We start from the raw sequence: 202866 nt of genomic DNA, 5'->3' as shown, positions 1-202866 counted from the left end.
ATCTACATCCTGGGAAATCAGCATGTGCTAGAAGCTTAATTGGGCCTCATTTGTTTTATAATTCATTTCTAGAGAGAGGTGCTGGTAGGACATAGAATCTTATAGTACAGTATAGGCCCTTGAGCACACAATGATGTGCTGGCCTTTTACCATACTCTAAGATTAATCTAACACTTCCCTCCCACACAGACCTCAATATTTCTGTCATTCGTGTGCCTATCTAAGTTTCTAAAATGTCCCTAATGTATCTACCCCCACCATCACCCTGGTGGGATGTTCCATGCACTCACCTCTCTGTGTGTAAAAACAAACATATCTGACTTTCTCCCTATACGTTCAAGCTCAAGTTCAAGTTTAATTATCATTCAAACATGTGAGGGGTGATTGATAAGTTCATGACCTAAGGTAGAAAGAGTCAATTTTAGAAAACCTAGCACATTTATTTTTCAACATAGTCCCCTCCTACTCAGTCCAGCAGTTGTGGAGCATACAGATCTTGGACCTCCAGTAAGTGTCCACAGATGGGTGATTGATAAGTTTGTGGCCTAAGGCAGACGGAGATGAGTTATACAACTCTCGTTACATGCACATGCAGGTCAACTCTTTGAGTGATTATGCAGGAAGTTAATAACTCATCTCCTTCTACCTTAGGCCACGAACCTATCAAACACCCCTGATGAGTTATTAACTTCAAACATTCTGCATAATCACTCAGAGTTAAACTGCATGTGCATGTAACGGGAGCTGTGAGGGGTGATTGATAAGTTTGTGGCCTAAGGTAGAAAAGCCAATCTTAGAAAACCTAGTACGTTTATTTTTCCTACATTTACACACTTAGTCCAGCGGTTGTGGAGCATACAGATCCCTACTAGAAGTCGGTGTCTTGGACCTCCAGAAATGGTCCACAGCATGGGTTGATTGATAAGTTCGTGGCCTAAGGTAGACGGAAATGTTATTAACTTCAAACTTTCTGCATTTTCACCCAAACAGTTTAACTGCACGTGCATGTAATGAGAGCTGTATAACTCATCTCCTTCTACCTTAGGCCACTGACTTATCAATCACCCTCCTGTGGACACTTTCTGGAGGTCCAAGGTCTGTATGCTCCATGACCGCTGGACTCAGTGTGTAAATGTAGGAGGGGACTACGTTGAAAAATAAATGTGCTAGGTTTTCTAAAACTGACTCCTTCTACCTTAGGCCAAAAATTTATCAATCACCCATCGTATATGTATACAGCCAAACAAGACAGTATTCCTTCAGAGCCAAAGTGCAAAACACATTACCAGCAGCACATAGCTTATATGGTTATGGTAACATAAAAGCATACAGTCACAAATAATGATGTAACCCAAGCGGCAAAGCCTGTAGGTTGAAGGTACATGGGATGTTGTCCTGGTCCAGCTTGTTCTTCCAGGGGGCTGCACTAAAGGAGGAGACAATCCCCGACCCATTACGGATTCCAGCGCACCCACAGAGGCCTCTGCTCTTCCAACAGAATGGTGTGTAACTTGATGGAGACACTAAAAGTGGCAATATTTCTCAATGTCTACTACCTTTTTTGCTCTTATTGAGAAAGATTTCAGGTTTGGGAGATGCTGTCATGATAGTCCTGCTGGTTAACTACTGTGTACTTTATAAATGACACACAGTGGGCTCAAGGTTCTCCCAACACACACAAAATGCTGGTGGAACACGGCAAGCCAGGCAGCATCTATAGAGAGAAGCACTGTCGACGTCTCGGGCTGAGACCCTTCGTCAGGACTAACCAGGACTAACTTTGGTTACTCTTGACAAAGAGTCTCAGCCTGAAGTGTTGACTGCTTACTCTTTTCCATAGATGCTGCTTGGCCTGCTGAGATCCTCCAGCACTTTGTGTGAGTTGCTGGAATATCAGACTTGTTGGGTGCTGGTGGAGGTGCTCGTAAGTAACTAGAGAATATTCCATCTGACATTGATGGTGCAAAGGCTGTAGAAATTCTGAAGATGATCTACCTGCTGCAGAAAATCCAGGCTTTGACCTGGTCTTTTAGTATCTTATGGGAGTACATTCACCCAAAGAACATCTGCAGTTCATGAGGTGACTCGCTTGGATGGGCAATAAATACTAGCCATGCCTGTAATAGAAAAAAATGAGGAAGAAAATAGATAGCTGTTGACTAATCATTCTTGTATGTTCCCTTAGTGTTCCCTCTGTTACTTCCATTTGCTGCCTTTATACTTCAATACACTTCCACCTGTGTGGTTGTAGTCTAGTTGCTCCATGCCTGTTCATTTTTGAAGGTATTGTGAAGGATATCCTGAGTAGTCCTGAGCCTAGATGGTTTGCTTTTAGACAGTATTGCATCAAAATGAGGTGTGGACTGGTGGGAGAGAGCAAGCATGTTTTCCTTAAGAAAATAACTGTTGAGAAAAGAACAAGCCTTGGCGAAACTGGTGAAATGTATCATGAGACAATATGGAGCTTTGCATTTTATTGGGAACAAGACATCAAAGGGAAATGCTGAAATTTAAAATGAATTCATTTATACCCTGAAGAAATTGCTTCACCAAAAAATTAATTAGACATTCTGTTAACAGTTTGGAGAAGTATTGTAGGTTATAGAATCCAGTGCGGGCATGAATTCAATTTTTTTCCTCTCTCTCCCTCCCTTTACAAACGGTTCAGTAGTGCACACTAAGAGTATCATATGGATATGTTCAAATTGTAATGGAATTATGGTAATCAGTCAATCTGAAATCATATTTCAAGTAGAAGTGAAATTAATAACACTAATGTCTCCAAAACAAAATCCCAGGTCATGATGAAAACAAAAAAATAAATAAATTCCCTAAATCCGGATTAATATCAATCTTTTGATACTTGATTTATGTCTAGAATATCACAGATTGAGCGGTGTTGGTTTGAACTAAAGTCAAACAACTTATCTGTTCAGCATGTGTGATATGGGCTATAGTGGACTTGGAAATTATCCCAAGACAAGCACAAACTCGAGAAAATCGCATTTTTTGCAAAGGGATGCATCAAAGGGCTAGTTAACTGCACCTTACAAATCACAATAAATGTTAATCATTAAGGAATGTATCATATTTGAATGCTTGGACTCTGAGGATTAATGATAAAGATTTAGGGCCTGAAAAACAAAGTGCTGGAGGAATTTAGAATCATAGCCTCTGGTCAAGATGGCACCTGTGTACATTGCTCCCTCAGTCAACATCTTCTGGATAGACCATAGAATTATTTATTTCACTTCTTTTGCATCTTTTACATCTGTTTTTCATCGTGAATGTGTTTCTGGACTGTTGGAGCCTACGGTTCGCAGTTTGGAGATCATTTGGGTGATCTAGCACTTTGCTGTCTTCCGGAGGTTTCTGGGAGGCAGCAAGCTCGAGCCTTGAGGTGGGACGGGATGTGAGCAGATGTTCATCTCCATTTCGCTGATTAAAGCAACAAGGGAGATTGAAACATCAAGATGAATGCAAAACACGAGTGCCTTCCGATTGCTGGTGGGATCGTTCTGCTGCTAGAGAGGGGAGCCTGTATGGCCTACCACTGTGTCTGCAGGATGGTACCAAGGTTTTCAGCATTGATGGATATGGATTTCGGTCATGGACTTTGGGGTTTTTTTCAGTCTTACAGTTTTTTTTTATATTCTGTGTTTTTGTCCGTTCTTTCTCATTTTTGTGTGTGGTGGTTGATGTTTTCTGGTGTTTGTTAATTTTTTGTGTGAGGATAGAGGTATTTCAGGGTCAATGTTCTTGTAGAATTTCATGCAGGGAGAGGAGGTTTTGGGGTTTGATGATCGTGTTGCTGTTCTTTTTTTGCGCAGGGGTTGGGTTTGCTGTTTCTCTTTGAACTGACTTCAATTGGTTTTCTTGGTTTCGTGGCAATCTGGAGAAGAAGAATCTCCGAGTTGTATACTGCATACTTTGATAGTAAATGAACCTTTGAACCTTTGAATTCAATGGTTCAGGTAGCATTGTGGAGGAAAATGTACAATTGACATTTCAGTTCAAGACTCTTCATCTGAATTGAATGTTAGAGGAGAGGTGGCTGGCCCAAAGAGGGAGGAGAAAAGAGCTGGCAAGCAATAGGTGGATCAAGGTAAAGAAGAGCTGTTGGGCAGATGGAGGAGGGAAGAGTGGAAATAGAGGCAGGCCAGGAGGTGATAGGTGGATACAAAAAAAGGGTTGCAGATGATGGGATCTGATATGAGAGTAAGTCGGAGCATAGAACCAAATAAAGGAGGTTGGGCTGGGCAGATGAGAACAGTGGGAGAGGGGACCCAGTGGGAGGTGTGTGTAGTGATAGGCAGATGAAGTGCATGGAGGATGGTTGTGGAGGAACTGGGTAGATCAGGAGGAGAGAGAAAAGGGTCAGGGGAGCAGGTTACTAGGAATTGAGGAATTTAATTTCATACCATTATTGGGTTGTAGGCCATCCCTACAGAATATGAGGATTATGATTAGAGATTTTTAAGTCTTTGCTGGGGTTGGACAAAGAGACAACTCAGATAATGACGAGTTGGATAAATGTACAGGGTTGGGCAAAGAGACAACTCAATGATGTGTTGGATAAACGTACAAGGACAAATTTGACTAGGAAATGAATCGATTTCCTCCAGGTACACTGAAGTAGATATCCTTTGCATAGGGATTGGAGACCTGAAGGAATGAAAATTAGCTAAACCCTACCATCTCCAAAACAGACCACCGTGTTCACCCCCTCTGACTCTGTCTTTGTCTCTAAATGGTTGGACTGCTTGTGTGACGTTCATTACTGAACAAATAGAATAATCATCTTCAGGATGAAAACTTAATTCCCCAGCCACTGACTACATCATTATCCCAAGCAACCTTTGTAATGAAGCCAGGCTGTCTGTAACCATGGTGATATACTGCATCTTATCTTCAGCTTTGCATCATGTATACCGTACACGCCAGGCCCAAAGCCTCTGATTTTCCCCCTCCAATGGATCACCTGACTCCACCCCTCCTCACTAATCTGCTATTCAAACCATCACCCATTTCTTTGGTATTTCTGGATTTTTAATCACTTCTAGCTGATGTTTCTCACTTACTTTTTCATAACCATGAGGCCATCCATGTTTATGGAAGCACCAAAAGTCTGGAGCTTATATTGTAATTTGTCGATTACACCTGTGCTTGCTAACCCAAACTGAATGCTAACTAAACAAAGCCTTGATTTTTCAATCTTCTTGCTTATTTTCAGATCCCTCCATAGCCCCATGCTGCACTTTCTTTGTGATTTCATTTAACCCTACCATTCCAAACTCTTTCATTCCTCTAGTTATCTTGGTTGTTACGCTCAGGACTCACACAAGAAGTTCTGGAGCCAAAGGGGATAACTGTACTTCACTCAACTTCACTTGCCCCATCATTGAAATGTTCCTTCAACCTATGGACTCACTTTCAAGGACTCTTCATCTCATTCTTGATATTTAGTGTTTATATATATTTATTATTATTATTACTTTTTGTATTTTTTTCTTGATGTCTTTTCCTCACTGGTTGACCACCCACGTTCGTGTGGTCCTTCATTGATTCTGTTATGGTAATTATTCTATTATGGATTCATTGAGTATGCTTGTGTGACAAGGTTGAAATCTGTTCCATTTAGTTATAAATAATTGTTAAAATAATTTTTTAAATAGTTAAATCATTTATTTAATGTGAAGTACATTTCATGTTGAGGGAAAAAAGGGATATTACTTTAATAGCATGCAAACGTGTTTAGCTGAAAATTCTGAGAATCTGTGTGCCAGGTATTCTCTTAGTATTGAGCACTGAATCTGCCATTGACTTGTAAGGGCTTGCATTCAATTGATTGCTCATGCCTGGGGAGGGGCCGTACACGTTGTACTCATTTCATAAAGTGACTGATGCATGGGGTGGACAGGGTGTAGGTTTCATTTGTCTCCCCTTTTCAGGCAGGGAAAGAAAAATAATTGGAATTTTATGCCAATTGGTACATTTATGCTCTCAGAATAACATTGTTAAGCATTTTTTCCTAAATTTTGTTAAATCCTTTGAGCTATATATTTCTTTGAAACCGAGAAAAAGAACCTGTTTGCACCCACGTGGCTTGTATGATTGTTAAGATTGCATGGAGACGATGCCATAAGCACGCAGTGTAACTGTCCGGATGCATAGTATTGCTGATAACAGAAGATGATAGTTCATTGGAGTATTTTTATACTTTGTGTTATGTTTATGATAATTTTGAATTAATTTGAGATGTGCCCATGGAATAACAGAAATGATAGTTAAATCAAAATAAGGGCCTGAATGTTAAACCAGTAACAGTATAAACGGGAAATGATTGAACTCGTTTTAATGCACCGCTCATTGCCTATTCTTATATAGTTAACTATATTTGATTCACCATAGATACACAAACATTATAGTGTTTGTTTCACTTGTCTCTCCTTTTCAGGGGTACGACACTCGCACAAAAGTTCATCTCAGTGGTGTATATGGAGACATGTATAATTTACTTCATATAATAGTAAATTTACTTTGAACTTCTTTATACCAGTGCACCTTCTGTACATTGGCCACAGTCAGTATATGTGCAGAGTTGATTCTATATTTTAAGATAATGTAGCAGTATTTGGTGAAAGGTACGAATGATTCAGAAAAAAGTAGTACAGTCATATAAAAAAAACTGATGATGACCCCATTGTTAGTTAATAATTGGATAATTAGCTAATTGAAAGCAACCAATAAAATGAAGTTAGGATTAAGTGGAATGGTCATTTTGGAGCAGCTAGTTTTCAAATGGAGAGTAGAGGTCATAGCTCAAGAGGCTTTGTGTGAAGTGGCAAAGCAGGAGCAGCTGTTTAAGCAAATGCTTCAGTGAGAAGGCACAGGTAAAAACGGGTAAAGTTTTCTGTAAATCCTTGAATCACGTAGGCAGGCTGGTATGTCAGCGGAGTGCTCCTCTTGTACGAAGTCAGGGAAGCTCACGGTTTCTCTGTGGGAAGTGCACTCAGATGTAGTTTCTAACAGACCAGGTCAAGGAACTGGGGTTCTGTGTATCTGGATACTGCTGGAGGGAATATACCTTTCAGGGTGCAATAGCACAGCCATGTCACTGGGTAGAAAGGGGGAAGAGGTCCTGTGCAGTGAGAATAGGGAGTTATGAAAGAGGCTAAAAGAAAGAGTTTTGAAAAGGGAGTAATCTCTGTGTTACTCTCCGTGCCATGGGTGCTAGTCAGGACAGGAATAGAATGATAGAACTGATGAATGTGTGACTAATTAACTGGTGCAGAGGACGGGGTTTTGGATTTTGCTCTGATCCTGCTCTTCTGGGGCATGTGTGATGTGTTTAAGAGGGACATGTTGCACCTTAACCGGAGGAGAACCAATATCCTGGTTGGGAGGTTCACTACGCAGGGGGATGGGAGCCAGAGCACCAGGCCAGTGAGTGGAGGGGTAGCTATCAGGTCCAGTAGAATAGGCAGGAGTAAACTATTAGACATTATGGGAAAGTTGGGTTGAAGCATTTCCATATTAATGCTAGGAGTATTATGGATAAGGGTGATGAACTTGGAGCATGGATCAAGACATGGAACTAAGATGTTGATGCAACAGATCTTTTTTAAACTTAGTGATTCAATGCAGAGTTGGCCAACCCAGCAATCCCCCACAACCCCAATTTAATCCTAACCTCATGACAATTTACAATAACCAATTAACCTAGCTAGTATGTCAATGGACTGTGGGAGGAAATCGGAGAGCACCCGGGTGGTGTGGATGCACATGCATCCCACAGGGGAGAACTTGCAGAGGACACCGGCATCGAACTTCGAACTCTGCCCCAAGCTGTAATAACGTGGTGCACAACTCGGTTAAAAGAGAGACAGGAGTGGATGCTTCATGTTTAAAAAAAAATAGAGAAGATAAAAGTGGCAGGTGAGCTGTGCTAAAGAATCAGGGACAATATCACAGCTGCACCCAGAGGGGACATAATTGAGTCTCCATGGGTAAAACTCAAAAATAGGAAGGGTGCACTCACTCTGATGGAATTGTATTACAGACCCCCAATAGCCACTGGGACAATGAGAATCAGACATGAGGGTAGATTTGCAAAAATAATAATGTTATGGGGGTGATTTTAACTTCCCTAATGTAGACTGGGACCTCCTTAACCAAGCCAAATGTGAAGTGTTGCACTTTGAGAGTTCAAATGTGAAGAGCCAGTACACATTTAATGGCAAAAGAGTTAGCAGTGTTAATGGGTGGTGATGTCCCAGAGGAATGGCATGTGGCTGATGGTAGAGCTCTGTTTAAGAAGGGAACAAGGGAAAATCCTGGAAGTTACAGACTGGTGAGTCTCATGTCAGTTGTAGGGAAATTGCTGGAGAAAGTTCTTAAGGATTGGATACATGAATATTTGGAAACCCATGGCCAAATTAGGGAAAGCCAGTATGGCTTTGTTCACGGCTGGTTGTAACTTAACAACCTGAGTGAGTTTTTGGACAAGGTGATGAGAGAGATTGATGGAGGTAGGGCAGTGGATGTTGTGCACATGGATTTTAACAAGGTGTTTTGACAATGTTTCCTCATGTGTGGGTAATCCAGAAGGTTAGGATACATGGAGTCTGCAGCGAATTGCTGTTTGGATTCAGAAGTGGCTTGTACACACAAAATAGAGGGTAGTGTTTGAAGGGACTTGTTGAAGCTGGAAATCTAGAAATAACTGGAGTTCTGCAGGGATCCCTGCTGTTTGTGATGTATGTAAATGACCTGGATGGAAGTGTAGCTGCTTGGGTTAGTAAATTTGTAGATGATACCAAGATCGGTGGAAGATTGGCAAAGAATACAGCACGACATAGGTCAGTTGCAGTTATGGGTAGAGAGAAATGGCAGATGGAATTTAACCCAGATAAATGTTACACTTTGGTGGAGTAAATGTGAGGATGCAGAACATTGTTAAGGGCAAGAACCTTAACAGTGTTGCTGAGCAGAGAGATCTTGGGGTCCAAATTTGTACCTCCTTGAAAGTGGCTACACAGATGGATACAAACAAGAGAAAATCTGCAGATGCTGGAAATCCAAGCAACCCACACAAAATGCTGGGGGAGCTCAGCAGACCAGGCAGCAATCTAGGTACAAAGCACAGTCAACATTTTAGACCAAAACCCTTTTGCAAAACTGAAGATAAAAAGCTGAGGAGTAGATTTAAAAGGTGGTATTCTCCATCTTTGCAGCATATGGAGTAGGTCGCGTTTCTAGCGGCTTTCTCTCTTTCAATATATTTTATATCCCACTAACAGATCCCTTTTAGTTCTGATGACTTACTGCTTCTACTGAAGGATTTAACGACTTAATTACAATGGCCGAAAAAAGTTGTTCTGCTATTGAACTGAGAAGCGGCAAGACTTTCCCCGAAACGGAGCAAACGGGACAAACCAAGAAAACGGAGAAACCTGTTACACTAGCGGCAATATTTTCTTCCATACAAGACATGAAGTCGGAATTCGGATCGCTTAATAGTAACATTGATAAGCTGACCGGTTCAAACGGGAAGCTCGAAAAAGCTATTTCTACGATTCAAGACTCGCTGAAAAACTTGGACACTCAACTTCAAACACTTCAGCAGACTACAACCCGAATCGAGAGCGAGCATGATTTATTCAAGCAAACTACTAAAGATCAAGGAACGAAGGTATCTTCGATGGAAAAGAAAATCAATGAAATTACCTCGGAACTATCTAAAACGAAGAAAAGAATGGTTGATTTAGAGAGAAGAGGGCGTCGGGGACTGCCTGAAAATACTGAAGCTGGCGATCTGTTAAAATTCTTTTCAGATATGCTGTACTCACTTTTCAATGAGACCCTCGAAACTAGCCCCTTAATCTACAGAGCTCACAGAATTCCATTCTCTCGCCGTTCAGCCGAATTACGTCCTCGAGCAGTTGTACTTTCTTTGCATTATTACACGACTAAAGGAGCTATTCTTCGGGAAGCCAGAAAGAAACGGAAATTACTCTTTAATTCAACACAGTTGAAGATTATCCCCGCGAAATCTTTGCCGAAAGAAATATCGAGAAGTTATGAGTGAAATGTATACATTAGATTTAAATCCCTCCCTTCGCTTTCCAGCAAATCTGATAATTTTTCCTGAAAATTCTCAACCCTTGAGAATCTACTCTCCTCACGAGGGATGGGAGTATTGATGCACCATCAATAACTCACACTGAGACGTAGGCGAGATATCGGCTTTTATTGACTGGAAGAAGGAACCAGGAGTGAGTGTCTATCATACAAGGTCCTGGAGACTGAGGCCGAGCGTCAGGCCGCAGGTCTCCTTTATACAGGGGCCTGTGGGAGGAGCCACAGGAGCAGTCAGCAGGGGCGTGTCCCGACAGGCACATAGTTCACCACATTCACCCCCCCTTCGTTTGAAAAAGTCCTCATGTAGCGAAGGTTCTTACAAGTCAAGCCGATCAGGCGGTCGAATCTGTCGCTGCGATCTACGTAGCACCGGCTGTGACCCCATAGGTGCCGGCAACATTGGCGATTGCACAGGGGACGGGGGTTGCGCGTGTTCTTGCCCACTAGGCGCCGGTGATCCCTCATGCATGTGCGAGGCGCCTGGTATAAACGCGTACGAAACGCCCGGTATACAAGTGTCGTGAGGAGTCTGTGTAGGGCCTGGTGCGTACGGTGTCACCTCTGGTGCAGGGTTCACAGTTACCGGAGAGCCTTCAGGGTAGTGGTCTGCTGCACCTGCGGGTGCCAGGTCGCGGATGGAGACCGTGTCCTCCCGCCCATCAGGTAAGACCACGTAAGCATACTGGGGGTTCGCATGGAGAAGGTGAACCCTCTCCACCAGCGGGGAGTATTTATTGCTCCTCACATGTTTCCGGAGCAGCACTGGCCCCGGGGACGTCAGCCAAACTGGTAGGGTGGTCCCAGTGACAGACTTCCTGGGAAAAGAGAATAGGCGTTCGTGAGGGGTGGCATTGGTGGACGTACATAACAGAGAGCGGATAGAGTGCAGTGCCTCAGGGAGGACCTCCTGCCATCGAGAGACCGGCAACCCTTTGGACTTAAGGGCTAAAAGTGTGGCCTTCCACACTGTGGCATTCTCCCGCTCTACCTGGCCATTACCCCGGGGATTATAACTCGTGGTCCGACTGGTAGCAATGCCCCTAGCTAGCAAGTACTGGCGCAGCTCCTCACTCATAAAGGAGGACCCTCTATCACTGTGGATATAGCAGGGATACCCGAACAGAGTGAAGAGCTGGCGCAGGGCTTTTATGACGGACGTGGCAGTGGTGTCGGGGCAGGGGATGGCAAAGGGGAACCGTGAGAACTCGTCAATAACACTGAGAAAATAGACATTGCGGTCAGTGGAGGGAAGGGGGCCCTTAAAGTCAACACTCAGGCGTTCAAAAGGGCGGGTGGCCTTGACAAGTTGTGCCGTGTCAGGACAGTAGAAGTGCGGTTTGCACTCGGCACAAATTTGGCAGTCCCTGGTCATCGTCCTGATGTCCTCCAGGGAGTACGGCAGGTTCCGAGCTTTCACAAAATGGTAAAATCGGGTGACCCCCGGATGGCAAAGTTGTGCATGAAGGGCGTACAGCTGGTCGAGCTGTGTGCTAGCACATGTTCCCCGGGATAGGGCATCAGGGGGCTCATTGAGTCTGCCAGGCCGGTACAGGATATCATAGGTGTAGGTGGAGAGTTCTATCCTCCACCGCAAAATCTTATCATTTTTGATCTTGCCCCGCTGTTGGTTGCTGAACAGGAACGCAACCGAGCGCTGGTCGGTCAGCACAGTGAATCTTTTGCCAGCAAGATAGTGCCTCCAGTGCCTAACAGCCTCCACTATGGCCTGGGCTTCTTTCTCCACCGCGGAGTGCCGAATTTCAGAGCCTTGGAGGGTGCGAGAAAAGAATGCTACTGGTCTGCCTTCCTGATTAAGGGTAGCAGCCAGAGCGAAATCGGAGGCATCACACTCCACTTGGAAGGGAGCGGTCTCGTCCACTGCATGCATCGTAGCTTTGGCAATGTCCGCTTTAATGCAGTTGAAGGCCGCGCAGGCCTCAGCAGAGAGGGGAAACGAGGTAGACTTGACCAGGGGGCGAGCCTTGTCTGCGTAATGGGGGACCCATTGGGCGTAATAGGAAAAAAACCCCAGGCACCGTCTGAGGGCCTTGAGAGTGGTGGGAAGAGGGAGCTCTAACAGGGGGCGCATACGTGCGGGATCAGGCCCAATAACCCCGTTTTCCACGACATACCCAAGTATAGCAAGGCGGGTGGTACCAAAAACACACTTGTCCCTGTTATAAGTAAGGTTCAGAGCTGCGGCCACTTGGAGAAACCGTTGGAGGTTGGCGTCGTGATCTGGCCTGTCATGACCACAGATGGTGATGTTATCCAGATAGGGAAATGTGGCCTGCAGTTGGTACTGGTTCTGGATGGGATGTGTGTGTCCGTGTGTGTGTGTGGTCAGTAGCGGGGTATGTGAAGAAGTCCCACAAAACTGAGGATTCTTGACAGTGAGTGGTGGGAGGGGCCCGTCGTATACCATAGTCACACTTTCGAGATGGCTCTGGAAGTCCAGCCCCAATAGCACAGGTGCACACAGATTAGGCATGACCAGCAGTTCAAAGTCCCGATATACTGTGCCTTGCACCACCAAAGTCGCTACACAACCCGCCCGGATGTCTGCGGACTGCGACCCAGAGGCCAAATGGAACCTCCGACTGACCGGCCGCGTTGCAAGTCCGCAGCGTTGCACTGTGTCCGGGTGAATAAAACTCCCAGTGCTGCCCGTGTCAAACAGGCATCCAGTCCAATGCCCCTCCACCTGGATGTCCATCATGGACCTTGCAAGCTGGTGTGGGGCGCTTTGGTCGAGAGTCACAGTGGCCAGAGTTGGATCGCCGTCGGGGTACCCGGTCAGCATCGGAGGGTCGGGGGCGGGGCATGCTGACGCCGACAAAGATGGCCGCTCACATCCGGGGTACCCGGTCAGCATCCGAGGATCGGGGGCGGGGCGTGCTGACGTCGACAAAGATGGCCGCCCACATCCCGGCATGCAAGATGGCGGCCCCCACGTTTCACCCGCAGCGCTGCACTCCGCTCGAGGTTGAGACTTACAGACCTTGGCGAAGTGGCCCCGCTTTCCGCAGCTGGAGCAGGTCGCTTCTCGCGCTGGACAGCGTCGTCGAGGCTGTTTCTTTTGGCCACAGAAATAACAAAGCACGAGTTTCTTACGGGCCACAGCCGTGGTCTGGGTCGGGGAGCTCGTGGAATGGCGACTGGCGGCGGCGTTGGCGAATTCGCTCCCGGGAGCCGGCGGTGGCGGGGTCTGAGGCGTCCACGAAACCGGCGGGGAATCGCGCGACTGGACAGCGTCGGCGTTATGCCGCGCAGCTTCTAGAGCGTTGGCCTTCTCTATCGCCGAGCTTAAGGTAAGATCCGAGTTCTCCAGCAGCCGCTGGCGCATGTACACTGACCTCAGTCCCGTCACAAAGGCGTCTCGCACCAGCAGCTCCGCATGCTGTTCTGCCGTGAGCGTCTTGCAGTCACAAGCTCGGACGAGTGTCTGTAGTGCTCGGAGAAACTCAGCGCACGATTCGCCAGGCCGCTGTTGCCGGGTAGCTAAGCGATGTCTTGCGTAGACGGTGTTCACCGGCCGCAGGTACTGTCGTTTGAGGGCGTCCAGTGCCCCTTCGTAGGTCGGCAGGTCCCGGATAAAGGAGTAAACTTTGGGGGTGACCCTCGAGAGTAGGATTCTGTGCATAACGGCGGGTTCAGTCGCACGAAGCTCCGCCAAGTACGATTGGAAGCATGCAAGCCAGTGTTCAAAAGCGAGAGCTGCGTCAGGGTCTTGAGGGTCCAAATCCAACCGGTCCGGACGCAAAACGGGTTCCATGTTTTAAAACTTCCAGTCAATAAAATTGATGCACCATCAATAACTCACACTGAGACGTAGGCGAGATATCGGCTTTTATTGACTGGAAGAAGGAACCAGGAGTGAGTGTCTATCATACAAGGTCCTGGAGACTGAGGCCGAGCGTCAGGCCGCAGGTCTCCTTTATACAGGGGCCTGTGGGAGGAGCCACAGGAGCAGTCAGCAGGGGCGTGTCCCGACAGGCACATAGTTCACCACAAGTATATTAAAAACTTTATAGTTAAGCCTACTGAATAAAATAACAAAGTTACATCGATTATTCAATAGCCAATTTTGAAGTATCTGCTGTATGAGTTGTTCATGGAGCTTTTGAGTTAAGTACATGTTATACCTTTTCACTCTCTGGTATGGAACCTGGTCGATTTAATTTTTTTACCTTATTAATGATTAATACATATATAACTGTTTTGTAGGGAACCTTTATAGTATTGTACTTTAGTGGTCCGTGTAGGACCTGTTGTGTATTAATCTTTTTTTTATCTGTTTCAATACTTATAGTTTTAGGTCTGTTTATATACATATATTCATTTATTTTTATTTTTCGAGAGAGAGAATATTCTTTGTAACATTATTTGCTCGGATTTATTCTTACTTTTGAATGTTTAAGCTACTTTAGCTGATTCTAAGATGGCCGAGGTTGATTATGTTTTTATTAATGTTAGACACAACATTATAGTAGTTGAATTCTGTTTGATCCTTTTATTATGGCTATTTTTCGTGGGATTTTTGCTTTTTTTAATATATGGAGCTGCAAGTTGGAGAACAGGGTTAAATGGTGATTAGTTAGCATGGTACCAGCCTATTGGTTCCTTCCTTTCTATCTATTGGGCGTGGGGGGGAGGGGGAGGGGTCTATTAGAGTAGGTTTTTTTCTTGATTGGGCAGTTCTTTTGATGGCATTCTCTTTCGTAAATGCGTCTCTCCTGGTTGTACTCACGCCTTTTGGTTTACGATCTGTTTAATCGTAACACTTATATAACATTAAACTCAATTTTAAACATGGATGTTAATACAATTAATTTTTTCAAATGTCTTGGAATTGGAACGGTGTCAATCATCCCATTAAGCGTTAGAAGATTTTTAAGAAATTAAAAACACAATGCTGGTATTATTTTTGCGCAAGAAAATCATATTTGAAAACAGTATGGGGATATATTTTTTCGCTTTTGGAAAGGGCTTCTTTTTCACTCACTGTCGGATAGTAAAACAGGAGGCGTTTCTATATTTCTTCGTCCCAAAACCCCTTTTGTGCACCTTAATACTACTACTGATTTGATTGGAAGATATTTAATTGTTACTGGTTTATTATGCGAGCAAAAGGTAGTTCTGGTGTGTGTATACGCACCTAATGTAGATAATTCTGATGTTTTTAAGAAACTTTTTTCAGAGTTACCGAATCTCAATGAATATAAGCTGATCATGGGTGGTGACTTTAAGTGATGCTTAAATCCGGCGATTAACAGGTCATCAACCAATCCGTCGCTTCCTAATAAAGCGGCAGCTTGTATTAACTTTTTTATTAGAATATGGCCTTGTCGATATTTGGAGATATAAACACCCTAAAGATAAAGATTTCTCCTTTTTTTCACACGTCCATCACAAATATTCCCGAATTGATTACTTTGTTTTAGATACACGTCTATTAAACTCCGTTGTTGAATGTGCGCATGACATCATTGCGCTTTCAGATCACGCGCCTTTAAAGTTAACCCTTAAACTCCCGGATAGATTTTTGAAAATCTCACAGTGGAGATTGAACCCCGTTTTGTTACAGGATCCAGCTTTTGTTAATTTTATTAAGGAGAAAATTTCTATATATTTTGAATTTAATACAACTGAAGGAATGTCAAATCTGGTTATATGGGACACATTGAAATCTTTTCTTAGGGGACGGATAATCTCATTCAGCAGCCTTGAGAAAGAAAACTAAAGCGGAATTGTCAGTACTTATTAATAAAATTAAACAGATAGGTAAAGCGTATTCAGTTAAACCTACTGAAGACCTATATAAAGAAAGGGTCGAACTTCAATCACAGTATGATTTACTTCTGACCTTTCCCATTGAACAGCAAATTTTTAAATCTAAAAGTTTATTTTATATACATGGGGAAAAATCTGCTAAACTTTAAGCGGGTCAGTTAAAGGCTGGGATGGTCAGAAGACAGATTTTAAAAATTTGCCGACCAGATAGAACAGAAACTTTAGTTCCTTATGAAATTAATAAGATATTTATGGGCTTTTATTCTAATCTTTATAAATCTGAATTCTCTGATAGTAATATCACTATGAATAGATTTTTGCAAAGGTTAAACATACCTCAAATTTCGATTCAAGATGCTGATATGTTAGATGCACCTATTAAGCAAGAGGAGATAGCCAAGGCTATATCCTCTATGCAATTAGGTAAAGCTCCGGGACCTGATGGTTATACGGTAGAATTCTATAAGACCTTTCATGAAACGCTTATACCACATCTTCATCAAACGTTCACTGATTCTACATCTTCTGGGAACCTTCCTAAAACTTTTTATGAAGCATTAATTTCATTGATTCCAAAAAAAAGGGAAAAACCCTCTGGAATGTGTATCCTATAGACCTATTTCTTTACTGAATGTAGATTTTAAAATCCTCTCTAAGATTCTAGCAAATAGGTTTGAGACTATCTTGCCTAATGTTATCTCAAACAATCAAACAGGATTTATTAAAAATAGGTACTCACATTTTAATATTCAAAGATTATTAAATATCATTTATTTCCCCTCAACCAAAGAATCTGAATGTATTGTATCTTTGGATGCAGAGAAAGCCTTTGATAGGGTGGAGTGGGTTTATCTATTTCAGGTTTTGAAGAGGTTCAGTTTTGGTCCAGGATTTATCTCCTGGATTAAATTGATTTATCATGCTGCGGTTCTCACTAATAACCAAAAGTCTCCTTACTTTAGATTATATAGAGGTACCCATCAGGGCTGTCCCCTTAGCCCTTTATTATTTAATTTGGCTTTAGAACCACTTGCTATTGCTCTTAGGGATTCTAATTCTGTGCAGGGTATGAGGAGAGGGGATAAATTACATAAAGTTTCGTTATATGCTGATGATTTATTAGTTTACATTTCAAATCCTAAGAAATCTATTCCTTCTATGTTATCTATATTTATTGAATTTGGTACTTTTTCTGGATATAAAATTATTTTACCTAAAAGTGAATTATTTCCTATTAATAATTATTTTGATTATTATGATCAAATACCTTTTAATATTGCCAAAAACCATTTTACTTACCTTGATACCAAAATTACAAAAAATTTTAAAGCCCTATATAGGTATAATTTCTTCCCTTTAGTTGAATAGACTCAACAGGCGCTTTCCAAATGGTCACCTATGTCGATGTCATTGATAGGTCGAATAAATGCTATAAAAATGGTTATTCTACTGAAATTTTTATATATATTTCAAGCAGATCCCTCTTTTGTTCCAAAAACATTTTTTGATAAAATAGACTCTCTGATTTTGTCTTATGTTTGGAATAATAAAAGCTTATTGCAAAAATCAAAAAAAGTTGGAGGACTGGCTTTACCAAACTTTAGATTTTATTATTAGGCAATTAATATTCGCTATATTACTTTTTGGATTTATGATATAGATGATCAAGATTGTCCTTCATGGTTACAGCTGGAGGAAAATTCAGTAGTGGGGTTTTTGTTAGCTTCTTTATTAGGAGCTCCTCTTCCCTTTTCGCTCTCCAGAATAAGTAAACAAGCCCTTAACCCTATTGTTAAACATACTTTAAAAATTTGATTTCAATTTTGTAGATTTTTTGAATTAAATGATTTTTTACTTTCTAGTAATATTTATTCTAATTTCTTTTTTAAACCATCAACTTTGGATAAGGCTTTTCTAACATGGAAAATTAAGGGAATAAAAGAATTTTTAGATTTGTTTTTACAAGACTGTTTAATGTCTTTTTCACAGTTAATGGATAAATATGATATCTCTAATACTCATTTTTTCAGGTATTTACAGGTTAGGAATTTCTTACGTGATTTTTTTTTACCAAATTACCCCTTGATCTGCTCTTCAAATTTGACTTATGTTATTTTTCAGTTTAAACCTTTTCAAAAATGATTAATAGCTATCATTTGTAAACAGTTAATGAATGCTCGCATATCACCTAATGATAGGGTTCAACGCTCCTGGGAAGTAGAACTTCAACATTCAGTCTCAGATAATCAATGGAGTAAAATTTATTATTTGTTAAATAATTCATCTATCTGCACACGCCATACCTTAATTCAGTTTAAGATGGTACACAGGGCCCATATGTCCAAAGATAAATTGGCGCATATTTTTCCTAATATAAGCCCTATTTGTGACAGATGTAATGCAGAAGTGGCTACTCTAACCCATATGTTTTGGTCATGTGTAAGTTTAAATAATTTTTGGAGGGATGTGTTTGGAATATTATCTAAAGTTATAGATATGGATGTTCAACCTAATCCACTTACAACAATTTTTGCGATTATTCTAGAGGAAGCAGGCAAAGTGTCTGCTTCGGCCCAACATGTGATAGCTTTTTCAACTTTACTGGCTAGGAGAGCTATTTTGCCACACTGGAAAGAATCTACTGTTTTCTATTGGCTCTCCTCCATCATGTCACGTTTAAGCTTGGAGAAAATTAGAAGCCGGATATTTGATACATCTTTTGATTTTGAACAAGTCTGGTGACCCTTTGTTCAATATTTTCACATGATTTAATGTTTCTTTATTTATTTATTTTTCTTTATTCTCTTTGAAGAATATCCTTGTCCATGAAGGTTCGGAGATGACTGGAAGGATGGGTTATTTTTTCTCTTTCTTACTTTTTTATGTTTATCCTCATTTGGATTGCCCAATCTTTCTTTTTCTTTCCTTTTTTTTCTTTCTCTCTGTTTTAGTTTAGCTAGTGGGGTTTTTCTTTCTCTATCAATAAAATTTCCAAATTTTTTACGATTGCTATGAGAAGTTGTAATTTTTCTCTGACCATTGTATATATAACAGCATAATATATTACCTATTTGAGTTTGATATTATATGCTTTTTGTTTTTAATATTGCTGTTTATATGTCTTTTATATTATCTACTTGTTAAACTCCTCTTTCGATTTGTATATTCTTTATTTGAAAATCAATAAAAAAGATTGAAAAATGAAAAATAAATAAAAGGTTGCGGGAAGTGAGGAGAAACACCAGGTGAAACCTGAAGGGGGAGGGATGAAGTAAAGAGCTGGGAAGTTGATTGGTGAAAGAGACAGAAGGCCATGGAAGGAAGAATGGGGGGGGAGGGAGCACCAAAGGGTGACGATAAGTGGGCAAAGAGAAGGTGAGAGAAGGAAAAGTGGTGAAGGAGGGGTGGATCAGTCACCTTACCGGAAGCTTGAGAAATCGATATTCATGCCATCAGGTTGGGGGCTATCCAAATGGACTATAAGGTGTTGTTCCTCTAACCCAAGTGTACCTCCCTGCTGGCACTTATCCTTGCAAGCGGAATAAGTGCTACACCTGCCCCTACACCTCCTCCCTCACTCCCGTTCAGGTCCCTATACAGTCCTTTCAGGTGAGGCAGCACTTCACCTATGAGTTTGTTCAGGTCACATCCAGTGCTCCTGGTACAGCCTCCTGTGTATCAGTGAGACATGATGTGGATTGGAAGTCCGATTCGTGAGCACCTACACTCCATCTGCCAGAAAAAGTGGGATCTCCCAGTGGCCACCCATTTTAATTCCACTTCCTATTCCCATTCCAATAGGTCCATCTATGGCCTCCACCTTGTGATGAGGCCACATTTGGGTTGGAGGAGCAACACCTTGTATTCCGTTTGGTTAGCCTCCAACCTGATGGCATGAACATGGATTTCTCAAACCTCTGGTAATGGTACCCCCCCCCCCCCATCTCCTTCACTATTTCCCATCCCTTTTTCCATCTCTCTCACTTTTTCTCTTTGCCCTCCCATCACCTCTTTCTAGTGCTCCTCCCCCACTGTTCTCCCTTGCATGGCCTACTGTTTCTTTCACCAATCAACTTCCCAGTGGTTCACTTCATCCATCTCCCTCCAGGTTTCTCTCTCCCCTCCCATCACCTTTTAAATCTACTCCTCAGCTTTTTTTTGCTCCAGTCCTGCCAAAGGGTTTGGGCCTGAAGCCTCGACTGTACTCTTTTCCGTAGATACTGCCTGGCCTCTGAACTCCTCCAGCATTTTGTGTGTGTTACACAGATCGATAAGATGTTTAAGAATGCTTATGGAATGCTTCCTTTTATTTGTCGAGGCATTGACTTCAAAACTTTATAAAACATCTGGAGTATTGCATACAGTTCTGGACACCCCACTATAGGAAGGATGTCAAGGCTTTGGAGAGAGTGCGGAAGAAGTTTACCAGGATGCTGCCTGGTTTAGAGGGCATGAGAGGCTGGACAAATTTGTGTTATTTTCTCTAGAGTGATGGAAGCTGAGGGGAGATCTGACAAGGTAGATTGAGTAGGCAAGGAATACCTTTTTCCCAGGGTAGAGATATCTAACACCAGAGGGCATACATTTCAAAGTAGATGTGCAGTCCAGGTCTTTCTCACAGAGAGGGATGGGTGCCTGGCATGTGCTGCCTGGAGTGGTGATGGGGCCAGATAAAATAGGGCATTGAGAAGGCACTTAATGTTCATGGAATGGAAGATGTAAAAAATTTTGTGGACAGGATGGATTAATTCAGTCACTATTTGATTATAAAGATAATTAGTTGGCACAATATTGTGAAGTGAACGGCCTGTTTCTGTGTTGTACTGTTCTATGTTCAATGTTCCACGTTCTACCTAACTGTTGGCAACCCACGCCTTCAAACTATCAAAGCTCTGTACTCAAATTTCCCAACCTCTTTTAGCTCTTTTTCCAAAGATAAGATGATCCCCAAAGCTTTAAGTTATTGGTCACCTAGCTTAACATCTCCTTTTCTGGCTTGGTTGCAGTTTTTGTTTGATAACAGGCTTTGGAGAAGTGCAGAAAACATTAACTGGAATTAGAGTCAGATTCACTTATATAACATGAAATTTAATGCTTTACGACAACAATGCAGTGCAAAGATATAAAATAATTACAACAATAGAATAAAGCAGTAGTGTTTGTGGGTTTCAAAGATTGTTCAGAAATCTGATGGCAGAGGGAATGAAGCTATTCATGAATCGCTGAGTGTGAGGCATCGGTCTCCTGTCCCGCCTTCCCAATGGTGGCAATGAGCAGTGGGTGTCTCAGTGATGGTGAGGGTATTTGTGGGAGGAGGTTGGACCAGTCTATGTTGTTTTCTCTAGAGTGGTAAAACCTGGGGGGAGTCCGGATAGAAATTTATAATGTTACAAGAAGCGCAGAAAGAGTAGTCAGCCACTTTTACTTCCCCGGAGGGCTGAATTGTCTAATACCAGAGGCCATGCATTTAAGGTGAGGGGGGTAAGTTTAAAGCAAATGTGCTGGACACATTTTTTACAGAGTGGTGAGGTGCCTGTAATGTTTTGGGAGGATAGACTGCATGGAGGAAGGGTAATATAGAAATGTGCCAAACCTATCACCTTAATGTAGAAAAGCAAATTGCCATGACTGATTGAGACGAAGCTCAAATGCAACTAAGATTGTGCATGGCATCCCAAGCTAATGAGGAGTTTTGTTCATAAGCTACTGAGGCTTCTGGCCTGCTATTGATTTTTGGCACCATGGTACAGTAAACATTCCAAGTGGGGGCGGTGTGGCAGAGAAGGAAGTTAAAATATTGTAGCAGGAGAAAGAGACCCTTAAAACCCTGTTGAGCTAATATCAGGGTGAGGGCATTTTGTCCAGGCTGGAGAGAAACTTGAAAGAGGGGTGTGGTAGCGAAGGGTCTCAGCCCAAAATGTTGATCTTTATTCCTCTCCATAGAAGAGTTCCTCCAGCATTTTGTCTATTTTTAATTCTTTTTAATTATTTATTTATTAATTTTTAGAAAATTACAAGAATAAATGTGATGATAAAATAGTAAGAAAAATAATATTAACCCTCCCCCCTTCCCTTAACCCTTATCTAAAGAAAGGAAAAAAAAAGAAAGAAGAGAAAGATTGCCTGGATATCGGAGGATCTCCACATGTTCCATGGAGTTCAAAATAATTTTAATATTTAATTTTTCTTTCCCCAGTTACTTTATAATTTTATCTTCAAATGACCTATGTATTTAATCCTATCTTTTTTAAGTATGGGAACCAAATTTTCAAAAATATATAATATTCATTTCTTAGATTGTATGTAATTTTTTCAAATGGAATACAACTATGTATTTCATTATTTCAACGATCCATAGTTAAATATAAATCAGATTTCCAAGTAACTGCGATAACTTTTTTGGCTACTGCCAATGCAATTTTTATAAATTTTTTCTGATACTTATTCAATTTAAGTTTCGGTATTGTCCCTTCAATGTCTCCTAATAAAAATAATACTGGACTATGTGGGAGTTGTACTCCAGTAATTTGTTCCAATAAAAGTCTTAGATTTATCCAAAATGGTTGAATTTTAAAACAAGACCAAGTAGAATGTAAAAAAGTACCAATTTCTTGATTATATCGAAAACATTGGTCAGACATATTTGAATTTAATCTATTTATTTTCTGTGGTGTTATATATAATTGATGTAAAAAATTATATTGTATTAATCTAAGTCAAACACATTGTATTTCTCATACTATCAGAACATAATCGACCAATTTTTTCCATCAATTTTAACATTCAAATCAGATTCCCATTTTTGTCTTGATTTATGAATTCCTGATTTAATTGTCTGTTTTTGAATCAAATTATACATACAAGATGTAATTTTTTAAATTTTTCCTTTCTGAATTAATATTTCTATTTCACTAGGTTTTGGCTTCAACATTGTTTGACCCAGCTTTTCTCATAAATAAGCTTTTAATTGAAAATAACAAAAAAGAGTGTTATTTGATATTTTATATTTATTTTTTAATTGATCAAACGACATCAATATACCTCCGTCAAAACAATCACCTATATATTTAATCCCCTTTTGGAACCAATTATGTAAAAGTTTATTATCCATTGTAAAAGGGATAAGCCTATTTTGAATTAAAGTTCTTTTTGCTAATAAAGATTTCTTTATCTCATCGTCCATATTTACCTTATTCCATAAATCAATTAAGTGTCTTAATATAGGAGATTCTTTTTTTCCCGTATCAATTTGGATTCCCATTCATATATAAAATCTTCTGGTATGTTTTCTCCTATCTTATCTAATTCTATTCTAATCCATGCTGGTTTTTCTTCATCAAAAAAAGACGCAATAAATCTAAGTTGATTTGCTTTATAATAATTCTTAAAATTTGGAAGTTGTAACCCTCCTAAATCAAATTTACATGTCAATTTAGCAGCATTTTGTCTACTAATGGGAGGGGGATTAATTGTCAGGGTTTACATAGGTGCTAATGACATCGATGGGTAAGTTTTTACTGAGAGAGTTTGAGAAATTAGGGTCTAAATTAATAGGCAGAACCACAAAGGTAATAGCCTCTGGATTACCATCTGAACCACAAGCAATAGGATCAGAGGGATAAAGAAGGTGTTTCAAAGCTTGGTACGAGAGGAGAGGGTTTTGAGTTATGAGATCAGTGCTGAAGAAGAGGAGACCAATTCTATTGGTACAGAAAGTACCTGAAATAAATTGAGTGCAAAGTTTGAGCTTTAAACTAATTGTAATGTTGGAGTGGGAGTTTGGAGAGGGTGCCTGCTCCCGGTGAAGGAAAATATCAAGTACTAAAGAGGAACCCAAAGGAAGCAGAGCAGGAAAATGTTGAATCACAAACGAGCAAGAATTTGCAGATGCTGGTGATCCAAGCAACACACACATACAGTGCTGGAAGGACTCAGCATCTATAGAAAAGAGTACTGACATTTTGGGCTGCGACCCTTCTTCAGATTGGGATGGAAGGGGGAGATGAGTCAGAGTAAGGAAAGTGGGGGTAGGGGAGGAAGAACCACCAGGTGATAGGTGAAACTGGGAGGGGGGAGGGAGGGAGGGATAGCCAGATTGTGTCAGGAAAGGACAGAGGCATGAAATAAACAAATGCACAAGCAAATGGGGTCCAGGCAAGAAAAAAGATGGAAATAAGACAAATATAGTATAATAACAATGTAAACTTCTTTAAAAAATGGTAAATGGTCAGGTGACATCCTGATGGTGCTGATGGGAGAGGGAAGAGCGCCGTTGAGCAGAAGACTTGAATTTGAAGGAGGAAGGCCAATATTTAAACGGAGGAGGTCCGTGGATGTGAGATCAGTGGAGTACAGGAAGAAACCGAGGAAGAAGAATTTGAGAGGACAGCCAAGAAGAGGTCAAAAATTCAACAGAGATTGGCAAAGATGTGGAGAGGCAGAACACAGATGAGGGAGTGGATCTCACATTTTGTAAAGTGCTGCCTGAAGATACAACAATAGGATGTGCTGGAGCTTTTGGAAAGCATCGAGTTGGATAAGTCTCTGGGACCGGAGCAGATGTACCCCAGGCTACTGTGGGAGGCGAGGGAGGAGATTGCCGAGCCTCTGGTGATGATCTTTGCATCATCAATGGGGACAGGAGAGGTTCCAGAGGATTGGAGGGTTACGGATGTTGTTTCCTTATTCAAGAAAGGGAATAGAGATAGCCCAGGAAATCATAGACCAGTGAGTCTTACATCAGTGGTTGGTAAGTTGATGGAGAAGATCCTAAGAGGGAGGATTTATGAACATTTAGAGAGGTATAATATGATTAGGATAGTCAGCTTGGCTTTGTCAGGGGCAGGTCGTGCCTTATGAGCCTGATTGAATTTTTTTGAGGATGTGACTAAACACATTGATGAAGGTATTGCAGTAGATGTAGTGTATATGGATTTCAGCAAGGCATTTGGTAAGGTACCCCATGCAAGGCTTATTGAGAAAGTAAGGAGGTATGGGATCCAAGGGGACATTGCTTTGTGGATCCAGAACTGGCTTGCCCACAGAAGGCTAAGAGTGATTGTAGATGAGTCATATTCTGCATGGAGGTCAGTGACCAGTGGAGTACCAGATAAGCGTGAAGTGGTTCATATTGGTAGGTCAAATATGATGGCAGAATATAGTATTAATGGTAAGACGTGGTAGTGTGGAGGATCAGAGGGATCTTGGGATCGTGGTCCATAGGACGCTCAAAGCAGCTGCGCAGGTTGAGTCTGTGGTTTAGAAGGCATACAGTGTATTGGCCTTCATCAATTGTGGAATTGAATTTAGGAGTTGAGAGGTAATGTTGCAGCTATATAGAACCCTGGTCAGACCCCACTTTGAGTACTGTGCTCAGTTCTGGTTGCCTCACTACAGGAAGGATATGGAAAGGGTGTAGAGGAGATTTACAAGGATGTTGCCTGGACTGGGGAGCATGCCTTATGAGAATAGGTTGAGTGAACTCTGCCTTTTCTCCTTGGAGCGACGGAGGACAACAGGTGATCTGATAGAGGTGTATAAGATGATGAGAGGCATTGATTGTGTGGATAGTCAGAGGCTTTTTCCCAGGGCTGAAATGGTTGCCACAAGAGGACACAGGTTTAAGGTGCTGGGGAGTAGGTACAGAGGAGATGTCAGGGTAAGTTTTTTACTCCGAGTGGTGAGTGAGTGGGGTGGGCTGCCGGTGATTGTGGTGGAGGCGGATACGATAGGGTCTTTTAAGAGACTTTTGGATAGGTACATGGAGTTTAGAAAAATAGAGGGCTATAGGTAGGCTTAGTAATTTCTGAGGTAAGGACATGTTTGGCACAACTTCGTGGGCTGAAGGGGGTATATTGTGCTGTAGGTTTTCTATGTTTCTATAAGGGTGTTCTATCTAACAAAGTTTCTGAATTTATAACACAAATAGGTGTTAATGGACATAATTGGCATTATGGATTTTTGCTGCTAGTAGAACGGGCCTGGGGTTGAAGATCCACTGATATTTAGAAAAGACAGGCAAATAGGGAAAATAAGTGGTGTGAGATTCTTAGTAAATAATTGTCAGTGTAGTAGTGGGAAAGGATATTAGTTCAGAAAATGGAGATGTGGAACTAATAAGTACCGAAGTGATGGAAGTCTTTCGGCCTCCAGATCGTAGTGAATACAGAGAGGATGATATCAAACCAGAGATTAAAGATGCAATAGCTGGAGTACTTCAAGTAATCATGGAGGACTTTAATCAAAATTTAGATTGGGTCATATCAAATCAATTGAAGTATTGTGGAGGAGGAATTCTGTAAAGATTGTTTTGGACTAAGACGTTGAGTAGCCAATTAGGGAACAGTCCATCCTAGACTGGTTATTGTGCAATAAAAAAGGTTCAGGTAATAATCTTGTAGCACAAGATTCATTAGGGAAGAGTGGCCATAAGGTGAGAGAATTCAGCCATAACGTGATAGAATTCTTCACTAAGATGGAAATTAAGTAGTTTGATCCAAAACTAAGTTAGTAAACATCAATAAGGGGTGGGTTGGTTATAATTAAAGAGGAGAGCTTCATTAAAAGGCACAACAGTGGATAGGCAACAGCTAATATTTAAGGAAAAAATGCAGTTATCACAACAGTCATAGGTTCCTGCCTGGTGCAAAAGTAAATGTGTCATGACCAACAAAAGTAATTAAGTATTACATCCAAAGAAGTTGTATTTGATTGCCAAACGAAGTAGCAAGCATATGGTTGGGAGAAGGTTATATTTAAGCAAAGGAGGACAAATAAATTGAGAGCAAAAAACAGAATATGAGTTTAAGTTTGGAAAAAGTATGAAAGTGAACTGTAAAGGCTTACAGGTAGTTTTCAAAGAGAAAGATTAGTGAAGTCAAGTCTATGTCCTGTGTGGTCAGAAACAAGGAGAAGATTGAGAAGTAGGAGATTAATTAAACAAAGACTTTGGTTCTGTCTTCACCGAAGAGAACATAAATAAACTTAAAAAACCGTATTACCGTACAGCAATTACAGCACGGAAACAGGCCATCTCAACCCTTCTAGTCTGTGCCAAACGCTTACTCTCACCTAGTACCACCGACCTGCACTCAGCCCATAACCCTCCATTCCTTTCCTGCCCATATACTTATCCAATTTTACTTTAAATGACAATATAGAACCTGCCTCTACCACTTCTACTGGAAGTTCATTCCACACAGCTACCACTCTGAGTAAAGAAATTCCCCCTTGTGTTACCCCTAAACTTTTGCACCCTAACTCTTAACTCATGTCCTCTTGTTTGAATCTCCCCTACTCTCAATGGAAAAAGCCTATCCACATCAAACCTATCCATTCCCCTCATAATTTTAAATACCCCTATCAAGTCCCCCTTCAACCTTCTACGCTCCAAAGAATAAGGACATAACTTGTTCAACCTTTCTCTATAACTTAGGTGCTGAAACTCAGGTAATATTCTAGTAAATCTTCTCAGTACTCTCTCTATTTTGTTGACATCTTTCCTATAATTCGGTGACCAGAACTGTACACAATACTCCAAATTTGGCCTCACCAATGCCTTGTACAATTTTAACATTACATCCCAACTCCTATACTCAATGCTCTGATTTATAAAGGCCAGCATACCAAAAACTTTCTTCACCACCCTATCCACATGAGATTCCACTTACAGGGAATTATGCACCATTATTCCTAGATCACTCTGTTCTACTGCATTCTTCAATGCCCTACCATTTACCATGCATGTCCTATTTTGATTATTCCTACCAAAATGTAGCACCTCACACTTATCAGCATTAAATTCCATTTCAGCCCACTCTTCTAACTGGCCTAAATCTCTCTGCAAACTTTGAAAACCTATTTCATTATCCACAACACCACCTATCTTAGTATCATCTGCATAATTACTAATTCAATTTACCACCCCATCATCCAGATCGTTAATGTATATGACAGACAACATCGGACCCATTACAGATCCCTGAGGCACAGCACTAGTCACTGGCCTCCAACCTGACAAACAGTTATCCACCAATACTCTCTGGATCTCCCATCCAGCCACTGTTGAATCCATTTTACAACTTCAATATTAATACCTAACGATTGAACCTTCCTAAATAACTTTCCTTGTCAAAGGCCTTACTGAAGTCCATATAGACAACATCCACTGCTTTACCCTCGTCAACTTTCCTAGTAACCTCTTCAAAAAAGTTCAATAAGATTTGTCAAACATGACCTTCCACGCACAAATCCATGTTGACTGTTCTTAATCAGACCCTGTCTATCCAGATAATTATACATACCATCTCTAAGAATACTTTCCATTAATTTACCCACCATTGATGATGATAATTGCTAGGTTTACTCTTAGAACTCTTTTTAAACTATGGAAATTTTAAAAACCGAGAAAAACTAAATGATATTAGTACAGTATTAATAAAACAGTAATGAAGAAATTACTGGTGTAGAAAGTCAATAAATCCCCTGGAATGATTACCTGTATGCCAGCATATTAAAGAAGGCAACCTTGGAAATTACTGGTTATAATTTTGCACAATTCTGTAGATTATGGGATGGTTAAAGCGGGTTAGAGGCTGTTGAAGGTAACCCAACTATTTAAAAACAGAAAACAGTAAACCACAGGTTGTTTATCTTAACATAAGGGAAGATGCTAGTGGCTTTCAGAAAGGATGGGAGGGCATGATTGATTTATGTGGTATCGATAAATGTGAGATCCTCCACGTTGGTCTGAAAAACAAGCGATCCCTTTCTCTCAGTTCCTCCACCACATCTGCTCTCAGGATGAGGCCTTTCATTCTAGGACAAAGGAGATGTCTTCCTTTTTTAAAGAAAGGGGCTTCCCTTCATCCACTATCAACTCTGCCCTCCGTCACATCTCCCGTATTTCATGCACCTCTGCGCTCACCCCATCCCCCCGCCAGCCCACCAGGGATAGAGTCCCTCTGGTCCTCACCTATCACCCAACCAGCCTACAAATCCAACGCATAATCCTCTGTAACTTCCGCCACCTCCTACGTCATCCCACCACCAACCATATCTTCCCCTCCCCCACCACTCTCGGCTTTCCGCAGGGATCGCTCCTTCCACATCTCCCTTGTCCATTCATCCCCCCCATCCCTCCCCACCGATCTCCCTCCAGGCACTTATCACTGCAAATGGAAGAAGTGCTACACCTGCCCCCACACTTCTTCCCTCACCACCATCCCAGGCCCCAGACAGTCCTTTCAGGTGAGGCACCACTTCACCTGCGAGTCAACTGGGGTGATGTACTGTATCCGGTGCTCCCAATGTGGCCATTTATACATTGGAGAGACCCGCCGCAGACTGGGAGACCATTTCGCCGAACACCGGTGCTCAGTCCTCCAGCAGTGGCGGGATCTTCCTGTGGCCACACACTTCAATTCCACAGACCACTCCCACTCTGATATGTCTGTCCATGGCCTCCTCTACCGTCAAGATGAGGCCACACGCAGGTTGATGGAGCAATACCTTATCTCCCGCCTAGGTAGCCTCCTACCTGCCGGCATGAACATTCAACCCACAGACCTCCGTTGATACCCCTGCCCCCCTTACCCCATCCCTATCTATAATTTTAGTCTGGTTTTCTTTCTCTCTTTTTTCCCCCCTCACTATAATCTCCCCCCAGCCCTACCTTTCTTTCTCTTTTATTTCCCATAATTCTCCACCTTCCCCTAGCCCTTTTCCCTTCAGCCTATCACTTCCCAGCTCTCTACTTCATCCCTCCCCCCACTTCTTATCCCCCCTCCACCATCCCATGTTACTTCACACCTGATGAAGGGTTTCGGCCCAAAATGTCGTCACTACCTCCTCCCATAGATGCTGTCTGGCCTGCTGAGGTCTGCCAGCATCTTGTGTTTGTATGTCTTTCATATCAAAGTGAAAACCAATCTCTACAAAGTGATCTAAATTAATTACAAATATAAAACAGAAAATAATAGATTGCACAAGTATTCTTTGATGGATGCTGCTTTCCGGAGGCAGCGCTCCATGTAAATGTAGTCAACATTGGTGTGCGCTTTTCCTGTGATGGACTGTGCTTTATCCACCACTTCCTGTAGCCTTTTCTATTTGCCTGCATTGGTATTTCTATACCAGGCAGGGATGTCACCAGTTGAAATACTCTCTGCTGTGCATCGACAGAAATTTGTCAATGTTTTGGTGACCTGCCGAATCTACGCAAATCTATAAGAAAGTAGAAGTGCTGTCATGCCTTCTTTCTGATGACATTTTCATTTCTCTGACAGTATGTCTGCACTCACTTAGTCCATTCCCCCGACTCAATACATTTTTCAACTTAATGCTATCTGGTCTATAATGTACAAGCGTGCATGCTACCAGAATCCTTTAGAGGTTTTGGGCATGGGACCATTCAGGCACAAATTTCGAAATTCCTTTTGTTAACCCCATACTTGCCGTGCTCCCACTGGACCCAACCCAAACCCTTTGTTAATATGTTCCATGGGATCTGACTGGCCCAGGGTGCATCCTTTTTATTCTGCCACTGTGGGGTTGAACCCAGCCCAGGGAATGCTGCTTTTTTAACTTTCCTATGTCAGCGACTAAAGTGTTGGTGTGCTCTGACTGTTCGACACAGGAGGAAATTTGCATTCCAGCAGCAGACTCAATCCCTTGCTCAAATATGAACAGCCTAGGATTTAGGACTAATTGACTACCAGGGCTGAATTTCTTTCTCCCATATTACGAAGTCCAGAGTTAGCTGTCTTGGGTGAACCTCTGAGGAATGGTCATCGCCAATTAACAGGACTGAACACACTCATTCCTCAGCCATACTTTCTGTTACTTGTGCACAAGAAGAACAGCATGGCCCCTGTCACCCACATTGTTCAAAAGTCTGAAGAGAAATGCCATTTTTATACAAAATTTGGTAAACTGTATGTTTATAGTCCTTACTTGCAAGATCAATTGCTGTTCACAATAGAGGTGTTAAGTCAATAGAAACTGCAAGGTAACTACTGTTGATACTTTGAAGTTGGTAAATAAGTTGTCCTTCAGTTGGTGTGTGTGTGTGTGTGTTTTGCTACTTTCGTTATATTCTTATCTGATCTCCAGTAAGTGAAGTGGGTTGGGGTTAAGGGTCTGCAAAGAGAAGTGATGCTCTTCAAAGACCTTTCTAGTCTGGGCTGTCTACACTCTATCCTTGTCCAGACATTGTTAACCCTTACCTTACCACAAGCTCCACACAAGCATTCAGCATTGCCTGCCTGTATTTCTATTCACTAGAGCTGAGAAGAATGAGGAGTCTAACTAAAACACAAAATTCTGGTAAGGCAAAACACCTGGGATGTGAGGAGGATGTTTCCCTTGGCTGGTTCGCAAGAATGTGAGGTCACTGTCTCACAATGTGAGCTAACACGTTTAGAACTACGATGAGAGAATTTTTCTTCATTCAAGCCTATGGAATTCCCTCCCACAGGGACCAAGGTGCTGAATATTTTTGAGAAGGGGTGGATAAATTCCTGGATGCAGAAGGCACTGAGGAGTGTAGGGAACGAGTAGGTGGCAGAGTACTGACATGGACAGTCAGCCACAGTTGCATTGGATTGCATTGGCACAGCTTTGAAGGATCGAATGGCTTCCTCTTTCCCTACCCATTCACCATCAAGTGTGGAGGAGAATTGAGGATTAATTCCCTTTCACAACATGTTGGTGGTACACTAATGTATAAAGGTTTTATTAATCTGATTTGTAACAGTAATCAAATGTCCCATGTAAGGAAACAACTGGTCTTAGTCATAACAAGATTAACCTTTCTAAAATTTGCAATCAAAACAACAACAGTTGACTGGACAAGCAAACTCAATAGTCTGACAAGTTTCAAGATAAAAATAGTTCATTTAAATTTTTCCTCAAACAGATTTAACACATAAACCAATGGTTAAAGGAAGAGAAACTTGTGGTGAACTACATATACCTGCCTGGACATGCCCCCCCCCACCCCCGCTGGCTGCTCCTGTGGCTCCTCCCACTGACCCCGGTATAAAGGCGATTGGGGCCTGAGACCTGCCCTCAGTCTCCAGGATGTAGCATGGTGGTCAATCACTGCTTGTTCTTTCTTCCAGTCAATAAAAGCCAATATCTCGCCTCACGTCTCAGAGAGTTATTGATGGTGCATCAAAATTAAAAACAATCTTGTAGTTATAATGAGATGAATTTGTTTGCAAAGAAAGCTTTTGGTACATTTAAACTTCTAGGGGAACAGAGAACAGTAATGTACACAAATAGTGAAAGCAACACACGAAATCTAGCCAAGATCTTCTGGAGAAGTTGAACAGTAATGAAAGTTAAAGGAAGAGCTATTTTCTTTTATCTGAAATCGAAAGACCATCAAACAATACGTACAGTCACTAAAGAATATTGTAGGGCAGATTAAACGGGATTATCAGATTAAGGTAGAGGTGGAAAATATGTTACTGATTGGAGTGTGAGTTTGCTGTGAACTGATGCCCAGTAATGAATGGCTACAATAGTAATGTCATTTTGGAGAAATTAGTGAAGCTCAAAAATAATAAGGTTTCAGGTCCAGGTGATATGCATCCAATGATGATTGAGGGAATGATGTTAATCTCCTGTAAATTTAGAGCTGTAACTTGGAATTTATGGTTCCTACTTCTTAAAAGAATACTGACCTTTCTTTTTGCTGTTTGAGCAGTCCATTCCAAGCAATCATCAATGGTTAAAGACAAAGCAACTTCAGACATCCAGTTGTGTTTCAGATTCCTGCTTACAGAATTTATCGCAACCTTCTTAAAGTTCAATCTATTTCTTTTTCAAGCTATTTAAAGATGTTACTTTGTTCTTTACTGCTCTGCTTTCATTGCCTGAATATTCCTGCTGCAATAAGGCCATTAAATTGTACACAGTGCTGTGTGGCCATACATAAACATGTTATTTAATGTCGTTTGCTCTACATCTGGTTGCATATCCAGAGGGTTTTCCTTGTGATCTCGATAAACTATCCATCATTATCTGCAGGTACCTTTCTTATATCCTGTAGCTTAGATTTAGTTAAATTGTTTTGGCAATTTGCTTCCATTTCCTTGTCTCGTAATGATGTATCTGTCAATATTGAATGTTATTCCCCACTCATGAGATTATTTCCAAACCATCTAAATCTCTTAGGATTTGATTGGATCTGAGTTCTGAGCATTTTTATATTGTATTAATAAAATGACATAGCCTCCAAGCCACATGTATTTGATTATAATGACCTTATAAGAAAATTTATTTTAATCAAAGGAAGAAATTCCTCATGGACATCTTTTTACTGTTGCAGATAACCTATATCATATTGGCCATTATGTATAGTATCAGTATGTGATTCTGAGAAAACAAACATTAACACAGAAACCACACTCAGACGCTGTTGTGATCTTATTAAGATTAATTTATAATATTTTTTCTCATGTTAGGCCATTCTGCTATCTCCATTTGTTGCACTGGGAGGCTGCGTAGTCTGTGAGTTTTATACTATATAGTCCATCATGAAAGCATTTGCTGTTCCTTGGTGTGTTGGACTGTGAGAACATCGCCAAGTCAATTTCTGCCCTCAGGCTGCTGATCACAACACTACCGTGAACCATTGAAAAGAATTGCAAGTTTCCATGCCATGATTCAATCACTGAAGATGTTCCCTGTGTTCAGGAATTTGCAGTTAGTTTTGATGCTTTGAAAGAAGTTGGGAAACTGTGCTCGACAAAATATGATGTTGGAAAGGCAATAAAGAACATCTTGACCTTTTTCCACAGTGGGCATTTATGATTTTTTTCTGCAGCCAAAAGTCTTGATCTGATTTTTTTGGAACCTCGTCTTGAGCTGAAAGTCATTTTGTATCAAGATGATCAGTTGTTCTTCCTGTTGCACATTAGAAGTGTTCAAGTCTGGATTACCTGAAATCTCTCTGACATGTCTTTATGCAGCTCACCCAGGTGGGCATCACCATCTGGTATTTTTCCTCTACCAACTCGGAGTGGCTCGGGAAAGGGTGTGACGGCCAATGTTTCACTTGTAGGTTAAGTTGGACAGGTGTGGCGATGACTGATTTGACTTTGATAAGATTCACATCATTTCCTTGAAAAATGATTTCTCAAACTTTGCCAATAATTCTGACTTTAAACTTCTAGGGGAACAGAGAACAGTAATGTACACAAATAGTGAAAGCAACACATGAAATCTAGCCAAGATCTTCTGGAGAAGTTGAACAGTAATGAAAGTTAAAGGAAGAGCTATTTTCTTTTATCTGAAATCAAAAGACCATCAAACAATATGTACAGTCACTAAAGAATATTGTTATAAAGAATGTTATTCTCCAATTGTTCAGTAGTTCAATAGTTCCATTTTAATATCAGAAATGTATATAATATACAATTCCATGCCTAATATTCATGTGTTGCAGACCAGAATGTTTTATTCAGTAGTCAGAGTTTTATCACAGTTCCTAAAAACACATGGCAGTGTCTCAGGCAGCTTTGTTTTGAGAATCATCTGAGTTCTGTGTGCAACAGCAAGCATTCAAACTGTTCATTTTCAATACAAAGCTCTTGAAATAATCAGGACTTGATTTCCTTCCTGCCGTGACAGTATTTAATGACTTATGCAGCTGATAACTTTGGGTTTTTTTCTTTGCATCAAGATCTTGAATGTGAATTACACAGTGAACAGTAAATACGTTAGGTACAGCTTTTTTCAAGAAAGTAATAACACTATGGTGGTGTCCTGTCATTGATGGTCTGTTGCAGAAACTAGAGTGTTGGTGGGCAGAATGTCCTCTTTCGAAAATTGCTCAGCAACCCAAAATATTGAATTTCCCCCCCCCTATATCTTCTTCAAGTCCCCTTGCAAATAGCAGCTCTTGAACCATGTCTTCATCTTTTATGAAGCCAATATTACAAGCAAAGATTTGTTGCTTGGCAAGTTGACTTATCCAACTGCAAAGCAAATTCTGTTGTCTTAAGTATGTTTGGCAATGTGTCTACCCCACACTCAGACATTTCATTTGTTTGTCTTTGAACGGAGTTGTCACTGAGAGGAATTATTTGGTCTGGTGTCTTATGCAAAACTGTACTCAGAACCTCCTTTACTGCTGGCAGAATGAGTTTTTCTCCAATTGTTCAGTAGTTCAATAGTTCCATTTTAATATCAGAAATGTATATAATATACAACCTGAACTTCTCTTGTTCTTCGCAGACATCCACAAAAACAGAAGAGTGCCCCAAAGAATGTACGAGAATTAAAACGTTAGAACTCCAAAGCACCCCCAGCCCCCTCCCATGCACAAACAGCAGAGTGGCATTGACCCCCCCCACTTACTTCAGCAAAAGAGCATCAGCACCCTCCACCCACAAAGCAAGGAAGACCATGATCTGCAGTACAACAAAAACAAATCATTCATCTGACAATTTGACATGCCACAGGCTCTTGGTTCTCACCTCCTCACACCCCCCACCCCTCAAAACAGCTCAGTGATTTATGGTGTTGCAGTCTGCCCCAATACTTTTTTCTGAGTTCTCCAACTCTAGAATTGGCAACCAACTCTTTCCCCCCACCAATGAGAGAGTGAGCAGGACAGCCCCCGACAGCTGAACCGCTATTCCTGATACTTTGCTTTCTCTGCAATGCTCGAAAAATGGATGGTCGATGAGCCCTGAGATCGTGTCTCATCAACGCAAAGAACTGAAGTTTGAGTATAGTTCTAGGGCGGGGTCTTTGACAGAATCCCATCCACCTTGGAAAGGAAAAAGAGAGACATTAACGGTAAAAAAAATTAAACTGCTTCCACAGATGAGCTCAAAGAAGTCACTGTCTAGCCCCATTGTAACTCCACCCACAGGCTTTCTAATTGTATGGGGCTCTCCAGATTTAGCAATGAAATGTATGAAGCATGCAAACCATCACTGTTTTGTTGCGAAGTTGCAGTGTTCCGTTTCTGACTGAAATTCAGCCAGGTTTTTGTTTGCTTTATCAATGTGTATTCTCTTCAAATGTTCAAACAGCCTGAACAGTTTCATTGCCTCATTTGGGGGAAAAAAAAACATTTTCACACAAGAGACACATTGGCTGCTGATGGTTGCTCAGTGCTGGTATAAATCCCTATTTCACATACTTCACACTCTACCGTCTGCACTTTGTTTCTGTTTGGTCGGCTTCTGCCATTTTCATTATGGATCAATGACACAGTCAATCACCTGTTTTCAATGTCCAACCTCAAGTGCTGTGATCAATAAAGGGAAAAGTTATGATGTCATCACAGCTCAGACAAAGCCTGACACTGTCTGAAGGTACATAAAGTGGGGCAGTGATAGTTCATTGCCCAACTGAGATAGAGAAACGTGGTCAAGACCATACAGAAAGGCAGATTTCTGAACTTTACCCTAATTCACAGGAATTGTCACTGTTTGATGAGAGTATGGGAATCATACTAGCTAACTGTACTACAGTAGTGAAGGGCAATAATGGGCCAGCTGGGCTTGGAAGGAACAATTTCTTCAGTGCAGATTTCTCATGATATGCCAAATGCAGAAGTATCACATTGCTTTTCAACAACTATAATGCACTTCGAGTAAAGTCGAAGAGAACAGAGCGTTAGCAAGAGATGAGGTGATTACGTGATCATTGTAATCAATTATGAGGCACCGAGGATCAAATGCTTGCAATAAGTAATTTGTTTCTTAAACTAAGTCTGTAATCCCTCGGTTGTCCCCTCCACCCCCATTATCTTTATCTTAGAAGCTCTACTGCTCCCGGGGGCAGGGGAGCACGATAGCTGATATCACTCACTTTGGGAACCACTGTTTTAGGATGAAGAACCCTACGATATTGTGCCTAAACTATGAAATCTTTTCATTTTTCCTTTTCTAAATTAATTTAATAAAATGTATAATATATAGTACATTCATTTGCCATCATTCTTTGCCAAAGTAAAAGATTCACACATTTCAACATTGCATCACCTTTTTTTTACATAATTTCCACAACTAAACAGTCCAAGCTGCTTTACTGAGATTCCAGCCTCTCACTGTGGAATGATGGGAGGGTGTTAAACTGTGGCCTTTTCTGATTTTTATACAAATTTAACCCCCCCAGAAAAAAACAACCATTTGCACTGAAATCATATTGTAGCTAATAGCTTGCTACAATACTCCAGTAAGTTCTGGCAGGGAGCTTTGCTTACACAGTGATGTGACATTATCCTGGATATTTAGTATACTATCTTTGAACAAAAATTTTCTACCAAATGTTTCCTTTGCAAATTGACTGGGTGAGATAGAATGTGTGATAGAATGCTGTACATGATGAGATGATATCACAGGCCAAAGTGTCTTTCCATGTTTAATGAGTTACAGAATTAAAAAAAAGACAAGCATAATCTCCTCCTAATTCTCTGCAATTTTACATGGGAGAGCCCCACGATGGAACCAAGTTCAATTTATATTCCTGCAGAGCCTAGAATATTAAAATCCTTGTTCGATGTTCAGAACGAGTTATACTGAGAAAAGACACCATAAGACAATAAGATTTAGGAGCAGAAATAGGCCATTCGGCTCATCGAGTCTGCTCTGTCATTCAATAGAAAGTAGGTGCAGGAGTAGGCCATTTGGCCCTTCTAGCCAGCACCGCCATTCATTGTGATCATGGCTGATCATACACAATCAGTACCCCGTTCCTGCCTTCTCCCCATATCCCTTGACCCCCACTATCTATAAGAGCTCTATCTAACTCTCTCTTGAAAGCATCCAGAGACTTGGCCTCCACTGCCTTCTGGGGCAGAGCATTCCACATATCCACCACTCTCTGGGTGAAAAAGTTTTTCTGCATCTCTGTTCTAAATGGCCTACCCCTTATTCTTAAACTATGGCCTCTGGTTCTGGACTCATCCATCAGCAGGAACATGCTTCCTGCCTCCAGCATGTCCAATCCCTTAATAATCTTATATGTTTCAATCAGATCCCCTCTCACCCTTCTAAATTCCAGTGTATACAAGCCCAGTCACTCCAATCTTTCAACATATGACAGTCCCGCCATTCTGGGAATTAACCTTGTGAACCTACGCTGCACTCCCTCAATAGCAAGAATGTCCTTCCTCAAATTCGGAGTCCAAAACTGCACACAATACTCCAGGTGGGATCTCATCAGGGCCTTGTACAGCTGCAGAAGGACCTCTTTGCTCCTATACTCAGTTCCTCTTGTTATAAAGGCCAGCATGCCATTAGCTTTCTTCACTCCCTGCTGTACCTGCATGCTTTCTTTCATTGACTGATGTACAAGAACACCTAGATCTCATTGTACTTCCCCTTTTCCTAACTTGACTCCATTTAGATAGTAATCTGCCTTCCTGTTCTTGCCACCAAAGTGGATAACCTCACACTTATCCACATTAAACTGCATCTGCCATACATTTGCCCACTCACCTAGCCTGTCCAAGTCACCCTGCATTCTCATAACATCCTCCTGACATTTCACACTGCCACCCAACTTTGTGTCATTGGCAAATTTGCTAATGTTATTTTTAATCCCTTCATCTAAATCATTAATGTATATTGTAAACAGCTGCGGTCCCAGCACCAAACTTTGCGGTACCCCACTGGTAAAATGGCCTGCCATCCTGAAAGGGACCCGTTAATCACTACTCTTTGTTTCCTGTCAGCCAGCCAATTTTCGATCCATGTCAGTACTCTGCCCAGATAATTCAATCGTTGGCTGATCCACTTCATCCAGTCATCCCCACTCCCTTGCTTTCACCCCACACCCTTTGATGCCCTGGCTAATCAAGAACCTATCTATATCTGCCTTAAATGCACACAATGACTTGACCTCCACAGCTGCTCGTAACAACAAATTCCACAGATTTACCACCCACTGACTAAAGTAATTTCTCCACATCGCTGTTCTAAAAGGACACCCTTCAATCCTGAAGTCATGCCCTTTTGTCCTAGAAACCCCTACCATGGGAAATAACCTTGTCATATCTAACCTGTTCAGGCCTTTTAACATTTGGAATATTTCTATGAGATTCTCCCTCATTCTCCTGAACTCCAGGGAATACAGCCCAAGAGCTGCCAGACATTCCTCATATGGTAACCCTTTCATTCCTGGAATCATTCTTGTGAATCTTCTCTGAACCCTCTCCAATGTTAGCATATCCTTTCTAAAATGAGGAGCCCAAAACTGCACACAATATTCGAAGTATGGTCTCACAAGTGCCTCATAGAGCCTCAACATCACATCCCTGCTCTTAGATTCTATACCTCTAGAAATAAATGCCAACATTGCATTCGCATTCTTCACAATCTAATCAACCTGGAGGTTAACCTTTAGGGTATCTTGCACAAGGACTCCCAAGTCCCTTTGCATCTCTGCATTTTGAATTCTCTCCCCATCTAAATAACAGTCTGCCTGTTTATTTTTTCCACCAAAATGCATGACCATACATTTTCCAACATTATATTTCATTTGCCACTACTCTGCCCATTCCCCTAAACTATCTAAGACTCTCTGCAAGCTCTCTGTTTCCTCAGCACTACCTGCTCCTCTGCTTATCTTTGTATCATTGACAAATTTAGCCACAAATCCATTAATACCGTAGTCCAAATCATGGGCATACATTGTAAAAAGTAACAGTCCCAACACCAAACCCTGTGGAACTCCACTGGTAACCGGTAGCCAGCCAGAATAGGATCCCTTTATTCCCACTCTGTTTTCTGCTAACCAGCCAATGCTCCACCCACGCTAGTAACTTCCCTGTAATTCCATGGGCTCTTAATCTTGTTTAGCAGCTTCATGTGCAGCACCTTATCAAAGGCCTTCTAAAAGTCCAAGTATATATTTACTGCATCTCCTTTGTCTACCCTTTGTGGTGAACTACATACACCTGTCTGGACATGCCCCCCCCCCCCCACCACTGACTGCTCCTGTGGCTCCTCCCACAGACCCCGGTATAAAGGCGATTGGAGGCACAGATCCTTCCTCAGTCTCCAGGATGTTGTGTGGCGGTTGCTTGCTGCTGATGGTGCTTTCTTCCAGCCAATAAAAGCCTACCTTGACTTACGTCTCCAAGAGTTATTGATGGTGCATCACCCTTATAACTTCCTCAAAAGAATTGCAGTAGGTTTGTTGGGCAGGATCTTCCTTTCAGGAAACCATGCTGGCTTTGGCCTATCTTGTCATGTGAACCAAGAGAAACATTATGGAAACAGAATGCCAAGAAAACACAATTCATTAGAATGAGGAAACAAAAAAAATGAAGGGGGCAGGAAAAATATATTTTCCTTTTTACGCAAGTTGAAGGGAAGCAAGCATTTCACAAGAGAATATGTATGTTGCTCGAAGGAACTTTAATAGTCTTTTTCATATTGATGAAATACCTCATGGTGCCTTTAGATATTCTAAATGATTCCCATAGGTATTCTTCCTTACCTTATGCAGACTGTGTTAGTTTCTTTGTTTAACTGATCATGAGAGAGGCGGGTTCCCCGTGGCAGGAAACTTTGCAGCAAAGTGCAACTGGCTGTTATCAGCATGGGCAAGAGTGCAGTGTCAGCAGTGGTGTCTCTAAGGTATGGCAGGTATGGCGCATGCCCAGGATGCGGCTTGAAGGGGGTGCCACTGAGCAGTTTCTATTGAAGTCAGATGAGCCATCCTCGGATAGTGAAAAAAGAATTTTCTTCAGATGTATGATCTGTCTTTGATTATCATGGGTGAGAAGCACTAGGCTGGCCTTATTTCAGCGCATTGTGTAAGAAGACCATGAAACGTTTCTTCACGAAGAAGGAAAGTGGAGCTGAAGAACGGAAGAGATGAAAGTTGGGGGCAGAGGAAGCCAAGAAGTCAAGCAAGTTCTTCATACCCTTCTTTGAAAAGCCCGGAACAAGTAGTTCGACACGTTCCATGGAGTCGCCTGCACCTGCTACAAGTTTGTTAGAATCCAAAGGTGGATCAAGTACAAATGCGTCACAAGCCAAGGAGGAAGTCAAGTCAGATAAATCCATGTATGACAAAATTAAGAGTGAGGTTGCCGCAGAGAACATGGATATGACAGGAGGGGAAGACAATGGTGGTGGTGGTGATGTTGAGTTTATTGACAAAATTTTAGCTGACGAGATTGAACCTGATGATAGTGAACCGAGTGAACTGGATGGTATCAAAGAGCCTCGAACTGTCATACCAGAAGTGATTGAATAGCATGACATTGGACTTCTGAAGTTCGACAAGGATACTGGAAAAGCAATTCTGATTGACGCTTTGAGAACAGAAATAAAAAAGCTGGTTTCAAAGTATTTTCAGAACAGTGAGGGGCCTTTCTTACCAACAAATTACTGCTTAATGGACAAAACTTGGTTAAAGAGGAAATTGGGAAATGAACGTGGTGAGGAAGTGACTCGCTTAAGGCTGGCCCATTCCTCTTCTAAGAAGTCTGCATTTTGCATCTTGTCTTCTCTATTCTCTGTCAGACCATCAGTCCTTATTGGAGCAGGAAAGTGGATTCAACCGGTGGAAAGCACCTGAAAGATTAGTGTTCATGAAAATGCCAAGAATCATCACACAGTGGAAAGAAATAGAAAGAAATTTAGCTGGAAACAGAGGAGTTATTTCAGTCACAGATTGAGAAGGAAAAGCAGAAGTGGCATGATATCTTGATGAGAATCCTTCACTGCATAAAATTCCTTGTGACTCAGAGCCTGGCTTTGCGAGGACACAGGGAGTCACTTCAGCTACCAGGGGTCGGCAACGTTTACCACTGAAAGAGCCAATATGGACCCATTTCCCACAGAAAAGAAAACACTGGGAGCCACAAAATGAAATAACACTGCATACAACGGGTTTTTTTTTGCCTTTATGCTATGTATAAACAAACTATAATGTGTTGCATTTATGAAATTGATGAACTCCTGCAGAGAAAACGAAATTACATTTCTGCATGCAACAAAAACATTTTGAACTCCGAAAAAAAAGACGTTGGGTTGAAGGTTACTCCGTAGGTAGCCTACCTTGGATCGAAGAATTAAAAGAATGCGCGCACTGGCGGGTGTCAGGCATTGGCAGTGGTGATGTATATTAATAGCGATAAAAAACACGTTGTAGCGGTGTGCTACACGCAGCGCTAAAATAAAGACTGCAGTCAAAGGTAACTTTATTCGAACTAAACAGCCTTGCTTTAAAGCCTCCCTCAACCCACCCCCCGTGGGCGCGGATGCTCCAAAAGACACGTACTCACAAACCCCCGTAGGCTATCTCCCTTAGCCGGAACGGTGGCTAATTGTGAGCCGGTTCGGACGTGCCAGGAAACGGTGTCTCCGCAAAGTTTTCAGATTGTACAAGATCACCATAATCTTCAAATTTCGAATTACATTTCAAAAGCTAACAAACCACGGGGAGCCGCATCACAGAGATCAAAGAGCCGCATGTGGCTCTGGAGCCGCAGGTTGCCGACCTCTGAGCTAGACGGTGACTCGAGTGTGGGAAATTTACTTGGCTTACTGAAACTACTGCCGATCTTTAACCCTGTCATGAAAGAACACCTCACTCATTTGGAAAGTCATCCTGGATCCATGTCTTACCTTTCACCGGATGTCCAGAACGAATTCACTCACATGATAGCATCCACTGCTCACCAGAGTTTACGCCAGAGCGATCGTAAATCCAAGTACTATGGTCTCATGTTTGATTCGACTCCTAATCAGGCACACAGTGAGCAGATATCAGAAGTAGTGGGGTATGTGAAAGTTGATTTTGAGAGGAAAACAATCCATGTTAGAGAGTCCTTCCTTGGTTTTATCCAGATAAGCCAGAAGGATGCTGAGAGCTTGGTTGAAGACATCTTGAAACAGCGAGGGAAGGATGAAATGGAACTACAAGATTGTCGGTCACAGAGCTATGACAACACTGCTGTGATGGCTGGACACAGAAGTGGTGTTCATCAAAGAATAAGTGAGAAAAACAACCTGGCAGTGTTTGTGAATTGCAACAATCACTCACTCAATTTGGTGGGTGTACATGCAGCCAAGCAGGATACAATGATGCTCACATTTTTTGGAACCATTGAAGCTATCTACACGTTTTTCTCTCTTTCAATACAGCGCTGGGAAAAACTCTAAAATGCCGTGCCTGTGGTTGTTAAGTTGGAGTCTGAAACCAGGTGGAGTGCAAGGCCAGAAGCAGTGAAGCCCATCAACAAATACCTTGAGGAGATACTTCAAGTTCTCCAGGTCATGATAGATGAAAATGAGACCAGTGAAATAAGAAGTGACACAAGGCATGTTGAGTTACGATTTTCTGATTTTGCTGTGATTTTGGAACAAAGTACTTATTTGCATTGAAAAGAGGCTGCAGGATCCTAGTATGAACTTCCACAATGCTGCCCTGGATTTGAAAGCCCTCCGAGATCATTTTTATGATGAAAGAAAAGTGTTGGTCAGTGAGTCACTCGAAGAAGGAGTTGGTCTCTGTCAAGAATGGAATATTGAAGTTGAAAGATGTCAGAGATGAAAGAAACGAATGGCTGATGAGAACATGAGAGATGTTGGGTTAACAGCTAAGGAGGAAATGGAAGAAATCATGAAGGGAACACTTGACCATCTTCACAGAGAAATGGGTGAAAGGTTTGCTCGTTTGCATGACACTGACACCAAGTTGGGGTTCCTTCTCGGTGTCGAGGGACCGTATTACAGCACTGAAAAATTTGGGCGAATTGTACAGCTCTGATGTTGATGGACAGCAGCTATATGAAGAAATTTTGGATTGCAGAATGTTGCAATCAAGGCGGGTCAACATGAAAGTATCAAGACCTGAAGGATTTCTTGAATTTATTGTTCACTATGGAGATGAGAGCGTCTTCCCCAATCTTTGCATTGCTATTCAGATAATGCTAACCATCGCAGTTTCCATCGCCAGCTGTGAGAGATCATTCAGCAAGTTAAAACTAATACTTTCTTACTTGAGAGGCTCCATGGGTCAAGGTAGACTCTGTGATCCTGCTCTGCTGAGTGTAGAAAGAGAAGAAACTGAAAGCACTGACTTTGATCACATCATAGACCAATTTGCACCAGTGAAAGCAAGAAAGGTGCAGTTATAATTTTCATGTAGTACCATAATTTGTTAATTAAAAGATTAACAAGCTTGACTTGTATTTTTGAGTTGATATTATGGTAAAGTTATCTAAAAGATGGGTGTCAGATGTTTGGACAGGGGCGCGGTTTCAGTGCTTGCCATAGGTGCTACTTTCAGTAGATACATCCCTGAGTGTCAGAGCAGACTAAATGACAAAACCATTAAAAGAATGATATGATTTTGGCTTTTATTTAAAATTTTTGCCATTTTCTCTCTAATTTACTCCTTCAAATACTGAGTCCACCTGGTGAGATTTCTGTGGTACACCAGGTTCACCTTTCTAAAAAATATGTTCATTTTAGGGATATGGGCTTGGCAGGCTAAGGAAACATTTAAATGCCCTTTGCTTGTTGCCTTTGAGAAAGTGATGGTGACCTGTCCTCGTGAACTGAAGTGCTTGATGTGGGGTAAACACACAGTATCGTTAGAGAAAGGGTTTCAATGCTGTTTTGCAACAAGCCATCGCATAAACTCTTGTGTTTCCACCTTCTTTAAAAAGCCTCTTCAAAGCTCATCGCTTAATTTTATTCCATTCTATTCCATTGCACTGTTACTTGGATAAATTTTCAATGTTAATTAAGTAACATGATGAGGTCATATAATAGATGACAACATTTATTTAAATATTTAGCTTGATCTCAACAATAGTATCACAGTGGAGAATTTAATTGGAATTCCATCTGTTCTGTTCAGGAGACATCCCTCAGATAAGTTCAGTGGAACTGCTGGTCTCACCATTCAGCCTGGCTGAACTTGTGGTGAATCATTTGGTAATTCCATTTGAAAATTATGTTGTTGAGTCTGCTTTGGGATATATTGAAAGTTCTAAAAGGCATTGGCCTGAGGACTCTGATCAGTTGTGCTGGTTTTATTGATGTATTTTGGTGAAAAAAAATCATATTCTTGTAAAATATCGTAGAAAGGTAAGCCATTTTTGTCATTAATGATCAAGTTGCTTAAAGGTAATGGATTGATTAAAATGCTTATTGTTTGTGATTAAACCCATTTTTCAGTATATTCATCAAAATCACAAGATTGTGACTATTAACTATATTGGAATTCAAAGTCAATTTATTTAAATGTGTCACCATGAAGATATTCACAAGAAAATTAGTCAAGGGATTTTTAAACCAAAATCTTTTTTTAAAAAATCTGACTAATCTAAATTAATTCATGGAAAGATAGAAATTAGTTTAAGCAAAAATTCAGGAGAACACCCTCCTCAAATCTGTACTTATAGGAAGTAATTTGAGGCCCTGTTCTTCCATTGTGACCAAGGTGGAATCTCTGGTTCACTGTAGAAAGAGTTTTCATTTCTGTGAGTTGGTTTGCGGTCCTGATGCTTAAAGACCAACAGAAGTTCACACGTCAGTTTGCATGTGACAGTGCCTTTAGTAGAAAGGTTAGTAAATCACATTGAGAGACACGTCACTGTTACTCAGCTGCAGAGTGAAACATGGTATCTATTTTAGGGGGTCAGTCAGTCCACACGCACAGAGTGACCACTGTATGGGCAATTCAGGCACAAAGGGGGTCACTATATTTCCATAGAAGACATCACACGTAAAGTTGAAGTGATGCGGTCACTATTGGAGAGATCAATCAGTCACTGATAGTGATGCCTTGATCAATCACACAATGAGAGTCAGCACCGGAGGGAATCAGACAGAGTGACCCCAACAGCGGTCAGTCAGAGATGCAGCAATAGAGTGACCATTAAAATTGAGACGCACAATGACGGTCACTGCGGGTGGGGGTCAGACAGAGGCGCAATAGCACCGTGTCTCCACTGGAGGGGGCTCAGCCATAAATAGTGACAGAAGGTCACCACTGCTGGGATCGCTGGCATCAGTGACCCACCACTGCCGGGAGGGTTAAGCCAGACACATTGCCAGGATGACTCCAGGGTATTAATAACGCACAATTCGAATTCCACCGCCTTGACGCTCTCCTTCCCGTGTGATCTCCCCCAACGATAAGAAGTTTGACCAAAACTTCTTTTCCAGATGAGAATCTTCTCTTTCAGAGAGCGGAGGGAGAAGGAAGCAGCCGGCAGCTGGTGTATATTTTTTCCGCTTGACGATTTCAGCTTCGCCTCTCGGAGCCGTTTATGCAGCGTTATCTCTTTCGGCCTGAGCCAGATCTGACGTGTGCAGGAAATCAGCTGATCGCCAAGCCCAGAGGCTGCGCTTAGAGCGGTAGCACCTGCCGCCCAGTCCGGAGTCCGGAGTCCGGAGCCCGGAGTCCGGTTCCATCCCACCCGACGGCAGCCGGAGCGCCGCCCCTCCCTAATGCCGTGTGGACTCGGTGCTGCCTCAGGTGTCCCTAGCACCCTGCCCAAGTCATGCTGCATAACGGCAACGATCCAACCCCACCATCGCCCAATAAGTGGGGTAAAGCGACGGGGGCCGGCGCCCCGAGTCATCCACAGCCCCGGCTGGAGATCAAGAAGAATGCCATCACCGATGATTACCGGGTGTCCACGCACGTCCTGGGACTGGGAGTCAATGGCAAAGTGCTGGAGTGTGTGCACAAGAAAACGGGAGAGAAGTGCGCCCTAAAGGTACTGCTGGCGTGACGGGGATGTTGAGCAAGTACAGACTAGTTTTGGTGGAAAAAAAAGTTTTAAAGGAACTTTTAAATTAACACGTGAAGGTCTGAAAACAACAAAAAGGAACTCTAAATGATGTGATGCTTCTCGCGGGCTTTATACTTTAATTGTGAATAGATGGAGTTTTTCCTCGGGGAAAATATAGGAAGTCTTGTTATTTAGTAGTGAGTGTTCGTGTCTCGGAAATGGGCAGCCCAGGCATGTTTGTCTGAAACTGAGGCCCCATCTGCTCTGTCCCATTCACTGTTCGAAGAAAGGGGACTTTCTTGTCTTCCATCAACACAAAGAAAAGCGAGTTATCAAGCGGGCTGCCGCCGACCTTGTGTTACAAGAACGACCGTTCTTACAGATTGGATTCCAGAGGTTGCGAAGGGTGTCTGTGATAAATGGAATTATTTTGATATTCCATAATCTTGTGGTTTCCCCATTTCTCAAGCAGTGGCGATGACTGGTTTATGAAACAGTTTGAACAACCAAGCCTCGAAAATCTCCAACCTTAAGCTGCTTTTATCCAATTACAATGTCTCTGGGATCTGGCTCCTTGTGTATGGATCTCACCGGGTATCTGCTGATAGTGGTGGAAATAAGGCTTATGGTTACACAGAACCTTGGTTAGATCCCATTTAGAATTCCCCAGTCCGTTTCTGGGCATCAGACTTGGAAAAGATTAGCAGTGCCAATTCACTAAAACATTAACAGGGATGCATAAAGGCTAAATTGTGATCATTGGTTTGTTATTGCAACAAGTTTTGAGATACTGTAAAGTAAAAAAATGTGCGCAGGTCAGGTTAGAAATCAGTGGTACACAGAAGGTAGAAAAGCGGTTTGATTGAGGAAAAGGATTTAGTGCGTCCTAAGCATATATGATGAATAAACTGTCTTTGGGCTCCAGCCGGGGTACAGGTATCGATTACAACTAATATCTGATTGACAAACTGTCATCTTTATTAGGGATGATGCATGGGCATGTCTAGTCTGGTGGTATTTATTACTCCCCCCCCCCCCCCCCCCGATCATCCGCCCTCCTGATTGGTTAGTCCTCATCCAATCAGGTTATCAGGTTTCCATTGTCCCTCCTTGTTTACAGTGGAATTCCAGTTCATGCTGAGTAACACGTTAATCTTTGTTAAAACCCTTTTCCCCTATGGCTTCCTTCACCAGGCAGTCCCAAAAACTATTGGCTTGGCACAGTAGTTTTGTGCTGTCGAAGTCAATCCTATGGCCATTGTGATCTGCTCCGCTGATTTCTCCGGGTAACCCATACATCTCCTGTGCTCCTTGATTGACTTTATTGTTTACATCCTTCATATACATGAGGAGCAACAACCTTTCTGTTACGAACCCTGTAAACGCCAGTCATCCTGAGTCCCAGGTCATCTCTGACCCATGTAATTTGATTTGAACTTCCTTACGGGTTTGTGGATGGTATTAATCTTCAAGATCCTGGTGATCCTTCCAGAAACTGTGGGAATGCAGGGAAGACAGGCTCAGGCATCATCCCCGATAAACACTGCAGAGTTTGTTAGCTTCCATACCTGTACCTGGCTGGAAGCCAGAAAAAAGTTTATTGGTTCGATTGAGATTTGAGAATGTTGTAAAGAGTTGATGGAGTCAGTAGAGACTGTAGGTGAGAGGGAAGTCAAATCATTGGGAGAAAAGTTAGGAAATGCTTCTTCACACTCAAGGTGCAGCCTGGAATTCTTTTGCACAAAGCTGGCCCAGTTAAAGATTTAAAGCTGAAATTAATACTGTAGTAATATTATGGATCCAAGTGTGCATAGCATTAGGATACAAATCAATCAAAATCTCATTGAAAACTGGAACAGGTTTGAGGGCTTGAATGGTATAACAACTCCCTTGGTGGGAAGCACCCTTGACTGGATCAGAGGCTTATTTCATTTTAACCTTCTGCCTTCCTTCAAGAAAACAAATCCTCAATGCCACAACTTTGTGCTGCGCCCTCATATGACACTCTTCATATGAGGGCAGAGCATGTAGATATTCTTCTAGACTTTAATTTGAGATGGTTTGCTACATATTCATGAGTAGGTATAGGTTGTCTCAAATTGTCTTGAGTGGAACTTTGCCACCTGCAAGGCAAACCTGCTAGCAATCAGTGTGAAGATCCTTGGCTTTTTATTCACCCTATGTTCGAGTCAGTTCTAAATCCACTGATATGTTCCCCATTTGGCTAATTTGACACATATTGGGATTACATCAGGAATTTGCATATACATTTCACTACGTTATTACGTACACTTGTACACCTTAATGAGAGTATCTAATCAGCCATTCGTGTGGCTGCAACTCAGTGTATCATTGCACACAGGCAGGGTCCAAGAGATTAATTTTGTGTTGTTTAGATCAAGCATCAGAATGGGGAAGAAATATGATCTAAATGACTTTGACCGTGGAATGATTGTTGGAGCCAGATGGGTGGTTAGAGTATCTCAAAAACTGCTGATTTCCTGGGATGGTTTGAGTATTTCAGAAACTGCTGATCTCCTGGAATTTTCACACACAAGTTTGCAGCGAATGGTGTGATAAACAAAAAAAAATCCACGGAGCAGCAGTTCTGTGGGTGAAAAGTGCCTTGTTGATGATAGGTCGGAGGGGAATGGCCAGACAAGTTTAAGCTGACAGGAAGGTGACAGAAACTCAAATAACCATGTGTTACATTAGTGGTGCAGAGAATAACATCTCTGAATGCACAGCACATCAAACCTTGAAGTGGATGGGCTACAGCAGCAGAAAAGCACGAACCTAAACTCAGCAGCCACTTCGTTAGTTACAGGAGGTACCTAATACAGTGGCCAGTGAGTGTATATCAAGCAGTCAATGCTTTAGGGAAACCTGCACAGCATTTTAACAGCTTGAGCTTGTTTGTATCGTGCACTCCATTTAGAAGCGAGGGAGCGGTGGGAATTTGATTAGTGAATGCTGCTGTTATCCAGTACTGGTTTGATGAATGGGGCCTCAGATACTATACTTTGTTGATTAGATTGTTTTGAAATTCTCCCTCTGGCAAGTATCAGTTCCGTATTGATTACTGGGAGAAGAATGGCAGGCAATATCTGTCTGAAGGATGGTCATTTGCTTGTTTTATTGGTGTCAGTATTCATCTTCCCCCTCTTTCCCCCTCATTGCATTAATAATTAAGGTTAAAAGCAGTTTTGTCACTACATTTCACTGAAATCGTCATTAATGTGAAACTTTTAGACATTGGCTGCAGGGACTGGAGGAAAACGTATGTCAGTAAAATTGTGTGCTATCCTATTAGGCTGTGTTTGAAGTGGACATTTTAAACAATACATGATTAGGGTGAAAGGTTGTGTTGCTTGCTGGTCTGGAAGCTGTTTGAGGGAATGAATTCAAAGTATTAAATGTACTACATTGTTAAAGGTTATTGGCCTAAGTATTTCATTCTGTGACAAGAGGGTATGCAGCCTTACCAGATTGATTATTTTAAATGCTGAATGTCTGGAGCAGACAGTTTTTAAAGTTCTATAGCAGTCATTTAATTTGCATATCTAAAGAAGTGACAGGTGGAAGACAGTGTAGGGAAGTGTATGGTCGTGCACTTTGGCAGAAGGAATAAAGGCCGAGGGACTTGTCAGTCCTCGTGCAGGATTCACTGAGGGTTAACTTGCAGGTTGAGTCTGGTGAGGAAGGCAAATGCAATGTCTTAGCATTCATTTTGAGATGATTAGAATATCAAAGCAAGGATGGAATGCTGAGGCTTTATAAGCATTTGGAATATTTTTATTTTGCTTACTTAAGCCCTTCCAGCCCAACCCCGTGCTGTCCAATTACACCCATGCGGCCAATTAATCTACTAACCTGAATTTCTTTGGAATACGGGAGGGAACCATGTGGTCACGGGGGTAAACATGCAAACACCTTACAGACAGTGTCAGAATCGAATCCAGGTCCGAGCACTGTAATGGTTGTGATAACCGCCAATCAGCCATACTGCCCAGTTCTGGGCCCCATATCTAAGGAAGGATGTGCTGCCATTGGAGAGGGTGCAGAGAAAGTTTACAGGAATGATCTAGAAATGAAAGGGTTAATGCACAAGGAGCATTTGATAGCTTTGGGGTTGTACTCAATAGGATTTAGAAAGATGCAGGGGAATCTCATTGAAACCTATCAAATAAAGCCTAATTAGAGTGGATGTGGAGAGGATGTTTTTGATAGTGAGGGAGTCTAGAACCAGAAGTCACAGAGTCAGACAGACAGACAGACATACTTTATTCATCCTGAGGGAAATTGGGTTTCATTGCAGCCGCACCAAAATAGTGAAGAAATATAGCAAATAAAACTGTAAATAATTAAATAATAATAATTAATTATGCCAAGTCCAGGACCAGCCTATTGGCTCAGGGTGTCTGACACTCCGAGGGAGGAGTTGTAAAGTTTGATGGCTACAGGTAGGAATGACTTCCTATGACACTCAGTGCTACATCTCGGTGGAATGAGTCTCTGGCTGAACGTACTCCTGTGCCTAACCAGTACATTATGGAGTGGATGGGAGTCATTGAGAGTACAAGTGTGTTCCTTAGGAACAGAGATGAAGAGGAATTTCTTTTGCCAGAGGGTGGTGAATTTGTGGAATTCATTGCCACAGGCAGTTGTGGAGCTGAAGTCAGTGGGTATATTTAAAGCAGAAGTTGATAAGTTCTTTATTTCTAGGAGCGTCGGAGGGGAGAAGGCAGGAAAATAGGGTTGAAAGGGAAAATAAATCACAGCCGTGATGGAATGGTGGAGCAGACATGATGGGCCAAATGGCCTAAATCTGCTCCTATGTTTTATGGTCTTGTAGTTCTTGTAGTGGAGAAACTAATTCTGTAATGGTAGGTCAGTGCACTGGATAATCTGGCATGTGGAGGAATCGCTCACTGCATTTTACTGTGTTATCCAAGAAAAGAGCATTCACAACAGGGCTGACAGTTTATCGTAAGGAAATCTATTGAGTAGATTGACAAACTCACATATAATCTTCACAGCAGGAAGCATTTAACCTTTCCCATTCGCAACCTTTCATCAAGTCATTTACTTTGAAGTGTCAACCCAACGTTACTTCTTTCTTCATAGCTGCTTCTGAGTACTCCCAGCACTTTGTTTTATTTATGGTAGTTATTCCATTGGACTGGTGATCCAGAGATCAGGAATAATCTAGTGATACAAGTTCAAATCCCACTGAGATATTTACAATCATTTAAGTTAATAAATCCATTGGGAGCATTTAATAGGTAGCAGGAACTTGCCCCTATTACCACCCCATTCTCAGGAGCCCATGTTTTATGGAACTTCACGTCCTAACTAGGAGAGCTCTGACAGTTCAAAGATGTACATGGAAAAGACCTTGGGCTTCATTTGAGTTCTCAGCCAGGTGAAACTGCAGCTCAGATCTACACAGCAGTTGTCACTCAGTTAAGTGAACACATACAAAGGAGTTCCATTATTATCCTCACCATTTTGAATGCAAAAAGTGAAGGCTGAAAATTTCTCAACCATGCTCAGCCACAATTGCTGAGTGAATGATCCATTTAGGCTCCCACTATCACAGAAACCAGTCTTCAACCAACTTGATTCATTCCATGTGATGTTGAGAAACAGTCAAACATAATGGAAGCGACAAAGTCTGTAAGCCTTTGAAATGCTCCACCTGTTGTGCTGAAGACTTGTTCCCCAGCGTTAGCTGTACTTGCAGTTGTTCTGAAATGAGTCGTTTTTGGCAACTATTCAGCAGTGGAAGACGAAAAACACAGGGACAAATGCAAGGTAGCTGGTTCTTGTGACCACTTGACCGTTGGCAGGGTGACGGGCAGATTATTGACAGTATATTCAAGAAAGAACTACAAGTACATTTTTACCAATTACTTCTCATCAAAGTTGACTTTGGGTTATGTCATTATGGCTTGTCTAATCGTCAGTGCAGTATGATCTAAGCATGGACTAGTATGAGTGTATAAAATATTTGCGCACCATTTAGCTGACATAGCATCAAGAAATCAGAATAAAATTGAAACCAGAAGGCATTAAGGGAGGAAAAAAGACATTTCTGTTAACATTCAAATAAGAATCATCTTCCTTTTTGCTCATTGTGGGAAATTACCCAAACTTGAGGCATCACTGCACACATTCCTCAGACTAGTTTCCTCTGTCCAACTGTCTTTAGTTGCTTCATCTCTGATTCTTCCGTTACAAGACTGGAACAAGGATATTTGTCGATGTGAATGGAACTGAACACATCTCCAATACTGGGGCACTCTGCACATACGTTCATAAGCAGCAGGTCTGGCCAGCATTTGCACATGGAGATACATTTCAAATAATGGCCATGTCACATTCTGGGGCAGCGCATTTATCTTTGGTCCCCTTTTGGACATTCAGCTGTCTCCTGAGACTCCAAGTAGCTGTTTGCCACACCCCAGTACAATGCTTTGACAGGTGAGCTAGACCCGGTGAGGGTAGCCAACAGACCTCGTACCCCAGTGAGACAGGGACATGCCTGCCCCAGCATGAAAAGTTAGCTCCAACTGGCTGGACAGCTGAGATCCAACAGTAAAGCACACAAAATGCTGGAGGAATTCAGAGGGTCAGGCAGCATTTTGGAGGCGTCTTGGCCTGAAAAATTGCTTATTTATTCCTTTCCATAGATGCTGCCTGAGCCTGCTGAGTTCCTCCAGCATTTTGCTCTGAATTTCCAGCGTCAGCAGAATCTTTTGTGCAGTGGTAGGTCCAACAGCCAGGAAGGTGGTTCTGCAAAGCATGGAGAGTGGCAACGTTGACAAGGCACAGAAGTCATCATGGTCATCCTCTGCAACCAAGGAATACCCCAGTTCTGACGATTTGTGCTACCCCTGGATCCGGACTTCCAAGGTTGAGACAGTGGAACTATCACAGTGCAACGACTTCTACACTTTAAAAACTCTCGCACACAGTTTTGCTGTCATGGCAAGTACGATGAACAGCCAGTCACAATCATGTCACTAAATGTCTAATCTCCTCTTCGCACCATTCAATGACATCAGCATCATTGAGTTTCCAATATGAACAACACGGTGTTCACTATTGACCAGGAGTCTAATTGAACTGACTGTATAAATAAAGTGGCTACCAGAGCAGATTGAACACTAGGCTTTCAGTAGCACAGCTCAGTGGAAAAGAGAAACCTTCCCAGTCACCGGGTACAGTCTTCTCCCCTCTGTCTCGTGTGCATTCAATCTTCGCTGAATTCTGCATGAATTGGTGTTGTCACTGATTATCTGGACTTTGAAAATTCACAGTCATTGATCAATCTCACTCTATCTACCTGCGCGCAAGGAGAACAGTGTGGCTGCTGTCACCACACTGTTCAGAACTCTGAACAAATAAATGCCATTTTTATACAGAAATTTATGAGTTGGATACAGATATTGACCAATTGGTAACCTTGAGGTTCTTCAAAACCTTCTTTGCATGATCAATCACCAACCACACAATTTGTAATACAGAAAGTAATAGCCAATAGAATATATACATTAAAGTCTACTAATCTTTCAGGATTAGTAAGGTAGCAATTGTAACCCGAGAATCCTTCACTTGCATCTTTATCAGTATGCAAAATGGCTCTGGTCCTCTGGCATATTCATAGGTTTCAGCTTTAACAGATCTGTAAAGAAACCTTGGCCAAGTAACAAGAGTGCAGGGGTATGTGCTGAAAGATTCTCTCAAGTTCAGAGCAGCCAATGCAAAGGTTCTGTGGGGAAGGACATTGGTCCCCAATGGGGTCCTGCCACCTAGGGACGTAAAGGGGCTGGTCCCTGTGTAACAGATAATTCTCTGGTGCAGTGTGTGACATGAAACTTGTAGTGACTTTGAAATGTTGAACATATCCAACTGTGAATTACTAATTCACTAGACACACTAATTCAGAATGACGTGGGGTGTAGATGATAGGGAACATGACCTTTGTTGCTGCACAGCTGGAATTTTCTTATATAATGTTAATATATATTTTGCTAATATAATTTTGAAATCTGTTAATATAATCCACTAATTTTCTAAATGAGCAAAAGTAGCACAACCTTTACTTTGGTAGAATTCAGAGCTTCAATGTATTTACATTTTCGAGGTTTCAAGTTACAACATTTTTGCAAATTGTAACAGTGAACACAGAATGAAAGTCGGTAGCTCATTGTTCATAAACCGCCGGTCCGTTGAACTCTGACACCGTAATATGTACGTTACATTTAAATTACCGCACAGATTTCAGTCTTCCTGCTCAGAGCGAGGATTGGTCCACTCAGCTGTAAAATAAAAAGTGAGAGAGAATGTTGAAAGTTAACATAACCTTATAGGCCAAAGGGCCTGTACTGTGTTGTGGTGTTCTATGTTCTATACCTGATAAATTATCTTCACATCCTGCCCTTAAAGAATTTTAAAAGGCTAGGGGAATAAATGTGATGTGACTGAAAAATAATTGTGTTTCCCTGCACTCCAGCAGTCCTCATTTAAATGGATGTGTAATAATAGGACTTCTAAACAAAAGAATCTGGGAAGGGGACTTTTCTTCCCATTCCCAGGATTCCAGCACTTTGCTATCTTCAGGCAGCTGTCTGGAGGTCTTTCCTGTACTGCTTTTAGCTCACGAGTCAATGTGCACAAGAATAGAATTGAGTTAATTATCTCCCAGTCAATTGAATTCATTTTTAACATCCCCCATCTCTCCTGCTCCCTCCCGGAGCTCCTGTTGACAGACTGTTTCCAACCTTCAACACTGAGTAAATCAGGAATGAGGATCCATGTTCTGTCATATTTGAACACAAAAAATTGGTTCCTTTTTAAAAGTTGTTTTGCTTGCCTTAACATTACTGAGACAAAGCATAATTAGACTTCACTGTCAATGCGAATAAAGTACTCGATGTTTAACATCCAAACAATGATGGAGGAATCCAGCATGTCAACCAGCATCTATGGGAATGAATAAACCAGTTGAAGTTTTTGGGCCGAAACCCTACATCAGGTTTTGAAGGGAAGGGGGAAGAAGCCAGAATAGGAAGGTGGGAGAAGAGATCACAGAGGGGGAGCAGGGAGAGAGGGTCTCACTGAATTCTAGTTGTATTCTGCCTGATGAAGGGTCTCGGCCCAAAATGTTGACTCAATTCCTTTCCAGAGATGCTGTCTGACCTGTTAGTTCCCCCAGCGTTTTATGTGCGTTACTGTGGATTTTCAGCATCTGCGGAGTGTCTTGTGTTTACCTGATATTTAAATCTAGATTACGTGATAAACATCCAAGAAAGAGTTTATATGTAACATGGCACATTCTTCTCATAAGCAGTCATAAAAATGCAGAAATGTAATAAAAGGTAAAATATAAAGGAAAATACCTTCTTCTCTAATTTTGAAAACTAATCTGAAGGCTATTAACTGCTTGTGTACCAGTCGTTCATCTGCCTTAACATATGTAGTCAAGGTCCCACCCAACAATTGTACCTGTTGTATATAACTGAATTCATGGCACCTTTGTGAGAGGCAAATAAAAAGGTCTGTGGTTAACCTCAAATGTTTACTGAATATACACTCAGCGGCCTCTTTATTAGCTACAGGAGTGGAACCTGGTGTGGTCTTCTGCCGCCAAGGCTCATTCTCCAAGGTGAAAATTGTGTGTTCAGAGATGCTCTTCTGCACATCACTGTTGCATTACGTGGTTAGTTAAGTTACTGTTGCCTTCCTGTCTACTTGAACCAGTCTGGCCATTCCCCTCTGATTTCTCTCTTACAAGGCGTTTTCACCCACTGGATGTTTTCTTTTGGTTTTTTTGGCACCATTCTCTGTAACTTCTAGAGATTGCTGTGCGTGAAAATCCCAGGAGATCGGCAATTTCTGAGGTACCACCCCATCTGGCACCAACAATCATTCCATGTTTGAAGTCACTTAGATCACATTTGGTTCCCATTCTGATGATTGGTCTGAGCAACAACTGAACCTCTTGACCATGTCTACATGCTTTATGCATTGAGTTGCTGCCACATAATTAGATGTGGCTGATTAGATATTTGCATTAACGAGCAGGTGTACGGATGTACCTAATAAAATGGTCAGTGAGCGCAAGCCCAAAGAACTATTGATTGTTGGAACAGGTGACTGGATTTATAAATGGGTGAACTGAAGGCTACAATTACAGACAAGTGGTGCTGCCGAAATGCCTTTAAGATGAGAGCTAATTTGGGGATTATTCAGTTACAAAAGCTCTGTCAATTTTGTCTTAAATATTCTTTAAATGATGGTTCCTCAGGGCTGGGTTCAGTTCCAAAGGCAACTGTGTTTTTTTAGTTCCTCTCTTTGGTAGCCATCCTGCAGGAGTTGGACATGCACAGCAGAGCCTGTTTGTGTCCAATGCTCTGTTGCTGCATTAGACCAGTCATCTGTGGAATATTCAAATTTTTATTATCTCCTATGCAGGGTCATTAAATAGTCTCTCATTTGTCAAAATGAATTTTGGGATTGCTTTCTTCAACAAAAGACCTCAGCTGAGATGTGTTTTTATTCACTGAGTTGTGCTGCATAGTAGTTGTAAAAACGGGTCAGCCTATTTTCTCTCCATCCAATGACAAATTAAGACCGAGAATTAGGCCATTCAGCCCATCAAGACTGCTCTGTCATTTGATCATGGCTGATATATTTTTCCCTCTAAGCCGCCTCCTCCCCATAACCTTTGACACCTTGGACTTGTGGACCTGAATTACCGGGTAAGGTTAAATAGGTTAGTACTCTGTTCGTTGGAGCGTAGGAGAATGAGGGGAGATTCGATAGAGGTATGCAACATTGAGAGGAATAGTTTAGGATAAATGCAAGCCGGTTTCTACACTGAGGTTGAGTGAGTCCAGAATCAGAGGTCATGGGTTAAGGGAGAATGGTAAATTATTTAAGAGGAACCTGAGGGGGATCTCCTTCACAAAGGGTGGTAAGAGCGTGGTAATCAGTCTTATCATTCTGGATGCACGAAAGCAGAGATGCTAATGCAGATCACTAATGCTAATGCTAATGCAGATCACTTGCTGTGCCAGTGATTCTGTGGTTATTGTGGTGTAACTTCCTCAGAGCTGTCTTAAGTTTTGCTGTATGTGACTATCACTATGAAGTGGATTTATTGATAAAGATGCACAAAGTTTCTTTATGGAGCAGCAAAGCATGAACCCCCTGTATCTAATAAAGTGGCCACTAAGTCTTCTGTTGCTGTAGGCCTTCCACTTCAAGGTTCAATGTGTTCAGAGATGTAATACTGTATGCCACTGTGGTAACATGGTTATTTAAGTACCCATTGCCTTCCTGTCAGCTTAAACCGGTCTGACTGTTCTCCTCTGAACCCTCTCATTAACGAGGTATTTGTGCCCACTGAACTGCGTGTCACAAGATGTTTTTTTTTGTTTTTCCACAGCATTTTCTGTGAAGTCTAGAGACTGTTGTGAGAAAATCCCAGGAAATCAGCAATTTCTGAGATACCCTGTCTGACACCAACAACAGTCATGGTCAAAGTCACTTAGATCACATTTCTCCCCTACTCTGATCTTTGGTCTGAACAACAACTGAACCTCCAGACCATGTCTACATGCTTTTATGCATTGAGTTGCTGCCACATGATTGGCTAGTTAGATATTTACATTAATGAGGAGGGGTACCGATTAAAGGGGCCACTGAAGTGTAAGTTTTATTCTTTTAAACAGTCTAATTAATCCCTTCTCCCCACCCCCAACCCCTCTAGTACTGACTGGCTGATACTGTAGACAAATTTGGCAGTGCATCGAGTCAGAAAAAGAATGATAGATTCACTCTCCTGGCATTGTGAGCCTGTGACTGATTATCTTACAGAATGTCTTTGCTGTGACCCTGACTTGCTGCTAATACTTTGTGTTCTGAACTGCATTGGTAGGACTAGTGATCTTTCTATGATTTTAGCACATTTGGTAGCTGGCTCTTACATCCACCTTTGCATGTTTACTGGGGCCTGATATGGTATGGAATAGATATTGAATCGAGTTCTTGTTGCAGGACTGGGAACTCGGGATTTAAAGCTACATCAAGTATTTTAATTAATCAAATATTTTAATTGTGTACAGTTATAAACTAGGTGTTTAAGATATCAATGAGATCTTTTTGTAAATAAACAATTTGGTTTTTGTCATAATTGTTTTGTGCCTTGTGCTCTTGGTATTTGAAGATTTCTGTCTTTTTCTGATGTGAATAGTTAATGATATGAGTTGCCAACTACTTATGAGGTAGAACTTTTGCAAATGAAGGTGGGGCTGGAAGGAAAATGACTTGTAGAGGCAATTTGGTTGTCAATAAAAAGACTGAAAATTATCAGAAGCATCATCACTGTTTTAGTATCTTGATATAGATACTAAACCCTGAGGATCTAAACCAGGGTTTCCCAACATTTTTTATGCCATGGACTCTAGGTTGGAAACCCCTACTCTAAACCCTCTGGTCTAATGTCTTACTAGCATTACAGAATGGAAGAGTTCAAATTTCCTTGAACTAAATAAGGAAAAAAACAGAAATTTTGGTTTAAAAAACCCCAGTGTGAATCTGAGAAATAAACTTGATCATCAGGCCTTGCAAATCAAGCCAGATGTATATCACATATTAACCTTGTTATTAAGATTGCATTCTTTCATTTAAGGAACATTGCGAGAGTTTGATTTCTTTTAACATCTCAAGATGCAGAAGATTTGATACATGCTTTTGCTTTCAGCCGATTAGACTACTGTAATGCACTCTATTCAAGTCTGCCTAAGAAAGATATAAATCAGCTGCAGCTTGTTCAAAATACAGCAGTAAGAATCTTAACCAAAAAAAAGAAAATCTGAGCACATTTCACAGATTTTGGCATCAGTACACTGGCTGCCTGTGTCCTTTAAGATACTCTTAATTGTATATAAGGCTCTGAATAATCTAGATCCTATGTATATTTACATCCCTAATCGTAATCTTAGATCCATGAATACTGGTTTGCTTAGTATTCCTAGAGCCAAGCATACAAAAACTGGTGATGTGACTTTTTGCTCTTAGGTGCCTGAAATCTGAAAAAATCGACTGAATTATTCTAGGCTGGTACTATAGAAAAGTAGACTTCTAAAAGCCTACTTTTTAAAATGTGGCCTATTTATGCCCATTGATGTTGATTATATTTATATTAATTTGGTATATTTGATTACATTTTATTCTATATAATGTTTGTCTTGTATTTTTATGAATATATTGATTTATCTTTACAATCTGTGTAAAGTACTTTCAGCTTGCTACTTTATTTATATAGCAACTTTCATACATTAAGTTGCTGCTGCTGCTGTTGTTATTTACAGAATCTGATAGCACAGTAATACAGGAAATGCAAATATCTTGTCATAATTGTCCTGGCTGTGGTATGACGTGTGGATTCAACCAGTTAATAAGTTCAGGTGTGGGGATGAGAAATTGACAGATAAAATATGAAAACACTAATTACTATTTCAATGGAACACAATTACAAATGTTGAATTAGTAAGGGATCTGAGGATGCTTGTGCATGAAGCACATGTTGGTACAAGGCAAATGGAAAGTTGACCAGAGTCTTGGGGAGTATGGAACATATCTACAGCTGTACCATGGAGAGTGTCCTCACTGCATCACCGTCTGGTATGCATTGGAAAAACCTGCAGAGCCAGGTCCATCATGGACTCAAGCTTCCACGACATCAAAAGGTAATGCCTCAAAAAGGCAACACCCACCATTAAGGATCCCACTGTGCAGGACATGTTTTTTATTATAGAGGAGGTATCGGAGCCTGAAGACACACACTCAAATGTTTTAAGAACAATTTTTTCTCTTCCACCATCAAATTTCTGAATGGACAATCAGCTCATGAACAGTATTTCATTATATTTGCTCTTTTTGCACTACTTATTTTTAAAAATATACATGTAACGCCCTGGTTCACATTTTTACTGTTGCGCTGTAGGTATTTAATTTAGCAGCTCTGTTCTGCTTTCAGCCTGTTTGGCTTATTGTTGAAGATGTGGGGTGAGGAATGTGTGTCATCCAATTAGGATGGTGGAACTGAAGGGAGGGTTTTGGTGAGGGACGCTGAGGGCTTTTTTTTCAGCTGAAGATGAAGGGAGAAATTACTGTAGAGAACCGGTTGTAACATTGGACCTGGAGCGGGGCCGCGATTCAACGGTGCCAAGATCGGTGAAGCGTTGAGCTCCAACGTGTGCACATTTGACTGTTTAATTAATGTGGGCCCTTTTCGCTTTTTTTAACTAACCTTTTAGTTAAGATTCATAAATATAATTCCTTTAATCATATGCAGTTTACTGTCTGTAATTTCGTGGTACTAATTTGTAACAGGGTAGCAAATTACACAGCACCCACACAAATCGGGGTTTGGGGTGGGAGAGCCACCTCAATCTCACGGGTTTGGCGGGATCAGAGTGTGTCTTTCCTAGACTTACGCAGCCAAGGAAACCAGGGGTTCATATACTTATTATAATTTATAGTATATTTTATATATTGTATTGTACCGCTGTCACAGAACAAACACAATACATGACATATGTCGGTGATAATAAACCTGATTCTGATTCTAAAACAAGGAAGATTCCTCTCCATAGATGCTGCCTGATTTGCTGAGTTCCTCCAGCATTCTTGTGTGTTGCTGAGGAGGTCCTGATGCAACTTTACAGCATGGAGTATTAAGTTCAGCTTTCTTCTTTGTATTCTTTTTGCATTGTAGGCAGTTGTAAATATTTTCTACTAAGTTGCTTCCTGGGATGAAGGGGTGATATGCGCAATGTGATTAAGCAGTGTTTGGAGTTGAGAGAAGTGAAGCATTGAACATTCTGAGGGGGTACAGAAATGGTGAATGCTGAGAAAATGTTTCCGCGAGAACTGTTTCAGGATAAAGGGCCACTCATTTAAAGTGGAAATAGGGAATTTCTTCTCTCAGAGTCGTAAATGTTTGGAATTTTCTACCAGGAAAGCTGTGGAGGCAGTCATTGAAGATACTGACAGTGGGCAACAAGGAAGCAAAAGTGGTGGGGAACAGTGCTTTGAACCAAGTTCAGCTCAGTCATGATCGTACTGAGTGGTGGAGCAGGTCTGAAGGTCTAAACCCTGTGTCCTGGGCAAGTCAGGTCCATATCCTTCTCAAATTTTCCTTCTGTATATCTGTCTTTTCAAGGTGATACCACATTCTCTGAAGGCAGGGTCATTACAACCGCACTCTGTGGAAAAACCAGTCCCTCTGGGTCCATTTAATATTTTTCCCCTCTCACCAAAATTCTAAGTACCCTAGTTTCAGATTCCCCCACAATGAGAAAAGGATCTTTTCTGTTCCTCTCATAATTTTATAAACCTCAATAATGTCCCCTTTCAGCTTCCTTTACTCCAGGGAAAACAGGGAAAACTGTCCAGTTTCTCCTTACAATTCCTGCCTTCAAGTCTCAGCGCCAGTGTTTTGAGACTAGAGTGACCAACAATGTGCTTGCTGGAAAAACTCAGTCAGTCTGGCAGCGCCTGTGGGAGGAAAGGAATTGTCCATGCTTTGGGTTAGATCCCCGTGTCAGGACTGAGAGTGGAGAATGAGTGGAGCTGTATAAAACTCTGGTTAGGCCACACTTGTACTGTGTCCAGTTCTGGTTGCCTCACTATAGGAAGGATGTGGAAACATTGGAAAGGGTAAAGAGGAGATTTACCAGGATGCTGCCTGGTTTAGAGAGTATGCATTATCATCAGAGATTAAGGGAGCTATGGCTTTACTCCCTGGAGAGAAGGAGGATGAGAGGAGACATGATAGAGGTATACAAGATATTAAGAGGAATAGATAGAATGGACAGCTAGCGCCTCTTCCCCAGGGCACCACTACTCAGTACAAGAGGACATGGCTTCAAGGTAAGGGGAGGAAAGTTCAAGGGGGATATTAGAGGAAGGTTTTTCACTCAGAGTGGTTGGTGCGTGGAATGCACTGCCTGAGTCAATGGTGGAGACAGATACACTACTGAAGTTTAAGGGACTACTAGACAGGTATATGGAGGAACTTAAGGTGGGGGGTATATGGGAGGCAGGATTTAAGGGTCGGCACAACATTGTGGGCTGAAGGGCCTGTACTGTGCTCTACTATTTTATGTTCTATGTAGATGGCCAGCAGAAAGGGGAGTGGCAGGCAAGGATTCTGAGGCAATTGGTGGGCTGAGGAGGGGCATAGGATGTCAGAAGGGAAGTGAGTGGATGGGGGGGTGGTTGAAGTTGGAAGACGGGCAGGTGAGTGATAGATGGAGGTGGATAAAGAGAGGGAAAAATTCTTTGTTCTTTTCAGCAGCAGCAAAGTCAATTTCGTTTCTTCTCCTTACAGCATTTTAAGAATGAAGGAGGGGAGTTAGAGTAGCACCTTGGTTAAAAATAACACAGCAGACAGTTGAAGGGTTTAAGTAGATACATATAGAATGCTCACGCTAAAATGCTGAATACTCACAATAAGGGATCCACCATTCTATGTGCCATCAAAAGGGAGCTTGAAAGAATTATGTAAACAAATTCAAGTACAAGCAGCAGACTATTCCCAAGTAAATTGGAAGAAAGTAGTGAAAGGGTCTGAGGGTAGATAAGTCACCTGGACCACTGTACCCTAATGTTCTGAAAGAAGGAATTGTGGAGGCATTAGTAGTGATCCTTCAAGAATCATTAGATTCTGGAATGGTTACGGAGCACTGGAAAACCCCACTCTTTAAGAAGAGGAGTTATTAGTACGCAATGATGCTGAACTCTTCTTCCGCCGGCTCCGTCTCCGAGCTTACTTCTTTGGCAAGGACTCTCCTACCCCCACTGATGACCCCTTCTCCCGTCTTCAACCCTCCTCCTCTTCATGGACACCCCGCTCTGGTCTTCTGCCTACTCTGGATCTCTTTAATGCTAATTGCCGACGGGACATCAACCGTCTCAACTTCACCACACCCTGTTCCAATTCCAACCTCACTCCTTCCGAACGCTCTGCACCAATCCCAACCCCACTATAAAACCAGCTGATAAGGGGGGAGCTGTTGTTGTCTGGCATACTGACCTCTACCTGGCCGAGGTGCAGCGACAACTCTCTGATAACACCTCTTATTTACCCCTTGATCATGATCCCACTAAGGAGCACCAGGCCATTGTCTCCAATACCATCACCAACCTTATTAGCTCTGGGGATCTCCCATCCACTGCCACCAAACTCATAGTTCCCACACCCCGCACTTCCCGTTTCTGCCTCCTACCCAAGATCCACAAACCTGCCTGTCCAGGTAGACCCATTGTCTCAACTTGCTCCTGCCCCACTGAACTCATTTCTGCATACTTTGACACTGTCTTATCCCCCCTTGTTCAATCTCTTCCCACCTATGTTCGTGACACTTCCCAAGCTTTGAATTTTTTCAATTATTTTAAGTTCCCTGGCCCCCTCTGTCTTATTTTCACCCTGGACATCCAGCCCCTATATACCTCCATCCCCCACCGAGATGGTCTTGAAGCTCTTCGGTTTTCTTTGGATTCCAGACCAAACCGATTCCCCTCTACCACCACTCTCCTCCGTCTAGCGGAATTAGTTCTTACTCTCAATAATTTCTCCTTTGGCTCCTCCCACTTCCTCCAAACCAAGGGTGTAGCCATGGGCACCCGTATGGGTCCCAGTTATGCCTGCCTTTTTGTTGGCTTTGTGGAACAGTCCATGTTCCAAGGCTATACAAGTACCCATCCCCCTCTTTTCCTTCGCTACATCGACGACTCCATTGGCGCTGCCTCCTGCACACATGCTGAGCTCGTTGACTTCATCAACTTTGCCTCCAACTTTCACCCTGCCCTCAAATTTACCTGGTCTATTTCCGACACCTCCCTCCCCTTTCTTGATCTTTCTGTCTCCATCTCTGGAGACGGCCTATCTACTGATATCTACTATAAACCTACAGACTCTCACAGCTACCTGGACTATTCCTCTCCCCATCCTGTCTCTTGAAAAAATGCTGTCCCTTTCTCACAGTTCTTCCATCTCTGCCGCATCTGCTCTCAGGATGAGGCTTTTCATTCCAGGACGAAGGAGATGTCTTCCTTTTTTAAACAAAGGGGCTTCCCTTCGTCCACCATCAACTCTGCTCTCAAACGCATCTCTCCCATTTCCCGCACATCTGCCCTCACCCCATCCTCCCGCCACCCCACTTGGGATAGGGTCCCCCTTGCCCTCACCTACCACCCCACCAGCCTCCAGGTCCAACGTATAATTCTGCGTAACTTCTGCCACCTCCAACGGGATCCCACTACCAAGCACATCTTTCCCTCCCCCCCCCTTTCTGCTTTCTGCAGGGATCGCTCTCTACACAACTCCCTTGTCCACTCGTTCCCCCCCCCCATCCCTTCCCACCAATCTCCCTCCTGGCACTTATCCTTGTAAACAAAACAAATGCTACACCTGCCCTTACACTTCCTCCCTCACCACCATTCAGGGCCCCAGACAGTCCTTCCAGGTGAGGCGACACTTCACCTGTGAGTCGGCTGGTGTGGTATACTGCATCCGGTGCTCCCGCTGTGGCCTTTTATATATTGGTGAGACCCAACACAGACTGGGAGACCGTTTCGTGGAACACCTATGCTCGGTCCGCCAGAAAAAGCAGGATCTCCCAGTGGCCACACATTTTAATTCCACGTCCCATTCCCATTCTGATATGTCTATCCATGGCCTCCTCTACTGTCAAAATGAATCCAAACTCAGGTTGGAGGAACAACACCTATATACCAGCTGGGTAGCCTCCAAACTGATGGCATGAACATTGACTTCTCTAACTTCCGTTAATGCCCCTCCTCCCCTTCTTACCCCATCCCTGACATATTTAGTTGTTTGCCTGTTTTCCATCTCCCTCTGGTGCTTCCCCCCCTCCCCACTTACTTTCTCCTGAAACCTCCTGTCCCATGATTCTTTCCCTTCTCCAACTCTGTATCACTTTCGCCAATCACCTTTCCAGCTCTTAGCTTCATCCCACCCCCTCCGGTCTTCTCCTATCATTTCGCATTTCCCCCTCCCCCCCACTACTTTCAAATCTCTTACTATCTTTCCTTTCGGTTAGTCCTGACGAAGGGTCTCGGCCCGAAACGTCGACATTGCTTCTCCCTATAGATGCTGCCTGGCCTGCTGTGTTCCACCAGCATTTTGTGTGTGTTGTTTGAATTTCCAGCATCTGCAGATTTCCTCGTGTTTGTTATTATGACTTCAATGTTTGGGAAGATGTTAGAATCTATTATTACAGATGATGTTTCTGGGTATGTGATAAAATAGGTGGAAGTCTGAGTGGTTTCTGTAAGGGGAAATCATGCTAGTAACTCCGTTGGAATTCTTTGAGGAAGTAACAGGCAGGATAGACAAATGAGAGTCAGCAGGTGCTGTTCGTTTGGATTTCAGCTGCTCTTTGACAAGATGTCACACATGAGGCTGCTTAACAAGATCAGATTGACTTTCAAGGATCAGCTTTATTGGGCATATGCATTTGCTTGGATTAGGAACTTGCTGTGGTGTGTTGGTCAGAGTGCAACATGCAACAAAAATCAACATTCAACAATTATACAGAATTATCTAAAAATACAGTCAGAAATACACACATGGAATAAAATGTACATAAATGCCTGCATGTATTTACAGTGCAAACAGCATTTATTTATCATCATGATAAAATGTGATGTGTAGTACAGTGCATTGGTAGGAGTAATAGGTAGAGGGGGTGGAGGTGGCAGTCTAGAATGGTTGATCATGAGGGAAGAAATTTTTAAGATGTGTGCAGTTTTTGTTTTAATCGCCCTATAGGACTTTTGGAAAAGGCACTTTACTGGTTTACTGGGTTGTTCCTGCCCACTTCATTGTCCTGGACACTACAAGTCCTGCAGTAAAGTTGCCAATGACTTTTTTCCCTGCAGACCTGATAGTTTGCTGTAGTTGGTGTATATTGTGAGGAGGAGGGGAGGATGCTGCACCAAACCAGACACTAATGGCTGATGTCAGATGTTCTCTATGATGGCAGTGTAGAATTACACCAGTAGGTTCTGGGGAAGATGTAATTTTATCAGCTGCTGCAAGGAGTGCATCCTCTTCCATGCCTTTTTGTTAATGAAGGGGATGTAGTTCTCTCACATGAAGTCTGGTGAAACAATGATACCCAGAAACCTGAGTAATGAAATAGGGCTAACTGTTGATGATGAGTGGGTGGAGAGGAGACAAATTTCTCCCGTATGTTTTCATGGTATTGAGGGAATTCAGCTCCAAGTACCAGGACACTGGCTTGTGTATGTCCTGGTGATACTAATATCCCATTGTTTTATAGAGAAGAGACTAGTATGGACAGAAGATAGGCAGAAGAGAAAGAGTGGGCATAAAGGGGCCTTGTCTGTTAGTGATCTGGATGACGGAATTGATGGCTTTGTGCCCACGTTTACGGAGGATAAGAAGATAGGTGGGGAGATGGGTAGTGTTGAGGAAGCAGGGAGTTTATAGAAGAACTTGGACAGATAAGGAGAACGGGCAAAGAAATGGCAAGTGGAATACAGTGAAGGGAAGTGTATGGTCAGGCACTTTGGTAGAAGAAATGAGGTACAGACTACAGGGATCACTTTCAGAAATTGTAAGTGTAAAGGGACTTGCGAGTCCTAGGGCAGGATTCCCTAAAGGTTAACTTTCAAGTTGGGTCCGTAGTGAGGAAGGCAAATGTGATGCTAGCATTCCTTTCAAGAGGACTAAAATATAAAAGCAACGATACAATACTGAGGCACTGGTCAGACACCATTTTGAGTGTTGTGACCAGTTTTGGGCTGCACATCCAAAAACAAGATGTACTGGTGTTGAAGATAGCCCAGAGGAGACTTATGAGAATGATCCCAGGAATTAAAGGATTAATGTATGAGGAGCATTTGATGGTTCAGGTCCTGTACTCATCGGAGTTTAGAAAAATTGTGGGGGGGGGGTGGGGTGGACTCATTGAAATCTACCAACTATTGAAAGATCTAGATAGAGTGGATGTGGATATGATGTTTCCAATACTAGGTGAATCTAAGACCAAAGTGCACAGCTTCAGAATAGAAGGACGTCCCTTTAGGGCATTTTTTTTAGTCAGAGGGTGATGAATCTGGAATTCATTGCCACAGACGGCAATGGAGGCAAAGTCATTGGGTAGAATTAAAGTGGAGGTTGATAGGTTCTTGATTAGTCAGGGTGTCAAAGGTTAAGGGAAAAAGGAAGGCAAATGGGGTTGAGAAGGTAAAATAATGCAGCCAAAATCGAATGGTACAGCAGATGCGATGGGCTGAATGGCATAATCCTGTGCTTGTGTCTTATGATCTTCTTATAAATAGAACTACTTCCTCTGAAGTGTTGAAGAGGAATTGCTGCTAGATTTTGTGAAGGTAATGAGCCAGAACAGTTAAGATAAGGAAGAACAAAAGGTGGTGATTGCAAGGTGCTATAGCCATTCATAAACAACACCTTGATCTCAGTGATGGCAACACCAGCTGAAGGCGCTGAATAGTGTGCTGCTGTTCCTATGATGTGAGTAATGCTGATGTTACCTGTCATAAATTGCCACAGTGAAAAAAATGCCACGAAACGTAAGTAGGCATTAGAAAACGTTGACTGGCCAGAAGTAGAAAATGAATTTTTAATACATAGAAACATAGAAAATAAGTGCAGGAGTAAGCAATTCAGCCCTTCGAGCCTGCACCGCCATTCAGTAGGATCATGGCTGATCATCCAACTCAGAACCCTGTACCTGCTTTCTCTCCATACCCCTTGATCCCTTTAGCCACAAGGGCCATATCTAACTTCCTCTTAAATATAGCCAATGAACCAGCCTCAACTGTTTCCTGTGGCTGAGAATTCCACAGATTCACCACTCTCTGTGTGAAGTTTTTCCTCATCTCGGTCCTAAAAGGCTTCCCCTTTATCCTTAAACTGTGACCCCTCGTTCTGGACTTCCCCAACATCAGAAACCATGTTCCTGCATCTAGCCTGTCCAATCCCTTTAGAATTTTATACGTTTCAATAAGATCCCCCCTCAATCTTCTAAATTCCAGTGAGTATAAGCCTAGTCGATCCAGTCTTTCTTCATATGAAAGTCCTGCCATTCCAGGAATCAATCTGATGAACCTTCTTTGTACTCCCTCTATGGCAAGAATGTCTTTCCTCAGATTAGGGGACCAAAACTGCACACAATATTTTAGGTGCGGTCTCACCAAGGCTTTGTACAACTGCAGTAGAACTTCCCTGCTCCTGTACTCAAATCCTTTTGATATGAATGCCAACATACCATTTGCCTTTTTCACCGCCTGCTCTACCTGCATGCCCACCTTCAATGACTGGTGTACAATGACACCCAGGTCTTGTTGCATCTCCCCTTTTCCTAATCGGCCACCGTTCAGATAATAATCTGTTTTCCTGTTCTTGCAACCAAAGTGGATAACCTCACATTTATCCACATTAAATTGCACCTACCATGAATTTGCCCACTCTCCTAACCTCTCCAAGTCACCCTGCATCCTCTTAGCATCCTCCTCACAGCTAACACCGCCGCCCAGCTTCGTGTCATCCGCAAACTTGGAGATGCTGCATTTAATTCCCTCATCTAAATCATTAATATGTATTGTAAACAACTGGGGTCCCAGCACTGAGCCTTGCGGTACCCCACTAGTCACTGCCTGCCATTCTGAAAAGGTCCCGTTTACTCCCACTCTTTGCTTCCTGTCTGCCAACCAATTCTCTATCCACATCAATACCATACCCCCAATAAGTGTGCTTCAAGTTTGCACACTAATCTCCTGTGTGGGACCTTGTTAAAAGCCTTTTGAAAATCTAAATATATCATATCCACTGGCTCTCCCCTATCCACTCTTCTAGTTACTGTTATCACATCTTGGATAACCGACTCTAGCATTTTCCCCACCACTGATGTCAAACTAACCGGTCTATAATTTCCTGGTTTCTCTCTCCCTCCTTTTTTAAAAAGTGGGGTTACATTAGCCACCCTCCAATCCTCAGGAACTAATTCAGAATCTAAGGAGTTTTGAAAAATTATCACTAATGCAACCACTATTTCTTGGGCTACTTCCTTAAGCACTCTGGGATGCAGACCATCTGGCCCTGGGGATTTATCTGCCTTTAATCCCTTCAATTTACCTAACACCACTTCCCTACTAACATGTATTTCTCTCATCTCACTAGACCCTCAGTCCCTTACTATTTCTGGAAGATTATTTATGTCCTCTTTAGTGAAGACAGAACCAAAGTAGTTATTCAATTGGTCTGCCATGTCTTTCCTCCCTATGATCAATTCACCTGTTTCTGACTGTAAAGGACCTACATTTGTCTTGACCGATCTTTTTCTTTTCACGTATCTATAAAAGCTTTTACAGTCAGTTTTTATGTTCCCTGCCAGCTTTCTCTCATAATCTTTTTTCCCTTTCCTTATTAAGCCCTTTGTCCTCCTCTGCTGGTCTCTGAATTTCTCTCAGTCCTCAGGTGTGCCGCTTTTTCTGGCTAATTTATATGTTTCTTCTTTGGACTTGATACTATCTCTAATTTCCCTTGTCAGTCACGGGTGCACTATCTTCCCTGGTTTATTCTTTTGCCAAACTGGGCTGAACAATTGTTGTATTTCATTCATGCGATCTTTAAATGCTTGCCATTGCATAGCCACCGTCAATCCTTTAAGTATCATTTGCCAGTCTATCTTAGCTAATTCACGTCTCATACCTTTAAGTTACCTTTCTTTAAGTTCAGAACCTTTGTTTCTGAATTAACTATGTCACTCTCCATCTTAATGAAGAATTCCACCATATTATGGTTACTCTTACCCAAGGGGTCTCGCATGACAAGATTGCTAACTAATGCTTCCTCATTGCTCAATACCCAGTCTAGAATGGCCTGCTCTCTAGTTGGTTTCTCAACATGTTGGTTCAGAAAACCAACCCGCATACATTCCAAGAAATCCTCTTCCCCAGCACCCTTACCAATTTGGTTCACCCAATCTATATGTAGATTGAGGTCAACCATTATAACTACTGTTCCTTTATTGCACGCATTTCTAATATCCTGTTTAATGCCATCCCCAACCTCACTACTACTGTTAGGTGCCCTGTACACAACTCCCACCAGCGTTTTCTGCCCCTTAGTGTTATGCAGCTCTACCCATATCGATTCCACATCCTTCAGGCTAATGTCCTTCCTTTCTATTGCGTTAATCTCCTCTCTAACCAGCAACACTACCCCACCTCCTTTTCTTTCCTGTCTATCCCTCCTGAATATTGAATATCCCTGGATGTTGAGCTCCCATCCTTGGTCACCCTGGAGCCATGTCTCTGTGATCCCAACTATGTCATATTCATTAATAACTATCTGCACATTCAATTCATCCACCTTGTTACAAATGCTCCTCGGATTGACACACAAAGCCTTCAGGCTTGTTTTTACAACACTCTTAGCCCTTATACAATTATGTTGAAAAGTGGCTCTTTTTGCTTTTTGCCCTGGATTTGCCTGCCTGCCACTTTTACTTTTCACCTTACTACTTTTTGCATCTACCCTCATTTTACACCCCTCTGTCTCTCTGCACTTGTTCCCATCCCCCTGCCACATTAGTTTAAAGCCTCCTGAACAGCAGTAGCTGTTTCTAATACATTAGAATCGGATTATTGTCACTGATTATGACGTTGCACTCCGAGTAGTGTGTAAACCCATAAGGATCTATAAATTACAGAAATGTGTAGTACCAAAAAAAAGAGGAATACCGAGATGGTGTTCATGGATTTATGGGACAATTTGATATCTGATGATGGAGGGGACAGAGCTGTTCTTAAATCTTTGAGTGTGAGTCCTCAGGCTCCTGTACCACCTCGCCAATATTAATACTGAGAAGCGGGCGAAGGTCCTTAGTGATAGATGTCAGTTTCTTGAGGCACTGCCTCTTGAAGACGTCCTCGAGAGTGGGAAGGGTTGTGCTTGTGATGGAAGTGGCTAAGTCTCCAACCCTCTGTAGCCTCTTGTAATCCTGTGTATTGGAATCTCCATCGCAGCCTGTGATGTATTCAGTGAGATGCTTTCCGCCGTACACCTCTATTAATTTATAAGCTGACACATCAGGTCTCAAACTCCTAATCAAGTAAGGCCATTGGCATGCCTTCTTCATCTTTGCATGGATATGCTGGGCTCAGGATAGATCCTCTGAAAACGTGAAACTGCTTGCCCTTTCCACTGCTGATCCCTCAATGAGGACTGGTGCGTGTTCTCCCAATTACCCCTTCATGAAATCCACAATCGCTTCTTTTGTCTTTTTGATGTCAAGTGCAAGGTTATTGTTGTTGGATGTCCTTTGATAGAGAAAAAGATAAAGGCTCCTTCTTCACCTTAGGAAATATCCTTTTTTTTTAAAAGAGCACAGGGATCCAAAGATACAAAAAGCATCTCTGAGGCTGCTTTGAGAACATGAAAACACGGAAAGGGCCTGGTCCAGGCTGAGTACTGGTCTTGTCTGTATGTTATCAGTTTAACTCGTGCTTCTTGACCATTGTCCAGTGTTGTGCCCACAATCTGGCCTTCATACTCTTAAAAACTTGAGTAAGTCAAAAGAAAGATGCAAAGGTTGTGCAAAGGTTGTACCAAATTTGAGCGAATATGGGTGTAGGCTAAGATTGCATAGGTCAGGGAATTTTCTTCATAAAAAGGGCAATTAGTTAGAAGATTTGAAGTTATACATTAATGAATCCAGTTTGGAAGTTTATTTGCTCATGTCGAGACTAGAATGTATCGTCTGAGTAAAGGAAAGATCCAGTACCTTTAAAATGCTGAAATCATTCAGTCAGAGATTGTCAATGAGTCTATGATTACCTCAAGCCCTATCCTTTACTCAGAATTGTGTGAATGTATACTTGTTTAGGATCCTAAATCCTTCCTTAATATGGTGTCCATTTTACTGCTTGCAAAGATATCAGTTCCGTGTTAGCCCTAGCACTAGATTTTGTAATGGGCTCAGTTTACTTCTTATCCTTCTTTACAAAGACATTTAGTTACTTGTTCATTACGCGGATGTCACATGCAACACCTTGCTTATTGCCCCTCTCATTGTTTCCTAGACAATGTGTCATTTCAGAAGGACGAATATGTGAACCAGTTGGGTTTTTACAACATTCTGATCATCTAAAAAAAATCATTAGCTTTTTATTCCAGATTTACACTTTGTAAGCTGATTCAGATCCTGTCTACAGATCAAAAGGTTAATATTCTGGGTCCACCCAATCATAGAACGAAGAACATTACAGCACTGTACAGTCATTTCAGCCCATGGTGTTGTGCAGAACTTGTAACCTACTCTAAAGATCAATCTAACCCTTTCCTCTTACATAGCCCTCCAATTTTCTATCATCCATTTGTCAATCTGGTTGTTGGCATCTATCAGTCTTGAAGGACAATGGGTAATGATGATCATCTTCACAAGCCTGGGTGGAAGGTACGGAGATCCTGAGATGCCCAGTCGTCAAGATCCCTCTCTCGGCCTCACCAGTGTAGTCCAAAGGAAAGCTTATGAAGCAATATGTTTGGCAGCAGCTTGGCTGCAGGAGCTGCCGGCAGGATGTTTAAAGACATCCAGCTGACTCCGGATTTGCTGTCTGGGCTTTCTCCCGTGACTTTTGTCTCCCCACAAGGCAGTGGGGCTATAAACCCATAGCAGGATATCTGGTTCACGAGCACCAAGGTGTGTCCACATACCGGTGGGCCTGCGTGCTACATGTGCAGGGGCCAGACCTCCTCCCCGTCCTCTGTAGTTCAGCTGACTCTGAAAGGAGTTCCATTTCCTTGTGTCGCCAGTTAGGAGGTGCTACGTGAGGCTTGCTGTTGGAGAGGCTGTGTACTGACAGGGAGAGTACACACTCAGCTCTTTTTGCAAGGCTGCTAGCCAGTGGTGGAAGCTGGAAGTGAGAGCAGCAAGCAATATCCATTACACTACCACACTAGTCATGTCACAACAACCAATCTAAGAATTTCTTAAATGTCCCTAATATATCTGCAAGTACCACTACCCCTGACAGGGTGTTCTGTAGCGGTGTGCTACACACAGCGCTGGAATAACGACACGTAGACTGTCAGTTGCAGTTGCGTAAGAGATTTATTCAAACTTCGTGGCCTCGCTTTTAAGCCTTCCCGTTTCCGCCCTCCCCGGGCAGGAATGCTGTAAGGGGCGCATATTCACAGTCCCTTCCCGCACGCGGGCTTTCCCCCTTGCTGGTGAAGAAGGCCTGCTGCCCTTTTTGGGGCCGGCCTCTGTGCCAGCGCGCGCCATTTTGTGAGCTGGTTCAAGTGTGCTGGAAAGTGGGTCACCGCATAACCCCCCCCCCAGAACCGGCGATACACCCCCCACCCCCAATGACCACAGTCTGAGTCGGCCTCTGTTTGGGGGGTCTGCCTTTGCACCGCGGTGCCTGAGCTCTGACTGGCTGCGCCAAGCCCACGTGGGCCGGTTTGAGTCGGTCCACTCTGAAAACCTCCTCTTTCCCCCCCAATGTCCAGCATGAACGTGGACCCATGGTTCCTGATCACGATAAACGGCTCCTCGTAGGGCCGCTGTAGTGGTGTCCGAGGTCCGCCCCGTCGTACAGAAACAAACTTACAGTGCTGCAGGTCTTTGTGTACGCAGTTCGGGCTCTGTCCATACTGTGAAGTGGGTATGGGGGCCAGGTTACCAAGCCTCTCACGTAGTCTGCCCAGGACTGCTGCGGGTTCTTCCTCTTGCCCCCTTGGGGCTGGTATGGACTCTCCTGGGACAACCAGGCGTGTGCCGTACACCAACTCAGCCGACGAGGTGTGCAGATCCTCTTTGGGTGCTGTGTGGATTCTGAGCAAGACCCAGGGGAGCTCGTCCACCCAGTTAGGCCCTTTCAGGTGGGCCATGAGAGCCGACTTCAGGTGACAATGGAAATGCTCCACTAGTCCCAATTGTAGCGGTGTGCTACACACAGCACTGGAATAACGACACGCAGACAGTGAGTTGCAGTTGCGTAAAAGATTTATTCAAACTTCACGGCCTCGCTTTTAAGCTTTCCCGTTTCCGCCCTCCCTGGGCAGGAATGCTGTAGGGGCACATATTCACAGTCCCTTCCCGCACGCGGGCTTTTCCCCTTGCTGGTGAAGAAGGCCTGGCGCCCTTTTTGGGGCCGGCCTCTCTGCCGGCGTGTGCCATTTTGTGAACCGGTTCGAGTGCGCTGGAAAGTGGGTCACCACAGTTCTACGCATGTACCATTCTCTCTGTATAAATAAAGATGACATCTGATATCCCCCTATACCTTCCTCCAGCGACCTTAAAATTATGCCCCTTGTATTTGCCAATTCTGCCCTGGGAAAATGTCTCTGACTATCTACTCAATCTATATCCCTTATTGTCTTGTATTTCTATGTCCAGTCCCCTCTCATCCTCCTTCGCTCCAAAGAGAAAAGCCCGGGCTCACTCAACTCTGTAGCAAGCAAGGTAATGCAGCTCAGATTCCCATATAAATAGTTCATGTTTTATAGTCTCCGGTTTTCTTGTGAGTTACCGGAAAATCAAAGGGAGGCATGGATCACCTTCCCGAGCCTTTAGTGTTGTTCAGAGCCCTCACTCATCCACGCATTCTTTAACCAAATACAGCTTGATTTTAATATTCAGAGCTCCTTCCTGCTCAGCATGCTCTCTTTATTGTAAACCTTCTGTTGCTCCTTATGTATGCAAAGAAAAAAGCCATTTTTTTCTCTAACCTGGTGCAGCTTCAGACAGGAGGAGACTTAAAGGAAGCGTTCTTCCTGATTCTTGATAAGTGATTGGTCATATCACAATAGTTCTGACCATCATCTACTGGTTGCTTCATCCTGATTGGTTGCATTGCGGCCTGGTGTGGAAACATTGATGCCCACAATGGAAAATCCTCCAAAAAGTAGTGCATATGGCCTAGTCCATCAAAGGAAAAGCACTCCCCACCATTGTCCAGTCCTGCTGAAGGGTCTCAGCCAGAAATGTTGACTGTACTCTTTTCCATAGATGCTGAGTCCCTCCAGCATTTTGTGTGTGTTGTTTGGATCACCAGCATGTGCAGATTTTCTCTTGTCTGTGATTGCACGCTTACAAGGAACACTGCCTCAAGAAAGCAGCATCCATCATCAAAGACTCTCAGCATCCAGACTATGCTCTCTTCTCACTACCACCTCCTGAACCACAGAGGATAACTTCCCTCACCTCAACGCTGAACTGATCCCACAGCCCATGGACGCACTTCCAAGTGCTCTAAAACTCATGTTCTTAGTGTGTGTTTATTTATTAATTACTATCACATTATTGTTACTATTTTTTTTCTGCATTTGCAGTTTGCACGTTGGTTGTTTGTCTGTCTTTGTATCTTTCCATTGACTCTGTTGTGTTTCTTTGTTCTACTGTGAATGCCTGCAAGAATATGAATCTGAGTACTTCCATAATATATTTACTTTGAATTGGATTTAAAATTATAGCAAGAGCTCAAGTGATTAAATTTGCAGGTTAAAATATCCTTGAGTGTAGAGGCATTATTTTGATTAACACATTGGACCAGCTGAGCATCCCCAATTTCAGAGGCTATTTGTTGCTTCTATGAAAAAGTTTTCATTCATAGCTCCACCTCCCCAAACCTACCATGATTATGTTCATCTATTTGCCTACTTTAGACGTGGAGACAGCAGTGTTCAGCTTTAAAATAAACTTACTGTTAGATTATAAATGTTGTATGGATGTTACTGTGTGTGGACCAGAGGTACAGCAGTTAGTGCTACTGCCCCAGAGCTAAGGGCCTGAAATTGATCCTAGCCTAAGCTATCTCTGCAAATGTTCCCTCTCTCCAATAGCAAGAACAATTATAAACATTTAAAAAGCACATTTGAATAGGTACATAGACTGGAAACATTTAGTGTGATACTAACCAAACACAGGCAAATGGGACTGACTAGGATAGGCAGCTTGGTAGGCAAGGACAATTTAGGCCAAATGGTCAGGTTTCATGGTGTAGAACTCTGCGACCATCTGGGTTTTGGCTGGTGTGCTGGTTCTCATCCCAATAGGTTGATTAATCACTGTAAATGATATCTTAGTGATAAACTAATTGAGGGGGAGAGGATCAGTACGTTGTGAGCCAACAGGGGAACGAGAATAGGATTGGGATTGGGATTGAAGGGATTGCTCAGCTGGGAGCTGGTGTGGATCCATCATGGTAATCCCCTGTGTTTTGTTGTGAGTGAGTGTGCAGCAGTTTGTATTTGTGTGGCAATCCCAAATGGAGATTAACTGCATGAAGAAGCCATTCGCACAAAGAAGCAGCTGTTAAGGGTGAAGGTTATCATGGGAGGTACCTTCAGCCTTGTCTGTATTCAGTCTGCATGCCGACCACACTGCAAGCGAGTTGGTGCGATTGCCAGATGGTGCGGTGTGTGTAACAGGAAGCCCCTGGAAGTCCTACAGAGAGGATCCGGTTTCTCATTTTACTGCAGTAGAGAATGGATTCAAGCCGACAAGATCAGGCTTGGGATTTGTAGCCTTTTGTAATTGGATTGCCAGTTATTACCTGTTTTTCATTATGTCTGACAGCCTCTCCTCAATTGTCTCTGCTTTTTGTCTGGAGCTTCCTAAGTTGTAGATCTTTCACAGTTAAGGTTAAAGCTAATAATTTGTTCCAGGCTTCTGCCAATGCTACTGTAATGTCCTCAGGAGGTCTGTGTATTTCTCATCTCTAATCTTCCCCCTCTCTCACAGTCACAGAACACATTCCACCCAAACAAGTAAGCTCACCAACACCTTTATTTTCTAAATTGAATTGAAGTGACTTTATTTCTTACATCCTTCACATACATGAGGAGTAAAAATCTTTACATTACATCTCCATCTAAATGTGCAATGTGCAATCATAGTACAGTCGGCCCTCCTTATCCGTGAATTCCGCATGCGCGAATTCAATCTACCGTGAATCGCAAAAACTCGGAAGTGCTCTTCCAGCACTTGTGGTTCAAGCACGTACAGACTTTATTTTGTCATTATTCCCTAAACAATGCAGTATAACAACTATTTACATAGCATTTACATTGTATTAAGTATTATAAGTAATCCAGAGATGATTTAAAGTATACGAGAGGATGTCTGGGTTATCGTGGGGAAAAAAATCGGAAGTTCTCTTACTAAGTAAGTTGGAACAGGTACATCCTGTATGATTTAGCATCAGTCAGTCAGACGTTTGTCTTAGTATATAATATATATTTTACCTTTCTGTACATATAAAACACTTAAGAGCGTATGTTTCAGCGCCGGGCTCAGGAAGTTCCCGAGTTCGATCCAGTGACAGACCACTTCCTAGTGCACTCTCCACAAAACCCAATAATTAAACCACTGCATTGCTTAGTAATAATTGTACCTTTCATCAGGGCAGAGCCTTTCTCACTTTATCCTTTAAAATTGTTCCGATCGTTGACTGACGTAGCCTAACACTTTTCCAATGACCAATGGCATTTCACCTCTTTCCGATCGCTTTATTATTTCCACTTTATTTTCAATCGTGATGGTGATTATTTTCGTGGACAGAAACGCTGTGGATTCAGAGTTCTGCCATCGTCCCAATGTCCACCACACTGAGATGGGTTAAATAAGGTCCGGGGTTCCACTGGGTCCTAATGTCCACTGCAGTGAGACAAGTTGAATAAGGGACTTGAGCATCCGCAAATTTTGGTATCTGCGAGGGGGTCCTGGAACCAATCCCTTGTGGATAAGAAGGGCCAACTGTAATTTATAATAAATTATAATAAATAGAACTGCCAATGTAATATAGAATACACTCAAATCAGTGTGAGTTAATCAGTCTGATGACTTGGTGGAAGAAGCTGTCCTTGAGCCCCTTGGTCCTGGTTTTTATGCTGCGGTACTTGGATCCCAAATGATCTTACACACCTGTCCTTGTAAAGGTGCTGAATCATGGGAAGTTCACATTTACAGATGCGCTGGGTAGCCTCCAACCTGATGGCATGAACATTGACTTCTCTAACTTCTGTTAATGCCCTTCCTCCCCTTCTTACCCCATCCCTGATATATTTAGTTTTCTCCCTCCTCCTTTTTTTCCTCTCTTTCTGCCCATCACCCTGCCTGTTCTTCATCTCCCTCTGGTGCACCCCTACCCCTTTCTTTCTCCCCAGGCCTCCCATTCCATGATCCTTTCCCTTCTCTAGCTCTGTATCCCTTTTGCCAATCAACTTTCCGGCTCTCAGCTTCACCCCACCCCCTCCGGTCTCCTATCATTTTCCCCTCCCCCTCCTACCTTCAAATCTCTTACTATCTTTCCTTTCAGTTAGTCTTGTGAAATTTGTTGCTTTGCAGTAGCAGTAAAGTGCAATGTATAAATAAATTACTATAAGTTACAACTCAAAATATATACGTACAATTACACACACACACACACACACACACACACACACACACACACACACACGTAGTTTTCATGGTCCATTCAGAAATCTGATGATGGAGGGAAAGCAGCTGATCCTAAAACACCGAGTGAGTGTCTCCAGGCTCTTGTTCCCTTCTCTTTACTATCATCAGGGAGGAAGTACATGTCCTATGTGGTGAGAGTCCTTAATAATAGATATTGCCTTCTTGAGGCATCACCGATCGAAGATGTCCTCAATCATATATATCTCTTCATATTTCAGAGTCAAACACATTGCTGTCAAGGTCAGCACTAATTGCTCATTCCTTGAACACTGCATTTTGCTGGGCAATTTCAAAAGCTATTTAATGAGCCAAACACACAGTCAGGCCTGGAGTCACACGTCCTCCAAGATAGACGGGAAGCAGGTTTTCTCTCCTGAGAGACTGTTGTGGAGTTCTGAATGAAGGGCAGCCAGCAGAAATTTAACTGAAGCCTAAGAATTATGAGAGGCTCAATCAAAGTAAACAGAAGAACCTGCTTCCCTTGACAAAGCACTGTAGATTTAAATTTATATTTAAATTTCAAGGTTTAAAGGGAACTTGAGAGAAGATTTTTAAAAATTCAACAAGTAGTGGGTATCTGAAACTTTGAATGGCTAGCTTTAGCATAAATCCTATATATGTACCTGGACAAAGTTTAGAAGAGTCAAAAATACAAGACATTCTTCAGCTGCTGGAAATCCAGAGCAACACACACAAAATGTTGGAGGAACTCAGCAGGTCAGGCAGCATCTACGGAGAGGAATATAACAGTCGACATTTTGAGCTGGGACACTTCATCAGAAGCTGCTTGGCGAGAGACGAACTGCTGGGATAATGATACTAGCCTAACATCGACTTTTGTCCAGTGTGAAATGTAAAGGCTAAGTGGCTTTCTGTATTTTAAACGCTGGATTCTTCAACTCTGACTGACTCTTTCAATGCACCATTACGCTGGGGCAGGAGCAATGCTCATTGTTGTGGTTCAGGGTGTGAGGTAACGGAAGCTATTTTGAAAGTGCACTAGCACTGAAAATGGTTGAAAATAACTTTCAACTGCAAGTCAAGAGGTTAGCTGGGAGTTCATTCCAGTTTGCACTTACACTGACCACTGTACTAATTCACGTAGCAGTAGCAGCTGAGAGCTGCGGAGAAACAAAACAACCTTCGGGTTCCTGTTTTAAAGTGTGTCACCACTGTCTGAGTGCACACAGATTCTGATAGGACATAATGCTGGTTCACGATCAGCATCAACCATCGAAGCTGTTCCCACATCAAAGCGTCTGTTGCATTGAGCTTCACGAGTTTTGGGGCCATCACCTTTGAGGTGTATGTGTCCAGGATGAAGAATCATTGCAGACACCCAGCAAACTGCCATTAGTTATTTATGGAGACACAGAGCGGAGATATCCTTCCAGCCCAAATTGCACTGTCCGACAACCGCCAATTTAACCTAAACCTAATGATCCATTACCCTACCAAGTGGTACGTCTCTGGGCTGTTGGAAGAATTAGGAACTCCTGAAGGAAACCCTACGTGATCACAAGGAAAACAAACAAACTCCTTATAGGCGGTCAAATGCTTCCTTCTGGAAGGCACTACAGCGCTATTAAAACAAAACTTCACGCCACCTTAAAAGTTTTTTCCCACCAGGCTGTTAATCTGATCAACCATTCCAGTTAGCCCCATCCCACCCCTTCTATTACCCCCTGTCTCTGCATTGAGCCATAAACACTTCAAACCACATTTTATAATGCAGCTTACATTGCAAATACATGCTGGTATTGATGTATTTATGCACATTTTATTCTATATCTCTACTTTAACCTCTAACTTTTTAATATAATTCTTTATAATTGTTGAGTGTTGTTTTTCTTTTGTTGCATGTCATGCCAACACACAACAGCAAATACCTCATTACAGTATCGTAAATGAGGTACAATGAATAAAACTGATCCAGTTGATAAAACACAGGTTCCACAGATCTGATGGAAAGTTGCTCTAATGTATTCACAAGTAGCGGTAACCATGTTTTTAAATTTGGTTTCTGGTCTGTGAATCTTTCAAGTTGACTCTGACGATACAGGAGCTGTGCACTCAGGGCAAGAAGCTCTAATAGATAACCAACACCAAAACTTGGGTCTACAGAACATGAAGAAAAAAAATTTATTATGCAAAATGTAACAATTGAAGAAGCAGCTTACATTATAAAATATGATAGTTAGAAAGTACAGTTCTCAAAATTCAAAGTGAAGTTGTTGTCAAAGTATGTATGTGTCACTATATACTACCTTGAGATTTGTTCTTTGCAGGCATTGACAAGAAAATAAAGAAAGAATAGAATTAATGAAAAGCTATAAATAAAAAGACTACAAATAACAAATGTACAAAAGACAAACTGTGCAAATAATAATAAAAATGTAAATAAATAATACAGAGTGGCATGGCCCTTAAAAATAAGGAAGGAAAGAAGCATGGCAGTGCCTCTACTTCATTAGGAGTTTGTGAAGATTCGGCATGACATCTAAAACTTTGACAAACTTCTGTCGATGTGTGGTGGATTGACTGGCTGATTCACAGCCCACAGCTTAGTAATAGAAACACCAATGTCCTTGAACATAAAATCCTATAAAAGATGGTGGACATGGTCCAGTCCATCACTGGTAAAGCCCTCCCCACCACTGAGCACACCTACACAGAGTGTTTTAGCATCCATCGGCAAGGACCCCCACCACCCAGGACATGCTCTCTTCTTGCTGTTGCCATTGGGAAGGTGGTGTAGGAGCCTCAGGACTCAGAGCACCAGGATCTGGAACAGTTATTACCCCTCAACCATTGGGCTCTTGAACCAAGGGGATAACTTCATTCGCCCCACCAACGACCATGGACTCACTTTCAAGGACTCATCATCTCATGTTTGCATTATTTATTGTTTATATATGTATTATTATTTACTTCTTTTTGTATTTGTGTAGTTTGTTGTCTTTTGCACACTGGTTGAGCACCTAAGTGCAGTCTTTCATTGAGTTTGTTCTGGTTATTACTCTTATATAGCTTATATACATTGATTGTTTGACCATAAAGTCACACTAGGCACAGCTGTGTTGTACATAAGGTAACTCTTGACAGGAAATGATAAAGTCGTGGTGGTGAGGGGAGTGGAGAGGTGGGTTAGGGGGTGAAGCTCTTGCTGCTTGGGAAAGGTAAATGTTTTCAAGTCTGGTGTGGATGCTACGTAACCTCTTCCCTGATGGAAGTGGGACAAACAGTCCATGTGGGTGAGATTCTTCATGATGTTGCTAACTGGTTTACAGCACCTTTCTGTAAACATTAATGCCCTGATGGCGGGTAGGCTGGTGCCAGTGATGTACTGGGCTGTTTTGGCTACCCATTTGGCTACTACTTTCAAATCTCTTGGTATCTCTCCTTTCAGTTAGTCCTGACGAAGGGTCTCGGCCCAAATCGTTGACAGTGCTTCTCCCTATAGATGCTGCCTGGCCTGCTGCGTTCCACCAGCATTTTGTGTGTGTTGTTGTTTGAATTTCCAGCATCTGCAGATTTCCTCGTGTTTAAATTTCATAAGATATGGTATGTCAGTGACAATAAATGTGATTCTGATTCTGCTGTCAAATCATGAGAGTGGAATTTGATACCTCATGGAACAATGCTGCAAACCCTTGGCAGAAGAACTATTTAAACATTCACATGTCATTTTCCATTTTCTAGTCTAGCAGGCTTTGTCTTCCAAGAATGGATAGGTCAGTAAGAACCACTATGAATGGAATAGAGCAGTTGTATCATGTAACTTGTCATTACAGATAAGATAGCCCAACTAATGTTTGAGAAAGCAAGAGAAAAAGACACAGGGTAAAACAGCTTGTGATTTCTGTCACCTGGAAAGGAGCAGTGACTAATTAGAGCAATCCAGTGAGTGGTTATCTTGTGTTGTTAATATAATTTTAGTACAAAAAGTGATAGTGTCTCCAAATTAAATGTAAATGATCTGGGTAAAGAGAGTTTCATGGTGAACGTTGATATTTAGTCTGTTGTAACACTTTTTGATCAAGAACTATGACTGCGAAATAATCCTCATATCAGCTATTGCCGTCTGGTTTGGTGCAGCATCCTCCCACAATATACAAACACCACAGCAAGCTGTCAGGACAGCAGAAAAGGTCATTGATGGTAGACCCCAGCCACTGCGCAGTTTGTACGTGTCCGGGAAAAATCACAGCGACGCTACCCACCCAGAAAACTGTCTTTTACTAAAGCTCCCTTCTGGAATGTGCTACAGAGCTCTTAAAATTAAAAACTTCATGCCATCTTAAACGTTTCTTTCCCCAGGCAGTTAATCTGATCAACCATTCTAGTTAGCCTCTGCCCCCCCTCTACCTATGACCCCTGTCACTGCTCCGTATTGTGAACACTTTAAACCACTGTTTATAATGCTGTTTATATTGTAAATGCATGCTGGTATTTATGCACATTTTATTCCAGATCAATAGTTTAACCTCTAGCTTCATATTTTATATAATTCTTCATTCTTTCTGATTATTGAATGGTGTTTGTTTGCTGTTGCATATCATGCCGTAACACCACAGCAAACTCTCAATCCGTGTATATGGCAAAGAAAGTCGATCCTTGAACTGGTATGGCAAAGCTATTTGAGCTATTAATGAGCATCAGAAATAACGTCGATAATTGCATAAAATACAGTCCATGAAAATGAAATCGCACGGAGGGCACTACGGTTTGTCCTTGTTACTTCTGCGTGTTTCAGTTTGTGGTTGTGCAGCCAAGTGTAATTTTATCTGGGGAACAGCGACAATCATCGGGATATCAGAATGCTGCTTTTACCCTCAGCTGTGTGGGGAGGGAGAGGGCAGGCCAACTGTGTTACTGCCGGCACCTTTATCATTGCTGACACATTTTTAACCAACTGTGATAAGAAATTATGATAACTATGCTATGCTGAGAGTTATAGACTTAGCCAGTTCGCTATGGGCACGGGCTTCCCCACATCGAGGACATCTTCAAAAGGCAACGTCTCAAGAAGGTCCCTCCCCACCAGGGAGATTCCCTCTTCTCATAACCACCCCGAGAGAGGAGATACTCAACATCTTACAAACAGCTTCTTCCCTTCTGCCATTAGGTCCCTCCCCACCCGGGAGATTCCCTCTTCTCATAACCACCCCGAGAGAGGAGATACTCAACATCTTACAAACAGCTTCTTCCCTTCTGAATGGTGCAAGAACCTATGAACACGACTTCACTATTACTTTCTCTTTCTGCAATACTTACTTATTTTTATATATTTCTTATTGTAATTTATAGTTTTTTAATATATTGTACTATTCTACAAAACAACAAATTTCACAAAGCATGTCAGAGATGATAAACCTGATTCTGATTCTGAAATAGTTTCTCCTCATGCAATATGATAGTGTATTAAATATTCTTGTCCATTTCTCCTTTGACAGCGTATTAATGTCTCTTTGGCCTAGTGGGCTGTCAAGTTCGTTCTGTTTACAGTTACTGCTCTATAGATTTGCTAAGTATGCCTGCAGGAAAAGAATCTTAGGATTGCATGTGGTGACATGTATGTACTCTGATAATAAGTTTTACTTTGATCTTTGAACTTTGAACTTAATTAATTTCTGATTTGAAAATCAAAACAAAACTGCAGGTGCAGGAAGTCTGAAAGAAGAGTAGAAAATGCTACAAAAACAGAGGGCCAGGCAGCATCTGTGGAAAGAGGAACAGAATTAATCTCTGAACTGTGACAGAGAGAGGAAAGTACAGGAAGGGAAATGAAAAGATGGATATGTTAGGGTGAGGCCAAAATTTGCTCCAGAGGCTATTTGGATGACAGATTCATGAGGGGAAAATGGAGACAAAAATCACTTGAAGTTGTTCCGTTTAACTAACTTACTTTATTTTTATCAGAGCCAATAAGATCTGCTGCAGGTCAGACAGATCTTGTAGTCCAGTTTGTCTCCTTTCGTTAGCATAACCTAACCAGCAAGATACTAGTTCCTACAGTTCTAAACTTTCCCTCCTACATAGCCCTCCACTTTCCTATTATCCCTGTGCCTGTCTAAGAGTATCTTAAATGTCTCTAATGTTTTTGGCTCCACCACCAGCTCTGGAAGACATGCCATGCACCCACCACTCTGTGTGAAAGAACTTACTTATGGCATCTGCCCCTATACTTTTCTCTAATCACCGTCAGGTTATGCTGCCCCCCCCCACCCCCACCTGTGGGTATTAGACATTTCTGCCCTTGGAAAAAGTCTTCTGAAAGCAAGAAAAAAATCAATTTGAAGTATTCTAACATATTTGTTAAAGGCAGAATTTACTAGCCTGGTTGTCAGCCTGCCTTTTGACATACAGTAACCTTTCTAATTAGCTGATTAATAAGTCTGTACACAAAGCTGTATTGTTCCACAGAAATTACTGCTTGTTTTCCTTCCTGTGTTTTGACACCCAAGTTCATGCTCCTGAGATACCGCATCAAAACCGATTTATTATTATCACTGTCTTACGCAAAATGAAAATTGCTGTTTTGCGGCAGCAGTGCAAGGTCATAAAATTACTACGAATTGCAATCGATAGTGCAAAAAAGGGAAGAATCAGGTAGTATGTGGAGTGCTGAGATGTCTGGTGATCTCTATCGGCGTTACCTCTGAAACCATTTCATCGTAATAATAACTTGATTTTTATACAGCACTGTGCAAAGTTCTCTGGCACATATATATACCTAGGGTGCCTAAGACTTTAGCATTTTGCTGTGGTAATTTTGTGTATTGCACTGAACTGATGCCACACAAAAACGTCCATGACAGATGTGAGTGATGATAAACCTGATTCCCATGTGGGTCTCTGTTGTGGACTGAGAAAATGGGATGGAGGCAAGGGGAGGGAAATCATGGTTGGGAAAAGGGAGAGGGGAGGGTGCGGAATCACCAGACACCCTGTAATTATCAGTGAGCCAGTTGTTTGGAATCAAATGTCTGGTGCCTCAGGGCTGAGTGTTTCTGCACCCACACCTCCTGCCAAGCTGGCACTCCTCTGCCACCTGTCCCACGGCACTCCACCCTCGCCATTCCCAACATCCTTCGTTTCCACCAGATTTACAAACTCTCGCTCTGCACCACATTGACAAACACAGTACTGTGCAAAAGTTAGGTTCCCTAACTATATAGAACATAGATGTGTATAAAATATCTGTTTCCGACGATGCTGAGGATGTTCTACGAGGTTGTGGTGGCCAGTGCTATCATGTTTGCTGTTGTGTGCTGGGGCAGCAGGCTGAGGGTAGCCGACACCAACAGAATCAACAAGCTCATTCGTAAGGCCAGTGATGTTGTGGGGGTGGAACTGGACTCTCTGACGGTGGTGTCTGAAAAGAGGATGCTGTCCAAGTTGCATGCCATCTTGGACAATGACTCCCATCCACTCCATAATGTACTGGTTAGGCACAGGAGTACATTCAGCCAGAGACTCATTCCACCGAGATGTAACACTGAGCGTCATAGGAAGTCATTCCTGCCTGTGGCCATCAAACTTTACAACTTCTCCCTCGGAGTGTCAGACACCCTGAGCCAATAGGCTGGTCCTGGACTTGGCTTTCCACTTGGCATGATTAACTTATTATTGTTTAATTATTTATGGTTTTATATTGCTATATTTCTACACCACTCTTGGTTGGTGCAGCTGTTAAAACCCAATTTCCCTCGGGATCAATAAAGTATGTCTGTCTGTCTATCTGTATAACCATAAAAATGTGAGATAAAATTAAAAATCTCAAATAAAGCCGATATAGAATAAAATACAATCAAATATACCAATTATATAAGTATATTCAAAATCAACAGGCATTTAGTAATTCTATAAGTAGGCCACATTTAAATAGGTTTTTAGAAGTGTTTTGAAACTTGTGCTAGCCTGGGATATCTCAGTCGGTAGAATATTCCAGATTTTTGGTGCATAAAAGCAAAAAATCGCATCACCAGTCCTTATGTGCTTGGCTCTAGGAACACTAAACAAACCAGTATTCGTGGATCTAAGATTAGGATTAGCGATGTAAGAGAATAGACTCTCAAGTACAGAGGAGCTGGATTGTTCAGAGCATTGTATGCAATTACGAGTGTTTTAAAATTGATCCTAAAGGACACAAACAGATAGTGTACTGATGACAAAATCTGTGAAATGTGCTCAGATTTTTCTTTTATTTTTGGTTAAGATTCTTACTGCTGTATTTTGAACAAGCTGTAGCTGATTTATATCTTTCTTAGGCGGACTTGAATAGAGTGCATTACAGTAGTCTAATCCGCTGAAAGCAAAAGCGTGTATCAAATCTTCTGCATCTTGAGATGTTAAAAGAAATCAAACTCTCGCAATGTTCCTTAAATGAAAGAATGCAATCTTAATAACAAGGTTAATATGCGATTTGAAATTTAACTCGGGGTCAATGATAACCATAGAACACTACAGCACAGTACTGGTCCTTCAGTCCTCCATGTTGTGCCGACCCATATAATCCTTTTTTAAGTACGAAACACACACTACCCCGTAACCCTCCATTTTTCTTTCATCCATGTGCCTGTCCAAGAGGCTGTTAAATACCCCTAATGTTTTAGCCTCCACCACCATCCCTGGCAAGTCATTCCAGGCACTCACAACCCTCTGCGTAAAAAAAACTTCCCTCCCTTAATTTTGTACATATGCCCTCTGGTGTTTGCTATTGGTTAACTGTACTGCTAATGCTTAAATTCTTTACTTCTCACTTGATTTGTAAGGCCAGATGATCATGTTTACTTGCTGAATTTACTCTTTTTGTTTACACTGGGGGCCTTAATAGCTGCAGAGTGCTAACTGTAATATCATGTATGCTGTGCACAATCTGTAAAACCACTGCTGACGTGAGTGCACCAAGAACTCTTTGAGAAGGCAGTGCTTGGGTCAACTCCCGAGCCTGAAGCTACTTGAACAGTCAGCCATGTTTATCAGATTAGTAAATGATAGAGACTAAAATTAATGTCGCTAACTTTGCAGTATCATTATTCATCAATCTCCCGGGTCTAAGAGAATGGCTTGCCGTCATTCTGATGAACGGGCTTGGCCCAAAACATTGATTGCTTATTCTCCTCCAGGGATGCTGCCTTATCGGCTGAGTTCCTCCACAATTTTGTGTGTGTTGCTCCGGATTTCCATTATCTGCAGAATCTCTTGTATTTATGAATTTATTATTTTGTGGAGCGGAAGGAAAGTTATTGATTTAGAGATATAGTGTGGAACAGGCCTTCCCGGCCCAACAAGCCACCTACGTAACACTAGCCTAATCACAGTACAATTTACAGTGGTGAATTCACCTACTAACCAGCATTTCTATGGACTGTGGGAGGAAACCCACATGGATCAGGGAGAACGTACAAACTCCTTACAGACACCACCAGACTTGGACCCTGGAACACCCCGAGCATTGTGCTAACTGCTAAGCACCGTGGCACTGAGTTATATTTTCCCGGTTTTCTCGGTTATGTTATTATTTTGACTCATTCCCAAATAAGAATTTTGCTGGATGTTTCAGATTGACTTGACTTGACTGAATTTTAAGACTTGACTCAAGTCTTACTGAATGAACAAATGCTATTAGAAGTAGTTCCTAAAATGCAATGGATGGCATTATGATTGTCTTTTTGCAGATTGGATTTTGAAGCAAGAGGATTAGGCTCCAGCATCTCTGCCCTGTGCCCTTTATCAGTGTTTGATTCTGTTTGCATTGAGGAGGGTTCAAAGTAATTTGTACAAAGTTATTTGTATATTTCATCTTGTTAATATATAAGCAAAAAGCTTGATTAAAAATTTAGGGAGAAAGTTTCTTTAGAGCATAGTATCTGTCCAATCCCTGTAATTGGAACCTGAAATTCCATGGCCACAGGATAGTGTCACAGAGCCAGGAGTTGTTTGTACTTCCAGGGAGCTTCCCTCATTTCTCAGTCATAATAATCTCATGATACTGTTGCTTCATCGGATGAAAATACTTGGGCTCAGGAGGAAGAATACAAATGAAACAGCAGCTTGAAAATACCGTCTGAACAGAGGGCTGTCTGTGAGCTACTCCTTTGACAGGCCCATAGCTACTTCTCTGCCTGTCTTGCAGTTCACCGTTACTAAGTGTCTTGTCATATGAAATGCAAACCCAAAGACTGACTCCTGTACTGCCTCATTAGGCAAGTGCCTCATCAGGCAAGTATTAAACCTAGCTTACACTCCATGTAGCCAAAAGATATGAAATGATGCTTATTGAAACCTTCCTCTGGGGGGTAGGGCGTAGCACAGGTCAGCAGACTCTACGTGGACAAAGGTGAAGTATAACGAGCGAAACGTGTGAGTGGAAAATTAGCCCTGTGTTTAATTCCTGCTTGGATTACACACATGGTACCTAAATCTGTAATCTGGATTACCTAGCCCCCCCCACCGACTCAGAATCAGAATCAGGTTTACTATCACCGGCGTGTGCCGTGAAATTTGCTCAATGCAATACATAATATAGAAGAAGAAAAATTTATAATAATAAATAAGTAAATCAATTTGCAGTATACATATATTGAATAGATTAAAATCATGCAAAAAACAGAAATAATATATACTAAAAAAGTGAGGTAGTGTTCAGGGTTTCAATGTCCATTTAGGAATTGGATGACAGAGGGGAAGAAGCTGTTCAGGCTGTGTGCCTTCAGGCTTCTGTACCTCCTACCTGGTGGTAACAGTGAGAAAAGGGCATGCCCTGGGTACTGCCATTCAATAAGATCACGATCAATCGACTTCAACCACCAACTTCCTGCTCCATCGCACATTCCTTGAATAATGTACTTAACTCTATTGGACGCTATTTTGATCGCAGTTATTGAGATTCCATCATGTTCCACAGTAGTGAATTCAAGATTCAGAATTCAAGTTTATTTGTCATGTGTACATCATGTCATGTTTAGGAGCATCGCACTGCTGAATGTCAAGGGGAAAATCATTCTCTCCTAAGACAATGACCGGCTACCTCGTGGGCAATGGAAATATGGACACCAGCTGCCAGAAGGCAGAAATTCCAGGCTTCCCGGGATGTGTGGAGCATGCATCATTGATTTAAGACCAGATCCAACGAGCCAAGTGTGAGAAAGGTGACCTACACGTCGAGTGGCTGGATCTTGTGAATGCCTTTGGATCTGTGCCTCACCAGCTCCAACTTTGCGGTCGAGTTCTTTTACGTTCCTGACTGCATTAGAGGCCTTGTTTCCGATTCAGTGGCCTCCAGATGGGCTTCTTTCCTCGAGTCTTTACAACGAGGTGGCAGCAGCTCAGAGTAGGCGTCACAGTGGGGTGTTCCATCTGTCCCATCCTGCACGTGGCAGCCTTCGAGATCATCCCTATTGGAGCAAAGCAGGTGGTTGGAGGGATAAAGCAACAGTCAAGTCACAGGCTTCCTCCGCTGAGAAGCTACGTGAATGATATCACAAGCATTCTTCAGACAAGAAGGCTGCTGGATGAGTTTGTGACATGGGCAAGGAGGAAGATCAAGCCCTCCAAGTCACGAAGCCTGTCCCTCCAGAAAGGGGTCAGAAGCGACGACAACACCTTTGTTGTAGGGGGCGAGGAAATCCCATCGTTGGCCAGGCAGTCCGTCCACAGCCTTGGGAGGCAGTACACTGCAGAGTTCTCTGACAGGCAGTAGCACAGGAGTAGCTCGCAGATGGCCTGGCCAGGACTACCCAGAAAGTATAATCTGTGATGCTACCAGCTCACGCTGTAGCAAAGGGTATTGTGGACCTGAAAATCTGTAAAATTCCCTCATCAACAGCCAGTAGGATGGATGGGATCATACATCCAGAAATGCCTTGGGCTGCCTCGGTTTTTCTCGGACAATGGCCTCTTTGTTGTATCTGCCACTGAGATCCACCAGCCTGGGGTACTGATGCACCATCAATAACTCACTCTGAGACGTAAGGCGAGATATCGGCTTTTATTGACTGGAAGAAGGAACCAGAAGTGAGTGACCATCATACTACGTCCTGGAGACTGAGGCTGAGCATAGGCCTCAGATCGCCTTTATACAGGGGTCTGTGGGAGGAGCCACAGGAGCAGTCAGCAGGGGGCGTGTCCAGACAGGCACATGTAGTTCACCACAGGTACAAACAGGAGAAAACACTACTGGTAGTTGAGCCGAGGGAGTCCACTGACTGGCTGGTGAGGAATTCCAATGCTTTAATCGATACTGGCCTTAAATGGAGAGCTCAAGCTGAAGCAGACCAGGCCATTGGCAGGCTGCAGCACCGAGAGGCAGTCGGCAGAGTCCAGGCTGCACTCGCAGGACTTAGCTGGGAGAAGGAAGCATGTTCCTGGTCCTAGGCCTCATAGAAAGAGAGGAAAGCCAATGGTAGTGGAGGACGTGTCAAGGGCAGAGCAGGAGCTCTGCGGGGTGAAGGGAGTGGTACTGGGCCTCCAAGGAAGATGGACAACATGGGAGAGAACTGCCAACAGGCCATTCATTTGGTCTGACCGGTGGAAGGTCCCAGAAGTCAGACTCAGCTTCCTCATCAGAGTAACCTTGTCCTGCCCCTGAAATCTTCACCAGTAGTTCGGCAGTGAGGATAACTGCCCCCCGAGTGATACCACCAATGCCAACCTCCAACACATCCTGGCAGGACGCAAGGGTGTGCTGTCCCAAGGGCGCTACAGGTGGCAGCATGACCAGTCCTAAAGAAGCTGGTGGAGATCCTGTGGGCAGGATGCAGAGGGAGCCTTCCCCAGCAGGGTGACAACTCAACCCACTGGTTAAGGCTGATAAGAGTGCCCAGGAGCTCCTCTGGGACTCCTCTCCACAGGCAAGGAGTGGAACATGAGGGCAGACCTCAGCAGTACCCCAGGGAAATCACCAGCACATCTGTCTGCCCAAACTTAGTACTGTGGTCCATGGCCGCCAAGACAGTCTTCCTCAATGAGTCATCCATCCCATGGGAGGAAGGAGTGGAAGAGGCTGAAGTGCTCAGACCTGGCTGCTGAGTGTAAGGAAGCTGGCTGGAGGACCATCGTCTACCCTGTGGAGAGAGGATGTCGGGGCTTCATCGGTGCCTCGATGACAAGGTTATACCGCGATACGGCAGTGACTGGAGCGAGGCTCAGGAGGGCCACCAGGGAGCTGGCTGAAGAGGCAGAAAAGGGCAGCTTTTGCCTGTGAATGAGGAGGAAGGACAGAAATTGGGGGACCAACTAACCCTATTGAAAGCTGCAGGGTTTGGCAAGGAGACATGCCTGCCACTGCTCTGCACCAGGAGATCACAAGACAAAGGAGCAGAAGCAGGCCATTTGGCCCATCGAGTCCGCTCCGCCAGCCCACCATGAGCTAAACTATCCTCCCATCTAGTTCCAGATGTACCAGGACTAAGGGAGCGAAGCATCAATGAATGGTGGTCCCTGACCTAAGGGCATTGTTGGAGGTGTGGCAGGCAGCAAGGCCAAGTGGGAAAGGTCTTCCTGTAAATCTCACAATGAGATGTGTCATTTGTTAACACCCAACACTCTCGAGGGAGTGCTGGGGTCACACATTCCGGCGCCAACATAGCGTGCCTGCAATGCTCGGCAACACAGCAAAACAAGCCTCGTTCCTCACTCCCACCCACGCACATACACAGTCCTCTAACCCCAGGTCAGGCTTCTAGTGTCCAGCGGACTCTGATCTAGAGCTGCAGACGCTGCGTTTTGACCTTCTCAGCAGACCCGCAGAGACTCGCAGACGTGAATCGAGTCATCGAGCCTCGACCACCAGAGGCTCGATTTGACCCCTGATCTCCTCGGTATCGATCCCAGGATACAAAAGGTTGACCGTTTTCCGAGTGAAGAAAGCACTCCTCATCCCAGTTCTAAATGATCAGAGAGCCTCGGCCTGGAGAAAAAAATCCTCTGGGTAACCAGGCTCGTGAAGGCCTCTGAAGAACTGTGTTATATTTGGTCCTCTTGACTGGATCGTTAATTAGGATCATGAGTAGTTGTTGCAAAAGCATCTCTCTGTGCAGTGCCCAGTAGCCACAGCCTGTCGACCTGAGAAGAGCCTGTTTTCTAAGAGAAAATCTTCTGTTAACCAACTTTCAACCCACACTGATGTGTGACCTCAAAGGCTATGCCCTTGCTCAGCAACCTCCTGTGCACACATATCAAAAGCCTGAAAATCCAGAGCTTCCTTCTCATCTGTTCTGTTAGATGTATCCTCAGAGAACTTAATTAGATTAGGCAAACATCAATCCTGACCCTGCTCGGCCATATTATTCATTTCTAAAAGCCTTGATGTTACATTTTTATTAGAGACGCCACTAAGATTAAGATGAGCTTTATTTGTCACATGTACATTGAAGCATACAGTGAAATGGCTGTTTGCATCAAATCCAATCAGTGAGGATTGTGCTGGGCAGCCTGCAAGTGATGCCAGCTTCCAGTGCCAACATAGTGTGCCCATAACTCACTAAGCCTGAACGTATGTCTCTTGGAATGTGGAAGGAAACCCACGTGGTCACGTGGAGAAGGTACAAACTCCTTACAGACAGTGGTGGCGATGGAACCCCAATCTTACAGCTGGCAAAGTGACTACAGTAGTGATGCACCATCAATAACTCTCGGAGACGAGAGATGAACGATAGGGTTTTATTAGCAGCAAAATGGAGCACGGTATCTTGGAGACTGAGGGAGGAGCAGTGCCTCCAATCGCCTTTATACAGGGTCTGTGGGAGGAGCCACAGGAGCAGTCAGCAGACGGGCGTGTCCAGACAGGTATACATAATTTACCACAAGTACCCACAATGCTACAATGCCGCCCTGCAGCCTAACACATCAGCAGTACTGGGTTTCCTTTTCCCTAAATAGTGGGATGACATCTGCTATACTCTGACCTCAGGAACCATTCCAGAATCTACACCATACTGGTAGGCACTGGATAAAGAACTCTACACGTGTTACAAGAGATGGCTGCATGGTCATGTGTCAGTGATGGCTTTGCTATACATTGCCGATGTGTGGGGTACGTACAAATCTCCCCCTTCATTTCCAGTCCTGATGAAGAGTCTTGGCCTGAAACATTGATTGCTTCTTCCTCTCCATAGGTGTTGCCTGAACTGAAGAGTTCCCCTTACCATTTTGTCTGCAGAATCTTGTGTGTTAATGAAAATACTTCCAGATTTTCCAAGTCTCTCTTCTCTCTCTGCTCTGTGCTCAGTCGTTGTTTTTCTAGCTCAGTATGGGATGGCTGCACAATGTCCCATGTACATATAGACCTCTGCACCTTTTACTCAGTCGAACAACAAACCTGTGGACTTTCTCCCTTCCCTACACGATGATTCAGTCCTGGTAGCTCAGTGGAAGCACTGCGTGAGAAAGCAGTGTCCGTCATCCAGGGCATGCTCGCTACTGCCATCAGGAAGGAAGGTGGTGCAGGAGCCAAAGGTTCAGGAACAGTTATTACCCCTCAACCATCAGGCTCCTGAACCAGTGTGGATAACCTCACTCACCTCAATATTAAACTGATTCCACAACCTGGAGGCTCATTTTCAAGGCTGTACAGCTCATGTATAGCTGCTGTACCAGCAGTTATGGTTGAAATGACAATAAAAAGCTACTTGACTTGATTATTCATTTTCCTATTTATACTATTTGCATGATTTGTGTTCTTTTGCACATTGGTTGTTTGTCAGTCTTTGTTATAGTTTTTCATAAATTCTGTTATAATTCTTTGTTTTCCTATAAATGCTTACAAGAAAATGAATATCAAGGTAGTATATGGTGACTCATAATTTGATATTAAATTTACTTTGGCACTAGCACTTTGTCATAAGTGGTCAGATGATCTTAAGTGCTGGAGTCCACGATTAATTTCGCACAGCTGCATATTTACTTGGTAAAATATTAATGCAGAGTAATAAGGAAAATAATGAGTTTTGTGTTTTTGAAAGTGCACATGAAACTGATGGAAAATCAGGGTGTCGAGTCTTCATTCACCTGCCTCCTTCTCCAGGCCGGTTTAGTGCCTCTACCTAAAGGTGGCTATGTTTAAAATGTCTTCGTTTTCATTGTGGATTCTAATAAGTGTGCTTTAAATACCTGGTGTCAGAATGTCTGTCACTCCCATAAACTATCTGATCATCTTACTTTAAGAGGACTTGACACATCAACTCAGACCATAACATAATCCGTGGATAAGATTCTGTCCCCACCCCCACCCTCCAATCCCTGTTTGTGAATTAGTCTGTGCTTTTGAATTCTCAAAGACGAGCATCTTTTCAATCTTACTGAAGATACCACAGGCCGGGTCCACTACCACAGTGCTCTATTTCTTAACAGACTAAATGCTGCAACAATAAATTGCTGTTTTAATTAAAATTATTGCCTGGGCATCAGACTGCATAAGTGCCGGATTTTTCAGTGCTACACGGTCCAAAATCGATTAATCCTGGTGATAATTTTTCAGTGCTTGCATATCAGGTAGACCAGGTACTCTGGGTTGGAATTCAAGTCAGTAAGTGTGATGTTGTCTCAGCATCAAATGTTAACCCAAATGCTCATTTTGAGGCTTCCCAGCAAAAATTGGAGACACCAAAGGAGTTCCTCAGAAGAGACTTCCCCACTATGTCTGCTTGGCCCAGAGTTCTTCCAGCAGTTTGTTGATTACCATGAGTTGGAGCTCCTTGGCAGAAAAGAACATGAGAATAAGATGCACAACCCATTGGAGCCACAGTAAATTGTGTTTTTCCTTAATGAGGACTTCCAGTCAAGAGCCGTTTCCCCTGTCTGGTATTTGATGGCATCAAAATTCAAAATAGAAACACAAGAGATTCTGCAGATGCTGGAAATACAGAATAACACACGCAAAATGCTGGTGGAACTCAGCAGGCCAGACAGCATCTATGGAGAGGAATAAACAGTGTTTCGGGCCAAGACTTCTCAGCAGGACCCTGATTCAAAATATGATGCCCAAAAATACTGAAAATCGAAGCGTGAAGATGGACTGAAAGTCCACAAGCCCGTTGGCCAAACTCTGGAAACTGCAGGCCCGAAGGCCTGTCTTGTCTTGGAGGTAGAAGGGTGGGGAAAGAGTTTGTTCTTTTCTATTGTTGTTTTATTGCTTTTTTGTTTTCTGTTTTGTTGTGTTCTGTATTGAGCTTTGTGTGTGATAGTGACACATTTCTGAGACTAGAAGTAGCAAGGGCAGAAAGTTGAGAGTGACAGTAACTGACCTCAACAGTGAGGTGGTGTCCTGACCTTGTCTGAGCTTTATCACTGGACATTTGTCCATGGAATATTGCGTACTTCATAGTTAATTGCTTTAGACTTCGTGTTTTTCTTGTTCTAGTTTTTGCTTTTATTTTGTGTGTATTTTATGTTGAATTTATGTTTTTCTTGTGAATTCTTACATGGCAAGACGTGCTTGCAAATTTGCTGCACCTTTGCATAGATGTAAAAGTGATGAGAAACTTGACTTCGATACAGCTTCAGCGAACCATTAGGAAAACAGACACAATATTGTCAAGCGGATTTTAGTACAAGATCAGAGTACCCATTGAAGGAGCACAACAAAGGGAACCTGGATCCCCAGGAAGATTAGCGGTTTCTGACATACCCGTCTGGCACCAACAATCATTCTACTGTCAAAGTCACTTAGATCAAGTTTCTTCTCCATTCTGTTTTTTGTACCTTTCTTTGTAAATTCTAGAGACTGTTGTGCATAAAAGCCCAGGAAATCAACATTATCTCAACCACCCATCTGCTACCAACAATCATTCTACTGTTAAAATCACTTTGATCACATTTCTTCCCCATTCTTATGTTTGGTTGGAACAACAACGGAACCTCTTGATCATGTCTGCATGCTTTCATGCATTGAGTTGCTGCCCCATGATAGTCTAATTAGATATTTGCACTAATGAGTAGGGATGTAGGTGTACCTAATAAAGTGGCCACTGAATATACATCAGAACTTCTGACCCCTCCATTTGCTTGTTCTGATCCAGCAGAATAAGGGATGTGTGATTAGCACGGAAACCTGGCAGCCATCAGTCACACTCCTCCTGGTACCTGCCGTCCCAGTGACGGGTACATTCATTCCCAGAATCATTTATGTAAGCCTTCTTAATAGAATGGACGCACATTAATGAGGATAGTTCTATTCAACACGTTGTAGCAGCAAGTCATTATAAACTGTACACGCTAAGAATAAGCATCCAAAGTTCAAAATACTGTATATCTATTACCAAAGTATGCAAATATTATATAAACTTGAGATTTGTCTCAACTTTGAACGTGAAGAGGGAAAAGAGTGAGATGTCCAGGTTCACTCTGAGGGAATTGAGGGGATGTCCTATGCAGATGTCAGCAAGGTCTGGAATGAGTCTTACCACGATAGAGTCTGTTGATGCTGGAAATCCAAAGCAACACACACATCTTTTCAATAATGTGATTGACAACTGTTTGTCGACATCATTACGTGTAATCTAACTTTTTTCCCAAAGCAACTAAAATTTGGGAACTTCAAAGAGAAAATAAGCCTGTGTGTTGAAGCCATTTTTAGTAAACTTTCTTTAATGATTCCTCCTGGTTTAAGCTGAGTGTTGTCCAATCTCTGGCTTCGTAGTCCTTGTCACTGGGACAGCAGGTACCAGGAGGAGTGTGACTGATGGCTGCCAGGTTTCCGTGCTAATCACACATCCCTGATTCTGCTGGATCAGAACAAGCAAATGAAGGTGTCAGAGGTTCTGATGTATTCTCAGTGGCCACTTTATTAGGTACACCCATACATCACCTTGTTAATGCAAATATTTAATCAGTCAATCAGCACCACAATGCATGGAAGATGCAAAGATGGTCGAGAGGTAATGTATGAGGAGCATTTGATGGCTCTGAGCCCGCACTGACTGGAGTCTGGAATAATGAAGGAGATCTCATTGACTGGTTATTAAGTAGACATTTTTAATAGTGGGAGAGTCTAGGACCAGAGGACAAAGTGTCAGGGTAGAAGAGTGTCCCTTTAGAACAGAGATGAGGAGGAATATCTTTAGCCAGAGTGTGGTGAATCTATGGAATTCATTGCCACAGACGGTTGTGGAGGCCAAATCATAGGATATATTTAAGACTGAGATTGATAGGCTCCTGAGTTGTAAGGACATCAAAGGTTACGGGGAGAAGGCAGGAGAATGGGATTCAGGGAGAAAGTAAATTAGCCATGATCAAATGGTGGAGCATTCTCGATTGGCCGAATGTTTTAATTCTGCTTCTGTACCGTGGAACAAGGGTGTATGGAGCCTGTATCAGCTGTGATAGTGGTATCAGGTTTGGAGTAGTTAATAAAAAAGGATGTGGAATAATCGGGTTCCTTGTATTAAAGTGACTTTGGAAGAGTCTGGTCCCAGTGGTTTGCTATTCAAGATTACTGGGTGTAATAGCACTCGAAATCTGGGAGGTCTTCAGAAATGCGGTTGTTTGACTACAAAGTAAACATACCATATTTCCATAATGGATAAAGGAAGTGCATTCAGAGTTAAACAGACCCTGAATGTAAAAAGAGGAAATAACAATTCTACACCCCAATCCAACAGCTTTAAGGAAAATAGATGACAGAATAAAGGAAAATATTATAAATATTATAAATCTTTGAAATAATTAATAATCGCTTAAGCTTCATGCAGTGCATTCATCTGGATCACACTTTAAGAAGATATCAAAGGATTGGAGAGGATACAGAAGCAATTTTAACAGACACTTATTAGTGCCAAGGAATTTCAATTGAATGGGAGTTTGCAGATGTGGTGTTATTCCATTTCCTGCAGTGCCTCATAGCCAGCTTTCCCATACTCAGTAGAAAATTTATTGTCCTATTGATCATTTTTTAAAGTGAATTAAAAGTGGATTGCAACATTAATTGCAATAATATCCAATTGCCTGGGAGACCTGCCAGTCCCAGCACCATTGGTGTTCAAAGCTTCCAGGATTAATGGAATTTTACAGTATTGTACAACAAAAAATCTATACAGGAAAATCAATAAATCTAGTAAACCGAAGACAAGTCAAATAACTTCATGGACCTTATTTTGAAAATCTTTAGTAACAAATGGTTTCATTCCTAATCTATGGGTTTGGAAAATAGTAAAGCATAGCTCTCTCTCTGTGAGATCGTTAGAGCCTGCCTGGGCTAACACTTCTGTCGAAGTGGACTCCGTTGGTCATTTATCTGGCTTTACTCAAACTGGCTGCTACATAACAAATCACTCGTACACTTTTCCAGTTCTTGCAGGTGCTAAGCCTCCCTTTACATTACTAAAATAGCGTGTGTACTGGCCAGCATCTTTTCAGTGAACCAATATCATTAAAAAATAATAATGCTCATCTTTTGGCACTGAGTAATGCTCCTATTCACACAGTAACTGGTGTTTCCTATGTGACAACAGTCACAGAACTTAAAATAATTGACCACATCCTTTGAGGTATGATTATCAATTAGCCAATAGCTGTTCAGAGACATGATTTGCTAGCCTCATTGCCACAGAGTGTTGGTGAACATTATGGACTTAAACCTGTAAACTTTTAATAATTTACTCCATTGAATTGAATTGACTTTATTTCTTACATCCTTCACATACCTGAAGAGTAAAAGTCTTTACATTACATCTCCAGCATGTGCTAAGTTGCAGGTCCACTTAGAATTTCAACTTGCTTTGCAAGCAGTTGAAAACATCTAGCCATTTACCTAACCTACACAGGCCAGAAAAGGGTACTTTCAAGTTAAGCTTCTGAAAAGTTACTTACGTTAAAGATAGCTCAGCCTCAGAGTAGAAGGGCACCCCTATAGAAAAGAGATGGGGAAGAACACCTTTAACCTGAGATTGATGAATCAGTGGAATTGGAGTTCATTGCCACCTACTGTTGTAGAGGTCAATTCATTGGGTACATTTAAGCAGAGGTTGATAGGCTTTCGATTAGTAAGGGCATCAAAGTTTACAGGGAGAAGGTAGGAGACAGATAATACATCAGTCATGAGAGAATAGCAGAGCAGACTTGATAGGCCAAATGGCCTAATTCTGCTGCTGTCTCTTATGGTCCACAACAAAATGCTGTCAGCTATTAAATAAAGGAAACATTGTTTAGACCATTGAATGTCCTTGATAAACACTGCAAGCACGGCTTTACGTATAATTTTCAATAACATCAACATTTTTGTCTCTGTTCCCTTGACTGGAATAGTGGTCAGCACAGAGTTGGTTTAATTATCAAATACTGGACCATTTTAAACAATTATCAACCATTTTGGTTTCCACTCGATATCCAGATTTACACCACTGTACGAGAAGAGCCAAGGCAGGTGCACAACTCAAGTTCAAGTAAAAGAATTGAAAGCTAGCCTTGGTGATGGTTATTATGAAAACCAGCGGATTGTTCACTAACTTCCTGACTCTTCCAGGCATGTTTTGAGACTCCTCACGCAACAAAGTGGTAGATTCTCAACTGCATGAGAGCACAATATCTACTCTTGCCTCTCTTTTACTCGTTATATATCTGATAAAGCTTTGATATTTGATATTATTGGCCAACTTACCTTCATATTTTATCTTCTCCCCCCACCTCCCACCATGGCTTTTTTAGTTGCCTTCGGTTTCCCAATCCCCCAACTTCCCACTAATTTTTGCTTTATTACGTATCTGCCCTCTCTTTTGCTTTTATGTTGACTTTAACTTCCCTTCTCAGCCACGGTTGCATCATCCTGCCTTTAGAATACTACTTCCTTGGGATGTATCTATCCTGCAGCTTCCAAATTACTCCCAGAAACTCCAACCATCGTTGCTCTGCCATCATCCTTGCTCGTGCCCCTCCCAATTAACTTTGGCCAGCTCCCCATGCCTCTGTAATTCCCTTTATTCCATTGTAATAGTGACGCATCTGACCCTCTCAAACTGCAGGGTGAATTCTATCATCTTATGATCACTGCCTTCTTTACCTTAAGCTTCCTAATCAAATTTGGTTCCTTACACAGCACTCAAAAACCTGATTTTCCCAATCTTCTTGCATATTGAAATCCCCTCTAACTATCATGACATTATTACCCTATTGGCATGCCTTTTTTATTTCCCATTATAATTTGTAGCCCACATCCTGGCTACTGTTTGGAAGCCGGTATATAAAGCTCCCATCAGGGTCTTTTTAACAGCTTGCAGTTTCTTAACTCTGCCCGCAAGGATTCTACATCTTCCGATTCTATCTCACATCTGTCTAAGGATTTTTTAACAACAGAGCCCTTCTGCCTTTCTGCCTATCCTTTATATACAATGTGTCTTCTTAAATTCCCAACTATAATCATCTTTCAGCAACAACTCAGTGATGCCCACACATCATATCTGCCGATCTCTAACTGTGCTGTAAGATCATCTACCCTTTCCCATGTACCATGTACATTCAGTCCTGTATCCATTACCCTTTTTGATTTTGCCCCATTATACTGTGTCTCATTGCACTGACTGCAATTTTGCCCTATCATCTACCTGTCCTTGACAATCTCACTCCACACTGCCCCTGCTCATAAACCTACAGCCAATCCTCAGCTCCCATCCCCCTACCAATTTAGTCTAAGTCCTGCCCCACAGCTCTAGCAAGCCTGCCTGAAAGAATATTTCCCCCCCCCCCCCCCCCGTTGGGTTCAGCTGTAACCTGACTCTTTCACACAAGTCATACCTTCCTCAGAAGAGATCCCAATGATCAAGAAATTTGAAACTCTGCCCCCTCCACCAGCTCCTCAGCCATGTATTCATCTGCCAGATCATCCTATTCTTGCCCTCACTGGCATGTGGCACAGGCAGCAATCCAGAGATTGCTATCCTGGAAGTCCAGCTTTTTAGCTTTCTACCTATCTCCCTAAATACTTTTCTCAGGACCACCTTGCTTTTCCTACCTATGTCATTGGTGCCAGTATGTACCAAGACTTCTGGCTGCTCTCTCTCCCTCTCCCTTAGAATGGCTGACCCTGGCACCTAAGAGGCAACCATGCCCAAAGAATCTATGTCTGTTCCTCTAACAAAGGAATGCTCTATCACTGCTGCTGCCTCTCTTCTTCCCCATTCTGAGCCACAGTGCTAGCGACCCAGTTCCTGTCCCTCTCCCCAGGTAGGTCATTCCCCCCCAACAGTTCAGAAACTGTAACTTATTACTGAGGGAATAGGCCACTCTGCACTGGCTGGCTGCCCAATTCCTGACAGTCACACAGGAAACTGCCTCCTTCATTTTGGGGTGACTACCTCCCTGTAGCTCCTATCTGTCATCTCCTCGCTTTCCTGTACGGGCTGAAGTTTATCGAGCTGCAGCTCCAGTTCTGTGAAACGTTCTGAGGAGCTGAAGCTCGGTGCACCTAGTGCAGATGTGGTTATCCAGGAGGCTGAAGGTCTCCCAGAATTCCCACATCTCTCACAAAGAACACAACACATCCTCACTGCTCTGACTGTGCACTAACAGGAAGAAGAAGAAGAAAAGAAGAAACTCAGCAGATATTTACCTCGCCCAAGCCTGTTGTCACTGAAGCCTGATGAGCCAGCCAACTGTGGAGCCCTGGTCCACTCCAACAGTGGCTGCTCTGCTTGAGCCTGCCTTACTTTGCTTTGCCCTTGCTAATGAATCATGACTGTGCCGCCAAGAAATGGCTGACATCCGGCAAAAGCTCCTTTTTTGAATCCTTCTCTGCTGGACCTGTGTGAGGCCTCCTCCGCCGGTTCAACTGAGATGTCCTGCTGAAAAAAGCCTATATCCTTGGAGCATTTTGTTTGAAAATCTTGATCTGATGCAGTGATGCAGGCTGTGTACTTTCATAACCTCTTATTGGGACTTCTGTGAAATTCACTTTATTTTTACAAAGCCTTTCTAAAGATACATTATGTCTTTGAGTGTGGTCCTAATTGTTTTGCAAAGTCTGTTACTGGGGACTCCTGATGAAGGGTTTCGGCCCGAAACGTCGTCACTATCTCCTCCCATAGATGCTGTCTGGCCTGCTGAGTTCTGCCAGCATTTTGTGTTTTTATTTATTTCCAGCATCTGCAGATTCACTCGTGTTGCCTGTAAAACTTGGAGCCTTTTTTGATTTTCACAAACCTTTCCCCTCTCTGGTAGTGAAAGGGACATTTTTCTCCTGGTATCACTGAAACATTTTGATGCACCATCAATAACTCACTCTGAGACGTAAAGGCGAGATATCGGCTTTTATTGACTGGATGAAGGAACAAGCAGTGGTTGACCACCACACTACATCCCGGAGACAGAGAGGCCGGAAATAGCCTTTATACAGGGGTCTGTGGGAGGAGCCACAGGAGCAGTCAGCAGGGGGCATGTCCAGACAGGTATATGTATACACATTTAAGAAAAAGCAATTCGAACTGAGGCAAATCTCATCCAGTTTCATTTTGTATCAGAGACCATTGAAATGTGGAAAATGTAATTTTAATATGTTATTTTGGGCCCAGCAAGCAGATGAAGTTTTTTTTATCTCTCTTTGTAACTCCTCTAACTGTCCTGATGATTTAGAAACTATGAAGTTCCCAGTTTATTTAAAAAAAGATCTTCAATCCACATCTGGGCCTTGTCCTTTTTTATCTTTGTAGTGTCAGTTTGAAAGGAAATGTGCAATTAGGCAAGTGCAATTTCTGATACTGCAAGAAATTTCACAATGTGTTTTGACTCCCTGTCTTAATATTTTCTGGATGTGAATGATATAGTTCTTGCTAATTGACTGGTAAGGCTAATGACATAATTTTCACATTAACTATATGTTAATACCTGTATACCATCTGCTTATGAGTCTAAATTACCTTGGCTGGAAAGTTGTACTTAGCTCTATAAAGAGCTTTGCCATTGGCAAGTGTTTTGCCAATAAAGGAGATATTTTGACAAAAGTAAGTAAAAAAGTAATTTTTAGTAACTCTCAGCAATGCTGACATCACCTCTGGAGAGAAAAACATTATGTTTCAAAGCACTACCTTCTCCTTACAAGGTCATTACCCTAAATTGCTAACTCTGTTTCCTACTCCTCAGAGCATGCCTGGCTGGAAGGCAAGTTTTATTTTGATTTTGCCTTTCCAGCAAAACACAGTATTTTCCATTAATGAACCCACCTGTAAATTAGAAGACAAGGGCACATAGGGCATATCACAATAAAAACTATTCTACAAGCTTTAATGTTTTACTTCAGTAGAGTCATATAGTCATAGAACACTACAGCACAAAATAGGCCTTTTGGCCCATCTAGTCCATGCTGAACTAGTATTCTGCCTATATTGCATCGACCTACACCTGGGCCATGTTCCTCCAAACTCCTCCCATCCATGTACCTATCCAAATTTCTCTGAAATATTCGAGTCAAGTCACTTTTTATTGTCATTTCGACCATAACTGCTGGTACAGTACACAGTAAAAACAAGACAACGTTTTTCAGGACCATGGTGTTACATGAAACAGTACAAAAACTAGACTGAACTATGTAAAAAACAACACAGAAAAAAGCTACACTAGACTACAGACCTACTCGGGACTCCATAAAGTGCACAAAACAATGCAGGCATTACAGTAAATAATAAACAAGACAATATGGCAGTTAGTTGGTGTCAACTCTGGGTATTGATGAGTGTGATAGCTTGGGGGAAGAAACTGTTACATAGTCTGTTGGTGAGAGCCCGAATGCTTCAGAGCCTTTTCCCAGACGGCAGGAGGGAGAAGAGTTTGTATGAGGGATGCGTGGGGTCCTTCATAATGCTGTTTCCTTTGTGGATGCAGCGTGTGGTGTAAATGTCCGTGATAGCGGGAAGAGAGACCCCGAAGATCTTCTCAGCTGACCTCACTATCTGCTGCAGGGTCTTGCGATCCGAGATGGTGTAATTTCCGAACCAGGCAGTGATGCAGCTGCTTAGGATGCTCTCAATACAACCCCTGTAGAGTGTGGTGAGGATGGGGGGGGTGGGAGATGGGCTTTCCTCAGCCTATTGAAATCGAACCCATGTCCACCACTTTGACTGCAGTTTGTCCCACACTCTCACCACCCTCTGAGTGAAGAGGTCCCCCCTCATGTTCCCTTTAACTCATGACCTCTGGTTCTAGTCTCACCCAACCTCAGTGGAAAAAACTTGTTTGCATTAACCCTCTCATAATTTTGTGTAGCTCTATCAAATCTCCCCTCATCCTCCTATGTTCCAGGGAATAAATCTTAACCTGTTCCTCCTTTCCCCTGTAACTTAGGTCATCTAGTCCTCAAGAAGTTTGAATTGTAAAGTCCTAAAGATAATGGCAGTCAACTATGTGTTATAACTATGTGGTCTGTCAGTTAGTCTTTTCTCAATTATGGAATCGTCTGCACTGTTGAAACTATATGTTAATTATAACTATATGTAACTATGTGGTTTGGTGTATGTCTTGTAGCTTTAGGTTTGTCTGGTGGGTTTGTAGTTCCTTTCCAGGGAACGTGCTAAGACGGTAGCGCGATATCGATTCGCAGCAGCCTCTCTGGACTCTGGATTGGGATTACCAAACATTATGTGGTTTTTCTTGTGTGGTCTGTTTTGTGCTTGTTCGTGATATCATTCCAGAGAACGTTGTCTCATTTTTTAACTGCATTGCATTTGTGTTTTCTAAATGACACTAAACTGAATCTGAATCTGAGTTTCTTTGCAGGCAAGCAGGCCAAAAAATCAGAACAAAATTGAGCAGGATAACAGGGGTGTTGGAGTGAAGTTACTTCTCCTTTCAAAGTCAGCATGAACTTTCACCTTTGACAATGCCACAAAATCTGAAACGTGGCTCATGTACAACTATTAATTTGTACTCACTTTTTTGTGCGTACGGATTTCAACAGGAAGCATTAAAAACGAGAAGGAAATGTTGTATACCAGCATTGTTGTTCGGCTTTATAGTTGCAGATGTTTGCAGCTGCTCCACTATTTTGCTGGTGCTGTGGCGCAGTGGTTCGAGTGCAGTATTACAGCACCAGTGATCTGCATTCAGTTCCCGCCACTGTCTGCCAGGAGTCGGTACACTTCCCCTGGGACTCTGTGGCTTTCCTCCCACATTCCTGGTCACACTGGTGTAATTAGGCAGCACAGGCTCGTCAGGCCAGAAGGACCCGTTACCATGCTGTATCTCAGAAAAATTAATAAAGGAGGTTCTAGATACACCTGGAGGGAATCTACATGAGATTGACCTCCACCGTACAAGCGGCTTGACTGAAGGTCTCAGTCCGAAACAGTGACTATTTATTCCTCTCCATAGACCTCAGAGTTCCTCCAGCAATTTGTATCAGATACGATTCAGTCGGCAATACTCAAGTGTCATAATTCGACTCATCTATAATATATTTTAGTAGTGTAACATTATGTTTCTGTGTAAACTGCATAAAGAAAAATACACTGAAAGATGATCCCATGTACTGTCATGGCACAGTACTGTCTCCTGTACTGGCCTTCACCTTTCACCTTCCACTCCCCTCATCTTCTCACCATGACTTCTTGGTCATGCAAGTGGATATCCATTATATTTTGTTGAAAGAAATCTGACGGTGACCTCTGACATCTGTACTGAAGATGAGGAAACCAACTTCACAGTAAATTCTGATGGTGGAAAAGGAGATGTAATAAGCAGGAATAACCTCATTCTTCTTCTCACTTCTGCCTATTTTGTGCTGTGGCACAAGTAATGCCTTACTACAAGAAAAAAGCTTATGTTGAGTGGCATTCTGAAGCATTCAACATATCGAAAGAAATAACTTTTTTCCCATTTTATATACCAACTTTAACCTAGTGTTAATCATTCAAAGACTTACAGCTCTTGTTCTCAGTTTTATTATTTGCAATTTGTCTTCTTTTTCACATTGGTTGTCAGTCTTTGTGTATAGTTTTCACAAATTCTATTGCTTGTCTTTATTTTTCTGTGAATACCCACAGGAAAATTAATCTTTAGGTTGAATGTGGTGACATTCACATGTATTTTGATAATTACTTGAGATTTACTTTGACATGACATTATCAGATGTATAAGAAGAATGAGGGTCAGTCCAGGATTAGAGGATACAGCCTCAGAATACAAGGACTTCCCTTTGGGAATGGTGAATCTGTGGAATTTACAGATGGCTGTGGAGATCAAGTCATTGGATATATTTAAAGCGGATATATTGATAGGTTCTTGATTAGTAAGGGTTCCAATGTTACAGGAAGAAGGCAGGAGAATGAGAATGAGAGGGATAATAAATCAGCTGTGACAGAATGGTAGAGCAGACCCGACAGGCTGAATGGCCTAAATCTGCTTCTGAGTCTGATGGTGTTATGGACAAGTGACCAAAAATGTGGTCATAATTAGGTAGGTCTTGAAGTAAGAAGGTGGAGGAGAGAGGGTTTGAAAAAAAAATCCGAAGCTTAGAATCTTGGCATCCAAAGTTATCGAAATCTGGGATGCTTGTGGGATCAGAATTGAAGAGCAGATGCCTGAAAAGGTAGCTGAGCTGGAAGACGTTGCAAAGAAGAGGAGGGATGACTTGATGGAATCGACTGGCAAACAAGGATGGGAATGTTAAAATCTTTGTGTTGCTTAACCAGAGGTCAGTGTAGACCAGCAAGGCAAGGAAACTGAGAGCAAGGTACTATAGAGGTTAGAATAGAATAATAGAGGTAGTTATGGTGGTCAGTTAAATTAACAGTTAGCAAATCCAGACACTGTGTTTAAAGCACACCATGTTGAATTTAAATTCAGTTAATAATTTGTAATTCAGGTGGAAAATAGCACCAATTTAATGTCTTAGTACCAGACGTGAGAAAGTACGTGTGGGTAAAAATCTGCCTTGTTCACCAGCACCCATGGGAGTAAACCTGTTGTCCTTGGTCTGACCTGTATCAACTTCATAGCTGTGAGTAAACCTCTAAACTCAAGCCTATATCCCAGTCTGCATAATCCCCCCCTCCCCTCCCCACCTCGTATTCAGAAACCACCCTGGGAATCTTTGTTGCCTTCACAAAAGTATTCTCCCTTAGGGACAGGGACCAGATTCGTAATAATATTTCAGATACAGTTTGACCAGGGCCTGGTGCTACTGGAAAAAATGTTCCTCCTCTTGCAATGAATACCAACATATAGTTGATTTTCCTTAGCTTGCTCTACCTGCAGTATATACAAGGACATCTAAGTGCTTTGAAACTAACTCTTTTCCATCTCTCATGACCTGAAAACTATTTCACTCTTTTAAAAATTTTATCTAGAGGGATGACCTCCCATTTTTCGACATTACATCCCATTTGCCATGTCCATGAACTTGTTAGGTACAGAAGGTATCTAATAAAGTGACCGCTGGGTGTATGTTTGTGATCTGCTACTCCTGTGGCCCATCCACTGCAAGGCTCGATGTGTTGTATATTTCGAGATGATCTTTTTCACACCACTGTTGTTATTGTGGTTATCTGAGTTATTATCGCCTTCCTGTCAGCTTGAACCTGTCTTGCCATTCTCCTCTGACCTCCCTCATTAAAGGTCAATTTTGCCCACAGAACTGCAGCTCATTTGATGATTTCTGTTTCTCATACCATTCGCTGTGAAACTCTAGACCAGGGGTCGGCATCGTTTACCACTGAAAGAGCCAATATGGACCTATTTCCCACAGAAAAGAAAACACTGGGAGCCACAAAACCCGTTTGACATTTAAAATGAAATAACACTGCATACAACGGTTTTTTTTGCCTTTATGCTATGTATAAACAAACTATAATGTGTTGCATTTATGAAATTAATGAACTCCTGCAGAGAAAATGAAATTACATTTCTGCATGCAACAAAAACATTTTGAACTCCGAAAAAAAGATGTTGGGTTGAAGGTTACTCCATAGTTAGCCTACCTTGAATCGAAGAATTAAAAGAAAGCGCGCACTGGCGGGTGTCAGGCATTGGCAGTGGTGAAGTATATTAATAGCGATAAAAAAACGCATTGTAGCGGTGTGCTACACGCAGCGCTAAAATAACGAGACTGCAGTCAAAGATAACTTTATTCGAACTAAACAGCCTTGCTTTAAAGCCTCCCTCAACCAGTCCCCGTTGGCGCGGATGCTCCAAAAGACACATACTCACAAACCCCCGTAGGCTATCTCCCTTAGCTGGAACGGTGGCTAATTGTGAGCCGGTTCGGATGTGCCAGGAAATGGGGTCTCCACAACATTTTATTTAGATTGTACAAGATCACCATAATCTTCAAATTTTGAATTACATTTCAAAAACTAACAAACCACGGGGAGCCGCAGCACAGAGATGAAAGAGCTGCATGCGGCTCCGGAGCCGCGGGTTGCCGACCCCTGCTCTAGACTGTTGTGCGTGAAAATCCCAGGAGATCAGCAGTTTCTGAGATACTAAAACCACCCCATCTGGGACCAACAATCATTCCACAGTCAAAGTCACTTAGCTCAAATTTCTTCCCCACTCTGATTTTAATCTGAACAATAACTGAACTTCTTGACCATGTCTGCATGCACTTATGAGTTGTTGCTACACGATTGGCTAATTAGATGTTTGCATTACCAGACAGGTGTACCTGGTATAGTGGTCACTGAGTGTATGTTGACTCTGCCTAGCCCTAATATTTTTTCTCAGAGCCTTATTATCACTTCCTTAATTTCTTAGCTCCTTTTTTCTCTCTCCATCCTTTGTTAAATAGTCTGTCACGTTTGCTACCTTAAAATCGATAGGAATTGCTCTGGAATCTGATGGAACTTTTGGAAGAAAAGCGTATCCAAAATCTCCCTAGCTATCTCAAAACCATAGGACACAGTTAATCAGATCATAGGAATATATTACCTTTCCAATCAATTAATTTCTCCAATACAGTGGATTCTAGTTAATTAAGACACATCGGGATCAGTACATTTAGCCAAAGTTAGCCAAAGTTTCATGGAAATAGTTAAGAAGGTGTAAAAAAGATAAACTGTTTTACAGAGTAACAAATTAGGTATTTAAATTAAATATAGAACAAGTTAGAACACTACTTATACTAATCAGTGCTCTGAAACTGTGTATTAGTTCCTAATTGTTATTGCCAGAGGAATTCATCCGGAGTGTGCTGCCGTGTTCTTTCGATTGTAAATGAACGAAATCAGCACAGACACCTAGTGCAGATAATGGACTGCCTTCATAAAAAGCCTTCAGTGATTGCATCCTTCAAATCTTCACTTTTATTTTAACATTCAAGATAATTGCCAATATCTTCAAATTCTTCATAGTTTATAACTTGTTGATGCAGTGAAATCATTTCATTTTCACTCCCTGCCATTTCAGGCATCTCCAAGTCTGAATGCTTGAACTTGCATTGAGCAACACAGTTCTGAATTGTCTTACTGCTCATTTCTCTTGCCAACTATCAGTGGCAAAAATCATTGGTTGTTGAACACAAACATATGTATCTGACGCTATTTAAAAACTGTTTGCACTCAGCCCAGTGTAGTCTCTAACGGCCACACTAGTACACGTGACTGATGCTTTTTTAGAAATCATTCAGCCATAGTCACCTGTCCAATTTAAGTGGCATTGTGTCCCAAATAAACTAAGGGAATCCTTTCTTGATTAGTTTTTGTTCTTTAAAAGTTGTCCCAAGTAAGCGGCTGCACTGGTTAACCGATGGCCAAATTAACCAGAATCCACTGTTCTAGTTTTTCACTGACACTAATACTTTGAGCTGCTCAATCCTGGTAGGTTGGTAGCTTTCCATTATTTCTGGGAGATTTTCTGTGCTTTCATCTGTGCAGTTAGACAGAATATTTGTTTAACTTTTCTATCATTTCTTTGTAAAGAATCTGCATTAACTTTAAATAGTCTTTTTCATTTTTCTTATCTATGAAAACATTTTTACATATCTCTCTAGACTACTTTCCTATTTTACTTTCCCTTTCCTTATCATAGCCTCAGTTCTGTTTGTCTGAATTCTGAAGTTCTTGCAACTCTTTCTTATCTGCAATTTCATTTAAACTGATATGGACTTCTAAAAGCCCTGGAGTTATACCCCACAGGAACAGGCAATGTCTGCACCAGACTTCAGCCACACATCCACACTAGTCCCAATTTTCTTCTTGCATCCCTTTCAGCCAACTCCCGTCCTCAATCTTCGTGCCACCCTTGGGGCAATTTAGATTGACCTACCAAACCAGCAGGGCATTTGGATGTGGGAGGAAATCTCTTAGGTCCCAGGGAGAACATGCAAACTCCACGCAGGCAGCCCCCATGGTCAGGATTGAACCCACGTCTCTGTGAGGAAGCAGGATTCAGAATCAGATTGACATGTCATGAAGTTTGTTGTTTTGCGGCAGCATTAGAGAGAGTGCAGAGACGATTTACTAGGATGTTACCTGGGTTTCAGCACTTAAGTTACAGAGAAAGGTTGAACAAGTTAGGTCTCTATTCATTGGAGCGTAGAAGGTTGAGGGGGGATTTGATCGAGGTATTTAAAATTTTGAGAGGGATAGATAGAGTTGACGTGAATAGGCTGTTTCCATTGAGAGTAGGGGAGATTCAAACGAGAGGACATGATTTGAGAGTTAGGGGGCAGAAGTTTAAGGGAAACCCAAGGGGGTATTTCTTTACTCAGAGAGTGATAGCTGTGTGGAATGAGCTTCCAGTAGAAGTAGTAGAGGCCAGTTCATTTAAGGTAAAATTGGATAGGTATATGGACAGGAAAGGAGTGGAGGGTTATGGGCTGAGTGCGGGTAGGTGGGACTAGGTGAGATTAAGAGTTTGGCATGGACTAGGAGGGCCAAGATGGCCTGTTTCCATGCTGTGATTGTTATATGGCTATATGGTTATTACAGTGCAATGCATAAATCATACTATCAATTACTATATGCTCTCTGGAGAAGACAGCACCAGTGAGCCACACGACCAAGGGCAACATCCTCCAGACACTCCACAAAACTTCTCCCTCTCCCCTCCCCCTCTCCCCCTCATCCTCCCCCTCCCTCTCCTTCCCTCCTCCTTCTCCTGCTCCTCCCTCCTGCTGTTCCCAGAGGAAGGCCCCTGCGTTCGAATGGTCTCTGTTTCTCCCTCTCTCTCGAGTCTGCCGGAGGACGGAGTCCTGAGTCCTGGGCAAGGTGTAATGGACATGGTTTGAGGATTGGACTGTAGTTCACGTTGTGACGTGTTTCTGGTTTCTGGTCACCCCTGTTTTGTTTCTATTTTCTGTGCTTTGTTTGGGTCAGACTGGACACAGCAGGATTGAACTGAACTGAACTGAATATACCTGGACTGGCTGGATGATTTGTGGGTTGGTGTTTTATATTCTGTGTTTTTCGCTTGTTTTTTTTTGCTGTCTGCGCAATTTCTTTTTTTTGCATGTTAGGGTTCGATGTTTTTCTTTGAGCGGGTTCCATGATTTTTAAAATCTGTTTCATGGTTGTTTGTGGGAAGACGAATCTCAGCATTGTATACTGTATTCATACTTTAATAATAAATATACTTTGAATCTTTGAGTAATATAAAAGTAGTGCAGAAAGAGAGCAAAAACAGTGATGTAGTCTTCTTTTAGAAATCTGATGGCAGAGGGAACGAAGTTGTTGACATTGAGTGTGCGTCTTAAGGCTCCTGTATCTCCTCCCCGGTGGTAGTAATGAGTAGAGGGCTTGTCCTTGGTGGTGGGGCAACTTAATGATGGATTCCATTCATTTTGAGGCATCAGCTTTTCAAGATGTCTTCGATGGTGGGGAGGCTAGTGCCCATGACGGAGCTGGCTGAATTTGGAACTTTCTACAGCTTTTTCCGATCCTGTGGAGTGGCCCCTCCGTATCAGATAGTGATGGAATCAGTTACAATGCTCTTCATAGTACATCTGTAGGGTCTTTGGTGACATTCCAAGTCTCATGAAACTTACAAACGTTTGTATGAAATATAGATGCTGACATAATTTCTTCAAATTGCATCAATATTTTGACCCAGTAGCTTGAAAACTGCTCACCCTTTCCACTGCTATCCCCTCGATGAGGACTGGTGTGTTCCCTCAGTTATCCCTTCTTGAAGCTCACAATCAATTCCTTGTCTTACTGACGTTAAGTAAAAGACCTTTTATTTTTAACTCCACTCAACCTCTCTTCTGTACTCCTCCTCACTCCCTGAGATTTTGCCAATAACAGTCATCTCACCGGCAAATTAATAGACTGCTTTCCTGGCCACACAGTTGTGAGTGTAGAGAAACTTGAGCAGTGGGCCAAGCATGCATCCTTGAGGTGAACCGATGTTGATGGCCTGCAAGGAGGAGATGCTATTTCCAATGCACACTGACTGGTTTCCCAATGAGGAAGTCAAGGATCCAGTTGCAGAGGGGGTACAGAGGCCCAGATTTTGAAGCTGTACGGATCGGTACTAATCGATGACTGTTGTGCCAGTCTGCTTGCCACCCTGAAGTTTGACACCCACAGCTAAACTGCTTGCTCTGTTGGTTCTTCCCCTCAGTGGCTACTTTATTAGGTACACCTGTACACCCGTTCGTTAAAGCAAATATCTAATTAGCCAATCATGTGGCAGCAACTGAATGCATAAAAGCATGCAGGCATGGTCAAGAGGTTTAGTTATTGTTCTGACTAAACATCAGAATGGGGAAGAAATGTGATCTAAGTGACTTTGACCATGACTATTGATGCCAGTTTGAGTATCATAGAAACTGTTGGTCTCCTGGATTTTTAACGCACAGCAGTGTCTAGAGCTTACAGAGAATGGTGCAGAAAACAAAATAACATACAGTGAGAGGCAGCTCTGTGGGCAAAAGTGCCTTGTTAATGAGAGAGGTCGGGGAGAATGACCAGACTGACCCAAGCTGATAGGAAGGCAACAGTAACTCGAATAACCCCTCGTTACGACAGTGATGTGCAGAAAAGACCTTGGAATGCACAACACACTGAATCTTGAAGTGGCTGGGCAACAGTGCAGAACAGCACAAACATAAACTTTGTGGCCACTTTACTAGACCCAGGAGCTACCCAATAAAGTGGCCACTCAGTATATATTAGCTTGTAAACTAGTTTGATTTTCTGTTAGCCATTGCTTATTACTTTTTATTGGTTTCTAATCTACCAGAGCAAAATCACCCTCCCTTTTGTGTTTTACTCCCGTCATATTTACAACAGCGGTTTCATATTGAACTAATTACTCACAAGTTTTAGGCCATAAAACAGCAGAGCAGAATGAAGCCGTTTGATCTGAGTCTGCTCCGCCATTCTTTCATGGCTGATTAATTATCCCTCTCAACTGCATTCTCCCCAAAACATTTGACACTGTATCTAATCTAGAGCCTATTAACCCCCGCTTTAAATATTCTTCCATAGCCCTTTGTGGCAATAAATTCCCCAGATTCCCCACACTCTGGCTACAGAGTTCATGCAGGGGAGGCTGGTTTCTGTGAGGTGTGTGCATTCAGAGTCATAGAGCACTACAGGCCCGTTGGCCCATTAGAACTGTTATTCTAAACACAAAGTACATTGCAGATGCTGTGGGCAAATCAACACGTACAAACAGGCTGGATGAACTCAGCAGGTCAGGCAGCATCCGTTGAAAGGAGCAGTCAACGTTTCGGGCCGAGACCTTTGTCAGGACTGTTATTCTGTCTAGTTCCATCAATCCAAACCTGGACCTTCACACCTGTCCCATCCAAACTTATCTTAAGTGTTGCATTCAACCCCGCATCCACCACTTCCGCTGGCAGCTCATTCCATGTCTTCACCACGGTCTGAGTGAAGAAGTTACTCTATTTCACCTTTCACCCTTAACCCATGACCTTTAGTTCTAGTCTCACCCAATCTCAGTGGAAAAAGCCTGCTTGTATTTACTCATCTATACGTCTCATCATTTTGTGTACCTCTATCAAACCTCCCCTCAGTCTCAAATCTGGGTGCAGCCTGATGGGACTAGGCATGGACTTGATGGGCAGAAGAGCCTGTTCCAGGACTGTAATTCCCTGAACTCACTTTGTGGGACTTTGTCATCCTCCTGCCTATGTCATTGGTATCAATGTAAGCCGTGACCTCTGGCTGTTTCTCCTCCCTCGTGGGCTCCATCTGAGATATTTCTGACCCCGGCAACTGGGACACAGTGTAACATCTGAGAATCTTGTTTTCATCCACAGAGTCTGTTCCACTAACCAATGAATCCTCTGCTGAGTCACAGAGCCAGAGACCTGACTGCTCTGGCTTTCTTCTGCTGGGTCATCCCTCCCAAAGCAATGTACTTTGAGGGGAATAGCCACAGGGTACCATGGACAAGCTGTCCGTCCTCTTTCGTTCTCCTGTGACCTGCACCTAAGGTGTATCTACCTCCCTGTAGCCCTGTCAATTAACCTTTTCATCTCCTGTATGAGCTCCAGCTGCAGCCCCAGTTCCCTAACATGGCCTGTAAGAAGCCACAGCTGGAGGCGCTTCCTGTAGATACAGCGGGCGGGGATCTGCCTTCCCACATCCCACAAGAAGAGCACTGCACTTTCCTGGCTGCCATTCCCACTGCCCTAACTGTGCAATAAGAACGGAACTTACCAGAAGTTTACCTTACTTAGCCTCTGTCTTTTCTCACCGAAGCCGCTTGAGCTAATGTCACAGCTCCCCAATCAGACACTACCACACTACTTAAACCTAACTTCACTTTATTGACCTTTGCCAAGTGCCAAATAAACCAAATGATCTTAAGCTCTGCAAAAGGTCCCATTGGGCTCATTGTTAAAGTCTGCTGTGTCGTTCTCCACAAGCAACTGCCCCGCGATCCCAAGAGCCACAGGAGGAGATGATAGGCCTCCTTTGGCTTTTAAATCTGGTGCTAAACTCCACATTCATAATGAGATCTCAGTGGAAAAACTGGCCTCCCTTTGTTCACTGAAGCAGCTTCGTTAGATTTCAAGGTGTTAGATGTAAGATTTCTGTGAAATTTCTCTACCCAGGAGGCTCACAATTTACTGATGCACAGCAGAATGTGCCTTGGATGCTGAATGGTTTACATTCACGTGCTCGCCATTAAGGTGGTTGGGGTAAACCGACCAGGTCTAATTAGGGTCATCAGGATTAGCAGCACCCTGATACCCTGATGGTGGGCAGAGGGACCAGTATCTGAGGAAGAGCCACAATCAGGGGTAGACACATAGATTAAAGGCCACCCTAGCTACCAACACCAGCTGTTACATGCTCATTGAGCAATGCTCCAAGGACTCTGAGGTTGTTAAGTAGATGATTGCTGGACAAATGTAATAAGTATTTTGCATCAGTCTTTACCATGGAAACTGGGCCGTGTCAAGGGGCAGAACTGAGTATAGTTGTTATTACTAAGGAGAAGATAGTTAGGAAGCTGAAAGGTCTGAAGGTAGATAAGTCACCTGGACCAGACGGACTACACCTCAGGTTTCTGAAAGATGTAACTGAAGAGATTGTGGAGGTATTGAGGTGTTATTATTCTACTAATACTGGAAAATTGCAAATGGCACTCCACTCCTCAGGAAGGGAGGGAGGCAGAAGAAAGGAAATTATAGGCCAGTTAGTCTTACTTCGGTGGTTGGGAAAATGTTGGAGCCCATTATTAAGGATGAGGTTTCAGGGTACTTGGAGGCACATAATGAAATAGGCCAAAGTCAGCATGGTTTTCTTAAGGGGAAATCTTTTCTGATAAATCTGTTGGAATTCTTTGAGGAAATGCCGAGCAAAGGAGAGTCAGTGGATGTTGGGTTTCAGAAGGCTTTTGACAGGGTGGTGCTCATGCAGCTGTTGAACAAGATAAGACCCCATGGAATTGCAGAAAACATATTACTTGAATCCTTAAAGCAGTGGCTGACTGACAAGAGGCAAAGAGTGGGAATAAAGGGAGCTTTTTCCGGTTGGCTGCTGGTGACTAGTGGTGTTTCACAGGGGGCAGTGTGGGAAGGCACTTATTCTAATGTTATGTCAGTGATTTGGATGATGGAATTGATGGCTTTGTCACCAAGTTTGCAGATGGTACAAAGATAGATGGAGGGGCAGGTAGTGTTGAGAAAACAGAGTCTGCCAGAGGACTTAGATAGCGTAGGCAAAGAGTGGCAATGGAATTCTTTGTCGGGAAGTGGACATTGATAGAAGGAATAAAGGCGTAGACTATTTTCTAAATGGGAAGCAACTTCAGAAATCAGAGGTGCAAAGGGATTTGGAAGTCCTTGTGCAGGATTCCCTAAAGGTTGACTTGAAGGTTGAGTCAGTGGTGAGGAAGGCAAATGCAATGTTATCATTCATTTTGAGAAGATTAGAATATAAAAGTAAGGATGTAATTCTTGTATTGTGAAGTATTGGTTAGACGACATGTAGAGCATTGTGAGCTGTTTTGGGCCCCTTATCCAAGAAGGGTCGAGAGGGTCCAGAGGGGGTTCACGAGAATGATCCCAAGGATGAAAGGGGTAAAAGATTAGTATTTGATGACTTCACTGTACTCACTGAACTTTAGAAGAATGAACAGGGGTGATCCTGTTGTGCATTTAATATTTGAGTAATATTTGAAAAATATTGTAAATAAATTATTTGATTAAGCATTCTTGTCTGTTTAAATAATTCATTACAAATACGTGAATTGCATACTTCATCGTAATATCTGCACCCCTCACTTAAAGTAAACTCAAAGTTAGACTCACATTTTTGAATTAATTTTATGTTTTCAAGCTACATAACATTGGCGACGAAAATTAACCTGAGACAGATACCAACCTATTGAAGTGCAAAGGACATTCAAACTAAAATAAACACAGCAAGAAATGACAAGTAAGAAAAACTCAGTCCAGCATGTGCAGAGACAGTTGAGTTTTTTTTAAAAGCATCGTAGCACTTGTTGTTTGGAAGGGAAAACATAATCGGGGTTTTTTAAAGTCAGAAAACAGACGAATTCACGGGTTCATAAACACTGAATACCAGTGATAAATAATCATTAAAAAAAGAGCAGAAATGGCTGGCTACATCAGAAAGATTGATGTGTTTGATTACACAACAGATAACCAGATTTTATATACTGAACAAATTGAAGTGATTTGAAACAACTGAAATAGTCAATGAGAAACAAATACTAATTTTGTTGAGGACATTAGGTTTAAATTTGACTGCTTCAACTGAAGTAGCAGAAATTTGCTTGGAAGTTTGACTGCTCCAACAGAAGCAACAGAATACTGATGTTGTCAAAGTAATGCAGGAACATTTAGTATCAAAACCATTGTTGATTTCAGAACACTTTAGCTTTCATAAGCAGAATCAAAAAGAAGAGGAGTCTATTTCAGCATACGTGGCTGAAATGAAGAGATTGTCTGAACATTGTCAATGGGCTTAATGATGAACTGGGAGATCATTTGGTTTGTGGAATATTAAAGAAAACATTCCAAAACAGCTCCTTACTAAAGCACAATTTACATTTTTGTTGAAATTGCTGATTCAATAGAAACTGCAGACAGAGGTGCATTTGAGTTGCAGTTAGGAATGAAAGTGAGCGGGAGGAAAATTGCAGCATCTAGGTGGAGGCCTGTCTGGCCAAACAAATTGTGTTACCATTATTGTAGGGGCTTACATACACCTGACCAATGAAGATTCAAGGGAGAAAGTTGCAGAAAATGCAACAAAGTAGAACACATGTAAAGAGCATGCTGGGCAGACAAAAATTAATGGTCTACACAGGGAAGAAAAAATGCTAAAAGGTCATGTGGCAATTTCAAAACAAGCACTAATCTGCACACCACTGAAGAAAAATCTGATAATGATGAGAGTGACACAGGACTGTGTAGCCTTTCTTTGGATTAATTTAATGTTTTGAAATTAGAAGACATAACACAAGCTATTGAATACTGAAAGACCTCAATAGAGCGAACATGGAGAGGAAGTTTCCTATAGTGGGAGAGCCTAAGATCAGAGACCTCAGCCTCAGAATTGAAGGACATCCCTTTAGAACAGATGAGGAGGAATTTCTTCAGCCAGAGGGTGGTGAATCTGTGGAGTTCATTGACAGATGGCTGTGGAGGTCAAGTCATTGGGTATATTTAAAGCAGAGGTTGATAGGTTATTGATTAGGAAGGGTGTTATGGGGAGAAGGCAGGAGAATGAGATTATGAGAGTTGATAAATCAGCCATGATGGAATGGTGGAGCAGATTCGATAGGCTGAATGACCTAATTCTGCTCTTTCGTCTTATGGTCTTGTAGCTGATTTCACACGCTGAGAATAGTGTGTCCCTTTCTCATGGGTATGAGGCCTGCTGGCTACTTTCACCTGGTTTAGCCTGTCCATTGAAGTGGTGTAGCAGGGTATGGCCACTGTCACATGCAAATAGTTACTTGGAGCCACAGGTGAAAGCTGAGTGTCTGCTGGATACCAAAGGTGAGTGAGCTGCCTCAGAATGGACACTACAAGCTACCCCCCCCCCCCACCCCGGACACCCCATATATATGAAAAATAGTCAACCAAATGTGCATGTGCCTACACACATTAAAGTCATTAAAGCTCACCTAGTAGGGAATAACATTAGAGCGGACAGATTGTTAAGCTGTTTCAATAGATATCAGTAGCATGCTCTCAGCAGATTACAAGTTGTATAAATGAGTAACATCTGCTCAAATTTACTGCGGATGCAAAGTGAAATGACACCAAGTTAGGTGCAGTGTAAGGAGAAATTTGCAGAAGGATGTGGGCAGGTAATTGACTGGGCAGGAAAATGACAGATGGTGTGTGATTGTATAAGTGTGATGTAAAGTTGGTTTTATTTTGTTTTACGTATTTAATTTCCAGCATCCAGGCATCATAAGATACAGGAGAAGAATTAGGCCATTCAGTCCATCAAGTCTACTCCACCATTTGATCATAGCTGATTTATCTTCCCTCTCAATTCCATTCTTCTGCCTTCTCCTCGTACCCTTTGATGCCCTTACCAATCAAGAACCTATCAACCTCTGCTTTAAATAGACCAAATGACTTGGCCTCCACAAACATCTGTGGCAATGAATTCCACAGATTCACCACCCTCTGACTCATCCCTGTTCTAAAGGGACATCCTTGTATTCTGAGGCACTCTGGTCCTAGACTCTCCCACTTTTAGAAACTTCTCTCCACGTCCTCAGTATAGACACTTTTCAGTGTTCATTAGGATTCAGTGAGATCCCTGGTCATTATTTTGGATTCAGTGTCTACAGGCCCAGAGACATCAAACACCCTTCATTTGTTAACCCTTTAATTTCCAGAGTACTGAAAGGTCTGGATAGAGTGGACATGGAGAAAATATTTCATTTCCGTTAGCACGAGAACCGAGGATCTGAGGGCGTAGCCTCAGAATACAGAGATACACCTATAAAATTGAGTTGAGGCATTTCCTCAGCCAGAGGGCGATGAATCTGTGGAATTTGTTGACACAGAGGCCTCGGGAGGATAAGTGATTGTGTGTATTTAAGGCAGAAATTGAGAGGTTCTTTGATTGGTAAAGGGTAAGGATTACCAGGAGAAGGTGAGAGAATGGGGTTAAAAACACATCATGAATGACAGAGCTGACTCAGTGGACTGAACAGCCTGATTCTGCTCCTTTATTCTATTCCTGCGAGGATTTTGCACGTTCACCCTGTAACTGTGTGGATTTCTTCTGGGTGCTCTGGTTTCCACCCACATTGCAAAGAGCAGGCTGCTGTAGTGATAAAAGCTGGGAGTAGTTGGCAGCTGAGGTCAGAGAGCAGTACAGGCCATTTGGCCCCATTGGACCATGCCAGATAGGGTGCCCATCGGATGCCCATAGAATGCCCATCTAAGATTGGTCCTATTTGCCAGCATTTGGCCTCTATCCCTCTAACCCTTTCCAACCCAAATATCTGGATAGCCAGAGACTTTCCCAGCATGGAAATGGCTGCTTTTAAGGGGGCATAATTTCAAGATGACTGGAGTAAAATTCAGTGGAGGTACCAGAGGGAAGTGTTTTTACACAGAGTGGTGAGTGTGTGGAATAGGGGTGGTGGTAGAGGCAAATTCACTGGGGACTTTTAAAAGTCTCTTAGATTAAGCACTTGGATGATATAAAAATAGAGGGCTAAGTAAGAGGAAAGAGTTATATTGATCTTGGATCAGGTTAAAAGGGTCAGCACAACATCGGGGACTGAAGGCCCTGCACTGTTCTGTGCTTTAAATGTAGTTATTGTGGCTATCTCAATCACCTCCACTCAGCTTGTTCTATTGACACTCCATCCTCTGCATGACAAGGGTGTCCATTTTTATGGGGATGTAAGGAAAGTAAGATGGGTTATGGTGAGTGAGTGAGGGCCTCTGTCGGTCAGAGTTAACCATGGTTATTGTGTCCTAGCTGTCTAGATATGGAAGCCTGGGCAGTACTATATGGAGAGCAAGCTGTTGCCCGTGCAGCAGGCTCCTCCTCACCATGAACTGATAAACCCAAAGGAACGGCAGAGCCTGATACAGTTTGATATCAGCAGTGCTGCAGGAGTTGCCAGTCGGCATTGAACTCAGTGCAAGACTACTTAGGGACTCCAGCTCGGACTTTCCCCTCTGGGTTTACTCCCAAAGCCTTCCCCACCAGTGTTTGAGATCCAAGTTTTCCTTCTCCTAGATGAGCTGCCAACCAGGGCTGACGAGCCCCATCTGCCCGAAGCTGGTTTTAAGGTGGCAGTAACCCGCCTTTGCCCCTTCTCTTGTCAGTAGAAACGGTTCCGCTGGGCTTAGTAGCTAAGCCACACGTCAAAGCCAGGAGCTGTACTTGGTTGTGAGAGGCTATTGGAGGCACATGCCATTGGGAGATGGTGGGAGTTTGTATTCATTACCAGCCCAGGACATAACAACCTTAAGGAGTGGGGTTACAGTAGAAGTAGTGTAAATGAGTGATTGATGGCCGGCAGAAACTCGATGGGCCAAAGGGCCCATTTCCAGGCTGTTTCTCTCTATGAGAAGCTAAGCCTGCTAGGAGGAATCTTTACAACAGCCTTGGGACATTGGCAGTGCAGTATCACTTACCCTTCGGGGCTTTGAATGATAGAATGATCTATCAGGTGCAGATGCCCTTTACAAAGTTCGTGTGGAACTGACGAGATCCAGTTTCTAGTGGGCAGAAATTCAAATCCATGCTCTCTACTGAACTGGAAGTGAGAGCGTTGCTATGAATTGATTGTGAATCTCTGAAGGGTACGAACAAACGTGGGCAATTAGTGAGCTGAGAGAGAGAACCTCGGGAGAAAGGAAGTCACTTTAGCTTGTGTTTTCACTTGGAAATCCCAGTACTACTATTCTTACACCACTTAATGTTATATTTCATAGAATTCAATGAAGAATAAAATTTGACAGACTAAGTTCCCATTACAGATGATCATAGTAGGTTCATCTTGTGCCTGCCCTGTCACTGTTTCTCTTTATCCAGCCATAAGAATACCCTGATGATAGTAAAGTGCACAGGAGTGATCAGGTACAGGCCAAATTGGGGAATAAAGTGTAGTTGGACCACATGAAAAGAGCTCCATCCAACATAGCCTTTTGGAGCTCCTAGTTGCTAGCCACATTTTAATTCCTCACTTCATTCTCATACTGACTTTCCTGACCTCCACTGCCAAGGTGGAGATTGGTTCAATAAATAGAGGAATAGCTCTTCAGATTCCTGCTGGCGAGTCATAACCTGAGAGCACGAACACTGATTCTCCAGTTTCAGGTAATCTGCTTCCTTGCCCCTTGGTCTCTCCTCTTGGTCCACCCAGTTCCTCCTACACCCACCCCAACCTCTCATCAGTCCTCCCTTCTCCTCCCCTCTCTCCAAGTTCCCCTTGCTTGCACCCTCACCCCACACCTCCCATCGGCCAAACTCAACCCTCTCTTACACAATCCATTGTTCGGTCTTTCCTTCCTAGCAGATTCCGTCACTGAGGATTTAAGATTGTTTTTATCATTTCCAGCACACAAATGTAAAGGAGAATGAAATAATTGTTACTCTGGCTCCAATAGAGCACAAAAACACAGTAAGATAAAGAACACGGTAGTAATAAAACACAATAAATATAAATACATAAGATAGCTTATTTATATAGATTGATTGTATGTCCATAAAGTGACGCTAGAGACAGGAGTGTGTGTACACAAGGTGACTGTTAGGAAATGATAAAGTAGTGGTGGGGTGTGCAGTATGGGTTTTAGTGTGTGGAGGTGTTGATCAATCTTGCTGCTTGGGGAAAGTAACCGTTTTTGAATGCAGTGGACCTGGCATGGATGGTATGTAGCCTCCTCCCTGATGGGAGTGGGACAAACAGTCCATGATTGGGGTGGGTGGGATCCTTTGTGCTGTTACTGGCCCTTTTCCAGCAATTTTCTGTATGCATCTGCTTGCTGGTAGGCTGGAGTTGGTGATGTGTTGGGCAGCTTTGATGACGCATTGTAGAGCCCTCCTGCAGCCCTTTGTTGCCTCCACCTGTCACCACCCCACCTCCCCCCAGCCTCTGACACTCTCTCCACCCTTCTTCCATCTGCCCATCACCCCTCTTTGTCTGGATCCACCTATTCTTGCCAGCTCTTGACCCAGCCTTCCCTTCACTACTTTATACTGGCTATCTCATTGCTGTCTAGATGAAGGGTCTCAACCTGACACATTGCCTGTCCATTCCCTCCCCCACGGATGCCGCCTGACCAGCTGAGTTCCTCCAACAGTTAGTTTTCTCGTCTATGTCTGATTGCTACAGTGGCATCCTGACCAGTTTGGCAAACGTCTATAGATTCACAGTGGAGGACATCATGGCCTGGTATGGAAATGTCAGTGCCCAGGAAATGAGAAGTCAACAGAAAATGGTGAATACAGCCCAGTCCATCTCAGGAAAAGCCCTCTCCACCATTGAACATCGACAAGGTCCGCTGCCACTAGAAAGCAGCTTCTATCATCAATGACCTCTCCGCACCCAGACCAAGCTCTCTTCTTGCTTTTGCCATAGGCAAAGAGGTACAGGAGCCTCAGGTCCCACACCATCTAGTTCAGTAACGGTTATAACCCCTCAACCATCAGGCTCGTGAACCGACATGGATAACTTCACTCACCCCAACTCTGAACTGATTCCACAACCTACAGACTAATTTCCAAGAACTCTACAAACCATGTCCTCAGTATTATTTATTTATTTTTATTTGCACAATTTGTCGTTTTTTTTGCACATTAGTTGTTTGTCAGTCCTTGCTTATGTATAGTTTTTATATGTTATACTTTACTTTATTGTCACCAAACAATTGATACTGGAACGTACAATCATCACAGTGATATTTGTTTCTGTGCTTCGCGCTCCCTGAAGTACAAATCAAAATAAATATAATAAAATTTTAAATTATAAATCATAATTAGAAAATAGAAAAGGGAAAGTAAGGTAGTGCAAGTCAGGTCCAGATATTTGGAAGGTACGGCCCAGATCCGGGTCAGGATCTGTTCAGCAGTCTTATCACAGTTGGAACGAGGCAGTTCCCAAATCTGGCCGTACGAATCTTCATGCTCCTGAACCTTCTCCCATAGGGAAGTAGGACAAGAAGTGTGTTGGCTGGGTGGGTTTTGTCCTTGATTATCCTGGCAGCACTGCTCTGACAGCATGTGGTGTAAAGTGAGTCCAAGGATGGAAGGTTGGTTTGTGTGATGTACTGGGCTATGTTCGCGGTCTTCTGCAGCTTCTTCCGGTCTTGGACAGGACAGAATTTTTCATAAATTCTACTGTATTTCTTTATTTTCCTGCAAATGCCTGCAAGTAAATTAATCTCAAGGTAGTATATGGTTACATACGTATTTTTGATAATGAATTTACTTTGACTTAGACTTGGATCCACTGGAATTCCTACCTGGAGGGATAGTTTAAAAGTGGCTCCTTTCTGATCATCCTCCTGAATTTACCTTTCTACTCTCTTTGACTGCAGCTCTGCTGCTCACATTTGTTGAAACAGTTTTAAGAGTTTTGGTGTGTTCTTTCTTCTTCCTCACAACAAATGTTGGTAAGATCATGTTCAGACAAAGGTCATTAAAGTTTGGATCACATTAGATACTAAAGACACTCTGATTTTGAAATATTTTAACAAAAAGAAAGTGTATTTTGTGCAGTTATCTTGTTTAAGGTTTCAGATTTCAAGTTTCTCCCTCCGCAGCCTTCTCAGAATAATAAAGATACAATTAATGTGCTATCTGATCGTCTTCAGATTAAGGCAAAGTAATTAGCTCAGAGCTGCCTGAGTAACTGAACCAGGCTTCATTTGACAGCTGGGCTGTGGTGAGACCGCTTCGAGCTTGGAAAGCGAGAGAGAGAGTATGTACCGGAGGAGAAAGGCAGCCAAAGATTGCAGAATAATTATGACATGGGGAGAAGGCAGATCGATTAAAGGAAAAGAATCATGAGATTAAATGCATGATCTCCATGCATGAGCTGGGTTAGGTACAATAGACAGTGTTTTAAGCAAAGAGAGGAGGAATGGGCTAAGAATTCTATACTTGAATGTGCGTAGTGTCAGAAATAAGACAGATGAGCTTGAAGCTCAGATGAAAATGGGGAACTACGATATTGTTGGGATAACGGAGACATGGCTGCAAGGGGATCAGGCCTGGGAATTGAGTGTACCAGGGTATACGTGCTATCGTAGAGACAGAAATATGGAAAGAGGGGGTGGGGAATGAGATTCAGTCCTTAGCAAGGGGTGACTTAGGAACAGGGGAAGTAGAGTCTGTGTGGATTGAGCTGAGGAACAGTAAGGGTAAAAAGACCCTAATGGGTGTTGTGTACAGGCCCCCAAACAGTAGCGTGGATATTGGGTACAAGTTGATTAGGGAGTTAACATTGGCATGTGCTAAAGGTAATGCAGTCGTTATGGGAGATTTCAACATGCAGGTGAACTGGGAGAATCAGGTAGGTGCTGGACCCCAGGATAGGGAATTTGTGGAGTGTCTAAGGCAGGGGTCAGCAACCTTTACCACTGAAAGAGCCACTTGGACCCGTTTCCCACAGAAAAGAAAACACTGGGAGCCGCAAAACCCGTTTGACATTTAAAATGAAATAACACTGCATACAACGTTTTTTTTGCCTTTATGCTATGTATAAACAAACTATAATGTGTTGCATTTATGAAATTGATGAACTCCTGCAGAGAAAACGAAATTACATTTCTGCATGCAACAAAAACATTTTGAACTCCGAAAAAAAGACGTTGGGTTGAAAGTTACTTTTAAGTAAAATATTCAATGTCTATTTGAGTCCTTCTTGTATTTATGAAAAACGCCGAACTTAAATTTTCCGCCAGCAGCAAACCAAAAATAACGTCAGCCAGCTGTCATCCTGAAAAATGAAAGGACTATTTCACTGAACAATGAAAAAATATGAATATAAGTAAAATAATAGGCAATTAAAATATTTATCATACTTGGTTAATGGGATTTCTGCTCCTGGACCTCAGCGCACAGCGTCTGCACATCAGGGCTGTATGATGTCACCTTCATCTTTACACAGGATCGCAAGCTGTCATCTGTGAGGTTTTCAATATCACTCCATTTGTGTTTCTGAGCAAGAACGGCCTTCTGACGGGCAACATCTTCAAGGTCTGCTGTCAAGCGTCTAAACTTGGACACCCATATGTCTTTGTCGGCTATGTCGGCCAGTTCCATCTCAAGATCAGGTTGACTCACACCTGCCAATGCAGTCGTATTCAGTAGGGAAGGATCGATGCTTAAGGGAGTGACCGGGAAGGATAATGTGTTTTTTTCCTCTCTGAACTCACAGAAGCGTTTCCCAAACGATGTTTGCATTGCGATGATTGCAGAATGTAAATACTCCGAAATTATCATGTCGTGACCTTGTTCGAACTCTCTCAAATTGGGGAAGTGAGACAAAGTGCCTTTCTGTAAATCTCTGGCAAGCACTGTCAACTTGCGCTCGAATGCCAAGACATCCTCCAACATGTGCAGGGCTGTACGTCCTTTCCCCTGAAGAGCTGTGTTCAGCGTGTTCAGGTGCGCTGTCATGTCTACCATGAAGTGTAGCTTTTCCAGCCACTCTGGCTGTTCCAGCTCAGGAAAGGTGAGCCCTTTGCTGCCCAGGAAAGTTTTCACTTCTTCCAGACACGCGACAAAGCGTTTCAGCACCTTCCGTCTGGACAGCCAGCGATAAAAACACGTTGTAGCGGTGTCAGTAAACTGCAGTCAAAGATAGCTTTATTTGAACTAAACAGCCTTGCTTTTCAGCTTCCCTCAACCCAGCCCCCATGGACGCAGATGCTGCAAAAGACGCGTACTCACAAACCCCCGTAGGCTATCTCCCTTAGCCGGAATGCTGGCTAATTGTGAGCCGTTTTATGATGTGGCAGGAAATGTGTCGCTACACTTAGGTTGTACAAGATCACCATAATTACATTTCAAAAGCTAACAAACTAACATAAAATACATTTTAATTAAATACTGACCAATTATTTCCCAAAGCCACAGGGAGCCGCAGCACAGAGGTGAAAGAGCCACAAATGGCTCGGGAGCCGCAGGTTGCCGACCCCCGGTCTAAGGGATGTATTTTTGGAACAGCTTGTGCTTGAGCCAACCAGGAACGAGGCTATTTTGGACTTGGTGATGTGTAATGAACAGGAATTGATAAGTGATCTTGAAGTAAAGGAGCCATTAGGAAGTAGTGATCATAACATGATAAGTTTTTATCTACAATTTGAGAGGGATAAGGGCAGATCAGAGGTGTCAGTGTTGCAATTAAATAAAGGAGACTACGGAGCCATGAGGGAAGAGCTGGCCAAAGTTAAATGGGCGGATGCCCTGGCAGGAAAGACAGTGGATCAGCAGTGGCAGATATTCTTGGAGATAATACAAAAGATGCAAAAGCAGTTCATTCCAATGAGAAGGAAGGATTCAAAGAGGGGGAAGGGGTCACAGTGATTGACAAAGGAAGTCAGAGATTGTATAGCATTAAAGAAAAAGAAGTATGACAGGGCTAAGATGAGTGGGAATACAGATGATTGGGAAAGTTTTAAGGAACAGCAGATCTTAACTAAAAAAGCAATATGGAGAGAAAAAATTAGGTATGAGCCCAGTCTAGCCAGGAATATAAAAGGGGATAGCAAAAGCTTTTTTAGCTATGTGAAGAGGAAGAAGATAGTTAAAAACAATGTTGGCCCCTTGAAGAATGAATTGGGAGAAATTGTTATGGGAAACAGGGAAATGGCAACAGAATTTAATGCGTACTTTAGATCTGTCTTCACCAGGGAGGACACAAGCAATCTCCCAGATGTATGGATGGGCCAGGGTCATATCAGAGGAAGTGAAACAGATTGACATTAGGAAAGAAACTGTGATGAGTAGACTGATAGGACTGAAGGCTAATAAATCCCCGGGTCCAGATGGTTTGCATCCGAGGGTTCTAAAAGAGGTGGCTCAGGAAATTGTGGATGCATTGGTAATCATTTTCCAATGTTCCTTAGATTCAGGATCAGTTCCTGAAGATTGGAGAGTGGCTAATGTTATCCCACTTTTCAAAAAGGGAGGGAAGAAGAAAACGGAGAACTATCGCCCTGTTAGCCGAGCGTCAGTCGTGGGGAAGATGCTTGAGTCCATTATTAAGGACGAAATAGTGGCATATCTTGATGGCAGTAATAGGATTAGGCCGAGCCAGCATGGATTTACCAAGGGCAAATCATGCTTGACTAATCTGTTGGAGTTTTTTGAGGGTGTAACAAGGATGTTAGACGAGGGTAAGCCAGTGGATGTAGTGTACCTAGATTTTCAGAAGGCATTCGATAAGGTGCCACATAGGAGATTGGTAAAATCAGAGCTCATGGCATTGGGGGCAGGGTTTCAACATGGATAGAAAACTGGTTGGCAGATAGAAAGCAAAGGGTAGCAGTGAATGGGTGTTTCTCGGACTGGCTGGAGGTGACTAGTGGGGTACCACAGGGCTCTGTATTGGGACCACAGCTCTTTACGATTTATGTCAACGATTTAGATGAGGGCATTGAAAACTATATCAGCAAGTTTGCTGATGATACTAAACTGGGTGGCAGTGTGACATGCGAAGAGGACGTTAGGAGAATACAGGGAGACTTGGATAGGCTGGGTGAGTGGGCAGGTACTTGGCAGATGTCATTCAATGTGAATAAATGTGAAGTTATCCACTTTGGAAGCAGGAACAGGAGGGCAGAGTATTGTCTGAACGGTGTAGAGTTAGGTAAGGGAGAAATGCAAAGAGACCTAGGAGTCCTAGTTCATCAGTCAATGAAGGTGAATGAGCAAGTGCAACAGGCAGTGAAGAAGTCAAATGGAATGTTGGCCTTTGTTACAAGGGGAATTGAATACAAGAGCAAGGATGTCCTTTTGCATTTGTACAGGGCCCTGGTGAGACCACACCTGGAATATTGTGTACAGTTTTGGTCTCCAGGTTTAAGGAAGGACATTCTGGCAATTGAGGAAGTGCAGCATAGATTCACTAGGTTGATTCCTGGTGTGTCAGGGCTGTCTTACGCAGAGAGATTGGAGAGATTGGGCTTGTACACACTGGAATTGAGGAGATTGAGAGGGGATCTGATTGAAACGTTTAAGATAATTAAAGGATTGAGGCAGGAAATATGTTCCAGATGTTGGGAGAGTCCAGTACCAGAGGGCATGGATTGAGAATAAGAGGTCAGTTATTTAAAACAGAGTTGAGGAAAAACTTCTTCTCCCAGAGAGTTGTGGAGGTGTGGAATGCACTGCCTCGGAAGACGGTGGAGGCCAATTCTCTGGATGCTTTCAAGAAGGAGTTAGATAGATATCTGATGGATAGGGGAATCAAGGGATGTGGGGACAAGGCAGGGACTGGGTATTGATAGTGAATGATCAGCCATGATCTCAGAATGGCGGTGCAGACTCGAGGGGCCGAATGGTCTACTTCTGCACCTATTGTCTATTGTCTATTGTCTATCTCCAGGGAAGAGAGAGGACAGGAAATTTGTGGGTTTGAAAGTGTCGGAAGGTTTCACACTGTATGTGCACTTTAAAAGCAATTACTGCCACAGTTTAAGTTCGACATTGAAAATGCTTCTTAACTCCACTGATTAAGTGGATCAAGTAGAAATGCTCAAGTTAATTGAAAGAGAGATTGGCTTTGTCACATGTACATCGAAACATTCAGTGAAATGCAGTGCTTGCGTCAAATCAAGTCAGTGAGGATTGTGGTGGTATTGCCGTGGTTCGGGCGCCGACAATTAGGGTCCAACAGTTTTAATGATGGGGTGAGGCGGATGGAGGATGGGGATTGTAGTCCATAATATTCATTGATTTGAGGTGAGGTGAAGGGTGTGAGCCCATAACCCTAACTTCTAGGACCCGGATACACCCATGAGGTCAAGGGTCCTTACAGGCGTCAGCCAGAACTGAACCCAGATCGATAATTGCTGGCGCTGTAATAGCATTATGCTAGCCGCCACACTACCCTATTGAGTCAATCCCAGCAGTATGAAGGGTAATGAGATCTACTGTCTCTCATGAGTACTGAAAATTTTTACTTTGATAAGTTTGATCAGATGGCGTAAGGGATCAAAGTAATGTGGGGAAATAGTTTAAAAAGAAAACATGGATAGAAAACATTTAATATTTTAAAATAATGCAATTTGCCCCATTTTTTCTGACTCGGTAAGTAAAATTCCCACGAATGATTGAAAATATGCAAAAACCTCTGGATTTAAGAATCAGAAAATATACAGTAGTCTGGTGCCAAAAAACAAAAAAAAAAATGGCCCAGCAGAGAAGCTACTCAAGACCCGTGGCTCAGTGAGGGCATATTACAAATCTAATTCCTATTCCCTCCACTAAACACATCAGCAGCCTTCAAGAGAGATGGCTAAGATATGAAGTTGGTAGTTTCAGTGTTTCAACTAGAAGGTTCAGGCTGCCCTGCAGAAGGTAAGGCACGGTTAACAGATCTTGCATTCAGACCAGCTGCAACTGTGTAGGAGGCTGAGGTCCAAGGTCAGAGTTAACTTCCGTCCATTCAGCCCATGATCTCTCTTCCATCCGTATAGCTTAATGATATGAACAGATGCTCTGAGGAAGAAGGAAGAGAAGTTTTGGGATAAAGTGGAATGAGGGTCCAGCAAATGTAACGCTGTTGGGAATTGGAGTCCACAATATTTGTTGTTTGGAGGTGAGGAGAGGGATGTCTGTGGGACATGGCAGAAACTCTGGAGTGGACAGGGGTCTGGTGGAACAGTGTAGGAGGCAGGGAGGGGCTGTCGACAGAATTAATAGGTAGGATAGGGGAAGGGGTATAGTAAGGATGGGGAGAGTGTCACAATGGAATTGGTGGGATTAGCATTGGGAACTGGCAAGGTCAAGGATTGGGGGATAGCACATCAGAGCCAGGGGCTTGGGTGATCACGGGGTCAACATAGCCTTCCTGTGTGGGGGGAACACTGGGATTGTATCAGTGTGAGGGTGGAGGCTGAAATTGGGACTTGGAAAGTTGGTGTGTTAGGGCTGAAGTAATTCCCTTAGCTGGTTATGTCATGGACGCCCTGTGACAGGAAGCTTGCAAATGCTGGAAGCTACAACACAAACACTCGGTGGTCAAGCAATAACTGTGAAGGTAAAAGCCGGTGGCCCCTTTTTTCACATTGAGATCTTGATGTAGGGTCTCAGACTGAAATGTCAACATACATCTTTTGTCTTCACAGATCCTCTTGAACCCAAGGGTTCTACCTGAATTCTGATTTAAATCCTAGAATTTTACAGCATGGCACAGGCCCTTTAGTCCACAATGTTGTGCTACTCCAAGATCAGTCTAACCTTCCCTCACACATAGCCCTCCATTTTTTTTTCATCCATGTGCCTACCTAACGGTTTCTTAAATGCCCCTAATGTATCTGGCAGGGCATTCCACATACTCAACACTCCGTCTCAGTAACAAAAGCCTACCTCTGATATGCCCCTGCACTTTCTTCCAATCACCTTAAAATTATCAAGTTAAACCACTTTTTATTGTCATTTCGACCATAACTGCTGGTACAGTACACAGTAAAAATGAGACAGTGTTTTTCAGGACCATGGTGCTACATGAAACAGTACAAAAACTACACTGAACTACATGAAAACAACACAGAAAAAAAACTACACTAGACTACAGACCTACCCAGGACTGCATAATGTGCACAAAACAGTGCAGGCATTACAATAAATAATAAACAAGACAATAGGCACAGTAGAGGGCAGTAAGTTGGTGTCAGTCCAGGCGCTGGGTATTGAGGAGTCTGATAGCTTGGGGGAAGAAACTGTTACATAGTCTGGTTGTGAGAGCCCGAATGCTTCGGTGCCTTTTCCCAGATGGCAGGAGGGAGAAGAGATTATATGAGGGGTGCATGGGGGCCTTCCTAATGCTGTTGGTAAATGTCTGTAATGGCAGGAAGAGAGACCCCAATGATCTTCTCAGCTGACCTCACTATCCACTGCAGGGTCTTGCGATCCAAGATGGTGCAATTCCCGAACCAGGCAGTGATGTAGCTGCTCAGGATACTCTCAATACAACCCCTGTAAAATGTGATGAGGATAGGGGGTGGGAGATGGACTTTCCTCAGCCTTCGCAGAAAGTGGAGATGGTGCTGAACTTTCTTTGCTATGGAGCTGGTGTTGAGGGACCAGGTGAGATTCTCTGTCAGGTGAACCCCAAGAAATTTGGTGCTCTCAACAATCTCTACCGAGGAGCCGTCAATGTTTAGTGGGGAGTGGTCACTCCGTGCCCTCCTGAAGTCGACAATCATCTCTTTTGTTCACATTAAGAGACAGGTTGTTGGCTCTGCACCAGTCCGTTACCCACTGCACCTCCTCTCTGTAAGCTGACTCATCGTTCTTGCTGATGAGACCCACCACTGTGGTGTCATCGGCGAACTTGATGATGTGGTTCGAGCTGTGTGTTGCAGCACAGTCGTGGGTCAGCAGAGTGAACAGCAGTGGACTGAGCACGCAGCCCAGGGGGGCCTTCGTGCTCAGTGTGATGGTGTTGGAGATGCTGCTCCTGATCCGGACTGACTGAGGTCTCCCAGTCAGGAAGTCTAGTATCCAGTTGCAAAGGGAGGTGTTCAGGCCCAGTAGGCTCAGCTTTCCAATCAGTTTCTGAGGGATGAGTGTGTTGAATGCTGAACTGGTCTATGAACAGCATTCGATCGTATGCCTCTTTTTGGTCCGGGTGGAGGGTGATGGCAATGGCGTCATCTGTTGAGCGGTTGGGACGGTACACAAACTTCAGGGGGTCCAGTGAGGGGGGCAGCAGGGTCTTGATGTGCCTCATGACGAGCCTCTCGAAACACTTCATGATGATGAATGAGAGTGCCACAGGACAGTAGTCATTTAGGCAGGACACTGAAGACTTCTTCAGCACAGGGACGATGGTGGCGGCCTTGAAGCACGTTGGAACGGTGGCGCTGCTGAGGGAGATGTTGAAGATGCTCCCTTGTACTAACCATTGCCAAGCTCGGAGAAAGTCTCTGGCTATCCACTCGATCTATGACTCTCATAATCTTGTACACCTCTATTAAGTCACCCCTCGTCCTCCTTAGCTCCGGTGAGAAAAGCTCTAGCTCACCCAACCTATCCTCATAAAAGATGCTCTTCCCTGTGACAGGAAGATCCTGTTAGCCTTGACAGTCTCAGGACAGTGTGGTCCAAACTCCAAAAAAGATGACAGAGTTTGGGACTGTGGAACAGGGAAGAAGGGTGATTTCTGCTTGAGGTGACCAGTCATAAGAGTCTGAAGTGGTTATTACCACTTTTCATTCTGACAGTGCGGGAGGGGAGTGGGGAAATGATTTCCAATTTATGAATAAGGAAATAGGCAGCTTCACACAATTAAGTTTTGGGCAACTTTTCCTTTTGTAAGGAGAATCAGAATCAGGTTTATTATCATTGACCCGTCATGAAATGTGTTGTTTTGCAGCAGCAGTACAGTGCAGTGCATAAATGTACTGTAAATTAGAATAAAACATAGAAAACCTACAGCACAATTCAGGCCCTTTGGCCCACCAAGCTGTGCTGAACATGTCCCTGCCTTAGAAATTACTTAAGGTTACCCATAGCCCTCTATTTTTCTAAGCTCCATGTACCTGTCCAGGAGTCTCTTAAAAGACCCTATAGCATCCGCCTCCACCACCGTCGCTGGCAGCCCATTCCACACACTCACCACGCTCTGCATAAAATACTTACCCCTGACATCTCCTCTGTACCTACTTCCAAGCACCTTAAAACTGTGCCCTCTCGTGCTAGTCATTTCAGCCCTGGGAAAAAGCCTCTGACTATCCACACAATCAATGCCTCTTATCATCTTGTACACGTCTGTCAGGTCACCTCTCATCCTCTGTTGCTCCAAGGAGAAAAGGCCAAGTTCACTCAACCTTTTCTCATAAAGCATGCTCCCCAATCCAGGCAACATCCTTGTAAATCTCCTCTGCACCATATGGCTTCCACATCATTCCTGTAGTGAGGCGACCAGAACTGAGCACAGTACTCCAAGTGGGGTCTGACCAGGGTCCTATATAGCTGCAGCATTACCTCTCAGCTCTTAAACTCAATCCCACAATTGATGAAGGCCATTGCACCGTATGCTTTCTTAGCCACAGAGTCAATCTGCGCCGTAGCCTTGAGTGTCCTGTGAACTCGGAGCCCAAGATCCCTCTGATCCTCCACACTGCCAAGAGTCTTACCATTCATATTATATTTTGCCATCATATTTGACCTACCAAAATGAACCACCTCACACTTATCTGAGTTGATCTCCATCTGCCACTTCTCAGCCCAGTTTTGCATCCTATCAATGTCCCGCTGTAACCTCTGACAGCCCTCCACACTATCCACAACACCCCAATATATACTGTATATACATAAAGTATATATTTATAAAGTAAATAAATAGTGAGGTAGTGTTCACAGTTTGTTTGGAAATCTGATAGTGGAGGGAAAAAACTGTTCCTAAAACATTGAGTGTGTGTCTTCAGGCTCCTGTACTTCCTCCCTGATGGTAGCAATGAGAAGAGGGCATGTCCTGGGTAATGGGGGTCCTTAATGATGGATGCTGCCTTTTTGAGGCATCATGCTTGTTTAGTAGCAGTCTCACTAAAATGTTAAATTATCAGAGCAAAGTCAGAGGCTTTTTCCCAGGGTTGAAATGGCTAGCCCGAGAGGGCACGGTTTTAAGGTGCTGGGGAGTAGGTACAGAGGAGATGTCAGGGGCAAGTTTTTTACAGAGAGTGGTGAGTGCGTGGAATGGGCTGCCAGTGACAGTGGTGGAGGCGGATACGATAGGGTCTTTTAAGAGACTCCTGCACAGGTACATGGAGTTCAGAGAAAGAGAGGGCTATGGGTAACCCTAGGTAATTTCTAAGGTAAGGACATGTTTGGCATGGCATTGTGGGCCGAAAGGCCTGTATTGTGCTGTAGGTTTTCTGTGTTTCTATACAGCATGGTAACAGGCCTTTCCGATCCAGTGAGCCTAATTTCACTCATGCGATCAATTATCCCACTGACCTGTATGTCTTTGGAATGTGGTAGGAAACCGGAGCACCCGGAGGAAACTCACGCGGTCACGGGGAGGAAGTGTAAACTCCTTCCAGACAGTGATGGAATTGAAGTGGGTCACTGGCGCTTTATAGTGTTACATCAACCGCTAGGCTACCATGCGTTGATTGAGGTAAATTGGATGAAAAGTTATGAGAGTGGATAAACAGTGCCAAATATTTTCAAGTTATCAATAGGTATATGTTACATTGAGCAATGAACAATGATGCAACTGCGGTTAACTAGGGAGGTTATGAAATGGGCAAGATTGAGAGAAAGGGTTACAATATTACTAAGAATTGTAGTGAGATTTGGAGAGCTTTTAAAACAGAAAATGATAAGAGAAATAGATGGATAAAATAAGTATGCATGAATAAACTATAAACTTCTGACAAATATGTATTTAATATTTGAGTAATATCGTAAATATATTATTTGATTAAGCATCCTTTGTTTAAATAATTCATTGTGGGTTGTACGTAATAGTACGTGAATGGCATATGTTATCACGTCGCCACATCATACTCACGCAACTCGCTTAAAGTAAAAAAAAACTAATGTACACAAGTTATCCCAGCTCTCTTGTTAGTTTCTCAATTATTTCTGTGCTTTGGAGTTACAAAACATCCCTCTCTTTGGAAGGGAGGGAGAGAGACAACACACCAAGTTTACAAAAAGGCAGAAAATGGACATTCACTGCTTCATAAAGAGTGAGCACTGGGTGATAACAATCATAAGTTTTAAAAAAGCAGAAATGGCTGACTACATTGGAAAGATAGGTATATGGATTGCACAATGAATAACTGACTCATGCTTATAGAGCAAATTGAGCAGAGTTTTGAAGCAAACGAAAGAGCCAAAGGGAAGCGTGTTCCAGTTTGGTGAGTGCATTGTGTTTACAGTTTCTTTACAAGTTTGACTGCTCCAGCCAAACCAGCAGAGATGAGCTTTGCTGATATTGTGAAAGTAATGCTGCAGGGACATTTAGAACTGAAGCCATTGTTGATTGCAGAATGCTTTAAGTTTCATAAGCAGAATCAAAAGGAAGGAGAGTCCATTCCTTCGAGCATGGCTGAATTGAAGAGATTGAGTGGAGTCAGTTCAGTGACGGGCTAAATGCTGCACCGAGATCGTTTTGTTTGTGAAATCTTACAAGAAAGCATTCAAAAATGGCTCCTAACTGAAGCATAACTTAAATTTAAAAGAATGCTTAATAAACAATACACTTATAATATTACTCAAATATTACTGAACTATTAAATACACAACACTCCTCTCTGCTTAGTTATAAACTCCAACTCAATATAGAATGCATCTCAACTTACATACATAGATATCAAAACAGCGTACTATATAGACATTCACAGTGATTAGCATTTTGACAGTTCTACTTTGGGAAAGTCTATCCTTTCATAAACTTCAGTCAGGTTTCCCCTCGATCTCTAATGCTCCAGTGAATGCAACCCAACTTTGTTCAACCTCTCCTCATAGCTCATACTGCTAATCCAGACAACATCCTAGTAAACATCTTCTGCATCCTTTGAAAGCCTCCACATTCACCTTTTTTATGCAACGGGTGTGTTCACACTTTCTTCACCCTCATCTTCCTCTTAAATATTTCACCTTTCACCCTTAACCCATGACCTCTGGTTCTAATCTCACCCAACCTCAGTGGAAAAAGCCTGCTGCATTTAACCTATCTATGCCTGTCATAATTTTGTAAACCTCTATCAAATCTCCCCTCATTCTTCTATGCTGCAGGATATAGTCCTAACCTATTCAACCTTTCCCTATAACTCAGATCCTCAAGTGCTGGCAACATCCTTATAAATTTTCTCCATACTCTTTCAATCTTTCCTGCAGACGGGCGCTCAGTTCTGCACATAATACTCCAAATTAGGTTTTAACAACATCTTTTATACTGTAACTTCAACATATCATCCTGAATCCTGTAATCAATACTCTACGATTTATGGAAGTCAATCTACGAAACACTCTCTTAATGTCCCCATCTACCTGTGGCAACACTTTCAAGGAATTATGGACCAGTGTTCCCAGATCTCTCTGTTCTATCACACTCCCTAGTGCCATTCCGTTCACAGTGTAAGTCCTACCCTGGTTGGTCATCCCAAAGTACAACACTTCACACTTCTACATGGAAGTTCCATCTTTCATTTTCCAGCCCATTTTCCCCAGCTGGTGCAGATCCTGCTGCGAGCTTTGATAGCCTTCCTTGCTGTCTGCTACGTTCCCAACCTTGGTGCCATCTGCAAGTGTGTTGATCTAATTTTCTACATTGACATCCAGATCTGTGGATCTGATTTCCAGATCCAGATGACAAACAACATTGGACCCAGCACTGATCCCTGCAGCACACTACTAGTTACGGGCCTCCAGTCAGAGTGGCAGCCATCTACTACCAGCCTCTAGTAGCCAATGTCTAGTGCAATGTATATTGGCTACACTGTCTAGTAGCCAACCCACAAGGCCAATGTCTAATTCAATTTATTACTTCATCCTGAATCCCAAGTGACCTGATCAGACTTCCCATGTGGGACCTTGTCAAAGGCTGTGCTGACATCCATGTGGATGACATCCACTGCTTTGCCTTCATCAACTTTCCTGGTAATTCCTTGAACAACTCTTAAGATTGATTAGACACAACCTACCATGCACAAAGCCATGTTGACTGTCCCCAGTCGGTCCCTGTCTATCCAAATACTCACATATCTGGTCCCTTCCAATACCTTACCACTAAGTTATTCTTGTCGACCCACGATGGCTTCACGTCCTGACTGCCATTACGTGCAGTCATAAAGCAACCAGAATCACACATGATACTCCAAATGGTGTCTAACCAAAGAGTGATGCAGCTGCAACAAGGATATTTTGTCTCTTCCATAAGATTGTAATCAACAGTTTAAGCAAGCACAGTCCACACTCTCATTGAGGACAGGAACAGTCATATTATGAGAAATACCATCACTCTTCTAGTTTTTCACAACATCCCAGCCTGAATGTACGTTGCCTTTTCTTCATCATCTTTTATTCAATATCTCAGAAATATTACGTATTTGTAATTATGCTAATTCCAGGAGACCCACCACGTAGACTGGGCAGTAAATATGTCCTTGCCTATGTTCCGACAGCATCAAAATAAACTCTCTGCCGCCCACTAAAAATAGCCTGGACCTCCTTCAGGAACTACAGCTGCATGCATTCTTGAAAGATTTCAAGTGTAACATAACCCCAGGTTCGGTGACATCAACTGTACGTTTCTGTGGTGATGTCACGGTGCAGATTTGCACTCAATCCAGCACTATGTATAACCAAGAGGGAAAGGGGAACATTTAAGCCTAGGGTGATATAGAGAGATTGTAGCTTATATCTATTTGGCAACATATGACCTCAACCGAGAGTTGGAGATGATGGTCTTTGTGTTTGCTCTTCTGGGAATTGCCTTGTTGCTAGTAACCTTGACAAATTGCTGCAATGCAGTGTACAGAAAGCAGCAGCACAGCATGAGCAAAATTAATGATTCTGATACTGTCCTTCCAAAGTTACTGTCTCTCGACCTGTGAACTTCGGCTTTGCTGAAACACTTCCGCTTTTGTCTTGTCATAATTGCTTAAAATTATGAGGGGCAGAGATGACGGTCTTTTTTCCCAGAGTACCGCAGGTTTAGGGTGAGAGGGGAAAGATTTAAAAGGGGCTTGAGGGGGCAACATTTTCCACACAGAGGATGGTGAGTGTATGGAATGAAAAGTCAAAAAAAGTGGTTGAGACAGATAAAGTAGTATCAGTTAAGAAACACTTTAATAGGAACACGGAGGAGTGGGGCTTAGAGGGATTTGGGCCAAATGCAGGAAATTGGGTGGGCACGACATTCAGCATGTGCTGGTTGGGCCAAAGGGTATGTGTCCCTGTTCTATTGCTTTCTGATTCTTTGACTCTATCTCACCCACACGACCATTACACGTTGGCTCACAAATTCCCAGTACCTCAAGAATAAAACTGTTCATTGTTCTATTTAAATATCTCCATAACTTTGCCTTCACATAACTGTTAGGCCTGTAACCTCCTCCAATACAATATACGACTTTGAATTCAGACTAATATATCTCTTTCTTTCTCCACAAATGCTACTTAGCAGTACAGGCCTCTTGGCCCGCGACCTTTTAACATACTCTCAAGACCAATCTAATCCTTCCCTCCTGCAAAGTCCTCCATTTTCTATCATCTGTATGCCTATATAAGGTTCCTTAGATGCTCCTGATGTATCTTCCTCTACCGCCACCCCTGGCAAGGCATTTCATGCACTCGCCACTCTTTGTGTAAAAAAAAACTTACTTCCCTCATCCCCCCTATGCTTACCAACAACCACCGTAAGTTTTTGCCCCATGGTATTACCGTAGATTCCGGACTACAGAGCGCACCTGATTAAAAGCCGCACGCTCTAATTTTAGAAAGAAAATCAATTTTGTACTTGTACAAACTGCACCGGATTTTAAGCCACAGGTGTCCCACATTGTAATATGAGATATTTACACAGAAAGATATTACACGTGAGGATTTTTTAACTTTTAATTAAATCCGTATGGTAACATAAACAAATACATATTGCAAATGCTTTTTTTCGAACAGTGCCTGTAACACAGCTACTTTTAAATATACATATGTATCGGTAACACACAAATTACGTTGCATATACTTTTTTACTGAACAGTGCACGAACAACATTCCAATATCTCCTAACGACTGGTAAAAAAATATATATACTGCAGCCTACCAGGAAAAGTTATTGATCACCTTTAACTTAAAAGCTGCATCATATGCTTTTCTTCGAGTGTTTTCCATGTTGATGAGGGTGAGTACAAATGACTGATTTACAATAATTTAATTGTGAAAGTGCGCTTGATTTATCGTACAATTTCATTGGACCTCTGTGAACTACTCATCAATTTTATTGGTCTTGCTATGATCCCAGCCCCCTCCTTTGTGAGAATCGCAAGAGCACCTGTCGAAGTGGGGGGGGGGGGGGGGGGTCAGTAGACCCAGTAGGAGAGAGAGAGAGAGAAACGTGCCAAATTGCACGTCCCCACCTGGGATACAGAATAAGGCGACAGCGACTATTGTCTCATGGAGACCACGTGAAAAGCCCTCGGGCAAGGTGGGCTGGTTGAGAGAGAGATTGCATCATCCCAACCTGATTGACTCCTGCGACTCCGTGAGAAAGTATAAAGGAGAGTCTCAGGGGGACAGCCCCCTCAGACGCAACAAGAAGACACGAGAGAGTGATCCCGCAGCAGCGGGAAGCCATTCTGAAGGAAGCCACGTGCGTTAGATTCCGGGATTGGAATCTGTGGCTGGAATCACAGAAAACCGCTTTTAACTAACATCGGGGAGAGGAAACCAACACTCCCCCGATTTCACGGAAGATTCATCAAGATTCGGCAAGTTCTTTCTCTTCTCCCCCAATCTCTCTCTCTCGGTCGCCCCATGTGAAACCCAGTGATTTTCAAAGGGCTGAGGCCTGCAGACTTTCTGAGTGACTTTTATATTTCCAACGGACAATCTATTAACCCCTAGACATCAGCAGAGCTCACTTAATGATGAGTGTTACTATACCCGCGCTTTAGATTGAGTGTTGACGATGTGCACTATCTGAATGTATGTATTAACCCTACTTTTGTGTCCCTTTATAAATAAAATGTTCGAAAATAGTGACATCAGACTTCAACGGACCTCTCTATCTTTGCTGGTAAGTTCTCCAGTTACGGGATTCATAACAGTCTACTGTTACGAGGCAAAATGTTTTTGGCGGCATGAAAAAAAAATGCATTAGCCGCACCGTAGTATAGGCCGCAGTATTGCTGCAGTGTTCAAAGCGTGGGAAAAAAGTAGCGGCTTATAGTCCGGAATTTACGTTAGTTATTTGAAAGTCTCTGGCTGTACACTCGATCTGTGTCTCATCTTGTACACCTCTTTCAAGTCACTTCTCATTCTCCTTTGCTCCAAAGAGAAAGGCCCAAGCTCACTCAACCTGTCCTCATCAGACATGCTCTCTAATCCAGGCAGCATCCTGGTAAATCTCTACAAAGCTTCTACATCCTTCCTATAAAAAGGCAACCAGAACTGAACACAATATTCCAAGTGTTGTTTTAACTAGGGTTTTATAGAGCGGCAACATTATCTCACAGCTTTTGAACTGAATCCCCTGACTAATGAAGGGCAGCTTCTTCGCCACGTTATTATCGCAACAAGCCCAAGGACAAGCTGGGTGGGCAACGTGGTCAGTGTGGACTCGTTGGATCAAAAGGCCTGAATCAGGAACTGTTCTGGGGGTGGAACTGAATTCCCTGGTGGTTGTGTTTGGGAGGAAGATGCTGCAGATGCTACGGAGCATTATGGACTATCGTTCTCACCCCCTCCATGACATACTGGAGAAAGAGAGGAGCACTTTTCATAACAGATTGATTCCACTGAGGTACATCACTGAACTCCACAGGAGGTCCTTTCTCCCTCTGGCTGTACGACTCCTCACCTCCTCTTCAAGTACATTAAGCATATGGTTTCACTGCACACCTGTACTTTGCACTGTTACTTTTTAATACATATTTTGTATTGTTTTTATACCTCAATGCTTTTGTATTTTAAAGTATATATTTCTGACTGAGCAACCTCACAGTAATAATTTCCTTCAGATAAATAAAGTTTTATCTTATCCAAGCTGTGTTGCTCTATGACAAGTTGGGATGTAGCAGAACTTGGAATCAAAGCTGAACTTGCATATTTCTGGATTTAAAGTGAACTTTGTGAAGCATTCTGTGGTGCTTGCAGTGGTAACATCGAACATAAATTCATTGTTTCCTTTCCCCCGCCATTCTTCTCTCTATTTTAGATTCTCTATGACAGCCCAAAGGCACGGCGTGAGGTAGACATGCACTGGAGAGCCTCCAGCACCCTGCACATTGTCCGAATTATTAACATCTATGAGAACATGCATCGTGGAAAGCGCTGCCTCTTGATAGTGATGGAATGGTGAGTAAGAAACTAGGGTGCCTGTCAATGCAAAGAGCCAATGATGTTGAAGGGAAACGAGAAGGTGATTATTCTGGGAGCTTGTAGAGATCATATGCTGCCAGGAAACACAATAGAGTCAATGAAAAACTATGCCTTGATTCTACTGTGTTACTTTGTATTTACTGTGAATGCCCACAAGAAAATGAATCTCAGGGTGGTACTTGGTGATGTACTTTGGAAGTAATTGTACCTTTCAGGTCCCTGCCTGCTGAATAAGTTCAAGTAGGAATAGGCTGAATGGTTTCTCAAGGATCCTCTGCCATTCTAAACTGATCTAATCTTAGCTTCCGCTCCGTTTTCCTATAGGTTCTGTGCAATCTCCTCGAATACCAAAAATGTGACTAAAATGACTTGAGTATAAGGGCTCTCTATGGTGGAGCTTCTAAAGAACCCCTGCTCTCTGAGAAAAGAAGTTCCTTCTATCCTCACCTTAAAATGGATGACTTCATATTCCGAACCTATGCCCCCAAATCAAGTATCCCTTGGGATAAATACCCTTTAGATGTACCTCGTCATGCCCTGTGTTATTTATATATTCTTCTCCTCAGGAGGATTGATTTGACCATTGAGATAATATTTCTTCAACTTGATATTTAAAATACAAGCAACAAGACTTAAATGTTTAAGTAACAGCCCACTCCACTGGCATTTGATGAACTTTCACATGGGATGAGGAAGTTGGAGATGTAAAAGTTTGGAAATAGATCAAATTGATTTAAAAAAAACACTTAAGGCGAAAAGCCAATTGCTAAAGGTTTATTTCTGGCTGATATACTCTAGATCAATTCTTTTCAGTAAATGCAGTGTTCACTTACTTGTGTATTTCTCTGTCACTCCCTGTCCTCCCGGTCCCACCTCTGCAGCATGGAAGGAGGCGAATTGTTTAGCAGAATCCAAGATCGAGGTGACCAGGCCTTTACTGAGAGGGGTAAGTCATGAGCAAAAAGCAATCTGCTGGGGAAACTCAGCAGGTCAGGCAGCATCTGTGCAGGAAAAGGAAACATCAACATTCGAGACCATGCATTGGGACTCAGAGTGTGGAGGGGAGCTGAGTGGTGGGAGGGAGGGATTAGATGTGCTGTCCTGTGATAGGTGGATTTGAGTGAGATGGGGAATGATGGACAGGTGGGGAGTGGAGAGGGAAGGTAGAAACAAACATTAGGGATGATAAGTGGAACCAGCTAAGAGAGGGATGATGGACAGATGGATGAGGGGGTAGGAAGAGTAGACCAAGTGAAAATGAGCTAACTCCACTTAATATCGTCCCTGCAAGCTGTGACCTTCCTGCACTGCCACACAAACGATAGGGGAAATGACCACGATCATAACCACTGACAGTGTCAATCAAATCCAGTTTATTCACCAGTTTCCTGGAAGCAAGTTGTTATGCGTCTTGGTGGCTGCACGCATTGCCGATACCAGGAACTTGACCTGCTGGGAAAGCAATCATATAATCTCCTTATTAAAATTATTGAAGCGACTGTGGCAGAGTTTCTGGCAAGTTGACTAGGCACGTCATGGAACAGTGCAGATGATATTAATTTAACACACACACACACACAAGGCTGGGGGAGCTCAGCAGGTCAGGCAGCATCTATGGAAAGGAATAAAGAGTCAACGTTTTGGGCTGAAAGTTTCAACAGGATGGCCTGAAATGATACTGATTAGCAAATTGAAATTGGGACTAAGGAACAGGGGCTTAAACATATTTTATCCAAAGACATAGAGCTCTGAGGTTCAATGAGGAATGCGTGGACTGCAGTGAGCGCCTTTGGTCATTCAAACTCTGGGATGCTTGTGCCTAGTATCCCTGCTAGAGAGCGCAGGGAAAGGTGGAATGGGAGCTGGCTCACACACTCAGATGGGCTGCGGTACCATCCTGCCTTTTGCTTTGTTCTGTGTCCTGCAGCACTCCACGGAGTCAAAACCTGATACCCTGCCAAGAGATGTCTTTGGGCAAGAGGCTTTTAGGCAGAATTGTGAAGGGGGGGAGTTGCAGAGTGGCTGTCTGTAGGAAATGGGAGTTCGTCAGAAGCCCAGGGTTGGAAGGAGATGACATTGAGTAATCAGATGGCATGAGTTAACCATGTAACAACATATCAGGAGGGTGTCGGCAGAGGAGAGGAAAGAAACCAGCTTCTTGGAGTGTGATATTTTTCTACGGCTGAAGTGACATTTGCCAAGAAATTGCATTGTTCTAATTACTCCACAAAAATGCTAAACGGTCAAGTTCACAGTTGATCTATTTCATAGTGGAAGTCACGGCTCAGATCAGAGAATCTGGAGTGAGATCTTGACTCCCTGATCACACTGCAAAATGACTGTTGTTAAATGCCAGTTTGATTGCTGTTTTTTATACTGATGACTTCTAGAGCATTGTGTAAAAATGGTGATGGCTTTATAAATGGTGGCGATCTCTTGACTCTGGTTCAGAAGATGCGAGTCCCAGCACAGAGACCCGAGGACAGAAATGTGGACTGAAACTCCATTGGAGGGTCACACTACACTGAGGAGAATTTTCCTCAGTGTCCTGGCTGGCACTTGTCCCTCAACCAACGTTGTTAAAAATATCATCTGGCCATCATCACGTTACTGTCTGTGAGATCTTGTTGTTCACACTCACTTCTGGCTTGTACTCTTTCCTCTCCCCCTTGCCATGATGGGTCTTAGCCAATGTCCCCTCTAATTCTGCACACCAGTGTGCGCAAAATTCTTGTGCTGAACAGTTGACGCAGACATGCGTGCACTGAATAATTCCTTCAATACAAACAGTATAAATAAGCCAGTTCTAAAATCCGCAGACAAATCATCACAAACTCCACATTCCCAACACTGTCCACATTAGAAGCCAGAAAAGAAAATATGATTGTGTACAATCCAGATATATACTGAACATAACCAATGAGGTAGAGCGTGACAACCTTTTGTGTGCAGTACAAATTCCTTTGTGCACTGGTAGCAAAAGATGACTGTGTTTGCAGACCCTAGAGGGAACATTGATCTTAGCCCAAAACATTGAATATTTATTCCTCTCCATAGATGCTGCCTGACCTGCTGAGTTCCTGGAGCGTTTTGTATGTATTACTTTGGATTGAATTAGATTGGCTTATTATTGTTCCAGGTACCAAACTACAATAAAGATCCTTTGTTTTGGGTGCCACCCAATTGGATCATGCCATATGTAATTGCATATGGTGATAAAAGGAAACTAGAATACAGAGTATAGTACTGTAGCGACAGACTAAATGCAGAGTAGGCAGACAGAAAGTGCAGGGGCTACAACGGTGCAGGTCTGAAGATCGAGAGTTCACTTTAACATAGAGGGCTCCATTCCAGAGTCTGATGACAATGGCATAGAGTCTGGTAGTACGTGCTTCCAGGATTTTGTATCTTCTGCCCCAGAGGTCAAGGGAGATCATCATTGTTTCTATGTCAAAACAGTGTCAACACAATGAACATTATTGGCTGAATAGTGCACTAAAATATTTTGAAAGAAACTTGATAGGCACAAGCTCGTCTATTCAGTGAATTATTTATTACTTCCTTTGTATATTTTGCAGAAGCCTCGGAAATAATGAGGGACATAGGGAGTGCAATTCAGTACCTCCATGCACTGAACATAGCTCACAGGGATGTCAAGGTAAGATTTGTAAGTTCTCTGTATTATTAGAACTCATCAAACGATTCAAGAGTTTTTTTAGGCTGATCTACAGCTACACTGTCATGATCTACAGCTTTACAGTGGCTGTAATCACCGATCAGGGTTCAATTCCCACCACTGCCAGTAAGGAACTTCTACAATCTCCCTGTCACCACGTGTTCCAGTTTCCTCCCACATTCCACAGACCTGCAGTTGGGGTTAGTGAGTTGTGGGCACGCTATGTTGGCGCCAGAAGCATGGTGAGACATGCCAACTGCTCAGCACAACCCTCACTGATTCAATTTGATGCAAAACGACATATTTCACTGTATGTCTTGACGTATTCTATGACAAGTTAATTTCTAAACAATAATTTTTAAGAAAGTGAAGGAAAATTGTGAGAGGTTTGTGCATTGAGATGTTGGAAAGAAAGGCTGTGACCTGATCAGATCGACCAGAGGGTGGGGAGGGGGTGGGTGCTGGAACTATGATCCACTTTTGAGACCTCTAACCTTTCAATTCAAAACTTAGAAATTCCAGCACATTTCAAAGGCAGTTAACTAGCATTTAAAATTCTTTCAGATGATTAAATACTTTTCCACCCTCTCTCTGATGTGAATATTGTTCCTGCATTTTTGCCACTTTGTGTGTTGCTAATCCCTTGGAAACAATGAATAAGTATTCCCTTTCCAATCCTTTGGATATCTTCCAGTATCTGAGACCAATTCTGCTGCCTCTCTTAGTGGACCCAAAAGTGACCCAACTTTATAACATCTATTGGGTTCAAATGAATGCCATCATATTTCTGTTTATTTCCTTCACGTTCTCTATAAAACCGTGACAGTGCAGTATTGTAATGCTCTTACAGCGCTAGTAACCTGAGTTCATTTCTGTTGCTGGCTGTAAGAAGTTTGTACATTCTCCCTGTGACCATGTGAGTTTCCTCAGGGAGCTCCAGTTTCCTCCCACATCCCAAAGAAGCATGGGTCAGTAGCATTATGGGTGGGAAAGGCCTGTTACTGTGTTGTATCTCTAAATAGAAAATAAATAAACTAAATTTAATCCCTACTGCCCGCATGTGGGTTCATACTAGGTGCAGTGTGTGCTCTGCCCTCTCAGCCTCTCCCATTAGTTGAGACCATGCCACAACACCCAGATATTACAACATTACCGTGTTGGTTTACATAGTTCAGTGTAGTTTTTGCATTGTTCATGTAGCAACACAGTCCTGAAAAATGTTGTCTCGTTTTTACTGTGTACTTTACCAGCATTTATGGTCGAAATGACAATAAAAAGTGTCTTGACTTGACACTATACCAAGTGCATTATTTCATTTGATTACAGATGCCCCCTTTATTCCACCCAGTGCCCTCCCTCACTTCTGTTACCAAGACCAGTTGCTTTCTCCCTTACCTGGTTCTGCAGAATGGTATTCAACCTGAAACAATGACTGTTTTGCTTTCCGCAGATGCTGCCTGACCTGCTGAGTTTTTCCAACAGTTTTCAGTTTTTATGTCAGATTTCCAGCAGCTGCAGTTTGTTTGCTTTACATTTGCACTTGATCACCCGTGTGAGCTTCACAGTCCAGCAATGTGTCAGATTTAAAATTTCTCAGTATGACTACTGTGATGGTGTAACTTTCTCTGCTCCTACAAGCCACTGGTTCCTACAGCTTGTGAATCCTTTACCGTTTCTCCTGCCATTGTCACTGAAAAGCTCCCTTTAAGATCAAGATTCAAATTTATTTATCATGTGTACATTGAAATGTACAAGTGAAATGTGTCATTTACATTAACAAAGAACACAATCTAAGGATGAGGATGTGTTAAGAGCAGCCCACAAGTGTTGCCACGCATTCTGGCGCCAACGCAGCGTGCCCGTAGTGGAGTCCCGCCCGGAGCTATTCGGCAGGGAAGCAGATCCTTTGGCCCACCCATCCGTGCTAACCCTGACTCAGCCAGTCCCACTTAAAGTGTCTGGCCCAAATCCCTATAACCGTTTCCTCTCTTTGTACCTATCCAATAGTTTTTAAATATTGTAATTGTCTTATACGCTTCAACCACTTCCACTGGTGCCTGGTTCCATAAACACCCAACCTCTCTGTGAAAAAGTTGCCCCTCAGATCCCTTCTAAATCTTTTCCATCTCACTTTACATTCATGCCGTGTAGTTTTAGACTTCACTACCAAGGGGAAAATATGGCCTATTCGCCCTATCTATGTACCTCCTGATCTTATAAATCTCCTACATAGCTTATCCTCCCTCTCCTTGTAACTCAAAGCTTCCTGTCCTGGTAACAGACTCATAAATCCTTTTTGCATGCTTTCCAGCTTAACGACATCCTTCCTGTTGCGGGGCAACCAGATCTGTATGCAGTCCTCTAACTGTGGCCTGACTAACATCTCGTATAGGTCCCAATGGCCGAGCTCAATGTTCTGACCAACGAAAGCCAGTATGAACCCCGACCAGATGAACTGCACTCTAGGGTTCTGAAAGAGGTAGCGCTGGAGATTCTGGTGGCATAAGCACTCTCTTTCAAAAATCATTGGAGTCTGGTATGGTGCCAGAGGACTTTAAAACTGCAAGGCAGTAGAAAGCGAATTATAGTCCAGTTAGCCTGACCTCAGTGGTTGGGAAGATGTTGGAGTCAATTGTTAAGGATGAGGTGATGGAGTATGTGGTGACACAGGACAAGATAGGACAAAGTCAGCATGATTTCCTTAAGGGAAAACCCTGCCTGACGAACCTGTTGGAATTCTTTGAGGAGATTACAAGTAGGATAGATACAGGGGATGTAGTGGATGTTGTATATTTGAACTTTCAGAAGGCCTTTAACAAGGTGCTACACATGAGGCTGCTTACCAAGTTAAGAGCCCGTGGTATTACAGGAGAGTTACTAACGTGGTTAGAATATTGGCTGATTGGAAGAAGGCAGCGAGTGGGATTAAAAGATCCTTTTCTGGTTGACTGCCAGTGACAAGTGGTGTTCCATAGGGGTCAGTGATGGGACCACTTCTCTTTATGCTGTATATAAATGATTTAGATGATGGAATAGATGGATTTGTTGCCAAGTTTGCAGATGATACGAGGATTGGTGGAGGGGCAGGTAGTGTTTAAGAAACAGGTAGGATAGAGAAGTACTTAGACAGATAAGGAGAATGGGAAAGAAAGTGGCAGATGAATTATAAGGTTGGAAAATGCACGGTCATGTACCTTGGTAGTAGAAATAAATGTGCGGGCTCTAAGACTCTAATGTTATCTAAGACTAAATGGGGAAAAAATCCAAAAGTTCTGAGATGCAAAGGGACTTGGGAATCCTTGTGCAGAACACCCTAAAGGTTAACTTGCAGGTTGAGTCAGTGGTGAGGAAGGCAAATGGATTGTTAGCATTCATTTCAAGAGGCCTAGAATACAAGAGTAAGAATGTGGTGCTGAGGCTTTATAAGTCAGTTGTGCTGACATTGGAGAGGGTTCAGAGGAGTTTCACAAGGATGAGTCCAGGAATGAAAGGGTTATTGTATGAGGAACGTTGTTTGATAGCTCTGGGTCTGTACTTGGGACATGGCATTACTGGGAGAAGGCTGGGAAATGGGGTTGAGGGGGAGAAACAAAAGGATTAACCATGATTGAATGGTGGAGCAGACTTGATGGGCTAAATGGCCTAATTCTGCTCCTAGGTTTTATGGTCTTGTGGTTTCCTGCCATTCCTCAGCCCACTGATCCAGCTATTCAATACAATCTTCAATAATGTTAGAGTCTTAGAACACTACAGAAGAAAAATAGGCCCTTTGGCCTATCTAGTCCATGCTGAGCTATTATTGTGCTAGTTCCATCGACCTGTACCCCTCCCATCCATGTACCTATCTAAATTTCTCTGAAATGTTGAAACTGAATCTGCACCTATCACTTCTGCTAGCAGCTTGTTCCACACTGCGCCAGCCCTCAAGAGAAGAAGATCCCCCTCGTGCTCCAGTTAAGCATTTCACCTTTCGCTCCTAACCCATGACCTCTCCTTCTAGTCAGTGGAGAAAGCCTGCTTACATTTAACCCATCTGTGCTCCTCATTATTTTGTATACCTCTATCAATTTTCCCCTCAGTGTTCTATGTTCAAAGGAATAAAGTCAAGTTTATTGTCATTTAACTACATATATGTATATAACCATATAATGTACTGTATATAGAAACAAGGTGACATTTCTTTGAACCAGAGTGTAAAGCACATAACACACGATAACTTATGAAGGTAAGGATAAAATCTATGTATGAATCACCCATAAATAAAAACCTAAAGTGAATTAATATTAAATATTGTAGTAATGTAACAGATTAACCAGCGACACTCTGAATATAATGTGGCAGGGAGTTCAGAAGCCTAATGACCTGAGGGAAGAAACTGTATCCCATTCTTGTTTTTATGCATCAGAGTCCCCTGCCTGATGGTAGGAAATCAAAGAGGATGCTGGATGGATGTGTGGGATCCTTAGTAATACTAAGGGCCCTGTGTATGAAGCGCTCCTGATAAATATCCCCGGTGGATTACAGGGAGAACCCCCATGATCCTCTCAGCTGTTCTCACTGTAGGGACTTCCAGTCCAATGCTCGACTGCTTCCACACCAGATGGAGATGCAACTTGTCAGGATGCTGTCAATGGTGCTCCTGTAAGATGGAGGGTGGGAGCCTTGCTTGCTTCAGTCTTTGGAAGGGGAGGCACTGCTGTGCCTTCTTGTTCAGGGAGGTGATGTGAAGGGACCAGGTGAGGTCATCCATGATGTGACCTCCCAGGAACTTGGTGCACTTCACTGTCTATGGAGGAGCCGTGCATTCGCAGAGGGGGAGGGTTTGTCTGCGCCTTCCTGAAGTCCACAATGATCTCCTTTGTCTTCTCCATGTTTAAGCTTAGATTGTTCTCACACCAATCCACCAGCCGCTCCACTTCCTCTCTCTACTCCGTCTCGTCACCATTCTTGATAAGCCAACCACCGTTGCGTCATCCACAAACTTGATGACACAGTTTGAGCTGGATCCCGAGACACAGTCGTGCGTCAGCAGTGTGAACAGCAGTGGGCTGAGCACACAGCCCTGGGGAGCACTAGTGCTCAGTGTAAAGGGACGGGAGACATTGCTGCCCATTCAGATTGACTGTGGCCTTACAGTTTAGGAGTCCAGTGCCCAATTGCAGAGGGAGATGTTGTGACCCAGCAAGGACAGTTCCCCCACCAGTTTCTGGAGTATGATGGTGTTGAACGGCAAACTGAAGTCTATAAACAGCTGTCTGACATATGGGAACCCATTCTCCAAGAGGGACAGAACAGAGCAGCGGGCAGAGGCTGGTGCATCGTCAAAGGATTGATTTGAGCGATAAGTGAACTGGAAAGGGTTCAGTGTAGCTGGGAGAAAGGCTTTAATGTGCTTCATGATCAGCCGCTCTAAGTATTTCATAGTAGTTGATGTTAATACCACCAAACAATATTCATTTAGGCAGGTTACTGTCACCTTCTTTGGCACTGGAATGCTGGTTGCCATCTTGAAAACCGAGTGGACAATAGATTGTTCCAGGGAGATGCTGAATATATCTGTCAGCCATCTTTCAGAACCCAACCTGGTATATTATTGGGCCCTACAGCTTTGCAAGGGTTGATTCTGGACACAGTCTTCCTCACCTCAGCTTCAGCCAGACGGAGTGTCTGCTCCCCTGGGGGGAGGGCTGCCTTCCTCACCAACACCTTGTTCTGTGCAGCAAACTGAGCGTAGAAGACATTCAGCCTCTGGGAGTGAAGCATCCTGGTCAGTGATGCACGGGGTAGACTTGTAGACTGTAACTCTGTGAATTCCCTGCCACGTGCGCCCCAGGTCTCTGGTATCGTAGGAGTGACTAAATTCTCTGAGAATGCTCCCATTTCGCCTTCCTGATGGAGTGGGAAAGCACACTTCTTATTTCTCTGTGAGCATCTCTCGATCTAAAAGCAACATCACGATCCCTCAGCCTTGCCTGTCCTAAAGTCTTACCCTGTTCAATCTTTCCTTATAACTCAGGTCCTCCAGTCCCAGCAACATCCTTGTAAATTTCCCCTGCATTCATTCAATCTTATTTATATCTTTCCTGTGGGTGGGTGACCAGAACTGCACACAATACTGCAAATTAGGCCTCATTGATGTCCTTTACAACTTCAACATAACATCACAACTCCTGTACTTTTCAATACTTTGGTTTATGAAGGTCAATGTGCCAAAAACTTTCTTTACGACTCTATCTACCTGTGAGGTCACTTTCAAGGAATTATGGATTTGTATTCCCAGATCCCTCTGTTCTACCCCTCTCCTCAGTGTACGTGCTGCCCTGGTTTGTCTTCCCGAAGTGCAACACCTCACACTTGTCTGTATTAAATTCCATCTGCCATGCTTCAGCTTATTTTTCCAGCTGATCCAGCATTTTTCCGGATGCTGCTGCAAGCTGTGATAGCAGCCCCACCCCACCAGGTCCCAGTCTTGGTATCAGCTGCACATCCGGTTTACTACATTATCATCCAGATCATTGATACAAACAATGGACCCAGCACTGTCCTGTGGCACACCACTAGTCACAGGCCTCCAGTCAGAGAGGCAACTACCACTACCACTCTCTGTCTTCTGCCATGAAGCTAATGTTGAATCCAATTTACTACCTCATTCTGAATGCCAAGGGACTGGACTGACCTCCCATGCAGGACCTTGTCAAAGACCTTGCTAAGTCCATGTGGACAACATTCACTACCATGCCTTCATCAACTTCCCTGATAACTTCTTCGTTAGACACGACCCACCATGCACAAAGCCATGCCAACTATCCCTAATCAGTCCCTGTCTACCCAAATACTTATACATCTGGTCCCTTAGAATACCTTCCAATAATTTACCTACTGCTGATGTCTGCTTCACCGGCCTATCATTTCCTACCTTCTTCATAGAGCCTTTCTTAAACAATGGAACAACAGGAGCAACCTCCAGTCATCAACCACCTCACCCATGGCTGAGGGTATTTGACATACCTCTGGCAGAGCCCCTAGCCTCTCACGAGGTCTGAGGGAACAGCTTGTCTGGTTCTGGGGAGTTGCATCAAGAAATGGGTACTTCTCTGTAATCCATATATGGTCCATGACCTTACTGTCATTGAGCCTCAGTTCTATAGGGGCTGTGCTCGTCTCAAGACTAAGTCCAGATGCAAAAAAATCCGTTGATGTCGACCTCTCATTTTTTTTCCGCTCCATGCATAAATGACCATGCTGATCTTCAGGAGCATCAATTTTGTCCCTTGTTATCTTTTTCCTCTTCATATTAGGTATCTGTAGAAGCCCTTGAGATTCTCCTTCACCTTGTCTGCTAGAGCAACCTCATGCCATCTTTTAGGCCCCACTGATTTCCCTCCTAAGAGTTATCTTGCTTTTCTGACACTTCTCAAGTACCACATTTGGCTGGGTTGAGAGGAAATTTCTTCACTAGTAAATCTATGGTATCTTCTACCACAGAGAGCTGCAAAGACCAGGTAGCTGAAAGAGTTAGACTCCGAAACTCAGAGGGCATCGGGTAATGGGACAGATTGAAAATATATTGAGGCAGAAGATTTGGCATAATCTTATGAAATGGCAGAGCAGTCTCCAAGGGTTTAAGTGGAGAGGATGTTTATTTTAGTGAGGGAGCCTAGGACCAGAGGGCGCAGCCTCAGAATAGGATGTCCTTCCACAACAGAAATGAGGAGGAATTTCTTTATTTCGATAGAAAGTGATGAACCTGTGGAATTCATTGCTACAGACGGTTGTGCAGGCCAAGTCCTTGGATATATTTAAAATGGAAGTTGATAGGTTCTTAATTAGTAAGGGTGTCAAAGGTTATGTGGAGAAGGAAGGAGAATACCTTCTATGTCTGCTTTGACCGTCAAAGCATGGAGGAACCTTTACGAACTCCCACAGCCCCTGGTGACCCTGTGATCTCAGTCTCTGAGGCTGATGTGAGAGCACCCTTCAGGAAGGTAAACCCACAGACAGCACCCGGCCCAGACAGGGGAACTAAAGACTTGTCCTGATCAACTGCCTGTAGTGTTCATCGATATATTTAACCTCTCACTTCAGCAGTCTGAGGTACCCACATGCTTCAAGCAGCCTTCAGTTATACTGGTGCCATGAGGAGTGTAGTGACTTGCCTCAATGACTATCCTTCAGTATATCCACTGTGGTGAAGAGCTTTGAGAGGTTGGTGATGAAACATATCAACTCCTGCTTAAAGAGCAACTTGTATCTACTTCATTTTGCCTACTAGTCCACGGCAGATGTCATTTCTTTGGCTCTTCACTCAACCACGGAACATCTGGACAGAAAAAGTGCATTCTCCAGGATGCTCTTTTAATAGACAATAGACAATAGGTGCAGAAGTAGACCATTCGGCCCCTCGAGTCTGCACCGCCAATCTGAGATCATGGCTGATCATTCACTATCAATACCCAGTCCCTGCCTTGTCCCCATATCCCTTGATTCCCCTATCCATCAGATATCTATCCAGCTCCTTCTTGAAAGCATCCAGAGAATTGGCCTCCACCGTCTTCCGAGGCAGTGCATTCCACACCTCCACAACTCTCTGGGAGAAGAAGCTCTTCCTCAACTCTGTTTTAAATAACTGACCTCTTATTCTCAATCCATGCCCTCTGGTACTGGACTCTCCCAACATCTGGAACATATTTCCTGCCTCAATCCTAACAAATCCTTTAATTATCTTAAACGTTTCAATCTTTTTTTGACTACTGCTTGGCATTCATTACCATAATCCTCTCAAAACCAGTCAATAAGCTTCAAGACTTTGGCCTCAATACCTCCCTGTGCAATTGGATCTTCAATTTCCTCACTTGCAGACCCCAGCCAGATAGGATTGGCTACAACATCTCCTCCACGATCTCCATCAGCACGTGCATCATGAGGCTGGCCCTTAGCCCCCTTGCTCTACTCACTAATACTTGCGACTGTGAGGCACAGCTCCAATACCATACTGACAACACCCCTGTCGTTGGCCAAATCAAAGGTGGTGACGAATCAGTATGTAGAAGGGAGAATAAAAATCTGGTTGAGTGGTGTCACAACAGCAAGCTTGCACTCAGTGTCAGCAAGACCAAGTGATGTGTATATACTTTGATAATAAATTTGCTTTGAACTTGAAAGGGATTGAGAGGGGTAATATATCAGTCATGATGGAATGGTAGAGCAGATTCGATGGGCCAAATAGCCTGATTCTGCTCCTTTATCTTATGGCCTTATGATCTTATGGCTTATTCTTGCTCCTGCGTTGCTGAGTTACCTAACTTGCTATGCACCTCCTTCATCTTCTTAACCAGGGCTTCAGTATCTCTCGAAAACCAAGGTGCCCTAAACCTGTTAACCTCGCCTTTTATTCTGACAGGAACATAATAACTCTGTAGGCTCAAAATTTCACTTTTCCCATATAAGTGCAGGATTTTTTTTACTCAATTTCTAGGAGTAATCCTGTAGAGGAGGAAATTATGGTGTAATTTTCCACCCTAGGTTCTGTTTATAAACTCCACAATGTTTATTTTCACAATATTAGAAAGGTTGGAAGCACTGTCCTGCAGACGAGACGTAAAAAGGGCCCCCATCTGACTAATTATGACTCTGTGATGTTATTCCAAAAATTAAGAAATTAATTTTAGCCAACACCACAAAACAGGTAATTGGGTCCTTTCAACTGACACAAAATGCTGGTGGAACACAGCAGGCTAGGGAGCATCTATAGGAGAAGCACTGTCGACGTTTTGGGCCGAGACCCTTCGTCAGGGTCCTTTAATCACTGCTCCTGTTCGCACATCTTGTCTGATTTTTTGCTCATGACACAGAGTTAGTTCAACAGGTTTCAATAGGTACATTTACTGTCAGAGAAATGTATACAGTCTACATCCTGAAATGCTTTTTCTTTGCAAACATCCACAAAAACAGAGGAATGCCCCATAGAATGAATGACAGTCAAATGTTAGAATCCGAAAGCCCCCCACAGCTCTCCCCCCCACACACAAGCAGCAACTCGGCAATGACCCCCTCCCCCACCAGCAAAAAAGCATCGGCACCCCCACTGAGTACTCGCGTGCGGCAAAAGATGCATTCAGGATGTTTCTGAAAGTTGAGATGAAGAATTGTGTTAAAACTCCAGACAGATTCTTTGTTCAGAAGTTGATGATGTGTGCTAATAATTAAAAATTAAAGAACACATGGTGGTTCTCACAAATTCCTGTTAATTGGGCCAGTGGTTAATTGGCACAGCTGCTTATTTGGGACAACTGTTAAAGAACAAACAGTTCATGGCTAGCGTCAGGCACGAGCACTGTGAGTGAAGGCGCATGCAAGTGCTTAGAGCAAACAGTTTTAAATAGCGCTAGTGGCACATGTTTGTGTTCAAAGAGCACTGATTTTTGTCACTAATAGTTGGCAATAAGCAGTAACTCAACTCAGAAGTGTTTTGCTCACCATGGTTTCAGGCATTGAGGCCTAGAGAAGCCAGAAATGACTGGGAGTGAAAATGGATTGATTTCACTACTTCAACACATTAGGAACTACAAAGAATTTGAAGATAACAACAATCATCTTGAATGTTACAATGAAAATGAAAATTTGGAGGATGCAATTGTTGAAAGCATTGTATGAAGACGGTCCATTATCTGTTCATTTACAGTCAATCACAAGAACACGGCAGTATACAAATGGATATTTATATTATATTCATATTAATATCAGAGGAAGTGTACAGTTTGCAAGCTGAAACTCTTCATTTGTACAGACATCCACAAAACAAGAAAGGCCACAGAATTAATGATGGAAACATCACGCCTCGAAGCCTCCCCTCCCATCGCACAGACAGCAGCAGAAGCAGCGACCCTCCCTAACAGCAAAAGCCCTCAAAGAGACCTTGAACTGGAGTCAGTGAGAAACTACAGTCTCAGACTGACTCTCCCTCCCCATGGAGGGAAAGAGAGGTCGCCTCTGCAACGAGAGAGGATACCAGCGATTTGCTGTTCTGATGATAAAATCTTGCCTGTCACTTCTCTAAGCAACCTCTCCCCCCCTCCCCCCCCAACCCCTATCTCGGGGACTGACTGGCTCTCACTCTTCAGCAAGAGAGAGAGAGAGGTAGAGGATCGCTCGAGTGTAGGGGCCATCTTCTGACAGCAGCACACACTGCCCATTGCCTCGATGTTTCAGTCTCCCATGATGATTCAGTCAGTGACATTGTCTGCGGGGCAGCTCCCTGAGGGCGGACATGTTCCGGGCCGTTCCTGCAGATAGCAAAGCACCAGGCTGAAGAACTGTAGATCATGGACTCTGGCAGAACCCCAACCACTTTGAAAAGAAAAGACAAATAAGGTGTTTCGTGATGAACTGAAAGAAGTCACCTGAGTCTGCAAAATCCTTTGGTGTCATCTTTCCTGGATCCTCCTCCCCTGTGGATGAGTTCTTCCACCATTAAATATTAAGAACTAATACACAGTTTTATAGTACTGAATTAGTATTGGTAGTGTTCTGATTTGTTCTGTATTTCATTTAGGTACATAATTTGTAACTCAGTTAAATGGTAGCTTGTCTTTTTTATACCTTTTTAACTATTTCCATGAAACTTTGAATAATTGGGACCACTGCTTGATTGGGCCAAAATGTAATGGTCCCGATATGTCCCAGTTAACTGGAATCCACTGTATTTGTATTTTTTAAACAGGATTTTCTCACACATTCTCAATATTTCCTTGAATTTTTGCAGCCAGAAAACTTGTTGTATACAACAAAAGATTTCAACGCAGTCCTCAAACTCACAGATTTTGGGTTTGCCAAAGAAACAACGCTTCACAACTCCCTGGCCACACCCTGTTACACACCATACTATGTTGGTGAGTGTCAAGAGAGTTATTTTCATACTTTGTGAATATCTATGGGGAAAGCAGAAAGATCAATTAACACAGGAACAAGTGAGCGATTGTGCTGGTGTTTGATTGCTGAAACCTTTATAATTAAGGGGCAATGAACCACAGTGAGAAATGTTACTGTAATGGAAAACAAAGTAAAAAGCCACCTGCAAGATAAAATGCTTTTGTAGTTCTTTCAACTCTGGTTTACAATGCTTCAAGTTGCTGAAATTTTGGCAGTCATACACAGATATTAAAAATTATATTGTAGAAATGAAAAAATTACACATTAATGATTATACCCAGTGTGATTTAAAACTCTGGAGACTATACAAATTGGATAATACAGGAAACTTCATGGTTTAAATGCCTTAGGGAAGAATGATAGAGGAGACTGTGATGTGTTGATCTCATTACAATCTTACACTCAGTGGCCACCTTATTAGGCACACCTCTACACCTGCTCGTTAATGCAAATATCTAATCAGCCAATCGAGTGGCAGAACCCAATGCATAAAAGCATGCATTGGTCAAGATGTTCAGTTATTATTCAGATCAAACATCGGAATGGAGAAGACAGACAGTGGAATGATTGTTGGTGCCAGATGGGGTGGTTTGAGTATCTCAGGAAATGCTGATCTCCTGGGATTTTCATGCACAACCGTCTCTAGAGTTTACAGAGAATGGTGCAAAAAAAAAACCCAAAAATGATTAGTGGCAGAGGCGGGGAGTGGGAATAAAAAGATCCTTTTCTGGTTGGCTGCCAGTGAGTCATGGTGTACCACAGGGGTTGGTGCTGGGACCGCTTCTTTTTTATGCTGGATATCAACAATTTAGGTGATGGAATAGATGGCTTTGTTGCCAAGTGTGCAGATGATACGAAGATTGGTGGAGGGGGAGGTAGTGTTGAGGAAACAGGTAGGCTGCAGAAGAAGTTAAACAGATTAGGAGAATGGGCATGAAAGTGACAAATGAAATGCATTGTTGGAAATGCCCATTGTTATACACTTTGGTAGAAATAAATGTGCAGACTATTTTTCTAAACAGGGAGAAAATCCAAAAATCTGAGATGCAAAGGGACTTGAGAGTCCTTGTTCAGAACACTCTAAAGGTTAACTTGCAGGTTGAGTTGGTGGTGAGGAAGGCAAATGCCATGTTAGCATTCATTTCAAGAGGTCTAGAATACAGGAGCAAGGATGTGATGCTGAGGCTTTATAAGGCACTGGTGAGGCCTCACCTTGAGTATTGTTAACACTTTTGTGCTCCTCATCTTAGAAAAGTTGTGCTGGCATTAGAGAGGGTTCAGAGGAGGTTCACAAGGATGATTCTGGGAATGAAAGGGTTAGAATATAGAACATAGAAAGCCTACAGCACAATACAGGTCTTTCGGCCCACAAAGCTGTGCTGAATGTGTCCCTACCTTAAAAATTACCTAGGGTTGCCCATAGCCCTCTATTTTTCTAAGCTCCATGTACCTATCCAGGAGTCTCTTAAAAGAACCTATTGTATCCGACTCCACCACTGTCACCAGCAGCCCATTCCAGGCACTCACCACTCTCTGTATTAAAAGAAAACTTACCCCTGACATCTCCTCTGTACCTACTTCCAAGCACCTTAAAACTGTGCCCTCTCGTGTTAGCCATTTCAGTCCTGGGAAAAAGCCTCTGACTATCCACACAATCAATGCCTCTCATCATCTTGTACACTGTATCAGGTCACCTCCCATCCTCTGTCACTCCAAGGAGAAAAGGCCAAGTTCACTCAACCTATTCTCATAAGGCATGCTCCCCAATCCAGGCAATATCCTTGTAAATCTCCTCTGCACCTTTTCAATAGTTTCCACATCCTTCCTGTAGTGAGGTGACCAGAACTGAGTACAGTACTCCAAGTGGGGTCTGACCAGGGTCCTATATAGCTGCAACATTACCTTTTGGCTCTTAAACTCAATCCCACAGGGTCAACCTGCGCAGCAGTTTTGAGTGTCCAGTGGACTCGAACCCAAGATCCCTCTGATCCTCCACGCTGCCAAGAGTCTTACCATTCATACTATATTCTGCCATCATATTTGACCTACCAAAATGAACCACTTCACACTTATCTGGGTTGAACTCCATCTGCCACTTCTCAGCCCAGTTTTGCATTCTATCAATGTCCCGCTGTAACCTCTGACAGCCCTCCACACTATCCACAACACCTCCAACCTTTGTGTCATCAGCAAACTTACTAACCCATCCCTCCACTTCCTCATCCAGGTCATTTATAAATATCACAAAGAGTAGGGGTCCCAGAACAGATCCCTGAGGCACTCCACTGGTGACCGACCTCCATGCAGAATATGACCCGTCTACAACCACTCTTTGCCTTCTGTGGACAAGCCAATTCTGGATCCACAAAGCAATGTCCCATTGGATCCCATGCCTCCTTACTTTCTCAATAAGCCTTGCATGGGGTACCTTATCATATGAGGAAAGTTTGTTAGCTCTGGGTCTGTACCCAATGGAGTTTGGAAAGTTGAAGAGGGATCTCATTGAAACCTTTCGAATGTTGAGCAGCCTAGATAGAACAGATGTGGAAAGGACGTTTCCCACGGTTGGGAGTCTAGGAAAAGAGGCACAGCCTCAGGATAGAAGGGCACCCTTTCAAAACAGAATGTAGAGAAATTTCTTTAGCCAGAGGGGAGTGAATCGACTACCACAGGCAGCTGTGGAGGCCAGGTGTTGGGTTTATACAAGGCAGAACTTGATAAGTGCTTGATTGGATACGGCATCAAAGGTTACGGAGAGAAGGCTGGGAGTGGGGCTGAGGATGGGGATAAAGGATCAGCTATGATTGAATGGCGGAGCAGACTTGATGGACTAAATGGCCTAATTCTGCTCCGATGTCTTATGGACTGGGAGGTCTGTTCAAGAGTCTGATAACAGTGGATAGCAGCTGCTCTTGAGTCTGGTGGTTTGTTTTTTTATCTTCTGTTATGTGGGAGGGGTCCTTGTTTATGCTGGCTGCTTTCCCAAGGAGTGATAAGTGTAGGCAGGACAGTGCAATGGGTGGGATTGGCTGATGTGGCAGACTGGGAGAGGATCCAGAATCTCTGCAGTCGTTTGTGGTCTTGCACAGAGTAGTTATCGTACAAGATGTGTGATAGCTGCCGTCTCGGGTGTATTTGTTAAAAAATGCTGACATTGGGGATGTACTGAATTTCCATAGCCTCCTGAGAAAGTAAAGACGTTTACCATCTCACAATAAGGCTCTGATAAATTAGGATGCTCAGGACTTTAAGGGTGTCTGACTAGCAGACTTTCTAGATGATTGGATGCTATTGCACCAATACTCTTGATTTAGTTCCCCTTCAAATACCACGCAGTTTGGTAACTAAACTGGTGAACAAGGTCAGCTTATAGGGAGTTGGAATCAGTGTGTGAGAGAGATAGAGGGAACGGTGTTCCCGGTGAGTGACAGGGAGAGAGGGTACGGTGTTCCAGGTGAGTGAGAGGGAGAGAGGGAACTGTGTTCCAGGTGAGTGAGAGGGAGAGAGGGAACAGTGTTCCTGGTGAGTGAGAGGGAGAGAGGGAACGGTGTTCCTGGTGAGTGAGAGGGAGAGAGGGAACGGTGTTCCCGGTGAGTGAGAGGGAGAGAGGGAACGGTGATCCCGGTGAGTGAGAGGGAGAGAGGGAATGATCCCGGTGAGTGAGAGGGAGAGAGGGAACGGTGATCCCGGTGAGTGAGAGGGAGAGAGGGAACGGTGATCCCGGTGAGTGAGAGGGAGAGAGGGAACGGTGATCCCGGTGAGTGAGAGGGAGAGAGGGAACGGTGATCCCGGTGAGTGAGAAGGAGAGAGGGAATGATCCCGGTGAGTGAGAGGGAGAGAGGGAATGGTGATCCCGGTGAGTGAGAGGGAGAGAGGGAACGGTGATCCCGGTGAGTGAGAGGGAGAGAGGGAATGATCCCGGTGAGTGAGAGGGAGAGAGGGAATGGTGATCCTGGTGAGTGAGAGGGAGAGAGGGAATGATCCCGGTGAGTGAGAGGGAGAGAGGGAATGATCCCGGTGAGTGAGAGGGAGAGAGGGAACGGTGATCCCGGTGGGTGAGAGGGAGAGAGGGAACAGAGATCCCAGAGTTTTAGAGGGTGAGAGGGAACAGCAAACATTTTTGTGGTGATGCAGAGAGTGAACTGTTGGGATCTCTAAAACATACAATGATGTAAGTTGAAAGGTCAATCAGCAGCTGAAGCCTGGAGGCATGTGCTGTGGTTGGAGGACTGCTTGTGCTTGCGGCTGGGCTGATGGGAGAGAGGAACCAAGCTTGTTCTGCTGTTTTTGCTTTGTCACTTGGTATGTTGTGTTTTGTTGCGTTCTGCGTCATCCTGCCGAGCATGGTGGACATACTACGCTGTGCCGGAGTGTGTAGCAACACTTGTAGGCTACACTCAGCACATCCTAAGGTTGTTAACACAAACAACACGTTTCACTGAATGTTCTGATGTCCAAGTGACAAATAAATGAATCTGAATCAATGAATTATCTGCGTTTTTATTTCAGTAAGGGGAAGAAAATTATAGGCTAGAGAACCTCAGCCTGTTGACTTTGGGAGGCCTGTCGTCTTCCCTGTGTCTCGTTGAATTGGCCTCAGTCTAAAAAGTTGATGATGTAGGTGAGGCTGACTGAGCAAAGCACTGTGGCTGAGAGCTTACGGGCATTGGGCAGCTCATTGCAGATCTGAAGCCTGTAGTTTACCAGTAAAACGTCGTCTGGATGAAAGGCCCACCATCCGTCTTTAGGGTTTACTGAGAGTCAGCCCAAGTTACTACAGTTAGATGTCATAGAACATAGAACTTTATGATGTTGTGCTGACCTTTAAACCTACTCTAATACAACACAATCTCCCCTCCCACATAGCTCTCCATTTTTCTATCATTCCACCTCAGAGTTTCTTCAATGTCCCTAATACATCTGCCACTACCACCACCCTAGCAGGGAGTTCATGCATTCATCACTCTCCACACATTCACCACCCTCAGCGTAAAGGAGTACCATGCATTCACTGCCCTCCGCGTAAAGGAGTTCCACGCGTTCACCGCCCTCCGCGTAAAGGAGTTCCACGCGTTCACCGCCCTCCGCGTAATTGAGTTCCACGTGTTCACCGCCCTCCGTGTAAAGGAGCTCCACGTGTTCACCGCCCTCCGTGTAAAGGAGTTCCACGTGCTCACCGCCCTCCCCGTAAAGGAGTTCCACACGTTCACCGCCCTCAGCGTAACGGAGTTCCACGCGTTCACCGCCCTCAGCGTAACGGAGTTCCACGCATTCACCGCCCTCCGTGTAAAGGAGTTCCACGTGCTCACCGCCCTCCACGTAAAGGAGTTCCACACGTTCACCGCCCTCAGCGTAACGGAGTTCCACGCGTTCACCGCCCTCAGCGTAACGGAGTTCCACGCGTTCACCGCCCTCCGCGTAACGGAGTTCCACGCGTTCACTGCCCTCCGCATAAAGGAGTTCCACGCGTTCACTGCCCTCAGCGTAAAGGAGTTCCACGTGTTCACTGCCCTCCGTGTAAAGGAGTTCCACGCGTTCACCACCCTCCGCGTAAAGGAGTTCCACACGTTCACCGCCCTCCGCGTAAAGGAGTTCCACGCGTTCACCGCCCTCCGCGTAAAGGAGTTCCACGCGTTCACTGCCCTCGGCGTAAAGGAGTTCCACGCGTTCACCGCCCTCTGCGTAAAGGAGTTCCATGCGTTCACTGCCCTCCGCGTAAAGGAGTTCCACGCGTTCACCGCCCTCCACGTAAAGGAGTTCCACGCGTTCACCGCCCTCCACGTAAAGGAGTTCCACTCATTCACCACCCTCTGTGTAAAGGAGTTCCACGCATTCACCGCCCTCCGCGTAAAGGAGTTCCACGCATTCACCGCCCTCCACGTAAAGGAGTTCCACTCATTCACCACCCTCCACGTAAAGGAGTTCCACTCATTCACCACCCTCCGCATAAAGGAGTTCCACGCGTTCACTGCCCTCAGCGTAAAGGAGTTCCACGCGTTCACCGCCCTCCGCGTAATTGAGTTCCACGCGTTCACCGCCCTCCGCGTAAAGGAGTTCCACACATTCACCGCCCTCCGCGTAAAGGAGTTCCACGCGTTCACTGCCCTCAGCGTAAAGGAGTTCCACGCGTTCACCGCCCTCTGCGTAAAGGATTTCCACGCGTTCACCGCCCTCCGCGTAAAGGAGTTCCACGTGTTCACCGCCCTCCGCCTAATTGAGTTCCACGCGTTCACCGCCCTCCGAGTAAAGGAGTTCCACTCGTTCACCACCATCTGTGTAAAGGAGTTCCACGCGTTCACCGCCCTCCGCATAAAGGAGTTCCACTCGTTCACCACCCTCTGTGTAAAGGAGTTCCACGCGTTCACTGCCCTCCGCATAAAGGAGTTCCACACATTCACCGCCCTCCGCGTAAAGGAGTTCCACTCGTTCACCACCCTCTGTGTAAAGGAGTTCCACGCGTTCACTGCCCTCCGCATAAAGGAGTTCCACTCATTCACCACCCTCTGTGTAAAGGAGTTCCACGCATTCACTGCCCTCCGCGTAAAGGAGTTCCACGCGTTCACTGCCCTCCGCGTAAAGGAGTTCCACGTGTTCACTGCCCTCCGTGTAAAGGAGTTCCACGCGTTCACCACCCTCCGCGTAAAGGAGTTCCACGCGTTCACCGCCCTCTGCATAAAGGAGTTCCATGCGTTCACTGCCCTCCGTGTAAAGGAGTTCCACACATTCACCGCCCTCCGCGTAAAGGAGTTCCACGCGTTCACCGCCCTCCACGTAAAGGAGTTCCACACATTCACCACCCTCTGTGTAAAGGAGTTCCACACATTCACCGCCCTCCACGTAATTGAGTTCCACACGTTCAGCGCCCTCCACGTAAAGGAGTTCCACACATTCACCGCCCTCCGCGTAAAGGAGTTCCACACATTCACCACCCTCTGTGTAAAGGAGTTCCACACATTCACCGCCCTCCACGTAAAGGAGTTCCACGCGTTCACTGCCCTCAACGTAAAGGAGTTCCACTCGTTCACCGCCCTCCGCGTAAAGGAGTTCCACGCGTTCACTGCCCTCAGTGTAAAGGAGTTCCACACATTCACCACCCTCTGTGTAAAGGAGTTCCACACGTTCACCGCCCTCCGCGTAATTGAGTTCCACACATTCACCGACCTCTGTGTAAAGGAGTTCCACGCGTTCACCGCCCTCCATGTAAAGGAGTTCCACACATTCACCGCCCTCCGCGTAAAGGAGTTCCACACGTTCACCGCCCTCAGCGTAAAGGAGTTCCACGCGTTCACCTCCCTCCACGTAAAGGAGTTCCACGTGTTCACCGCCCTCAGCGTAAAGGAGTTCCACGCGTTCACCACCCTCCACGTAAAGGAGTTCCACGCATTCACCGCCCTCCGCGTAAAGGAGTTCCACGCGTTCACCGCCCTCCGCGTAAAGGAGTTCCACGCGTTCACCGCCCTCCGCGTAAAGGAGTTCCATGCGTTCACCGCCCTCCACGTAAAGGAGTTCCACTCGTTTACCACCCTCTGTGTAAAGGAGTTCCACTTGTTCACCACCCTCTGTGTAAAGGAGTTCCACGCGTTCACCGCCCTCAGTGTAAAGGAGTTCCACGCATTCACCGCCCTCCGCGTAATTGAGTTCCACACGTTCACCACCCTCCGCTTAAAGAAGTTCCACGTGTTCACCGCCCTCAGTGTAACGGAGTTCCACGTGTTCACCGCCCTCCACGTAATTGAGTTCCACACGTTCACCGCCCTCCACGTAATTGAGTTCCACACGTTCACCGCCCTCCACGTAAAGGAGTTCCACACATTCACCGCCCTCCACGTAATTGAGTTCCACACGTTCACCGCCCTCCACGTAAAGGAGTTCCACGCGTTCACCGCCCTCCACGTAAAGGAGTTCCACACGTTCACCGCCCTCCGCGTAATTGAGTTCCATGCGTTCACCGCCCTCCGCGTAAAGGAGTTCCACGCGTTCACCGCCCTCCACGTAAAGGAGTTCCACTCATTCACCACCCTCTGTGTAAAGGAGTTCCACGCGTTCACCGCCCTCCGCGTAAAGGAGTTCCACGCGTTCACCGCCCTCCACGTAAAGTTCCACTCATTCACCGCCCTCTGTGTAAAGGAGTTCCATGCGTTCACCGCCCTCCACTTAATTGAGTTCCACGCGTTCACTGCCCTCAGTGTAAAGGAGTTCCACCCATTCACCACCCTCCGCGTAAAGGAGTTCCACGCGTTCACCGCCCTCCATGTAAAGGAGTTCCACACGTTCACCGCCCTCCGCGTAAAGGAGTTCCACACATTCACCGCCCTCCACGTAATTGAGTTCCACACGTTCAGCGCCCTCCACGTAAAGGAGTTCCACACATTCACCGCCCTCCGCGTAAAGGAGTTCCACACATTCACCGCCCTCCGCGTAAAGGAGTTCCGCACATTCACCGACCTCTGTGTAAAGGAGTTCCACACATTCACTGCCCTCCACGTAAAGGAGTTCCACGCGTTCACTGCCCTCAACGTAAAGGAGTTCCACACATTCACCACCCTCTGTGTAAAGGAGTTCCACACATTCACTGCCCTCCACGTAAAGGAGTTCCACGCGTTCACTGCCCTCAACGTAAAGGAGTTCCACACATTCACCACCCTCTGTGTAAAGGAGTTCCACGCGTTCACTGCCCTCCACTTAATTGAGTTCCATGCGTTCACTGCCCTCAGCGTAAAGGAGTTCCACACATTCACCACCCTCTGTGTAAAGGAGTTCCACGCGTTCACTGCCCTCAACGTAAAGGAGTTCCACACATTCACCGCCCTCCGCGTAAAGGAGTTCCACACATTCACCGCCCTCCGCGTAAAGGAGTTCCACACGTTCACCGCCCTCCGCGTAAAGGAGTTCCATGCGTTCACTGCCCTCAGTGTAAAGGAGTTCCACACGTTCACCGCCCTCCGCGTAATTGAGTTCCACACGTTCACCGCCCTCCGCGTAAAGGAGTTCCATGCGTTCACTGCCCTCCGCGTAAAGGAGTTCCACACATTCACCGCCCTCCACGTAAAGGAGTTCCATGCGTTCACTGCCCTCAGCGTAAAGGAGTTCCACACATTCACCACCCTCTGTGTAAAGGAGTTCCACACGTTCACCGCCCTCCGCGTAAAGGAGTTCCACGCGTTCACTGCCCTCAGTGTAAAGGAGTTCCACACATTCACCACCCTCTGTGTAAAGGAGTTCCACACGTTCACCGCCCTCCGCGTAAAGGAGTTCCACATGTTCACCGCCCTCCGCGTAAAGGAGTTCCATGCGTTCACCGCCCTCCGCGTAAAGGAGTTCCACACATTCACCGCCCTCCGCGTAAAGGAGTTCCACACGTTCACCGCCCTCCGCGTAAAGGAGTTCCATGCGTTCACTGCCCTCAGTGTAAAGGAGTTCCACACATTCACCACCCTCTGTGTAAAGGAGTTCCACACGTTCACCGCCCTCCGCGTAATTGAGTTCCACACGTTCACCGCCCTCCGCGTAAAGGAGTTCCATGCGTTCACTGCCCTCAGTGTAAAGGAGTTCCACACATTCACCACCCTCTGTGTAAAGGAGTTCCACGCATTCACTGCCCTCCGCGTAAAGGAGTTCCACGCGTTCACTGCCCTCCGCGTAAAGGAGTTCCACGTGTTCACTGCCCTCCGTGTAAAGGAGTTCCACGCGTTCACCACCCTCCGCGTAAAGGAGTTCCACGCGTTCACCGCCCTCTGCATAAAGGAGTTCCATGCGTTCACTGCCCTCCGTGTAAAGGAGTTCCACACATTCACCGCCCTCCGCGTAAAGGAGTTCCACGCGTTCACCACCCTCTGTGTAAAGGAGTTCCACACATTCACCACCCTCTGTGTAAAGGAGTTCCACACATTCACCGCCCTCCACGTAAAGGAGTTCCACACATTCACCACCCTCCGCGTAAAGGAGTTCCACACATTCACCGCCCTCCACGTAAAGGAGTTCCACACATTCACCGCCCTCCGCGTAAAGGAGTTCCACACATTCACCGCCCTCCGCGTAAAGGAGTTCCACACATTCACCACCCTCTGTGTAAAGGAGTTCCACACATTCACCGCCCTCCACGTAAAGGAGTTCCACGCGTTCACTGCCCTCAACGTAAAGGAGTTCCACACATTCACCGCCCTCCGCGTAAAGGAGTTCCACACATTCACCACCCTCTGTGTAAAGGAGTTCCACACGTTCACCGCCCTCCGCGTAAAGGAGTTCCACGCGTTCACTGCCCTCAGTGTAAAGGAGTTCCACACATTCACCACCCTCTGTGTAAAGGAGTTCCACACATTCACCGCCCTCCGCGTAAAGGAGTTCCACACGTTCACTGCCCTCAACGTAAAGGAGTTCCACACATTCACCGCCCTCCGCGTAAAGGAGTTCCACACATTCACCACCCTCTGTGTAAAGGAGTTCCACACGTTCACCGCCCTCCGCGTAAAGGAGTTCCACGCGTTCACTGCCCTCAGTGTAAAGGAGTTCCACGCGTTCACCGCCCTCCGCGTAATTGAGTTCCACACATTCACCGACCTCTGTGTAAAGGAGTTCCACGCGTTCACCGCCCTCCATGTAAAGGAGTTCCACACATTCACCGCCCTCCGCGTAAAGGAGTTCCACACGTTCACCGCCCTCAGCGTAAAGGAGTTCCACGCGTTCACCTCCCTCCACGTAAAGGAGTTCCACGTGTTCACCGCCCTCAGCGTAAAGGAGTTCCACGCGTTCACCACCCTCCACGTAAAGGAGTTCCACGCATTCACCGCCCTCCGCGTAAAGGAGTTCCACGCGTTCACCGCCCTCCGCGTAAAGGAGTTCCACGCGTTCACCGCCCTCCGCGTAAAGGAGTTCCATGCGTTCACCGCCCTCCACGTAAAGGAGTTCCACTCGTTTACCACCCTCTGTGTAAAGGAGTTCCACTTGTTCACCACCCTCTGTGTAAAGGAGTTCCACGCGTTCACCGCCCTCAGTGTAAAGGAGTTCCACGCGTTCACCGCCCTCCGCGTAATTGAGTTCCACACGTTCACCACCCTCCGCTTAAAGAAGTTCCACGTGTTCACCGCCCTCAGTGTAACGGAGTTCCACGTGTTCACCGCCCTCCACGTAATTGAGTTCCACACGTTCACCGCCCTCCACGTAATTGAGTTCCACACGTTCACCGCCCTCCACGTAAAGGAGTTCCACACATTCACCGCCCTCCACGTAATTGAGTTCCACACGTTCACCGCCCTCCACGTAAAGGAGTTCCACGCGTTCACCGCCCTCCACGTAAAGGAGTTCCACACGTTCACCGCCCTCCGCGTAATTGAGTTCCATGCGTTCACCGCCCTCCGCGTAAAGGAGTTCCACGCGTTCACCGCCCTCCACGTAAAGGAGTTCCACTCATTCACCACCCTCTGTGTAAAGGAGTTCCACGCGTTCACCGCCCTCCGCGTAAAGGAGTTCCACGCGTTCACCGCCCTCCACGTAAAGTTCCACTCATTCACCGCCCTCTGTGTAAAGGAGTTCCATGCGTTCACCGCCCTCCACTTAATTGAGTTCCACGCGTTCACTGCCCTCAGTGTAAAGGAGTTCCACCCATTCACCACCCTCCGCGTAAAGGAGTTCCACGCGTTCACCGCCCTCCATGTAAAGGAGTTCCACACGTTCACCGCCCTCCGCGTAAAGGAGTTCCACACATTCACCACCCTCCGCGTAAAGGAGTTCCACACATTCACCACCCTCTGTGTAAAGGAGTTCCACACATTCACCGCCCTCCACGTAATTGAGTTCCACACGTTCAGCGCCCTCCACGTAAAGGAGTTCCACACATTCACCGCCCTCTGTGTAAAGGAGTTCCACACATTCACTGCCCTCCACGTAAAGGAGTTCCACGCGTTCACTGCCCTCAACGTAAAGGAGTTCCACACATTCACCACCCTCTGTGTAAAGGAGTTCCACACGTTCACCGCCCTCCGCGTAAAGGAGTTCCACGCGTTCACTGCCCTCCACTTAATTGAGTTCCATGCGTTCACTGCCCTCAGCGTAAAGGAGTTCCACACATTCACCACCCTCTGTGTAAAGGAGTTCCACATGTTCACCGCCCTCCGCGTAAAGGAGTTCCATGCGTTCACTGCCCTCAGCGTAAAGGAGTTCCACACATTCACCGCCCTCCGCGTAAAGGAGTTCCACACGTTCACCGCCCTCCGCGTAAAGGAGTTCCATGCGTTCACTGCCCTCAGTGTAAAGGAGTTCCACACGTTCACCGCCCTCCGCGTAATTGAGTTCCACACGTTCACCGCCCTCCGCGTAAAGGAGTTCCATGCGTTCACTGCCCTCCGCGTAAAGGAGTTCCACACATTCACCGCCCTCCACGTAAAGGAGTTCCATGCGTTCACTGCCCTCAGCGTAAAGGAGTTCCACACATTCACCACCCTCTGTGTAAAGGAGTTCCACACGTTCACCGCCCTCCGCGTAAAGGAGTTCCACGCGTTCACTGCCCTCAGTGTAAAGGAGTTCCACACATTCACCACCCTCTGTGTAAAGGAGTTCCACACGTTCACCGCCCTCCGCGTAAAGGAGTTCCACATGTTCACCGCCCTCCGCGTAAAGGAGTTCCATGCGTTCACCGCCCTCCGCGTAAAGGAGTTCCACACATTCACCGCCCTCCGCGTAAAGGAGTTCCACACGTTCACCGCCCTCCGCGTAAAGGAGTTCCATGCGTTCACTGCCCTCAGTGTAAAGGAGTTCCACACATTCACCACCCTCTGTGTAAAGGAGTTCCACACGTTCACCGCCCTCCGCGTAATTGAGTTCCACACGTTCACCGCCCTCCGCGTAAAGGAGTTCCATGCGTTCACTGCCCTCTGCGTAAAGGAGTTCCACACATTCACCGCCCTCTGTGTAAAGGAGTTCCACGCGTTCACCGCCCTCCATGTAAAGGAGTTCCACACGTTCACCGCCCTCCGCGTAAAGGAGTTCCACACGTTCACCGCCCTCCGCGTAAAGGAGTTCCACACGTTCACCGCCCTCCGCGTAAAGGAGTTCCATGCGTTCACTGCCCTCAGTGTAAAGGAGTTCCACACATTCACCACCCTCTGCGTAAAGGAGTTCCACACATTCACCGCCCTCTGTGTAAAGGAGTTCCACGCGTTCACCGCCCTCCATGTAAAGGAGTTCCACGCGTTCACCGCCCTCAGCGTAAAGGAGTTCCACGTGTTCACTGCCCTCAGCGTAAGGGAGTTCCACGCGTTCACCACCCTCCACGTAAAGGAGTTCCACGCGTTCACCGCCCTCCGCGTAAAGGAGTTCCACGCGTTCACCGCCCTCCGCGTAAAGGAGTTCCACGCGTTCACCCCCTCTGCGTAAAGGAGTTCCACGCGTTCACCGCCCTCAGCGTAAAGGAGTTCCACGCGTTCACCGCCCTCCACTTAAAGGAGTTCCAAGCGTTCACCGCCCTCCACGTAAAGGAGTTCCACTCGTTTACCACCCTCTGTGTAAAGGAGTTCCACGCGTTCACCACCCTCTGTGTAAAGGAGTTCCACGCGTTCACCGCCCTCCGCGTAATTGAGTTCCACACGTTCACCACCCTCCACGTAAAGCAGTTCCATGCGTTCACCACCCTCTGTGTAAAGGAGTTCCACTTGTTCACCACCCTCTGTGTAAAGGAGTTCCACGCGTTCACCGCCCTCAGTGTAAAGGAGTTCCACGCGTTCACCGCCCTCCACGTAAAGGAGTTCCATGCGTTCACCGCCCTCCGCGTAAAGGAGTTCCACGCGTTCACCGCCCTCAGCGTAATTGAGATCCACGCGTTCACCGCCCTCCGCGTAAAGGAGTTCCACACGTTCACCGCCCTCAGCGTAATTGAGTTCCATGCGTTCACCGCCCTCCGCGTAAAGGAGTTCCACACGTTCACCGCCCTCTGCGTAATTGAGTTCCACGCGTTCACCGCCCTCCACGTAAAGGAGTTCCATGCGTTCACCGCCCTCCGCGTAAAGGAGTTCCGCACATTCACCGCCCTCCGCGTAAAGGAGTTCCACGCGTTCACCGCCCTCCGCGTAAAGGAGCTCCACTCGTTCACCACCCTCCGCGTAAAGGAGTTCCACACATTCACCGCCCTCCGCGTAACGGAGTTCCACTTGTTCACCACCCTCCGCGTAAAGGAGTTCCACGCGTTCACCGCCCTCCGCGTAAAGGAGTTCCGCACATTCACCGCCCTCCGCGTAAAGGAGCTCCACTCGTTCACCACCCTCCGCGTAAAGGAGTTCCACACAATCACCGCCCTCCGCGTAACGGAGTTCCACTTGTTCACCACCCTCCGCGTAAAGGAGTTCCACGCTTTCACCGCCCTCCGCGTAAAGGAGTTCCACACATTCACCGCCCTCCGCATAACGGAGTTCCACTCGTTCACCACCCTCCACGTAAAGGAGTTCCACGCGTTCACCGCCCTCCACGTAAAGGAGTTCCACGCGTTCACCGCCCTCCACTTAATTGAGTTCCACGCGTTCACTGCCCTCAGCGTAAAGGAGTTCCACGCGTTCACCACCCTCTGTGTAAAGGAGTTCCACACATTCACCGCCCTCCGCGTAAAGGAGTTCCACACATTCACCGCCCTCCACGTAATTGATTTCCACGCGTTCACCGCCCTCCACGTAAAGGAGTTCCACGCGTTCACTGCCCTCCGCGTAAAGGAGTTCCACACATTCACCGCCCTCCGCGTAAAGGAGTTCCACACGTTCACCGCCCTCCGCGTAAAGGAGTTCCACGCGTTCACCGCCCTCCGCGTAAAGGAGTTCCACGCGTTCACCGCCCTCCGCGTAATTGAGTTCCACGCGTTCACCGCCCTCCGCGTAAAGGAGTTGCACACATTCACCGCCCTCCACGTAAAGGAGTTCCACACATTCACCGCCCTCCGCATAAAGGAGTTCCACACATTCACCGCCCTCCGCGTAAAGGAGTTGCACACATTCACCGCCCTCCACGTAAAGGAGTTCCACACATTCACCGCCCTCCACGTAAAGGAGTTCCACACGTTCACCGCCCTCAGCGTAATTGAGTTCCACGCGTTCACCGCCCTCCGCGTAAATGAGTTCCACACGTTCACCGCCCTCCGCGTAATTGAGTTCCACGCGTTCACCGCCCTCCACGTAAAGGAGTTCCACGCGTTCACCGCCCTCTGCGTAAAGGAGTTCCGCACATTCACCGCCCTCCGCGTAAAGGAGTTCCACACGTTCACCGCCCTCTGCGTAATTGAGTTCCACACGTTCACTGCCCTCAGCGTAAAGGAGTTCCACGCGTTCACCGCCCTCCGCGTAAAGGAGTTCCGCACATTCACCGCCCTCCACGTAAAGGAGTTCCACGCATTCAATGCCCTCCGCGTAAAGGAGTTCCACGCGTTCACCCCCCTCCACGTAAAGGAGTTCCACTCGTTCACCGCCCTCCGCGTAAAGGAGCTCCACTCGTTCACCACCCTCCGCGTAAAGGAGCTCCACTCGTTCACCGCCCTCCGCGTAAAGGAGTTCCACTCGTTCACCACCCTCCGCGTAAAGGAGTTCCACACATTCACCGCCCTCCGCGTAAAGGAGTTCCACGCGTTCACCGCCCTCCGCGTAAAGGAGCTCCACTCGTTCACCGCCCTCCGCGTACAGGAGTTCCACTCGTTCACCACCCTCCGCGTAAAGGAGTTCCACACATTCACCGCCCTCCGCGTAAAGGAGTTCCACGCGTTCACCGCCCTCCGCGTAAAGGAGTTCCACACATTCACCGCCCTCCGCGTAACGGAGTTCCACTCGTTCACCACCCTCCACGTAAAGGAGTTCCACGCGTTCACCGCCCTCCACGTAAAGGAGTTCCACGCGTTCACCGCCCTCTGCGTAATTGAGTTCCACGCGTTCACCGCCCTCCGCGTAAAGGAGTTCCACACATTCACCGCCCTCCGCGTAAAGGAGTTCCACGCGTTCACCGCCCTCCGCGTAATTGAGTTCCACGCGTTCACCGCCCTTCACGTAAAGGAGTTCCACGCGTTCACCGCCCTCCGCGTAAAGGAGTTCCACGCGTTCAGCGCCCTCAGCATAAAGGAGTTCCACGCGTTCACCGCCCTCCGCGTAAAGGAGTTCCACGCGTTCACCGCCCTCCGCGTAAAGGAGTTCCACGCGTTCACCATTCTCTGTATAATGCAGTTTTCCTCTGACATTCCTCCTCTTTACTTTCATGAAATCATCTTAAATTTTGCTTGTATTAGTTATTTTCACCCTGGGAAAAAGGTCATTGGCTATCAACTCAATCTATGCCTCTTATCATCTTGCACATCCCTGTCAAGTCAAATCTGATTCGTCCTCATCAAAGAAGGTAGTTCCACATTTTGTCTGGCGTGTAGACCTTTCATTTAGGCCTCTGGTTTTTATTCTTTCAACCTCTGTCCTTAATACACTTGTGTTATAAGTGAGGAAACTGCAAATTATTGATCAGAGATGATTACATCCTGATCGGTCCACCAACTGGAGCACGTGCAGAGTGGCTGTTCCAGCAGTGTGTGAAAATGCTCCGTATTGATACAAAGCACCAACGTGAATACACAGCAGTTCTACTGTTTACAAACATGTGACATCAAGTCAGGTGGCAGGGACATGTCTGGGCCTCTGCCATTTGGAAGGGCACATTTATCAATCAAGTCCATTGATCTTCAAGGCTTTGAACAGAAAGAGTTCGTGACCAAAGAGTGTTGGTCCTACACTTACTAGGGTTATGAGGCCACCCATTCTATCAGTCCTGCCACCTCACACTGATGGGCCAGTGACAGTGGGACCAGGTCTGGCCAATCCCCAGAGTATTCCAAACCTATCAGCAACTCCAGCTCCTGCACTAGCACCATGAACACTCTGGGCCCTGTCTGTCTGTAAGTAGGCTAATCTGTTTAAATTCATCTGCTTATGTTGACAAGTTAAAGTATATTTATTATCAGTGTTATCATACACTACCTTGACATCCATTTTCTTGCAGCCATTTACAGGAAAATAAGGGAATAGAATAGAATTTAATTTTTAAAAAGACATAAATGAAGATTTGAAAACAGCCAATTTGCAAAAGAAAACAAATTGTACAAATAAAAAATAAATAATACTGAAAACATGAGTTGTAGAGTCTTTGAAAGTGAGTCTGCAGGTTTCAAAAGCAGTTCGGAGTTGGGGTGAGTGAGGTTATCCACAGTGGTTCGGGAGCCTGATGGTTGTGGGGTAATAACCGTTCCTGAACCTGGTGGTGTGGGACCTGAGGCTCCTGTAGCTCTTGCCCAATGGTACAAGGAAGGAATTCCACCATTGCCCCAGCTTCCCAGATAAAACATTTTAGCTCTTTTCACTTCATAATAAACATTAACTGTGACATACATACAAATATCACATTACCTGTGGAGCATTGGGGTGGTCTTAAAGTCATAAAAGGCACAATATAAATGTGGGGTATTTCCTTGTGTCTCAAAGCCTTGCTCTCCTTGGGTGTCAGCAACAGTGTGACATTTTTTTCATTCCCAATTGTTTGCCAAGTTTTAGGTTATTGTCTGCATACATTGCATATTTCATGTTCCCTAGAATTGGTCATCAGCTATCGATTTGTCATTTGTTTACCAATTCCCAGCATGACTCCCTCGGTGAAGGTGCAGAGCTGGCTTATCTCTCCACCAGAGAGTCTGATTACCTGCCCATGAGGGGTATTATCCAAAGGAGCAGTTTGACTTTTACGGTCACTGTTTCTGGATCACTATCGAAGGCAGGAGGCCAGATGGCCGAGGACATTGAAACCTGAATTAATTTACAGTCAGCTAATGTTCAAACTTGGAAAAAATAAATTAGCTTGAGATATATCATGAGAAGCAGCTTCTTAGTGACAGCTATCAAAACCTCCAGTGATCTTGACATCTTCTGTCATACAAAGCGAGGTTTAATTAATACATCCTGTAAATATAATAATGTACACTAAATTCATAGACAGAGACACACGAGGTGACAGCTGTCATCAATTTCAGTCTATCTATAGCAAGGGTATGCTGCAAACTTCCATTCCTCTGAAAGATGTTCTCCATCTCTGCTTTATTTTCAAATCAGTTTTGTTTGGCACTGTTGTGAATTGTTCTTCTGATCTTTCTGCCTCCACAGCCCCGGAAGTCCTGGGCCCAGAAAAATACGACAAGTCATGTGACATGTGGTCATTGGGAGTGATCATGTATATTCTGTAAGTCGCAGGCTCTTTCTGCTTTTTCGATGATTTCCCCTCGGTTTATTCCATAACAACGATGTCGTATTGCAGCAGTTCATTTGATAAGGAATAGAATGATGCAGTGACCTTGGATTTCCTGAGTTATGGTTATGTTGAAACGCTATGGTTTCAACATCAATCTTGGCAACAGAAGCACACACCCAGTCTTCAGAAAGTTGCACTTCAGCAGATGTCTGAAAATACATGAGTTAATATGCGTTACTTTGCAAAATTTGGGTGAAATCAACATAAATTGTGGGATTGAGTAAACCTTGAACTGAATGGTGTTCTGTGAATTCCAGTAGACCGTGGGCCATAAAACAAATAGGCCATTTGGCCCATGACACTGCTCCACTATTCTGTCATGGCTTATTTGTTATCCCTCTCAACCCCATTCTCCTGCCTTCTCTCCGTAACCTCCTCACCTCTGTTAAAGGAATCTCCCTCTATTCTGTGGCTATGCCCTCTAGCCCTTGACTCCCACTATAGGAAACATCCTCTCCACCTCCATTCTATCTAGGCCTGTCAATATTCAATAGGTTTCAATGAGGGGTCCCTCTTCATTCTTCTGAACTCAAATAAATGCAGACCCAGAGCCATCAAGTGCTCCTCATACGTTAACCCTTTTATTCCTGGGATTTCTCATCCTTCTCATCCATCCAATGCCAGCACATCCTTTCTTAGATGACAGGATCGAAACTGCTCACAATACTCCAGGTGCTGTCTGACCAATGTCTTATAAAGCCTCAGCATTATGCCCTTGCTTTATATTCTCATCCTCTTGAAATGAATGCTAACATTGCATTTGCCTTCATCACCACCGACCCAACCTGCAAGTTAACCCTTAAGGAATGCTGAGCTAGGACTCCTAAGTCACTTTTCACATCTTAATTTCTGTATTTGCTTCCTGTTTAGAAAATTGTCTACACACCTTTATTCCTTCTACCAAAGTGCATTTCCCTACATTGTATTCAATCTGTCACTTCTTTGCCCAATCTCCTAGTCTGCCTGTCCTTCTTCAGACTCCCCACTTCCTCAACACTATCTGCCCCTCCACCTATCTTTTTATGGTCTGCAAACATGGCCAGAGACCAATCAATTCTGTCATCTAGATTATTGACATATAACATAAAAAGAAGCAGTTCCAACACTGATCTGTCCAAGCACCACTAGTCACTGGCAGCCAACCAGAAAAGGCTCCCTTTATTCCCACTCCATGCCTCCTGCCAATCTTCTGTCATTGCTAGTATCTTTCCTACAATACTTGTTTAATAGCACCTCATGCACCAACTTCTCAAAGGCCTTCTGAAAATCAAAGTAAACACCATCCACTGATTCTCCTTTGTCTGTGTTGCTTGCTATTTCCTCAAAGAAATTTGTTGGCCAAGATTTCCCCTCAAGGACTTTGGCCTACTTTATCATCTGCCTCCAAGTACCCCGAAACCTCATCCTTAATAATGGACTCCAACATCTTGCCAACCACTGAAGTTAGGTTAACTGGCCGATAATTTGCCCCCCTCCCTTGTTAAAGATTGGATTAAAGACCTTTGTTGCTCAAATTCCCTCAGCAGAACCTCTTTGTCTTATGGACATCATGCAATGAAAATTAAAGTTTGAAGCTGTTAATGTATCTTCAGCATAGCATGTTTAAAAATTAGTGGAAACTTTTCTGATTTGAATGTGATTTGTTTGCATGCCATAAAAATGTTCAATAGCAACAATCATATTACGCAGGGCTCAGTAGAAATTTTACCAATTACTAGAAAATGTCAAGATGTTAATTGAGTCCTGCTATGTCTAAAGTTTTGGAATAAATTTAACCTTGCCTAACACTAGGAGTACATTCAAAGCAGTGCATAATTAGCCAGGAGTAACTGTTGACAGCCACCCAGTCACACTCTCTAAATATTCACTCATTTTGTCACAAGGTGACTGTGGCTACAGTGTGACCCATCTACAACGTGCCACAGAGGAACTTGACAAGGCTTTCGTAAAAGAGCCTCCCAAATTTCTGACTTCACCAGTGTGACGGATCACTGGGATTCAAAAGTACCACTTCAACTCCCGTACAATCCTACCCACATCCCCGAAGGCAATGCAATTAAATACGGGAACCCTTAATGAGCAGAATAAGGCAACATCAGAAGGGCAACAATGAAAGTGCCTCATTGCCACTCTCTCACTTTATTGGGGGATGGACAGTAGCATCTGCATACGCTACACTGATAAAGAGAAAATAGCAGTAACTTGCATTCTCTGTCCTTGGCAGGGGACTGAAGTCAGAGTGATTGGAGTAAGCTATGTGGGGTTCAGTAAAAGCTATGGGCACCAGAGCAAGTGCTCAAGGGAATGTTCTCACAGTGAGATCGGTACAAAGTAGATGTCAACTGGTTATGTCAGCATTTACTTTGAGGAAAAACACACCACAATGAGGCTTCAGTGAGTTTTAACAGGCCAGCCCCGTGGTGAAGACTTACAGGTTAAACCTTCCATTTGAGCCCCACGTTATATAAGACCATAAGACCTCGGAGCAGAAGTAGGCCATTTGGCCCACCGAGTCTACTCTGCCAATCCGTCATGGCTGGTATTTTATCCTTCGTACTTCCATTCTCCTGCCTTCTCCCCAATGTTCTGACTAACCAAGAACCTATTGACTCCGGCTTTCAATATCCTGAAAGCCTTGGCCTCCACAGCCGCCTGTGACAATATATTCCACAGATTCACCACACTCCGACTAAAGAAATTCCTCCTCATTTCTGTTCTAAAAGAATGTCCCTCTATTCTGAGGCTGTGCCCTCCTGTTCTAGACTCGCCCACTAAATGAAACATCTTCCCCACATCCACTCCTTCCAGGCTTTTCAATATTTAATAGGTGTCAATGAGATTTCCCCTCGGTCTTTTAACTCCAGTGAGTACATCCCCAAAGCCATCAAATGCTCCTCATAAGTTAACCCTTTAGTCCAGAGAACATTCTCGTGAATTGCCTCTGGATTCACTCTAATTCCTTCTTAGATAAAGGGGGCAAAAGGAAAACCCGTCCAGTTCTAACTGTTACACAGTGACCCTTTCTGGAAACCTGCCCATATGGGATTTGACCTGACCACAATTCCTCTCAGTGTCTAGGTGGGACACGTTGTTGTTTCAGAGATTAGCTAGTTAAGTCGGGTATCGGTGAGTTACCAGCATCTGCCAACCTTAATCTTCAGCGTTAAGAAGAGATGTGGAGATATTTCAGGAAATAGAACAGTTGCTCTGTGCACAGTACTGAACAAGTCTCCCCTGCCCACAGGCTATGTGGCTACCCTCCGTTCTATTCCAATCACGGCCTAGCCATCTCCCCCGGCATGAAGAAGAGGATCCGAATGGGACAGTATGAGTTTCCGAACCCAGAATGGTCGGAGGTTTCCGAAGAAGGTAACCGGACGCTCAGAACGTGTAACCCGATGTCTCTGTACATCTACCACCGTGCAACCATAGACAGACACTGACAAACGTCCATTGTGTCTTTTGTTCGTCAGTCTTCATTTATGCATAATTTTTCATAAAGTCTATTGTAGTTCTGCATTTTCCTGCAAGTGCACAGAAGAAAATGCCTCTCAAGGTAGTGTGTAATGACATATGCATAATTCAATAATACATTTACTTTGAACCACAGACCTGGTTGTTCTGTAAGGTCCATTCGACAGGCTTCTTTGTTGAAAATGTTTAACCCTTTCAGCCTATTCACACATGTGGTGTTAGAACATAGAGATCTACAGCACATTACAGGCCTTTCGGCCCACAATGTTGTGCCGACCATGTAACCTACTCTAGAAACTGCCTAGAATTTCCTTAGTGCATGGCTCTCTATTTTTCTAAGCTCCATGTACCTATCTAAGAGGCTCTGAAAATACCCTATTGTATCCGCTTCCACCACTGCCGCTGGCAGTACATTCCACTCACCCATCTCTCTCTGGGGAAATTCTTACCCCTGACATCTCCCTTGTACCTGCTTCCAAGCACCTTAAAACTATGCCCCCTCTTGTTAGTCATTTCAGCCCTTGGAAAAAGCCTCTGGCTGTCCACACGATCAATGCCCCTCATCATCTTGTACTCCTAAGTTAGTGAATGGGAGCTTTGGCCATTGGTTCCTCTCAGGGATAGGGGCTTAACGATGTACTCCTTGTAGGTTTGAACAGACTCTCAGACAGAAGCCGTGCCTGTCATTCTGCTTCCTGTCTGTGTTTGATAGAGCTGGTGGGTGGGGGATGGGGGAGAGTCCCAGTGTCCTAACAGTTTGCAAGAAGGTTTCAAGGTTTTCACCAAAATCACGGGAGATCTTGGCACCTGAGCTAATGAGTGTGTGTGTAGTGGTGCCTATTTCAGTTTGTTTGGGCCTCCGACCTTCACCATTCCCTTCTCTACTGCTCCGTGCTCGCGTTGCCCGTACAGTGATGTGGACCACGGATTTGTTCCATGGTCGAACATCCCGAGCTACGTTGAGACCATAGGTCCATAGAGCAGAACAGCACCGATACAGGCTCTGTGGCTCAACCATGATGTTCATTCAGAGGGTCCTGCTTTCCTGCATTCACCCCATACCCCTCCAAGCCCCTCCTGTCTATGTACAATACCTATCTGAGTTTTTCATCAACGATACTATTGTATTACCTCAACCACTCCCTCTGGCAGTATAATGTGAGGCCCATGTGAGGTCCACTCTGTGTGGACAAGTTGCCCCTGACTCAGTCTGCAAGTTAACCTTTGAGGAATCCTGCACTGTGACTCCCAAAATCCCTTTGCACCTCCGATTTCTGAATTTGCTCCCCGTTCAGAATACGGTCTACACCTTCATTCTCTCTACCAAAACGCATGACTTTATCTTCGCTACACTGTGTTCCATCCTAGATCACAGGGTGTTTGACGCCACGCAGATAAAAAGCGTGTTGGAGGACGGGGGTCTCTCCCATTGCAGTCACTATACTAGGGCTACTTATACCGTAGTAAGTCCTCAGCAGTGAGGATGATGATCAGACACAGGAGACTGCAGATCTGGAGCACAATCCTCTGCTTCAGGACTGAGAGAGGACGTCTTCCTTTTGGACCCAAAACTCACAATTCCTCTCCTCCCACAGACGTTGCTCAATCTGCTGGGTTCCTCCAGCAGGTGATTAAACAAAGGGCTGGCTTGTTCCCAGCGTAGATCAGTGACATTCCTAGGGTGGAACCACCAATACATAATTGTAATGTGTCTGGGGGAAAGAATAGGGGGCATGTCAGAAGTAAGTTTTTTTTACACAGCTGGTGGTAAAGGCAGATGTATGAGAGACATTTAAGAAACTGTCAGATAAGCAGATGGAAGAGAGAAAAATGGAGGGCTATGTGGGAGTGAAGGTTTAGATTGATCTTAGAGTAGTTTAAATTGTCAGCACAATACTGTGGGCTAAAGGGCCTGTACTGTGCTCTACTGTTCTGTGTTCTAAGCTATTCAAAAATAAACTGTTTTCATGATAAAAAAACATATACAAAAGGGAGAAACAGTGTAAAAAATGCCTCTTTGCACTTGTGGTGGGAACCTCCGGTAAAGTAAACTTTAAAGACAAAAGGGCACAAGCAAACTTTACACTGTTGCCACTAATGGGCTCCCTTCTTAAAAACATCAAGATTGATAAGTCCCCAGGGCTGGACGTGATATACTGTGGGAAGTGAGAGAAGAGATCGCTGAAGCAGTAGCTATGGTCTTTGAATCCTCTTTGGCTGCAGGGGAGGTGCTGGAGGACTGGAGAATGGCAAATGTAGTTCCCTTGTTTAAAAAAGGTATTAGGGAGAATCCTGGGAACTATAGACCAGTGAGTCTTATATCGGTGGTCTGCAAACTATTGGAAAAGATTCTTAATGATCTATGAGCATTTGGAGAAGTACAGTCTACTCAAGGATAGTCAACATGGTTTTGTGAAGGGAAGGTTGTGCCTCACGAGACTAATTGAGTTTTTTGAAGAGGTAACAAAAGAAATTGATGAGGGTAGGGCAGTGGATGTGGTCTACATGGACTTTAGCAAAGCATTTGACAAGGTCCCTCTTGAGAGACTCATCCAGAAAGTCATGAGGCATGGGATCAGTGGAACCTTGGCTGTTTGGATAAAAAATTGGCTTACAAAGAAAGCAGATTGTAGTAGTGGAAGGAAAGTATTCTGCCTGGAGGTCGGTGACTAGTGGAGTGCCTCAGGGATCTGTCCTGGGACCCCTGCTCTTTGTGACTTTTATAAATGACCTGGATGAAGAGACGGAAGGATGGGTGAGTAAGTTTACAAATACAACGAAGATTGGAGGAATTGTGGATGGAGCTGTAGGTTGTTGAAGGTTACAAGAGGATATAGACAGGATGCAGAGTTGGGCAGAAAAGTAGCAGGTGGAGTTCAATCTGGATAAGTGTAAGGTGATGCGTTTTGGAAGGACAAACCAAACGGCTGAGTACAGGGTTAATGGTCGGTTACTTCAGAGTGTGGATGAACAGAGGGACCTTGGGGTGCAAATCCATACATCCCTCAAGGTCGCTGCGCAGGTTGATAGGGTAGTTAAGAAGGCCTATGGGATGCTACATTAATAGGGGGATTGAGTTCAAGAGTAGCGAGGTCATGTTGCAACTCTACAAATCTCTGGTGAGACCACACTTAGAGTGTTGTGTTCAGTTCTGGTCACCTCATTATAGGAAGGATGTGGAAACTATGGAGAGGGTGCAGAGGAGATTTACCAGGATGTTGCCTGGTTTGAAGAACAAGTCATATGAAGCAAGATTAGTAGAGCTGGGACTTTTCTCTTTGGAGCGTAGAAGAATGAGAGGGGACTTGATAGAGGTCTACAAGATTATGAAAGGCGTAGATAGGGTGGATAGTCAGTACCTGTTTCCCAGGGCACCAATAGCAAACACCAGAGGGCATATGTACAAAGTTAAGGGAGGGAAGTTTAGGGGAGACATCAGGGGTAAGTTTTTTACACAGAGGGTTGTGGGTGCCTGGAATGATTTGCCAGGGATGGTGGTGGAGGCTAAAACATTAAGGTTATTTAAGAGCCTCTTGGACAGGCACATGGATGAAAGAAAAATAGAGGGTTATGGAGTAGTGTGGGTTTAGTACTTTTTTTAAGGAATATATGGGTCGGCATAACATCGAGGGCTGAAGGGCCTGTACTGTGCTGTAGTGTTCTAGTGAGCTGATACAGCCTTTCATTGTTCGAGGGGCGTCCCCACTGAACACAGCCCCTCCATGTGTGGTAGGGAAGGAGCCTGGACTGTGGTCCTTCCCCGCAGAGGCTTAGCATTGGCTGAGCTGAGCTTCAGAGCACCCCTCTGTTCGTACTCCTGAGGCAGTCTGCAGCATTCCCTTTCGGGCATCTCACTGCCCCGGAAGACCAACGGCTGCCTTCCCTCAGCACCTGATGTCTGTGTGCATCCCTGGGAACAGCCTCTGAGAGGGTCAGACAGCTGCTGTCCCGGAACTGGGACAGGAACTCCTGGCCTCTCCACATTTTGCAAAGAGGTAAGTGACCATTCCTTCTCCATTGCAGCCAATGTGTTGGGGGTGATGTGTCATCCGTGCAGGAAAGCTCTGACCCTTCTCACACCGTATCAGTGATGTGAGTTACTGTATAGAATCTGAGCCGAATTATCCAGGCTGATCCACACGAGACACCCCTGGCCCTTCCTCAGGCAGAGCTCCTCTTCTAATCTCACTTCTTACTTAGCGCAGTAGTGGGTCCACCAGCCTGCGCCACCCCAATTCCATGCATTAACCTACCAACCAGCACGTCTTTGGACAGTGGGAGGAAACCAAGGAACCCATGCGGTCACAGGGAGAAAGTACAAACTTCGTCCATACGTCGGCGGGATATGTACCCGGGTCGCTGGTGCTGTAATAGCGTTTACACTAACCACTACGCTACCGTACGTCTCCTAATATTTTAATATTTGTGTTTGGGCCGTGATGTCCCTGGCAAAATACTGGCTGGGGAGGTTTGCTGCCTTAAAGGCAGGAGAAGCTGATAACTGTTCATTTCCTCTCCTATTACAGCGAAGGATCTGATCCGGCAGGTGCTGAAGACAGACCCCACAGAGCGGATGACCATCACCGAGTTTATGAATCACCCTTGGATCAATGTAGGTCTTAGCAAGCACCAGCTGCCTCTCCTTTGGCACTGTCCGCCTGAGATCTGAAGTTCGACTGTTGTCTGTGGGAGCTGTAGGGACACCAAGGGACCTGTGTGTAGGGTAATAGGATAGTGGATGTAGAGCAGGCTCAGTAACAGATAAGTCACAAATGGTACATGACTGTATCAGCCCTGTTTAAGCTGCAACATGTTCTGACAGGTAGCCTCCAACCTGATGGCATGAACATTGATTTCTCTAATTTCTGGTCATTTCTTCCCCCTCTGCCTTCTCTCATTTTACATTCCTCATTCTGGTTCCCCCTTACCCCTTCTTCTCTCCTAATCTGCCTATCACCTCCCTCTGGTGCTCCTCCTCCCTCCACTCTCCTCTCCTATCAGATTCATCCTCCTTTTACACTATCACCTGCCAGCTTCTCACCCCCCACCCACTTCCCCCTCACCTGGTCTCACCTATCACCTGCTAGCTTGCCCTCCTCCTCCCCACCCACTTCCCCCTCACCTGGTCTCACCTATCACCTCTCAGCTTCTCACCCCCCCACCCACTTCCCCCTCACCTGGTCTCACCTATCACCTGCCAGCTTGCCCTCCTCCTCCCCACCCACTTCCCCCTCACCTGGTCTCACCTATCACCTGCCAGCTTGCCCTCCTCCTCCCCACCCACTTCCCCCTCACCTGGTCTCACCTATCACCTCTCAGCTTCTCACCCCCCCACCCACTTCCCCCTCACCTGGTCTCACCTATCACCTCCCAGCTTCTCACCCCCCCCACCCACTTCCCCCTCACCTGGTCTCACCTATCACCTGCCAGCTTCTCACCCCCACCCACTTACCCCTCACCTGGTCTCACCTATCACCTGCTAGCTTGCCCTCCTCCTCCCCACCCACTTCCCCCTCACCTAGTCTCACCTATCACCTGCCAGCTTCTCACCCCCCCACCCACTTCCCCCTCACCTGGTCTCACCTATCACCTGCCAGCTTGCCCTTCTCCTCCCCACCTTAGTCTGGCTTCTTCCCTCTTCCTTTCCAGACCTGATGGAGGTTCTTGGCCCAAAACACTGATGCTGCCAGACAGACTGAGTTCCTCCAGGATTTGGTGTGTGTTAACAAATATTATGCTGGGAAATCCTTTCCCATCCCATTCTCTTAAAGCAGTTAGAGTCCACTTCTTCCATCCAGATTCAGAGAGCATAGTTTAGTAGGTAGGCCCTTTGCCTCACTATGTTTGTACTACCCATGAAGCCAAGTTAAACTGAACGCCTTGCCTGCACTTTATCTAAATTGCCTCATACCCTGCCTGTTCATGTGCCTGTCTGGAAGATTTTTAAACGTTGCTGTCAGATCTGCTTGCAGCAGGATGCTCCAGGCATCTACCACTCTCTGTCTTAAAAAAAGTCTTCCCACCTAATTTCCTTTAAACTTCCCCCTTCTCACTTCAAAGCCACGGTTTCCAGCATTTGACGGTTCCACCCTTGGGAAAAGACTGACTACCCTATTTTATGCCACTCATAACACCCCTCTTTCAAACCACCTATTGCTCCAGAGGAAACCTCTCCTCACTGCCAATGCTCTCTACTCCAAGCAACATCCTGGTGAACCTATCCTGCACACTCTCCAAGCCTTTCTGTAAGAAGGTGACCAGGACCGCACAAAATAGTTGCGACCCATTGAGTAACAGCAAACTATAAGCTTCTTCATAAAGGAGCACCTGTTGGGGGCTTGAGGTACAGCCCTCCCATAAAGTCATCAGGTGTCTTGGCTCTGAGACTTTCTCCTCATTTGATAGGCATAGAGTGATATCATTAGAGGGGACTGTTGGAGCAGACAAGAGGGTTTGTAGCCAACTGAAGGATGGGATTTAAATGCTCTTTGTTCTTCCAGCAATCAATGGCGGTCCCACCAACTCCACTACACACAAGTCGGGTGCTCCAAGAAGAGAAGGACATGTGGGAGGAGGTGAAGGTCAGTGCATTCACCCTCACATTTTCCTATTGCAAAGAGTGAAAGAGAGAGCCAGCCCATACCTTCCACAATCTTTGACCATCACACAGTCATTGAGATCCTTTGCTGGTGTGGCTTCTGTGCCGTTGATGGAAAGCAGCATCCAGAAGCTCGTCCTCTTGGCGACCATGGACAAGGGCTAAACCAGGAAGGCTGGACCAAGGTGCTCAGGCCACTTAGGCCTGAGGTAACTCCTGGATTGGCCAGCCGAAAGGGTTTTGGTGTTCTACTATGCACAAGGAATCACAGTGTAGTGTCGAGGTGCTGAGGAGTGACGAGAGGCTTGTCAGAGGGAAGGGCTTAGGGAGCATTTGAGAAAGGAGTGTAGGGATTGGAAGGAAGGGAATATCAGACTGATGGGAGAGCAGAGTGTGTATATGGTACTGGGACAGGAGCTTTGAAGAGAGAAGCATGGGGGGTGGTGGGTTGAAGAGGTATTCAACCCAACATGCTTATGGGGTTGTTCAAGCATGAAGTGGATTCCTGGGTAGAGCAGAGAATGTGTCAGTGAGAAGAGAGTGGGGCAGGGACAGTACGTGGGGTGGAAGGTGATGGATAGAGGAGCCCAGAGGATTTGACTGGAGGAGAGCCAGTGAGTTCTGAACCAGAATCAGTTTTATGGTCGCTGACATACAGTATGTTGAATTTTTTTTTTTGATTTGCAGCAGCAGTAATAAATATAAAAAATAATAGAGCCAAAAGAGAGCAAAGCATGAGGAGCTTCCAGCAATCCGGTGGTGGAGGGTAAGAGGTTGTTCCAAAGGTGCTGAGTGTGTGTCCTCGGGCTCCCTGATGGTAGTAAAGAGGGGCATGTGCCAGGTGGCGGGGATCCTTGATGATGGTGCCACCTTGTTGAGGCATTGACTATTGAAGATGCCCTCCATGTTGGGAAGGCTAATGCCCATGATGGAGCTGGCTGAATTTAAAACCCTCTGCAGCTCTTTCCGATCCTGTGCAGTGAACCCTCTATGCCAGACGGTGACGTTACCACTCAGAGTGCTCTTCACAGTGCAATTTACTACACACCAAATGTCCTGGAACGCCTAATAAAATGTTGTGTGGGGTCCAGGATGAGGTCTTCAGAGACGTTGACACCCTGGAACGAGGCTCTGCCCCTTTCCACTACTGACCCCTCGATGGAAATCGGTGTGTGTTCTCCCAACTCCCCCCGCCTGAAGTCCGCAATCAGTTCCTCACCGACGCTGAGTGCAAGGTTGTTGATGTGACACCACTCCACCAGCCGATCTATTACATTCTTCAGGGTCAGACCAGTTGCTCACTGGCCTTGACACGGGAACACTGTGTGCACTCGGATTTTGTCAATGAGTGGGCCTGTAACCTGTTCCAGAGCTGTCAGTCACTCCAGAATTAAACAGAGGCAGGAGACCTTCACGCTAGTGTAATGGCTTTACAGAGTCAGTGATTGGGTTTGGATGTCCACTGTTTGTACACTCTCCCCGTGGGTTTCCTCCGGGTGCTCCAGTTTCCTCCCACATTCCAAAGACATATGGTTGGGGTTAGTGAGCTGTGGGCGTGATGCACTGGGGTCAGAAGCTTGGCGACACGCAGGCTGTGGCTGGTACATCCTCGGACTGTTGCATCTCACTGTGTGTTCGAGGTGCATTTATTTATTTATAGTTTTCAAAACTTCTATTGTATCTCTTTATTTTCCTGTAAATGCTTTCAAGAAAATGAACCTCCAGGTGGTATACGTTGACATACTGTTTACGTACTTTCATAATAAATGTACTCATGTCCTGGCAACAAGTGGAGCTGAGTCTCTCTAAATTTAAACTGAGGCAGGGGTTGCTAAGATGGCAGCACAGTAGTGTAGCAGCCAGCATGTTCATTTTACAGCGATGGGGGCTGTCTGCACATTCTTCCCCTGACCCCGTGCTTCAGTTTCCAAAGACGTGCTGGTTAGTAGGTTAGTAAGTTACAGGCATGCTACGTTGGTGCTGGAAGCATGGGCTCCTCTTGGACTGTGCTGGCTGTTGATACAAGGGAAGCATCTCACTGTGTGTTCAATGTATAGGTACAGTATTCACCCTCCTTGGAAGGTTTCATGTTATATTGTTTTACAACATTGAATCACAGTGGATTTAATTTGGCTTTTCTGACACTGATCAACAGAAAAAGACTCTTTTGTGTCAGAGTAAAAACAGATCTCTACAAAGTGATCTAAATTAATCTCAAATATAAAACACAAAATAATTGATTCCATAAGTATTCACCCCCCCCCCTTTAATATGACACACTAAATCATCACTGGTGCACTGATTTTAGAAGTCCCGTGATTAAATAAATAGAGATGTGTTTTCAGAGACCTATATGTTTTCAAGGTGTTTCAATTGATGGTAGTAAAAATACACCTGTGTCTGGAAAGTCCAGCTGCTGGTGAGTCAGTATCCTGGCAAAAGCTACACCATGAAGACAAAAGAACACTCCAAGCAACTCTGTGAAACGGTTATTGAAAACTGCAAGTCAGGAGAATGATACAAGAAAATTTCTAAGTCACTTGGGGTACAGTTAAGTCAATCATCAAGAAATGGAAAGATTATGTCACAGCTGTAAATCTGCCAACAGCAGGCCGTCCTCAAAAACTGAGTGACCATGCAAGAAGGGAGGGAGCTAGTGAGGGAGGCCACCAAGAGGGGTTACAAGCCTCAGTGGCTGAGATGGGAGAGACTGCACATTGCCCGGGTGTTTAACCAGTCGCAGCTTTATGGGGGAGTGGCAAAGAGAAAGCTGCTGTTCAAAGAAAACTCAAATGAAATCTCAGCGAGAGATTCCTAGAAGGCATGTAGGAGACTCTGGCCAGCAGGAAGTGTTTCTATGGAGACTCTGGCCAGCAGGAAGTGGTTCTGTGGAGATTCTAGCCAGCAGGAAGTGGTTCTATGGAGACTCTGGCCAGCTGGAAGTGGTTCTATGGAGACTCTGGCCAGCAGGAAGTGGTTCTATGGAGACTCTGGCCAGCAGGAAGTGGTTCTGTGGAGACTCGAGCCAGCAGGAAGTGGTTCTATGGAGACTCTGGCCAGCTGGAAGTGGTTCTATGGAGACTCTGGCCAGCAGGAAGTGGTTCTATGGAGACTCTGGCCAGCTGGAAGTGGTTCTATGGAGACTCTGGCCAGCAGGAAGTGGTTCTGTGGAGACTCGAGCCAGCAGGAAGTGGTTCTATGGAGACTCTGGCCAGCTGGAAGTGGTTCTATGGAGACTCTGGCCAGCTGGAAGTGGTTCTATGGAGACTCTGGCCAGCTGGAAGTGGTTCTATGGAGACTCTAGCCAGCAGGAAGTGGTTCTATGGAGACTCTGGCCAGCTGGAAGTGGTTCTATGGAGACTCTGGCCAGCAGGAAGTGGTTCTATGGAGACTCTGGCAAGCAGGAAGTGGTTCTATGGAGACTCTGGCCAGCTGGATGTGGTTCTATGGTCTGATGGAACTAAAACTGAGCTTTTTGGCCGTCAGACTAAACTCTGTGTTTGATGTAAGCCCAACACCGCACATCATCAAAAACAACATTCCTACCGTAAATCATGGTGGTGCCTGCATCAGGCTGTGGGGATGTTTCACTGCAGCAGGCCCTGGATGGCTGCCATGATTCAATGTTATAAAGCAATAAAACATGAACACCTCCAAGGAGGGGTGAATACTTGTTACAGGCATTGTATGATAGGTATGTGTTAATAGTACTTCATTTCTCATATACCTCAGTGACATATATGTACTTTGATAATAAGTTTACCCTGACTTTGAAAAATAGGAAAAATAGCTGATATATTTCCTTGATGGTAAAACTAACTCCAAGTCATGTTGGACAGAGAAAGGAGGGGACGTTGGGAGGAAGCTGTCTCAGGACACGATAAAGCCAGAGGTCATCTCTCATTGTCTTCTCTCATCCACATTCAAGAAGGGGCCCAACTGATGAATATGTCTGCAGAATAGGCTGGTTCCTGCTTGTTAGCGATGAAAGGGATTTGATTCGGTTTTCAACCGATGCCCTTTCCTGAGACCCAACTGAAAGACAAACAAACAGTGCAAGTTTTTCTTGAAACCACGGTTGTATTATAATAGGCAGGCACTCAGGGAGAAGAGGGGGAAGGAAGAGGCGGAGAGGTGAAGTCGAGCAGTGCATCCCCACAGGAAGAGCTGGAAATCCATGTTCCTGTTCCCAAGGGTTTGCAAACAGAACAGAACAGAGGAAGGGAAATGACTTGGCAGGTCGTGGTGATAGCAGGAATGTAAAGTTGCGTCGATCCAGTCTAAGGGGAAGGGTCTGAGAGAGTCGACATTTGCCATTTTACTCTGCCCCCAAGTAAATTCGGTGTGCTCCCGCCCCATCACTGTCCCCTAGCTCATGATGCTGAGCTTCCAACCCTGTGGTCTTCACTGACCCAGACCCACCCCGACTGTGGACAAAGCCCCCTTTGTCACTCTGCAGGTGAGGTCTCCTACCTGGCAGTAAGCAACTTCAATTGTACAAAAATGAAGAATAGCGAACACTGGCAATAGAAGATTGAATCCACAACATTGTAATCCTTTAATCAATTGTTAATATTCCTGACAGGTATCCTCCCCCCACCGTACACCCTGTTCTCAATCCCTCCATTGCCTTCAAATCTCTCATGAAATCTGTCAGAATATCTGTTTCGACCACCTGTGCGACAAGGCGTCTCCCTGCTCTCACTAGCCCTAAATCCTCAAACCCTGTGGGGAGACCTTCTTCAGAAGCACTGTGGGTTTCAGCATCACCTTTGCAAGGCAGCCTCGCCTGCAAAATCCAGGTCTTGGAGTATGAAAATTTAAAAGACATCAGAACATTTGGCATGGCGTGCAGTCCAAGCTAGAGTCAGTGCCGCCCCCTTGTGTTCACTCGGCAGAAGACAAGTTTTACTTTGTTAGAATGCTGCAACATTCATAGACGCATGGTCTTGGACTATTTTTTTATGTGACTGTATTTTACTGATATTTTATATGTACCTTGTGGTGTGTGTGACTGTTGGTGCTGAGTTTTGCCCCTTGGCCCCAGAGTAACGCTGTTCTGTTTGGCTGTAATCGTGGGTATTCATGTAGGGTTGAATGACAATTGAACTTGAATTTAAGGGCTAAAGCTATGGGAGTAGTTGGCCTGTTGCCACATGATAGAGAATGTAGGGAAGAATGTTGCCATGGGACCTGTCATTGCATCATTTCCCTCGGGTAAGTGATTGGCCTCTCGGCTACTCCCCGTTGAAGGAAGGTCAGCGAGTCCCTGGTGGGCACTTCAAAGCTAACAACAAAATCAAAAATTCAACATTACATCTAAAAACTGGGGAGACATTGCCCTCAATAGATACTCCTGGAGGAAATCTGTTCAAGATGGAGCTGCACTAAATGAGAGTGACTGCTGCTGTACCGCAGAGGACAAGGGGAAGCTGCCAGAGGGGAGACTGAACAACCAGCCACCACAGCTTACTCTTCCCCACACTGTACCAGAGGACCCACCAACAGACAGTGCACACTACCACTACTGGAAGGACACAGTTAGAACAGCAGCTGTTCATCACTAGATTTCTTCTCTCCTAGCCATTAGCAGCTTCCTTATTAAAATTACCATTCAGTGCAGCGTGCTTCCATTTTCTAAAGAGGTCTCTTATTTATGAAATATCTTCTAAGACTCTGGATATTCACTAGGGCTTGCCTGCAAACTTTCTGTAACTTCAGTAAATAGTTCAATCAGGTTAATCAGACATAAAATTACCTTTAACTATTCCCATATTCAAATGCTTCAAGTAGTTTCTCAACACTATTACAACATAGAACTCCTCAGGCCCATTGGCCCACGGTGTGTACTGACCTTATAACCTACTTGAAAAGTTCGAAGTAAGTTTATTATCAAAGTACATATATATATCACCATATATAATCATAGGATTCATTTCCCCGTGGGCATACTCAATAAATCCATAATAGAATAACTACCAAAATAGAGTCAATGAAAGACTTGGGAGTTCAACCAATGTGCAAAGGACAACAAACTGTGCAAATACAAAAAAAGAATTAATAATAATAGTAAGTAAGCAATAAGTATCGAGAACATGAGATGAAGAGTCATTCAAAGTGAGTCGATAGGTTGCAGGAACAGTTCAGTGATTGGGTGAGTGAAGTTATCCCTACTGGTTCAGGAGTCTGATGGCTGATTGTTCCTGAACTTGCTGGTGTGGGTCCTGAGTCTGCTGTACCACCTTCTTGAAGGCAGCAGTGAGAAAGTACCATGCCCTTGGCGGTGGGGATCCCTGATGATGGATTCTGCTTTCCTGAGACAGCGCTCCATGTAGATATGCTCAGCGGTGGTGAGGGCTTCACCCGTGACGGACTGGGCTGTATCCACTACTTTTTGTAGGACATTGGTGTTTCCATACCAGACTATGATGCAACCAGTCAATATACTCTCCACTGCACATTTAGTCAAAGTTTTAGACAGTCAAGCTAAATGTTCAGGAACTTATATGTAGAGGCGTTGTGTGCTTTCTTGGTAATTGTGCTAACGTGCTGGACACAGGACAGATCCTCTGAAATGATAACACTGAGGAATTTAAAGTTACTGTCCCTTTCCACTTCTGATCCCTTGAGGAGGACTGGCTCATAGATCTCTAGTTTTCCTCTGCTGAAGTCGATAATCAGCTCCTTGGTCTTGCTGACATTGAGTGAGAAGTTGTTATTCTCGCACCACTCAGACAGATTTCATGTGCTGACTCATTGCAAAGATGCTCTCAAGTCAACTTCAGGGATGGAAATCACAGAAGCACTGGGAGTTTATAGGTGCCTCCATGTTTTGACAGTCAAACCACCTTGTTGTCACCTATGTCATTTGGTTTTGCTTTGTAGGAGGTGATAACATTCGAGCTATGACTCAGCTGTTGAGCATCCTTCAGACTTTGTAGTTTGGTCCATGTGCTTGTCCAAGAGTTTCTTAAATGCCCATAATTTATCTGCCTCTATAGCCACCCCGACAGTGCAATCCCCACACTCACCACTGTTTCTGACATCCCTCAATCACCTTAAAGTTATGCCCCCTTGTATTAGCTATTTCCATCCTGGGAAAAGGCCTCTGACTATCCACATTGTCTGCAGTACTCTGCAAAAGTCTTAAGCACATATTGCATATATAGCTAGGATACCTAAGACTTTTGCACAGTACTCTAGTAATTTTATGTATTGCCCTGTACTGCTGCCGCAAAAAAACAAATTTCATGACATACGTGAATGATGATAGAACTTGGTTCTGATATGGGTCTGTATTGTGGACTGAGAGTGGGAAGGGGGCAGGGAGAGGGGAATCATGGTTGGGAAAAGGAAGAGGGAGAGGGGAGGGAGCAGGAAGCACCAGAGAGACGTTCTGTGATGATCAATAAACCAATTGTTTGGAATCAAATGAACTTGCCTGGTGTCTCGGGGCTGGATGTGTCTGCACCTGTGTAACCCCCTGTCCCTGGCACTCCTTCCTTGCCACTTATCGCACACCCTTCCCCCAGCGCTCCATCCTCAACATTCCTAACATCCCTTGCTCCCGCCAGATCTACAAACTCGCCCTCTGCTTCATGGTGACAAACACATGTCTATCTATACCATCTATCTATATACATGTCCCTGACTTCTGCCTGTTATCATCTTGTACCTCTCTATCAAGTCACCCCTCATTATCATTCACTGCGGAGAAAAAGACCCTAGCCTGCTCAACATTTCCTCACGAGGCATGCTCTCCGATCTGAACAGCATCCTAGTAAACCTCTTCGGCACCCTCTCTAAAGCTCCCACATCCTTCCTGTATGGAAGTGACCAGAAAAGAACACAATATTCCAATGTTCGATGAGCTGGCTATTCATTGCCAAATTTATCCTGAGATAATAACATTTTCATTCCTCTAATCTTTGGGTCCCACTTCAGTACTTGAGAAGATTAAAGACTGTGGTCAGACTCTAAGCAGTCTAAGATCTACAATCTACTTTAAAAAGCATACCTTGCTGAGCTGTGGGAGCAATATACTGTGGAAAAAGCATGCTGTCTATTCATGAATAGTGATTCAAAATTGATCAATGGAAGAAGGCTCCATAACCATTTTCATCTCTAACGATGGCTAAGATTGACTTTATGAGAATAAAGCACCTACAGCCAAGTCTGGCCTTAGTCAGTCTCTCTAAACCGAGCCAGTCTGAATCTCAGGCTGGCCATTCTCTGTCATTATAGGTTCAAAGGTCCAACTCAATGTCAGAGAAGTGTATACAACATACATCCTGAAATGCTTTTTCTTTGCAACCATCCACAAAAACAGAGGAGTGATAGTCAACTGTTGGAACACCAAAGCTCCCCCCCCCCAGCTCCCCTCCCCCTCGTGCATAAGCGGCAGCAAGCAACAATTCCCCTTCCCCCCACCAGCAAGAAAAAGCATCAGCACCCACCATCGAGCACTCCAAGTGTGAGCAAAGCAACAGCACAGACACAGACTTGCAGTACCCCAAAGATTACTCGGTCACCAGGTATCCACCTAGTAAGGGAGAAGAAGGTGCGTCCGTTTTCCCAGCGAGCTGGGGAGACATAACAAACAACTCACTGATTTACCATGTTAAAAGCCCGTTATGTGGCTTTTTCCGAGCTCTGTGCCTGAAGATCTCAAAGATCTCGGGTCTCTGGGCGCACAGCCGTAGATATTCCGACTCCCCCGGTGACACAAGGATTTCCTGCCGTGGCACCGACCCTCGATCCGCCCGCCTCCAGCGCCCCGAGATCCTCGGCTTCTGAATCTGAGCCGGACTCTTAGGCCGAGCCTTTGGTGTGCTGAACAATGGCCAGTTATGAAACCCTAAGAACGGGTCCCATTCCCGCAAAGAACCGAAATCAGCGTGTAACTCCAGATCAGGGTCTTCAAAAGAACTCAGAAAGGGAAATCTAGAGAGATTAAAGATGGAAATAGAGCTGCTTCTGAAGATGCAAGCAAAGGAGTCACCCTTTAGTGCCATCATCACTCCGCTCCGGCTCCAGAATGTAAATAATACTTGCCCATGGTCAAGTGTTGCCTGAGTCTTGCTGTATACATGCATGGGCTTTTTCACCTGCTGAGGACCTGTGAATGGAATTGACCATGTTGCGATCCTTAATGAACATCGCCATTTCTAATCTTATGATGGAAGGAAGATCTCTCATGAAGCAGTTGAAGATGATTGGGCCCAGCATGCTCCTCTGAGGAACCCTGGGACTGGGTTACTTCATCTCCAACACCCACAACCATCTTCCTTGTGCGTGCCTTGGCAGTATTTCCCTTCGAGACCCATTGGCCAGTTTTAGGTCTCAGGGAGGACTCACATAGCCCAGGAAGGTTGTAAGCTGGGAATCGGTGAGCAGGTTCCTGGTGAGCTGGTACTACGAGGTAGCACCTTCCTTCAACCTGCTGATCATTAAGATGGATTGGGTAGGAATGAATCTGAATCAGGTTTATTATCACCGGCATGTGTCGTGAAATTTGTTAACTTAGCAGCAGTGCAATACATAATATAGAAGAAGAAAAATAATAAATGAATAAGTAAATCAATTACAGTATGCATATATTAAATAGATTAAAAATCATGCAAAAATGGAAATGTATTTTAAAAGTGAGGTAATGTTCACGGGTTTGTGTCCATTTAAGAATCGGATGGCAGAGGGGAAGAAGCTGTTCCTGAATGGCTGAGTATATACCTTCAGGCTTTTGTACCTCCTACCTGATGGTAACAGTGAGAAAAGGGCATGCCCTGGGTGCTGGAGGTTCTTAATAATGGACGCTGCCTTTCTGAGACTAAAGTGCTAGATTTGCTTTGTGCCCTGCTTTTGGTGGATGGGGACCTATTGGGCAATTCTCCACAACTCTCCTAGGCACCAGTGAAGTGACTTGACTTACTGTTCTCGGTTGGTTAGAGCCACGGATAGTTTGGGCGCCCATATGTTTGGTATTGTAGCTGGGCCACGGCCCTGACTCACCCAATGCTGTCAGATTCAGTGTTCACTGGGATAATCTTACAGTGTGTGTTTGTACGTTAAGAACACGGGCTGGCTTTGTGGGTGCTGTGTATTTCCTCAGTCAATTTGCTGGTAAGGGCACTTTGCCCACTCTTTGTAGCTTGCCTGTCGGATTACATGGAGGTGCAAGGGACTGCAGATACAATCTATAGCAACAGTTGATCAACACCAGGTGGAGTGGTGGGTGGTGGTGAGGAATTGTCAATGTCTTGGGTCCAGACCCTATCTTGTGCTGCTCAACTTGTTGAATCTTCAGCAGATTATTGTGGAGAGAGACTCTCTTTCTGAATATTCTACTGAATTTACATGGGGTGGTGCCCAACTGCCTGAGCAATTCCAATTTCTACTTCAGATTGCAAGTGTCCAATATCTTGTTTCATGACTGCAGGAAATCTTATGTCACCAAATTGTACTGTGTGTCAGAGAACAGTGATGAACCAGTGATAATTCTACTTCAAGTTAAAACTTTGTATGCTGTTAAAATGGAAGCATCTGCAGCAAAATGTGTAATGCATGTAATTAGAACATAGAAACTACAATGTTCTGCCAATCTTTGAACCTACTCTAGCCTTTGTGCCACATCTGAAGTCTTTTCCTTCAGGCAGTTAATCTGATTGACCATTCTGGTTACCGCCCCCCCCCCCCCTCAATCCTCTGGCTATCACCCACAATCACTGCACTGTAAACACTTTAAACTGCTTTTTATAATGCTGTTTACATTGTAAATTCATGCTGCTATTTATCCACATTTTATCCCGTATCCATCCTTTAACCTCTAACTTTATTTTTTATATAATTCTTTATTCTTTATCATTGTTGAATGATGCTTTTGATGCATGCCGTGCCAATAGACCAGAAGTCATAGGGACATAAGGCATGGCTGATTTATTCCAGGAAAGATACTGGCATGGGTAAAGCAGTGGCTGATTGGCAGGAGGTAAAGAGTGGGAATAAAGGGGGCCTTTTCTGGTTGGCTGCCTGTGACTAGTGGTGTTCCACAGGGGTCTGTGTTAGGACCACTTCTTTTTATGCTGCATGTCAGTGATTTGATTGATGAAATTGATGGCTTTGTGGCCAAGACTGCGGACAATACAAAGATAGATATTGAGGAAGCAGAGAGGCTACAGAAGGACTTAAACAGATTGGGAGAATGGGCAAAGAAGTGGCAGATGGAATAGTGGCAGGAAGTGCATGGCCATGCATTTGGCAGAAAAAGATAAAAGCCAGAGTCCAAATGGGGAGAAAATTCAAAAATTTGAGGTGTAAGGGACTTGGGAATCCTTGTGCGGGACTCCCTAAAGATTAATTTGCAGGTTGAATCAGTGGTGAGGAAGGCAATGTTAACATTCCCTTCAAGAGGACTTGAATATAAAGGTAAGGTTGTAAAGCTGAGGCTGTACAAGGCACTGGTGAGGCCTCACTTGAAAAATTGTGAGCAGTTTTGGCCCCTTATTTAAGAAAGGAGAGGGTTGAGAGGAGATTCACAAGAATGATATTCCGTGAATGAAAGGGTTATCATGTGAGCAGTGATTCAAGGCTTTTGGCCACTCAGTGGAATCTAGCAGAATGAGGAGGGGTCTCATTGAAACTTATCACATGTTGGAAGGCTGAAACAAAGTGGATGAGAGGACACAGCCTCAAAATAGAGGGAACAGAGATAAGGAGGAAGTTGTTCAGCCAGCATGTGGTGAATATGTGGAATTTGTTGCCACAGGAGGCTGTGGAGTCCCAGTCATTGGGTGCTTTTAAGACCGAGGTTGATAGGTTCATGATGAGTTAGGGCTTGACAGGTTATGGTGAGAAGGTAGAAGAATGGATTGAGAGGAAAATGGAAGTGTGGAAGACACTAGCAGCATGCCTGATGTTGTAGTGTGTGAAGGAAGAGAAGTGGGCACAGTTACTATTACAAGAGAGAAGGTGCTCAAAAAGCTCAAAAAACCTAAAGGTACATCAGTCACCCGGACCAGATGATCTGCACCGTAATGTTCTGAAAGAGGTAGTGTTAGAGATTATGGTTGCATTAGAAATGATCTTTCAAAAATTATTGGACTCTGGCATGGTACCAGAGGACTGGAAAATTGCAAAAGTTATTCCACTCTTTAAAAAAGGAGGGAGGCAGTAGAAAGGAAATTATAGACCAGTTAGCCTGACCTCAGAGGTTGGGAAGATGTTAGAGTCAGTTGTTAAGGATGAGGTGATGGGGTATGTGGTGACACAGGACAAGATGGTACAAAGTCATCATGGTTTCTGTCAGGGAAAATCCTGCCTGACAAACCTGTTGGAATTCTTTGAGGAGATTACAGGTAGGATAGATAAAGGGGATGTAGTGGATGTTGTATATTTGGATTTCCAGAAGCCTTTGACAAGGTGCCACACATGAGGCTGCTTACCAAGTTAAGAGCCCATGGTATTACAGGAGAGTTACTAACGTGGTTGGAGCATTGGCTGATTGGTAGGAGGCAGCAAGTGAGAATAAAACGAGCCTTTTCTGGTTGGCTGCCAGTGACTAATGGTGTTCTGCAGGAGTCGGTGTTGGGACCACTTCTTTTTATAACTATATATCAATGATTTAGATGATGGAATGGATGGCTTTGTCATCACGTTTACAGACAATATGAAGATTGGTGGAGGGGCAGGTAGTGTTGAGGAAACAAGTAGGATGCAGAAGAACTTGGACAGATTATGAGAATGGGCAAGAAAGTGGCAAATGAAATACAATGTTGGAAAATGCCTGGTCATGCACTTTGTTAGTAGAAATAAATGTGCAGACTATTTTCTAAATGGGGAGAAAATCCAGGAATCTGAGATGCAGAGGGACTTGGGAGTCCTTGTGCAAAACACCCTGAAGAATCAACTTGCAAGTTGAGTTGGTGGTGAGGAAGGTAAATGCCTTGTTAGCATTCATTTCAAGAGGTCTAGAATACAAGACAGGGATGTGATGCTGAGGCTTTATAAGGCACTGGTGAGGCCTCACCTTGAGTATTGTGAACAATTTTGGGCCCCTCATCTTAGAAAAGTTGTGCTGACATTGGAGAGGGTCTGAAGGAGGTTCACAAGAATGATTCCAGGAATTGAAAGGGTTATCATACGAGGAACATTTTATGGCTCTGGGTCTGTACTCGCTGGAATTTAGAAGGATGAGGGGACATTTCATTGAAACTTGAATGTTGAAAGGTCTAGACAGAGTAGATGTGGAAAGGATGTTTCCCATGATGAGAGAGTCAAGGACAAGAGGGCACAGTCTCAGGATAAAGGGGCACCTTTTCTAAACAGAGATGTGGAGAAATTTCTTTAGCCAAAGGGTGGTGAATTTGTTGCCACTTGCAGGTGTGGAGGCCAGGTCATTGAGTGTATTTAAGGAAGATATTGATGTGTTCTTGATTGGACATGGCATCAAAGGTTATAGGAAGAAGACCAGGAACTGGGGTTGAGGAGGAGAAAAAGGAAGGATCAGCCATGATTGAATGGCGGAGCAGACTCGATGGGCCAGATGAATAATTCTGCTCCTATGTCTTTTGGATCAGCCATGATCAAATGGTAGAGCAGACTCAATGGGCTGAATGGCCTAATTCTGCTGCTGTGTCTTGTGCTATTATTTATCACCCCTCTCCATACACCACAGCGAATTCCTAATACACGTAAATGTATATTGCTAATAAAGTTGAACTTTATCCTTGAATCTAACCCTTCCCTTCTATATAATCCTTTTCTCTGTCATCCATGTGCCTATCCAAGAGTTTCTTAAATGTCCCAAATTTGCCTTTATTACCATATCTGGCAGGGCATTCCATGCACGCACATAAAAGACAGGGATTTGACATTCACCCTATACTTTTCTCCATTCACCTTCGATAATGTCCCCTCAGCTTTGCTCTAAGCACTGTGCTCTGTCCTCCACTTTCAGGATGAGATGACGAGTGCCCTCGCCACAATGAGAGTTGACTATGACCAGGTGACAATCAAGGACTTGGATAAAACCAGCAACCCGCTGCTGAACAAGAGGCGGAAGAAGCAGATTTCATCGGCGCGTTCGTCTTCAGCGATTTGCAGCAACCAGTGAGCAGCAGGCCACAGGACTGGGAATGGGCAGCAGAGCTGGCAAGGACCCAAAGGCTACTAACGCTCCACCTGAACTGTAACTCACACCGCCAGAGGCAAAGTTTCCCAACAATAAAGAGGATGTTTGTACTGATGGAGCAGACACAGGAGGACGCAGCTTACTCGAAAATGCCCCGACCCTTTACTGCTCCGTTGCATCTTTTATTACCAACAGTATTTGACTTGGTATTTTAATTTGGTTCTAACTTTGTAATCACATTGAAAGTCAAAAAAAAAAATTGCAGATTTTGGAAATCTGAAAAGCAGAAGATGCTGAAAATAATCAGCAGGTCAGGCAGCATTTGTGGGAAGAGAATAAGCTTTTAGGCTGGTACTTACGGAGAAGAAAGGGGTCCACAGATGTATCCTGGGCCGTTGAGCTTTAACAGCATGTTCTGTTTATGATTTGTGGTGATGTTGTTTGTTCATCAGCTCTAAAGTAAGTGGAGCTCCACATACTCAGTAAATGTCTGGACTCTTGAGTGCACAGAGAGATCGTTAAGCTCCCTGAAGGAGGCTACTCGTCAATAGGATGGTAAAGAAGGTGCTTGGCAAACTTGCCTTCACCAATGAGGGCACTGAATATAAGAGTCAGGGAGTTGTCTAAAACTTTGGTTGGACTGTATTTGGAGAATTGGGTGAAGTTCTGGTTGGCCCTTTACATGAAGGAGGTTGATTCATTAGAGAGTGTGCCAAAGAGGTTCACCAGGATGCTGGCTGCATTAGAGAGCATTAGCTACAGGGAGGGTTCGGACAAACCTGCGTTGTTTTCTCTGGAGTGTTGGAGGCTGAAGGGACACCTGATAGAGGTTTATAAAATTATGAGAGGAATAGAGAGGGTAAGTAGACAGTGTGCTTTATCCCAAGGGTGGAAACATCAAATCTTAGAAGGCATAGTTTAAGATGGGGAGGGGGGCATTTAAAAGAGATGTATGGGGCTAGTTTTGTTTTTACGCAGAGAGTGGTGGGTGAGCTGCCAGGCTGGAGGTGGCAACAGACAGGATGGTGGCTTGTAAGAGGCTGTTATGCAGAATAGGAACAGACAGGGATGTGGATCATGTGCAGGCGGGTTTTATTTGGCATCACGGTCGGTACAGACATTATTTGTTACTGTGCAGCACTGTTCTGGGGGGATCCTTGAGATGCGTTTGCCATGAGGTACAAAAATAAACCTTTTAAACCTCCAGCTCAGTCACATCTCTGGGATGTGGTCATGAGCCACCTTCTTCAGGAGGCTGGAGAAGCCGAGTCGACATCGCTTCCAGGCTGGCACAGGAGGATCTGGGCAGAGTCTTCACTCAGAGAGGAGCAGGCCAAAACAGGCAGGCTGGTGAAACGGAGGGGTCAAAAGCACAAAACCAATGTCGAGTTGAAATTTCTACTGACTCTCTCCGTTAAAAAAAATGGCCCTCCTCCTCTGTGGTGACCCATGGATTTCATGAATAGTCGTTGTATCTGAACTGTGTGCTAAGTAAACTTACCAGCTGTTTATTGAAGGACGAGGTTTGTATTTGAATTAAGGTCACAATTTGCGTAGGAGAGATGGAAATCCTCCATGTAAATCAAGCTTTTAAGATGTCCCAACATATTTTACATTTACTAACTTGCTTTTGTTACAATACAAGAAAAAAGCATAAGATTGTATGAAAATGCAGAGAGACTGTCTGGATTCTTTTTGTCTAATACTGCAGTTTCCAGGGTAAGTACTGGCTGGGTTGTTGCGGAATTATTTGGAAGAGTTTAACTCCACTTGAGAAAGCAGAACTGACCTCAGCTGACCAACATCGGCATGGGGCCAGGCTCCTGCGACCCAGTTCATTCTAATGGAACAGCCGGCTTGGGGAGAGAGCAGGAAATAAACATGGCCACTGTTCTGAGTGAAGTCGAGTGGGACGCCGTCTGGGTTTTAAGTAGCAAAG

The 202866-nt window shown here is 44.0% G+C and overlaps 1 protein-coding gene across 1 annotated transcript; it reads left to right on the top strand.

The window, feature by feature from the left end:
* Positions 1 to 45252: 45252 nt before the first annotated feature.
* On the top strand, positions 45253 to 202611 carry LOC132377943 (MAP kinase-activated protein kinase 2-like). The gene is made up of 10 exons (XM_059944449.1): positions 45253 to 46660; positions 142669 to 142808; positions 143714 to 143778; positions 146411 to 146490; positions 158270 to 158396; positions 176586 to 176661; positions 179975 to 180099; positions 184731 to 184816; positions 186705 to 186785; positions 200754 to 202611. Exons 1-10 carry the CDS (start codon positions 46442 to 46444, stop codon positions 200907 to 200909), a joined length of 1155 nt encoding a protein of 384 aa, XP_059800432.1. The 5' UTR covers positions 45253 to 46441; the 3' UTR covers positions 200910 to 202611.
* The last annotated feature ends 255 nt before the right edge of the window (positions 202612 to 202866 follow it).

This window comes from Hypanus sabinus, chromosome 19 (assembly GCF_030144855.1).
Source record: "Hypanus sabinus isolate sHypSab1 chromosome 19, sHypSab1.hap1, whole genome shotgun sequence".
Taxonomy (NCBI): Eukaryota; Metazoa; Chordata; class Chondrichthyes; order Myliobatiformes; family Dasyatidae; genus Hypanus; species Hypanus sabinus.
This window is presented reverse-complemented; position numbering and strand designations above follow the sequence as displayed.

Excerpts from the sequence above, each read along its gene's own strand:
- LOC132377943 (XM_059944449.1), top strand. The coding sequence starts at position 46,442 with ATGCTGCATAACGGCAACGATCCAACCCCACCATCGCCCAATAAGTGG. Across the intron at positions 158,397-176,585 it reads TTACACACCATACTATGTTG|CCCCGGAAGTCCTGGGCCCA; the intron begins GTGAGTGTCAAG and ends CTGCCTCCACAG. Across the intron at positions 176,662-179,974 it reads GGAGTGATCATGTATATTCT|GCTATGTGGCTACCCTCCGT; the intron begins GTAAGTCGCAGG and ends CCCTGCCCACAG.